The sequence below is a fragment of the Chiloscyllium plagiosum genome, unplaced genomic scaffold (assembly GCF_037043375.1).
Source record: "Chiloscyllium plagiosum isolate Xiang-an unplaced genomic scaffold, Cpla_swu_hap1 HiC_scaffold_32, whole genome shotgun sequence".
In the NCBI taxonomy this organism is placed as follows: domain Eukaryota; kingdom Metazoa; phylum Chordata; class Chondrichthyes; order Orectolobiformes; family Hemiscylliidae; genus Chiloscyllium; species Chiloscyllium plagiosum.
The window spans coordinates 10458182-10746539 of record NW_028270170.1 but is presented as its reverse complement, the minus strand read 5'-3'; the positions used below and the strand labels follow the sequence as shown (position 1 = coordinate 10746539).

General features: G+C 42.8%; 1 protein-coding gene across 2 annotated transcripts; it reads left to right on the top strand.

The window, feature by feature from the left end:
* The first annotated feature begins 64392 nt into the window (after positions 1 to 64392).
* On the top strand, positions 64393 to 204085 carry LOC122539796 (SH3 and cysteine-rich domain-containing protein 2-like). 2 transcript variants are annotated; one of them, XM_043674858.2, is made up of 11 exons: positions 64393 to 64510; positions 133889 to 134189; positions 149197 to 149294; positions 156392 to 156473; positions 161094 to 161206; positions 161848 to 161926; positions 163106 to 163167; positions 171174 to 171271; positions 179314 to 179365; positions 186161 to 186298; positions 197555 to 204085. In XM_043674858.2, the coding sequence occupies exons 1-11, from the start codon at positions 64421 to 64423 to the stop codon at positions 197651 to 197653; spliced, it is 1212 nt and encodes a 403-aa protein (XP_043530793.2). In that variant the 5' UTR covers positions 64393 to 64420; the 3' UTR covers positions 197654 to 204085. The 2 variants fall into 2 exon arrangements, with proteins under 2 accessions (XP_043530793.2, XP_087833900.1); XM_087977774.1 differs by lacking the exon at positions 64393 to 64510 and adding an exon at positions 101620 to 101889.
* Positions 204086 to 288358: the final 84273 nt, after the last annotated feature.

The following is a 288358-nucleotide window of genomic DNA, read 5'->3' as shown; positions in this document are numbered from 1 at the left end:
TATCATCTATTCTTATTGTTTGTAAAATTGCCATGTGGACTATTGTGTCAGTTTATCACAATATACAGTTTTTAGATTAGATTAGATTACTTACAGTGTGGAAACAGGCCCTTTGGCCCAACAAATCCACACTGACCCTCCGAAGAGCAACCCACCATACCCATTCCCCTACATTTACCCCTTCACCTATTAGACATGGTAATGATATCATCATTTCATCATAGCCAATCATCTGAGGGTATAAAGATTTCATTCTCCACCTTAACTTGTATCAGTTAAAGAATGAAACCCTATTTGAAGCTTGCTCCTCTCTTCTAAACTTATATCTTTGTGTTTGCCCAGACACTGATGTACCTGTGGATGCTTGTAGATAATAATGTGATGTAAAGTGTATAATTTACATATACTCATCATTTTTTGAAGCTGTATTTAAAAATAGAGACAGATGGGTATTGTTTACTTCTATGAAGGCTGTTTTTTTAAAAGCAAGGTCAGAGAGCTGGTGATTCTGGATCCCTGTGGTATTAATGGAAAGATTTAATGCTGCTGGGTTTACAACAGGTAGATTAAGCATACAGGCCTTCAGCTTTGATTTCAGTCCAGAAGAATCTAGAATGAGCAAGTTGTTTTTAGTTCAGTTCCAAAAACATCAGTATTGAGTTTTGAACCCTGTTGGGTTCTTCTCCTGGGGGTGGTTCAGGTCAAGGCAGTTGCATCAACTGAAAAGTGCAGTTTGTGAAACTGCCAAAGCAGTAAAGTTTGGTTAGAAGGTCATTAGAGCTGAGAAAGTTTAGGCTCGCTGATTGGTGGAAAAGTTCACATTGTTAGATTTGTAAAAATCTCATTGAATTGTCTCCATAGTCCACAGCAATGAAACTGTTAGGAGTTAGTTAAGTAGACCTCTAAAAAGTTGAGACAGAGAGTGGGTTCTCTGGACCTAAGTCTTGTAATGGATTATATTAGGGAACAAGTCAAAACTTTGTGTTGCAGTGTTTTTGAGGTCATTCTCACTGTCATATATCTGTGCACATTACCTCAGGTGTGGTCTCAACATTGCCCTGTAAAACCGAAGCATAATCATCCTTCTTTGTCTTGAATTTGCCTTCCAAAAAGCAATCGCATTCCGTTAGCTTCCAGAATTACTTGCTGTAGCTGTACACTAACCTTTAGTGATTCTTCACTGTGATACTCAGATCTCTCTGCATCTTAATGTTCTGTAATCTCACACTATTTGGATAACCTGCTTTTTAGCAAAATATTTCCTGCCAAAATGGACAATTTCACATTTTCCACACTACATTTCTTTTGCCAGACCTTTGTTCACTCATTCGATCCATCTATATTCCTTATGAATTCTTCAAAACTCACTTTCCTATCGATTTTGTGGGGTAAAGACATTTTGAGGGAAGTGAGACCTCCTCTTGAAGAGTGCAGCCAGTGAGACCAACATTTATTGATGTTTAAAACTTTGCTGTAACAGTTTAATGCAATTTGATTGGCTTGCCAGACCATTTCAGAGGAAAAGCAACAGTCAACCACATTGCTGTGGGTCTGGAGTAACATGTAGGACAGACTGGATAAGGATGGCAGTTTCCTTCCTGATATACAACAGTGAACCCATGTGTTTTTACAAAAATCCAGTAGCATTTTTTAATTGTTGTCATTACTAGTGCACTTTATTCCAGATTGCTGAAGTTATCGTGCTTAAATCCAAATAGCTACCATTGTGCTATTTGAACACTTCTACAGTACCTGCTTTTCTCTACACTCTCTTTCCACACACCAACACCAGAGTATTAGGCTAACTGTAAATTATTAGTCCAGTAACATTATATTGTATTGCACTACATCAGTATATTACTATCATCCTCTCCAACGCAGCAGAGAAAATTATTCAATTTTGTCTCATATTTCAGCAGTGAAAGAGTTACAGATTAGTCTGTGCTCTGTTCATTTCTTGCCACTAGAGGAATAACTCCAGAAGTCCTTTTGCCTTTTCACTGACATAATTCAATACCCCAGAGGAAGTGCAATGTGTAATTAGGAAGCAGGTTTTGGCTTTAACTTTCTTTCTTGTACTTCATTCCCTATTCCAAATCTGCAGCGAGATACATTCACAGTTTTGTTTCCATTGATCTACCAACACCCAGCCCGTTTACTCTACTATCAACTCCAGTAATACTCCAATATGTACATAATTCATGCTGCAAAAGCATTCTGGTGGAATGATGTAGCCAATCTGCACTGGACTCTGCAGTAAAATCGATCCCTTCACCATCACTTCCACATTTCTCCCTGAACACCAGCTCAGAATGTGCACAATATTGTTTCACGACAAGCTGAGTTTCTATCCCACAGCCTCTCCAGAGACAGATGAATCACCTGATGAAGGAGCAACATTCTGAAAGCTAGTGCTTCCAAATAAACCTGTTGAACTATAACCTGGTGTTGTGTGACTTTTAACTTTCTCCAGAGACTGCTTCCTTTGTAAAGACCTTTTATTTCTTTTTTTTTTGATCATGGACTGAACTGAGAAAATGATTCTTTTACGTCAAAAGACTGAGGAAGGAATTGCTGTACTCTTAAACAGCAGGTTACTGAAACTCATTGAGAGTTGTCTTTACGCTGTTGATTTGCCATTAAAAATAGATGCCATGGCTCCAGAGGTGTCTTTACAAAGTAAAATGCAACCAGCAACACATAGTTGATTGGGCTGGACATTTGTGACCAGTCGTGGTTGCTAAAAGTCATCAGCCTGATGCCAGTTCTCTGATTGGTTTCTGGGTAGTTGAACAGGTTGCAAATGTAGTGAGAAACCCTCACATTTCTATATGGGCAAATGATGTGTCTCTATCTCTCCAGTAAATTAACTGAAACTAAAGAAAGTGCGTTACTTTCACAATCTGCTGTAAGCTGTGCTTTCAACCAATAAATCAGATACTTTATAAGCCGTGAATCATTCACTCCATAAAGATCTGAAAGATGCTGAAGAAAAAGATCAGAGAGCTGAAGGAGTGGGGAAACAAAAGGAACTCTCCATCAACTCCTGAGTATCGGTGTTGGAAGGTCATGTTGCGGCTGTATGGGACATTGGTTAGGCCATTTTTGGAATATTGCGTGCAATTCTGATTTTCCTCCTATAGGAAGAGTGTTGTGAAACTTGAAAGGGTTCAGAAAAGATTTACAAGAATGTTGCCAGGTTTGGAAGGTTTTAGCTATCGGGAGAGGCTGAATAGGCTAGTGCTGTTTTCCCTGGAGAGTCGGAGGCTAAGAGGTGACATTCTAGAGATTTATAAAATCATGAGGGGAGTGGATAAGATAAATAGACAAGGTCTTTTCCTGGGGGTGGGGGAGTCCAGAACTAGACAACATAGGTTTAGGGTGAGAAGGGAATGTTTTAAAAGGGACCTAAGGGGTAACTTTTTCACGCAGAGGGTGGTGCGAGTATGGAATGAGCTGCCAGAGGAAGTGATGGAGGCTGGTATAATTACAGCATTAAAAAGGCATCTGAATGGGTACACGAATAGGAAAGGTTTTGAGGGATATGGACCAAGTGCTGGCAAATGGGACTAGATTGGATTGGGATATCTGCTCAGCATGGACAAGTTGAACCGAAGGGTCTGTTTCCATGCTGTACATCTCTAACACTATTATTCTATGGTGCTATTGAATGGTGCCCTCAGTACAGCATTTATTTTTCCTCCATCCTTAACACTAATGTTTTTTGATCTTTTACATATATATTATACGTGTGCATTTGTGTGTGTGCATGAGGAGGCATGCTCTGGGAGGTGGGAATACTAGAATGTGGTTAGAGCTTTAACCAGTAGAGATATATGACAACAGTCCACAGTTATTTATCTGTGGACAGAATCTACTTTTAATAAACAACAATTCTTGCTCAGTGCTTACTCCATGTTTTCTGCTAACCTGGGTCTACCCAACAGGCAAATTGGTGCCTTTGCGTACTTTGATAGATATTTAAACAATGCAGGTTCACCTCTGACTGATTAAAGTATTGTTCTGAGAAATGGATCAGCGAATAGCTGGCTTGTCTCTACCAAACATAATTGGCTTGTCAACCAATCATTTTTCTCCTCTCACACAATATACTTTGGGTATTTCCTGTGAATATTCCTGACGAGTGCACAATAAAAAGCCTAAGCAATTTGTATCTCCCTTTTCTCACCAGTATTGAAGCTCTGTACTACTAAGTGGCTATTTACTGAAGGTGAAGATGAATGCAAACTGTTGATGGTGCTTAACTTTTCTAAAACAGCCCTGGGTGCGTCAGAGGGTACGTGAGTGACCTGATGTTTTACTGAGACTTCCTGAAGCAAGTTTGCTTCAGTTCAGTGGGAAATAGGAAATGGTGGTTGCAAATATGATGGCTTAGTGGTAGTATCACTGGACTGTTAATCCGGAGGAGAGCCAGGTAATGTTCTGGGGACCTGGGTTCAAATCACACCATGGTAGATGGTGAAATTTGAATTCAATCAAAATTTGAAATTAGGAGCCTAATGATGACCATTATCAGTTGTTGGACAAACCCACCCAGTTCACTAATGTCCTTTAGGGAAAGAAACTGTCATCTCTAATTGGTCTGGTTTACATGTGACTCCAGACCCATGGCAATGTGATTGACTCTTAACTAATCCAGCCAGCGATACATTCATCCTGTGAATGAATAAAAAAACACCAACTAGTCACAGGCAGGAAAACATGAATTTTCATTTATGTTCTCAAGGCATTGTAAGTTATATCCCCAACCATTGAAATCTTTTGAATGGGCAAGAACACTTTTATAGTCAAGAGTGTGGTGTTGGAAAAGCACAGAAGGTCAGGCTGCGTCCAAGGAGCAGGAGAATCGATGTTTCAGGCAGATGCTGCCTGATCTGCTGTGCTTTTCCAGCACCACACTCTTGACTCTAATCTCCAGCATCTGCAGTCCTCACTTTCGCCAAGATCATTTTTGTAATCTACTCAAAGGCAGCATCCTGCTTGTGCAGAGCACAGTCCTGCAAACTGCAATAATGCTTCTGTTGGTGCTGTTTAAGGGACATTACGATGTTTCTAAGCGTCCTGCTTTTCCTCAGGTAGTGCTTTTTAATGAATTGGACACACCTATGAAGGCACAAGACACCTTGGGTTAAAATCTCATTCAACGGTGCTACACTCCCTCAGTGCAGCACTGGAGAGTTAGCCAAGACCAAAAGCCTGGAAGTCATAGGAACAGACATAGGCCTTCAGTCCATCAAGTCTGCTCTGCTATTCAATGAAATCAAGGTGATCTGATAACTCCATTTCCCTGTCTTTTCCTTAAAACCTTTACTGATCAAAAATCTACCTCACCTTGAAAATATATTTAAAGGGCAAGCCCTCTGAAATAAAGAATCCCACAGACTCAGTACTCTCTGAGAGAAGCAAATTCTCTTCATCTCTATCTTAAATATGTCACCCCTTATTCTGAAATGAAATCCTGTGGTCCTAGACTCTCCCATAAGGGGAAGTAACCTTTCTGCATCTTCTCTGTCAAGTCCTCTAAGAATCTTGTTACACCCTCAAACCCTGCAGGACAGTCTGAATCCACTACCTCATAATTCAGAAACGGAGCCAAACTGAAACATCCTCAGCCATCCAAAACATCTTAAGCATTCTGAATAAAATTATTTCCTACCCTTTCAATCAGCTCCATTAAAATATTATGTTTTTTTTAAAAAAAATAACAGCCAGCAAGTATATTCTGGGGTTAATATCTGACTGACTGTGTTGAGAGTAATAGGGCTAGTTTGGTGTAGAGTATTGTCAGCCTCTTAACATCTATGATCTATGGCAGTCACAGTCTTTCTAACAGTGAAATACAAAGAAAACATCAGAGATTTAATGCTAATCTGATTCTCTGTGGGATATCAATTGCAAAGAGATGTGTAGAATCTAATTTTGCCCACGTATGCAGAAGGCAGAATTGGAGGGACTCTGGCACATTGTGCTCAGTAGATTAATGTCACGGAATTTTCTGGAAGAAAGTCAGCCTCACAGATTACCCAGAGAGCACTGCTCTCTCAGCAATGAGGGGATGCTCAGTATAATAATGAGTTTTGCCTCTTGGCACTTGGACTGTGTCTGGAGATTGGTATAATACTAGATTTGAGTATTTTGAAAATGAATTCAGATTATTGACATTCAAGCATTTCCTTTTACTTAGCGGCAAGCTCTCAGCTAATGGCAGAGGCTCAAGTCTTTTTGTTGGACCACAGGCCTGTGACTGCTGAGAGACATGAGGGAGTGAACTGAGGGGATAAAAAGAGTATTTTCAAGAGGAGGACTAATGTAGACCTTAAAACAGATTAGCTTAAATGATATTTTATTTCCTATCATGTACAGTTTTAGGTCAACCTACACACAGCTTGTTCTCAAAGAAAGAACCTGCATTTACATAGCATCTTGCATGAACTGAGGATATCCCAAAATGATTTACACCCAATGAGACAAATTTTGTAAAGTAGGGTTAATGAGGATTACAAGAATCAACGTGAGTAAATAGATACAGTGATTTGTAAAGATACAAATCAGGTATAATCGAATTACATGATGAAAGCCTGAATGGCCTTTGGCCATCTTCATTAATGTAGTTACGGTTGTAATGTACGAAATAGTGGGTGCAAACAGCAGCGAGATAAACAACCAGATTTTTTTTAAAAAATTCATTCACAGTTTGTGGGCATCACTGGCTGGAGCAGCACTTATTGCCCAGAGGACAGGTAAGAGTCGACCTGTGGATCGGGAATTGCATGTAGACCAGACTAGGTGAGGACAGCAGACTCCACTCCCTAAAAGGGAACCAAATGAACTTTTAATGACAATCAGCAGTAGTTATATAGCCACCATCAAGTCCAACTTTTTTGTTTTTAAATTAAAAACATCTCGTCTGTTATGGAGAAACATGCATTGATGTTCTTAGGACATTAGCCTGGAGTTCGGGATGACTAACCCAGTAACATTCCCACTATGTCGCTGCCTCTTCAATGAATCTCTAAAATATTGTGTGAATCTCCCTGCTCCTCTTCAAACTAATGCATTGGGACCTTTTCCACCAATAAAACACAGAACAGTACAGCACAGGAACAAGCTCTTCAGCCCAAAATGTTGTACCGAACATGGAGCCATAGCATCATAGAGATGTACAGCGTGGAAACAGAACCTTCAGTCCAACTTGTTGATGCCAAAAAGATATCCTAAATCAACCCAGTCCCATTTGCCAGCATTTGTCCCATATCCCTTTAAACCTTTTCAATTCATATAGCCATCCAAATGCCTTTAAAATGTTGTAATTGTACCAGCCTCCACCTCTTCCTCTGGCAGCTCATTCCATACATGCACCTTTTCTGCGTGAAAAGGTTGCCCCAAGGTCCCTTTTAAATCCTTCCCCTCCCAACCTAAACCCCCCATGCCCTCTAGTTCTGGACTCCCCCATTACAGGGAAAATACCCTGTCTATTTACCCTATCCATCACGATTTTATAAACCTCTATAAGGTCACCCCTCAGCCTCCGACGCTCCAGGGAAAACAGCCCCAGCCTATTCTGTCTCTCCCAGTAGCTCAAACCCTCCAACCATGGCAATAACCTTGTAAATCTTTTCTGAACCTTTCAAATTTCACAACATCCTCCTGATAGGATGGAGATCAGAATTGCACACAATATTGCAAAAGTGTCCTAACCAATGTCCTGTTCAACTGCAACGTGACCTCCAACTCCTTTATTCAATACTCTGACCAATAAAAGAAAGCATACCAAATGCCTTCTTCACTATCCTACCTACCTGCGAGTCTACATTCAAGGAATTATGAACCTGCACTCCAAGGTCTCTATGTTCAACAATGCTCCCCAGGACATCACCATTAAGTGTATAAGTCCTGCCCTGATTTGCCTTTCCAAAATGCAGCACCTCACATTTATCTAAATTAAACTCCATTTGCCACTTCTCAGCCCATTGGCCCATCTCATCAAGATCCCGTTGTAATCTGAGGTAACCTTCTTTGCTGTCCACTACACCTCTAATTTTTGTGTCATCTGCAAACTTACCAATTATCCCTCCTATGTTCACATCCAAATTATTTACATAAACAATGAAAAGTAAAGGACCCAGCACCGATCCTTGTGGCACACCAAAGATCACAGGCTTCCACTCTGAAAAGGAACCCTGCACCACTACCCTCTGTTTTCTATCTTTGCACCAGTTCTATATCCAAATGGCTACTTCTCCCTGTATTTCATGAGGTCTAATCTTGCTAACCAGTCTACCATGAGGAATCTTGTCAAACGCCTCACTGAAGTTCATATAGATTACATGCACTGCTCTGCCCTCATCAATCCTCTTTGTTACTTCTTCTAAAAACTCAATCAAATTCATGAGACATGATTTCCCACACAAAAAAGCCTTGTTGACTATCCCTAATCAGTCCTTGCCTTTCCAAATGCATATAAATCCTGTCCCTCAAGATTCCCTCCAACAAATTGCCCACCACAGATGTCACATTCACCGGTCTATGGTTCCCTGACTTTTCCTTACCACATTTCTTTAATAGTGGCACCATGTTAGCCAACCTCCAATATTCCGGCACCTCACTTGTTGTTATTGAGGACACAAATATCTCAGCAAGGGGCCCAGCAATCACTTCCCTAGCTTCCCACAGAGTTCTAGGGTACACCTGATCAGGTCCTGGGGATTTATCCACTTTTATGCAGTTTAAGACATCTAGCAACTTGCCCTCTGTAATTGGCCATTTTTGAAGATGTCATCATCTATTTCCCGACATTCTATATTTTCTATGTCCTTCCCCACTGTAAACACTGATACAAAATACCATATTAGTATCTCCCTCATTTCCTGCGGTTCCACACACAGGCTGCCTTGCTGATCTTTGAGGGATCCTATTCTCTCCCTAGTTACCCTTGTGTCCTTAATATATTTATAAAATCCCTTTGAATTTTCCTTAATCCTATCTGCAAAAATTATCTCATATCCCCTGTATGCTCTCCTGGTTTCCCTCTTAAGTATACTCCTCCTGCCTTTATACTCTTCTAAGGATTCACTCAATCTCTGCTGTCTATACCTGACATATGTTTCCTTCTTTTTATAGTCATAGAGTCATAGAGATGTACACATGGAAACAGACCCTTCGGTCCAACCTTTCCATGCCGACCAGATATCCCAACCCAATCTAATCCCACCTGCCAGCACCCGGCCCATATCCCTCCAAACCCTTCCTATTCATATACCCCTCCAAATGCCTCTTTAATGTTGCAATTGTACCAGACTCCACCACATCCTCTGGCAGCTCATTTCATACATGTACCACCCACTGCGTGAAAATGTTGCTCCTTAAGTCTCTGTTATATCTTTCCCCTCTCACCCTAAACCTATGCCCTCTAGTTCTGGACTCCCTGACCCCAGGGAAAAAAACTTTGTCTATTTATCCTATCCATGTCCCTCATAATTTTGTAAACCTCTATAAGGTCACCCCTCAGCCTCCGATGTTCCAGGGGAAACAGCCCCAGCCTGTTTCTTAACCAAACCCTCAATTTCTTTAGTCAACCAGCATTCCCTACACCTACCAGCCTTGCCTTTCACCCTAACAGGAATATACTGTCTCTGGATTCTCGTTATCTCATTTATGAAAACTTCCCATTTTCCAGCCGTCCCTTTACCTATGATCATTGCCCCTAATCAGCTTTTGAAAGTTCTTGCCTAATACGGTCAAAATTGGCCTTTCTCCAATTTAGGACTTCAACTTTTAAATCCAGTCTATCCTTTTCCATCACTCCTTTAAAACTAATAGAATTATGGTCACTGGCCCCAAAATGCTCCCCCACTGACACCTCAATCACCTGCCCTGCCTTATTTCCCAAGAGTAGGTCAAGTTTTGCACCTTCTCTAGTAGGTACATCCACATACTGAATCAGAAAATTTTCTTGTACATACTTAACAAATTCCTCTACATCTAAACCCTAAACACCATGGCAGTCCCAGTCTATGTTTGGAAAGTTAAAATCCCCCTACCATAACCACCTTATTATTCTTACAGTCAACTTATAAGAATATGTATGCATACATATTTGTTTCTCAACTTCCCACTGGCTGTTGGAGGATTTATAATACAATCCCAATAAAATAATCATCTCTTTCCTATTTCTCAGTTCCACTCAAATAACTTCCTTTGATGTATTCCCAAGAATATCCTCCCTAAATACAGCCATAATGCTATCCCTTATTACAAACGCTACTACTCCTCCATGGTGCCAAGTGCATTAATCCCTTCTGCCTGCGCTTGGTCCACCCACTGAAAGAGGTCAGACAGAATCTCAGCTTAATCTTTCATTCATGGAGTCATACAGCATGGAAACAGACCCTTTGGTCCAACTCACCCATGCCGACCACGTTTCCCAAACTAAATTAGTCCCTCTTGACTGCACTTGGCCCATGTCCCTCTAAATGTTTCCTATTCATTAAACTGTCCAAATGTCTTTCAAACGTTGTAACTGTACCTGCAACTCCCACTTCCCCTGGTCGTTCATTCCACACACAAAAATCGTTGCCCCTCAGTTCCATTTTAAATCTTTCTCCTTTCACCTTAAAAATATGCCCCCTAGGTTTGAACTCCCTCACTCTCAGGAAAAGGTCTTTGCAATTGGCCTTAATTCTCTATGCCTATTATGAATCATTTAAAGTAGAGGAATTCCTAATTCCATTCAGAAGATTGTACTCCTGACAACCGCATTCTGCCTGTATTGATCTAGTCTTTCTAAGGGGGACTTGCAACCTTCTGAACTGAAAGGATTACTAACTGATCAATAGCTGATGTTAGTTTTGCTTTTTCAAAGGCATTATAGCAAGGGAACACACATAAAGTTATAGAGATGTACAGCATGGAAACAGACCCTTTGGTCCAATCTGTCCATGCCGACCAGATATCCCAACCCAATCTAGTCCCACCTGCCAGCACCCGGCCCATATCCCTCCAAATCCTTCCTATTCATATACCCATCCAAATGCTTTTTAAATGTTGCACTTGTACCAGCCTCCACCACTTCCTCTGGCAGCTCATTCTATACATGTACCACCCTCTGCATGAAATAGTTGCCCCTTAGGTCTCTTTTATATCTTTCCCCTCTCACCCTAAACCTATGCCCTCTAGTTCTGGACTCCCCGACCCCAGGGAAAAGATTTTGCCTATTTACCCTATCCATGCCCCTCATGATTTTGTAAATCTTAAAGAAAGATAATAAGATATTGCTGAGAATTACACACAATAAGTTTTAATCTCATTGAAAAGCAACTCATGTTTAATTTGTTGTTTTGGAGGTATCAGTGTTGGACTGAGGTAGACAAAGTTAAAAATCACACAACACCAGGTCATTCATCAGGTCCAAAAGCTAGTCTTTCCACATAAACTTGTTGGACCATAACCTGGTGTTGTGTGATTCTTAACTTAATTGATTGAGATAGTCATAAAATCCTCGCACCCCATCCCCAGTGTAAAGCTTTACCATGTATTTTTCTGTGGGAGATCGTGTCCTTTTAAACCACATGCTCTCAGAAGAGCACGTCCAAAAAAAAACTGTGAGAACCAGCGATACACTTCAGAGGAATGCACAGTATTTGGGGAAGGAAAATATTTTCCTCTGTGTCTCAAACAGCACAGAGGACATGGGAAAAGGGACTTTTAGGGGATTCCAAGTGCAATTTCCCAATGAACCACGAGAGGGCAGTAACATTCATTATTAATAGGAATAAATGGCTGTAGTGAGTCGGTCTGTGTTACACAACACCTACAACACTGATTAACCTTTGACTCATTGCCAGTGGTCCCTTTGTTGTATTCTGGTGCAAGCCATCGGAGAGTCTTTAATGTCATGGAAATGTGTAGGCCCTATAATTTACTGTTTGGGATCTGACAGTAACCCACGGTGACTGTGGTGGAGTCAAAAATAGTGCAATTTTACAAAAAAGAAACACAATTATTTCTGTCTAATTAACCGAGACAGAAGAACAGAATCTAATTTTCCTCTGAAGAATTAGGCAGGTTGAATCTCTTTAGTGTATATCATTGATATATTGTTCACAATAGTCACACAAAGGACAATTGTTAAGTTGGAAATTATGTTTTACAGCAAGCTTTTACATAGTTCAAGAACCATGGCTCTCACTGGGGCATGGGAGACTCAACATTCATCCATGTGTTACACATAACCCAGTTCTTCAACCAATCAATGAAGCTCAGGACACTCAAACCTAAATACAACAAACACACAACAAGTCAAATTGCAGGTCACTCACAAATTTGTGTTAAGTGCTACTTTGGGGTAGCTAAGGGGGCCTCAAGGTATCAGAAAAAAAACTGGAGAAACTCAGCTGGTCTGGCAGCATCTGTGGAGAGAGAAACAGAGCTGATGTTTCAAGTCTAGTGTGATCACTTGTCAGAATTCTGTCAATAGTGCCAAATAACCCATTCTCCAACCCCTTTCAAAGTACAGCACGGGAACAGGCCCTTTGGTCCATCAAGTCTGCACCGACACATGATATCTTTCTAAACTAAAGCCTTTAGCCTCTATGTGTCTATCTGTCAAGATGTCTCTTCCAAATTAGTATTGCATCTGCTTCCATCGCCTTCTCTGGCAGCACATTCCAGGCACTTATATCCCTCTGTGTAAAAAACTTGCCCCTTATGTCTCCTATAAACTTATCCCCTTATACCTTCAACCTATATAATTGACATTTCTACCCAGAGAAAAAGACTCGCATAATTTTATAAACTTCTATCCGGTTGCCCCTCTCCTTCGAAGTTCAAGTGAAAACAAACCAAGTTTGGCCAATCTCTAGGGTTATACCCGAAAAGTCGACTTCTTCACCTCCTGATGCTGTCTGGTTTGCTGTGTTTCTCCAGCCTCCTGCTTGTCTACCCTCCAAACCGGGCAACATCCTGCTAAACCTTTTCTATACTCTCTCCAAAGCCTCCACATCCTTCTGCTAATGTGGCCACCAAAACTGTTCTAAAGAAGTCATACTGGACTGTCAGTCAGTGCTGTCATTTCCTCTCTGATACCTCACCCTCACTCTACCTCTGCTACTGTCCCCAACTCCCACTGGGGCTAATGCCCCACCACTCTCATTACTGCCTTCAACATCTTCCTTCACTCACTCTTACTCACCCAGAACCTAACACCACCAACCTTGCCCTCTGTGCTGCAAAGGACCTTCATTAGATTGATACCAGGATTGGAGGAGACATTTATCAGTAAAGACTGGGTCTTTTTTTCTCTAAATAAGAGAAGGTTGCTCAGTGGCTGCTAGACGTCTTTAAATAATTAAAGGATTTGTTAGAGCAGCTCTAGAAAAAAAGCTTTCTACATGTCAGTGTGCAATAGTCACTAAAAAGCATCCCATAAGAAATCAAATGAAATCTTTTTACAAAGACAGCCATAATAATCATTTGGTAGTTCAAAACTGACCTATAGTTAAAAAGAAGGCACATTGTGCCAAAACCTTGTGTCGAATACCAATTCAAGGGGAAAACCAACATTTATACAGCACAAGAGAGAGGCCTGATTGGTTAGTAAGTGGGCTCATATTGGTAGAGAGTGTGGTGCTGGAAAAGCACAACAGGTCAGGCAGCATCCAAGGAGCAGGACAGTCGATGTTTTGGGCCAGAGCTCTTCATCAGGAATGAGGCTAGGACTCTCGGGAGTGGAGAGATAAATGGGAGGGGGGTGGGACCAGTGGAAAGGTAGCTGGGAGTGCGCTAGGTCGATGGAGATGGGGATAAAGGTAATAGGTCAGAGGGGAGGGTGAAGCGAATAGGTGGGAAGGAAGATGGACAGGTAGGACATGTCATGAGGGCAGTGCCAAATTGGAAGGTTGGAACTGAGATAAGGTGGGAGGAGGGGAAATGAGGAAACTAGTGAAGTCCACATTGATGCCATGTAGTTGGAAGGTCCCAAGACAGAAGATGAGGTGCTCTTCCTCCAGACGTCAGGTGGTTAGAGTGTGGCGGTGGAGGAGGCCCAGGAGCTGCATGACCTTGGCTGAGTGGGACTGGGAGTTGACGTGTTCAGCCACGGGGTAGTGGGGTTGGTTGGTGTGGGTGTCCCGGAGATGTTCTCTGAAGCGATCTGTGAGTAGGCCTCCAGTCTCCCCAGTGTAGAGGACACTGCATCGGAAGCAATGGATACAATAAATGACATGTGTGGAAGTGCAGGTTAGGCTCTGATGGATATGGAAGGCTCCTTTGGGGCCATGGACAGAGGTGAGGGAGCAAGTGTGGGAACAGGTTTTGCAATTTATCCAGCAAACATTGTCCAATCATAGAGGCACATCTTTATTTTTTAAAAAGCATCATTCATAGGATATGAGCATTGCTGACTGGACCACCATTTATTACCCCATCCCTAGTTGCCCTTGAGAAGGTGATGGTGAGCTGTATCCTTCAACAGTCTATGATTCCTAGTTCTGTGATTCTTTAGCCAGGAGCATATCCCTCTGCATGTTCCTTTGCTAAGCCCTCTAAGAGATTTACATTTTCACCTCTCTATTGTTCTCATCTCCCTGTCTCTCTCTCCCTCGCTCACACCTTTCCTCTTTATGCACGCATATATTAAAGTGAAGGAAAAGACTTTATAAAATTCAGTTCTTTCCAAGGGTTTTCATCCCTTCCTCTGAATAAGTGCCATGCATTAACAACTTTATCTCTGATATTTAAGAAGATGTTAAAAGAAAAAGTATTCCTAGTTGGTGCATAATCTGCAGATGGTTTCAAGACAATTTTAGTGTAAAAATAGCTTGTTGATATACCAGTCCCGTGTGTCAGCTGAGCTTGCAGATCATTGCAAAGTCAGGAAAGAGAGGACACAACAGGTCAACCTGTTTCCTCTTGAGGCTGAATGACACTTTGGGGTTGTGGGAAGGGTCAAGGCTCTCTGTCCCTCTCCTAGTTGTTGGAGATGCATGCCTGGGGACAGACCGCTCCTCTACCCTCTCCCACACAGCACCTTCCCTGCACCACCTTCCTCTGTATCCTTCTGCCACTGCTCCAACTCATACAAGTTCATTCCCTGACCTCTGACTCTCTTCCCTCCTACTCCTATCGGCGCTGCCGATTGATTTTCATTCGAAGGGAAGTCGGGGTTCATTGGCCAACTCCAGCATTTGTTTCCCATCGCAAATTGCCTTTGATCTGAGCAGCTTGCTTGGCCATTTCTTTGTGCAGTTCAGAGAGTCAACCAGGTCAGGGCAGGTAAGGACAGCAGACTTCCTTCCTTTGAGGACATGAGTGAACCAGATAGGTTTTTGTTTCTGTCCCATGGCCAAATCTGTGAGCAACACTGAGTTCATGCTGGAGAGCAGAAACAGTTCCAATGCACCTGCTCTGCCTCTTCCAAATCCATGTCCACATTTCATGGGCTTTGCTGCCATCCATCCCATGGATAATATTCACTTTGACAAGGTGTCTTTGAATATTAAGGCCAGACTGCGTGGTTTATACCTGTAGAAATGGGATCAAGCATAACCATTTCTCATATCACACTCCCATGATCACTTGCACTGGTGTTGCCAACTCTCCACCATCGCCTCGGAGAATGTCTGACTGCCAGCACACTGCAGCTACCAAAATGCAGGCGAAAAATCAAAGGAACATTAAAAAGATTGCTCAATATTATACAAATGTTAGACATGGGCGGGGGGGGGAACAAGGGCTGTTTGTCAGTCATAACTCATTCAACTTCCTAACCAGAAGTTATCCCCTCCACGCAGTTCTGACTTTGATCATTGACATGTTGGGTGACAAAGGCCAACATTCATTCATAGGATATGGGCATCACTAACTGGGCCAGCTTTTATTGTCCATTCCTAACTGCCATTGACAGTTGGTGGAGAACTGCCTCCTTGATTCACTGCAGTCCTGTGGTGTACCCACAGTGCTGTTGGGAAAGGGGGTCCAGGATTTTGAACCAGTGACAATGAAGGAATGGTGATTTAGTTCATAGTCAGGATGGTGGTTGGAGTGGTCCTTGCAGGCAGTGTGTTCCCACGTGTCTGTAGTCCTTGCCCTTTCAAAGGATAGATGTCATGGATTTTGAAAGTGCTATCTAAGAAGACTTAGTGAGTTGGTCATATTGTAGATTGTACACACTACTTTACATCAGTGATGGAGAGAATGAAATGTTTAAGATGCGATATGGCAGATCAGGCAAGGGGGCTGTTTTGTCCTGGGTGATGTCAAGCATCTTGAGTGTTGTTGGAGCTGCACCCATCCAGACAGGTGGGGAATATTTCATCAGAGTCGTGACTTGTGCCTTGTAGATGGTGGATGGGCTTTGGGGAAGTGAATTACTTGCCACAGGATCCCTGGTCTTTGACCTGCACTTGCAGCCACAGTCTTGCTGTGGTTAGTTCAGTTCAATTTCTCATCAATGATAACTCCCAGGACGTTGATAGTGGAGCATTCAATGATAGTAAAGCGATTGAATATCAAGAGGGAAATGTTAGATTCTCTCATGTTGGAGATGGTCATTACCTGGTTCTGAGCATTGTAGGTCTTTTGGCAGAAGGGTACCACCTGATGAAACCTTCCTGGAAAACTCAAAGCCCGTGGGGATGGTGAATTCAGGCACAATCACTGATTTCAAAAGAAATTTGAATAAGCATTTGAAGGCAAGAAACTTGCAGGGATGCTGGGATTGAACGGGGGTGGGGTGGGACCAATGGATTGCTCCTTAGGGGGAGGTGGCATGCACTTGAATGGCCTCCTTGCAGCCATAAATATCCCAAAACCAGATTGGACAGCCTTAACTCACAATATTACACTGGACTCAATGAACATTAGAAGGGACAGTTGGGACAACGTTAGAAAGAAGATCTAAAGGTCCTGAATTCAATCCCAGGTTTTAGTAAAGGAAAGCAGCTCCTTTCCATTTTAAGGGGCAGCATGGTGGCTCAGTGGTTAGCTCTGTTGCCTCGTAGCGATGGAGACCCGTGCTCGATTCCAGCCTTGGGTAACTGTCTGTGTGGAGTTTGCACATTATCCCTGTGTCTGCATGGGTTTCCTCCGGGTGCTCTGGTTCCCTCTCACAGTCTAAAGCTGTGTGGGTTAGTTGGATTGGCCCTAGTAAGTTATCCATAGAGTCCAGGGATTTGCAGGCTGGGTAGATCAGCCATGGGAAATGCAGGGTTACAGGGATTGGGTAGGGGGCATCTGAATGGGATGCTCTTCGGATCGGTGTGGACTCGATGGGCTGAATGGCCTGCTTCCACACTGTAGGAATTCTGTGATAACATGGCAATGGTGACTGGTAATGCAGACAAGAGAAAGCACATTCTCAAGCAAAATAAATAGCAACTAAATCTTTCCCCTGTTGTTTATACCCTGATATCTTTCCTTCCCACATCTTCAGCAAACCTAAGCAGATGCTATAACTTTCAAGCTCTACATCATTTTCTTATGACCCACCGTGAAGGAATGCTAATTATGCAGCCACAGGCTAAGGGCAACTTGATTGCCTAATCTTTTTTTATGAGCATCTGTTACACAAAAGGCCTGAATTGCACTTTGCTAACTGTGTTCTCCACTGCCTGAGGCTGTTGTTTGGAATAGTCACACACCAGGAGTAATGAGATGCCCTTTTAACTCTGGGTGTCACCTCCTGTGTTCCTGAAGTAAAAGGTTATCCACTGTATTAAGTAGACTGCGCGGCAGGCCATTCTGTCCATCCAGACCAAGGTCATCCTTAACACTTTTGACATTCTTGATTACCTGGAAATATTTTACTATTATCTCTCTGCATGAAAGTTCTGGGCCTGTGTGCTTCCCTCCACTTCACCTGACGAAGGAGCAGCGTTCCAAAAGCTTGTGATTTCAAATAAGCCAGTTAGACCATAACCTGATGTTGTGTGACTTCTAACTTTATCCAGACTTTGCTAGAGCTTATGTAAAACTCAAGCCTTTAACCATCCTTGCTTTTATCACTATGACCTTCTATTTCATTCTCCATCATAAGCTTATTTGACGTCCCCTTAAATATGTTGATATTAATCGCCTCCATTAGTGTCTGTGGTGACAGCACGTTTGACATTCTCAGTAAAGAGGTTTCTTTTGAATTTGATATTTGATTCTGTGGTCCCTGTCTTATTTTGATTGCTTTTCGTTTTGCTTTTTTATGGTGAATTGAGACATTGCCTGCTCTATCTTTCCTCATGTCAGCCTTATCCTTATCTCTTTCAAGAGAGGGACTCCCAGCATAAATGGTGAGTATAAGCTTGAAATGAAGAGAAGACATTCCCTTTGTCTTTGAACTTATGATGACCTGGAATCTAGACAGACCCAGAAACCATTTCAATTATACGAGCAAGTGAAAGTCAGAATGTTTGGAAAGGCTCTGCTCGTTATACCACTGGAGTTTGGGACACTTAGACAAAAATAAAACAAATAACTGTGGTTGTTGGAAATCTGAAACAAAGCACATAAATAGCTGGAGAACTCAACAGGTCTGGTAGCATCAATGGAGAGAGAGTTAACGTTTCAGGTCCAATGACTCTTCATGAGAGTTCCTCCAGCCATTTCTGTTTTTGTCTTTCACTTAGATTTAACTGCTGGCAGTGGTGCAAATGTCTTTTCATTTTGCAGAAATCCTGACATACTCAAGTGTTCAATGCTCAAAACTATTGGCCACATAACTCTCAGAAACATCTATGTTTCAATGAGTTCATAGAGGACATAGGTTTAGGGTGAGAGGGGAAAGATATAAAATAGACCTAAGGAGCAACTTTTTCACACAGAGGGTGGTGAGTGTATGGAATGAGCTCCCAGAGGAAGTGGTGGAGGCTGGTACAATTGCAACATTTAAGAGGCATTTGGATGGGTATATGAATAGGAAGGGTTTGGAGGGATATGGGCCGGGTGCTGGCAGGTGGGACTAGATTGGAATATATGGCCGGCATGGATGAGTTGGACCGAAGGGTCTGTTTCCATTCTGTAAATCTCTATGACTCTATGACTCTGTGTGTACCCGCATGAATGTTTGTGGTCTGTGCCTCTGTATGTACAAGTCATGAATATGTCCATATACTTTGTGTCAGGGGATGTTCTGGCATGAGTGTATGTATGAATACACATATCTGTATGCACAATTTGTCCGCATGTTTGGTGAGCGCACACACGTTTTGTGTAACTCTCCATGAACCAAAAGCTTTCTTACATCAGGTACATTTACAAATTAACTAGGAGAAAGCGAGGACTGCAGATGCTGGAGACCAGAGTTGAAAAATGTGTTGCTGGAAAAACACAGCAGGCCAGGCAGCATCCGAGGAGCAGGAGAACCGACGTTTCGGGCATAAGCCCTTCTTCAGGAATGTTTCCCGAAACGTCGATTCTCCTGCTCCTCGGATGCTGCCTGGCCTGCTGTGTTTTTCCAGCAACACATTTTTCAACATTTACAAATTAAAGATGGAAGAGATCCAACAGAACCATCAGGAGCCAATTTCTTGTAGAGTCAAAAAGGATGTTAAAAGCAAAAGCAGTTCTCAGTATCGTCAAAAATCCAAGCTTGGAATGGGGAAAAATGTAAATAGTTAGTCCTCATCAGCAGACCTGCCCACACTGCAGTAGAAAACTATAAAGACAAATTTGCTTTTCATTATTCTTACAAATAGCCTTCAGCCTTCATATGTACATGGTTTTGCGTCCTCCCTGTCTCTGTATTGTAATTTCTCTCTCCTGCTCCACCTACTTGGCTTGCAGTGATTTTGGTGGCTGCATCAGAATTTTTTTTTGTAAAGAGATACTGGTGCCGCTATAAAAAGCAACATCAGGTTGGTATTTTTAACTCCGTTGTCTCTCTACATCATTGGAAGCTGGCACTGTTCCATTCCTCAGAGATATCAGCACAGATGACAAGAAGCTTGAGATTGCAGTAAGACCTGTATCCTCTGCCTCTTTCATTCCGAAGTGCATGGATTTGCCCCATTGGCACTTGTTAAGGCTGATTAGAATTCACTCATCACATTTTCCCCACTTACATCTGCTGCATAAATCAGCAAACAGCAAGGAGCTTGATGCACAGGGTGCACTGCGGAAATGTACAATCAACAGCACCTCCTGAAACCTACATCCTCTACCAAGACAAGGGCAACTAGCAATTGGCAATAAAATTCTGGCCCAGCCAGCAATGCTGACGTCCCATGGATAAATAGAAATAAGAGGTACACAGGGATCCAACAACCTCCAAGATACACCTTATCCTGAGTAAAACTATACTGCTGTTCCTCCATTGGGTCAACGTCCTGAAACTCCCTTCCTAATGGCACTGTGGGAGAAGCTTCACATGTGATCTGCAGCAAGTCAAGGAGAACATTGACAGTTGTTGTTTCAAAGGCAGCATGGTAGCTCAGTGGTTAGCACTATGGCCTCACAGGGCCAGGGACCTGAGTTCAATTCCCACTTCGGGTGACTGTCCGTGTGGAGTTTGCACCTTCTCCCCATGTCTTCACGAGTTTCCTCCCACAGTCCAAAGATGTGCAGGTTAGGTGGATTGGCCATGCTAAATTGTCCGTAGTGTTAGGTGAAAGAGTAAATGTAGGGGAATGGGTCTGCGTCAGTGTGGGCGTGTTGGACCAAAGGCCCTGTTTCCACACTGTAGAGATTCAATGGAGACACCCTTAGTGTGAAAATGTTGCCCCTTAGATCCCTTCTAAATCTTTCCCCTCACACCCTGGACCTCTGTCCTCTAGTTCTGAACTCCCCTACCCGAGAGAAAAGACTTTGTCTATTTATCCTATCCATGTCTCGTATAAACCTCTATAACGCTCCAGGGAAAACAGCCACAGCTTATTCAGCCTCTCTCTATAGTTCAAATCATCCAACCCTGGCAACATCCTTATAAATCTTTTTTGAACTCTCCAGTTGCACAACATCCTGTCAGTAGGAAGGAGACTAGAATTGTATGCAATATTCCAAAAGTTGCCGAATCAATGTCCTCTACACCTGCAACAGTGTCAGTGACCCTTGGCTCAAACTTGTACTTCAGTTTCTGCAAAGTGGCTCATGCAAAACTTAAATTTTCATTGAAGCAAATGTTTCTAAGGGTTTACCCAGCAGTAAAGAACTTAGCTCCCCGATACTGTCTATTGGTAACGATCAGGCAAGAGGCAGTGATGACAGCCAGATTCAATCATGGCTGATAAGTTTCTCAACCCCATTCTCCGACTCTCTCGCCATAACACTTGATCCCCTTGAGACTCAAGAACTGACCTATCTCAGTCTTGAATACAGATTAGATTATTCCCTACAGTACGGAAATAGGCCCTTCGGCCCAGCAAGTTCACACCGACCCTCCGAAGAGTAACCTGCCCAGACCCATTCCCCTACCCTATATTTACCCCTGACTTGGCAATTTAGCATGGCCAACTCACCTGACCTGCACATCTTTGGATTGTCAGGGGAAACTGGAGCACCAAGAGGAAACCCACACAGACAAGGGCAGAATGTGCAAATTCCACACAGTCGCCCAAGGCTGGAGTCAAACCCAGGTTATTGACACTGTGAGGCAGCAGTGCGAACCACTGAGCCACCATGTTGCCCTTTGTGTCAAGGCACCCCTGCTTTTGTACTTGAATCCTCTTGTTATGAAGGCCAACATGCCATTTGCTTCTTCACTGCTTGCAGTGCCTGCGTTTTCACTCGGAGTTTGTGCGCAGACTCACAGGCTCCATTGAACCTTCTGCCCAAATAGACTCACACCATTTGTGTGATGCAGTTTTCAGGTTCTGGGAGCTTTGGTGTGTCAAATTTTACGGAAGAAAATAAAGTGGGGAGCGGTTCAGACCTGGTGTTGGATGTGAGAATGTTAGGAAGCAAAAGGTGCAAAATTTGTCATTTCGAAAGAAGCTTTGCCTTTCTCTGCCTTCAGGATGGCCCTGAAGTAGAAGATCATTTCGGTTGAGAACAGAGGGTCAGCATAAAAGTTGGTGTGATATAGCAATGAATGAGATGGAAATGTGTTGCTGGAAAAGCGCAGCAGGTCAGGCAGCATCTAGGGAACAGGAGAATCGACGTTTCGGGCATTAGCCCTTCTTCAGGAATGAGGAAAGTTGGTCCAGCAGGCTAAGATAAAAGATAGGGAGGAGGGACTTGGGAGAGGGGCGTCGGAAATGTGATAGGTGGAAAGAGGTCAAGGTGAGGGTGATAGGTCAGACTGGGGTGGGGGCGGAGAGGTCGGGAAGAAGATTGCAGGTTAGGAAGGCGGTGCTGAATTTGATGGATTTGACTGAGACAGGCTGGGGGGAGGGGAAATGAGGAAACTGGTGAAATCCGAGTTCATCCCTTGTGGTTGGAGGGTTCCTAGCCGGAAGATGAGGCGTTCTTCCTCCAACCGTCGTTTCGCTGTGGTCTGACGATGGAGGAGTCCAAAGACTTGCATATCCTTGGTGGAGTGGGAGGGGGAATTGAAATGTTGAGCTACAGGGCGGTTGGGTTGGTTGGTCCGGGTGTCCCAGAGGTGTTCTCTGAAACGCTCCGCAAGTAGGCGGCCTGTCTCCCCAATATAGAGGAGGCCACATCGGGTGCAAAGGATGCAATAGATGATATGTGTGGAGGTACAGGTGAATCTGTGGCGGATATGGAAGTTTCCTTTGGGGCCTTGGAGGGAGGTGAGGGGGGAGGTGTGGGCGCAAGTCTTGCACCTCCTGCGGTTGCAGGGGAAGGTGCCGGGAGTGGAGGTTGGGTTGGTGGGGGGTGTGGATCTGACGAGGGAGTCACGGAGGGAGTGGTCTTTACGGAATGCTGATAGGGGAGGGGAGGGAAATATATCCTTGGTGGTGGGGTCCGTTTGGAGGTGGCGGAAATGGCGGCGGATGATGCGCTGTACATGGAGGTTAGTGGGGTGGTAGGTGAGGACCGGTGGGGTTCTGTCCACCACCAAGGATATATTTCCCTCCCCTCCCCTATCAGCATTCCGTAAAGACCACTCCCTCCGTGACTCCCTCGTCAGATCCACACCCCCCACCAACCCAACCTCCACTCCCGGCACCTTCCCCTGCAACCGCAGGAGGTGCAAGACTTGCGCCCACACCACCCCCCTCACCTCCCTCCAAGGCCCCAAAGGAAACTTCCATATCCGCCACAGATTCACCTGTACCTCCACACATATCATCTATTGCATCCTTTGCACCCGATGTGGCCTCCTCTATATTGGGGAAACAGGCCGCCTACTTGCGGAGCGTTTCAGAGAACACCTCTGGGACACCCGGACCAACCAACCCAACCGCCCTGTAGCTCAACATTTCAATTCCCCCTCCCACTCCACCAAGGATATGCAAGTCTTTGGACTCCTCCATCGTCAGACCACAGCGAAACGACGGTTGGAGGAAGAACGCCTCATCTTCCGGCTAGGAACCCTCCAACCACAAGGGATGAACTCGGATTTCACCAGTTTCCTCATTTCCCCTCCCCCCAGCCTGTCTCAGTCAAATCCATCAAATTCAGCACCGCCTTCCTAACCTGCAATCTTCTTCCCGACCTCTCCGCCCCCACCCCAGTCTGACCTATCACCCTCACCTTGACCTCTTTCCACCTATCACATTTCTGACGCCCCTCTCCCAAGTCCCTCCTCCCTATCTTTTATCTTAGCCTGCTGGACCAACTTTCCTCATTCCTGAAGAAGGGCTAATGCCCGAAACGTCGATTCTCCTGTTCCCTAGATGCTGCCTGACCTGCTGCGCTTTTCCAGCAACACATTTCCATCTCTGATCTCCAGCATCTGCAGACCTCACTTTCTCCCCATAGCAATGAATGACTCAACCAGTCAGCATAGGTGCAATTAAGGGGACAAAAACAGCAATTGTTGGAAAAGCTCAGCAGATCTGGCAGCATTTGTGGAGAGAAATCAGGCCCTGAGTTCTGAAGAAGGGTTGCTGGACTCTGATTTCTTTCCACAGATGCTACTAGATCTGCTGAGCTTTACAACAATTGCCGTTTTTGTTTCTGATTTCCATCATTCGCAGTTCACTCTGTTTGCATTTAAAGGGAGACTGGGTGTTCATGGGGTACAATTTTCCCTTCCCTGGAGGTGTCTAGAGAATTGCTGAGGAAAGCAATGAGTTGGGTACCCTATTTTTCTTGGAAGAAATTTATCCCTTCCTCACCACTCCTGTACTTAGATACCAGGTGAGACGTTTCATGGACAACATTCTTGTCTTGTGGGCAATTAAGGCTCTTCAATGGTCAACTAATGACCAGCTAAGGGGTTATCCTCCCTTCAGTCACCTGCATTCCTGGTGGGCAAAGAGCTGTCATTTAAGTTGAGAGGTCGCATCACTTTTCCCATTCGGGGGGAAATCGGAGGCACGGATGTTGGGATTAGAATATTATGCTGATAAATTCAGCCAAAGAAGGATAGGAGTACGCTCATGTGGAAGATATACCTGTTGGCAAATGGGCCATTGTTCATATTATGCAATTCTATGGAAAACTCATGTCCCGCTGATTTGAAAGAGGAAAATTGTGGGCTCCATCGGGGAACAGGCAAAATTGGGAGCTCAAATCCAAGCAAAATACTGCGGATGCTGGAAGTCAAACATAAAAACAGAAAATGCTGGAGAAACTCAGCAGGTCTGTGGAGAGAGAAACAGAGTTAATTTCATGAGCGTGGTATGAATCTTCTTTAGAACTGAGTGGGAGCTGGTAGGGAAGGATTTTGATTGGTTATTTGAGTACAGGGAGCACCATCAGCAAAGCCTGTCATAACTAATGACAGACAGGAGCACTAGGTATATGTTTAATATGGATTTGTCTGTTCAAGTGGTTCTTCAGACAACATCTATTGACGCTCTATGCACAAGGATTTTGCAGCTGAAATCTCTGTCCCAGGCTACTCTAGTTCCAAACATCAAGTAAAGTCTCTCACATGACAAATCACATTACAAACTGTACCTTCAGATGTTCATCTGCCTCTTCCTTATCTCTGCAGTACACGGACTGGTTTTGCTAGAAATATCCTCATAAATATATCTCTCGTCAATTAATTGAATGTCGTAGCAACTGAAATAATAGTGGATGTCAAACTAAATTGTTTCAGTTGTGTAAAACACCATGAAGAAAATATGCCTTTAAATAATAAAGGGCCAGTGTTTGCTAGCCTTCCAAAGCTGCGATGTGAGCTTCTGTGCCATATTTAACATCACAATGCTGACTGTTTCTAGAATCATAGAGCCATAAGAATGTGCAGCATGGAAACAAATCCTTTGATCTAACTCATCCATGCCAACCAGATATCTCTCCTAAATCTAGTCACATTCGCCAACACCAGGTCCATATCCCTCTAATCCCTTTCTGTTCATATACCCATCCAGATGCCTTTTAAATGTTGTAATTGTCCGAGCCTCCACCACTTCATCTAGCAGCTCATTCCATAAACGTACCACCTTCTGTGTGAAAACGTTACCCCTTAGGTCCCTTATAAATTTTTTCCCCTCTCACCATAAACCTGTGCTCTCCAGTTATGGACTACCCCTCCCTAGGGAAAAGACTTTGTCTATTTACCCTATCCATGCCCCTCATGATTTTATAAACCTCTATAAGGTCACCCATCAGTCTTCGAAGCTCTAGGGAAAACAGACCCAGCCTATTCAGCCTCTCCCTATAGCTCAAACACTCCAACTCTGGCAACATCCTTGTAAATCTTTACTGAACCATTTCAAGTTTCACAAAATCCTTCCGATAGGAGGGAGACCAGAATTGCACACAACATACCAAAAGTGGCCTAACCCATGTCCTGTACAGCCGCAACATGACCTCCCAACTCCTATACTCAATACTCTGACCAATAAAGGAAAGCATACCAAACACCTTCTTCACTATCCTATCTACCTGCGACTCCACCTTCACGGAGATATGAACCTGCACTCCAAGGTCTCTTTGTTCAGCAACCTTCCCGTTAAGTGTGTAAGTCCTGCTAAGTTGCCTTCCCAAAATGCAGCACCTTGCATTTATCTAAATTAAACTCCATCTGCCACTCCTCATCCCATTGGCCCATCTGATCAGGATCCTGTTGTACTCTGAGGTAACCTTCTTTGGTGCACACGACGCTTCCAATTTTGGAGTAATCTGTACACTTATTAACTAAAGCTCCTATGTTCACATCCAATCATTTAGATAAATGATGAAAAGTAGTGGACCCAGCAATGATCCTTGTGGTACACCACTTTGTCACAGGCCTCCAGTCTGAAAATCAATCCTCCACCACCACCCTCTTTCTTATACCTTTGAACCCATTCTGTATCCAAATGGCAAGTTCTCCCTGTGTTCCATGAGATCTAACCTTGCTAACCAGTGTCCCATGGGGAACCTTGTCGAATGCCTTACTGAGATCCACATAGACCACGTCCACTGCTCTACGCTCATCAATCCTCTTCGTTACTTCTTCAAAAAACTTAATCAATTACTTGAGACATGTTTTCCCATGCACAAAGCCATGCTGACTTATCCCTCATCAGTCCTTGCCTTTCCAAATACATGTAAATCCTATCCCTCAGGATTCCCTCCAACAACTTACCCACCACCGATGTCAGGCTCACTGGTCTATAGTTCCCTAGGTATTCCTTACCACTTTTCTTAAATAGTGGCACCATATTAGTCAACCTCCAGTCTTCCGGCACCTCACTTGTGACTATCGATGATACAAATATCTTCCTCTGTCGTCTGGATATTTTTCAAGATTTCACCATCTATTTCCCCACATTCTATATTTTCCATTTCCTTCCCCACAGTAAACACTGATGCAAAATACTTGTTTAGTATCTCCCCTGTCTCCTGCAGCTCCCGACAAAGGCTGCCTTGCTGATCTTTGGGGGACCCTATTCTCTCCCTATTTATCCTTTTACCGTTTTACCCTTAATGTATTTATAAAATCCTTTTGGGTTCTCCTTAACGCTATTTGCCAAAGCTATCTCGTGTCCCCGTTTTGCTCTCCTGGTTTCCCTCTTAAGTATACTCCTACTGCCTTTATACTATCCTAAGGATTCACTCGATCTATGCAGTCTATACCTGACATATGCTTCATTCTTTTTCTTAACCAAATCTTCAATTTCTTTAGTCATCCAGCATTCCCTATACCTACCAGACATGCCTTTCACCCTAACAGGAACATACTGTCTCTGGACTCTCATTATCTCATTTCTGAAGGCTTACCATTTTCCACTCATCCCTTTACTTGCGAACATCTTTCCCATCTTTAGCTTTTGAAAGTTTTTGTCTAATACAGTCAAAATTGGTCTTCCTCCAACTTAGAACTTCAACTTTTAGATCTGGTCTATCCTTTTCCATCACAATTTTAAAACTAATAGAATTATGGTCGCTGGCACCTCAGTCACCTGCCCTGCCTTATTTCCCAAGAGTAGGTCAAGTTTTACACCTTCTCTAGTAGGTACATCCACATACTGAATCAGAAAAATTCTTGTACACACTTAACTAATTCCTCTCCATCTAAACCCTTAACACTATGTCAGTTCTAGTCTATGTTTCAAAAGTTAAAAATCCCCTCCCATAACCACCCTATATTTTTACAGAAAACTGAAATCTCCTTACAAATTTTTTTCTCAATTTCCCTCTGACTATTAGCGGGTCTATAATACGATCCCAATAAGGTGATCACCCCTTTCTTCTTTCTCAGTTCCACCCAAATAACTTCCCTGAATGTATTCCCAGGAATATCCTCCCTAAGTACAGTTGTAATGTTATCCATTATCAAAAATGCCACCCCACCCCGCCCCACTTTTTATCTTTGCTATAGCATTATATCCTCGAACATTAAGCTGCCAGTCCTGTCCATCCCTGAGCCACGATTCTGTAATTGCTATGATATCCCAGTCCCATGTCCCTAAGCATGCCCTGAGTTCATCTGCCTTTCGTGTTAAGCCTCTTGCATTGACGTAAATGCAGTTTAATTCACCTGGCCTATCTTGATCTGTGGGCTTTGTCCCTGCTTGCCCTGACTGTTTGACTCGCTCCTTTTCCCAAGTGTACCGGTCTCAGATTGATCTCTCTCCTCACTATCTTCCTGGGTCCCATCCATCTTACACATTTAAAACCTCCCGAGCAGCTTTAGCAAATCTCCCTGCCAGTATATTAGTTCCCTTCCAATTCAGGTGTAATCCATCCTTCTTGTACAGGACACTTTTATACCAGAAGAGAGTCCAATGATCCAAAAATGTGAACCCTTCTCCCCTGCACCAGCTGTGCAGCCATGCATTCATCTGCTCTATTCTCCTATTCCTACACTCAGTAGCTCATAGCACCAGGAGTAATCCAGATATTAATACCTTCGAGGACCTCCTTTTTAAATTCCTGCCTAACTTTCTATATTCTCCCTTCAGAATCTCATCTCTTTCGCTTCCTGTGTCATTAGTTCCAATATATACAATGAGTGCCTGCTGGTTCCTCTTCCCTTTGAGAACATTCAGCACCCTCTCCAAGACATCCTTGATCCTGGCACCAGCGAGGCAACACACCGTTCTGATATTTTGCTGCTGGCCCCAGAAACGTCTGTCTGTGCCTCTGACTAGAGAGTCCCCGAACACAATCGATCACTTGGAACCCGACGTACCCCTCATTACATTAGAGTCATTCATGGTACCAGAAACATGGCTGTTCATGCTACATTCCCCTGCGAGTCCATCACCCCCTACATTTTCCAAAACAGCATACTTGTTTGAGATGGACATAGACATAGAAGACTCCCGCACTACCTGCTCACCGCTCTTACCTTTCCTGGAGTTAACCCATCTATGTGACTGCATCTGCGGCTTTTCTCCATTTCCATAACAACCCCTAGCTCTTGTAAATTCCTCATTGCCTCTAACTGCTGCTCCATCTGATCCATGCAATGTGGTAGGATTCACAACCAAAGACACTTCCTACAGACATAATCATCAGTAACATGGAAACTCTCTCTAAACTCCCACAGGAAGAACACATCACTCTATTAAAGACCATCTTTGCTCCTTACAATCTACAGACCCAGAATAGCACCACCTTATTGTTCTAAAAAAACAGTGCTCAGTCTAATTTAGTATTTATGGTTTAGATTTTTAAAATTTAATCAAGATACATACCTCAATAAAATGTATAATCAAGAAAGAACTCAATCTATTCAATACTGGAGGTTTGGGAAGGTTTGCACAGTATTTCAGTTCTGGCATGAACTTTTGGCTGGTTTCTTAGGTTCTTATTCACATACTGTATATATGTATAAAACAGGAAGCATCCCAGCTCTTTGTCACTGCTCTTTCACCCCTGGAGACGAGACTGGAAGCCAATCAAGACTGATAGAATGTAACATCTTCTCTTTCTCTGTTGGTTGTAACTGAATGTTTTTGCAGTAGTTTCCTCATTCCTTGGAAACTTATCAATAACTGTTGATCAAACCAGCACATTGATGCTGCTCTTAGAGACACTACAGTAGGCATGGAGCATAGCAGAATTATTTGCTTTGAAAGTGGCATCATCACTGCATTTGTAAAGGACCTGTTGCTAATTTCAATGGGTTTTGATTGCTCCATCATTGATTAGCACATCCACTGCCTTAAATGTACACTCCCACCTCCTACCCACCAATAGCAAAGTGCAGCATAAATAAAGTCTACAGCTGCAAAATTGCCAAGAGTTCTTTGGCGGCACTTCCCAAACCCATGGCCTCTACTGCCCGGAGCTGCAGGCATTATGGAAATTGCACCTCATTCTCACTTGGACCCATTTATACCGCATTGCTGAATCAAAATTTCGGAACTGGCAGCTCTTGTGGCTGTACTGACACTACACGATTCCAATGGATCAAGAAAGTGGCTCATTACCCAAAGAAATTAAGCCCCCACTCCCACTACCCCTTCATTGCCAGTCTCCCACACACTGTATACCTGAGCTCATCCAAAGGTCTGCTGCCCACGTGTTAACTTGCACCAAGTCCTGTTCCATCTTCCATCTTTGTGTTTGCTGACCCACACTGGCTCTGGTCTGACAATTGCCTTGATTTTAAAATCCTTTCATGGCCCTCCCTACTTCTATAATCTCCGGTCCCACAACCCATCAAGTATCTGCAAACCTCATAATTCTGACCTCTTGTGCAACCTTAATTTTAATTAATCCAGTGTTAGTGGATGTTCCTTCCACTGTCAAGGCTGAGATTAGGAATTCCTCCCCCAAACCCTTCACAAACCTCATTGCTGCTCTTCTCTGTAGAAATCGTGTTTAATAATGATATGGATGAGCTTTGGTGATATGTGTGATGTGGAGTAATGTGTTAGAACTCTACCAGAAGATTGAAACAAGTGCAGCCCAGAGCAAGGAGCTTTGATGCACTGTCATCATGTTTATGCTGTAAACAAACATTATTTAAAAGAAACCTGAGTATCTATATTAAAAACAGGAGGCTCACAGAGAAAAACATCTTCCTTTAAAATCTACTTATTCAGCCAGACTTGTGGTCACCTGTCAAGGGATTTCCTCCGTGCCTCAGTGACAAATTTTGTCTGATCACACTTCTGTGGGACAGTACTCAAAGATAAGCAGCCTATATAAATGCAAATTGAAGTTATTAGCCTGACTTAACGTTCCTGTTATGCAAGGTTCCCCACTAACATGAGGTAGTCACAAAAATTAGCCTTTATCGTCAATTAGCAGTAGCAAAGGTAGTTTTAAGTGTACATTCTGGAAGAACTGTGCTGAATCTCTCAAACATTATTTGGTGTAAAACCAACAGCCAAGATAAAGAAAAACTCATCCCATTAGTCATGGTTAGATTCATACTTTATCTAGGAGGTCATCATACTCAATCCTTCCTTTAATGGAATTTTCTTTGCTTTACAATGCCCAGAATAACAAGCAGGATCTTAACCATTCTAATAGTATGAATGATTTCACTCTCATTTTCTCCTGCGCGTGAGGTGTGTCTGAAATCTGTTTGGCCCAATGGGGTGAGCATCCAATTGCCCACACTGTCACTGTCAATAAACAGCAGCAGCACTGATCTGGACTGCTCTTCCTTGACTGAGTGCAAACTCTCCTCATCAAATCAAATCCATCGAAAAGCAAATTGAATGCAGGACTTTGACAGGATGAAACCAAAACCCCAATGATATCAATTGTGTTGATTGTTGTGATGATGACTTTGTCTATTCTGTCCAGATGGTGAAGTGATGTCTTCTGACAACACTGAAGATGACGACCTCTCGCAAAGGTTTTGCTGAGTCACAGAGCATGACTCAGAGGCTTAAACAGGATTACCATCTCCAATGCCTCTCGATGAAATGCGCGGCACTTCTTCATTTTCATGATTAAGGACCTTCATTTGATCTTTAAACTCCAGCTTATTTTGCTTGCCTTTACATTCAGCAAGCCAAGCACACTTTCAGAATCACAGGAACTATCTACAAACTCCCCAAGGAAGCTATTATTTGATCTGTTTTTTTTCCCCGACTGCAGCATGATTATTGAGTAACTCTTGCATTTTTCATGCAAGTTCCAGCCTGTAAACAGTGGAATTAATTTATCCATATTTAATCTAAATTGAGGTCATCCTGGAACTGACATTCATTCTGAGGCTTCCCAGTAGTCTTAAAGGGGCATTGAAGACCCCAAAATAAGGACAGTTGTCTTATTTCTTCTGTTAATGTTGGCAATCCGGTCAATGGCACTTTAAAGGAACCTATTGTCCAACTGTCCTGATTGTCAGTCACCTTGGTTCAGGTGATCAGAATGCTTCCAAAAATCAGGAAATCTAATCTGTTTGAAAATAAACAAAACACAATAAAAGGTGACCTTGGATTTTGATGATGCAATTAGGATCTGGATTGTTCTTTTAGTTTGAAGCCTGCTTAGCAATAAATTTTCCAGAGCTCCAAAAGTCAAAATCTAACCCTTCAGCAATTCACTGCCTTTGGTTTTGCAAGCTTACCACTAAGGGAGGTAAGAGAGGTTGCTGGCCTTGTGCTATTATCACTAGATTATTAATCCAGAAATCCAGGTAATGTTTCCAATCCTGAAATTTGAATTCAATAAAAAAAATCTGGAATTAAGAATTTAACGATGTCGATGGACTGGAAAAAGCCATCTTGCTCACTAATGTCCTTTAGGTAAGGAAACTATTGTCCTTACCAGGTCTGGTCTGCATGTGACTCTTTGACTCACACCAATGTGGTTATAGAGTCACAGAGATGTACAGCACAGAAACAGACTCTTCGGCCCAACTCGTCCATGCGATTGACTCTGAACAGCCCAGCAAAACGGCCAAGCAGGACATTCAGTTGTATAAGTTGCTAGAAAGGAAAAGAGAAGAAAATGGACGGGCTGTCTGGCATTGACTTAGCACCAGAAACAACCATGGCTCAAACAGCTATGTAAACATATCCCCGCCCATTCAGTATCATTGTGTCAAGGTCCTGGGATTCGCTCCATAATGGAATTCTAGGTCTGCACATGGACTGCAGTGGTTCAAAAAGACAGCTCACCGCCCGCTTCTCAAGGGGAGCTAGGGACGGATGATAAAGGCTGGACCAGCCAGTGACACCCTTGATGGAGCAGTGGTAGTGTCCCTACCTCTTGCCAGAAGGTTCAAGTTCAAATATCATCTGCCTTCAAGGTCTGTTGTTGCATGACTAAACAGATCGATTAAAAATATCTATCGCAAAGGATAGCAGCCCATTAACGTACTGCAGATAACGCTTTTACCAAATACTTCCAAAGTACTACTGATCATATTCCTCTGAATGCCCTCCACACGTAAGCAATTTTCCCAATGACTGTTCCCTTACCACATTGAGTAGGTGCTGTGCAATATAAGAATTTTTAAACAGTTTCTTATCATGCATCACAGTTTTGGACAAGGTTTAAGGAAGATCAACTAAATAGTTATTTTAATGAGTGCGAGAGACTCAGGATAGCTGCAATATTTGGAACCGATTTCATACTTTAAAAATCTGTCTCCCTTCTCAGTCTGTAAGAAGCGAGTCAAGCAAAATATTTAAAGTTTAGTTCACATCCATATGTGCACAAGGAGGAGAAGTAGGAAAGTTACTCATATCACATTCCCTGGTAATTTTCCTTCAAGCTAGAAGAAAATGTGAGCTGTTGTGATTGAACACAGAAATATCGAGCGTAAAAAAAAGACTATTCGACTCATCATGTCTGTGCTGGCTCTTAGTATGGTCTGTCCTATTCATTCCACTGGTCTGCTCATTCCTCATTGTCCTGTAAGATGAAGGAGCCATCTGATTACATGATAATTTGGTTAGACCCTCAGCATGCGACTTTTCTACCTAACATGTTATTTCAGCCATTTAGTTTGTCTCCAGAAAAATTTAATTTTTATTTTTTGGACTTATCTCTCTGTCTCAGTTGATCAGATTGTAGGTCATCCCTTCACTTACTATTCAGCCTGCTGACACTCCACTCTCACCATTGGTGCTATCTTTTGATCACTCTGCCCATTGATCTCTCTGCCTATAAATGATATGCCTGTTCACTTCCCTTCACTTCACCTGATGAAGGACCAGCATTCCGAAAGCTTGTGATTTTAAATAAATTTATTGGACTATAACCTGGTGTTGTCTGACTTCTGACCTTAAATTCTGCAAACAACAGAAGCAACTTTTCCTTCAGTATATCAAACTGTGGTCAGCAAACTCAACCCTGTGATTTAACCGACTCAGTCGCTGAAGGGAGACCTGTCTCTGGAGTGAGACTAGAAACCAGGAATCATTTTCTTCAATTTCACATTTATGGCCAGAAATGCATAAGCTCAGCAAAGGGCTAATGGGAAGAGCTGGAAAAAAATAGCCTTAATTTACATTGTGGCTGAATTTCGAAGCTTGGTTTGCACTGCCCAAATAATGTGCATTACTGTGTTATGGACGAGGCCAGATGACTCAAAACATTCTTAAGCAGGCAGTCCAGACCATAACTTTGCCATTTGTTTTGGTAAGTGTACAGTGAAAATTACCCAGAGTAAGTTAGCTAGGTTGACTACCAGGTTTTAAAGCAGACAAAAATTTATTCACAAAATTACACAATGAAACACACAGAACAAATAACCCCTTCAGAGCTATCCAAACTAGACTTAACTATGCTGTTTCGAATATACACAACAGTCCCAATAAGCAAACCCCCTTAAAAAACAGTAAAAAATAGAACAAATGCTTACAGGTTGAAGTTAGAAGTTTAGATGGAGAGAGTTTCGCAGCCTGGTTCCACACAGCTGAGCTCCCAACTAGTTCTGGACTGAACTGCTCAGTTGGAGAGTTGACCACTTCCCTTCCATTATACAGGTCACTTCTAAAACATGACCACTTTGGCCTGAGGTCTCATCTGTTTACATATAAACAAAAGGCCTCTCAAAATCCTTTTTCATCTCTGTACCAAACTAGTCACCTCAGAACCGTGAGGGTTTTATGCCCCCTCTGAAAAAAAAAGCAAGGACACAGTACCCTTGAGAATAGGAACAGCTTTTAGGAAAAAGGGCACAGCTTTGTGACACCTGGGATTGGCTTATAGCTGTACTGTAAAGGTAAAAGTTGCTTATCCCTCCTTAAGAATAAACTGGAAGAAATTCAGATCATTTTTACCTGCAAAGGGGTACTGTTACTCTAACAATTCTCAAGCTGTCTGGTTGACAAATATTAGTTCAGATGCACCAATTTATATTTGATCAGAGACCTGCTTTATGTTGTGTGTTGAGTTGTGGTCAATGATCTCACACCATTGTAGCTTTGGCATGCTGCAAATGCTGGAAGTTGGTCTCCCATTTCATCATCTAAGCATTGTTAACACCCAGGCAGTGAAAGAATCATTGAAGCGTGAGACAACTGTGACAGAGCAGGATGTTTGAAAACCTGAGTTGACTGAGACCAACACAGCACATCAAAGTGCGAATGTGGTAATGTGCCCTTTGCGTAAGAGTTTTGTATGTTGAAGAACCCTCTGAAAAAAACAATTGACAAATGAGTCACACCAGAGGTGCTAGCTTCTGTGAGTCAGCTACATCCTGGAGACTGAGAAGGGTGAAAGCTGTAAAATCCACACAGATCTCAAAGATTTAAAGACAGGCTAAACGGGGTCTCATTGTCCGCTAGCATTCGTTCGAGATTGCTACAAATGCAGCAAAGTCAAGGATTTCTGTGAACTAATGTCAATCTACATTGTGTTTTGCCATCGAGCCATAAGAGCTTTCCAAAATCAATCATCAACTCCATCAGAAGGTAAGGAATTTTGAACAAAATACATTTAATAACTGAGAGCTGGGGTCAACAGCACATCGTTGCAATGAGCAGAGTCTCCACCTCATTTTAATTACATGAACAAAACAATTGAATGAAAAATCCAGTTCTGGAATTTATGGTCTGGAAGGAAGCTATTCAGCCCATCATGTCCACTCCTGCATTTATGAAACTCAACAAGTCCCACAACTCTGTCTTTTCTGTGCATTCCCTGAAATACTGGCTGTTCATGTGGCTATCCAATTCGCTTTGGAAAGACTAAATTGAATCTGCTTCCTCAGGCAGGACATTGTTCATACCTGCTCATGATTGCTCACTATCTAAAGTAATTCTAATTCATGTTGCTGATAGTGCTTTTGCCAATCTCCCGAAATCTGTATCCTTTGGTTCTCGACCTTTCTGCCACTGAGAACAGGTCCATTTTATCTAATGAGACTTCTCATGACTTTGAACAACACTGTAGATCCCCCAGAAGACCAATCTTCTCTCCTCTTCTCTAAAGATTGGTTCTCCAATCTGTCTCTCATCTCTGGAGTTATTCTTGAAAATCTTTTCTGCACCCTCTCTAAAGCCTTTAGATCCTTTCTAAAGTGTTGTTTCCAGAACACAATTAATCTTGTTGAAACTTACAAAATTCTTACAGGTACCACAGGGTGAATATAGGTAAGATGCTTCCTTCTGTTGGTGAGTCTAAAACCAGGGGACCTAATCTCAGTACAAGGGGTAGGACCTTTAAGATTGGTTTTATGATTCCATCCTGTACTAACACCCACCGACTCATCACACCCATTCTTGCTGACCTACATTGATTTCCTGATCTCAAGGTCTCAGAATTAAAATTCTCTTCCTGGTGTTCTGATCTCCTCATGTTGGAACCTGCTGTACTACTCTAACCATCTGCATCCCTGCAGCTCCCCAACCTCAAACCCACCAATCATTTGATTCTGCCTTCTTTTGTATTTCCATATCCTCCACACATCTCTCTAACATTTGTCAGCAATCCCTCCAGACCTGCACTGCAGGCTTTCCATCCATGATTCTTTTTTTGATCACCCTTCATAATATCTTCTTCTCTTACTCAGTGGTCAGTTTTTTGACTCACCTCTTTGATGCACTGTGGGATGTTTATCTCCCTTCAAAGGGGATACTTAGGTGTACGCTGTTGTTGCCAGTCTTCAGCCAGTATGGGTACTGATGAATATCTCCAGTGACTAATGGTGTGGAGGGTGAACCCTCACTGGATTTAGAGAATGAGTGAAGTAAGGGAAAGTAATGCACAGAGCAGCATGCCTGTAATCTTATTTGATATTCAAATAGTATGGTAGAATTTAATACTGGAGCTGTACAGTCATAGCGTTCTTCAAGCACAGACTTCAGCTCATTATGTCCATGCTGTTCCTCAGACACTATTCGATTCTAACCCTATTTTCCATCACTTGCTTTTGGCCTTATATGCAATGTCTTTTCAAGAGCTCACCAAAACACTTCTTAAAACTCTTGAAGGTTACTGCCTCTACCACCTTTACAGGCAATGAGTTCCAGAGACCTATTGCCCTCTGCGTGAAAAATGTTTTCCTCAAACCCCCTCTAAACCTCTGCTCCTTACCTTAAACTGGGCCCACTGGTTCTGACCCTTCTACTAAGGGGAAAAGCTTCTCCCTAGCTACCCTGTCTATGTCCCTAACAACTTTGTTCACTTCAGTAAAGTGTTACAAATGAGTTAGGACCATGATGGCCCTCAGATGACTATACCAACATTGCTCCACACCTTTAAAAACATGAAATATTTAAACTTCCAAATTTTCCTTATGAAACCCTCCAATAATTAGTTGTTCATCATATGTTACAACATACAGTCTTCCAGAGTCAGTGCAGGTGTGATTGGTCCCGCACTTTAATGGTCTGTCTTTTATTTGAGATGTGGCCATTTCCAAATGTTTTCTTGTCATTCAGCATTGGTTTTCAATCAATACTAGAACTTAGAAAGGTGGGTCAGCAGTTTCCTCCTGAGCTAATGTGTGATATCTTTGGCTTTGTGAAGATAGTTACAAATTCAGTGTGATCTGAGGGTTTTTCCTGCGGTTGAATTTTGAACTGGTTTGCTGCATTACTACTTTGGCAGAAAGCTGGTAATCTCACATGAACAGGCTTCACTTGGCGAAACGGAAAATGGAAACATCATATTGTGACAAATTAGAGACACTTTCCTGACATTTACACTGAGGAACGTGATTTGAACAGAGGGAACTAGCGCCAAAGCATACCATACCTTTGGAGCACTAGAAGATAGACTCGAGGTGGGAGGGGAAGGGGGCATGGCTGAGAGAGAGGCTAATAGGGAATCAATGGGGTAATTGGAGGAGGTGTGACCAAGAGAGAGGAGTTTAATTTGGACAGCAATTGGGAAAGAGTTTGAAACGGTCTTCAGTAATAGTGTTCCTCTGTGTTTACCTGTCTGAGGGCTTCTGATTAGTTAGCAATCTGTAATGCACAGATGGGTGACACACAACAAGGGAAAATTAGATAGGACATTGTATGGTAATATTCTGCCAGGTTACATATTCAGGTGTGAACTAAAGAAAAACCCTTTTGACAAGAATCTCCCGCAGTTTCTCACGAGAGTGCTGGTTAGGCCATGTGTGAACATGATTAACCAGGATCACAGTTGACCCAGTGTCAACTCCATCTTAGACGTTAAGATTAGAGTGGTACTGGAAAAGAAGAGCAGGTCAGGCAGCATCCGAGGAGCAGGAAAATCGATGTTTCAGGCAAAAGCCCTTCATCAGGAAGGGCTGATTCCTGATGAAGGGCTTTTGCCCGAAATGTCGATTTTCCTGCTCCTCAGATGCTGCCTGACCTGCTGCGCTTTTCCAGCACCACTCTAATCTTGACTCTAATCTCTAGCATCTACAGTACCCACTTTGGCCTAGTCCATGTTAGACGTACCTAGTCAGATATGTAAAGGGGATCAATGCCTAGTTTTGGTATGGGCCGTGCGCTTCTACATTGCAGCCTTTCCCTATATGCCGGGTGGGTCACCTCAGAGCCAGAACACATGCACACACCACACAACGCAATTATGTTTAAATGTCTGTCTTCCACCCAAATACCCATGGTGCCTCATCCAAATGGTAGGCCTGTGGATTTGGAAAGAGAGAACTGAAGACTCGTCAAACAGCCCCCTCCAGCATTTTCTCTTTTGGTTTCAGATTCCAGCATCCGCAGTAATTTGCTTTTATCCAGTGTTTAACCCACTGCCACCTCTCTCCCAGGAATGCATACCCTGAAGAAATACTGCTCTTCTCTCCGACTGGATTTTCGTTTGTCTCTCTCCCCTGTCCACCTTCACTGCTTTCCTTTTCTCTCTCAGTGTTAGACAAGGTATTTACTAAGACTCGCTTCCACAGCCATATTTCCTTCCTCAGTGACTGTCTTCGCCTCTAACTTACTCCACGTGGATTTCAACTCAAATTCCACCCTGCATGCTGCCTCCAGGATTACAGGTACTTGCACGATATACAACATTTTCCAACTGCTGTTCTCGCCGCATCCTAAAAGCCACACTCAGGGCCATGCGCTGCCACATGAAAGCACTCGACACCTCTCTCCAGCCGCACCGACTTACTCTCTCTCAAAGCTGTCCTGGTCCACTGTTTCATTTCATCCTTCGTATTATTCGACGCCTTAACTCCAAACTTTTCCTGTTTCTTGCAGATGTTAAGGAACGCAAACTTCAACTTCTCATCCACACTCCTGCCCACCCTCCAACTTCCAACAGTCCCAATTTCTCGAACCCCATCTCTTCCAGCCCCAGCCCTTGCCGTGTGTTCACCATACCCTCTGACCTTCCCCTCTCTGAGGCTGAGTGTGCTGTTCTCAGCAAAGGACTCAGCTTTGTACCCTTACGTCCCCACCTCAATGAATTCCGGGCTCGACATGATGCCGAGGTCTTCTTCCGTTGCCTTCACCTTTGTGCTCACTTCTTTGGGCAAGAGTCCTCCCTCCGCTCCACAGATCCTTTCACATCCCTCCAACATTCCACCTCTAATTGGACACCCCCTGCCAGGACAATTTCTTGCCCTCGACCTTTTCATTGACAATTGTTGATGGGACATCGGCTGCCTTAATTTCCCTGCCCCTCTTACCCATTCCAACCACTCTCCATCCGAACTTTCTGCCCTTCGCTCCCTTAGGTCCAACCCCAACCTTGTCATCAAACCTGCTGACAAAGGGGGTGCTGTTGTCATCTGGCATACTGACCTCTACCTCGCAGAGGCTGGACGCCAACTCTCAGATTCCTCCTCCTATCTCCCCCTGGAGCATGAACACACCACTGAGCATTAAGTCATTGTCTCCAACACCGTGACTGACCTCATTTCCTCTGGATGACTCTGCCCCCATAGCTTCCAACTTCATAGTCTCCCAACCCCGGACAACCCGTTTCTACCTACTCCCCAAAATCCACAAGAAGGACTGTCCTGGTAGCCCCATTGTGTCAGTATGCTCCTGCCCCACTGAACTTATTTCCTCCTACCTTGACTCCATCCTTACTCCTCTGGTTCACTCCCTCCCCACCTACATTCGGGATTCTGCTGATGCCCTGCGATACATTGACAGCTTTCAATTCGCAGGCTCTAACCACCTTCTATTCAGCATGGATGTGCAATCTCTTTACAACTCCATCCCACACTAAGACGGCTTGAAAGCTCTTCACTTGTTTCTCGAAAAGAGGCCCGAACAATCTCCATCCATCACCACTCTCCTCCGCCTGGTTGAACTTGTTCTCTCTCTCAACAACTTCTCCTTCAACTCATTCCATTTTCTCCAAATCAAAGGTGTAGCAATGGGTACCCACATGGGTCCTAGCTATGCCTGCCTTTTCATGGGGTATGTGGAACATTTCTTGTTCCAGGCCTACCCGGGTCCCTTCCCACAACTGCTTTATCGGTACATCGATGACTATTTTGGTGCGGCTTCATGCTCTCGTCCTGACCTGGAAAAGTTCATAAACTTCGCTTCCAGTTTCCATCCCTCCATCACCTTCACCTGGTCCATCTCCGAAACTTGCCTTCCTTTCCTTGACCTTTCTGTCTCCATCTCCGGCAATAGTCTATCCACTAATATGCATTACAAGCCCACTGACTCCCACAGCTATCTGGACCCCAGCTCTTCTCATCCTACGTCCTGTAAGGACTTGATCCCTTTCTCTCAGCTCCTTCGCCTCTGCCGCATTTGTTCCGATGAGGCCACTTTCCAAAGTGGTGCTCTTAATATGTGCTCCTTCTTCTCCAACCGTGGCTTCCCACCTACAGTTGTTGACAGGACTCTAGACAGCATGCGGTCCATCTCCCGTCCCACAACTCTCACCGCCTCCCTCCCCTCCCAGAACAAGGATAGGGTCCCTCTTGTTCTCACCCTTCACCCCACCAGCCTTCACACGCAAAGAATAATCCCCCGCCATTTTCGCCAACTCCAATATGACGCCACCACTAAACACAAATTCCCTCCCTCCTCCTGTCTGCATTCCGCAGAGATCGTTCCCTCCAGGACAACCTAGTCCACTCCTCCATCACACCTAACACCTCTCCCATCACACACGGCACCTTCCCATCACACCTAACACCTCTCCCATCACACACGGCACCTTCCCATCACACCTAACACCTCTCCCATCACACACGGCACCTTCCCATCACATCTAATACCTCTCCTATCACACACGGCACCTTCCCATCACACCTAACACCTCTCCCATCACACACGGCACCTTCCCATGCAATCGCAGAAGGTGCAACACCTGCCCCTTTACCTCTTCCATGCTCACCATCCAAGGCCCCAAACACTCATTTCAGATTAAGCAGCGTTTTACTTGTACCTCTTTCAATTTGGTCTATTGCATTCATTGCTCCCAATGTGATCTCCTCTATATCAGAGAGACAAAACACCGACTGGGTGATCGCTTTGCTGAGCACCTTCGGTCTGTATGCAATCAGGTCCCAGACCTTCCCGTGGCTTGCCACTTCCACACACAATCCTGCCCCCATGCCCATGTGTCTGTCCTTGCCTGCTGCAATGTCCTAGTGAAGCTCAACGCAAACTGGAGGAACAGCATCTCATCTTCCGACTAGGCCCGTTACAGCCTGCCGGTCTCAACACTGAATTCAACAACTTCAGATGATTATCCCATCTCGACCCCTCTGTTTTCCTTCTGCTCTGTAATTTTATTTCATTTATTTTATTTACCTTTTTTTATATATTTTTTTCACTGTTCTGTACCTCTTATTTCTTGATTGTCTCTCTTTCTCTCCCTCCCCACTCTCTCATCACCTTTTTCCTCTCCTCTTCCCCCCTTTGCTACCCTTCTCCCCTGTTTTCCATTTTGCCTCTGCTTCACCCCATTTTGCCTCTGCCCCACATATTTTGTCACATAGCACTGGCTTCAGCCTTGGTCATTCACAGCTCCTAATCTCCCTATAATCTCTCCATGCACTGTCATTATCACCTCTTTATTGCTACCTTTGCTTCTGAAGCCATGACTCACCTTCTCTCAGCCCAGTATAAATACCTCCCTATTTCTCCCTTTTTTTAGCTTTGACAAAGAGTCAGTTAGACTCAAAACGTCAGCTCTTTTCTCTCCTTACCGATGCTGCCAGACCTGCTGAGACTTGCCAGCATTTTCTCTTTTGGTTTCAGATTCCAGCATCCGCAGTAATTTGCTTTTAGCCCTCTCCTGTAAATGGTGACGCTTTAAATGTTGTGCACTTCGAAAATCATTAAATACGAGCTCATTTATAAGAGCTTCCTTCTGTGTTCTAGCAACAGGGCATTCACCAGCTGGTTGGTGTAAACATTCACTTCCTACTGTCTCTGGCCTGATAATAATGATTTCCTACTTGATTATTTTATTTATTTCTATACATTTCATGACCCGTCTTTGTTTGTTTATAGGATGTGGGCATCATTGGTTGGGTCAGTGCTTATGGCTCCATCTCTAATCGCCCTGGAGAAAGAGCTGCTTCTTCAACCACTGCAATCCTTGAGCTTTAGGTACACCTTAATGCAGTTCCATCCATTCCATACAAAAATAAATGACAGTAGGCCACTTGGCCCTTCAAGCCTGTTCTGTCATTCAATAAGATCATGGTTGACATGATTTTATCCCCAATTCAACATTCCTGCACATCCCATTAATCTTTCATCCTCTTGGTCATCAAGGGGCCGGCACGGTGGCTCAGTGGTTAGCACTGCTGCCTCACAGTGCCAGGGACCCGGGTTCAATTCCCAACTCGGGCAGCTGTCTGTGTGGAGTTTGCATGTTCTCCCCGTGTCTGCGTGGGTTTTCTCCGGTTTCCTCCCACAATCACAAAGATGTGGAGGTAGGTGAAGTGGCCGTGCTAAATTGCCCATAGTGTTAGGTGCAGGGGTAAATGTAAGAGAATGGGTCTGGGTGGGTTACTCTTCGGAGGGTCGGTGTGGACTTGTTGGGCTGAAGGGCTTGTTTCCATGCTGCAGGGAATCTAAGAAAATCATCTAACTATCTCCATCTTAAAAATATTTAAAGATTCTGCATCCACTGCCTTTAGAGGAAGGGAATTCTGAAGTCTCTCAACCCTCAGAGAGAGAAAAATGTTTCTTTATCTCTGTTTTAAATGGGTTCTCCTTTAGTTTTAAGCAATAGGGAAACATCACTTCACCAGCCACCTGGTCAAGTCCCCACAGGATCTTATATGTTTCAATCAAGCCAACTCTGACTCTTCCACTTTTAAAATTAAGAACTGATCGATCATCCATTGCCTTTTTGTAAGAGGGTTCCAAATGCCTACAATACTTTACATGGAAAAATGTTTTTAATTTCACTACGGAAATAATCTACTTTTTACCATATGCTCCATGGTCCTAGACTCCACAGTCAGTGAAATTGGTTTACATCTATCAACCCGGTGGCACGGTGGCACAGTGGTTAGCACCGCTGCCTCACAGCGCCAGAGACCCGGGTTCAATTCCCGCCTCAGGCAACTGACTGTGTGGAGTTTGCACGTTCTCCCCATTTCTGCGTGGGTTTCCTTCGGGTGCTCCGGTTTCCTCCCACAGTCCAAAGATGTGCAGGTCAGGTGAATTGGTCATGATAAATTGTCCGTAGTGTTAGGTAAGGGGTAAATGTAGGGGCATGGGTGGGCTACGCTTCGGCAGGTCGGTGTGGACTTGTTGGGCTGAAGGGCCTGTTTCCACACTGTAATGTAATCTAATCTAATCTAACCCTGCCTCTTCCCCACAACATACCAAATTATCTCTTTGTAAAGCAGTTCCAGGGTTATGATTAGGTTCCATTCTGGAGTCTGTTCACAAGATAATTTGTAAGCACTATTCGGGACAATATAAAGTAGCCATTCATAAGGCAACTGTCTGTATGGAGTTTGCACATTCTCCCCGTGTCTGTATGGGTTTCCTCCGGGTGCTCCGGTTTCCTCCCACAGTCCAAAGATGTGCAGGTTAGGTGAATTGGTCACGCTAAATTGCCCATAGTATTAGGTGAAGAGGTAAATGAAGGGGAGTGGGTTTGGTTGGGTTGTTCTTCGGCGGGTCGATGTGGACTTGTTGGGCCGAAGGGCCTGTTTCCATACTGTAAGTCATCATCATCTAATAAAAAAAAGTCCATGTAGCATACATATTTTTATGAATTGGAGATGCCAGTGTTGAACTGGGATGTACAAAGTTAAAAATCATACAACACCAGGTTATAGTCCAACAGGTTCAATTGGAAGCACACTAGCTTTCGAAGCGGCGCTCCGAAAGCTAGTGCTTCCAAGTAAACCTGTTGGACTATAACCTGGTGTTGTGTGATTTTTAACTTCATATTGTTAGGTATTTAAAACAACACTTCATGGGATTGTGGCCATAAGTATGAGTGTTCATAAGTGGAATGTTTGTAAATCTGGGACCCCCTGTAAGTTAACCTTTAGAGTCCAATTATCACCCTAGTAAATCAGTGTTGTGACTTCCTCTAATGAGAGGGAACAAGGAAGTGTGCATGGTATAGGAAGGGAGTCCTGAATGCCATCTACCTGGCCTCTGCTAAAAGGTTTCTACCAGACGTTGGCTTCACAGCCCAGATTCATTCATTCTCCAGCTGAACAATGGGTCCCCATTCATGCTCTTGTCTCACACACAAAGAGCTAATATTTAGACAAGAAGTTGGAGGACAGCTGGCTGTTGTGGAAAAACAAGCCAACAAAGGTCAGTCAGGAAATGAGAAGTCAAAAGTGGTGAATAAAATCCATTGGGAATGGTTAAGATGGATAGTATAGATGCTTTTAAGGAAAGGTTAGATATGCATCAGAGGGAGGATAAAGGATCATGTTGATGGATTTAGATGAGACAAGAGAGGAGGAGAGTCACATGGAACATAAATGTTGACAGGGACAGATTGAGTTGAATGTCCCTTTTCTGTCTTTCAATGTATCCTTACCACGTAATTACAGTCATAGAGTCATAGAGATGTACAGCACGGAAACAGACTCTTTTATCCAACTCGTCCATACTGACCAGTTATCCTAAATTAATTTAGTCCCATTTTCCAGCATTTGGCCCATATCCCTCTAAACTGTTACTCTTCAAGAAACCATTAGATGCCTTTTAAATGTTGTAATTGTACCAGCCTCCACCACTTCCTCTGGCAGCTTATTCCATACACCATTTACATGAAAAGGTTGCCCCTTGAGTCCCTTTTAAGTCTTTCCCTTGTCAACTTAAACCTATGTCCGCTAGTTTTGGACTCCCTCACCCTGGAAAAATGGCCTTGTCTATTTACCCTATCCATGCCTCTCATGATTTTATAAACCACTATTATATCATTTCCCTCAGCTTCCAATGCTCCAGGGAAAACAGCCCCAGCCTATTCAGCCTCTCCTTACAGCTCAAACCCTCCAACCCTTGCAACATCTTTGTAAATCTTTTCTGAACCCTTTCAGGTTTCACAACATCCTTCCTGCAGCAGGGAGAGCAGAACTGAATGCAGTATTCCATAACTGGCCTAACCAATGTCCCGTACAACTGCAAAATGACCTCCCAACTCCGATGCTCAATGCACTGACCAATAAAGGCAAGCTTACCAAATGCTTTCTTCATTATACTGTCTACCTGCGACTCCACTTTCAAGGAAGCATGACTCTGTACCCGAGGTCTCTGTTCAGCGACACCCCCCAGAACTTTGACCAAGATTTTCTATTATTTTGGGACTAACTGCAGAAGTGGGTGCAAAAGCAGGAGTGCCATCCATTTTGGGACAGGATGGGTTTTCTGTATGATTGTTTTCTTCGCAACTGATCATATATTCATGCGCAAGTAAAACGCCAATTTTTACAGGATGCTTTGTTCCTGCCACTGCCCCCTTCCCACTCTGTCAGAACATTCTGGGCTCAAATATCTGAGCACCTTTTTAAAAGGCACCTGAATGGTGCTCTCCTCTCTGCAGCTCAGGAACATGACTCAGCCTCTGCTCATCATCCCCATCCGATGGCACGGTGGCTCAGTGGTTAATACTGCGGCCTCCCAGCACATGGGACACCGGTTCAATTCCTGGCTTGGGCCACTGTCTGTGTGGAGTTTGCACATTCTCCCCGTGTCTGTGTGGGTTTCCTCTGGGTGCTCTGGTTTTCTCCCACAGTCCAAAAGATGTGCAGGTTAGGTGAATTGGCCGTGCTAAATTGCCCATACTGTTTGGTGCATTAGTCAGAGGTAAAGTTGGGGAGATGGCTCTGGGTGGGTTACTCTTCACAGGGTTGATGTGGACTTGTTGGGTCAAAGGGCTTGTTTCCACACTGTCGGGAATCTAATCTAAACCCTAAGGGTAACAGCAAGAAGCCAGTGCAACTAATGACAACAATGTGGACAGAGGTCTCAGAAGTCAGTGTCCCCTGTGAGGCTTGAGAGAACCCGACTCCAGTGTCATAAGAGGAAGAAAGATGGACTGTTCTCCAACAGGGTGTGTACTACCATCTTGTCAATGCCTCATGTTCCTCTGAGTGTTAGTTGGCGTTGTGAGGTTGGCACTGCAAAGGACTGTCACCCAGGAGGTTGCATGCCAGCCACCTCCATCAATCAATATCTGCCATGTCATTGCAATCACAGATGTGGTGCTACTGGCACCACAGTGGTACTACCCCTCTCACATCTGCCAGGGCTCACGCGTCAAGTGTTAAAGGACCTACAACTCTCAATAGCTCATGCACTGTCAACTCACTGACCTCTCGTCATGGCAAGGGGAAGATACACAACCGACAGTTTTTCACCAAAGGCTGGCATGGGGCAAGGACACAGCCGTAAAAATGGCCTTTTGTTTGGAGTCCCCTCTGATTTTAACCTTGCTTGCTGGTTGTGGTCTGGCATGCTGGTGTTAGGCAGTGTGACTGCCTCATGAGGGTAGGCTTGTTGACCAGTCAGGCTTTTGACCCTAACACTGTAAATGGCTGAGGCTGATCAACATGGACAGGCTTCACCCAACACTTAAAGCACGCATTTAAAGAAATACCACGTTGAGTAACAGGAGGAAAATGTATCCACTGGAGCTTGGAAGAGGAGGTCTACTCCATCAGCTCCATGCCGCATATGCATACTTGGTTTTGTGAACATGCGTGTTTCCTGTTTCTGACTTAAAAGCTTGTGCCAGTGATGTAATTCCAACAGGCTGAGGTGTTTGTGAGTATTCATGATGTGTGAAACAAGTACCAAACCGTTCAGCTCAGCTAGGTTGACCTGTCTGAAAAGTTCTGCGGACATGATAACCAAACTTTAACCTGCCACCAGGAAACTCAATCTTTACCTTCCAAACAATCAACTTGCTTCGACCTCTCTTCTAAAACCTGCGGTTGGCCCTGAATTAGAAAATTACTCCGAGTGCCATCATCCACTTCTCTGTATTACCAAATTCCTCATTGTTAAATGACTCAAACACACACACTCCACAGAATACTGCACAGACTAGGTCATGGAAAAATTGCCAGCTGTCTGGACAGCTGAGAATACAGTCAATCCCTTGGGATGTCTCAGCATGCCTAAATTGTTCTGATTTTTACAACATTTCAGGTTACACATCTGAATTGCTGTTTTCTGTCGTCGTACAGAGATTCAATCTTCTTTTTTAATTAACAAACTGTGCTCTCGGTACTTTATCTGTCGTCAGTTTTCTTTAATCATACCAATTTTGGGATACACCACAGGAGCATTATTTTATTCACTGATTGCATGAAGTGCAAAACAGTCACTGGCCCCATGTGGTTTCTCTAATCTTTCTGTTTGATATTCAGAAGTTCTCTTCCACTGCATGGAATGTCTTTTTGCAAATGTTAACGGGTACAGGAAGGACAAGGGGTTCTCAAAGGCGAGATAGGATAAAAACAGGCTAAAGGGCAAGAATGAAAGATCATAAAACACTAGATGATTGAAGATAACCGGCAAATAAACCAAAGGTTTGAGGCTTTCTTTTTGATGCAACATTTTGTTATAAACTACAATGTACAACCCTGAAAATGAGGCGGAGGCGGGTTCAAATAAGGTATTCAAGAGGGCATTGGACTTTCTTTGGATCAGTGTGCAGGGGATTGGGAGAAAGGTAGAATTTTGGCACTAGATAATAGGGCCAGTGCAGACACAATAGGTTGAATGGCCTCCTTAAGCACCGCCTGGATTAGTGATGCTGGAAAAGCACAGCAATTCAGGCAGCATCCGAGGAGCAGTAAAATCGATATTTTGGGCAAAAGCCCTTCATCAGGAATACAGGCAGAGAGCCTGAAGGGTGGAGTGATAAGTGAGAGGAGGGTGGGGGTGGGGAGAAAGTAACATAGAGTACAATAGGTGAGTGGGGGAGGGGATGAAGGTGATAGGTCAGGGGTGAGGGTGGAGTGGATAGGTGGAAAAGAAGATAGGCAGGTAAGACAAGTCATGGGTTCAGTGCTGAGCTGGAAGTTTGGAATTAGGAAGAGGTGGGGGAAGGGAAAATGAGGAAACTGTTGAAGTCCACATTGATGCCCTGGGGTTGAAGTGTTCCGAGGCGGAAGATGAGGCGTTCTTCCTCCAGGCGTCTGGTGGTGAGGGAGCGGCGGTGAAGGAGGCCCAGGACCTCCATGTCCTCGGCAGAGTGGGAGGGGGAGTTGAAATGTTGGGCCACGGGGCGGTGTGGTTGATTGGTGCGGGTGTCCCAGAGATGTTCCCTAAAGCATTCTGTTAGGAGGCGTCCAGTCTCCCCAGTGTAAAGGAGACCGCATCGGGAGCAATGGATACAATAAATGATGTTGGTGGATGTGCAGGTAAAACTTTGATGGATGTGGAAGGCTCCTTTAGGGCCTTGGATAGAGGTGAGGGAGGAGGTGTGGGCGCAGGTTTTGCAATTCCTGCAGTGGCAGGGGAAGGTGCCAGGATGGGAGGTGGGTTGAAGGGGGGCGTAGACCTGACCAGGTAGTCATAGAGAGAACGGTCTTTGCGGAAGGTGAAAGGGATGGGAGGGAAATATATCCCTGGTGGTGGGGTCTGTTTGGAGGTGGCGGAAATGTCAGCGGATGATTTGGTTTATGCGAAGGTTGGTAGGGTGGAAGATGAGCACCGGGGGGTTCTGTCCTTGTAACGGTTGGAGGGGTGGGGTCTGAGGGCGGAGGTGCGGGATGTAGACAAGATGCGTTGGAGGGCATCTTTAACCATGTGGGAAGGGAAATTGCAGTCTCTAAAGAAGGAGGCCATTTGGTGTGTTCTGTGGTAGAACTGGTCCTCCTGGGAGCAGATACGACGGAGGCGGAGGAATTGGGAATACGAGATGGCATTTTTGCAAGAGGTAGGGTGGGAAGAGTTGTAATCCAGGTAGCTGTGGGAGTCAGTGGGTTTGTAAAAAATGTTGGTGTCAAGTCGGTTGTCATTAATGGAGATGGAGAGGTCCAGGAAAGGGAGGGAGTTGTCAGAGACATATCAATTCTATGATTCGGTAAAGCAAGCTGATTAAATAGCAACTTTGAAACTACATCCACAGTTTTTTGTTTATTATTGAAAATGGAATTGGATATGTTAGAAGTGAAAAGGAAACATGTGCAGGGCTTTGGAGAAATATCAGGGAAGTGGATATTTCAAAGAGTCAGCATAAATGGGCTGAATGGTCTCATTCTCTGCTGTTAAGTTTCTGAGATTTGACTGGCAGCGCAGTGAGAAATGAGACAGTTCTCTCTAGGCACTAGGGCCCAATCCATACATTTGGAGTTAAGGTCTTCTCATTGGTCGAAGCAATGTCCAGAGAAGCTTGGAATTTTAAAACAATGAAACATCAATTCATTCAGGCTTTAAGTTCATGAGACAGAATGGGCCATAATTCAGCAGAAATCACTGTGGTGTTAAAATTAGAAATATGACCCATGAAGGTTATGAAAAGGAATAAAACGCATATCCGTATGATTATAAAAGGTCTGCTTTACTGATGAGAGACTGACCAGGCAGTGACAAAATCCTTTCTACTGGGCGGACATTTCTGTAATTGTAGCAAGACCTATAAATAATGCAGTGGTACACTTTGATGCAGAATTGTGCGTTTGGTAAAGATTGAGAAAGGTTTGATGAGTTCTGATGAAGTCATTGGAGTCAAAATGTTTCTTTCATCCCACAGATATTGCCAGACCTGCTGAGTTTCTCCAGCAGTTTCTGTTTATGTTTCAGATCTCCAACGTCCACAGTTCTTTGTTTCATATTGATAAAGGTTGGTATTCTTCAATGGAAATGCTTCCACTATAAGCAGGGAGGAATGGTAGCACTGAAGGTTGTGTTGGACTGTTCTTAGGAGTGTGTGCTTGTTTCTCATTTTTCATGGCTGAATGGTCCATCACAATGAGGTCACTAATTTAGCCCCAGGGAAGGGCTGTTTGGATCACTGCATGAGGGATGCCCATTGAGCTGAAGGTGAATGCCCATTGAGCTGAGCCCACCTATTCATTTAATGTTCTGACATTCTTTGTAAAATAGTTCATGATGTGTTGGGAAATATGAGGGGGAGCGAGGCAATAGAATTTAAGATACCAATTTCGGTGATTTGTTCAATATATCATATCAGTTGCATGACACTATGATCTTTTGCTATAAAGTCTGTGTCTTATGATCCTACCCCACGAGCTACCTGATGAAGGAGCAGCGCTCCGAAAGCTAGTACTTCCAAATAAACCTGTTGGACTATAACCTGGTGTTGCATGATTTTTTACAATATCCAGTGAAGTATTGTTTGAGTTTAATTCAGTTTTAGTTGCTCTACAATTGGCAGCTGCTGCCTTGGGCTGCCTTGGGAACCACCTTCTTGACCTGCAATCTTCTTCCCGACCTCTCCGCCCCCACCCCGTCTCCGGCCTATCACCCTCACCTTAACCTCCTTCCACCTATCGTATTCCCAACGCCCCTCCCCCAAGTCCCTCCTCCCTACCTTTTATCTTAGCCTGCTTGGCACACTCTCCTCATTCCTGAGGAAGGGCTTATGCCCAAAACGTCGATTCTCCTGCTCCTTTTGATGCTGCCTGACCTGCTGTGCTTTTCCAGCAACATATTTTTCAGCTCTGATCTCCAGCATCTGCAGTCCTCACTTTCTCCTATTATTACAGAGACCAAGTAACCTTCTGGGACCCAGCTTTGAATCCTGCCACAGCAGACGTGGAATTTGAATTCAATAAATATCTGGAATTAGGAGTCTAATGATAACAATGAAACCATTATTGATTATCAGGAAAACCCTATCTGGTTCGTTAATGGCCATTAAAGAAGGAAGTTGCCATCCTTGCCTGGTCTGGCCTACATGTAACTACTGACTCACAGCGATGTGGTAATTAGGGAATAAGTGCTGGTCTGGACAGTGATACCCACATCCCATGAATTAATTTAGAAAAAAGATGGTTGCAATGGTAAGGGGTTGGAAAGGAAACTATTTCAGCATTTGTTCCAAACAATTGCTAATTAGCAGCACTGATACAGCATTTGTTCCAAACAATTGCTAATTAGCAGCACTGATTAGTCAGAGGGAAATGGATCTGGATGGTTACTCTTTGAAGGGTCGGTGTGGACTTGTTAGGCCGAAGGGCCTGTCCCCACACTGTAGGAAATCTAATCTAATCATGATCAGATTCCCTTCCTTCAATACTTTGGGGGACTATTAAGAACTTAATGTGCAGTTTCTACACAGTTTTCTACACATCGGATTGCTGTGAATGTATGACCATAAGAAGTAGGAGCAGGAGCTCCCTTCGAGTGTGCTCCACCATTCAGTAAGACCACGGCTGATTAAATTTAGCTCCACTTTCTTGTCTGACTCCCACTGCAACCACTTTGTCTTCCACAACTTGGGGTGGCACGGTGGCTCAGTGCTACCTCATGGTCCCAGGTTCGATTCCAGCCTTGGGTGACTGCCTGTGTGGAGTTTACACATTCTCTCTGTGACTTCATGGGTTTCCTCTGAGTGCTCCAGTTTCCTCCCACTGTCCAATGATATGCAGGTCGGGCGAATTGGCCATGCTAGAGTTGCCCATAATGTTAGGTGCATTAGTCAGAGGGAAATGGATCTGGATGGTTACTCTTTGAAGGGTCGGTGTGGACTTGTTAGGCCGAAGGGCCTGTCCCCACACTGTAGGAAATCTAATCTAATTGTTTGACTTCCTTGTCGATCAAAAATGTGACTAACTCAGCTTTGAATATTTTCAAAGACCCAGCCTCGCTGCCCTCCAGGGAAGAGAATTTCGCAACTTCCCTCAGTTTTGTGCCTGAGAATTCCACTTTACTGGCTCCCGGCCTGTTTCCATAAGGAGATCATGTCTATTCCTACAGGAATAGTGGGAAGCCCAGAGTTTGTGGCGCTTACTGTTTCCTTCCAGAGAATCACACCACGGGCTATGGAGGAATCTAACAGAGAAAGAGTAGATAAATAAGATTGGAGAAGCAGATAATTTGTTCATGGAATGTGGGTGGCCCAGGTAAAGCTGTATATATTTACCAATTTTGAGCCCCTTCAGTCCTAGTAGCATTGATGCCTGTGAAATATTAAGGAATTCCAGGATTCTGATCCCGGACTTGCACTAAGTTGCAGATTGTTTGTGCCAAGAGGATGCGTCCCAATGTTTAGACACTGAGGATTTGTTTTTTTCATGAGACATTGGGGTGTGACATACACGAGGCCAAATGCAGGCAGTGTGGTCTGGTCTCATTGCAATAATTTATCACAGTGATCCACTCAAATCAACTAGATCCACAAGACAATTAGGCCAGGACTAAGAAACCTAATTTAGTTTTCTCTGTGATGTCATACCTTCTGTTGCTGTTCTCAAGGAAGATATCTTACAACCTTTAAAAAGTGTTTGGATGAGCACTTCAAATATCATAAAGTTAAAGGAAGTGGCACAAGTGCAGGAAACTGGGATCAGTGAACCCTTAGTGATAGTCATATCAGTGCAAATTCAATGGGTTGAAAAGCCTTTTCTGCACTGTATGGATCTATAGTTCCATTACACTTTTGTGAATCCATATTTATAAGGGCAATTGTCAATGATGACAATTTGAGAAGGGCACAGTGTCACAAACCAATGAAGAGACTTATATTTACACTGGGACATGTTTACATGGACAGTCTCTGTCATGATGGGAAAAGCTACCAAAATGTAAATGTAAGATTTTTAAACTATCAATTGATAAGGGTAGAAAAAGACTTCGAGGAGAAAGTGAGGTCTGCAGATGCTGGAGATCAGAGCTGAAAATGTGTTGCTGGAAAAGCGCAGCAGGTCAAGCTGCATCCAGGGAACAGGGGAATCGACGTTTTGGGCATAAGCCATTCCTGAAGAAGGGCTTATGCCCGAAACGTCGATTCCCCTGTTCCCTGGATGCTGCCTGACCTGCTGCACTTTTCCAGCAACACATTTTCAGCTAGAAAAAGACTTCAACATGGGGCTAAAGCTGAACACTTTAGGATAGTTTGACTTAATTAGCCCTGCACAGCTCCTACCCTGACAGTTACTGCCTATTTCTCTGGAACTATTGCACCTCTGGACCAAACATAATCCTAACCTCTTGTAGATAACACTCCAGTCATCTGACCCAGTCTAATATGGTCTTTTAAGGCTATATATTCTATTTTATAAATGTATTTTAGTCAACCCTTAAGTGTTTTTTCCATTATTTTTAATTCATTTATAGGAAGTGGGCAGCATTTATTGCTCCTTCCAATTGCTATTGAGAAGGTCCCGATGAACAATCTCCCTCAGTTGGTCCAGCTCGGTGGAGGGACATGCTTAGGGAGTACCGGGATGTTGGTGCAGTGATGGTGAAGGAACAGTGATATATCTCTCTGGGTTAGGTTAGTTTGCGATTTAGACAGGAATTTGGTGTTCTTGAACCTTTATCATTTTAGGCAGCAGAGATTGTAGCTTGTGAGTTGCCGTTCGAACGTTTATACTTGCAAATTAAGCTCAACAGCAAAATTAATTAATTGATTGCTAGCAGGTGATGATTACAGCAGACAAATTATGTAAAAAGAGTTTTGCTAAAATTATGTATGGCAGAATCTACTTTCTAATTAATTCAATTTACATATACGTATGAGGTCTCATCAGCATAATTCCTTGTAAATTATTTCAAATGGAATAACAATAATATACTGTACATACTGTCAATATCACAGCTTTTAATAAAAGTTCATAATAAAACTGCCTTTTTAAAAGTATTTTAATAACATTTTTGAATGTGATTGTTCAAGAATATGGCATGCATTTCAGCATAAAGTGGATGGGTCAGTTCTTGATCTCAAAATAATTGTATGTTAAAGACATGAGCTTTTATTAATGAGCAAATCGATGAGAGACTTCAAAAGATTTACAGGTATCTATGAATTCTGAAACTCTCCAACCTCCGAAACTTGCTGGTTGAATCATTTTGTGCTGTCATTTGCCTCATACAAGTAGCATTTCTCCCTTAGCATCACTGTTTGCTAGATTTACACATAAGTTGCTCATTACATCTGCTATAGAATGTTCCAATGGTAAACAAAGCAACAAATAACTTTTTAACAACTGTTAATGTAATACAAATCAAACCTCTAATCTGGAAACAGAACAATTAAACACACATCCCTGCATGTAGTAAATTCTTCTTAGAGATTTTTAAAATTTCATCTTTTATTTTTTAAGGTTGCTGCTTCAAACTTTAATCTTCTGTCCTTGATTTTATTTTTAATTCCCTATGTACTTTGACAAGATCATTCTGTTTCCTTCCACTTCATTTTTCTATTTCTTTCTTGATCCTTAAATAATAGTTAACAGATAGGCTGTTCTTTCCCTAAGTTCCCAGATACTCTATTGCTATTATTATATTATTATTAGATTGCCCTTCCAGTAAGTTAAGATGTGGAATAATTTGAACTTTGGAACAAAGTTCAAACAATGATGCACATTGAGTGAGATGCATGTTCACTCGAAAGGGAAATTTGATTTTATAAAGTGAATGATCACATTGCCAGTTCCAGCAAGATTTGCACCAGATATGTTTCATCTCCTGGAGATGAGGCTTGTGGCATGAAAATTTAAGTCTCCACACCCCACTTCTATTTTGCTAATTGTATCCAATTAATTTCATTTACTCTGATAAGAACATAATCATAGTCCAAATATCATTAAAAAAAGACTGTTTTGTATTCTGACAGGTGGTAAGAATTCACACTGTGATTGTCAAAATAATGGGTCCCCCTTTTTCAGTCATTCTAGAGAGACACCTGATGAATATAAGAGTCCGCAATAAAGAAATTACCACTTTCCGGATGACTGCAGCTCCACCAATACTCAAGATACTCGACACCATCCATGACAAAGTAGCCTGCTTAACTGTCGCCTCTTGCACCACCTTTAGTATTCATATCCAACTGAGTTAAAAATCTCACAACACCAGGTTATAGTCCGACAGGTTTATTTGGAAACACTAGCTTTCATATTGCTGCTCCTTCATCAGGTTGTCTTGGAGCAGTGCTCTGAAAGCTAGTGCTTTCCAAATAAACCTGTTGGATAATAACCTGGTGTTGTGTGATTTTTAACTTTGTCCACCCCAGTCCAACACCAGCTCCTCCACCTCATGAATACCCTACTGATCATGGTAACAGTAGTGTGTGTCATCTGTGAGATGCACTGCAGAAGTCTACAAAAGTTTTCTCTACAGCACCTTCCAAACCTGTGACTCTACCTTCTAAGAAGACAAAGACATCCGATACATGGAAACACTACCACTTGAAAGCTCCCTTCCAAGCCACTCATTGTCTTGACTTGGATATATATTGTCATTCATTCACTGTTACTGGTTCAATATCATACACTCCATGGACTGCAATAGTTCAAGAAGGCAGTTCATCATCTCCAGGGCAATTAAGGATGGCCCAACCAGCAATACCCGCATCCAAATTATTGAATAATTTAAAGAAAAATCCTTGTCATCATGATTTACCATGCTCAGGTCTAATGATTTGCAGAGTTCACTTACTCACCTTATGTACTTGTACATGTCACAAGGATATTTACATTTCTAAACATGTTAAAGAGGTTTTCTGATTTAATATCTGTATCAGACCTAAACCTGTCCTGGGATTAACTGGAAGGAAGCATCCTAAGACCTGGCTCCTCTCCTCAATCCATAGCAGTCTATGTTTGTAGCAGGTCCTGATCACCCAGCACCATTGTTCTCCCAATATAGGATTTTGATTTTAAAATTCTCATCTTTATTTCCAAATCCCATCATTATCTTCTCATCCTTAACTCAGTAATCTACTCTGCCACTATATAGTCCTCTGAGATGTTTGTGCTCTTCCACTGCAACGTTTTGAACATCTTGATGCCAAGAAAGATTTTGATATAGTTCTTAGGGCTAAAGGGATCAAAGGGTATGGGGAGAAAGCAGGAACAGGGCACTAAGTAGGATGATCAGTTATGATCTTATTGAAGGGCCGTATGACCTATGTTTCTGTGTTTATATGTTTCTATCCTTGACTTTAATGACTTCCTCCGTTGGTGGTTGCTGTTTCCTGCCCTAAAATGATCCCTAAAAGCAATTACCTTGACTAGATCATTGGTCATCTATCCGACCATCTCATGTGAGTTGCTGTCAAACTTTGCTCTATAATGCTCCTGTGAAATGGTCCTGGGATGTCATGTTAGATTCACGGTTTGTATAGATAAACATTGTTGTTGTCACAGTCATCACACCTATGATCTAATGACTTCACCACCAAGGTGAGAGTGATTCAAACTTGAGTTTGGGGCAAATAACTACATTATTCAAAATATTTTGGATGGTTGTGAGAAATGTCTTTACCTCTTGCTTAAAATCTTTGCTTTTAAATTAACACATTATAAAATGCTACTAATTTAAATTTCAATCATAGAGAACAGAAGATTGCAGATACATATATTGAAAAGTTTGATATACATTGCTGCCAAACAAAACTCTGTCTTGGGACAGTTTAAAATCCTTCAATACCTCTCAACAGGAACATGGCAAAAGTCCATTTCTCAAAAACTTATTTTTAAGATGCAAAAAGTGACCTACGAAGTGCCCAAAGCATTCTATGTGCTCATTGACATTGTTTATGTTGAACATATGGATGCTGTTTCTCAGCAGTAACACTGACAGTGCTATTTTTTATGTGATCAGCTGTGGATTGGCACTCAATAAAACTGCTCCAATTACACCATAATCGAAAATCATTCTGTTCTCAAAACCTTGTTCTCAACATCAACATCACTGAGCTCAGTAGCTCTTACAAACTCCTTGTACAAATAAAAGAATTCAGCAAAATATACAACCTGTCAATCCACTACACAGCATATTCCAGTCTTCCACTTATCACAGGCAAATGGTGATATCAGGCACGTCACACTAACATTTGACATTGCCATAGGAGTTGATTGCAAAGGCACCATATTAAATGTGATAACAATTTTGGGTCATTCAATATGCTCTTCAAACCTTAATTGCTTGTCCTCACTATGCAGTAACAAATTTCTGTTTTATTCTGAACACAACCTAGGGGAGGGAACTATACAAAATGTTAAACTGTCCGGCTTGTGCAGATGGATTCCTGCTCATGAATATGCATGGTTCATTGGAAGTAAAAGGGATGACATTTGTGCGTCAATAAAAGCACTGTAATCATCTTTATTGGCAATGCTTCTGTGTTATCACTTGGAAAGCAGCAAGGATGAATGCTCTCAACTGAAAATCGACAGTTCAGTTCATGTTTTGCAACATGAAAGAGATCTACACAGAAACTGCAACAAATGGGACATGACAGTCATGTTGTTCAGAGAAGGCAAGAACTGAGGTCACAAACTACTTTTACCAGAGGTGTGGCTGTGCTTTACATCGTTCCATTGCTCCAACTTACCAGAGTTTTACTGTCCATCCCGTACAGTAGGTCAATTGCAAACAGTAGGCACTAATGCCAAAATACCTGCTATTTGAGGTGGGCTAGTTCAAGTACCACTGCAGATACAGTTTTGGAGTAGTGGTTCATAGGACTGGCAGAAAGGCTAATTTTTCTGGTTTCCCATCCCTAATTGCCTTGAGAATGCATTGGTGAGCTGCTCGCTTGAAGTATCTAGTTTAAGTACACCCATAATTGCTGTTAAGGAGGGAGTTCCAGGATTTCTCCCCAGTAACAGTGAAAGAATGGCAATATAACACCTACTGTGCGGCTTAGAATGTAAGAATATAAGAAATATGAGCAGGAATAGGTCATTCAGTCCCTAAAATCTGCCCCGCCATCCTATCAGATCAAAATTGATGTGCTGCGGCCCTTAACTCCTCTTTCATGTAAGCTTCTCGGAACCCTCAACCTTTCAATATTTCAAAAATTTATCTACCACTTCTTCAAATATTTCAGTGAATTGAGAATTCCAGACATTCACTGAACCCTAAAGAAAAGAAATTCCTTTGCATCTCAGTTTTAAATGAGTGTACCCCTATTCTGTAACTGTGTCCCCTAGTTCCAGATTCCTTCACTGGTAGATACATCTTCTCAACATCTGCCCTCTCAAGCCTCCTCAGAATCCTGTAAGTTTCAATGAGGTACTTAGAAGGGAGCTGGAGATGGTAGTGTTGCTATGCTTTTATCCTTCTCTGTGATAAAGTTTATGGGATTGGAAGGTGCTGTTGGAGGAGCCTTGGTGATTTGCTGCAATTCACTCTCAGACGATTCAACACAGAACAGGAAGTAGAGAGTAGCAATGGTACTCATTGCTGCAACTGTGCACCATTCCTGACAGAAGTAAAGGAAGTTTAAGATGGTGGATGGTACAGGGGAATGACATGGCAAGAGATAACTTGATTTATAGCACACCTTTCACAACCTCAGGAGATTGCAAAGCTCTTCATCGTCACTTTAGCAATGCAGCCTATTTGTGCACAGCCAAATTCCACTAACAGCATTAAGGTAAACATCCAAACTATTGCAGTGATGTTGGTTGAGGGATGTGTAGATAAGGATCTAATCTTGTTCAAATAATACAGCAGACTCTTTATGGTCCACTTGGGAGAGCATAGAGGGCCTGAATTTAACACATCATCTCGAGGACTGCGTACAAACGTATGGATTAGGGCCATTCTTGGTAGAAGTAGACCACTCAGCTCCCTGAGCCTGCTCTGCCATTCAAAAAGATCTTCGGTATTCTGATTGTAACCCTAAATATGCATTCTCATCTTTCCCTGATAATCTTTCACCCCCTTGCTATTCAAAGACTCTGCTTTCACCACTTTTGCAGGATGGACAAAGTTAAAAATCACACAACACCAGTTTATAGTCCAACAGGTTTATTTGGGAAGCACTAGCTTTTGAAGTGCTGCTCCTTCATCAGATAGTTGTCTTTCATCTGATGAAGGAGCAGCTCTCCGAAAGCTAGTGCTTCCATATAGACCTGTTGGATCATAACCTGGTGTTGTGTGATTCTTAACTTTGTCCTCCCCAGTCCGACACCGGCATCTCCAAATCATTTGCAGGATGGGAGTTGCAAAGACCTTATTAGACAGCATCTCCAACAGTGGAGCACTCCCTTGACCCTGCATTCAATATTTAGATGGTATGCTCAAGTCTTGTGCTGGACCTTTAAATTGCAAGCTTTTGACTCAAAAGCAAGGGAACAACTAACTGAGCTGTAGCAGTGAATTTACATACAACACTCTTCCCTCATGCTCAGTTGACTCTTTTTATGCTAAGACCACACACAATTTTAAAATGAACTGGCGTAACCCTGGCCCTTGCTAATGCTGACCTATATTGAACTTGACTCAAGATTACTTTCACCTTTGATGTTCACTCAGTTTTGTGGGAAACTCTTCCTTCTACCTCTCCTTCAACTCTAGAACCAGAACACAGAGATTAACAGGTGAAATCTTGCATCCTACAGCTCCACAATTCAATAATCCCATCTCAGAGTCTGGATGATAATTAATGCAAGGATATGAGTTGCCTGTTGAGATGCCTTGGTTACTGTCTTATGGTCTCTCCCTACATATTTCAGTCTCTTATGAAATGTTATGTTATTTTCTCAACCTTAATAATCAGTTATTTTAAAATATTATATGGGCTTGACAACCACACTGGACCTAATGATGGGGAGAGAACTGTGTATCTTACAATATGGCTCATGTGTGGGAATATACATTCCTTCTACATGTACAAGCCTTTTTAAGTATTTTAGGAGGTCACTGCATAGAACTTATGTATACATTTATGTCAGAAGATATATCAACAGTGACAAAAATATAAATACATGCTGAGTCTTGTCACTGTATTTTACCCTGACTTCTGACATCTTTATCAAAAGCCAGTCTGGCTACAGAATATATTCTAAGTGTCGGTAAAATAGTTGGTACAGATAGATGCAAATCTAAAATTAAGGGGAGAAAATGCTGAAATTTGTTCAGTATGCCAAGTAACATTAGAAAAAGGAAATATACAAATAGACCTTTTGAGTCTAGATTCAGCTGCAGAATCGAATATATCCAAAACATCAATCTATCCTTCCTTTTCACATGCTGGAACTTCTATCTTGTGTTTAAGGCCTTTTCTTGTTTGTTGATCAGTATTTTCTTTCTCTTCTCTCTCTGTCTCCCACAGAATTCACTGGATCTTGCTGAGGTGTTGTTCCTGGGATTGCAGCTTCTCCTTCTGTTTCTCACCCAAATCTTCAGATCATCCAAGTTCAGTGTTAGCTGCTTGGTTGATTCTGGAGTCAAGTGATGTTTTTCTTATCTATGTTCTCTCTCAAACATGTTCTCCCTCTGGATGGACATGAAGAGCAGGGCTTGTAATTTATAAAGTCGTATGCCAATGATCCAAACAAACTCACAAAGGATTGCCCTGAAATAGTAATGTAGCAACTATAGAACTGTCTTTCACAATATCCAGTGCTTGCTGGTTAAGATTGGAGAAAGATAGTTTAGAAAGATAGATGGTCACAAATGGATAGTTGATCAAATAGCATCCAGGTGTAAAGCCTGCAGACTACAATCATAATTTGAGGTGATACAGTAATCATGATAATTAGATATAATAATTATTTTAGTATGTTACCTAGGAAGACCATTGTCGTAAATAACACAAAAAGCATTATCAATAGTTTAAAAGAAAGTGGGTTGCAATTATAGAGATATAGAATAATCAAAAATTAAAGTTTGAATCTGGAATTGAGATCAACTAACAACGGGGCACAATTTTTAAGCTAAATCCACAGATTTGATTTTGAAGGCATTGTAAGCTCTGTCGCTCTCTTGAAGATGCTAACATACTGCTCCATTACTGTTGTCTATTTCAGTCAAAGTAGGGCCAATCACAGTGATAGAGAATCACAGTATTTTACAGCATGGAATGACTCCGTCAGCCCATCATGTCTGTGTTGGTCATCAAAGGAACACAACTGTCGCATTATAGCAGAATGCCCTGTATGTTGGGGGTGGGCTGGTTGGATTGAAGGGTCTGTTTCTGACTCTCGGCTCACTTTCCAGCACTTGGCCCATAGTCATAAGTGCTATGTTGCTTCAAGTGATTATCCAAATTCTTGTTAAATGCTGTGATGGTTTCTGCCTCTGCCATCCTTACAGGCTGTGAGTTGCACAAACCCCACATTTGCTGTGAGAATCTATGTTTCCTGGTTATTGAGCCCTCTACTAAGGAGAAAAGATTTTTCCCCCATTTCCCTAAATATGTACCTCATAATTTTGTTGCACTTTACTCGAACGAAACAATGCCAATCTATCCAGTCTCTCCTTGTTGCCAAAACGCTCCAACCCAGGAAACATTGAATTGAATTGAATTGAATTTATTGTCACATGTACTGAGGCACAGTGAAAAGTTTTGTCTTGCGAGCAATGCAGACAGATCACATAGTTAGATAGCATAGATAAGTATAGATAAGTAAGTAATAGGTAAATTCGGTGACTTTCCTTTGCACCCTCTCTAGCTGGCCTGCTGTCAACACAAAGCTCACTTCCATTGGAGATCGGTGTGTGGTGATTGAAAGCAGGAACCCACAGACAGTTCCACTGTCAACATAAAAGAAAGTACTGCGGATGCTGGAGGTCTGAACTAAAAATAGAAAGTGCTGGAGAAACTCAACAGGTCTGGCAGCATCCCCTCTACTGATGTCACACTGAACTCCAAATGTTAACTCTGTTTCTCTATCCGTAGATGCTCTCACACCTTGCAGGGCTTCTCCAACACTTTCTGTTTTTGTAGTACCCACTACATGCTAGCTATGGGGTCACTGAGATTATGCTACCCTCACCACCACTTTCCCAAGGGCAATTAGGGTTGAATGATACTGTAGGCACAGTTATTATGTTCCAAAGACACTTAGACAAGTACATGAATAGGAAAGGTTTGGAGGGATATGGACCAGGAACAGTCAGGTGGGACTAATTTAGTTTGGATTATTGGTCATTCTGCAATGACACTGCTTCATCATAGCAAATTGGCAATAGCACAATTGACGACTTGTGGACACTATTTCAATAATGCGAACTTTCTGCCGAATGGCTATAGCGACTTTCTCTGGCAGTTTTCCCTAGGGAATTTTTCTGTAGCACAAAGTCACAAAGGAAAGAGTGTTGTGTTATAGCAGAACACCCTGTATGTTGGTTGTGGACTGGTTGGACCAAAGGATCTGATTCCATGCTTTATAACTCTTAGTACAGCAAACTTTTTATTAACCAGCACCTATGGGACCAGGAGTGTCCCAGTTGATGAAATATTCTGGTTGATCAAGAGGTCCACAAAATCAAAATAAAAACAGACACTAATTAATTGAAATGTAATTCTTGGGTGTACATACCACTGTTATACTTTATTGATAGCATAAATTACTTAAATAAGAATGCAACTTTGCCTTAAATAAAGCTTACCAGCAGAGTCTTCTCACTTGCACCCTCAATTGACTACTTGGACCATAGCCAATAAAACAGTAATTTTATAGCTTTTGAAGTATATAATTTTAGCCAAAAAGTGTCGGTTCATAAGGTGCCAGTTCAAACAAAGTTTGAATGCAGTCCAATTGCTGCTGCAGCTGACATCGCAGAATGATGGGCTCAAATGATGCAATTATGAAGAGAGTCTGGATAGAGCGGGATTGTATTTCTTAGTGCACAGAAGGCTGATGGGGTCCTGATTGCATTGTACAAAGTTCTGAGGGTCAGGTCCAGGGTAGATAGGGAGAAACATTTCCTATTAGTAAAGTCATCAATAACCAGGGCCTCAGATTTAAGGCAAGGAGCAGAAGGTTTAGAGGGCACTTGAGGAATTTCCTTTAGTCGAGTTGATTGCAGGTGTCTGGAACTCAGGCATGGAGGGAGCCCTCAAGATGTTTAAAAACAATTTAAATATGCACTTTAAATGCCAAAGCATTCAAGACTACGGGCCAAGTGTTAGAAAATTAGATCAGAGGGGATGGATGCTTGATGATCAACACAAACATGAGGGGCCAAAGGGCGTCTTTCCACATTGCACAATCTTTGCATCTCTAATCAGGCCCACAGCATATAATACAACCACTCCAAGGTATGTAATACCATCCCTGTAGAGATCCATGAGGTAAGGCCGACAGTGAGATATGATGTGGAAGTTTTGATTAGATTCCCTACAGTGTGGAAACAGGCCCTTTGGCCCAACAAATCTATACCAACCCTCCGAAGAGCAACCCACCCAGACCCATACCCCTTCGCCTAACACTACGGGCAATTTAGCATGGCCAATTCACCTAACCTGCCCATTTTTGGACTGTGGGAGGAAACAGGAGCACCCGGAGGAAACCCATGCAGATACAGGGAGAATGTGCAAACTCTACACAGACAGTTGCCTGAGGCGTGAATTGAACCCGGGTCTCTGGCACTGTGAGGCAACAGTGCTAACCACTGTGCCAACGTGTTGGTGTCGGACTGGTTTGGACAAGCTCAAAAATCACACAACACCAGGCAATAGTCCAACAGATGTATTTGAAAACACAAGCTAGCACCTGATGGAGAGCGCTCCAAAAGCTAGTGTTTTCAACTAAATCGACTGAACTATTTGTGTGACCTTTGACTTCGCACAATGAGTTACTAGAGTTGCAGAGATAGTGTCCCTACTTCTGAGCCAGGGAGCCTGGGTTCGAGCCCCACATGTTCCAGAGGCGTGTAATAACCTCCCTGAACAGGTTGATGAAGAAAATGTCTCCAACTGGGACTGGGCAGAACAGGGACTGGACAGAAGAAGGGCTTTTGCCCGAAACTTCGATTTCGAAGCTCCTTGGATGCTGCCTGAACTGCTGTGCTCTTCCAGCACCACTCTCATCCAGAACAAGAGCTGGGTGACTAGCTTCATTGGACCCGCCCACAGACCCCACTGTTAGCCCGCCCCTTTCAACGTCTCAACCAACTACAGGCGTCGGTCCGGCAGCCACGCGCCGTAGTGGCGGAGGGGACCAATCAGCGGCGGAGAGGGGCGGGGCGCCCGGCTTGTTACATTGGGAATTGTAGCAAAGTTGGAGAGTGGAGTGTGAGTTGTTCGGAGCAGCCGCTGAGAGTAACTGAGGGGGATTTAAAGCTCAGCGTGCTGGACCATGACAGAAAACAGCGAGACTGAAAGCGAGCCTCAGAAAACAGAACTGCAGAGGTCACCCGGCTCCGTCTGCAGCCACCAAGAAACCAAGGTGAGACAGTTAGCAGCTGCAGTAGCTTCACTCTGGCATCTATACACTTCAGGTTTATTTTCAATTCGACAGCTCTGTCGAAGAATGAGTACCATGGACTGAATGGCCTCGTTCTGTGCAATGTGATTCTGATGCCCATTACAGGGATTGTCAGCAGTGAGGCAATCCAGAGTCCTACCTATAATTAAGAGCTTTATTTATTTTTGAAGTTGCATGTTTTGCTTTTAAAGCAATGACTTTTGAATCCGGTTACAGAAGCAAATTGCCGAGCCAATGGGTGGGAGCTGTGTTGTTTTGAGTGGCATGTTATCCTGCTGTAAAGAGTCTACAGACTTTTTTGCAACGTTGGGGGTCTGAGCTGGGAGATGAGGGACTATCCAAATAAGGTGTCTCTCTCTCTCGCTCTCTTTATTTTCTCCCTCCTTGACATTTGCGTTTTTTTTATTAAAGAGACTTAAAGAAATGGGAGGAAGCTCTTGCAATGTCTAGTTCCGAAATCAGCTGCAGAAATTGATACATGAGGTGTGCGTGAAACTGTGTGTGTGTTCTGCAAGCGGTGGATGACTATGATTGCTGGATCTTGGTAGATTCTTTCTGTCGATGTCTATCGGAGTGATTGAGAAGCAGGGCGGGCAGGTTGTCATGATCATTGCCTTGTAAGCAACGTGTACATTGGATCGTGTTCCCTCTGATTCTTGCCCCAGTCCGGTCAGTACTGTTGTCCTTGCACGAATGTTACTGCACTTGACATCTTCAATCAATTCGATGTGTTCAGTCACTGCATCCAGTCACGAGTGCGCTGAATTTTTCTCTCAATTCTTGCACATCTATTGGAGGTTCCCACTTCCATGGAGTTGACAACGAGTCGCACTTTTGCCGGGCAGAATTAAAAATGCTCCCTTGTACGTTCATGGTTTCGGGATGTTTCAAGAAGGTCGTGTACTCAGACTTCCTATTAACTGGCAAGCACCGATGCAAAGGCATATTTGCCTTTCTGAGGATGGTCATCGGTCTAACAGTGGAATTACTGAATGTGGGATGGCGGGCTAGGAAGACGGGAAATTATTGTAGTTGATAGTTATATTAATACTGTATAGGAGACAAGCCGGTCATGTGACATCACTTTTTGAATAACATTGACAACAAACAATTAAATTGCCCATTTATAAAATCTACACAGATTTCCACTGGTCAACCTGTGACTTGTGTGGCTGTATGCCCCATGATGTCTGTTAGAACCCTAGTCTTGAAACAGTTAAATCAGTGCCAGTGTTTATTTTCATTGTCAGCTGCCTATTAAATATTTGCACCTACTGAATTTTTGAGGGCATTATGACTGAGTGTTATGTATTAAAATACTTGCAAATGTATGTTAAGTTAAAGGTGATATTGCACTTTTTTTTTGTTCGAGATTTGGATCCAAGATGAATTTAAATACCTTCTGTATTCGGGTCACCAACCCTCCAAGATCAGGTCTGCTGTTTACAGCAGCACAGAGCACCAATAGGAAGGGTTTAGAGGGATATGGGTTAAATGCTGGCAAATGGAACTAGATTAGGTTAGGATATCTGGTCGGCATGGACAAGTTGGACCGAAGGGTCTCTTTCCGTGCTGTACACATCTATGGCTCTAACACAGAAGAACCACAGCCATTTTCTCTTCATTATCTTTGAATGCACTTCTTTTGATTGCAACAGTTTGGGGGAATAAAGGGGGAGCGTGTTTAACTGGACATGATATTGGAGGTGTGAAGTTTTGTAATGAAACCACCGGTCATCCAATGCAGAGGTTAACATGATTTCTGATGAAAGGGCAGGTCACTTAGTAACATTGAAATGTTTGCACTATGGAACATTGAGGCTAGTGTAGAGGTAAAATCACCATAAACTTAGGAAGTCTTGTTCAAAATTATGAGGGGCATGGATAGGGTAAATAGGCAAAGTCTTTTCCCTGGGATCAGGGAGGCCAGGACTAGAGGGCATAGGTTTAGGGTGAGAGGGGAAAGATATAAAAGAGACATATGGGGCAACATTTTCACACACAGGGTGGTACGGGTATGGAATGGGCTGCCAGAGGAACTGGTGGTGGCTGGTACAGTTTCAACATTTTAAGAGGCATTTGGATGGATATATGAATAGGAAGGGTTTGGAGGGATATGGGCCGGGTGCTGCCAGGTGGGACTAGATTGGGTTGGGATATCTGGTCGGCATGCACGGGTTGGACCGAAGGGTCTGTTTCCATGCTGTACATCTCTATGACCAGGAGTAATAAATACAGCAGTCTTTCATAAGTCACATGTTCAGGTGTGCAAGTGTGTGTGTTTAGATATTGATACGAATATATATGGTTTCAAATTTCTGCCCTTCCCATAAAGGTTCTAACTCTTGTCTGATCATCTTTATCAGACTAGCAGCTCTCCCATGGTACTTTTTCATGGGAGTCTGAATGGTGAGTGTCAGCACATTGTCAGAGTGATGAACACTACACCTGAGCTTGGACATACTCCAATCTGATATTGTCTCGCTCAACTTCCAGTTGTAATGAATGGGAGGGGATGGGAACTCCTTAATTTTATTTTTTTGTCTTCATCCCAAATCATTGAGACCAATTTCAGAACCTTAACTTCATTTGGACGTGACCTGGATTCAAGTGGTTTTGTACTGAGTTAAATCGTAGCTGTATCTACTCAAGGGAGCTACATTTGCCATTCATTGTCCAAGCATTGTATTGAAAAAATAAGTTTATGTTTTGATCTATTATTCCAAGTGGAAGGTGTGCTTGCCCATCCCTACTGGTTTATGGTTTGGATGTTATTACTTGTCTGTATTTCCAGGCAAGCGAGAGAAAAAGTTAGGTAGTAATCCTGTTTCTGATCCATATCTAACAATACCTTTTGGGAAGCTCTATGAATGGTGACATTGTCAGTATTGTTGCTGCTGCTCCTTTTACCTCTTAAACCCAAGGTGGCATGGTGGCACCATGGTTAGCCCTGCTGCCTCACTGCACTAGTTCAATTCCAGCCTCTGGCAACTATCTGTATGGAGTTTGCACATTCTGCCTGTGTGGCATGGGTTTCCTCCCACAATCCAAAGATGTGCAGGTCAGGTGAATTGCCCATAGGGTTAGGGAAATGCGTCTGGGTGGGTCAGTGTGGACTGGTTGGGCCGAAGGGCCTGTTTCCACGCTGTAGAGAATCTAATCTAAGCTACTCCCCAGCAGCTTCCCTTAATTTTCCTTTATGCGCTCACTTCTATTTTTGTTTCTACTTTAAGTTCCTGTTTTAAAGTGTTTTTGCCCTATTTAAGATGATGTGATGCTGAACAAATTCTAATGTTAATCCTCTGGGCCATATAATATGTTTTCTAATATAGAGACCTATTGCACTTGTGGAAATGGATTAATCAGTGTTCAATAGATGGAACAACAACCAAAAGAGAAAATGCTGGAAAATCTCAGCAGGTCTGGCAGCATCTGTAAGGAGAGAAAAGAGCTGATGTTATGTGTCTAACTGACCCTTTGTCAAAGCTAAAAATTGGGAGAAATAGGGAGGTATTTATACTAGGCTGAGAGAAGGTGAGTCCTGGCTCCAGAAGCAAAGGTAGCAATAAAGAGGGGATAATGACAGTGCATGGAGAGATTATAGGGAGATTAGGAGCTGTGAATGACCAAGGCTGAAGCCAGTGCTATGTGACAAAATATGTGGGGGATGGGTGAAGCAGAGGCAAAATGGAAAACAGGGGAGAAGGGTAGCAAACGGGGGGAAGAGGAGAGGAAAAAGGTGATGAGAGAGTGGGGAGGGAGAGAAAGAGAGAGACAATCAAGAACTAAGAGGTACAGAACAGTGAAAAAAAAATTAAAGGTAAATAAAATTGTGTACAGACCAAAGGTGCTCAGCAAAGCGATCACCCAGTCGGTGTTTTGCCTCTCCGATATAGAGGGGACCACATTGGGAGCAACGAATGCAATAGACCAAATTGAAAGAGGTACAAGTGAAACGCTGCTTAATCAGAAATGAGTGTCTGGAGCCTTGGATGGTGAGCATGGAAGAGGTAAAGGGGCAGATGTTGCACCTTCTGCGATTGCATGGGAAGGTGCCATGTGTGATGGGAGAGGTGTTAGCTATGATGGGAAGGTGCCGTGTGTGATGGGAGAGGTGTTAGGTGTCATGGGAAGGTGCTGTGTGTGATGGGAGAGGTGTTAGGTGTGATGGAGGAGTGGACTATGTTGTCCTGGAAGGAACGATCTCTGTGGAATGCAGACAGGGGGAGGGAAGGGAAGGGAAGATGTGTTTAGTGGTGGCATCGTATTGGAGTTGGCGATAGTGGCAGAGGATTATTCTTTGCATGTGAAGGCTGGTGGGGTGAAAGGTGAGAACAAGAGGGACCCTATCCTTGTTCTGGGAGGGGAGGGAGGCGGTGAGAGTTGTGGGACGGGAGATGGACCGCAGCGCTGTCTAGAGCCCTGTCAACAACTGTCGGTGGGAAGCCACGGTTGGAGAAGAAGGAGCACATATTAAGAGCACCACTTTGGAAAGTGGCCTCATCGGAACAAATGCAGCGGAGGCGAAGGAGCTGAGAGAAAGGGATTGAGTCCTTACAGAAACAACAACTTTACCAAAATTCCAGAACAATGCACTCTTTTTATGACAATTTCATGATACTATTCACTCTTGTGATCACGTGGGAAATAACAACGTAAGCCATTCCTGATCAAAATGACCTATGGCTTGATGGGGATATAAGGGTTCTTGAGCTGCTAGGTTTGTAAGATTTGTCATTCAAAGGATGACAGAAATATAATTCATAATAAACAGAAGCAGGTGTAGGCTATTCAATGCATTGGTCTGCTTTGCCATTCAATAGGAACATGGCCAATCTGATTGTAGCCTGAACATCATCATCTAACCTGTCCCCCTTGACTCTTGTGAATCAAAAGTCCATTGAACCTGGTCTTTATTTATGTTCAATAGTAGGCAGCCTTGATCTCTATGAAAGAGAATTCCATAGACTAACATTCCCCCTGCGAAGAAATTCCTTCATCTCAAATGGGAGTGCCCTTCTTGTAAATTTTGACACCCTCCAGTTTGAGATTTCCCCATATGGGGAAACATGCACTGAGCATTTACCCTGTCAAGTCCCCCTGTGATCCGTATGCAGATCATCATAGCCTTATTTGAGAGAAGCAAGACCAGTGTTAAGTTTAACCCGAGGGCCACAGCATTTCAAGGAAGTTGAGAAGGTGGGCCTTCAAGGTGACCTCAACCTCTAAGATTTGAACTTATGCTGTTGGAATATGTGCTGCAAGTCAGCCATCCAGGCAACTGAGCTAACAACTCCCATGTGAACTTGGTACACATCAATAAGGTCACCACTCACTCACCTAAATTCCAATGAGTATAGGTCCAACCTGCTGACACTTTAGTCATTATAAAAACATTTGCAAGAATTCTGGAGTTTATGATTTTTTTTCTTCCGTTCCAGATTTTCTACTACCTTTTTGGGGAAACATAAGAAACAGGAGCAGGAGTGGGCCATTTGGCCCCTCGAACCTGTTCCACCGTTCAGTAAGATCATGGCTGATCTTATCATGGACCTGGCTCCACTTACCCGCCTGCTCACCATAACCCTTAATTCCTTTACTGTTCAATAATCTTTGCTTAAGAACAAGTTGGACTCTGAATTGATTAATAAATGAAAGTACCACATCCTCTAGCAGCTCATTCCATACACTTAACACCCTCTGCGTGAAAACGTTGCCCCTTAGGTCTCTTTTATATCTTTCCCCTCTCACCCTAAACCTATGTCCTCTAGTTCTGGACTCCCTGACCCCAGGGAAAAAACTCTTGTCTATTTATCCTATCCATGCCCTTCATAATTTTGTAAACCTCTATAAGGTCACCCCTTATCCTCCAGCACTCCAGGGAAAACAGCCCCAGCCTGTTTAGCGTCTCCCTGTACCTCAAATCCTCCAACCCTAGCAACATCCTTGTAAATCTTTTCTGAACCCTTTCAAGTTTCACAACATCTTTCTGATAGGAAGGAGACCAGAATTGCACGCAATATTCCAACAGTGGCCTAACCATTGTCCTGTACAGCCGCAACATGACCTCCCAACTCCTGTACTCAATAGTCTGACCAATAAAGGAACGCATACCAAACGCCGCCTTCACTATCCTATCTATCTGCGACTCCACTTTCAAGGAGCTATGAACCTGCACTCCAAGGCCTCTTTGTTCAGCAACACTCCCTAGGACCTTACCATTAAGTGTATAAATCGCTTTTCCAGAATGTAGCACCTCGCATTTATCTGAATTAAACTCCATCTGCCACTTCTCAGCCCATTGGCCCATCTGGTTCAGATAATGTTGTAATCTGAGGTAATACCTCTAATTTTGGTGTCATCTGCAAACTTACTAACTATATCTCTTATGCTCACATCCAAATCATTTACGTAAATGACAAAAAGTAGAGGACCCAGCACCGATCCTTGTGGCACACCACTGGTCACAGGCCTCCAGTCTGATAAACAACCCTCCACCACCCCCCTCTGCCTTCTACCTTTGAGCCAGTTCTGTATCCAAATCGCTAGTTCTCCCTGTATTCCATGAGATCTAACCTTGCTAATCAGTCTCCATGGGAAACCTTGTTGAACGCCTTACTGAAGTCCGTATAGATCACATCTACTGCTCTGCCCTCATCAATCTTTGTTACTCGGATACAATTGCAACGTTTAAGGGGCATTTGGATGGATATATGAATAGGAACGATTTGGAGGGATATGGGCCGGGTGCTGGCAGGTGGGACTAGATTGGGTTGGGATATCTGATCAGCTTGGACAGGTTGGACCGAAGGGTCTGTTTCCATGCTGTACATCTCTATGATTCTATCTGGAGTTTGAGACATCCTCTCATTCTTAATTTCTATGGATTGGGGAAATGGTTGGGTTAAACAGCAAGGGTTTTATTTTTGGCTGGGTAGAATTGGGAGCTGCTTCCTTACTCTATCCATTTTGGAGATCACAAAATGGGCCAGACCTTCCCCCCCCCGGGAGAGAATCCCAGAAGAAATGATTCACAGAAACAGCCTTGCTGAGTTGAATAGTCTTATTTAGAGAGGGGGATAGGGGGGTTGGTGGTGGGGGGGGGAGGAGGAAATGGGTCTGATTACTGGCAGTCCAGTATTGCTTTCAGAATTTGGCTCATTCAATTTCAATTAATGAGAAATTAGAAAAAAAAACTTCAAAAGGAAAAATATCAAAAGCTAGAAAATAGGATTAAAGTTGATAGCTGCACAGAGGATCATTGGCAGGAAGATATCTTGCCTGTGCTGACATTTCTATGGCTCTGTAATAGGAAATACAGTTCAAACTACATGGATTTTTTTAATGCAATGACACTATGATAATAAAATGTGAAAACTATGTGCAAACGACATCAGTGTAAAATCACTAATATAAGTAAAAATGAGGGGATTTACATGTGTGAGTAAAACCAGCTGTTAAAAACACAGAATTATAATTGAGTGATTTTCTTTCACAGTTTAAAAATAACTGCTGTTCAATTTAAGGAGAGGTTTTACCAGATTAACACAATAACATAAGAAATAGGAGCAGCATTTGGCCACTTTGTAGCTGATCTGATTGTGGCCTTTAACACCCCTTTGTTGTTTGCCCTTCTTCCCCCCCCCCCCCCCCCCCCCCCCCCCCCCCCCCGCCCCACCAACTGTAACCCTTGACTCCCAGGTAGGTCAAATATCTGCCCTCGTTATACTCAAAAGCACAGCCCCAACTGCTCACCTGGAGAAGAAAATTCCAAAGATTGATTGCCCTCTGAGAGAAAACAGCCTGTCCTCATTGCTATCTTAAATGGGAAACCACTTATTTTGAAACGGAAACAGAAATTGCTGGAAAAGCTGAGCAGGTCTAGCAGACTGCATCTGCATCAGTTCTGAGGAAGACTCACTGGGCCTGAAACATGTCTCTCCACAGATGGTGTCAGACCTGCTCAGCTTTTCCAGCAATTTCTGTTTTTGTTTCTGATTTCCAGCATCTGCAGTTTCTTAATTTCTTTTTTGATGGCTAAATGGAGATCTGCTGTTCTGGATTTTCCCATGAAAGGGAATAATCTCAACACTCAGAGCCATTTATCTTTAAATAAGAACACCTCAAAGTTTATTAAACTCGACTGAGTGTAGGCCCATGCTGCTTAATGTTACCTCTTAGTTCAATCCCATCAGTCCAGGAATCAACTCATCCACATCAACCATAACATTCACTCCCTTCACCGCTGCTCAGTAGCAAGGTGCATGGCAGAAATTAAGCAAGGCTCCTTAGGCAGCATCTTCCAAACATATGGCCCTACCAACCAGAAGGACCATTGCAGGAAATACATGGGAACAGCATCACCTGCAAAGTTTCCTTCCAAACCACTAACCATCTGACTTGGGGCTATATCACTGTTCATTCAATGTCACTGGATCAAATTCCTGGGACTCCTGCCTTAACAGCTTTGGGACTAGCAACCAAATTATCTAGGTTCTTGAAACAACTTTTCTGAAGCTTCACTATGGTCTTTGTGTTCAACAGTGTAATACAGTAACAATGTATATGTATCTGGAGAAATTTCTATTTGTTTATTGGCTTCATTTTTTAAAAAATGACTTGTGTTTGCAGTAACAGGAGGATTGATGTTTGATGTTGCATCAATTCAGTGTTATTCTGACACATATCTTTCAATGTTAAGGGGAGGATAACATTGTATTTAGTATACCAGTTTGTGATAGAATTTATTAGGTAGAAACTTTGTTCGAAGGTTTACATTTAAAACTGAGAAATAAAACTTCTTTATCTGTGAATGTTTGAACTTAATTATTTCCAATAGTTTATTTCTTTTTATATTTATTTGCTAATGAAGACAATGCTAGGGAATGGAATATTTTCCATTTCAGGAACTAACCCATGCTTGGTTATGTATAGAATGACTGACTAGAAACAGCGTATTGCTCCCTCGTCACTTTCATCAGTGAACTTCACCCAAGAGAAATAGCTCTTAATATCTGCATACTGCTAATTAAAAGACATTTGATAACAATGGGCTTGAGTAATAATGCAAGGAACAGAGTAGAGACGGCCAAAATAATTTCTCTAGGACTCATGTAGCTATAAGGATACTTTTTATACTCCTGTCTACATCTGAAAGCATTTTCCAGGGCCAAGGATTCAGCCTCTTGCCCATTTGGCTAATCAAATCTCCTTTATCCATGTAATATCTAAGATAAGAGATGGTTAGTGGTCCTGGGTATTGACATTTCATTGTCACAGTCAATATTGCCAACAGAATGGCAATTCGTAACAATAAGTGTAAGCATAGAAATATCATTTTTACACCCAATGTTTCCCCTCTCAACCACAGTTCAAACATTTACTTTGTTTAATTGAACTATGATGAAAGTGAATTTGAGGGAAATGATTCTACCTTACTACCTGTTTTTACCCAGTTGTTTACTAACTTGCAAGCTCAAAATATATTCCAACTAGAGATGTTTAATAAAATAATTTTACCTTCTCTTTCATCAACATTGGCTTGAAATAATGTTTGCTCTCAGTTAAACTTTGGGTCGAGAAAGAAGGGAAATGGCTATCACTTGCAAACAACAGCTGGTTTAGTGATATGAAGCTGAAGTCTTTTTATGTATTGGAGGAATAAACCATTATCTACAAGCATGTGCTGTGTAATGGACCAAATCCTGATTGATACATAATGGGACTGAGAAATTGGATAATTGTTAACTCCACCTTTTTCACAGTGGCTCAGTGGTTAGCACTGCAGCCTCACAGCGCCCGGGACCCGGGTTCAATTCCAGCCTCTGGTAACTGTCTGCGTGGAGTTTTCACATCCTCCCCATGTCTGCGTGAGTTTCCTGAGTGCTCTGGTTTCCTCCCAGGGTCCAAAGTTGTGCAGGTCAGGTGGATTGGCCATGCTAAATTGCCTATGGTGTTTGGTGCATTAGTTAGAGGGAGATGGGTCTGGGGTGGGTTACTCTTCGGAGGGTCGGTGTGGACTTGTCGGGCTGAAGGGCCTGTTTCCACACTGTAGGGAATCTAACCTAATCTACTAAGTGAGTTGAAAACTTAATTTAACAAAAAGAAATGCACAATTGGTTCAATGATGTGTAATTTGTATCGGCCATGTTAGGATAGCTTTTTTTTCTGATTTTTAAAGGTTTACATGAAATTCATCTTTTTGATACTCAATGGGTGCTTGTATGACCTGTAATTAAGAATGGCCAATAAGGTTGAATTCTTGGGTATTGCTTGTTTCAAAGCTGCACAATCCATTAGAAAGTCATTTTAATTATAAAGAAAATACTTATCATCTTATGAATTTTGAGTCCTTGCAACTGGCATGTGAGATGCATGCCTTTGTTAGGTGAGGCATAGAGCTTAAGAGCAAAGAGGTTATGCTGGAACACTGTATAAAGTTGATTTGGGCTCAGCTAGCATATTGTGATTCTGGAATCCACATTGTAGGAAGGACGTGATTATTCTGGAGATGATGCAGAGGAGATTTACCAGGATGTAACCTGGACTGGAGAGTTTTAATAATGAGATATTAGATAGATTTGGGGTTGTTTTCCTTGGAGTAGAGGAGACTGAGGGGTACATGATTGGAGAAACTGACTCCAAGATTATCTTAAATTCATTTGTGGCCAGGAAGTAGGAATGTGCAGCAGATGCAGAGAAATGTTCTTCTGCAACTTAATCATTGAGGTGTGTTGAGTTTGATCAGACATCCTATCATCTCCTTGATGAAGGGCTTATGCCTGAAACATTGACTCTCCTGCTCCTCGGATGCTGCCTGACCTGCTATGCTTTTCCAGCTCCACACGTTTTGACTCTGACTCTCCAGCATCTGCATTCCTCACTTTCTCCCATCCTGTCACATGTAACATGCACCATATCTGAGCAAAGTTTGCGGGTCAGTGTAAAACAGGGACACTTTCCCGTTAGGGAAATAAAATGAGAAAATAGCTTTACGAAGAATACAAGAAATAGGAGCATGCCATAAGGCCCGGTCTCCCATTCAGTATGATCATGACTGATCCTGCGCTTCAGCTGTATTTTTCTGCCCATCCTCCTATGCCTTAATTCCCTGATAGATCATAAAGTTATGCATCCCAACCTTTAATTATATTCACGAAACAGCACCCGCAAACCATTGCAGTAGGGAATTGCAAACATTCACAATTTGAGTGAATACATTCTACTCATTTCCTGTCTTAATTAAGCTGTCTAATTTGCAGTTGGACTGAGAGAAACTAATCAGTGTGAATCAAATTTTAGTACATGATGCAGGCTTTGGGATTGAATAAGGTGTTAATGGTATTCCGTTTGCCACAGTTTAATTTGCTAAAATCCAATGTATCTGAATACACAAACTATAAAGAATGGAGCTGGGTCAGGAGGAATGAAAATGTTTGTTTTAATGATTTTGAGACTTGAGGGCTGACATCAGGAAATGAGATTTTGGAATATTGCATTGCAGTCGCTTCTTTGCTATCTGGCCAAATTCCTAAAGCAATTAACTCTTTAATTTTTAATGTTTGACCTTGTGAAATCTTGCATTAACCTGATCCCAGAGGAAGCACTTTGACTAAAGTATTGACTGAAGTGTGTTTTTTTAAATTCTTTACTCTACTGTGCATATCTGTCACTAGTCATCAGCTTCTCCCTCAAAGCCTTTGCTTCTTTTTTTAAAAAAAACATGTATTTAAGTCACATTGTGGCCAAAGTAGCTTGCAACTAGTGAAATGCTTTTAAAGTTTAATTGTGTAGTTAACATGGGGATAGCCAAAATGCAAGATTCCACAAACAGCAAACAACGATAACCAAATTCTTTTTAAATGGTGATTGGTTAAAAGGTTCTTGACAGAGCACTAAGGAGAGCTCGCATGCTATCTGAAGACCTGTTTCAACATCTATCTATGCAAGCCACTGGGGCTTTGTTTTAACACCGATTATCCTGAAAGCCAAATAAATATTCTACTTGTATGCGTTGTGGCCAGTGATGACCGCTAACTGTGACAGGTCACAGGAAGTGTCTGCCTGTCCGCCATTAATCGCAGTGTTCCTGTATATTGACATAAGACCACAAGACATAGGAGCAGAAGTAGGCCATTCAGCCCATTGAGTCCATGCTGCCGTTCAATGAGATCAAATAATTCTCAACTCCACTTTTCTGCCTTTGCGTCATAACCCTTGAGTCCCTTGAGCATATAAAAATCTATCTCCGTCCAGTGACCCACCCTCAAAAGCACCTCTGTGGTAAAGAATTCCACTGAAAAGAACAAATGCTGGAAATTACAGCAAGTCAGGCAGCATACATGGAGAGTGAGCAAGTTAGTGTTTCAAGTCTAGATGCCTCTTCGTCAGAGCTGACACCGTGATCTCCAGCAATTGTTGCTTTCAGTACAGATTTCAGCATCTGCAGTAATTTGCTCCTACATTATATTTAATTGACAACATACCCTGAAGAAGTTTTGCTCTTCCCTCCTGATAGGAATTCCAGTCATCTCTTCCACCGTACACATCTTCGTTGCTTTCCCAGCACTCCTCCACCACCCCCCACCAACTATTGCAGAAATGCTCATCCCTCTACACTTCACGACAGCTCTGCTCAAGAGTCATCTAGATGAAAAACCTTGGCTTGCTGTCTCTCCATGGACGCTGCCTAACCTGTTGTGACTCCAGCATTTGTTGTTTTCAGGACGGTTTCCAGCATCTGCAGCAATTTGCTCCTACTTAGGAAATTCCACAGATTGACCACCCTCTGATCAGAAATTCCTAGTCCCCTCTCTCTTAAATTTTACTATGTATACTATAAGGCAGAAAGAAACTTTCTGCACCTTCCCCGTCAAACCCCAAAGAAGACTGTATGCCTTCTCTCGCTTTCTGCAATGTCAGGTCGTGATGGAGTGTGTGTTTACATCAGACTGACCCTTGATTTAATGCCTTATCTGAGGGATGGTACCTCTGACAGTGCAGCAGTCTCTCCAGTATTGGCTAGATTTCTGTGTCCAAGTCTCCTGAAGTGGAACTTGAACCAATAACCTCTGAAATAATGCTACCCACTTAGTCACGGCTGACACTAGGTAACTAGATTGAGAGCTGGAATAAATTGAACCCAAACTGCAATGTTAATCTGCAAGCTATATCCTGATAGCTTCAGCATCATGATGGGATACTTATGAAAGGCATCTTCCATTTTATTTCCAATAGCTTTTTTAAAATTTGAGCAGTGCAGCTGGTTTTAAGTTGTTTCGACACATAACCTGGAGAATGTAAGGCAGAATTAAAAATGACACAATTACAAAGTTAAAATTTGACTGATTTTCTCCTGAAATGAATTACTCTTGACAGAAAACAAACTATCTAAATGCTACTTTTCTTGTCACAGGATGATTTGAGTGATGTTGCGGATTGACAATGTGATAACGTGGTTGTAGCAGTTTTCCCAACAATTTTACAGAGGCGCCTTTTATTGTAATTGCCTGAATTTTATTCTGAATATTTATCTGATTCTTGCAGCCGAATAATGAGTAATCAAGCAAAAAAGCACTGCAGGAAAGGTCCTGCCCATCTACCTCATGTTCAACGTAGAAATGGCATGAATTCACAGTCTGATTACCATTTAATTAGGACTGATTGACATCAAAGTCAAATCCCTTCACTCAGTGTTGGGATAGGAAAAAGATTTCCTTCATGCATCTTGCATAATAAAATCCTAAATCCAATATATAAGGAATGGATTTACACTATTGTTAGATGGCACATCTGCCAACACTGAACATCTGTAGCTTAACCCAACGTGAGATAAACAAACAAGCAGAGATTTCCAATATCATTGGCAAAGAGTGTAATAAACTATTTCCTTGGAAATGAAACCCAGTCAGGGGGCATCTATAAAAATAGGAGCATTTGTGTATGTTTCCTGTTTGTCTTGTCAGATTTTTGTAAAGCTGTGTTTCTTTATAGGCAAACCATTTGCAACTGATGAAATGTACATACGATTTGTTTCCAAATAAAGCTAATATTTGCCCAAAGAGAGCTCTCCACTGTCAAACTACAGAAAGTATCTTGTTCATACAGGTGTTAGTCTGCAGCCTGTGATTTTTAACCCTAGTTTTAATCAAGTTCAAAAGCAAGGAAGCTGCCCGTTTGATTCTAGTTTCAGGCATGTAGCTTGAAAAGCAATTAAACTCTGATTATTCCATTCATCATAGTTCTCATACCAAATGATTAATCTTTTTGACCTAGGTTTGTACTTAATTTCAGTGGTTAGGCTCTACAGTCTTGACAAAATAAGCCACTTTGAACCTGCATCATAATAGCAGAACTGTACATCAAATGGTGTTGTTACACAGCACAAATGGTGTGCTACAGGCTATAATGGTCCTGCGGTTTATAAAACAACATTGTCCGGTTTTTCATAGACCATTCAGTTGATCCACAGTGTTAAAAATGGTATGCTATGTGTTGAAGCTTTCATAGTTTTAACAGCTGCAAGAAGAGTCCAACAGGATCTTGATCAGATGGGCCAATGGGCTGAGGAGTAGCTAGAGTTTAATTTAGATGAGTGTGAGGTGCTGCAATTTGGAAAGGCAAATCAGGGCAGGACTTACACATTTAATGGTAGTGTCCTGGGGAGTGTTGCTGAACAAAGACCTTGGAGTGCAGGTTCATAGTTCCTTGAAAATAGAGTCAGAGATTGATAGGATAGTGAAGAAGGCATTTAGTATGCTTTCCTTTGTTGGTCAGAGTGTGGAGTACAGGAGTTGGGAGGTCATGTTGCGGCTGGACAGGACTTTGGTTAGGCCACTTTTGGAATATTGCGTGCAATTCTGCTCTCCCTCCTAGAGGAAGGATGTTATGAAACTTAAAGGGTTCAGAAAAGATTTACAAGGATGTTGCCAAGGTGGGAGGATTTGAGCTATAGGGAGAGGCTGAATAGACTGGCAGTGTTTTCCCTGGAGCATCAGAGGCTGAGGGGTGACCTTATAGAGGTTTATAAAATCATGAGGGGAATGGATAGGGTAAATAGACAAAGTCTTTTCCCTGGGGTGGGGGTGTCCAGAACTAAGGGCATGGGTTTAGGGTGAGAAGGGAAAGATATAAAAGAGACCTAAGGGACAACTTTTTCACGCAGAGGGTGGTGCGTTTATGGTATGAGCTGCCAGAGGAAGTGGTGGAGGCTGGTACAATTGCAACATTTAAAAGGCATCTGGATGGGTATATGTATAGGAAGGGTTTTGAGGGAAATGGGCCAAGTGCTGGCAAATGGGACTAGATTGGGGTTGGGATATCTGGTCAGCATGAACGAGTTGGACCGAAGGGTCTGTTTCCGTGCTGTGCATCTCTGACTCTAAATACCTTCCTGTGCTTGTTGGCTTGCACAGCCTATAACTGACTGGAGGATTTCAGACTCCACTGAAAAATTTACTGTTCCCAATGTTTTCTATAACATATCATATTAAGTCGTTGTCTAAGTAATAGACCAGCTTAAAGTTCATCTCCACTTTGTGGAACAAAGCTGCTGTCATTATAAAGTAGTGAATAGTTAGTATGTCTATAAACAATGTCAAGGGAGTCTGCTACTAATATTAAGAATGAGTGCATGCAGAGAAGTATCAATTTGTCGCTGAAGAACAATCTTAAAACATGTATGCAGCTTCAAGTTCTCTATCAATTAACAACTAAGCTGGGTTTAATTTATGCTTGAATTTAGTTTGTGATAATTTGACATTGGGTCTTCAAAGGATTCTGCTTCACTCCTCAGTCAGAGGACAACATTGCTTCACATAACATGAACACATGTGCCTGAGTTGCTGTGTAAAATTGCAGATACTGAGTTAAAAGTGGGATGGTATTGACCAAAACTTGGTTTTGAGTTTTAGGAAAGGAGTCCTGGATCTTGAGGCATGTACAGCTAAAGGCATGGCTATCCATTAAGGTGCGAAAGGAGAGGGTGGGGTGCTCAATAAATCAAAGGAACAAAGTTTCTAGGCGTTATCAACTCTAAGTTAGAGAAAAAGGGGGGCAAACCCATAGCATGTTTTTTAAACAAAAGGTATGGAATTTCAGGGGGAGATCAGAAGCAATTGCAAGTCAAAGAGAATCGTGTTAATGGATGAGTGGGATTTGGTGCAGATGGGATATTAAAACACTTTCAATTAAGCTGATGTACTTGGATGAGATGTTAGCTGGGATAGCATTGGAAATCGGAGTCCAGAAGTGGCAAATGCGTGGTTGAGAGTTTACTAGGAGATGAACTGATGCAGATGCTAAAGTGGCTGATGCCATTAGAGGTGTAAATGGATAGTTTTAATGGTGGACAAGATACAAGGCTTGAAGTTCCACTGGGGCTGAGATTGCGAATAAACCTATTCAGAAGCCAATGTCTAGATATCCACTTTGCATAAGTACAGATTTTGGTCTTAGGTCTGGAGAAATAGGCATTTTTAGAAGCAAAATAACATTGTGTTCAACTAAATGCACTATTCATGACCTTGTTGCATTGTATCAATCACTGAGGAACAACTTTTCTACGCTTTTGCTTAATCTGTTCCAATACACATTGAATTAATGTTCGCAGCTGCTGAACGTGATCAATTTAGACAATCAAGCAGAGTAACCAAATTGTTTTCCACATCCAATTGGAACTGTGTGCTTTGACATTGTTATTTGTTGTCTCTATATCCCTGATGCCAATTAAAGCTTCTTTCTTTGAAACAGAAATTTGGACAGTCACTGGCGATCCCAGTGGACATCAGTTTGCAGTACAGAACCTCCCTCATGATTAGCACTAATTGGCTTTTAAGCACTTGTCTCTGCATGATTGCTGCTCTCTGTTAACTGGGAAGACCTTGCATTTATAAATGGTTAATCAGTTTTACAATTCTTCTCTTTAATTTTTCAAAATATATGGTGAATAATGCTAAAAACACCATTGCTGTTTGCAACAGATACTTCTTAGACATGGTTAGAAAAAAGATAAAGTAAGGCCCTACGTTGGCCAGAATAAGAGACACAGGCAATCTGTATCCTGGTGAGGCCACTTTTTCTCTGCCCCTAAGCGCAGTTAAGTAAAGATCTAATTTTCACAATGCAAACTATACAATATAAATCTATCCCCATTAATAATAAGCCCAAATGTTGGTAGAACAACTGTAATAGAAGTGAGATTACACCGACGGCTCCAGACACCGAGACAGGAGGAAAGAATCGTGTTTATATAGCACCTTTCAATGACTGTGGGACTCCTCAAAACACTTTATATCCAACACAAAACCTTTCCCCATTGTAATACATGAAAGCTGGCAGCCAATTTGTGCATTGCAAAGTCCTAGAAGCAGTGATGTGAGAATGACCACAGCATTTGCTTGTTAGTGATGTTGATTGAGAAATGTACATTTGGACAGAAGGTATTGCTTGTTCTGCCATTCATTCCAGTCATGGCTCTTCTGTATTATTGTCCAAAAGTGTGGTGCTGGAAAAGCACAGCCAGTCAGGCAGCACCCGAGGAGCAGAAGAGTTGCCCTTTCAAGCATAAGCTCTTCATCCGGAATGTCCTGTATTATAGCCTGCCAACTAAGTTCCACAATCATCGATGCCTGTGCCTAATGGTTTTGATACAGTCCTGGGGGAGAATTCACCTGCTATTCAAAATAATGGCCTAGAATAATTTACATTAACCGGAGAGGTCAGTTGGGGGGTCTACTGCTTTCACAAGAAAGGTGGGATTTTCGGTACAGCAGCAACAGTATGAGACTCTTGAATCTCTGAAGTGAGTTACACCATACAATTTTTTTTCATTGAAGCTTGTGTGAAATTGCTACTAATCAACCACAGTAGATTTCTTTGCTTATTCAGATGCAGCAGTTCCATGTCAACAAACAGATATCATTGCCAACAGTGGAGAGGACATTAACCACAGTTTCTTACCAGTGTTCAGTACTTCCCTTATTATCAGAGAAGATTCAACAGATTATAGCCAAGTTGAAGTGCTGTTTAAACAGCTGTGTATACCATTTCCAGTTGGAGTCCATCTGCCCTAAGTTGGTGTAAACTCTGACCCAGTTGTCACCTCTAACTCAGAAGACAATGGGTTCAAATTGCACTTCAGAGACTTGTGCACAAAATCTTGGCTGACTCACTTGAAGCCCTTCTGCCCTCTTAGTAGATGCAAGGCATTCCTTAGCACTATGTCATAGAGCAGGGACTCTCCCTAACATCATGGCTGATATTTATCCTCCATCAACATTGTGATCTGACAATCTGTTTTGTCAATACATTCCTATTTGTGGATCCTGCTTAATGCAAGTTTAATCTTTTAGTTTTATGGGATGTAGAAGTTACTCACGAGACTCACATTTATTGCTTATCGCTAATTGTCCAGAGGTCAGTTAAGAGTCACCCACATTGCTGTGGGTTAGGGATCATATTTAAGCTAAACCAGGTAAGGATGGCAGATTTCCTTCCCCAAAAGGCATTAGTGAACCCCATGAGTTTTTTTGCAATAACTGACTAAGCTTAGATGTTTGCTGTTAAAGTAACATTGTTGAATGCTGGTTTCACCATCTGCCATGATTGGATTCAAACACATCCACAGAACGTTATAAAAACTAAAAGATGTGTGAATCAGAAACAAAAAACACAAGTTGCTGGAAAAGGTCTGATTTCTCTCCACCGATGCTGCCAGACCTGCTGAGCTTTTCCAGCAATTTTTTTTTCCCAAAGAACATTTTTGCAGTGTTTTGGTTATTAATCTAGTGCCATAGTGTCAGGTTTCCCACATTACTATACTAACTAGTTCTTTTGTTGTAAAGTTCTTTGGGATATTCTGAGCTTGTAAAAAGCGCTACGTGGGAGCACTATTCAAGTCTTAAATAAATGAAACCTTTAAAGAGTTGAGAATTAGTCTGTGGGAGAATCAAAGTGCTTGGCTTGATAGAAAAGAATTGAACTTCTTGAACATCTGAAGGATGGGATGGCATCCAAACAGCAAGTCGATAGAATGATTTTAAATTTTCTTCTACTGATTTTTTTTTTTGTGTGGGATTTGGGTGTCACTGGCAGGCCAACTGTTTATTGCTAATCCCTAGTTGCCACTGAGAAGGTAGAGATGAGCTGCCTCCTTGAACCGCTGCGTTCCACCTCCTGTGGGTCGATCTGCAATGCCATTAGGGACGGAATTCCAGGATTTTGACTCAGTGACAGTGAAGGAACAGTGACACATTTCCAAGTCAGGATGGTGAGTGACTTGGAGGGGAACTTGCAGATGGTGGTGTTCCCATGTATCGGCTGCCCTTGTTCTTCTAGATGGAAATGGTTGTGAGTTTGGAAGGTGCTGTCTGAGGATCTTTGGTGAATTTCCGAAGTATTACCAAGAGTGATTCAGATGGCCATGTGAGCCAAGTGACCATTTTCTATTTCTGGGCGTTTGTGTGAGGTGGTCCGTCTGAGGATAAGCCTTATTTACATTGCATTCTATGACATCTGATACTTCCACAAGCGAATAAGATGTGAGTGAGAGACCAGATTCAGATTGGCACAAAAGTTCATATTTACCTCAACAAAAGGAAGATTGATTTTCTTTTTTCATGTTGATCCATCTTGGGTTTGTTCATTGAAATAGCCTTTTCAATATCTAGTACAATTCTGCTATTCACAGGTCTGATTGTATAAACAAAAACAGAAAAGGAAGAAAATAAAATGTTCACTTCAAGGCACGTTTATTTTTACCCATTTACATGGTCTGCTTCAATGATGGTTTTTTTTTCCTGGTAGAGTACAATATTCCACAAGCTTTGTGTAACAGTTCCAACTGGCTTCTCTTCATGGTGTTGCTCACTAATTTCTAACATGTGCCCCTGATGTTTGAAGCTCTTTAGAGTCAACAATTTTCCACTGCAAACACCGTACCTTTTTTAAAATTTTCTGTATTTTTGATTGTGGACTGAAATGGGGCAGAAAGGTCTGTTTTCAAAGTCTAGGATTGTGGAAAGGATCACTGCACATTTGAAAAGAAAGCTGCCAGCATTTAATGTTTGTTCAACCGGTGAGGGGTGTTTCATTGTGGATGAATTGGCATCAGGGAGTGTGTACAAAATGACATTCACCCAGCAACAAGTAATGGTTCGTCTGTGGAGTGATGACTGTTTATCAACGACAAAAGCCTTCTACCTGCCAACAATGGCTTCTGTGTTCCTGAGCAGCTTGTGAGTTTGAACAATATGACCAGAAGCCTTCAGACCTCTGGGAGGGAAGGTACTGCCTTTACCTCTTCTTTTTTTTAAAAAAAATCACCTGATAGTTTGAATAAAACCAGTATGTTTTCCCTCACCAGTTCCTGTCAGATTTTGTTTTTGCTTTTAACTGGTAAATCAGAATCTTTTTTTTTTTAAAGTGTGAAGCAGTTATCCTGTGCCTCCTATAAGCAAATGAAAGTCCTGAGAGAAAAATTATTAAGGAGCCCCAAGTCCTGATGAACTGAAAGGATCATCTCGACAAACTTTGGACAGGAGCCATTGAACAGCCTTCCCAGTTTTTCCCTACAACTATAACACAATTGTTTTACTTACAATGCGTGTGTAGGTGGGCAGTTTTATAAGGGGTTAGAGCTTGAACAACTAGTTATATCCCAACAATTTAGTTATTCATCTGTAGGTAGAATTTGTTCATTTATAATAATAGTGATTTTTGTTTAGTATAGAAACCTGATTTGGTAAGCTGGGTCTAAAAGGTGAGGTAAATTGAGGAATTTTGTGCATATTTAATAACGTTTTTTAACCTCTGTAATAACTGTCGGAATAGCAGGGCTTGGTTTCTAGAGCACTTGAGAAATCAGTTACTATTCTCTCGTACCCTGCTCACTCCTCATAGAATCTCAGCAAATTACCAACTGAATCTAGGGATACGGGCAGAGAATGGGAGAATGAAGTTAAAGGAAGTTATCACTTGTGAACGTATTGAAAGGCAGAGCAGGTTCCAGAGGTGCTGCAACCAATCAGAATCTTCTAATGTCCCTACAACTTTTTAATCCTCTTCATAATCTGGAAACCGTCCTAATTGCAAAAAGTAAAGTGGTGAGTTTCCTTAAGCTTTTTTTTTCTCCTCCTCCTTTAGCATCTGGAACAATCGCTCTCCAATTCAATAATCCCAATCCTTTTATTTCAGTTACCCTGGTTTATCTTGAAAACTGACACATTCTGTATTAAACACATTTGAAAATTGTAAACACCAGTGTAGAAGGGTTTCCAACAAGTTGTTCAACAACCAGCATGATCATCACATGTCAATAGAAAATGGAAAAAAACAGGCCCATCCGTCCAACTGGTGACTCAGTGGTTAGCACTGCTGCCTCACAGCGCCAAGGACCCAGCTTCAATTCCACCCTCAGGAGACTGTGCACACTCGACACGGACAGTCTCCCCGTGTTTGTCTGTGTTTTCTCTGGGTGCTCTGGTTTCCTCCCACAGTCCAAAAATGTGGTGTTGAGGTGGATTGACTGTGCCAAATTGCCCAGTGTCCAGGAATGTATTAGTTAGGTGGAAGTGCGATGGAAGTGCAGGGTTAGAGGAATAGGGTGGGAGGGTTGGTGTGGACTCAGTGGACCAAAACTCCAGCTTCCACATTGTAGGGACTCCATGCCCTATTGAAGCCTCCTTCCACCTTGTGTGCTCTCACCTTTTTTATTATTCACTCCCTTTCCCTTCCACTAGGAGGTATAGATATTAAGTTTGCAGATGACACCAAAATTAGAGGTGTAGTGGACAGCGAAGAAGGTTACCTCCGATTACAATGGGATCTTGATCAGATGGGCCAATGGGCTGAGGGGTGGCAGATGGAGTTCAATTTAAATAAATGTGAGATGCTACATTTTGGAAAAGCAGATCTTAGCAGGAACTATACTTCTATTCCTTCCTATTCCAGCACTCCCTTTGCTCTAACCACTCCACTTGGCAGCAAATGTGACTGTCTTGTGGTACAAAATACAAGAGTCATAGAGATGTACAGCACGGAAACAGACACTTCGGTCCAATTCGTCCATGCTGTCCAGATATCCCAATCCAATCTAGTCCCACCTGCCAGCAGCCGACCCATATCCCTCAAAACCCTTCCTACTCATATACCCATCCAGATGCCTTTTAAATGTTGTAATTGTACCAGCCATCCACTTCCTCTGGTAGCTCCTTCCATACACTTCCCACCCTCTGTGTGAAAAGGTTGCCCCTGAGGTCTCTTTTATATCTTTCCTCTCTTACCCTTAACTTATGCCCTCTAATTCTGGACTCTCCCACACCAGGGAAAATAACCAACCCAACCACCCTGTAGCTCAACATTTCAATTCCCCCTCCCACTCCACCAAGGATATGCAGGTCTTTGGACTCCTCCTCCATCGTCAGACCACAGCGAAACGACGGTTGGAGGAAGAACGCCTCATCTTCCGGCTAGGAACCCTCCAACCACAAGGGATGAACTCGGATTTCACCAGTTTCCTCATTACCCCTCCCCCCAGCCTGTCTCAGTCAAATCCATCAAATTCAGCACCGCCTTCCTAACCTGCAATCTTCTTCCCGACCTCTCCGCCCCCACCCCAGTCTGACCTATCACCCTCACCTTGACCTCTTTCCACCTATCACATTTCCGACGCCCCTCCCCCAAGTCCCTCCTCCCTATCTTTTATCTTAGCCTGCTGGACCAACTTTCCTCATTCCTGAAGAAGGGCTAATGCCCGAAACGTCGATTCTCCTGTTCCCTAGATGCTGCCTGACCTGCTGTACTTTTCCAGCAACACATTTCCATCAGGGAAAATACCTTGTCTATTTACGCTATCCACGTCCCTCATAATTTTGTAAACCTCTGTAAGGTCACCCCTCAGCCTTTGACGCTCCAGGGAAAACAGCCCCAGCCTAGTCAACCTCTCTCTATAGCTCAAACACTCCAACCCTGGCAACATCCTTGTAAATCTTTTCTGAACGCTTTCAAGTTTCACAACATCCTTCCAATAGGAAGGAGACCAGAATTGCACGCAATATTCCAACAGTGGCCTAACGAATGTCCTGTACAGCTGCAACATGACCTCCCAACTCCTGTACTCAATACTCTGACCAATAAAGGAAAGCATACCAAACGCCTTCTTCACTATCCTATCTACCTGCGACTCCACTTTCAAGGAGCTATGAACCTGTACTCCAAGGTCTCTTTGTTCAGCAACACTCCCTAGGACCTTACCATTAAGTGTATAACTCTTGCTAAGATTTGCTTTCCTAAAATGCAGCATCTCACATTTATCTAAATTAAACTCCATCTGCCACCCCTCAGCCCATTGGCCCATCTGATCAAGATCCCGTTGTAATTTGAGGTAACTTTCTTCGCTGTCCACTACACCTCCAATTTTGCTGTCTTCTGCAAACTTACTAACTATACCTCTTATGCTCACATCCAAATCATTTATATAAATGACAAAAAGTAGTGGACCCAGCATCGATCTTTGTGGCACTCTACTGGTCACAGGCCTCCAGTCTGAAAAACAACCCTCCACCACCACCCCCCTCTGTCTTCTATCTTTGAGCGAGTTCTGTATCCAACTGGCTAGTTCTCCCTGTATTCCATGAGATCTAACCTTGCTAATCAGTCTCCCTTGTGGAACCCTGTCGAACGCCTTACTGAAGTCCTTATTGACATTATTGGGGCACCTGCATTCTGTCTCGTGACTGTGTTACTGTCTGAATGCAGTTTTACTGAGAAGACAAAGACTGAAAGAACTGCGGGTAGTAGAAATCTGAAACAAAAACAAATTGCTGGAAAATCTCAGCAGGTCTGGCAGCATCTGCGGAGAGAAATTAGAGTTAACGTCTGGTGTCCAGTGGCCAGAAGAAGGTTCGGATGAAGGGTCACTGGATCCGAAATGTTAACTCTGACTCAGATCCTGCCAGACCTGCTGAGATTTTCCAGCAATCTCTGTTTTTGTTTGCTGAGAGGAATTGTGTGAAAGCTGTTTGAATCCCAGATGAAGTGCAGGAAGCCTTGAGCTAGTTGCCTGAGCGTAAAGAGAATTAGCCTCTGGGTTTTGATGTCTAACTGGGTTCTTGAGTGACTGTGCTACACTCTGTAAACGTCTCTATGTCAAGTGCTGTAAAATTACTTGAAAGGCCATCAGTTTTTGTGTGTCTGTCTGACTGGAATTTTTAGAGTGGCCTGAATGATGTGGGATATTGTGAGGAGTGGTATGAGCAATCTGTTGAGGTTTATCTCCATGTTAGCAGTAACTTGTTTCATCTTTAGCAAATTCCAGGCATCATATTGAAGTTCTCACGAGGGTGTAATAGGTGCTTATTAATGGGGAATTATTACTCATTAACAATCTCCAAGATGCAATTTCCCATCGTGCTGTGAGCAAGCTAGATGCTGAGAATTCAGTGTGTGGCTCTTGGTATGGGTTGTGATGAAGCTGCTCCTTTAATAAGGTGATGCAGCCCTTGTCTTTTTTTCCCAGGTATTGTAAATGACTCAGACTCCAAAACGTCTGGAGGTGAAGGGTTTTAGGGCCAGTTTATTTATAGTAACAGATACTGCATCAGTCAGAAGGTTTTGTGATTTACAGATAAAAGAAGTGAAACTTTCATGGTCTTCAAACAGATGAAAGACTTAACAATCAGTTTTTCAATGTATAGTTTCAGTTACATCACACTGTAAATTTTTGCTATAAATTCTGTGTGCTAGGATTGAGCCCTCCACTATTACCTGATGAAGGAGTGTCGCTCCGAAAGCCAGTGTGCTTCCAATTAAACCTGTTGGACTATAATCTGGTGCTGTATGATTTTTAACTTTGTACACCCCAGTCCAACACCGGCATCTCCAAATAATCAGAGTCAAAGAGTGAGGTGTTGGAAAAGCACAACCAGTCAGGCAGCATCTGAGGAGCAGGAGAGTCAAGATTTCGAGCACAAGCTATTTGTCAGGAATTCGCTGTGCTTTCCAGCGTGCCAGTTTTTGACTCCCCTCACTGGTTGAACAAACAACAGGATAAACAGCAAGAATTGCTGGTAAATTGCTATTGAAAGCAGCAGCGTCCCTTCCATACATTTTGTTTTCTTTTTGGAAAAAATTCCTTTCTCCATTTCAGCCCACAATCAAAAATACTGAAAACGAAAACCTGACTGGAGAGCGGACCTTCATGCTCAGTGTCCATGCCTTGCTGTGTCTATTTAGTGTAGTCCTGGGAATCAGCCACAGTTTGATCTCATGCTTGAAGCTGCTGGGACTCCCAGAACATAGTTGCACTCCCAGATACTCTGGACAATGAGGGTTATTGTCTCCGTCATCCCTGTCTGATGCTCCTGTTCCCCATCATCCATGCATGTGGATGAAGTCTCTGATAGCCAACACCATAGGATCCTTTCCTGCTTTGGGTTGAGCCTGTTCTCTGGGCAGTCCTCCCCAAGTACCAGTGACCTGGAGTGTTCTTTCCTTGGCTGACTGCAGAGTTGTATATGGTGAGGTGCTCATCAAACTTTCAAAATGTGACCTTCTAGCGATGCATCAGTAGCTGAACTGGAGGGGACATAGATGAAGTAGCCTCACCAATATCGGCTGTCTTTCTATCTGCCTCCGTTTGAGGAGATGAATTCTGCTGGAGCTGGCCGTAGATACCCTCCCTCTACCTGTTACACATGAGGGAGAGGAAGCATCATGGCCAATGATGGGTTACTGAGTGTTTCAGCGGAATGTAGAGTGGTGCTTTCTCAGTTGGCCGGGTGTAGATGTCTCTGCAGCCTTGTAGGAGTGATCCTGGTCGTCTTCTACTGCAAGGCACCTTATATAGGGCAATGCCCCATGCCCCACCCAACATGGATCCATTCTCCCCTGTTGTAGGAGAAGCCAACCCATTTGCAAGAGAGAGGGACTGTGTGCTATGAAAGTGAGCATGTTTTGTTGGTACAGGTGGCAGAGCGATGATGAGAGGTCTGGCTGAGCAGGACAGAAGCCAACTGAGTGTGAGTACAAGATGTTGCAGGCAGTAGTGAGAGTGATGGAGCGGGGGTCTTGGTGAGAGGTGGGTGTAGTAACAAAGAAGAGTGACATTTACCCAGTGGAGAGGAGAAGGCCACTGACCTTGCAGCACTGCTGGCCATTCTGTGGACCGTGGAGGTGGCACTGACCTGGGGTGGCAACCTCCTGAGCAAGCTGCCAGCCTCTGGTCTCATGACCTCCTCTGCAAGAGGACATCCCTCTATTTGATGGCCCCACCCCGGGAGGATCTCCGTCAGCGAATCATGGCACCATCTTTCCCTTCTCATGGACATCTTCCAGATGAACATCCATCACCCTGCAGGGCAGCTTTGAAATGTCGGAGCCTTTTGGCAAGCATCTGCTAAGTAGCAGGTAATGACCCAGAAAGCTGGGCCTAGTATTGGGTGAGAGGGGCACTGAGTAGAGATGGCATAGGCAGTTAATGAGGTGAGTTTGGTGAGAGATAACGAGAGATCTTGCTAGGCTTTCATGACATTGATGACTGCAGATGTTGGAGATCACAGTCAAAATGTGTGGCGCTGGAAAAGCACAGCTGGTCAGGCAGCATCAGAGGAGCAGGAGGGTCGACATTTTGAGCATAAGCTCCTGATAAAGGGCTTACGCTCGAAACGTCAATCTCCTGCTCCTTGGATGCGGCCTGACCTGCTGTACTTTTTCAGCACCACACTTCATGACATTGGGGACAGTGGGGCTCAGGTTCCAGCGCACTATTCCAGTGAGGTATGCCATGTACCCTGAAGACAGGAGTATTTTAATCTGTGTCACTCTAAGAGTTAATAAGGGGGAGCACTGCACTGTTGGTGAGGTCCTGTTGCTCCATGTTTAAAACCTAGACCCCCCCTCTTCTCGCTTAGGTAGATGTTTTGTAGAAGAATAGGGAATTCTCCCGTGCCCAAGCCAACATTCACTTATCGACCAGATTAACTGGTCATTGTGGCGTTGTTGATTACTGTCAGAAAAATTATCTGGTGCATTCACTGTATTCCAGCAGTCCCTCTACTTCAAGTACTTTTCATAGGCTGTAAGGTTTTAGGTTATCTTGAAAATGTGACAGGTGCTGTATAAACACTTTTTTTTAAAAAAACCAATCTCCATCGAGAAGGGGAGTTTATAACTTTACTGTGAGGGTCAGGCAAGCAACTTATTGTCTACGAGATGGTTGCTTATGAAGTGTTTACGTGATCCAAAATGTTTCTGTGATATAGTCTGTATGTCAAAGCATGTTCAGGTTCTGATCAATCAGCTGTTTATCCAACATTTAGTGTTTTCAATTTAAAATGCTCCCCCTCCTCCTGCAGTTTTATGAAGGTTGGCAACTTCAATTTGTAACGTCTCCTTCTCTTCACAATCCACCCTGCCATTCCACCACGAGTTCTACAGCATAAAACCCATAACTCCTCCAGTCCCATTCTTCAATTTCAAAGAGTCATATTAGATTTGGAACCTTATCTCTGCAGCTTTTGGATATATTGGCATACAGGGGGTACATGACCTCCTGTGCTGTGTCAGGTGCCAGACATGTTTATTGACATGATGGTGCTTTATGAGTAATGCTTAACCTCCTTTAGTCCAGAAGTGTTATTGTTTAGAAAACACCAGTTTTTCAGAAATGTTTGAACAGACCCCAGTATCATTTTATTACAAGTACTTTGAATGTGGAAACATTGAAGATATGGTATTTGGACAAGTAAAATGATTTTATTGCTGCTTTATAATTTAGGCAAATATGTGTATCTTCAATGTTTCTGGTCCCAGCAGTTGTGGTTAGGTGTTCTTGTGCCCTTTTTATAATCCAGAGAATTCCAAAATTCAGAAACTCCTTGTTCTCAAGAATTCTGGACTGGTGAAGTTTCAGTACATACTTAAGAGACCCAGTTGAGATCAGATGGTATTAATGAGAAGCATCTCATCATAACAAGTCCTTCGTTTATTATAGTGAAGCGTTTTTTATTTAATATTCAGAAGTAAACTGGAACATGAGATTTATATTCACTGCCAAATGGGAACTGTGAAGTTCATGGTAGGTAAATGATTGATCTCACGAAAGGATTGTGAGGTATGGAGGTCTAGCATGTGGCCCTTTTAAAACCCAGGATATGAATGTAGCCTGAACGAGATGAAAGCTGTACCTCTCTGCTGACTGTACATGATCTATTTTAGGTGAGTTTATTTGCAAGAATCAGCAGTGCAACATTTCTTCATGCTCAGGTTTATAAAAAAAACGAATGTGTAGGTAGACTTGAAGCTAGCTAGTATGAGAAACAGGATATTGGCTCAGTAGTGGGTAGTTCTGAGATGGACCTAAACAGCATTGTGTATACAGAGCACCAGACTGTGCTCTAGGAATGTCTGGTGCTGCTAACGATTTAAAAACAAACGCCTCTCAATTTTTAAAAAGGCACATTTCTACAAAGGCCACAGCTTTTGTCAGACAGCAGCCAAAGGAGAAAAGGATAAGTCAATGGTTACACTGGTATCCCCATGAGCTAATGTCCATTCCTTTTTCAGCCTTCTGTGCATCCTGATTTTCTTTGCTCCACTAATAATCATGCTTTCAGCTGACATGGCCCTAAGCTCTGGAAACAGTTCACTATTTGTCTCTGCCATCCTCTGCTAGGAGGCGCTGGGGAGACTGGGCGCCGCCTAGCAGACTGCTTTAGGGAACATCTCCAGGACACCCGCACCAATCAACCACACCGCCCCGTGGCCCAACATTTCAACTCCCCCTACCACTCTGCCGAGGACATGGAGGTCCTGGGCTCCTTCACCGCCACTCCCTCACCACCAGACGCCTGGAGGAAGAACGCCTCATCTTCTGCCTCGGAACACTTCAACCCCAGGGCATCAATGTGGACTTCAACAGTTTCCTCATTTCCCCTTCCCCCACCTCACCCTAGTTCCAAACTTCCAGCTCAGCACTGTCCCCATGACTTGTCCGGACTTGTCCTACCTGCCTATCTCCTTTTCCACCTATCCACTCCATCCTCTCCTCCCTGACCTATCACCTTCATCCCCTCCCCCACTCACCCATTGTACTCTATGCTACTTTCTCCCCACCCCCACCCTCCTCTAGCTTATCTCTCCACGCTTCAGGCTCACTGCCTTTATTCCTGATGAAGGGCTTTTGCCCGAAACATCGATTTCGAAGCTCTTTGGATGCTGCCTGAACAGCTGTGCTCTTCCAGCACCACTAATCCACCCATCCCTGGTAGCCTGGTGCCAAGTTTCACTGATGCTCCCAGAATTGGGTTTGTGAAAACTGCAGTAGAAATATTTGTCTGGTAGGGCGACCTTTGGTATTGAAGCTTTGAAATGCTGAGGAGAGTCTTCAAACAAAACATGAACCTTTTTTTTTTTTTAAATTCTTTTTCCCAAATGCTGAGGGCTTAGCATTTCCCAGCCCTTTTTGCAGTATGTAACTATTTTTGCACAAATTGGATTTGTTCCTGTGGGTTTATGTAATTCTATTCCATGACACTCGAGAGGTTTAAAAACAAAATCATGCAGCCAAATAGACACATGTTTTATGTTGCATAACTTATATAACTGCAAACTGATTTTTTTTTTTACTTTTTCAGAAGGCTATCAAGTAATGCACAAATACACTCTAACTATCTAAAAGGTACACTGCAGGAATTTACCACAGTTAGACAAGTCGTGCTCTGTGCCTCTACGACAGTAGAATAGTGACGCCTCCTGGGGATGAGTGTGCACTAGTCATGACTGTTACTATCTAAAAGGATAAGGGCAGCAGATACATGTCATGGGAACCTGTACGTTCCTTCCAAGCCACTTACCATCCTGATTTGGAAGTATATCACTGTTCTTCACTGCTGCTGTGTTAAAATGGTGGAATTTCCCCCTTAATGGCATTGTAGGTATACTTACAGCACACAGACTGTACTTGCAGCGGTTCAAGAAGGCAGCTCACCACCACCTTCTCAATGGCAACTCGGGATGGGCATTTAAGTACTGGCTCAGCCAGTGATGTCCACGTCCCACAAGTGAATAATAAAAATTTGAGCCTCTGTCATTGGAGTTACTCCAATTGCAAAAGATGGCAGACAGTAAGTGAAGGGTCCATTTCCAATGGACTGTCTGTGTAGCACAACTTTGCCACAGGTGCTGTGTGTGAAGGTGCCAAGTGTTGGGGTTTGTTTTGCTGTTGGTGGTCTGTGCCAAGCCACTGTAGCTACGGGTTAATTGTGGTAGTGCACACTAGTCCTCAGGAGGCGTCACTATTCTACTGTTATAGAGGCACAGAGCACGACTCGTCTAACTCTGCCTTGCTGCCCAGGTTTCTCACACACAACTCGTCCCATTTTGTCCATGTTTTGGCCCATATCCCTGTAAGCCTTTCCTATCTATGTACCTGTTCAAAAGTGTTTTAAGTGTTATAGTTGTAAGCGCCTCTACCATTTTCACTGGCAACTCGCTCCATATGTGCATTGCCCTCTGTGTGGAAGAGTTGCCCCTCAGGACCCTTTTTTTTAAAAAAAAAAGTCTTTCCCCTCTCACCTTAAACCTACGTCCTCTAGTTCTGGACTGCCCTACACTGTGGAAAAGACCTTGGCCATTCACCCTATCCATGCCCCTCATGATTCTATAAACCTTAATAGCAGCACCACTCAGTCTGCGACGCTCCAGGGAAAATAGTACTAGACCATTCAGCCTCTCCCTATAGCTCAAACCCTCCAGTCCTGGTAATATCCTTGTAAATTATTTTTGCACCTTTCCAGATTAATAACATCCTCCTTATGGCAGGGCAACCAGAATGGAATGCAGTATTCCAAATGTGGCCTCACCAATGTCTCTTGTACAGCCATAACATGACCTTCCGACTCCTACATTCAATATTCTGACCAATGAAGGCAAGCATACTAAACACTGCCCTCCACACCCTGTCTTGGGTCGTCTTGTCACATTTGCACCCATCCTTGGAGCAGAGATTTGGGTGTCCAATCCTCTGACTCTCACTACCGCAGAATGTGTTTGTGAATATCTTCTATCTTGCAGAGATTTGAAGCTGTGTTTGTCTGATAACTGTGAACAAACTTGAGAATACTCTGCCTCTGAGAGAACTGTCAGGTTTATGATTCTTATCCTGCCAGCACTTTTCCATAATGTACTACAGACAGCAAAGAAGGAGATTGATAATGTACTTCAGTCATGATCGAATGGTGGAGCTGACTCGATGGGCTGAATGGCCTAATTTTGCTCCTCTAATGGTCACCTCTTCCTGTTAGCGTCCTTGTTTCACAGCCATTCACCAAGGTGCTCAGATCCACTGAAGACATGATCTTCCCTTTTATACTCACTGCAGGAGAAGTGGAGGGAAAAGAGAAATCTCTTTTACCTTATTTTTGGAGGTCTCACTCAGATGTCAGCAGAGTAGAACTGTGCCAGATTTTGGGAAAATTGACTGACCACTAAAGCTCTTTGGCCTTGTCTGCTGTATCCATGACAACATGTGCTGCACCGTCCAGTTCTGAGTATTCCAGTGCCAACTTCAGGGTCATAATGTGGAGGTGCCGGTGTTGGACTGGGGTGGATAAGATTAAAAATCTCACGACACCTGGTTATAGTCCAACAGGTTTATTTGGAAGCACAAGCTTTCAGAGCGCTGCTCCTTCGTCAGGCAGTTAGTTGAGTAGGATTATGGGACACTTCAGGGTCAACTTTGACAATGGTAGGACCAAGGAGCCTCTTTCTTCAGATTCAATGGATTGTCACCAGCAGTTTGGATTTTTTTAACACCAGTTTTACCCAGTGTTTATGTATGAATAGGAAGGGTTGAGGGGGACATGGGCCAAATGCTGGCAAATGGGACTGGATCGGTTTAGGATATTTGGTCTGCATGGAAAACTTGGATCAACTTGTCTGTTTCCATACTGTTTGACACCTGAATTTAAATTTTGTCATGATGGGATTTGAACCTATGCCCTCAGAATTAGGCTGCATTGTAAATTGCAAACCCAGTGATCTCTACATTACCCCTTTTCTGCTTCGTGTACTACCTCCCTCCTATTTGAGTCAGAATTAATCTATTAACCCACTGCTGCAGATGGCATTAATCTGTGGTGCTAAGGCTTTTGCACGGCATTGATCATTACCAACGGTGAGTCTGTGGTGCCTAGCTAAAGCACCCAAGGCGAAGTTGCAATAACTGCTTATTGAGCACTTTTTCTGAAGAACAGCAAACTGCCATTTTGAGAGCTTACTCAGCATTTATTGTCCTAAAATAAATTGCAAAGCGTTTGCAGATTCTTTTTTTTTTTTTTAAAAAAAGCAATTACCTCAGCAGCACTTGTGTTCAGTGTCACTGGCATTTTAGATTTCAAGAAAGCGTATAAAACTTTTAAAAATATTCTGACAAGTATGCGCTGCATTAATGCCATAGCTGCAGCGAGTTTTGAGAAAATTTGTAGCTTAGGTTGAGGTTCTGGATGTAGGTTTGCTCGCTGAGCTGGAAGATTCATTTCCAGACGTTTCGTCACCCTACGAGGTAACATCTTCAGTGGACCTCAGGTGAAGCACTGCTCATAATTCCTGCTTTCTATTTGTGTTTGGGTTTCTTTGAGTTGGTGATGTCATTTCTGGAACTCCATCGACAAAACACCATTGAGTTAGACCCCATCTACCACCCCCTGAATAAGGAAAAAAAAACAGGAAATGATCTCACCACAGGAAATGACATCAACCCAAAGAAACCCAAACAAATAGAAAGCAGGAATTATGAGCACTGCTTCGCCTGAGGACCACTGAAGATGTTACCTAGTAGGGTGACGAAACGTCTAGAAATGAACCTTCCAGCTCAGCGAGCAAACCTACATCCAGAGCCATAGCTACACTTTTCAGTTTGTCCAGGAATCAGACTCTTAAAAAGTACACTCCTGTTACTCCTGCTCATGTTAATACTGCTTATGGCAATACTTTCTCATTTTCCTTCATACATTGGGGTGCTGAAAACGTCCATTTTACAGACATGGGATTTTTCAAAGATGTTTGCGAGATTGGACATGAGCAACGAGTAACCAATTGAGATTAAATTTGAAGTAATTAAGGGTTGAATGGTTCTCTGGTCAACACAGGGCAAAAGGTGCACCTGAACTAGGAAAGGGGTGGCTGGCTGGCTATACACAAACCTGAGGATTTAGGAAAATGAGGGGGAATCTCATAGAGACACACAATCCTGATGGGACTGGACAGGCTAGATGCAGGAAGAATGTTCCCAATGTTTGGGAAGTCCAGAACTAGGAGTCACCATCTGAGAATAAGTTGAAAGCTATTCAGGACTGAGATGAAAGTCTTCGAGGAGAAAGTGAGATCTGCAGATGCTGGAGATCAAAGTTGAAACTTTATTGCTGGAACAGCACAGCAGGTCGGGCAGCATCCAGGGAACAGGAGATTCGACGTTTCGGGCACAGGCCCTTCTTCAGGAATGAGCAGAGAGTGTTCAGCAGGAGAAGATAAAAGGTAGGGAGAAGGGACTTGGAGGAGGGGCGTTGGAAATGTGATAGGTGGAAAGAGGTCAAGGTGAGGGTGATAGGATGGAGGCGGAGAGGTCAAGAAGAAGACTGCAGGTCAGGAAGGCGGTGCCGGGCTGGAGGGATTCGGCTGAGACAAGGTGGGGGGAGGGGGGATGAAGAAACTGGTGAAGTCCAAGTTCATCCCCTGTGGTTGGAGGGTTCCCAGTCGGAAGATAAGACGCTCCTCCTCCGACCGTCGCGTTGTTGTGGTTTGGCGGTGGATGAGTCCAATGACCTGCATATCCTCGGTGGAGTGGGAGGGGGAGTTGAAATGCTGTGCTACAGGGTGGTTGGGTTGGTTCGTCCGGGTGGCCCAGAGGTGCTCTCTGAATCGCTCCGCACGTAGGCGGCCTGTCTCCCCAATATAGAGGAGGCCACACCGGCTGCAGCGGATGCAGTAGATGATGTGGGTGGAGGTGCAGGTGAATCTGTGGCGGATATGGAAGTTTCCTTTGGGGCCTTGGAGAGAAGTGAGGGGGGAGGTGTGCCTTGGAGAGAAGTGAGGGGGGAGGGGGGACCGCAATTTCCCCCCCGACGTGGTCGACGGTGCCCTCCACCGCATCTCCTCCACTTCCCGCTCCTCCGCCCTTGAGCCCCGCCCCTCCAACCGCCACCAGGACAGAACCCCACTGGTCCTCACCTACCACCCCACCAATCTCCATGTACAGCGCATCATCCGCCATCACTTCCGCCACCTCCAAACAGACCCCAGCACCAAGGATATATTTCCCTCCCCTCCCCTATCAGCTTTCCGTAGAGACCACTCCCTCCGCGACTCCCTTGTCAGATCCACACCCCCCACCGACCCAACCTCCACTCCCGGCACCTTCCCTTGCAACCGCAGGAGGTGCAACACTTGCGCCCACACCTCCCCCCTCACTTCTCTCCAAGGCCCCAAAGGAAACTTCCATATCCGCCACAGATTCACCTGCACCTCCACCCACATCATCTACTGCATCCGCTGCAGCCGGTGTGGCCTCCTCTATATTGGGGAGACAGGCCGCCTACTTGCGGAGCGATTCAGAGAGCACCTCTGGGCCACCCGGACGAACCAACCCAACCACCCTGTAGCACAGCATTTCAACTCCCCCTCCCACTCCACCGAGGATATGCAGGTCATTGGACTCATCCACCGCCAAACCACAACAACGCGACGGTCGGAGGAGGAGCGTCTTATCTTCCGACTGGGAACCCTCCAACCACAGGGGATGAACTTGGACTTCACCAGTTTCTTCATCCCCCCTCCCCCCACCTTGTCTCAGCCGAATCCCTCCAGCCCGGCACCGCCTTCCTGACCTGCAGTCGTCTTCTTGACCTCTCCGCCTCCATCCTACTCTGACCTATCACCCTCACCTTGACCTCTTTCCACCTATCACATTTCCAACGCCCCTCCTCCAAGTCCCTCCTCCCTACCTTTTTATCTTCTCCTGCTGAACACTCTCTGCTCATTCCTGAAGAAGGGCCTGTGCCCGAAACGTCGAATCTCCTGTTCCCTGGATGCTGCCTGAACTGCTGTGCTGTTCCAGCAATAAAGTTTCAACTGAGATGAAAGTCTGCCTCACCTCTGCACTAACGAGCAGTTTTAAACCGAGGCTGTTAGGCTGTGTCTCTGTGCCAAAGACCGTCTATGTTAAAAGCAAACAAAGACATCAAAGATGCCTGGCTGTATCTCCCTGCTAAAGGGCATGTAGAGATTTGAGACTTTTGGGTTCCTCAGAATAAAAACCTCAAATATACAGGTCCTGGCTCCCCCTTTGCTCAAAATATACACGCGTGAAATCCTCTAGTCATGCCTGATTTAGTCTGAGAATGAGTCTGGTGCTTGGCACATGCTATGATGTGTAGATGACCAGTCCAGGGAGAGCATGCCCATTGGCCAGAGACTAATCTTTCAGAAGGTGTGAATGGATGTGAAGAGAAATGAGACAGCTAATTCCACAGATGGTGAGACGGGCCCACTGGTTCCAGCTTTGTTTTATCAGATGGATCTTTTTGTGCCACTTATTTCCCAATGTGTGCAGAGGGAAAATGGGAGCACGATGTTTAATGTGGCAAATAAAACTAACATTCATTACGAATGTCTGCAAATAATAAGCTTCTCGATACCTGATGGCGAGATTTTGAAAGGATTTGTTTTCTTGACAGAGAATCTGATTTTGTTTTTGGATTATAACACAATTTAAATCAATTTCCCGCCACATTCTTCTCACCTCCTGAGAGTGTTGAACTGTACCAATAGTGAGAAGTGGGGCATACCTGATCAGCTCCTTCTCCCACATCAATGACAATGGGAGAGGGTGGTTTAATGGGTAGTCAGTCTGCCTGAAGCTGTCAGTCTTCCAGAGCAAGGAGTTGGCCCTGACAGAGTGTTGCAGACTGGCACATCCTAAAGTCTACAACCACATGCTGAGAGACGCACGAGACCCCAGGGCAGCTGCTGCTAAGGCACAGTAGAGAAAGACTACTGTCTGAGGTCTTTCTGCTGAAGACCCTCCTAGTGCCTCAAATGCACATAAATGTGGCCTTGTACATGTAAGTGATGTCTTTGGTCTGTTTGGATAGAGTTAAACTCCAATCTTTGTTTGTTTCCTTGATATTCTACTGTACGGAAGTGAACTGCATTTATGACCATATACCTGTATAAATATATTTTTTTGAAACAAAAAATAGGGTAGTCAAAATCAAAATGACTACTTTTTTGTGAGCCAGTGCTATAATTTCTGTTCTTTACAGACTCTTGATTTGTGGAGTGGTTTTACACCAAGCCAACCATCCTTTTTTAAAACACACTGATACCTGCCTGATTTGTTTTATATCCCCTATATTTCAGCAAATGTGGGGTGTGGGTTACACAACTTTTACACCTGCTTTTGTGGGAGTCTGTTATGACCGGTCTGGCTTTCCCATTACAGATGTAGTTCTCACTGAAACATCGAAAAGAATAATGCCAACCACTATCAACATTTTGGTCTGTGGGCTGGCAAGCTTTATTCAAACTTGCTTTGAATTGTAAGTTCTTAAAATTACAAAAGCTGACAGAATAGTTACTTCCGAGCTGGTGTGGGGGTGAAAAACCACCTTTCTGCCTCGGAAAGCTAAATATTTCTGATATCAGAGGAGGATTTGTCTACCTCCATTTTCTACTCCCCTTTTCTAAAGCTGTCATTATTCAGGTGTGTTTTGGATAGGAATTATTAATTTCCAATCTCCTTTAGTGGGCATCTCAGCCAAGTCTTGTCCATGAGTGTTCCACAGTTGAGCATCCAACCATGAGATTAATTTTAACTTTGGTCTGTTACTATCCAATTATATTTTATTGTACATCTGTGCAATGAATTGCCATTGTGTGAGTGATATTTAACGTAGCTGTCTTTATTTCTTTCATGTGTGACGAGTTGAAGTGCTCCAAGGTTTGCTGTTTGTTTATATTTATGACTCTTGTATCACCAGAATAGAGAATATCATCCAACTTCGTGCACTGAACAGAAGCTTTACAGATTAGAAAGGGACAGTGACTCTTGGCATAAAAGCAAAATACTGCAAATGCTGGAAATCTGAAACAAACTCTGAATGCTGGTAACTCAAGTCTGGCAGTATCTGTGGAGAGAGAAATAAAGTTAAGATTCGAGTCCGCTATGACTGCAGAACCAAAAGAGGAAATCTGAACGTCAATTCGGAAGAAGCATTGTACCAGACTTGAAACATTACACAGAGTGGTTAATGTATGGAATGAACGTCCTGCATCCACCACTTCCTCTGGTACAGTTACAACGTTTAAAATACACTTGCATAAGTGCATGAATAAGAAATGTTTGGAGGGATATGGGCCAAGCGCAGGCAGGTGGGATTAGTTCACTTTGGGATTATGGTTGGTGTGGACTGGTTGGACTGAAACATCATGCACCACAGAAACAGACCTGATGACTCTGACTCTGAATTTTTTTAGCTGTTTCTCTATCCACAGTGACACTTGACTCTGGTTCAAGAATTCCTGAGTTGTCTGTTTCAATTGAACACTTATTAGTTCTTTGACATCAAGTCTATCAGGAATAATATCTAAAAAGAGCTCTCATTTCACATGAATGGTTTTTGCATCAAACTCTGCTGGATTTAGTAGTGCAACTACCTGGCATGATATCAGTGCTATGGAGTTCCAAATTTAGGCTAACTGCATTCTGAGAGCTATCTTAAATGCAGAAATGAACTCTGAGCTGAATTGTTTTTTTAATTGGAATCAATGCACTTTATAGATTCTGTGCCATTGTCTAAGTGTCTGAGATCAGTGAGTGTGAAAACAACTCCTCTACTGGTTACATTAACTAACAGACCTTGTTTCTGCATTCATGTCAGAAACACTGCTGACAGCTGGGCGCCTGTCAGGCCCTACATTTTCTACAAGGCTGTTGAGCAGCATTGTCAGTCGTGCATGCCTGCCTTTACCATGCTACACGTGACCGTGAGTCAGTTTGCTCTTCCTGCTTATCCGGTGCACTAAAGCGAGAGAGATAAGAAGAATCACTTTTACAGCACCTTTCATCACCTTCAGACATGCCAAAGCACCTTTATAGTCACTGAAATATACAATGTGTTCCCGGACTTGGGAAACTTGACAACTGATTTGGAAGCAGCAAATTACAAAGAGCTAATGACCGGCTAATCTGGTCTGTTGATTTTAGAGCTTAAAAATGTGTTGCTGGAAAAGCGCAGCAGGTCAGGCAGCATCCAAGGAACAGGAGAATCAACGTTTCGGTCATAAGCCCTTCTTCAGGAATGAGGAAGGTTTGCCAAGCAGGCTAAGATAAAAGGTAGGGAGGAGGGACTTGGGGGAGGGGTGTTGGGAATACGATAGGTGGAAGGAGGTTAAGGTGAGGGTAATAGGCCAGAGAGGGGGTGGGGCGGAGATGACGTGGCTGAAGAGCTTCTGTGCAGAGGAGATGACCTGGGGGTGCAGTGAGAGAGGGACTCACTGAGATCCTTGTAGAGGGATCTCCGCCCCCACCCCGTCTCCGGCCTATCACCCTCACCTTAACCTCCTTCCACCTATCGTATTCCCAACGCCCCTCCCCCAAGGTCCCTCCTCCCTACCTTTTTATCTTAGCCTGCTTGGCACACCCTCCTCATTCCTGAAGAAGGGCTTATGCCCGAAACGTTGATTCTCCTGTTCCTTGGATGCTGCCTGACCTGCTGCGCTTTTCCAACAACACATTTTTAAGCTCTGATCTCCAGCATCTGCAGTCCTCATTTTCTCCTTGTTGATTTTAGTTAAGGGGCATTAGCTGAATAGTGGGGATTTCCCCATTCTTCATAAAATGAAGTACCATGCAATCCCTTCTGACGTGGTGGAAGAAACATCAGCTTTGCGTCTTTATCCTAAAGACTACACCTCTGACAAAGCAGCACTGCAGTGGAGTGTCTGCCTGAATGATACACTCGAATGTCTGGTGTAGGACTTGAAATCTAACAGAGGAGTGACAATGTGACCAGGTTAGATTCCCTCCAGTATGGAAACAGGCCCTTCGGCCCAACAAGTCCACACCGACCCTACGAAGAATAACCCACCCAGACCCTTTCTTTTTACTCTGTTTACCTCTGGCTAATGCACCTAACAACAGATTGGGTGATTTAGCCCGGCCAATTCACCTGCACATCTTTGGATTGAGGGAGGAAACCGGAGCAAACCCGCACAGACATGGGGAGAATGTGCAAACCCCACACAGACAATTGGCCAAGGGGGGAATTGAACCCAGGTCCCTGGCAGTGTGAGGCAGCAGTGCTAACCACTGAGCCACCATGCTATCCAATCTGAGGCTTGGTGGGGAGGTGTAGGCCTAATTATATTTATTGCTGGACAGTTAATCTAGTGATCCCAGTAATGTTCTGGGACCTGGGTTCAAATCCTGCCACAGCAGATGATGGAGTTTAAATTCATCATTCCTGATTGTTATTGAAATCAATGATAACCATGAAATTATTGCTGTTGTCTGGGAGGGGGAGAAAAGTAGCTATCTGGTTCACTTATGTCTTTTAGAGAAGAAAATCTGCCATCTTTACCAGGTCTGGCTGACATGTCTCTTCAGTCCCACAGCAATGTGGTTAACTCTTAACTGCCCTCTGGGCAATCAGGGATGGACAATAAATAGCCCTCATCCCTTGAATGAATAAAAAGAAAAGAATGACTCCTCACTGTGGAGTTACATTGTAATGTTGTGTTGATGGTGGCCCTAGTTTTAGTGGTAGTATTGAAAGGCAAATGCGATTATACAACCAAGCAACAGAACCCAAGTCCTGCTGAGGAAGGAGACATACGCTCAACACAAGAGGCAACAACAGCACATATCAATTATATTGCATGAGAAAAGGGAGCTGATTGATTGGGTGTGTGGATGTTGGTTAAGGCGTTGCCATGAACAAGACACCAGAGAATTATTGACGGCAATGTTCTGTTTAATTCCATCAAGGTGGAATATTTAAGCATATTCCTACTGCTTTTAAAGGGAAGAGGTTTGTATGAACATAGGCAGTCTTTTACAAATCCATAAGTGAGCCACTTCATCAGCCAGATTCACCATCTTAAATAAGACAGCATGTCAAACATTGCAACTTTTTCGAATTAAATAAAAGCATGAGGGACACTAGTTGTATTTTCCAGGGAAACATTTCTCATGCAGTTTAAATTGTTTCCTTTGAGATTTAGCATTCTTGCACCTATCCTGATCGAGTGCAAGAGAAAAATCTTCAACGGCACGCCTCTTTCTTCAATTAGTGAGATTTCGCTGATGTCTCCTATTTTTTGAGGTGGGAACTTGAGGCAGGTCTGCCACAGGCTCCAGTTAGCACTCTCCATGCTACCTATTGAAGGCACTGACTCTAACAAAGTTTCAACTACCTCCAGCCTTCCTGGTCTGAATGATTCTTTTTTTGTTAATGATCAAGAATAAGATATCACCTACTAACAACCCTGGATAATGAGAGTCATCCCCTGAAGCTTTTTAAAACCCGCAGAATTTCAATGAGTACTAACACTTGCAAGGTAATCCTATGGCTGTCTTTTTAATAACCACTTTTAGTAGGAGTTTAATATTTCAAATCTGCAGTGTTAGACTAGATTAGATTCCCTACATTGTGGAAACAGGCCTTTGGCCCAACAAGTCCACACCGACCCTCCGAAGAGTCACCCACCCAGTCCCGTTTCCCTCTGACCAATGCACCTAACCACACTACAGGAAATTTAGCGTGGCCAATTCACCTGATCTGCATATCTTTGGACTGGGAGAGGAAACCGGAGCACCCAGTGGAAACTCACGCAGACACAGGGAGAATCTGCAAACTCCGCACAGACAGTCACCCAAGGCCAGAATCGAACCTGGGACCCTGGTTCTGTGAAGCAGCAGTGCTAACCACTGACCCACCGTGCCGCCCACTACTAGAATTAGCTATTCCAATAATACTCTAATATCAGAACTGAGCATCCGTCTTCACTCAAATATTCAAACACAATCATGCATGTTGTACATTTATTTTGGTTACAGCTGATAGACACACTCCACTGCACTTGTGCTGTCATCAGATTTGTCCATCGATTCAAATCCAATCAAAATCAAACTCCAATTTTTGTTCTTGTTGGGAGAAATGAAGGCTGTTGAAAACACATTTTGTATCCTCCAGGATCTTTAGCACTTGACAAGCAACAAATTACTTTTTCATGTGATGGTGGTGGTGTTCGTGTTGAATTGCAGACAGATTTATGTGCACAGCAAGATCCCACAAACTGAGGTAAATAACTGAAGACTGATCAATCTTTGTGGGGGTGCCAGTGTTGGATTGGGGTGTACAACGTTAAAAATCGCACAACACCAGGTTATAGTCCAACAGGTTTAATTGGAAGTCCTTGTTGAAGAAGCAGTGCTCGGAAAGCTAGAAATTCCAAATAAACCTGTTGCACAATAATCTGGTGGCTGTGATTTTTAACTTTGATCAATTTGTGTGCGCGCGCGCGTTGTCTGTCTGGGATCAACCATTTGAATTGAATTTCTGCTCATTAAGTGGAAAATGTGAAATTTCACAAGTGTAAATGATTCACTTGGTATCTGAATGAGAAAGGAAAGTTTGTGATTTAGAACAGGATTCCTCAGGATTAGGTTGGTTAGACTGACTATGTAATGCAATGGCATTTCACATTCCGATTTGCTGACTGCATTCACCATTGGAGGTTTGACTGTGCTATGCTTTATTGTGGGTCCATTTTTGATCTTTTGAATGACAAAAGAGTGCAGATAAGTATAAACACATCCCTCATGATTACAATACATTTGAGGGGTCTGTAAGTGTTAAGTGAAGAAAATTCTTGCAATGAAGTTCACTCGACTCTCCTTGCATAGTGCAATCACAGTATTGCTTTTGCTTGTAATGTTCCAAACTATACATCTCAAATTTAAAATCATTGAGCCTGATGACTAACAATTATCTGCAGGGTTTTAAACAATTTAAATGGCATACTGTAAAGTAAGAATCAAGCATGAGAGCTTTGGAAAGAAAAATAAAGTACAACACCATATTAACCTCCTGTTACCACGAACAATGGTGACTTGGTTATATAGCGCATTTTTTTTTTATAATGTGGCAAAGCATCCCAAGACACTTCAATGGTGTAATTATCAAATCAGGACGAAGCTTTGGTATTGCAACAAAAGTATCAGCGTTATCATTTACCAAATATTTGTTTGTCCAATCCTGGAATATGCAGCTTGTGTGTGAAATTATTATACAATAAACCAATAAGTTAATCAATTCAAAACCAGTCATTCTGGGGGAGACGCCGGTGTTGCATCACTGAGCAATGATTTGGAATTGGAAGTACAAAGCATAGGAGGGAAAATAATAGACTGCAAAAAACAAATGCTGGAGATCACAGCTGGTCAGGCCGCATCCGCGGAGAGAGTAATCTAACGTTTTGAGTCCAGATGACTCTTCAGAACAACTTTGATTAGTCATCTAGACTCAACGTTGGCTTGCGCTCTCTCCATGGATGCTGTCTGACCCACTGTCATTTCCAACATTTGTTGTTTTCAGTATAGATTCCAGCATCTGCAGTAGTTTGCTCCTATAAAATGATCAGCTGACTATTTTCTATAAAGCATGGAATAGTCTGGGAGAATTGACCAGAATAAGTACTGGGTGCCCTTCAACAATGACAACACACAATGTAAGATAAACCTCGAGCTCCAGCTGTCTCCAAGACGCAGTATCAATAACTTTCTTTCCAAGAATAATTCCACAATGGAACAGGCTGCCAAAGGAAAAGTCACCATGCCAAATCTTTTGAGAATGATCATTTTTGGATTACTTCCATTTTAAATGTTTTCATTTGTCGGGACTACTCTCTCAGCCGATCGAACCTGTCTAGCTAGGGCTACCCAGATAAATGTCTGAAAACAGATACCTGTATTAGTTTGTGAAGCCAACAGAACTTTATCAGTAGTTTGACACCAAGTCACATGCAACATTAGAAGAGGTGACCAAGACCTTGGTAAATTGTAGGTTTTGGGGATCGTCTTTAAAGGAGAGGTTTAGAGAAGCCGACAGGTTTTACAGTGGAAACTTGTGCTTTGGGCTCAGGCAGCTTGAAGACACATGAGCATCAATAATTGAATGGAAAGATTTAGGAAGACAGACACTCTTCCTACCATTTGAAAAATCACACTGCAGGTCACTTTGAACTTACTTCAATTAGCAGACAAAAGACCAATTGAATTGAATTGAATTGAATTAATTGTCACATGTATCTAGGAACAGTGAAAAGCTTTGTCTTGTGTGCAATACAGGCAGATCAGAGTTAAGTAGCATCGGTAAGTAAATAATAAGTAAACAGCAGCAAAAACAAAACCACAGGTACAGGCGAATATTAAGAGTTTGTGAGTCCTTCAGTATTCTAACAAAAGTAGGGTAGAAACAGTCATGAAACTGGCTGGTGCATATGTTCAGGCCTCTGTACCTTCTCCCTGATGGTAGAGGTTGTAGAAAAACATTGCCAGGGTGGGATGGATCTTTGAGAATGCTGGCGGCCTTTCCTTGACAGCGGGACTGGTAGATGGATTCTCTAGATGGGAGGTTGGCCTTTGGGATTGTCCGAGCTGAGTTCACCACACTCTGTAATTTGAAAATGTTATATTGAGATCCTTGCATGTTTTTCTGAATTGTACAGGATGAGTTATTGATCTAGCGAATGGTTAATCTGTTTGGTTTTGTACTGTATAAATGCAAGTGTGCTTTGGTGACACTGACATGGAAGGGGGCACAAATGTCAGTGTTTAGAACTTGTATGAAATGTGGTTTGGAAAACAAACCTCTTAATTTATGCAAAAGGATTTTGACAATTGTGAATTTAAAAAAAAATCTTAGGCCAATTTGGAATTGTAATTATACACTGCATGCTAAAATTTATGGTACATAATCCTAATATGTGCACACAGCTTGTGCCTTGCTGGAATGTAAAATAACAAAGTTAATCCTTCCTGCTTGTATTAATTCCAGCTGGTTCAAATGAAATCACAGCTGAGACCTTGGCCCATGCAGTATAAGGCATTGGACATCAGGCCATTGAGTTTATAATTAAAAGGTTAAGAGAAAAGACACTGAAAGTTCGAGTGTTGGAACTTTCTTTGATTTTGTTTAATTGAGTTTTATTCCAATATATTTTTCACTCTATCAGATTCAGACTGGACTGCTATTTCAAAACTACTGGGTTCTCATTGGTAATCCCATTCTACTTCAATTAATGAGACTGGTTCCTGCTATGATCCAAATGTGCAGACCCCTAAGGATTCCAGTGGTTCAAGAAGGCACTCCCACCTCCTCCCAGGGCTGTTATGGATGGGTAACACATGCAGGCTGAGCCAGCGATGCTAACACCCCATGAAAACTAAAATAAAATTTTACGTTCTTTTGTGCCTTTGTATATTGTACGATGTAATTATGTTGGCAATATCTGAGGGGGAAAAAAAATGAGGCAAAAGGTGAAGACTGAAAATGTGTGCAGGCTCCAACATCAAAACAGTTTGGCTGTGTTCCTAGACATGAGAACGCATTATTTCCACCCAGTTTTGAGTAAGGAGAGAGTCGGGTAGACCTGGGTGAGTATCTTGGAGATTGTGACTACAATGTAATGAGCTTTTAGCCTCAAAATGTAAAGAAATGGTTAGCACAAAAAGCAAGTACAACAGATTGAGGAAAGCGAATTTTGGAAAGATGGGATGGGGAAAGGAAAAGAGAGAGATTGATATCGGATATTTTTAACAGATTACCTAGTTGTAGAGCTAATTCTGCATCATTTAAACTAAAGAAAAGTCATTTTAGAATGGCGTAGACAAATAAAGGATGGAAACTAACAGAAATTTAACAATATGAAACATATGACCCGTAGATAAGAGGAATACAAGACAATTAGGGGAAAAGTTAAAGAACCAGTTCAGGGAGAAATAAATATAGGCAAGTATTCAACAAATGTATTAATACAAAGATGACAAGTACTTAGCCTTATGAAAGGCTTTGATAGTGGTAGATATGGAGAAGATGTTTTCACTTGCATGTGAGACCAGCACTAAAGGCCGTAAATTTAAAGAGATTCTTTATTAATCCAACAGGGTTTTCAGAAACATCTTAACCTCCGCTTGTGATAACAATGTTCATGTACTACCCACTGCCTGTGTAGAGGTGAATAACATGGATGCAATCCAGTGAAGCCAGATAAACCTATAAGGGAGAATGAAATAGGAAATGGTAAATAATAAAAATTGGCTTGTTTTCTGTGGTACGTTTTACAGCCACTGGTTCAAAAACACAATAATTTTTCTTACATTGTAGTCACTCAGTATAGGAAGTCTTGTGGTCAATTTGTACACAGGAAGCTCCCACAAACAAAACTGGGCTTGCGACTGGATAACCTGATTTTGAGGGGTGTTGATTGGAAGGTGAATAATAGCTCCAACACACAGAATAAATCCAGGACTGTTCTTTGGAAAAAAATATCCTGGGATCTTTTGCACTCACCTGAGAAGCAGAGCAGGCTCCGTTTTAATATCTCGCCCAAAGAGAGCACAGTATGCCATCAGTTTTGCATTAAAATGTCAGCCTTGGTTTTTGTGCTCCAGTCTCTGAGTAGGAATTGAACGCAGAACTTTGTGACTCAGAAGTGTGAGTTTTACTAACTCAGCCACAACGTGCTGCGAGGGTTAGAGAAGGAAGGATGCAAATTGACTCCTGAAGGATAAACACCGACATGGTTCTTCTAAGCTATGCTGTTCCTGTGCTGTTAATATTGTAGACTCAAATAAATAGATCTGTTGATTTATTCACGGGTTCAACTGATAGTATTCATGCTATAAATACCTGTTTCTTTTTACATGACAGCTATGTATTTATTTGCTAGAGTCATAGAGCTATACAGCATGGAAGTAGATCTTTTGTTCCAACTCGTCCATGCTGACTAGTCCCATTTGCCAGCACTTGGCCCATATCTCTCTCAACCCTTCCAATTCATATATCCATCCAGCTGCCTTTTAAATGTTGTAATTGTACCAGCCTCCACCACTTCCTATGGCAGCTCATTCCATACACACACCACCCTCTGTGAAAAAGTTACCCCTTCGATCCATTTTAAATCTTCTCCTCTCACCTTAAACCTAGTTTTAGGCTCCCCTACACTGGAGTAGGGGATCTTGTTTATTTACCCTATCCATGCCCCTCATGATTTTATAAACCTCTATAAGGTCACTCCTCAGCCTCCAATGCTTCTGGGAAAACAGCCCCAGCCTATTCAGCCTCTCCCTGTAGCTCAAACCCTCTATACCTGGCAGCGTCCTTGTAAATCCTTTCTGCGCCCTTTCAAATTTCATGACATCCTATAGCAGTGCGACCAGAATTGCACACAGTATTCCAAAAGTAGCCTCATCAATGTCCTGTGCAGCTGCAACATGACCTCCCAACTGCTATACTCAAGTCACTGACCTATGAAGGCAAGCATGCCTAATGCTGCCTTCGCTATTGTAGAATCCCTAGTGTGGAAGCAGACCATTCAGCCCACTGAGTCCACACCAACCTTTTGGAGAGTATCCCACCCAGACCCACCCTTTTACTTTATCCCTGTAACCCCACTTTTCCCGTGGCTAACCCACCTAGCCTGCACATCTCTGGACATTATGGACAATTTAGCATAGCCAATCTATCTAACCTGCAAATGTTTGGACTGAGAGGAAACTGGAGCACCCAGAGGAGGTCCATGCAGATGTGGAGTCACCTGAGGTGTAATTGAGCCCAGGACCCTGGCACTGTGAGGCAGCAGTGCTAACCACTGAGCTACCTGAATAGTAAGATGCATGGGCACCAGATTTACCAAATATTTCTTGGTCCCTCAACAGTGTGGGACAAGAACCAGCAAGTCCTGTTATTGCTGTATGAGGATGTCCTTAATTTCCATCTTGGAGTCTTCATCTGCACATTTCTGGTAATATGTCACCAATATTTTAGAAATAGATTGACAGCACAGATTTGATCTACCTCTCCACTGCCCTCCAGGCAGTACGGTGGCTCAGTGGTTAGCACTGCAGCCTCATTGCACCAGGATCCAGGTTCAATTCCAGCTTTGAGTGACTGTGCAAACTCCACACAGACATTCTCCCTGTGTCTGTGTGGTTTCCTCCGGGTGCTCCGGTTTCCTCCCACAGTCCAAAGATGTGCAGGTCAGGTGAATTGGCCACGCTAAATTGCCCACAGTGTCCAGAGATGTGCAGGCTAGGTGGGTTAGGTGCTTTAATCAGAGCGAAATGGGTCTGGGTGGGTTACTCTTCGGAGGGCGGTGTGGACTTGTTGGGCTGAAGGGCCTGTTTCCACACTGTAGGGAATCTGATCTAATCTTTATCAAACTCTAATGCTGACTTTAGGAAATCTTACCTTGCCCAATAGTGAAACTCGTTCCAATAATTTGACTGAAAAGTTCTTGGTTCAATCTGTTCTAAATTTGATAAGGCCATGCCCTCATTTGCAATAGGCTGTGTTCTTTCAAGCAAAAACCTCACCTGATTTGCAAAGGACCTTTAACAAGCGGAGACCGAAAGACATCAAGCAGAGCCAAAGTAAATTGATTTTGGCACATCGGGGAAAGGAGAGTAGAAAATTTGAAGGCAAATAAAATTAGCTTAATATACAGTGTATAATTAACATAAGATATATTATAAACAGACGTATTAAAATGCAATGCCGATTCTTCAATGCATAAACTTAGGTTGACAATTCAACACACAAAATTGTCATTGGCAATGGCATTACCAAACTGGAATTATCAATACAATTGACAATCATCTTGTTTCAGTAACTGAAATGGATATTAAAGATACAACTGCGCTGTTCAAAGGAAGCTCAAGCTCTGTCATTATTGCAATTCGTACTGCATCAAGAACCACAAAAGAACTAGTCTTTTATCTAAATGACATTTGTGGGATATCTGCAATGGACAAGTTTGACACCACTTTTACTTGAATGACAAATCATGCTTCATAATGAGATGTAAGTGAAATGATTTGTTCCATTTCTTGAAGTCTAAAAAGAGTCACTATCTTGAGTATCCCAAACTGGTTCATTTGCAATAACTTTGAAGCAACGTTTCTGTTGGATCTTTAATGCCTATCTGAGGCACAGGAACAAGCAGATATCATTTGTTTATAAACCTCCCCCTTTGGCAATGGCTTTACCAACAAAAAAAAAGTTCCGCAAGGCTCAGTGTTAGGACTGAATGATCTAAATTAAGGAACTGAGGGCATTCTGGCTAGGTTTGCAAATGATACAAAGATAGGTAGAGGGACAAGTAGCTTTGAGGAGGCGGGGAGGCTGCAGAAGGATTTGGACAGGTTAGGAGCGTGGGCAAAGAAGTGGCAGATGGAGTACAACATAGGAAAGTGTGAGGTCATGCACTTTGGTAGCAAGAATAGAGACGTGGGCTGTTTTCTAAATGGGGAGAAAATTCAGATGTCTGAAGTGCAAAGAGACTTGAGAGTTCTAGTCCGGGATTCTCTCATTATAAACTTGAGTCAGTATTTAGGAAGGCAAATGCAGTGAAGGCATTTATTTTGAGAGGACTTGAATATAAAAGCAGGGATATACTTCTGAGGGTCTATAAGGCTCTGGTCAGGCCACATTTGGAGTATAGTGCACAGTATTGGGCCCCATTTCCCAGGAAGGATGTACTGGCCTTGGAGTGTGTTCAGAGGAGGTTCACTAGAATGGTTCCAGGAATGAAAAGCTTAAACATTGAGGAACATTTGAGGACTCTGGGTCGATGGAGTTTACAAGGATGAGGGCTGATCTAATTGAAACGTACAGAATACTGAATGGCCTGGACAGAGCGGATGTTGGGAAGATGTTTCCATTGGTAGGAGAGACTACAACCCGAGGACACAGCCTTAGAGTAAAGGGGAGACCTTTTAGAATGGTGATAACGGGAAACCTCTTCAGCCAGAGAGTGGTGAATCTATGGAATTCATTGCCACAAAAGGCTGTGGAGGCCAGGTCATTGTATATATTTAGACTGAGATAGATAGGTTCTTGAGTATCAAGGGTTGCAGGAGAATGGGGTTGAGAAACTATCATCCATGATTGAATGGCAGAGCCGACTCAATGGGTAAATGGCGTAACTTCTGCTCCTATGTCTTAAGAGCGTAAGTATTAACTTGTCAATCGAGGTTTTGCAATTGAATCTGTACTGCATGTGTTTAAGATAAGAAGCCTTACAATAAGCTGTATAATTGCATCTAATATATTGTTTTTATTTGCCTTAGTTTTGTGTTTTGCAATGGTGCTATACAAAGAAATGAATTTTAGATCTTCCTACTACATGTATTATTTGTGGCACTCGATAATTATTATCTGATGCCAAATACCCTCTGATATCTTCTGCCCTTTCACCTATACTGACTAATAGAACCTCTCCATCACCCTAATACATTATTCATCTCTTCTGTTAAAATCAGCTGAAAGCTACAGGAAAATGAGAACATGGAAATTTGACAATGGCTCTGGGCAGTAAATCCTGTTCTGCTAGAATGCCTTAAGCTTTATTCACTTACTTTGAGTAATCAGAACTGCTTGACTGAATTGCTGCCTCGTCCATTATTGCCAGGCCCCTGAGATATGAGCTGAATTTCTCCCTGTAAGTATTATTGTCCCTGTCTAAAATCTCTTGTCCCACACCTGGCTGATGATGGAGATGTGAAATAGCTCATCTCAGCATCACTCCAAGTGGATGATTGGGAGGTGTGTCTGTGTGTGTCTGTGTGCCATCAAAACGTGAGGGGGCAAAACAGAAAGATTCAAAGACTCCCTGTAATCTTCCACATCTGGCTGTATTGTAATCGTAAAAACAACTGTTGCATTGCAAGTGTTTATTCCCATTGCATATAGATATTCTGAGAATTTTGTAAGCTTGAAGTGCATGAGCTTGTTAACTTTCATTATTCACATAGCATCCAGAAACACCATGAATGGAACGTATCCATTAGCCGAATGCTTTCTTCTCTTGCTTTCTCCCAACACTAGAAGGCCTGGTGAAGGTTTCTAAGTGTACATCACTCTGAGACCATTTGTTACATGTGATTTGTGAGCCGTGGCTCTCTGCAGTCCATTCAGGCTGACCTGACATAGATTTCCAGCCGGGGGATTGGTCTGGGAACTATGGTACATGTTCGCGTTTCATCATCCCATTCTCTCTTGGGATGTGGGCATCACTGGCTGGCCAGGATTAATTGCCCAAACCTTGTTACCCTCGAGGGTGTTGGTGTGCTGCCTTTTTGATCTGCAGTCCATGCGCTGTGTAGATAGACCCACAATGCTGCTGGCGGGGGTGGGTGTGTTCCAAGATTTTAACTGGGATTCTATACAAAGACATGGCAAACCTGATGGACTGACCAATTTTTTTTTCCTCTATTAGAGATGTTTCAGCCTGTCCCCACTTAATTAATCTTCAAGAAGCAAGGACAATTGAGAAAAACCTCTGGGGAATTCCTGTCTTGACTCCATTAGGCAGTAAAGCTATAGCTCACAATGAGTGAACCTACAAAAGCTCTGAATATTAGCTAATGTACAAGTTAGCTTTGAGAACTTGCACTGACCTCTCCCCAGAACTTGGGCAGCTTCCTGTTCAAAGGCGCTCGTTGAGTCTATTCTTGTCTTTGATAGAATTATGGAATCCCTTCGGCCCAGCAAGTCCACACTGACCTCAGAATATCTCACCCAGACCCATTCCCCTTCCTATTACTCTACATTTACCCCTGACTAATGCATCTAACCTACACATCCCTGAATACTATGGACAATTTAGCATGGCCAATTCATTTACCCTGCACATCTTTGGACTGTGGGAGGAAACACGAGGAGACACGAGGAGAATGTGCAAACTCCACACAGTCACATGAGGCTGGAATTGAACGGGGTCCCTGGCGCTGTGAGACCGCAGTGCTAACCAGTGAGCCACCATGTAGTGTGCCTTTCTACAACATGACTGAGAGGATATTCTTCATAATATCTAATCTCTTCTGTTTGCCTGAGGATTTTGTGACTCCAGCTACTCACTTAGCCATCAGTCTCTTATTCACTGCTAGCCCCCTCGATGCCTTCCACTGCCTCTAATTTGTTGAACATCTAAAACTAGATGAGCACAAATGTCCTTTTTAAATGTGGGAAGTCTGAAGCCAATGGTCCTTCTCACACAACAAGAGACCATCAAAAAAAACCAACTTGTTCCACGTTTGGGGATTTTTTTTAGTGGATGAGAGCTTTGAGGTACAAGAGCAGAAGTTCCACTTTCTAGACTTTTAATTTCAAGAATTAAACACAGTTACGTTGGATCAGTTTTCTGTTTGTATACCACAATGTACTAGAGTTATCAATGTTTGTTCCAGTGGACAATATGAACTCAGTTTACCCCAGCAAATATCTTCGCGATTGGAAACACTTTTGGAATGCTGCATTCAATTCTGGTCTCCCTGCTACAGGAAAGATATTGTTAAGCTTGAAAGGGCGCAGAAAAGCTTTACAATGATGTCACTGGGATTGTAGGGCCTGACATATAGGGAGAGGACAAGTGAGTTGGGCTACTTTCCCTGGAGTCTCGGAGGCTGAGGGGTGCCCTTTAAAGAGGTTCATAAAATTATGAGGAGCATGGATAGGGTGAGTTGACAAACTCTTTTTTTTTTTCCCCAGGGTACGGGAGTCTAAAACTTGAGTTTAAGGTGAGAAAGAAAGATTTAAAAGGGACCTAAGGGACAACTTCATGCAGAGGGTTGTGCGTGTGTGGAATGAGCTGCCAGAGGAAGTGGTTGGAGGATGGTACAATTGCAACATTTTAAAAGGCATCTGGATGGGGACATGAATAGGAAGGGTTTAGAGGTATATGGGCCAAATGCTGGCAAATGGGACTAGATTAACTTGGGATATTGGTCAGCATGGACAAGTTGGACCGAAGGGTCTGTTTCCGTGCTATACGTCTCTGTGACTGTATATATTACTAGCTCTGTCTCAGTCCATAATTCTGTAAAGGTTTATGGATGGATGTACAATGGGACTTCCCAATGGATGGTCCTGGAGGATGATGCCTATGACAAGAAAGTGACATTTGAAACCTTGCTCTTTATCTCATCTTAACCTTAACCTTGAAAAGAATAGCCTCTGAATGCAGTGCACAATTGCTAAGTGCCTGAACTTTCTTCTCAATCGTATCAAAATTCTGCTGTGAAACAATTGGGACCAATATCTTAACTGGAAGGTAAAGGTGACATTTCATGAAGGGCTGTGTGACGTATAAATAGGGAGAATATTTATAGCTGTAGAGGAGTTAGCAACCACAGGACACCGATTGGAGATCTTTGGCAAAAGAGCCCCAGGAGGGAGATGTAAACTTTCTTTCGTACAGAAGCTTCTTGTAATCTGGAATTCTCCGCTTGGTGGAGTCGGGAAGCAGATTGAGTTGTAACATTTAAAGGGTATGGCACTGATTGGACACTGCTGTTGAATATCTGACACAGGCTTGATGATTCTCCTTCAGTGCTACACAATGCTATCTTTGTTTCTACATAGGACAGTACAGGCCCTTTGGCCCTCGATGTTGTGCCGACCTTTTATCCTACTCTAAGATCAGACTGACCTACATACCCTTCACTGTACTATCTTCTATGTGCCTATCCAAGAGTTGCTTAAATGTTCCTAATGTATCTGACTCCACTACCACCGCTGGCAGTGCATTCCACACACCCACCACACTCTGCGTAAAGACCTACCTCTGACATCTCCCCTAAACCTTCCTCCAATCACCTTAAAATTATGCTCCCTCTTGATGGCCATTTCTGCCCTGGGAATAAATCTCTGGTTATCTCCTCTATCTATGCCTCTCATCATCTTGTACATCTCTATCAAATCACTTCTCATCCTCCTTCACTCCAATGAGAAAAGCCCTAGCTCCCTCAACAATTCCTCGTAAGACACGTCCTCCAGTCCAGGCAGCATCCTGGTAAGCCTCTGCATCCTCTCTAAAGCTGCCACATCCTTTCCATAATGAGGCAACCAGAAGTGAACACATTATTTCAATTGTGGTCTAACCAGGACTCTCTAAGAGCTGCAGCATAACCTTGCGGCTCTTAAACTCAATCCCCCTGCTGTTCTTCTTCCTTCTGTTTCTCTGCCTTCCTTTTTGAAGAGCATCAACTCCCTCACTGGGGAAGGTCTACATGCTAACACCTTCTAATACTTCTTCTCCCAAGTGGCTATATCTATCTGATAACTTTGACAGGGAGGGGAATGTCTGGATGCACCAGCTTTTGTTGCTGCTCCCTAATTGCTCTTGAAGTAAACGATAAGCTGCCCTCTTGAACCACTGAAGTCCTTTTTGTATGGATAGACTGATGACGCTATTAGGAAGGGAGCTTCAGATGTGCGATCCAGTGACAGTGAATTGATGCATTTCCAAGTCAGGATAGTGAGTGGCTTGGAGGGGAACTTACACATGGTAGTGTTCCTATGCATCTGCTGTCCTTGTCTTTCTTGTTGGACGTATTTGTGGATTTGGAAGGTGATGCCGCTCACTTGGTGGGTTGCTGCAGTGCACCACGTACTGATGGTGGCGAGCATGTTTAATGGATGAGCTGTCAATCAAACGGGTTGCTTTGTCCTGGAATGTTTGGGAGTTCAACCACTGGGACTTAATAGCAGATTATAATGCTGTTCTTCCTTTGACCTCTGCACGAGACCATTTATGAAATGTCTGCCTTCAGTGGTTGCGTGAAAATTGGGACCAAAGATTCCAGCAAATTCCACTACCCCCTTCTCCACTCCTGTATATCTCTTCCCGCACCCATTTCCTCTAATAACAAAGTCAGTGCAGCCTTTCGGACTTCTATTGTCCCAGTCTTGGGTGAAGTTAACTAATCGTGTGATGGACTAATAACCTGAAACATGAACAGCTTGACTGCCCAGAAGTGGAAGTTTTGAGGGATATCTGGAGTTTGTGCAATGGCTTGAAATGTGACAGTGAATCATTCGCTGATTTTACAATTTTCGCATTCTCTCTCGCACGCTGTCTCTCTCGCACATCTGTGCGCACACACTCTCACATATTAGATATATATCTCATTGGAACAATTTTTTAACATGTTAGTTAAGTTCAGGTGTTTTCTGTGATTGATAGGAAACCATTTCCTGGACAACACTTATTCAATGAATGCTATCACTAGAACAGATGCCAATTTATGTGATTATTGGTGGCTATGGTGTACGAATTGGCTGTCACTGTCCCTACACGGTGTGATCACATTGTAAAAGTGCAAAGTCTCCAAGCCCACCTTGAGAACCAGAAATTCCAGATTCTAGTCTCCCCCAGAACGACTTGACTTTGTAAAGGAGCATTCATGACTGAGTGAGTGTGCCCAACTTTGGAAAGTTTTGCAGGTTATCCACATGTACCCATGGCAGTCGGTCAAATCAGGAGAGATTACTCATCAGCTGTGCTTGATATGGAGTGCTGCCCTTCAAGGTACAATTACTTCTGCTCTCAAAAGAAAAAACCGTACCTAATGTCCATTCCGGCTCATTTCTAATAACAGACAGAGTCATCGAGATGTACAGCACGGAAACAGATCTTTTGGTCCAACTCTTCCATGCCAACCAGATTATCCTAATCTAATCTCGTCCCATTTACCAGCACTTGGCCCATATCCCTCTTAAACCCTTCCTAATCATATACCCATCCAGATGCCTTTTAAATGCTGTAATTGTACCAGCCTCCTTCACTTCCTCTGGCAGCTCATTCCATACACGCACCACCCTCTGTGTGAAAAAGTTGGCCCTTAGGTCTCTTTTATATCTCTTCCCCTCTCAACCTAAACCTATGCCCTCTAGTTCTGAATTCCCCCACCCCAGGGGAAAGACCTTGTCTATTTACCCTATCCATGTCCCTCAAGATTTTATAAACCTTTATAAGGTCATTCCTCCGCCTCCAACGCTTCAGGGAAAACAGCCCCAGCCTGTTCAGCCTCTCCCGATATGGGTAGGCAACTCCTATTTTCCTGGTTCTGAAATATTTTGGGCTAGCATGAAAGGTGCTATGTAAATGCAAGTTTGTACAGGAAGACATTTTCAGGTTTCAACGGCAATATACTGGAAGGGGCCTTTGCACATAAGAATAGCTTCTACTACCAGTCTGCCCTTCTTTCGGCAGAGGTGAGTATTCCAACATGAGAGTGATGAGCCATGTGATCGGAAAAGCGAAGCAATTTTTAGCCTAAATTAAGCGTGAAGAATCAGCTACAAGATGTCTATTTATAATTTCACAGAATGGCTTCACAGTTTCAATGTTTTCAACTTTTGGCAATGCACAGGACGATATTTAAAGCTGCATAAACGTTTATTGGGAGATTGGTCAGGAAATGGACGCTGTGAATCTTTGTGTTCACTTACTTGTTCCATGCACACAGAAGGAAACCGAGGGAGACTCTGTGGTTTGTCCATACTGTATTATCAGAATGCTCTTGCACATCGCTGGCTCAATACTTAAACAGTTTCCAAATGAAGCATTCTGCATTTGGGTATTGACTCATTGTTAAATCAAATTGGCATCAAGTGGTTTAAGTATCAGGTTGAGCTCATTTTTGCTAATGAAACGGCGCAATGGGATCAATGAGTATTATGATATGGTCTCTAAACCTTAGTGAAACTCAGACATCAAGCTGCATGGGCCGTCTTTGCCACTTACGTTCATCCTGATAGATAGCAGCAAAGATAATGACCATAGTAGTAGGCCACTCAGCCCATCGCCTGTGCTCCACCATACAATGAGATAATTGCTGATCATTTGCTGCCTTCATCCCCATAAACCTTGATTCCCTTACTGATTTGGAAATCTATTGTCTCTCATGCCATCAGGTGTATTTCAAAACAATAAAATACATGCATCAGTGGTAGGTTAGATTTCTATGAATGTAGTGACATTGTAAACAAATGTGAGATGGCCAAGTGCACTATAAATAACATACAACAGACAGAAGAAGGTTCTTTCTGTTCATTTTGAGAACAGCTAAAGAGAAATGTTGAACTTGAGTGGTGGAAATAGATGATTTCCTATTCTCACCCCTATCTCCACAAGTGTGAATATTGGGGTCAGTTTTTCAATGTAACCACGACCCAATGTCTATCATGAAACCCCACAAGCAAAAGATCAAAAGATCTTTCCTCATGGTATTGTTGCTGGACTGGTCATCCAGAGACCCAGGTAAAGTTTTGGGGACCGATTGTCGGGAGAATCCCATCTGGGTCACTAATGTCCTTCGGGGGGGGGTGGGGGGCGATATTTGCAATCCTCACCTGGTCTGGCCTACAACTGACTCCAGACCCATGGTAATGTGATTGACTGTTAACTGCTCTCTGGGCAGTACATGCTGGACACACTCATCTCATGAATGTTTGTTTTTTTAAAATTCATTCTCTGTCTGGGTACATGGGTTAAGAACAAACACTTGAGAATGCAGATTAACCAATTGAAATTTCCCATGTGAGTCACTTTCAGCAAGCGAGTGACAGAAGATATTATTTTTGTTTTATTTACAATTTCCCATTATCCAGCTGACCACCCATGGTTATGATTCTGTCCTGCCACTATTTTTAGTGTGGCATTTGAAGACTGAATAGTATTGGACACTGTAAATATGTCTTTTATAGGGCAGCTAACCATGATTATGAAGAAGAGTTTTTTTTTAATACATAAACAAGATGTGGAAATCATTGGCTAGGCCAATATTTTTTTTCTTTTTCTCCCTTTTTCTTTTTTTACCTTCAGAGTCAGTCCCCTAGACTGAGGGGATTCGAATCTCCTTGTTATATAATTCTTTACTTTCTTCTTAACCCAACCGCAGTTAGGCGGTAGTGCTTATATTTTCCCCAGCACCCATGTTGTGTGTGTACAGGTGTGAGACACAGTGAAAGACAATAGTATAAATCTTTATTCAATTTCCACCACCAGGAAGAAAGGAAACACCCGAGTGGCCAGTGACAAACGATGCCCTTCTCATCAAAGGGCAAGGCTGTGTGATCAAAAAAGTGAAGGGGAGGGCAGGGATTAAATGAAAATAGAGTTGGAAGGCCAGTATTTATTACTCATTCCCAATTGCACAGACAACAATTTAAGAATCAACTACATTGCTGTGCGCTTGGAGTCTCATGTAGGCCAGAGCCTAAGAGACATTAGTGAACTAGACAACAAACAACACGGTCACCATTAAACTAACTTTTTTAAACTTTTAATTAAATCTTAATTGCAGATTTTTTTAAAAAAATCAAACTTTTCCATCTGTCATGGTGAGAACAGTTCTGGATTGTTCCATCAGTAATGTTACAACTATGCCACTGCCTTCCATGAATAATATACAGCTGCAAGCAAATTTATTCTTAATGCTGCAAATCCTATTTTTGTTAACGATTTTACCAGCCAATTAACTCACTTAACTATCTCTCACTTGAAGAGTCCCTTCAGGAATTAATGATTGTGGTCATTTGATGATTCAAAACATGAGGACCCTGGGTCAACTTGTTGGTAAATGTTGTGAACAGGGGCTTCAAGATTAATTCTTGTGGTTTTTTTTTACAGCTCATGATTGTCTATTATCATGGATCATTGCCCTTATTCAATTGTCTACATAACAGTAAACATTTAATTTAGCATCTTTGTTTATCTTGAGATTTTTATTTTAAACCAATGCTTTGATCAAATTCCTATATAGTGGATGAATACTTTTTTCTCAGACAAAGCTGCAATCTTATAGTTTACAACATATGCTCTTGTAACAATTGACCATTGGCTTGGGTTTTGAGGGCCATAATTAGTTATTCGGCCCATCAAGCTTCTCTGCTGTCGAATCATGGCTGATATGTTTCTCAACCCTATTCCCCTGCCTTCTCTCTGTAACCCTTGATCCCCTTACTACTCAAGAACCTACCTATCTCTATCCTAAATACACTCAATGACTTGGCCTTTACAGCCTTTTATGGCCATGAGTTCCACAGATTCACCACTCTCTGGCTGAAGGAGTTCCTCCTCTTCCCAGTTCTAAAGGGTTGTGCCTTCACTCTTGAGTCCTAGTCTTTCCTACAAGTCCATGTCCACTCTATCTAGGCAACTCCGTATCCTGTAAGTTTCATTGAGATCCTCTCTCAACCTACTGAAGTCCATCACATACACTCCCAGAATCCTCAACTGTTCATCATTTAACAAATCCATCATTGCCAGGATCATGTAAACCTTCTCTGGACCCCCTCCAACGCCAGGTACATTCTTCCTTTGATTCAGGGCCCAAAACTACTCTCAATATTCCAAATGCAGTCTGACTAGAGTCTTATACAGCCTCAGCAGTACATTTCTGCTCTTGTGTTCTAACCCTTTTGAAATGAATGCTAACGTTGCATTTGCCTTCCTAATTACCAACTGAACCTCCATGTTAACCTTTAGAGAATCCTGAACTGGGACTCCCAAATCCCTTGTGCTTTAGATTTCTGAAGCCTTTCGCTGTTTAGAAAATAGAGTACACGTCTATTCTTTCCACCAAAGTGCATAACCTTACACTTTCCCACATTGTATTTTATCTGCCACTTCTTTTCCCACTCTCCTCGCCAGTTCAAGTCCTTCTGCAGCCTCCCCACCTCCTCAGTACTACCTGTCCCTCCCACTTATTTTTGTCATCTGTAAACTTGGTATATAGACCATGTCCACCGGCTTGCCTTTGTTTAACGCCATTACTGAACATTATGTTGCTGATTTCATCTATTATTTTCCTAACTATCTGTGACCTCTCAGTGACCCTTCATGTGACCCAAAATGTTAACTATGATTTCTTTCCGCAGATGCTGCCAGACCTGAGCTTTTCCAGCAATTTCTGTTTTTGACCTTAATTTTCAGCATCCACTGCTCTTTCGGTTTTTATTAGTTTGAATATTTAGGAGGGTGTGAGCAGGCGAAGGAAGATGTTGCAAGCATTAGTGAGCATGGTAGATTAGCCCCCTTGGTAGGAGATGGGTGCAGTAGCAGGTGTATAACAGAGGATGGTGGCATGTGCCCTGGCAGAGCACAGAAGGTCATTGATTGTCCTGCATTGCTGGGAATTTCCCCAAATCATGGAGACAGCGCTGACCTGGATGGTATAATGAGATCGGGCTGGCATGATGTAATGGCATGTTGTCCCTGTCAGTCCTGAGGAAAGAGGATGATCCTTGTCTGTACCATCCCATTCACCAGAACTCTGCTGCCAACTTGCCTCTCCACCTTCTGAGGGTGGGGTTGGGGGGGGGCGGTTACCTTTCAGACGATGGGATGTTGTAGACTCGCTCCACACCAACCCCAATTGACTTGACACATGGCACTGGTGCCAGGAGTCCCAGGATGCCCTGGCAGTGACACGTACTTCTGCCGCTGATGATGAAGAAGATAGAATGAGCTAGGTGCTAGAGAAGAATAGTGTCTAGATTTTAAAAAAAGATTGAATTTTGAAGAATATTGTCAGAATAGGGCTCATGGAGTGATTAAATGCAAAGTCACCATAGTCATAGAGATGACTGGTGGGGAGTTTAACCTGAGGATCACTATGGCTCAGGTGGGGGTGGGGTGGGGGGGGGGTTGAGTTTGAGAAGGTCAGGCTTTCATGGTAACTTCGGTTAGTGTGGGAATCAAACCCATGCTGACAGAGAGAAATCTTTATGAAACTTGCCAAAGTTGACAATTAGGTCAAGGATCTAAGTTTTACCAGAGATCAGCAATAAAACAAGATACGAAATGGCCTTGCTGGTCTCCTCAGTGTCAATACAGTCAGGCATCCGCTCTAATTATACACAAGGGAATGGCCCAAAGAAAACATTGTTTCGGATTGAGGTCTCTGACAGCCCAGTGGTCAATAAACTCAAGTGGTGCTTCTACCTCTTTTGTTCTTTCCCGTTGAGATATTTTCTAATCAGCTGTTCAGAGCAGGCAGGAGTTTAACTCAGGCCTCCTGTCCTAGAGGTGCAGTAAGTACCACAAGAATCGCTTTTCGTCCATTTACTGTCACCAGCTTCCAATTTCACTATCCAAGCTAATTGTTAAAAAGTCTCTGCTGACCTTACACTAATCGCTTCATTTGAACAGTCACAGGTAGGCAGAGTCATACAGCGCAGAAACTTACCCTTCGGTTCAATGTGTCCATGTCAACCAGGTTTCCCAAACAATGGGGAGGCAATGGCCAAGCGGTATTGTCGCTGGACTGTTAATCAAGAGACCTAGGCCATGTTCTAGGGACCCAGGACACAGCAGATGGTAGAATTTGAATTCAACAAAAATCTGAAATTAAGAATCTAATGATGATCATGAATTCATTGTCAATTGTTGCAAATAACGCATCTGGTTCACTAATGTCCTGTAGGGAAGGAAACTGCCAATGTATGGTTATCCACTTTGGTGGCAAGAACAGGAAGGCAGATTACTACCTAAATGGGATCAATTTAGGTAAAGGGGCAATACAATGAGAGCTGGGTGTTCTTGTACACCAGTCAATGAAGATAAGCATGCAGGTACATCAGGTAGTGAAGAAGGCTAATATCATGCTGGCCTTCGTAACAAGAGGGATTGAGTATAGAAGTGAAGAGGTTCTTCTGCAGCTGTACAGGGCCCTGGTGAGACCACACCTGGAGTACTGTGTGCAGTTCTGGTCTCTGAATTTGAGGAAAGACATACTGGCGATTGGAGTGCAGCGTAGGTTCACGAGGTCAATTCCTGGAATGGCAGGACTACCTTACGCTGAAAGACTGGAGCGACTGGGCTTGTATACCCTTGAGTTTAGAAGACTGCGAGGGGATCTGATTGAGACATAAGATTATTAAAGGATTGGACACTCTGGAGGCAGGAAACATGTTTCCGCTGATGGGTGAGTGCCGAACCAGAGGACACAGCTTAAAAATACGGGTAGACCATTTAGGACAGAGATGAGGAGAAACTTCTTCACCCAGAGAGTGGTGGCTGTGTGGAATGCTCTGCCCCAGAGGGCAGTGGAGGCCCAGTCTCTGGATTCATTTAAGAAAGAGTTGGATAGAGCTCTCAAGGATAGTGGAATCAAGGGTTATGGAGATAAGGCAGGAACAGGATACTGATTAAGGATGATCAGCCATGATCATATTGAATGGTGGTGCAGGCTCGAAGGGCAGAATGGCCTACTCCTGCAACTATTGTCTATTGTCTATTATCCTTACCTGATCTGGCCTGCATGTGACTCCAGACCTGCAGCAAATGTGGTTAACTCTTAACTGTCCTCTGGGCAATTAGGAATAGGCAGTGAATGCTGGCATAGCTAGCGATGTCCTCATCCCATCAATGAATTAGAAAAAAACTCAACTAATCCCACTTACCTGTATCTGACCCATGTCCCTGTAAATCTTTCACATTCATGTACCTATCCAAGTGTCTTTTTAAATGTTGTAGCTGTGCCTGCATCTACCACTTCCTTTGGTAGTTCATTCATATACCCTCAGGTCCATGTTTGATGCTTAACTGTGTGCAACTCATCACCACACCACCATCTTATACCTAAATGATGGTTAACCCCAACAAGTAGAACTAGACCAGGTTTGGGTCTGACTCACCCCCACTTCCTTTACAAATTTATACCTGCTCTGGTTTTACTCTTCCTTGGAGTCAACACAGGAATGAAATCAGACTGGGTGTGGAACTGATGCCTGACTTGAATGCTCCCCACTCCCTGTTTTTTGCTGCAGGTCAGTTAGGGTTAAAATTGGGGTTGTACTCCTGCTGTACCTGACCTGTCACAAATAGACATGTTGAATTCTGGACTAACCTCTAGAGAAACAGAAAGTTGTCTCACTCTGCAAGAATGTGCTGTTATGTACTGAATTTCTGCAAATTCACAAGAACCTCCTATGTGGCGTCCAGGTGTGAGACAGTAGATTTTGTAGCTTAAAATAAACCTGAGCAGAACAGTGTGACACATAATCATTCATTTTGTGAAGCTATTCAACATGATAAAGTACTACATAAATGCATATGTTGTTATTTTATGTTTCACTTTCATTCTCGTCTGTGCTGGCTCATGGAATATGCCAAAGGGAAAGATATTGCTTGGTGTGACCATCTTCATTTGACATTTAATTAATTACCGTTGCTGGATTCTCTTACTCATTCATGGACTATGGGTATCACTGGTTGGGCCACAATTGCTGTCCTTCTCGATTTGCCCCTTCATCTGAGTGGTTGGCTACAGCCATTTCAGATGGCAGTTATTAGCCAACCACATAGAACATAGAACATAGAACATAGAACAATACAGCACAGAACAGGCCCTTCGGCCCACGATGTTGTGCTGAACTTCTAACCTAGATTAAGTACCCATCCATGTACCTATCCAAATGCCGCTTAAAGGTCGCCAATGATTCCGACTCTACCACTCCCACGGGCAGCGCATTCCATGCCCCCACCACTCTCTGGGTAAAGAACCCACCCCTGACATCTCCCCTATACCTTCCACCCTTCACCTTAAATTTATGTCCCCTTGTAACACTCTGTTGTACCCGGGGAAAAAGTTTCTGACTGTCTACTCTATCTATTCCCCTGATCATCTTATAAACCTCTATCAAGTCACCCCTCATCCTTCGCCGTTCCAACGAGAAAAGGCCGAGAACTCTCAACCTATCCTCGTACGACTTCCTCTCCATTCCAGGAAACATCCTGGTAAATCTTCTCTGCACCCTCTCCAAAGCTTCCACATCTTTCCTAAAGTGAGGCGACCAGAACTGCACACAGTACTCCAACTGTGGCCTAACCAAAGTCCTGTACAGCTGCAACATCACTTCACGACTCTTGAATTCAATCCCTCTGCTAATGAACGATAATACTCCATAGGCCTTCTTACAAACTCTATCCACCTGAGTGGCAACCTTCAAAGATCTATGTACATAGACCCCAAGATCCCTCTGTTCCTCCACCTGACTAAGAACCCTACCATTAACCCTGTATTCTGCATTCTTATTTGTTCTTCCAAAATGGACAACCTCACACTTGGCAGGGTTGAACTCCATCTGCCACTCCTCAGCCCAGCTCTGCATCATATCTAAGTCCCTCTGCAGCCGACAACAGCCCTCCTCACTGTCCACAACTCCACCTATCTTCGTATCATCTGCAAATTTACTGACCCACCCTTCGACTCCCTCATCTAAGTCATTAATAAAAATTACAAACCGCAGAGGACCCAGAACTGATCCCTGCGGAACTCCACTTGTAACTGGGCTCCAGGCTGAATATTTACCATCTACCACCACTCTCTGCCTTCGACCGGTTAGCCAGTTTTCTATCCAATTGGCCAAATTTCCCTCTATCCCATGCCTCCTGACTTTCCGCATAAGCCTACCATGGGGAACCTTATCAAATGCCTTACTAAAATCCATGTACACTACATCCACTGCTCTTCCCTCATCCACATGCTTGGTCACCTCCTCGAAGAATTCAATAAGACTTGTAAGGCAAGACCTACCCTTCACAAATCCGTGCTGGCTGTCCCTAATCAAGCAGTGTCTTTCCAGATACTCATAAATCCTATCCCTCAGTACCCTTTCCATTACTTTGCCTACCACAGAAGTAAGACTAACAGGCCTGTAATTCCCGGGGTTATCCCTATTCCCTTTTTTGAACAGGGGCACAACATTCGCTACTCTCCAGTCCCCTGGTACCACCCCCGTTGCCAGTGAAGACGAGAAGATCATTGCCAACGGTACTGCAATTTCCTCTCTTGCTTCCCACATAATCCTAGGATATATCCCGTCAGGCCCGGGGGACTTGTCTATCCTCAAGTTGTTCAAAATGTCCAACACATCTTCCTTCCTAACAGGTATCTCTTCTAGCTTACCAGTCCATTTCACACTCTCCTCTTCTACAATACGGTCCCTCTCGTTCGTAAATACTGAAGAGAAGTACTTGTTCAAGACCTCTCCTATCTCTTTCGACTCAATACACAGTCTCCCACTACTGTCCTTGATCGGACCTACCCTCGTTCTCGTCATTCTCAGGTTTCTCACATACGCATAAAATGCCTTGGGGTTATCCTTGATCCTATCCGCCAACGATTTTTCATGCCCTCTCTTAGCTCTCCTAATCCCTTTCTTCAGGTCCCTTCTGGCTATCCTGTATCCCTCCACTGCTCTGTCTGAATCCTGTTTCCTCAACCTTATGTAAGCCTCCTTCTTCCTCTTTACCAGACATTCAACCTCTCTCGTCAACCAAGGCTCCCTCACACGACCATTTCTTTCCTGCCTGATAGGTACATACATATCATGGACACGTCGTATCTGCTCTTTGAAAAAGTTCCACATTTCCACCACATCCTTCCCTGACAGTCTCAGCTCCCAACGTATACTCCTCAAATCCTGCCTTACAGCATCGTAATTTCCCTTCCCCCAATTATAAAATCTACCTTGTTGTGCGCACCTATCTCTCTCTATAACCAAGGTGAAAGTCACAGAATTGTGGTCACCATCACCAAAATGTTCACCCACTAACAAGCCCACCACTTGTCCCGGTTCATTACCGAGTACCAAATCCAATATGGCCTCCCCTCTGGTTGGACAATCTACATACTGCGTTAGAAAAGCTTCCTGGACACACTGCACAAACACCGCCCCATCCAATCTACTTGATCTAAAGAGCTTCCAATCAATATTTGGGAAGTTGAAGTCGCCCATGACTACGACCCTGTGGCTTCTGCACCTTTCCAAAATCTGTTTCCCAATCTGTTTCTCCACATCTCTGCTGCTATTGGGGGGCCTATAGTAAACACCCAACAAGGTGACTGCACCTTTCCTATTTCTGACTTCAGCCCATACTACCTCCAGAGGCAGATCCCCCTCAAACTTCCTTTCTGCAGCCGTTATACCATTTCTAATTAGCAATGCCACCCCCCCTCCTTTTTTCCCACCCTCCCTATTCTTACTGAAACACCTGTAACCAGGAACCTCCAACAGCCATTCCTGTCCCACATCTATCCACGTTTCAGTGATGGCCACAACATCGTAGTCCCAGGTACCGATCCACGCCTTAAGTTCACCCACCTTATTTCTGATACTCCTTGCGTTGAAGTATACGCACTTGAGCCCATCTCTGTGTCCGCAAGTAGTCCCTGTCAGTGCTACCTTCTCCACAGCCTCCCTACAGTCTTGGGCATCCTGACAAACAGCTAACCTACTTGCTGGACTACAAGTCCGGATCCCATCCCCCTGCCAAATTAGTTTAAACCCCCCCGAAGAGTGCTAGCAAACCTACCCCCCAGGATATTGGTGCCCTTCTGGTTCAGGTGCAACCCGTCCTGTTTGTACAGGTCCCACCTTCCCCAGAATGCAGTCCAATTGTCCAAATATCTGAAGCCCTCCCTCCTACACCAGCCTTGCAGCCACGTGTTCAACTGCACTCTCTCCCTATTCTTTGCCTCACTGTCACGTGGCACCGGCAACAACCCAGAGATGACGACTCTGTCTGTCCTAGCTTTTAGCTTCCAGCCTAACTCCTTGAGCTCTTGAATGACCTCCCCACCCCTCTTCCTACCTATGTCGTTGGTGCCAATGAGCACCACGACTTCTGGCTGCACACCCTCCCCCTTAAGGATTCTGAAGACACGGTCTGAGACGTCTCGGACCCTAGCACCCGGGAGGCAACAAACCATCCGTGAGTCTCGCCCATGTCCACAGAACCGCCTGTCCGTCCCTCTAACTAGAGAGTCCCCTATAACTAGCGCTCTCCTCCTCTCCCCCTTTCCCTTCCGAGTCTCAGAGCCACAGACCCCTTCACTGCAGCTTACACCTGCAACGCTGTCCCCCCCAACAGTTTCCAAAGCTGTATATTTATTTTTTAGGGGAACGACCACAGGGGAACCCTGCACTGCCTGCTTCTTCCCCTTCCCACCTCTAACTGTTACCCAGCTACCTCTGTTCTCCGGCGTAACTATGTCCCTGTAGCTTCTATCAATCACCCTCTCAGCCTCTCGAATAATCCTCAGTTCATCCAACTCCAGTTCCAGTTCCCTAACTCGTTCGGTGAGGATCAGGATCTGACTGCATTTCCTGCAGACGAAGTCGGCAGGAGTATCGGTGGTCACCCCTACCTCAAACATCCTGCAGGAGGAACATTCCACTGCCTGCGCTGCCATGACTGTACACTTTCTCCAAAAACAAGAACACTGAGTCAATAACATTGAGTCACTTACCTGGGGTCTAGAACACACCCACTCAAATACTAATCACTTACCTTCCCGCCCAGCTATGCGCTCCAACCTCACTTCCGCTGCTCCCACTCAAATGACCGTTGGTGATTAAAAGGTGAGTATTTATACTCACAGTTCTCCTTCCCGGCTGCCCCTCTGTTTGCCGTCACTTCCTCTGCTGCTCCCGCTCTTTTTGTAAAGAGAGAATAAAAAACACCGCTGCCCGCTACAGGTAAGTAATTTTGAAACAAACTGTTTTACCTTAGCTGTAGTCTCCCGGGTTCGCCTTTACTCGGCCGCTGCTCCCACTCAAAATGCTCACATTGCTGAGGGTCTGGAGTCACATGCAGATCAGACAGGTAAAGATGGCAATTCCTCTCCCTAAAGGATTAATAAAACTGATTCTTCATGATTGGCTTAATTTCAGATTTTTTTCTAAATTTAACTTGAATTGCACCATTTGCCACAGTAGGATTCACTCTCACCCCAGCTGGTGAAGTGTGGCAGCACAATACGTTGCACCAATCCCCAAGGCTCCCTTTACAGAACCTATCAACTCTACCATCTAGAAGTACTAAAGCAAAAGGCACATGGGAATACCACCTTCCTCGATTCATCTGCCACACTAACTTAGAACTTTTTTTAACATCACTTCACTGGAGCTGGGTCAAAGTAGCAGAACTCCCTGGCTAACTGTATGTTACATGGCCTGCAGTGGTTCTTTACCACCACAAGCTTTCAAGAGCAGTTAGAGATGGACAGCAAATATTGGCCTTTTACTTGCTCACATCCCATGTACAAACATAAAAACAAAATACAATTCTTCTCCCTTGTTCATTATCCATATTCAAATATGATGTTTCGAATGAGATTATTTGAGTTCCCCTTTAACATGCACACAATACAATTGCTTTGTAGCCAGAGGGACCACCCATCAATAAGCCACCAGCAAGGAAGTCCCAATTCTCATTGCCTCTCAAACCAGTAAGGTCGCACAACTTTCATGAATTTATCTTCAAAAAGCCCCTACATTTTGTGACATCTGCCATCAGATGATATGTTTCATGTCAGCCTGGTCCAAGTAGGTGGCCTGTGCTGTTTGTTGATCATCCACTGTTATTCCCTCGGCTCAAGGAATTTTATCTGTGCCACTCGGTTTGGTATTTCGCCCAATTTCCTCTTCTAGGCGAGGAACACTGGGTGTCAGCAGTCCACCCCATGGAAGAGACATCAGGAAGAAGCCTGTTCTCCAGACAAATACACCAAGCCAGGGTAACTGTGAAGCTATCAGGAGCCAGGACTCTTCTCCAATCCATTGCCTCCCTCCTCCAGGGCAAGAGAGTCATAGAAATGTACAGCACGGTCTAACTCGTCCATGCCGACCAGATTATGAGGCCAATTGCGTTACCCCAAACTTTTATCTAAAATTTGGGAACTCCATACAGAAAATAAATCCAGTCTGAAATCATCATCTTCATATGGCTCATCTACAGATACTTCAAACTATTGGAGGTTTTGAGAGTGAATAGGGAGAAACTGTTTCCATTGGGTTGAAAGTCAGTCACTAAAGGACATTGATTGATTGGATGGAAACAGTGGTGTAGTGGGACTAGTCACTGGACTAGAGATGAGGAAAGCTGAAAATGTGTTGCTGGAAAAGTGCAGCAGGTCAGGCAGCATCCAGGGAACAGGAGAATCGACGTTTCGGGCATAAGCCCTTCTTCAGGAATCAGAGATGAGGAAAAGCTTCTTCACCCAGAGAGTGGTGTGTGTGTGGAATACTCTGCCCCAGAGGGCAGTGGAGGCCCAGTCTCTGGATTCATTTAAGAGTTGGATAGAGCTCTCAAGGATAGTGGAATCAAGTGTTATGGAGATAAGGCAGGAACAGGATACTGATTAAGGATGATCAGCCATGATCATAATGAATGGTGGTGCAGGCTCGAAGGCCAGAATGGCCTACTCCTGCACCTATTGTCTATTGTCTATTGACTGATTATTCAAAGAGCCAACCAATGTCTGGGGCAAGAGTTCATATTCCCACGATGGAATTACTAAACCTGAACTTGAAAGGTAGTCTCGATAATGGTGGCCATGAAAATGATAATTGTTGTAAGAACCTCATTCCTTTTTAAGGATGGAAATCTACTGTCCTTATCACATCTGGCCTTCATGTGACTCCAGAACCACAACAACCAGGTTTGTTCTGAAGTAACCCAAGGAGAAATTCTGTTCTAGGACAGTGAGCAGAGACTTGGTGGGACTTCTTGCTGATTTTTACCAATTATACCTCCCATTCTTTGGAGGGGAAAAGTAGAAAAGCAGCCAGATGATGAGAGTTTTGTTTTACATTGAGCTGTGATGGAAGCAGATTTGTTCTGATGTTTCAATTGGATAAATAGTTGAAAGTGGGAAAGGTTTTCTGAATTAAGTGGGGAGTGGTGGGGAAAGCAGAGTGTGGGATTAAATGGATAGCTTTTTCAAAGTACAGGCATCAATAAGATGAGCTGAATTGCCACTGCTTATGCTGTATGCATTGTAGACCATAAGCTGGAGAGTAAAAGTCTTTGTTTGTATAGACAAACGATATCGTGAAATCGTGGGAGCAAACTATATTTTCTAGAATTTAAATGAAAACCCAAAGAACTGAAGATGCTGTAAATCAGAAACAAAAACAGAAATTGCTGGAAAAGCTCAACAGGTTTGGCAGCATCTGTGGAGAGCTCTGAGGATCACTGGACCTGAAACACTAACTGATTTCTCTCCACAGATGCTGCCTGACCTGTTGAGATTTTCCAGCAATTTCTGGTTCTGTTTTCTTGTTCGGTTTGTTTTAACATAAATAAATATCCTCACCTTTTTCACAATGAATTTGATTGCATTGCATGTTTGTGCTCACCATTTTATACCAGTTCTCAGTGGTCCACCTCTTAAAAAATATTGTCTTTTCTGTTTTCACTCTGTAGCTTCAACGCTTGAAGAGGTCACTGTCCTTCAAGACAATCCTCAGAAGTAAAAGCGTTGAGAACTTTTTCCAGCGGTCCAACAGTGAAGTGAAATTTCCAGCCGAGATACTGCCTCCTCCACCCACTCCACCCCCAACACCGCCCACTGCTCTCCTGCCAGATGTATCACCCATCAATGAGCCACCAGCAAGGAAGTCCCACCAAGCCTCGTTACCTCTCAAACCAGTAAGGTCGCACAACTTTCAAGAATTTGTCTTCAAAAAGCCTACATTTTGTGACATCTGCCATCACATGATTGTAGGTATGTTTCATGTTAGTTGGGACATGCAACACTTCGGGTGGTGCTCACTAACGGAAAGCTGGAATTTTGAGATTCCGTGCAACATTCCTGGTCCACCAATGAACCATCATTGCATCCACAATTCATCATGAACAGTAACACTTATGCAGCAGTTACTTGGTGGCTGTATTTTCAAGACAGTCCTCAGAAGTAAAAGCATTGAAAATTACTTTCAGTTGCCCAACAGTGCAGTGAAATTCCCAGCAGAGGGAGTGCCTCCTCTGAGTCCAGCCCCCAAAGTGTCCAGTCATAGCCATGTTGTGGAGGTGCCGGTGTTGGACTGGGGTGGACAAAGTCAGAAGTCACACATCACCAGGTTATAGCCCAACAGGTTTATTTTAAATCGCAAGCTTTCAAAGCGCTGCTCCTCCTTCAGGTGACTTTACCTGACGATGGAGCAGTGCTGTGAAAGCTTGTGATTTCAAATAAACCTGTTGGGCTACAACTTGATGTAGCCAAGTGGCTAAGGTGATGGGTTAGAAGTCTGTGGGGGTTACGCTGCATTGGTTCAAATCCTGTTGATTATGGTTCCTGTTTTGCGGCTGAAACTAGAACTAGGGAGCATAGTCTCAAATTATGTGGGAGCAGATTTAGGACTGAGTTGAGGAGGAACTTGTTCACCCAAAGGGTGGTTAATCTTGGAACTTCCTGCCCAGTAACGCTACCTCCACTGAGTGTTTTTAAAGCAAAGATAGATTGATTTTTGAACAGTAAAGGAATTAAGGGTTATGGTGAGAGGCCAGTTCGGTGGAGCTGAGCCCTCAAAAAGATCATGATCGTGTTGAATGACCGAATAGGTTGAAGGGGCCAGGTGGCCTTCTCGTGCTCCTAATTCTTATGTTCTTACCTTTTTCACTTTTGATTGGAGACTGGAATTTGGATTTTATTTTGGTGTGTGGATTTGTTACTTGAAGGATGAGTCTGCTTTTTAATGATATGTTGCAATGTTAAATCTACAAATTTGCATAGTACATTCATCAGGGAACTATCAAGTGTGACCTTTATATGCCTCTGGTAAATCAATACTACTTTTCTGTTCGATTCTTTCCATACTCCTGTACCTTTTATATGAAGAATATTGCCAGCAATTATCCTTGCACACCAAAAAAAAAATGCTCCCAAGTAGTCTGTACCATTGGTTGTATTCCATTTAAACCTTTCTTCGGCTTACTTGGTATAACCCTAACAGCAATACCTTCTATTCTTTTCTTTCATCAGATTAATCTTTTACTGAAGGCATCTATCCTATTCCCACCAGTTAGTTCTTGTGGTAGCAATAAGTTTCACATTCTAACCACACTCTGGCTAATGTAGCTCCGAATAACTGAATGTATTAGTGACTATCTTATACTTAAGGTTTGAAAGCCCTGCCAAACTGGAAACTTCCTCTCTATATACACCCAATCAAACCCCCTTCATAATTTTAAAGACTTCTATTAGATCACGCACCAGTCTCTTTCCAAGACACAATGGCCCAGATCTTGTTTCTGGCTAAAACACCAGTGCCAGTATGATATGACCTGAGCATTCCCTATACCTTAAGCTTTGCAATGTTATATACCACAAAGACTAGGTCTTGTTGAGATAGATGTCTTGAAGTTTAGTTACAACACTAACTATTTACACTGCTTAAGATATCAGACTTGCACATAGTCGGAGATCTGTGATTATTAACTGCACAGAGTAAAGACTGGAAGCAGGTTACTGTTATTTTTACAGAAGGTGAAACCTTCTATACTGGAACTACATATGTCATGCTGCTATTAACTATCTTAAAAGTACACTGTGTTGTTTTGAGATCTATGCAATAATACATCGACCCCAATTTGTTGAGCCTTTCCTAATAGTCCTGGTTTCCTCCTTTTGTAGCTCTTTTTTGCATCTTCTCCAGTGCCTCTAAATGATTTTTACTGGAAATATACAATTATAGAATTTTATGGTACAGAAGGAGGCCATTCAACCCATTGCATCAATACTGGCTCCCAAAAGAGCGCCCCAGCTAGTCCCATTCTTTAGCCTTCTGTCCATAGCCCTCCGCAGTCCTCTGGAGACTAACATTATGCTCAGTGTTTCAAATGTTGTTTCAGCGTGTTTCTAGGTAATTTTAATAAGCATTTTCTTTCTGCAGTCCTGCTGTCAGAATTGTACAAAGCCCATTTTAGATGCAGAGACATCACTTTAATGTTAACTCACTTCCAACTGCTAAGGGGTGGAAATGCTGGTCTAACACTTTTTCATATGGTGATTCACAGAGATAAATAATAGAGATTTGATGAGCTGTCTGACTTGGTGCAGTGGAAGTGAATCTTTTAAAAGGTAGAGTCAAATCCTAAACATCTGAACCTGCCCAAAATTCATTCTTTAATCTGATTAAGCACAAATTGTTGAGTGGGATCCAATTTGTGGTTAAATTTGTGATTAGTGAAGAACATCTCATTTTTAATTATCAAAGGAAATTAGGAGTCTATAAATGTTTTCGACTTTTGGAAGGATCCAGCATAGAGTAGTTTATATAGATAGTACAGAATAAAGTTTCCTGACGCAATTTATTTTTAATAGCACTGTGGTCATATTATTTGCTGATGATAGCAACAGCAAGAAGATTGGATAAGAAATTAAAGACAACAGGGCAAGGACAGATTTTCAGATAACCTTAGGTAACCTCACTTTTGAGAGTTCAAAGGCAGAGCTGATGCTGCTCTCCATAAAGTCAAGGGGTGCAAGACCCAGGATGCCCCTTCCTAAACCTCTCAACATTTCCCCTCCTTAAAGATGCCGCTGAAACATTAACACAGAGCAGAGCTGCTGGTTATCTGCCACTCTATCTCCTCTCGTGAGCTTTTGTCGGATAATGTTGCTGCAAAGCCCCTTGGGACATTTTGATTGTGTTGAAGGTACAGTAATAATTTTTACTTTCATAGCCATCATTTCAATCAAAATAACAGATTAGTTTGACAATTGCATTTGGGTTTTGGTGTCCAATTTTTGGGTGTTTTTTTTAAATTGCATTCCTGAGTCAATAGATAGAAAAATGATGTTTTTTTCCCCAGGTGCTGCTTAGTTATGTTTGTAAAAGACAGAATACAATAATAAGTGCATCCCATGTGCAGTTTTGGTCTCCCTATTTCAGAAAGCCGTGACGTGGAGGTGCCGGTGTTGAACTGGGATGAGCAAAGTCGGAAGGCACACCACACTAGGTCATAGTCCAACAGGTTTATGTGAAATCACTAGCTTTTGGAGTGCTCCAATAGATCTGTTGGACTATGACCTGGTGTTGTGTGACTTTATTTCAGGTAGGATTTAAATATGATGGAGGCGGTTCAGAGGAGGTTTATTAGATTTAATCCCCGTAATGAGCGGGTTATCTTTTTGAGGAAAGGTTGGGCTTATTTCCACTGGAGTGTCAAAGAGTGAGAGGTGGTTGGATTGAAATGTACAAGATCCTGAATCGTCTTGAGAAGATTGCAAGGATGTTTTCCTCTTGTTGGGGAGACCAATGCTAGAAGGATACAAATGAAGAGAAATCATCTCCCTCAGAACGCTGTGTGATGTTGCCTGCTAAGGGAGAGAGCTCCAATGGAGTTGGAGTAATTTAAAAATGTTTAAAGACAGAGGCCAGTATCAAAGAGGAGTCATCTCAGACTGAACTGGTAACTCTGTCTCTTTACAGATGTTGCTCGACCAACTGAGTTTCTCCAGCAATTTGCTTTTTACTGCAGATGCTGGAAGTTTGAAATATTTTGACTTTATTAGATAGATGCTTGTTGAGCAAGGCCATAAAATATGATTGTGGTTGATAGGAATAGTGGAGTTTTGAAGCACAAGATATCAGTCATGATCTTATTGTGGATCAGTTTCAAAGGGCCGAATGCTGGAGATTAGAGCCAAGAGTGTGGTGCTGGAAAAGCACAGCAGGTCAGACAGCATCTGAGGAGCAGGAAAATCAGCACTTTGGGCAATCTGCCTGCTGTGCTTTTCCAGCACTACACTCTTAACTCAAAGGGCTGAATGATCTACTTAGGCTCTTAGTTCATATTTCATTATATGGGGAGGTGTTGCTGAATAGTTTTTCCACGGGATTATTAATCCTGAGATCCAGATAATATTCTGGGGACCCGGGTTCAAATCCCACCACGGCAGATGTTGAAGTTTGAATTCAATAATCTGGAATTAAGAGTCTGATGATGACCATGAAATCATTGTGGATTGTTGGAAAAGCCTGATCCAGTTCACTAATCTCCTTTCAGAGAAACAAAACTGCTATCCTCATCTGGTTTAGTGTACATGTGTTCCCTGATGCTCAGCAATGAGATTGATTCATAATTGTCCTTTGGGGGAATTTCATATCCCACAGTGGGGGTGGGATTTCGGGTTGAGTGGGTGAGGTGATGGCATGGTGGCTCAGTGGTTAGCAATGCTACCTCATGACACCAGCGATCTGGGTTCGATTCCAGCCTCAGGTGACTGTCTGTGTGGCGTTTGCATGTTCTCCCCGTGTCTGCATGGGTTTCCTCTAGGTGCTCCAGTTTCCTCCCACAATCCAAAGATGTGCAGGTTAGGTGGATTGGCCATGCTAAATTGCCCATAGTGTCCAGGGATGGTTGGGTTAGCCATGGTAAATCCAGGGTTAAAGGGATAGGATAGGGGTGTGGGTCTGGGTGGGACACTCTTTGGAGGGTCTGTGTGCACTGAATTGGCCGAATTGGACCGTTTTCACACTCTAGGGATCCTATGATGCTAACTTCTTGTGGCTCATGTACTAAAACACTTGGGTTTCTCTGCACCTTTGAATTCTGCAGTTGTTCTCCATTTAAGTAATCTCCACATTTTTGTGCTTCCTGCCAAAGTGAACAACTTCATCATTTCCCACATTGTATTCCATCTGCCAGGATTTTCACTCCATCTACAGCCATCTGTAACCTCCTTATGTTTTCTTCATAATAGACGTTCCTATCTTGGTCATTTTGTAAACGTGTCACCCATGCCTTTGCTGCCCTATACATCATTGATATAAATTGTAAAAAGGTGAAGCCCTAGCACAGACCCCTGGGCTACTCCTGTCATCACATCCTGCCAACCAGAAATGCATACTCTGTTTTCTACCAGCCAGCCAATCTTCTATTCATGCTAATATGTCTGACACTACACCAGCTCCTATTTTGCATTAAATGCTTTGATGTGGCACTTTATCAAATCTTTTCTGGAAATCCAAGTACAGCATGTCAGCAGGCTCTACTTTATCCCTTGCACAGATTATTCCTTTAAAGAACTCCGTTAAGTGTGATTTCTGTTTCACAAAAACATGCTGACTTTTTCAAGTTACATTGTTTCTTTCCAAGTGCCCAGCCATAACCTTTTTAACATTAATTCTACACCTTCCCACAACAGACATCAAACTAACTGCCTTGTTGTTTCCTGTTCTCTGCATCCCTTGCCTCCTTGAATAAAGGATTTGTATTTGCTACTTTTCAGTTTTAATGTATCCTTTCCAAAATGTTGTGAATTTTGGAAAATTAACATCAACAAATATCCAACCTCAGTAGCCTGCTAGGAAGAAGTCAGGAGAACCTAGAGACTTACTGTCCTGCAGTTACATCAATTTGCTCAATCTCCCTTTCTTTAGTGATTGTAGTTTCAGTAGGTTCCCCCCTGCCGCCACCCCTTGCACTGCCTGATTTTCAGCTGTTACTGGAAATTTTGTCTATCACCAATAGTGAAGATAAGAACAAAATATTTGTTCTCTTTCATTTGCCATTTCCTCCTTATCTACTATTAACTCCTATTATCAGTCTCTAGAACACTCACTTTACTTACACTTCTGTCTCTTGGATACCTTTTGGAACTCTGCCTTCGATTTTTATATTTCTAGATAGCATCTTAGTTCCTATCAAGGCTTTAAGGTAAGGTCTGGTTTAACATGCATATCCATGACTTTATACCTCTGTCAGAATTATAGCATGCACATGGTAGGACTTGGTCTATGTGATGCAGAAGTGCAAGGACGTTCAAAATTAAGTAAATAGATAAATAAATCATTGCTGTAAAAGCCACCCCAGTTCTATCTTTTCTATAATGAGTTTGTGATTAATGGCCTGGCCTGTTGTGGGCCCCATTCTTCAATTTGGCTAACACTTCAATAATAAATGAAGCAGAAAGTTTACTTTAAGATGTCAGTGACCCGAATAATAGTTCCCTTTTGATTCCAGCCCTGCTTCACATGATCTGCTGCCCCTTGTTGAAATCGATCACTTGCTGCTAGATTCTTCTGGTGGATCCTGTGGGGTTTGTAATGGTGTTCTGAAGTTCCACTTAGTAACTGCCTTGCTCCCAGATCTGACATTCTTGAGCATTGGAATCCTGTCGGAATTATTGAAACACTGAAGCAATGCCTTATGCAGATGCAGTGGCCACACAAAACAGGGATTTAGCTTGGGGATCACAGCAGTGAATTTGGCACTGCAGCTGCTCTTCCTTTGTTTAAAAAAAAATAAATTGCAGTGATTTATTGTTTGGTTTAAGAGGTCCAGAAGAGTCGTTCACCATTTTAAGTTTGCTCAGTTTATTGACTAGGCAGTCCTGGATTTGGCTGTAATCTCTTAAATTTCTCACACGTGATATGTGTCACTGGCTCGGCAGCAAAGAGAGCAGCCTGATGTAATTTACATTCCTGAGAACCACGGGTTGGATTTGATATTTCTATTCAAAGGCAAGTGGTCTTGCAAAGCGCAAGATTTTGCCACTTTGTTATCCGCTCCCCGTGTGCCTCCTGTTTGGGTGGGTTGTGGGGGGTGGGGTTAGTGTAGCTATCAGATGGTCTGGTTACCCTCGGACCTATTGATGCCTGTCATTGACCAGTTACTGACCTCTGGAGTGCCTCCTCTGCACCCTATTTTACCTATAGCCAGGACAAGGACCACACCAAGTGGGCAGTCCAGTTGGTTTGACTGTGCAAGTTAGCATTGGGCAAAATGTGGCAGCTGTGGGTGGAGAGCTTACTTTTGGAGGTATCTCACCCCTATCCCACTTGGGATTGACTTTTATAGAAGAGGGAAAGGGCCCTTCTGCCCATTACGTCTGGGCTAGAGATCATCTGTAAAGGTTCTCACTCGGCCTTTTCTGCTCCAAAGCACTGCCCCACTTGGGTCACAATCTCTCCCCACTTTTTACCACTCTCCCCAGCCTTTAAAACTCACCCCACTTCCTCCCCACACCTCCCTGGGTCTAGGTGAGATACTGTTCGGAGGGTCGGTGTGACATCAATGGGACAAATGGCCTGCTTCCACATTGTAGGGATTCTATGATTCCACCCAATTGTTACATAAGTTTAAATTCTTGTATCTGGTGAGTTTGTCAGTATTCTTACCTCCAGGCTAAAGATTCAGAAATACTCCAGGAATGTGTAGAGGACACAGATAACAGACACTTTGGCAGCGAAATGCTATGGCCAAGACTTCGCAAAGCCGGGCTAGGTTTTCACTTGAGTTAATCAATAACAAATGACCTTCAATCCAAACGAAGTAGTCCAACAGGTGAACGCATTGCAATGGGACTTGGCAAGTGGCATATTGAAAGATGCCCCAGGACTGAATTTTAATTCCAGGAAGGAAGCCAAAGGAGCAGATGGCCATCCCATGAGATACATGCAGTGGCATGGTAGACTTGTAATGACTTAGATGCTTTAGCCTTATCCACCCCCAAAAATTGTAAACATTTAAAATGAGAGAATCAGAGGGAGTAGAGTGAAAAATGCAGCCGTTCTAATTTAATGGCTCATTCACTCCTTCCTCATAGTTCCAGGAATAATGTTTAGAATTCCCCCTCTGGTGTCTTTTACCCATTCTTGACCCAAAGACTCTTTGGAATCAAATACGGTGGAGCTAATGCAGGGAACACCAGTTTGGCCTCAGCTGGAGTATGTGCTCATTTCTGGGCACTGCGTATTGGGAAGAGTGGTCAAAACAAGAGACTACAGAAAAGATTCACAGGAATGGGTTGTTGGGATGAGGAATGTCGGTTCCAAGGAAAAACTGGGGCTGTTTTCCTTGGACAGGACATTTGATGCAGTTGTTGAGAATTGTGAGAGGCAGATTGAGAGAAACAATTCCGGTTGGTAGAAGGAACGCAAACCACAGAACTGCAATTTCAGGTGATTAGCAAAATAAAAAGCAACTGTTGATGTGAACCGTGAAACTGCTTTTCAGCATCATTAGAATCTGGAATCCTGAGCCTGATGGCGTGATGGAGAGAGATTCAGCTGAAGCCTTTATAAAAGAATTGGATAATTATGGGAAGTGGAAAATTTCAAGGCATCACAGACTGTAAGTTTGTTGGCAAAAGAAGCATTGAGGACATGAGGAAAATCTTCACACAGTGTGTTGTTAGGATTTGGAAGGCACTGCCTGAGATTGTGGTAAGGCAGGTTCAATTTACTTTGTCAAATAGGATGTGGATTAATGAGAAGAATGTGCAGAGGGTAGGGGAGTGGCAGTAGGTGAATTGTTCCTTCAGAGAGACAAGCCTATCACAATGGGTGAACAACTTCCTATGATATTCAGTTCTGTGACCAGTGTGAGTTAGAATAAGCAAAGCTCAATGGATGTTAGGTTCCATCTCCCAATATTGTGTTGAAGCCATAAAATGCTGATCAACCTACATGTGGAATATTTGACATCCCTGTTTATTGCCTATCCATACCGTGCAGCAGGCTTAAGGAAATGGTTCTAGAAGAGTTAATGCTGAAATTGCTCAGCTGCATCAAATTTGACGTAAGAGTCTTTGGGTCAAGAATCGGCCAGTCTAGCATGAGATCCCAATGGCGATACAGCGATCATTTCTGGCTAATCATAGTTGCAAATATGCTGAAACGGGGAATGTTAAAGTTTCCTACTGCTGTCATGTAATAAACTGCACCTTCATACGTGATACTGTGCCTCTTGTTAAGACCCTTTTAATGGTTTACCTTTGTTTACCATTTGAAAATTAGACACCCTTAGACTCCACTTAGGCTGAGTTCTTGTGGTACAGTGGTAGTGTCCTTGCCTCTGAGCCAGGAGTCTTGGGTTCAAGTTGGACCTGCTCCAGTAGTGTGTCATAAACATCTGTCTCCTATTTTCTAAGGACCTGTATTCCTTTGCTCCCTGCCCATTCCTTTATCTGTCTAGATACATCTTAAATAACACTATGGTTCCCGCCCCTACCACCTCCACTGGCAACACATTCCAGGTACCTAACACCCTCTGCATAGAGAACCTTCCACGCATATCTCCCCTAAACTTTTCCTCTCTCACTTTGAAGTCATGACCCCTAGTAATTGAGTCTCCACTCTGGGGGGGGCGAAAAAGCTTCTTGCTATCCACCCTGTCTAACCTCATGATTTTTTATGCCTCAATCAGGTCCTCCGTCAACCTTCTTCTTTTCAACGAACATAATCCTAATCTACTCAACCTCCCTTCATGGCTAGCACACTCTATACCAGGCAACATCCTGGTGAACCTCCTCTGCACCCTGTCCAAAGCATCCACGTCCTTTTGGTATTGTGGCGAGCAGAACTGTATGCAGTATTCCAAATGTGGCTGAACCAAAGTTTTATACAACTGTAACATGACCTGCCAACTCTTGTACTCAATACCCCGTCCGATGAGGGAAAGCATGCCGTAGTCCTTCTTGACCAGTCTACTGACCTGCATTGCTACCTTCAGGGAACAATGGACCTGAACACCCAGATGTCTCTGGACATCAATTTTCCCCAGGACTTTTCCATGTGCTGTATAGTTTGCTCTTGAATTGGATCTTCCAAAATGGATCACCTTGCATTTGTTCAGATTAAAATCCATCTGCTATTTCTCTGCCCAGCTCTCCAATCTATCTATATTGTGCTGCATTCTCTGACAGTCCCCTTCACTATCTGCTACTCCATCAATCTAAGTGTCATCTGCAAACCTGCTAATGAGGCACCCTACACCTTCCTTCAAATCATTTATGTATATCACAAAAAACAGTGGTCCCAGCACGGATCCATGTGGGACGCCACTGGTCACAGGTCTCAGTTTTGAGAACCTCCCTTCTACTATTACTCTGTCTCCTGTTGCCCAACCGGTTTAGTATCTATCTATCTAGAACACCCTTGACCCCATGCAACTTTACCTTCTCCATCAGCCTACCAGAGGAAACCTTATCAAATGCCTTATTAAAGTGCATATATATGACATCTACATCCCTTCCCTCATCAATCTACTTTGTCACCTCTTCAAAGAATTCTATTAGGTTTGTAAGACATGACCTTCCCTGCATATAACCATGCTGCCTATCACTGATGAGCCCATTTTCTTCCAAATGGGTATATATCCTAGTGAGTTTTGAGAAGATTCACAGCTCAGGTTGAGGTTTTGGATGTAGGTTTGTTCGCTGAGCTGAAAGGTTAATTTCCAGACGTTTCATTACCTTGCTTGGTAACATCTTCATTGGACCACATGCGAAGCAATGCTGAAAATTCCTGCTTTCTATTTATATGTTTGGGTTTCTTTGGGGTGGTGATGTTATTTCCTGTAGTGAAGTCACTTCCGGTTCCTTTTCTCAGGGGGTGGTAGATGGGGCTTAACTCTGTTTGTTGATAGAGTTCCGGTTGGAATGCCATGCTTCTAAGAATTCTTGTGCGTGTCTTTGTTTGGCTTGTCCTAGGATGGATGTATTGACCCAGTCGAAGTGGTGTCCTTCCTCATCCGTATGTGAGGATACCAGTGAGAGAGGGTCATGTCTTTTTGTGGCTAGTTGGTGTTCATGTATCCTGGTGGCTAGTTTTCTGCCTGTTTGTCCAATGTAGTGTTTGTTACAGTTCTTACAAGGTATTTTATAAATAACGTTAGTTTTGCTCATTGTCTGTATAGGGTCTCGGAAATGACTGCCAGACTACTCAACCCCCTTGGCATCATGGTAGCCCACAAACCCACCAACACACTAAAACATCAGCAAATGAACTTGAAAGACCCTATTCAGACAATGAGCAAAACTAACGTCATTTACAAAATACCGTGCAAGGACTGTAACAAACACTACATTGGACAAACAGGCAGAAAACTAGCCACCAGGATACGTGAACGACAACTAGCCACAAAAAGACATGACCCTCTCTCACTGGTATCCTCACATACGGATGAGGAAGGACACCACTTCGACTGGGACAATACATCCATCCCAGGACAAGCCAAACAAAGACATGCACGAGAATTCCTAGAAGCATGGCATTCCAACCGGAACTCTATCAACAAACACATTAAGTTAGACCCCACCTACCACTCCCTGAGAAAAGGAATGGGAAGTGACTTCACCACAGGAAATGACATCACCAACCCAAAGACACCCAAACATATAAATAGAAAGCAGGAATTTTCAGCACTGTTTTGCATGAGGTCCACTGAAGATGTTACCTAGTAAGGTAATGAAACGTTTGGAAATGAACCTTTCAGGGTATATATTCCTATTCCTCAGTATCTTCTCCAGTAGTTTCCCTGCTACTGATGTCAGACTCTCAGGTCTGTAATTAGCTGGATTATCCCTGCTACCCTTCTTGAACAAGGGAACAACATTAGCAATTCTCCAGTCCTCTGGGATCTCCTCCATGTTCAAGGATCTGCAAAGATATCTGTTAAAGCCCCAGCTATTTCCTTTCTCACTTCCCTCCATAACCTGGGATAGATCCCAATCGGTCCTGGGAACCTATCCACATTAATGCCTTTTAGAATACCCGACACGTCCTCCCTCATGCTGACTTCACCTAGAGTAATCAAAGATCTGTCCCTAACCTCAACTTCCGCCATGACCCTCTCCTTGGTCAATGCCAATACAAAGTACTTATTAAGAATCTCACACATTTCCTGACTCCACACACCTCTTTCTTTCTTTGTCCTTGAGTGGGCCAAACCTTTCTCTCGTTACCCTCTTGCTCCTTATATCTGAATAAAAGGCTTTGGGCTTTTCCTTAAACCTGCTCGCTAAGGCGATCTTTTAGCCCTCTTAATTCCTCGTTTCATGTTGGTCCTACATTCCTGATATTTTTCCAAAGCTTTGTCTGTCTTCAGTTGCCTAGACCTTACGTATGCTTCCTTTTTCCTCTTAGCTCGTCTCACAATTTCACCTGTCATCCATGGTTCCCTAATCTTGCCTTTTCTATCTCTCATTTTCACAGGAACATATCTCTCCTGAACTCTAATCAACCTCTCTTTAAAAGCCTCCCACATAGCGAATGTGGATTTCCCTTCAAACAGCTGCTCCCATTTTACATTCCCCAGCTTCTGCCGAATTTTGGTATAGTTGGCCTTCCCCCAATTTAGCACTTCTAGTCCCATTTGCCAGCTGGGCCTATATCCCTCTAAACCTTTCATATTCATAACATTTAAAAGGCATTTGGATGGATATATAATTGTACCAGCCTCCATCACTTCCTCTGACAGCTCATTCCATACAAGCACCGCCTTCTTGATGAAAACGTTGCCCCTTAGGTCCCTTTTAAATTTTTCTCCTGTCACGCTAAACCTATGCCCTCTAGTTCTGGACTCCCCCCAACCTGGGGAAAGACCTTACCTATTCGCCTTAACCATGTCCCTCATGATTTTATAGACCTTTAAGATCACCCCTCAGCCTCTGACGCCCCAGTGAAAACAGACCCAACCAATTCAGCCTCTTCCTGTAGCTCAAATTCTCCAACCCTCCAACATTTTTGTAAATCTTTTCAGAGCCTTTTCAAATTTCACAACATCCTTCCTATAGGAGGGAGAGCAGAATTGCACGCAGTATTCCAAAGTGGCCTAACCAATGTCCTGAACAGGTGCAACATGACGTTTCAACATGCGCAGCTGTATCCTCTCGTGATCTAATGAACCTTATTCTCTCTAACAATCCTGCTCAAGAATGATCCCATGCTGTTGTAATCTCGGCTCACAAGAGAGGGTAGAAACAGCATTGAAGTTTGCTTTATCAGCACTGCCTGAACCAGATTCCATCAGATTTCACAAAACTGTCAGCACGTTGCTTGGTTCTGAGACATACTCTGAAGGTGGAAGGATGTTCATTGGATTCTTTCTGCAATTCTATGAAAAATGGAATTCACTGCCCATGTAAATTGTTCAGAACAGTGGGTTTATTCCTGAGACACTCACTCAGTTCCAAACTGGTGCTTGTGTGTGCCCTATTTCCGGCATCTGTGCACGGACAAATGAAAGTGCATGGTCTGAACATAAAGCATCTCTCACTGAAATAACTTGGAAAAGCACTAAAATAAGTGGACCTGTTCGAAGGGTGAGGACAAGTAATCCAAAGGGATCTTGTTTTTCAATCCTAATTGATCTTTTGAAATCTTACTTCAGCCTGTAATAAACACAATGCTGGAGAAATTCAACAGGTCTGGCAGCATCCATGGACACAGAAACCAAGTTATCATTTTAAATCTAGTATAACTTATTTAGAATTGAAGGAAAATTAATGGTATTCCATTCTGAAGGAGAGTCATAGTGATGTACAGCACAGAAACAGAACCTTTGGTCCAACTCGTCCATGTGGAACAGATATCTTAAATTAATCTAGTCCCGTTTCCTAGCATTTATCCCTCTAAACCCTTCCCATTCATTACCCATCCAGCTGCCTTTTAAATGTTGTAATTGTACCAGCCGCCACCACTTCCTCTGGCAGCTTATTCCATACATGTACCACCCTCTGTGTTAAAAAGTTTACCCTTAAGTCCCTTTTAAATCTTTTTCCTCTCACTCTAAACGAGTGCCCTCTAGTTCTGGATTCCACACCCCAGAGAAAAGACCTTGTCTATTTACCTTAACCATGCCCCTCATGATTTTATAAACCGCTACAAGATCACCCCAAAGGAACATTTAATGTTTGAGTTTAGAGTCATACTGTTTACTGTTCCTTTATTCACAAATGTGGCCAGATCTACTGAGTTTCTTCAGCATTTTCTGCATGTCGTTTAGCTTTCCAGCATTAGCTGTATTTAGCTTCTATATGATACAGTCCCCAGACTGTGAATGGTGTATGTTCATTAGTCAATTTGTACGCTAGTCAGAACAACACAACAACAATACAATATAAAATAATCATTGGTAAGGATATGCAAATGATTGCATGTCAGATCTGTTAATATTGTTCTGGTGACTCACTGCTCAGATAGATGTTCATAATTGGGGAGCCCCTGTAATTATGCAACTTGCAATCTATGGCTACGGACCTAGCCCTGACCTCTGGCATTTCATACACGGTGGTAATCTTAGTGATTTCAACAGCTCACAAAAAGGATTCAAGGCCGGGTTTTAAAGAGCTTTATCGTCATTGGACCAGGCTTGTCAAAGAAAAATTAATGTGCTAAATATTGCATCAAACTTCATGTCATTTTGGATTAAAATTTATATTCTCACATCATTGGTGCAATCTGGGGCAAAACTGCAGCAAACTCTTCAATCTGCCCTGATAAAGGAACGTTAACATAGCATAAAATGTCCCACATGATCCACCAGATTAGGAGAGGGGAGGATCAGAGCCAAGTCAAAAAGAAGTGAGTTGGTCTTCCGGCCAAAGCAGGTGATTTAAGAGTGACTTTGAGACTGAGCAGCATGGGAGCAGAAAGTTTAGGAAATACGATATTGCACGTGCAAGATACGCAGGTCCATAGGAGGATTTAGGGCTATTCCGAAATGTGGTGTAGTCGGATGAGCTGTGATCTTATTGAATGTCAAAGCAGGCTCTGGGCTGAGTTACCTACTCCTGATGTCCCTATGTTTGAATGTACGCATGGTGATGGAGATGGGCAGCACTTGGGGTAGGAGTTTGGAAAATAAACCAGAGACTAAGGAGTGGAGGGAGCAGGTACATTTGCAAGCTGACACTAGCAAGGGGTAAACTGTAGAGGGAGCCATTGCAAGCCTGAAGCTACAGGATGGTTTATTTTATTGTTTTGTGAATTTTCTTTTAGGGTATTCTAAACGAGGATGGCGTTGCAAACTCTGTAAAATTAATGCTCACCCACAATGCGGAGAAGGTGCATCTCGGCAACAGTGCATCGGAAAGCTGGTGAGTGTTGTTCAGAAACTCAGTTGACTGATGGAGAACCATCTTAACCATTCTGTCTGTTGGATTATTACGGTGCAGGCCATTCAGCCAATTGTGCCAGCACCGTCTCTTCAAGCGAGCATTTGCTGCCGCTTTGGAGTGACAAACGTTTTGGACCTTGCAGAGGGGAATCTTCAGTTCCTTAAGAAAAAAGTTTGCAGTGCTGCTTTTTATTCATGTATCCTTTGGAATCCTATCCAGTCAGAGTAAATTTGCCTGGTTTGAATTGAATCAGTTAAGTAAGATTGACAGTTATTGGTTTTTGCTGCATTGCCATGCCAACCATAGTCAATCCAATAAGCATTCTCCTGCCATGCCGTATCAATTGTTGGTTCCTTTTTAGAGTTTGGTTTTCTTGTGGTTCAGTCCTGAGGCACAAAGTTTCAACTTCACGTCACTTTTCACTAATTTTTAATACCTATGCCACCAAGCAGTGAATTTAGACAACTTTCAGAACAAATGCATCCCCACGGTATTATTCCATCAATGAGTGACAGCAAACAAATAAGCTTGTATTTATAAAGCACCTTTTAGAATAACTCCACAGAGGCCAGTATCCTGTCACTAAGTCACCCTTTATTTACAGGGGGAGAGCTCTTGACACTGATCTAGCTCCCTCAAAGAGAGCAGAACCTCCCTGTTAATATGTCAGCCAGGGCTCCCTGATTGGGGCTGTTAATTTGGTCCAATCAGGAAACTCACATTCTGTGAGGTTCACCTGGCCGACCTCATTATAATGACTACACCATTCATGAGCCTAAGGCACTTGACAGCCGAAGGGATACATTTGACGTGTAGTCAATTTGCACATAGCAAACTCTCACAGCACTAATGTAATAATCAACAGATCTATGTTTTCTGGTGAATGATGCTACCAAGATTTACTCTGAGAGCTTTGTGTTGGTATTCAAAAGTGGGAGAGTGTTTTACTCTCTAGCACCACCCTTCCTTGCTTAATGAGCTACGTTAACATTTTGTTCAACAATAACAAGTAAAATCAGCTGAGAGAAGGACATAGCTACATGCTCCCTGAATCAAAAAGTACGTGACTTCAATGATATGAGATAGTGAAGGAGCTGTTCTTGAGTTGAGGCATTCTCCCTCCAGGCGTCAGGTGGTAAGGGTTTGGCGAATACTGTATCCATTGCACCTGATGTGGTCTCCTCTACGTTGGGGAGACAGGATGCCAACTTGCAGATTGTTTCAGAGAACATCTCTGGGACACCCGTGCCAACCAACCCCACCGCCCTGTGGCTGAACACTTCAACTCCCCCACCCACTCTGGCAAGGGCATGCAGATCCTGGGCCTCCTCCATCGTCAAACCCTAACCACCTGACCATCTGGGAGAAGAACACCACCTCATACTCCACCTTAGGACCCTGCAACCACACGGGATCCATGTGGATTTCACCAGTTTCCTCATTTCCCCTCCTCCCACATTATCCCACATAGTCCCAAACCTCCAACTCAGCACTGCCCTCTTGACCTGTGCATCACCTTTCCCATGTTTTCCGCTCCATCCTCCTCTCCGACCTGTCACCTTCTCCTCCACCTTCATTTACCTATCGCAATCTAAGCTACCTTCCCCTCTACCCCATCCCCCTCCCATTTATCTCTCAGCCCCCTTGGGCCACAAGCCTCACTCCTGATGAAGGGCTTATGCCTGAAAAGTTGATTCTCCTGCTCCTCAGATGCTGCTTGGCCTGCTGTGCTTTTCCAGCACCACACTCTCAACAGTGAATGGAAAAGTCTGGGGAACATTGATGTACAGAGAGATCTGGGTGTTTAAGTCCATTTGTAACCTGAAGGTGGCAATACTGGTCAATAGAATGGTCAAGAAGGCATAGGGCATGCTTTCCTTCATTGGACAGGGTATTGCATACAAGAGGCAGCAGGTCATGTTACAATTTTGTAAGACTTTGGTTCAGCCACATTTGGAATACTGCACACAGTTCTGGTCGCCACATTACCAAAAAGGTGTGGATGCTTTGGAGAGCATGCAGAGGAGGTTCACCAGGATGTTGCCTGCTATGGAGGGTGCCAACTATGAGGAGAGGTTGAATAGAATTGGATTATTTTCATTAGAATAACAGAGGTTGAGGGGGGACCTGATTGAGGTCTACTAAATCATGAGCGGTATAGATAGGGTGGATAGCAAGAAGCATTTTTTCAGAGTGGGGGACTCAATTACGAGGGATCACTAGTTCAAAGTGAGAGGGGAAAAGTTTAGGGGAGATACATGGGGAAAGTTCTTTACGTAGAGGGTGGTGGGTGCCTGGAGCGTGTTGCCAGCAGTGGTGGTAGGGGTGGGAATGATAGCGTCATTTAAGATCTATCTAGATAGATAGATGAATGGGCAGGGAGCAGAGGGATACAATTGTTTTAAAAAATAGGTGACCGGTTTAAATAGAGGATCTGGATCTGCGCAGACTTGGAGAGCTGAAGAGCCTGTTCCTGTGCTGTAATTTTCTTCATTCTTTGTATCTGTTCATGAGACATTGTTGTCACTGGCAGTAAATATTAATCTAGATAACTCACCATTATACAATTCTAAGTATGAAATATGAACAAGCAACCTGGTAAATACAGGAATTAATTACACCTCTCTCTGATCTGTTTTGTAAGCAATAGTGGAATATGTCACCGAATTGTCAGTCAAGAACCAATTTAATTCATCAAATTTACTTACACTGGAGATTGATTAGTTCAGATCTAACTGGAAAAAAAACCCAACACTGATTATAGTTAACTGCCTCAATTGCTGCCAGACCTGTTGGTGTTTGGTTTAATGTATGAGCTCGTAGCTTCTCCCCGAGCTGTCATAATCATTATAGTACCCAGGGGCATCTATAAATCATGCCGTCTCTAATCATTATGTAAGCCTTTTATTATGGGCTGCTTTATTTTACTTAAAGTGACATGAATATCAGTTTTGACCTTTTGGTAGGATCTATTCATTTTCTTAGCAATTCTGCCTTCAGCACAAAGGAGTTACGTGACTGGTGTGGAGGATGAGAGAGAACTGTTAGTTGCAAACTGACAAGCTTTTCTAAGGTGGGTCGATCTTGTTTCTGGAGAGAAAGAAAAGCAAATATACCCAGGGGCAGTGCTTCCAGCCAAGTCAGTAGGAAATGTAAATGCCTTTTGTCAAAGAATGTGAGCTTGATTGGATAAATTCAATCCTAACAATTGTGTTTGCTTCAGTTGGCACAAGTGCAATTGTATCGCAAGTGGGAAATGCACGTATTGTAAATGGATTGTATAAGTCATGTTTAGATATATGCCTATTTCCACCTCCATCACCCAGTTTCACCCTTACCCAGCTCATCTGTTTCTGAACCACTCATTCATGCCTTCATTCCGCTCTCGAATTAACTCAATACGCTCTTCATTGGTCTCCCACAATCTACCCCCTCAAAACCTGAAACGATCTGCAACTCTGCTACCTGTGACCTTCTTGATTCCAGCTGACGTTAATACTGGACAAGTCAAAGCCCCAAAATTAAACCTGGCTTGATGAATCATATTTTGTTTCAATTTATTGAGGTTGCCTTTCTGAACATAGGCACACGTGGCTTCAGATGAAACAAACCAAGGTACCTAAAACGTAACACAGTTTGAGCAACTTCAAAATACAACAAAACCAAGCTTCCATTTACTCCCCCATACCACCACTTTACAGTTAATCAAATTCCAGAGAAACTTTCCTTCCCTGTCCAATCTGTGTATTTTGACTTAACTGCTTCTTCTCTGTTCAATTCCTTTTGAGTAGTGAGTCTTTTTGCTACTGAAAGCTTAAACTTTCTTAGTTTTTCAGTAATCTGGAGAGTTCTAACCAAACATCCTGGTCTGGAATTCACCCTTTCACTGAGGTAACTTATTTCCTCAACTACTATAACCAATCTCCTTTTTTCTCAGAGAGATTATACTTGTGCCTGACTTTAGGGTTTGCTCGCTGAGCTGTAGGTTTTTTATGCAGACGTTTCATTACCTGGCTAGGTAACGTCATCAGTGGTGACCTCCAAGTGAAGCGAAGCTGTTGTCTCCTGCTTTCTATTGACCTCAATAAAGTCTTCTTCAAATTGAACCCAGAATCCTTTTGAGCTAATTTTCAAAACAAAACTTGTTCATCTTTAGACTCTGCTTAAAGCTAATGGTTTGATCGATTTTTTTTTTTCCTCCTCTCTCCTGTTTTTGAACTGCTACAACATAAACAAAGTTCCATTAACACTCCTGGGGTCCACATGCTGCCTGATCCATAGTGGTTTTTAAAATCATTCTTCTGGAAAGGCTGATATAATTAATTTTTAAACCCCTTCCCAAAACAGCATCCACCGGCCATTACTTTGAAATCTGAACTTTAAAAGAAGTGATTTTTATTATATTTCACATCTTGCATTGCAACTCGCACTCAGTCTCATTAACCAACTATCCTGTACCTACTGATTTGAGAATTGGCTCTCAGTTGAAGTTAAAGTTCTCATTCTCATTTTCAAGTCCCTTCAGAGCCTCATTCTTTTCCATTGATATAATTTCCTGCAGAACTTCAATTCTCTGAGATATCTGCATTCCTTGAATTCTGACAGCTTATGCATTCCTTTGTAACTTGTGCCTTCAGCTGCCTGGACTTTAAGCTCTTGGGATATCCTATGTCCACCTCTCCACCTGGCCGTCCTCCTCTAAGACACTCCTTTTAAAGCCTATCTATATAGCCAACCTTTGGAGTGACATGGTGACTCAGTGGTTAATGCTGCTGCCTCACAGCACCAAGGACCTGAGTTCAATTCCTGCCTTGAGCAACTGGCGTGTGGAGTTTGCACATTCTCCCCGTATCTGCGTGGGTTTCCTCCGGGTGCTCTGGTTTCCTCCCACAATTGAAAGATGTACAGGTCAGATGAATTGGCCATGCTAAATTGCCCCTAGTGTTAGGTGCATTTGTCAGGGGTAAGTGTCGGGGAATGGGTCTGGGTGGGTTACTCTTCAGAGGGTCAGTGTGGACTTCTTGGGCTGAAGGGCCTGTTTCTATGCTGTAGGGGATCTAATATGTCCTCATGTGGCTTGGTTTTATAATGTTTGGTGAAGCACCTTGAGATATGCTATTAAGTCGAACTACTGTATAGATTTAAATTGTTAATTGCATATGTTCTAAATGTATGTATGGATAAATATGCTTTTACTCCTGTTATAGAGTACATATATCAGAACCATGTGTGCTAATGTCAGCAAGATTTGATTTTCTGAACACAACGATCAGGCCTATGAAGCCTGCTCTGCTAGTCCTGAAGAAGGGTTATACCTGAGATGTTGACTTCTCCACCTCCCAGATGCTGCCTGGCTTGCTGTGTTATTCCAGCCTCCAGCTTGTTTGCTAGTCAAAGATGGCTGATCTGATTACCATAACTTCCTGCCTGTCCATGATAATCTTTCACCTTCCTCACCTTAATGGATTTCCACTCCCTATATAAGTTCCCCTGGACAAGATTCTACAGTTGAAGACTGTGTATACAGGCAAAGTATTAAAACGCAGATGTTTCATTCTGAATTCAGCAACTGAAAGTGTTACATGCAAAATAAAATAAGACCAACTTCAGGGCTTTTCTTTATAATTTGAAGGTTTGTTTTCCCTTACTATCCTAAACCCCTCCAACTGCAATCTTGTAACATTTCTAACACATGATTACACAGCTATGTCAAAAACTGATTTTAAAATAGCCACTCTAGTGGTTTAATTCATGGGTCAAATCATGGTTTGTTTTAAATTACATGGGGAAGATTTTTTGCCACAATTATTTGTAATAATCTGAACATCAAATCTGTATGCTCTTGGATCTCTGTTCAAAGCTAATATCAAAATGATTTTGCTTCTCTAATAATCAACCCACTGACCAGATCTTACATTGGACACCTGTCTGAAATGAAGACCAAGGAGGAATTTAGTTTTCACGTTTTTACACTGTTTCCATTCCATTATGTTCACTTGATAATGTATTAAAGTTTTATCACATGACTTACAGGTCGTTCTGGTAAAACAGGCATTTCATCAATGCAAATTAGCTATAACATGATTGACAAATTGTGGATACTGTTTGAATAACACAAACTTTCTCCTGAATGAGTATAGTGATTTTCTATGACTATCTTCTGCAGCGCGATTTTCTATCGAGGATTTCCATAGTTCGATTTTTATCGCGTGAGGTTACAGAGGAATGCAGCTGTTATGTTATACCAGAAAGCCCTGTATTTACACTCATGAGGTAAAGCCCCACTAGGTTTCTGGAACTAAAATCCAACTTGGTGCAAAGTGCCTAATGTTGAATCAGCACTGTCCATTGTACACTATATTCATTTAAATGGACTCCATTGAGTGAGGTATATTCATTGTCCTGCTTCATCTCCTCATGTTCTTCCCACCAAAGTTTAACTTTATCATTCCCACAATGTAAAGAAGTGAAATTGGCCTGTGATTTGCTACAAAATCAGCTTACCACAACACTCTGTAGCAACAGGGTATACTATCTACAAGATGCACAGCAGATATTCACCAACTCCTTAAACAGCACCTCCCAAACCCATAGCCACTTGCATCTAGAAGGACAAGGGCAGCAGATACAAGGGAATGCCATCATTCTACATGTTCCCTTCTAAGTCACTTACCATCCTGACTTGGAAATATATCACTGTTTCTTCACTGTCACTGGAATTCTCTCCCTAAGAGCACTGGGGATCTACCTAGAGCATATAAACTGCAGTGGTTCAAGAAAGCAGGTTTTCAAGGGCAACTAGGGATGGGCAATAAATACTGGCTCAGCCAGCGCCCCCACGTCCCATGAGTGAATTAAAATAAATGTCATTGGTCACAAAGATCATGGGAGGAACAAATGGGACCGTAAATGGCAATATGATTAAATAGGATGATTTTAATGCAGGAACACATTCTAACAATGTGAAGCATGTGACTATCAATTCACTTGACTTCAAAGTCCTAAGATAACGATGCCAATAGTCACTGGTCATTTTAACCAGCATCTTCTTGCTTGTTTCATGTTACATTTCAAAGCCGATGGGATTCCGTCGAAATTTCAGCTCTCCACTTCTCATCCATGAACAATATGGATTTGTTAAGGAAGCCATGCCAATTGGTGAGTATATAGACACCCATTAAAAGCATCCATATGTAACATGATCTTTTGAAGCCCATCTTAACAAACCGATAATGTTGCAAGGTGAAAATAGTTCAGTTTAAGCATGCAATATTTAAGAACATAACTTGTAAAAACTTCTTCAAATTTCCTATTTCACCTTCTTTGCATTCTGATTTTACTTTTGTCTAAACACTCACCAGTGTCAATATTACTACCCCTTGCTATGGTTGCTAATTTCTGTTTATTTTGCCTCCTTTACTTTCTCTCTCTTTTTACATCTTTCACAAACAAATTTCTCTTTCCTGACAGCAAGATTCGCAGTGGACCTGTATACAGGATTCTGCCGATCTTAAGCTTTAAACAGTAGATCACTTGGCTTTGATCGATGGAGGTGCAGAGCCAATGGAGCTGAGTTTAACTTTAATGATGGGCAGCATTGCATACTTTTGCTCTTATTTCATAAAATGTATGCCATTCAGCCCCTCAAACCCAATGGGGCGAACTCTATATTCAGCTGATAGTGTAAAATAGGCAGTATTGTCTACAAACTAAGCTCTCGAGTCTGCTTCGCCATTCAATAAGATCATGGCTGAACTGTTTGTGTTTCAAACTCCTCTTTTCCACCTAGTCCGACAGTCTTTGAGTCTACTGCCAATCCACCTCTGTCAATAGAAGCACAAATCAGGGGAGGAGTATAATGGATGATTGATGTAATTCTTTTTCTTATTTCACATGCCTCCCAGAGTCACAATTACTCTCCGGTCTTTATCCATTTAATGTATTCCTTCTGAATAACTCTTCCCTGAAGTACAATTCTACATATCCTTCAGCCATCCTTCCTGTGGGCTAGGATGTGTCTGTTGACTGGTTGTGTAGGTACAACATGGTTCACTCTAAATCCAGTGTATCCACTGTTTTCTGACACTGGTTTAAAAAGTTTAAACCCTACAATGTTGAGGTGACCTCTGCTGCTCCCCAAGCTCAGATGTGGGCAACAGACAATTTTTATCATGTGGAATCGTGGTAAGTATGGATAGGATGGGTGGACGGGGTCTTTTCCCTGGGGTGGGGGTGTCTGGAATTGGGAAGCATAGGTTTGGGGTGAGAGGGGAAAGATATAAAAGAGGCTTAAGGGGCAACGTTTTCACACAGAGGGTGGTGCATGTGTGGAGCGGGATCCCTGAGGAGGTGGTGGTGGAGGCTAGTGCAGTTGCAACATTTGGGAAGCATCTGGATGAGTATATAGATGGGAGGGGTTTGGAGGGATATGGGCCAGGTGCTGGCAGGTGGGACTAGATTGGGGTGGGATAGCTGGTCGGCGTGGATGAGTTGGACCGAAGGGTCTGTTTCCATGCTGTACATCTCTATGACTCTACCTGTTGCCAGCATTCAGCACTGAAAATGTGTTGCTGGAAAAGCGCAGCAGGTCAGGCAGCATCCAGGGAACAGGAGAATCGACGTTTCGGGCATAAGCCCTTCTTCAGGAATGAGGCTTTTTTCATAAGCCCTTCTTCAGGATCATTCCTGAAGAAGGGCTTATGCCCGAAACGTCGATTCTCCTGTTCCCTGGATGCTGCCTGACCTGCTGCGCTTTTCCAGCAACACATTTTCAGCTCTGATCTCCAGCATCTGCAGACCTCACTTTCTCTGCCAGCATTCAGCACCCACAGTTTTCTTCTACAGTGGGACTGAGTTGTGGAACAAAGTTTCTAGAATCAACAATGCGCCTGTCTATAATACCAGGAGAGTCATGCCAATGGCATTAATTTAGCCCATATTCCCCGCACTTGCTTTGGTTTGTAATTAGTGTCAAATCAGCAGCCAACTGGCATAATAGTTACACTCATTGATTTGTACACCCACATGGATCAGGACTTTTGCCTTCATTAATAAAAAAACATAACAGACTCATTCCCTGCAAGTGGATGAGCAACTGGAGATTTTACATTGCTGCTGAAGTCAAACACCTACCTTCATTTTGTATACCTGTGTGTCCATATGACTTTTGCACCTTCTGTTCAGCTAATACGTCAATACCAGCTGCTCAGTCTGAGAGGTCTTATTCTATGGGAGTAGTGTTGAAGTTGTTGCATAGACGCCGTGGACCTAAACAGCTACCAGCTTCTTCCATATCTACCCTGATGAACACATCTGAGTCTTAGCCAGAACCTGACTCCTGTTTATATTCCCAAAATAAATGGTCAATCCTGATTTCATCAGCATTTTTAAATATAACAGCAGTTGTAGCATTCAACAGATTTAAACACAGTGTGAGGTAGGGAGCAATAACGAGGCAAAGACTAGGTTTTGTTACTGAGTTAATTATTAAATAAACAGAGGCTGTCAGCTTTGAGTTATGCTTTCAGCTGATCTCTTTCCACATGTCACACTCTCTGCAATTTATATTTGTTGTTCATTTGTAGTTTTAAAATCTTTCTGTACTCCACTGAGAAATAGCAAGTCTTGACTGTCTCGAATATGTGGGATCAACTCCAAGCCTTTAATTCTCTTAGAATTCTTACAGTAGGCTTGTGGATGTAGGCCAGTGGGTCATTTTCTACTTTCAGAAGGAGCTGTCAGCTTTCCACTTTTAAAGTAAAAATGGTATACGGACACTTTAGGCGCAGTGGTAGAAACATAGAATCCCAACAGTGTGGAAGCAGCCCATTTGACCTATTGAGTCCACACTGACCGTCCAAAGAGCATCCAACTCTATTCCTATAACCCTGCATTTCCTATGGCTAATCTACCTAGCCTGACACATCCATGAACCCTATGGGGCAATTTAGCATGGCAATCCACCTAACCTGCACATCTTTGGACTTTAGGGAGAAACCGGAGGAAACCCACACAGACACTGGGAGCATGTGCAAACTCCATACGGACAGTCACTGGAGAGTGGAATCGAACCTGGGGCTCTTTCACTGTGATGTAACAGTGCTAAGCACTGAGCCACCGTGCCATCAAAGAAGTAGTGTCCCTACCTCTGAGTCAGGAGGCCTGGGTTCAAGTCCCATCTGCTCCAGTGGTGTATAATTTCATCTCTCTGAATGGGCTCATTAGAAAATATCTATATCTAAAGTAAAAATGGTGAGAGGGAGGCTGGATGACTAATAATGAACAGAACAACTACAGACACTGAGGGTGAAAGAGGTCACTGACACTGCAGAACTGAACACTAATCCCTCGCTGGACTGACAGCTTTCAAATATCAACAAAACTACAAAGAAGCTTTTATGAAAGTGACATCAGATATAATATCAGAACATTGGACCTCTAGAAACACAACTTCGGGGAAAATCATTAATTTTAAATCAACTTGATTCAGTTTTATTTTGACGTGTTACTTTTATGATTTGTCAGATCTTCCCGTTATTGAGGGATTAGGAAAAACATTTAACAGTTTTAAAAGGCAAATAAATTATTTCCATTGGCAGGAAAGTCAGTAACCGAGAGGAATGTAGATTCAGGAAAATCGGTAGACGAGCCAGAGGGAGGTGTGACGGTGTTGGGGGTGTGGGGTGAGAATTTATTTTTTTCACCTGGGAGAGTTACAATCGGGAATTTACTGCCTGACAGGATAGTGTCAGATTCAGGTGGCTGAACACAAGCAGATTCAATAGTAACTTTCGAAGGAGAATTAGAAATATACTTGAGAAAAGGGAAAATTACAGGGCAATGGGGAAAGAGCAGGGGAGTGTGATTGAAATAGTTATTTAATCTATGTGCTGGCACAGGAATGATAGACTGAATGGTCTCTTAATGTGCTATAACCTAGTGTTGTGTGCCTTGGAATTCAGAAGGTCAAAGAGTGCTTTCTTCATAGTTTAAGATATTGTTGTGATAATAGTGATCATGGGCTATTGATATTCAACGTTTTTGTGGGCTGAGAATGGACAGATACTCACCAAAAATGGTTGCTGTGTTGATCTGACCAGGTTAAGCTAAACTTATTAAACCATTCCTAAATAAGCCTCAGTCTGAGCTGAAATTAATGTTATAGGAAAAGGCACTAATATACAGTTCAATATCTGTTGGTTTGATCCCTTATTCTCTGGAAGTTGAAAAATGAAAATCTCATCCACAAATTCGCCAGCTTAGAAAGACAGTGGAACTAGAACTGGAATATACGATGAACTATATTTCAGCAACCACGTTTGAGCATCAGAAGAGATGAGGAAAAATGGATTTGTAAGCAAGAACTAGAAGACTCCCTCTCATTCGCACACTCTTCTTTCTCATTCTCTCTCACTCGCTTTTGTTCTTTTTTACTTCTCTCTCTTTTATCTCTTATATTTCTTTCCCCTCTCATAAAAGTCAGTGCCCAGTGAAAAAGTAACTTGAAACAACAGACTTTCACAAAGGACTTGAGGATATCTGAAAACTTATGCCATTGCAACAGTCCAGACTCCGATCACTCTCACATTTCCAACACTCCTTTAAAAAAAACATTAAGCTGCAATTGAGTCTCACCTCTCTACCTCTAGTAAACACCCTCCCTTCTTTCTGAGCTTATTATCTGTTTTTGATGTTGCATTTTTATTATTCCTTCACATAAGAAAAAGTGCAGAGATTTCCTGATATGTTTTGACATCCGTCTCATGTTCTCTGTTTAAGCCACAAGCAGCAAAGTGGACCCAGTGTATGAAGCACTCCGATTTGGGACTTCTCTTGCCCAGATGAGCCGGTCAAGTTTTGGCAGTTTCTCTGAATCCCCGACAAGGCATTTGGTAAATATGAAATCTCTTACAGATGTGTTTGCCCAGAATCACGAGGGGCGCTACTCCAAAACATCCAGCCATGTAGTAGCTTCGACACACTTTTAATAATTTTTAACATCCAAAGCAGTGGCATATGAAAATGAGGGCCACTGTTACCACCATCAGTTACTATCTTCTATCTGGTGGCTTGACCAGATGATCCCAGCTGGATAGATACCAGAAAGAAAGTCTCAACATTGTGTTGATACTCTGCCCCGCAGTCCCACTATTGGATTTCAAAATTAGGGTGGGGTCTATTGATTTGCTGAGTTTGCAAACATGTCTTCAGTAATGGCTGTTACAGTCCCTCTGTCCCAAGGTAAACTCTCTCTTACCTATTTTACATCTTCATTGGAGTTTTTGGCTGTTTCTTCTTCATCAACTGTGGACTCCGTGCCCTTGTGATATGGAGTTTATCTATCTTGTGGATTCTCTAGTTGTATCTGAGCTGCATACGATAACTGGTCACATTGTTGTGACTTTGTGCCGTGGAGTTGCACATGTACATTTTACTACTCCCCAGTCCAATGTTCTGGCTTGAGACCTTGGGCAAAGAGTAAATGCAGAGTACTGCCTTTGATAGTGATGTTGCTTGCTCTGTTTTGATGCAGGGTGAAAATGGAGACATTGCTGAGGAGCCCGATGTCAGCACAAACTGTTCCAATGAGATTGAGATCCAGAAAGACACCAGTGAGTCTTACGAGAAACATACGAGGAACGGCTGAGGATCCTGGGATTGTATTCCATTGGAGTTTAGAAGATTAAGGGGAGATCTAATAGAAACTTACAAGATAATACATGGCTTGGAAAGGGTGGACGCTAGGAAATTGTTTCCGTTAGGCGAGGAGACTAGGACCCATGGACACAGCCTTAGAATTAGACGGGGTAAATTCAGAACAGAAATACGGAGACATTTCTTCAGCCAGAGAGTGGTGGGCCTGTGGAATTCATTGCCGCGGAGTGCAGTAGAGGCCGGGACGCTAAATGTCTTCAAGGCAGAGATTGATAAATTCTTGATCTCACAAGGAATTAAGGGCTACGGGGAGAGTGCGGGTAAGTGGAGTTGAAATGCTCATCAGCCATGATTGTATGGCGGGGTGGACTCGATGAGCCGAATGGCCTTACTTCCACTCCTATGTCTTATGGTCTTATCAGTTACCTACATTTGAAGTGAAGTCACTGCATCAAAGTGGCAGCCAGTTTGTACACAGCAAGGTGCAAACACATAGCAAAGTAATAATGGTCAGATAATCTGCTTCTGCTAATGTTGGTCGAGTAATAAATACTGACTATGCACTGGGGACTAGATATGGCACACTAAGATCAGGTGTGGGGCTTATATCACCATAACCTTCTGGATCAATGTACCAGCTCCAGAGGATCATTTAGTAACTTGGCACCCAGTGGTGTGAGAGATGTCAAATACTCAAATAATACACTTGGTAATGCTACAGTTAACCAATAAGAAAGGTTAAAGACAATGAAAGCAGAAGTTGCTGAAAAGGCCCAGCAGGTCTGGCAACATCTATGGAGAGAAACCAGTTAACATTGTGGTGCCAGTGACTCTTCCTCAGAACTGATAGTAGCGAGGAAAATGTGAGCTTTTACGCAGAAGATAGCGTGAGGGCGGGGGGATTAAATGATAGGTGGAGATGGAGTCCAAAGGGAGAGCAGAACAGTTGGACAGATAAAGGAGTGGAGAATGAATAGCCATTAGTGGACAATTGGTGGCTAACAATGGATGGTGTGTAAGAGAGGTTAAAGATTAAGCTGCCATAAATAGATTTTTATGATCATTATTTCCTTCTCTCTCTATTATATCTTTGTATCTGGCACCAACTATGTTTCCATGTTTTATTTCTGCTCAAGCGCCTTTGGAGAATGGAATTGTTGAAACAGAGGAAAAGAAAGACAACACAGTCCCCACTCAGGTAAATGCCATTGATTCTGGAAACTTAAAGGTGTATTAATACTGTATTTACATGATAGGTGAAGTGTTCATGCAGCCAAGTCAGGAGAGGACAGGTATCAAGCAGAAACCATAGCTGCAACAGAGAAGTGAGTCACTGTGGGCCCAGTCCCAGTGATCCTCATTTCCAGCTCAGCCCCTCAGACTTGTCAATGCGAAGAATTGTCATGGCAAGCCGTGAAGCCTCGTCACATTATAATAAATAAAAAGGTTGTGACTGCGGTTACATAATGAGGCCATCTTTCATATGGAGGGCTGTTTTCAAACTAATTTCTCACCAACAGTAAAAACGTAAATGAGGTTATTACTGCTCAGCCTGATAAGTTCCGTATTGGCAAATATCTATTTCTCTTGCTACTAATTAGAGCTTCTTGTTGCGAACACAGTGGTTTATTCTGTCCAAGGGACAATTTTCTCACAGTCAGTTATTAGTTAGTGACCAAGAAACATTCCCTGTCTTTCTTTGAGTTCCTCACAATGAAGCAGAATTTGTTGGAGAATCTTATCTTCTTCTATTCCCCAGAAGTTCAGTTTCCTTTGTACTCAGTTTGCAAAGTTTATGTACAGTGAGTGGCTGCCATTGTGATCCAGTGACAGCACAGGAGAAGCAATAGAGCATCTGCAACTCATTAATGGAGTCACGAGTGCGGTGCTGGAAAAGCACAGCCGGTCAGGCAGCATCCGAGGAGCAGGAGAGTCGATGTTTTGGGCATAAGCTCTTCATCAGGAATGAGCCTCATTCCTGATGAAGGATTTGTGCCCAAAATGTCGATTCTCCTGCTCCTTGGATGCTGCCTGACCGGCTGTGCTTTTCCAGCTCATTAATGGAGCCAACCGTCTACTTCCTCAGCTAAAGAACTTAGAGTAGAGAAAGATTGGAGGAGGAAGCTGAGAGAACTGGAATCAAATTGGATGCAGAAAAAGAAATAAAAGAGTGGGAATGATGGAGTTAAGAGATAGAATAGACAGCAAGAGTATAAAAGCACAGGAAATAGGAATCCATTCAGCCCATTCCAATACTTTTTAGACAGCAGATGTTTTTGAAAGTAAGAAATGCGTAACTTTTCAGTTTTCATTTTCTAGACCGAATCAAGCTATAAAAATTGGCGTTTTGACCACTATTAAGAATTGTGAGGTTTTGTGTGGACCATCCCGCAGCTCCATTGGTAGCTTCAGAGTTTGCAGCCCCTAGATTTTTGGTTTGTAACCTACTTGTGAACTGTGGTGTTTACCAGCAGGCAGACTGGCAGCCTGGTGTTGTGGGTGGGGGCTGAAGAGAAATGGAATAAGCAGATGGCACTGGTATGCAAGGGTGCTCTCCCGTTAGTCAGGTAGAGGGGAACATGGGCAGCCTTAGGGAGTGCTTCCCTTTTCAGCCAGAAATACCAAATCAACAGTGAGCCACTCCTCCCCCTTCCATCTGGAATGTTCCCTCCCACGTCCATCCTCCAGTGCTCCTCATATCCCTGAACGTTGGGTGATTGTAACGGCAGAGGGAGGTATATAATGCTGCTCGACCTTTTTGTTGCCAGAGAGTTGTACCTTGGCAACACGGGGTATGGTAGTTCCATGGTTACGTTACTCGATTAGTGACCCAGGAGTCTGGAATAAGGGCTTGAAAACATGAGGTCAAGTCCCTCCATTACAGATAGGGAATCAAAGTTCCATTAATTAAATAAAACAAGCAGGAATAACATAACCAAAAGCTAATGTTGGTAATGGCGACCTGCACATCGTCATTTTAAAATAAAAACCTGTCTGTTTCCCTACAATTCCCTGGAGAAGGAAATTAGTCAACATTTTGTCCCTTTAAAAGGGAGCAGCCCCTCATCAATGTGATCATCTCCCACCAGCCTAACAAGCTGATCTGGGATGGGCAGTAAACTTTGACCTTGCCAATGGTATTCAAGAGTGAATTCACAAATACCTAGAATGGACAGGCTGCCTTGTTTCATATAATCCCACAGTGTGGAAACAGACCAACTGGCCCAGCAAGTCCACACCAACTCTCCAGAGAGTATTCCACCCAAACCCCTACCCTATATTTTCCCCTGACTAATGCACTTAGCCTACATATCCCTGAATACTATGGCCAATTTAGTGTGGCCAATTCACCTAACCTGCACATCTTTGGACTGTGGGAAGAAACCAGAGCACCCAGAGGAAACGCACGCAGATACTGGGAAAATATGCAAACTCCACACAGATAGTTCCCCGAGGCTGGAATCGAACCTGGTCCCTGGCGCTATAAGGCAGCAGTGCTAACCACTGAGCCACCATGGGAAGGCTGGACAGGCTTGGCGCCTATTTGTTGGAGTTTAGGAGAATAAACAGTGACAATTGAAACATACAAGATCCTAAGGGAGTTTTGACAGGGTGGGTGTGGAAAGGATGCTTCCTGTTTGGGAAAATTTAAAATTAAGTGTCATCTCTTTAAGACAGAGTTGAGAACATTTCTCTGACAGAGTATAGTGAGTCTTTGGAATTCTCTTTCTTAAAAGGTGATGGAAACAGAATCCTTGAATATTTTTAAAGCAATGGTAGATGGATTCATAATAAACAGGGCATGGAAGATCATCAGGGTAATAAGAATGTGGGATGATCTTATTAAACTTTATAGTAAGCTTATGGGGGTGAATGGCATATTCATATGTTTGCACATTAATTACAAACATCAGGTGATGTATTGTGTTGGTCTCGTGGGCAGTGTCTGTCCCTCTGAACCAGATGTCCTGGAGTTGGAACTGAACCTGGGACATGATGGCCATGGAAGATGTGTTCATGAAATGGCCAAGTTGAGTATTAATCTGTAAAACCTTCCTGTATTACTATGACAGAGGTAAACTAATCTCCTGGTCAGTTAATCTTGATGTGGGGTGATTTCCAGCAAGTTGAAGCTTCTGTCTTATGATCTATTCCAGGAAAAGTAACTGTTGAAACAGTGCCACTTACACTCAGGAGAGGAAAGGATGTGATAGATTTTGTTTCAAAAGCCTTTTAACGAAAAGTAACGTGATTAAATTGTATGCTAACTCTGCAGCAGTTTATTTGCAGTAGTGCAGCTTGACTCCACCATCTCCCTGTAGATGTTTATTTGGAAAGTAAAAGGATATATGGAGAAAGAACAGCAAATTAACACCAACTGCAACTAATGAAAGGCCAAAGTAGCTTATTCTGACAAAAAGCCTGTTTCGATGTTGTAATCAAACTAAGTCTATAATCCTAGAAGAGGTCACATTTTTAGGTATCAATAATTAGAATATAGGAGATGGAATATTTGAGTGAAATCTCAATAAAGTTAAGGAAACCAGTGTGCCCCAAGAGATTACAATACCGTTCAGTAATGAAAGAGGTGTCAAAATGAGCAAACCTCTCCATACATTCCCATTAGCTCCAGTGTGGAGAACGCTATCAAGATGCATGCTATTAATTCCCCGCATCCACATTAAGGTACAAGAACATGAAAGGAAAAAGTCTCTCAATTGTATGGCATCTTTCAGAACTGTCAGACATTCCAAAGCGTTTTACTGCAAATGACGTTCTGTTTTGAAATGTGGTTGCTGCTATAATTCAGGAGATGTGACAAACAACTTGCGTAGAGCAAGGTCTATTAAACAGGAAAGAGAGATTCCATTTTTCTGCTGCTGATTTGAGGGGTACATAGTGGCCATGGCCTGAGGGATAATTCTCCTGCACTGTTGTGGGCTCCTTTAAATCTTCCTGAGGGGGCTCATGGTTTAATGCCTCTGATAAAAGATGGCACTGCTAACTCCCTGCCGTGTCAACCATGATTGCTGCCTGAAGGAATGCAATGACCTTGTGGTATTATTGCTAGACTATTAAACCAGGGACACAAATAATGTTCTGGGAACCTGGGTTCAAATCCCACCATAGCCACTGGTGGAATTTGAATTCAATAAAAATCTGAAATTCCGAATTTAATAATCACAAAACCATTACCATTTGGGGGGGTGGGGAAACACCTTTAGAGAAGGAAATCTGCCATCCTCATCTGGACTAGCCTACATGTGACTCCAGACTGATGGCAATGTGGCTAATTTTTAACTGCCCTCTGGGACAATTAGGGATGGGCAATAAAAGTCGACATCTTGTGAATGAATTTTTTTTTTAAAGTCCTGGAGTCAGACTTGAACTCTCCACCTTCTGACTTAGTGGTACAAGTGCTACCCCGTTGGCAGATATGAATGATTTGAACTTGGCAAAACTGTAGTTAACCAAATCACCACTCTGAGCTTTGGATAACTTTGAACATGGGATTGCATGAGTCCTTTGTAGGTTAGAAATAGGAGAGTAGAGGTCATACTGCTGGGAGTGTTTTATGGGCCTCCGCAAAGTTTCAGGGATGTGGGGGAGAGGATTGGCAAATAGATTCTGGGCGGGAGTGAAAGGAACAGGGTGGTGATTATGGGGGTCTTTAACTTCCCCAACATTGACTGGAAATGCTATAACTCTAGTACGTCGGATGGATCCGTTTTTGTTCAATGTGTGCAGGAGGGTTTCCTAACACAGTATGTCGAAGGGCCAACAAGAGGGGAGGCCACACTGGATCTGGTGCTTGGTAATGAACCAGGCCAGGTGTTTGATTTAGTGGTAGGTGAGCACTTTGGACAGAGTGACCATAATTTGGTTATGTTTAGTTTAGCGATGGAAAGGGATAAGTACATGCCACAGGGCAAGAGTTATAGATCAGGGAAGGGCAATTATAATGTGATTAGACAAGACTTAGGAGGCATAGAATGTGGAGCAAAATGCAGGGGATGAGGACAATCAAAATGTGGAGCTGGTTTAAGGAACAGATATTGTGTGTCTTTGATAGGTATGTCCCTGTCAGGCAGGGAGGAAGTGATAAGGTAAGGGAACCGTGGTTTACTAAAAACAAATTGTATCTCTTGATAAACGGAAGAGGGAGGCTTATGTGACGTTGAGGTGAGATGGTTCAGATGAGGCAATGGAGAGTTACAGAGTAGCTAGGAAGGTTTTAAAGAAAGAGTTAAGAAGAGCATGGTCGGGATATAAGCAGTCTTTAGCAGATAGAATAAAGGAGAACCCTAAAGCTTTCTATAGATATATGAGGAATAAAAGGATGATGAGGGTAGGAATAGGGCCTGTTAAAGACAGAAGTGGGAAGTTATGTGTAGACCCTGCGGAGGTTGGAGAGGTGCTAAATGACTCTTTCTCCTCTGTTTTCACTCAGGAAAACCTCCATGGAGTTTTTTGAGAAGGTGACCAAGCATGTGAATGAGGGTAGGGCAGTTGACGTGGTATACATGGACTTCAGTAAAGCCTTTGATAAGGTTCCACATGGTAGGCTGTTGGAGAAAATACAGAGGCATGGGATTGAGGGTGATTTAGCAGATTGGATTAGAAACTGGCTTTCTATAAGAAGACAACGAGTGGTGGTTGATGGGAAATATTTAGCCTGGAGTCCAGTTACTAGTGGTGTGCCACAAGGATCTGTTTTGGGACCACTGCTATCTGTCATTTTTATAAATGACTTAGACACAGGCATAGATGGATGTGTTAGTAAGTTTGCAGATGACACCAAAGTCCGTGTGGTAGTGGACAGTGTGGAAGAATGATGTAGGTTGCAGGGGGATTTGGATAAACAGCAGAACTGGGCTGAGAGGTGGCAAATGGAGCCCAATGCAGATAAATGTGAGGTGATTCACTTTGGCAAGAATAACAGGAAGGCAGAATACTGGGTCAATGGAAAGATTTTTGGCAGTGTGGATGTGCAGAGGGATCTTTGAGTCCATGTACATGGATCCCTGAAAGTTACCACCAGGTTGATAGTGCTGTTAAAAAGGCATACGGTGTGTTAGGTTTTATTGGTAGAGGGATTAAGTTCCGGAGCCGTGATATCATGCTGCAACTATACAAAACGCTAGTGTGGCCTCACTTGGAGTGTTGTGTGCAGTTCTGGTCACCCCGTTACAGGAGGGATGTGGAAGCATTGGAAAAGGTGCAGAGGAGACTTACCAGCATGTTGCCTGGTCTGGTGGAAGGTCTTATGAGGAAAGGCTGAGGGACTTGGGTCTGTTCTCATTGGAGAGAAGAAGGTTAAGAAGAGATTAATAAAGACATACAAGATGATCAGAGGATTAGATAGGGTGAACAGTGAAAGTCTTTTTCCTAGGCTGACGACATCTGCTTGTACGAGGGGGCATAATTACAAATTGAGGGGTGATAGATTTAAGATGGATGTCAGAGGCAGGCTCTTTACTCAGAGTGGTAAGGGCGTGGAATGCCCTACCTGCCAATGTAGTTAACTCAGCCACATTAGGGAGATATAAACAATCCTTAGATAAGCACGTGGATGGTGATGGGATAGTGTTGAGAATGGGCTTAGATTAGTTCACAGGTTGGCGCAACATCGAGGGCCGAAGGGCCTGTTCTGTGCTGTATTGTTCTTTGCTCTGTGTACAGTAGAACAAGGAGGAGTTGATTCTCTGTATTCATCATCATCTCATCCAATCAGACTTGACCTGGCCAAGCAGTTTGGCCCCAGTGTGTTTGCTTTTCATTAATTGGTTTATTTGTCTTGCCTGAACTTCATAAGCCTTACAGAGACTGGTAAAAGATTGTCATTGATCATTATGAGTGGATAAATCTTAAATCAGAGTATCTTCAGTTCGTAGCAGCACTTTAGAGATCTGTTCTCATTTCAGAACACAGTTGGTTCTGGTTAGATGGATGTTTCTTCAACATGAATTTGCTTTAATGCGATTGAAGAATTTAGACTATTACTTGGCAGGGTGGCTTAGTGGTTAGCACTGCTGCCTCACAACTCTAGGGACCTGGGTTCGAATTCAACCTCGGGTGATTGTCTGTGTGGAGTTTGCACATTCTCCCCGTGTCTGTGTGGGTTTCCTTTCACAGTCCAAAGATGCGCAGTTTAGGTGAATTGGCTGTGCTAAATTGCTCATAGTGTTGAAGGATGTATAGATTAGGTGCATTAGTCAGGGGTAAACATAGGGTAGGGGGAATGGATCTGGGTGGGTCACTCTTTCAAGGTTCGGTATGGATTTGTTGGGTCGAAAGGCCTGTTTCCACACTGTAGGGATTCTATGGTTTGTAGAACATGAACTTTCCTAACCAGTATTGACTATACTGAGATTCCAGCCCCATTGGTTGAAATGATGAGGGTACTGCAGAACGTTCTTGTAATGCGCGATCGCATGAGAACGGAACTATCATGTTATATCAGAACAGACTGCAGTTTGGATTTCAAGTTTGTGTGATCCTTGAGGCATCACAGAATCATAGAATGGCTACAGCACAGGAGGAAGTCATTCAACCCTTTCCATTTCTGCTAGTGCTTTGGAAGTGCTACTCTGCCATTTCCCCTGTCCCACCTTGTGGCATTACAATTCTTTTCTCTTCAGGTGTGTATCAGATTCCCTTTTAAATTTCACAATTGAATCTACATCCACAACACACTATATTCCACTGTTTTTTTAAAAGAAATTCCTCATGTGCTTCCTTTGTCAATTTGCACCTTTGATTATCGATCTTTGTGACAATGGTAACAGTTTTAATCTATTCTGTCTTGACCCATTGTGACTTTGAACATCTCTATCCAATCTTCTCTTAACCATGGTATGTAACCAACATAGCTTAAGCTATGTAAGTACATCTTCAGCCATATTGAAAGAGTTGTTGGTTTATATATTTTTGATGCAGCCGTGGATTTGAAAATGATTGCCATCATTATTAATTTTCATTTTGAGATTGCGAGTTAGAGGTACCGTACGGAATGAACTATAAAAGCAGAAACTCTACTAGTCATTGGAACTGAATATTGAGCAGAGTATATGTTCCATCCATTCACAAGATAGATTTCTAACTCTTTATCTCTTGATTCTTTGCTGTAGCAGGGAGCCAAGCATTTTGAAATTTCCCCATCTTGCTTAAAGCTCACTTTCTGAATTCCTGTCCATCCTGTAGGTTAGGAAGCTCTCCATGCGTAAGGATATGCTACAGATGCACACGTATGTGGCTCTCTACAAGTTCATCCCTCAGGAGCACAATGACCTGGAGCTACAGTAAGTACATTGTTACCTGTACAGTGTGAAATCCCACTCCATAAAGCCCAGCAAGAAAAGGCAGTGGTTTGGGTCACTCCCCATCAGGTTTTCTTGTTTCCCCAGACTCAGAAAGGCACTGATTCTGTATGCTACACTATAATACAGGCACTATCAGCAACACTCTGTTCAAATGGGTTCTTCCCACAGCTGTGCCTAAACACCAAAAGCAAAGCTTTCAACTATGGACAATTCCGTACTCAATAACTTTCATTTCGACGGTCTGTTTTACATAGTAACAGAGGGTAAGGTATTTCAACAAGTAATTACCAAGCAACATTTGACACTACTGTATAAGGAGATATTCGTACCACTGACCAAAAGCTTGCTCATGTAGAAACATTCTTAAGAGTACCTTAAAGGAGAAGGGATTTACAAAGGGATTTCAAGGTTATCCTTTATGCAGTGGTCACTGGATAGAAAGGGATGGACAGGATTTTTCCACTCACACCCTTGGGGAAATGAAGCCAATGGTAATGGTCTACTGTTGCCTGCATTGATTTCAGCAACCTCCGCTCAGTCAGAATGTCTTCCATTCTCTGTCGTTCAGGGAGTGACTCTACTCTGAACAGCATCATTTTAATTCTAATTTCATTCTAATAGCAGCAAGATTGTAAATGATGATTTTGTGTGTTCTAAAATAGTGGGTGGAAGCTTTTTTGGAAAGTTTCTAAGGGCTGTGACTTGCAAAATAAGTTTTTTTTTATTTTGGCGTCACCTCACCTGCCTTATATCCTATAACAATTCATTTTCAATTCCCAGCTACATAGGGATGACTTGATTGCTGGCTGTATTTATATGGAGAAAGTGAGGGGTGCAGATGCTGGAGATCAGAGCTGAAAATGTGTTGCTGGAAAAGCGCAGCAGGTCAGGCAGCATCTAAGGAACAGGAGAATCGACATTTCGGGCATAAGCCCTTCTTCAGGAATGAGGAAAGTGTGTCCAGCAGGCTAAGATAAAAGGTAGGGAGGAGGGACTTGGGGGAGGGGCGTTGGAAATGCGATAGGTGGAGGGAGGTCAAGGTGAGGGTGATAGGCCGGAGTGGGGTGGGGGCGGAGAGGTCAGGAAGAAGATTGCAGGTTAGGAAGACGGTGCTGAGTTCGAGGGATTTGACTGAGACAAGGTGGGGGGAGGGGAAATGAGGAAACTGGTCTTCGACACGGTCCTGTCCCCCTTAGTCCAAGAACTCCCCACCTACGTTCGGGACACTACCCACGCCCTCCACCTCCTCCATGATTTTCGCTTCCCCGGTCCCCAACGCCTTATCTTTACCATGGACATCCAGTCCCTGTACACCTCCATCCCCCATCACGAAGGACTTAAAACCCTCCGCTTCTTCCTTTCCCACCATACCAACCAGTACCCTTCTACTGACACCCTCCTTCAACTGACTGAACTGGTCCTCACCCTGAACAACTTCTCTTTCCAATCCTCACACTTCCTCCAAACCAAAGGAGTAGCCATGGGCACCCGCATGGGCCCCAGCTATGCCTGCCTGTTCGTAGGATATGTGGAACAGTCCATCTTCCGCAGCTACACTGGCACCACCCCCCACCTTTTCCTCCGCTACATCGATGACTGTATCGGCGCTGCCTCGTGCTCCCACGAGGAGGTTGAACAGTTCATCCACTTTACCAACACCTTCCACCCCGACCTCAAATTCACCTGGACCGTCTCAGTCTCCTCCCTCCCCTTCCTAGACCTTTCCATTTCTATCTCGGGTGACCGAATCGACACGGACATTTACTATAAACCGACCGACTCCCACAGCTACCTAGACTACACCTCCTCCCACCCTGCCCCCTGTAAAAACGCCATCCCATATTCCCAATTCCTTCGTCTCCGCCGCATCTGCTCCCAGGAGGACCAGTTCCAAAACCGTACAACCCAGATGGCCTCCTTCTTCAAGGACCGCAATTTCCCGCCAGACATAGTCGACGATGCCCTCCACTGCATCTCTTCCACTTCCCGCTCCTCCGCCCTTGAGCCCCGCCCCTCCAATCGCCACCAGGGCAGAACCCCACTGGTCCTCACCTACCACCCCACCAACCTCCATGTACAACGTATCATCCGCCGTCATTTCCGCCACCTCCAAACGGACCCCACCACCAGGGGTATATTTCCCTCCCCTCCCCTCCCCTATCAGTGTTCCGAAAAGACCACTCCCTCTGTAACTCCCTCGTCAGGTCCACACCCCCCACCAACCCAACCTCCACTCCCGGCACCTTCCCCTGCAACCGCAAGAAATGCAAAACTTGCGCCCACACCTCCCTCCTTACTTCCCTCCAAGGCCCCAAGGGACACTTCCATATCCACCACAAATTCACCTGCACCTCCACACACATCATCTATTGCATCCGCTGCACCCGATGTGGCCTCCTCTATATTGGGGAGACAGGCCGCCTACTTGCGGAACGTTTCAGAGAACACCTCTGGGATACCTGGACCAATCAACCCAATCACCCCGTAGCCCAACACTTTAACTCCCCCTCCCATTCCATCAAGGACATGCAGGTCCTTGGACTCCTCCATCGCCAGACCATGGCAACACGACGGTTGGAGGAAGAACGCCTCATCTTCTGCCTGGGAACCCTCCAACCACAAGGGATGAACTCAGATTTCTCCAGTTTCCTCATTTCCCCTCCCCCCACCTTGTCTCTGTCAAATCCCTCGAACTCAGCACCGCCTTCCTAACCTGCAATCTTCTTCCTGACCTCTCCGCCCCCACCCCACTCCGGCCTATCACCCTCACCTTGACCTCCCTCCACCTATCGCATTTCCAACGCCCCTCCCCCAAGTCCCTCCTCCCTACCTTTTATCTTAGCCTGCTGGACACACTTTCCTCATTCCTGAGGAAGTGCTTATGCCCGAAACGTCGATTCTCCTGTTCCTTAGATGCTGCCTGACCTGCTGCGCTTTTCCAGCAACACATTTTCAGGCTGTATTTATATCCCTATTTATACGCATCTGTTGTATCATATTCCCCAAGGGACACAACATTGTCATGGTAACATCACTAGATTCTAGTAATCCAGACTGCCAGGCCAGGCCAGTACTCTGGGGAGATGAATTTAAATACAATTAATAACTCCAGATGATAAAGCTTGTCTCAGTAATGGCAACCACAAAAAGTATCATCTGATTTGCTAATGCCCTTTAGGGAAGGAAATCTTCCATTCTTACCTGGTCTTGTCTACATTTGACTCCAGACCCACAACAATGTTGTGACATCACACACAGTCTTGGCAGAGCATAGGACTGCTCTCTCATTACAGACAGACAACAGGTCATGATTTAACCATTCCTCAGGCAAGGGGAGAGATTGAAAAAGAAAGTCCTTCATGTTAACTCAGTCGGTGATGGGAACCGAACCCACACTGTTAGCACCACACTGCTTCACAAACCAATTGCGCAGCCAACTGATGTAAACTGGCTGTTATTAACTCTGAAATGACCTATAGCAATCCACGTGGTTTAAAGGCAGTTAGGAAGGGACAACATATGCTGGCCCTGTCAGCAATCCGACCAAAGAATTAAAATAAAATCCAAACAAGTATTGACTGCTCTCCCTTTGCTCATACTTTACAAATAATTTTAATGATGATATGAAGCAGGCCTGCCCCACTAAGGAAACAACTTTTTTGATTTTATTAATTCACAGGTTATGGGTGATGCTGGCCGGGTCAGCATTTTATTGCCCATCCCTAGTTGCTCCTTTGAGAAAGTGGTGATAAACTGCCTTCTCGAACCGCTGCGGTTCACCTGCTGTGGGTTGACCCACAATGCTGTTAGAGAGGGAATTCCAGGATTTTCACCCAGAGAGATGGGACGAATGGTGTTATATTTCTAAGTCAGGATGGAGAGTGATTTTGAGGGGAAATTGCAGGTGCTGGTGATTCCAAATTTCTATCCTTTTCCTTCTGGATGGTGCATTTCTGCTGTAGCAGGAAAAAGACTTGTACAATTCAGTGTAAAACAACTGCTCATAAATAGCAGAGGGCAGTTAGTAATCTGTTGGTTTTTGGAATCCAGCTCGACAATAATCCAGCACAAAATGAGACCCCCTTGCACTTGCTCTCTCTTTTCCTGAAAGATTATTAGGCATTTGTAAGAAAGGCTGTCAAATCACAATGCAACATCATAATTGTATAACAGAGGAGAACTGAATTTAAGATATCAATATATGTACCTATGTTTACATTTATCTATATAATCCCTTCAGACTGCACCACGCACTGAAATAGGTTGGAAGTGAACAATGTGGCTTGGAAGTTATTTGTAGCTACCTCTGCTCCACTGCATTACTGTGCTGGAAACCTGACTGAGAGTTCACTGCTTTGCTTTTTCTGCTGCACCAGCATCATCCAGGGCTTATAGAGTCATAGAGATGTACAGCACAGAAACAGACCCTTCAGTCAAACTTGTCCATGCCACCCAGATATCCCAACCTAATCTAGTCCCACTTTGCCAGCGCCCAGCCCATATCTTTCCAAACCCTTCCTATTCATTTACCCAATCAAATGCCTTTTAAATGCTGCAATTGTACCAGCCTCCTGCACTTCCTCTGGCAGCACATTCCACACACGCACCACCCTCTGCATGAAAACATTGCCCCTTAGGTCTCTCTTCTATCTTTCCCCTTCACCCTAAACCTATGGTCTCTAGTTATGGACTCCCCCACCCCAGGGAAACGACCTTGACTATTTATCCTATCCATCCCCCTTCATGATTTTATAAACCTCTGTAAGGTCACAGCACAGTCTCCGAAGCTCCAGGAAAAACAGTCCCAGCCTACTCATGTCTCCCGAAAGCTCAAACCCTCCAAAACTGGCAATACCCTTGTAAATCTTTTCTGAACCCTTTCAAGTTTCACAACATCCTTCCAATAGGAAGGAAACCAGAATTGCACATAATATTCCAAAAGTGGCCTAACCAATGTCCTGTACAGCCGCAACATGACCTCCCAACTCCTATATTCAGGTCTCTCTGTATTCCTCTAATTCTGACCTCTTGCACATGCCCTATTTTCATCTTTGGTCACTATGTCTTTAGTTGCCTGGACACAAAGTGCTGGAATTTCATCTCTTCCTCTTTGAACTATTTTTGGGTAACTGTCCACATATCTCCTTAACTCTATTAGTTTTTGGCTATTTCCATGATATGGAGGACCTTGAGGCATTTTATTCAAAGCTGTTGGAGAATATCCATCTTGCAGCATTTTTCTCGCTAATTCTCCGGCTGTGGGTATCGTTGGAAAGATTGATATTTCTTACTCAGTACAAATTGGGCCTGGGATGGGGGCGTGAGTGCTTCTTGAACAAATGCAATCCTTATGGGGAAAGTTTGAAGTTTTGACTCAACAATGTTAAATACGAAGGAACAGTCAGGATGAGGTGTGGCTTGGGAGGGAGAGGGAAGAGGTCAGAAGGGGGTGGGTGATCTCATGCACCTAGCAGCCTTGTTATTCCAGCTAGTGAATGTCCCAGGCTTGGGAGGTAGGAAGCAGAGTCAGAGAGTTATACAGCACAAAAACAGACCCTTCGGTCCAACCCGTCCATGCCGACCAGTTATTCTAAATTAATCTAGTCCCATTTGGACCATATCCCTTTAAACCCTTCCTATTCATATACCCATCCAGATTTAAAAGGCATAATTTTAAATATTGTAATTGTACCAGCCTCCAGCAATTCCTCTGGCAGCTCATTTCAATTCCGCACAACCCTTTGCATGAAAAAGTGTCACTCTTTAGGTCCTTTTTATATCTTTCCTCTCTCACCTGAAACCGATGCCCGGGAATAAGACCTTGGTTAGGTGAATTAGTCAGGGGTGGATGTAGAGTAGGGGCATGGGATTCTATGAGAAGAACATTTGGATAGCTGCATTTTTTGGAAATGTTTGGATAGATGATCGACATGGATTAGTTGGACCACAGGGTCTGTTTCTGTGCTGTGTATCTTTATAGGGCGGCACGGTGGCTCAGTGGTTAGCACTTCACTAATTCTGTCTGGCGAAAGTTACACTGCTCATGACTCCAGACTGAGTGTTTTCTGTCAAGAAAGTCCTGATGCATTCTGTAGATAGGGCACAGTGCAGCCAAGATGAGTTGGATGATGCTGACGTTTTGGGTGTTGGATGGGCTGCCAATCAAGACTCTGCAGTATAACAGAGACAAGGGGCACATTATTAGCACATTCCAAACCACTGTTGGATTCAGCACATTGTATTGCATTATTCATGATTGGTACCCTTTTCAGCTAACTCCTGATCTGGTCGTTTAGTAATAAAGTCAACGCAACGCCGTAAAATGAAGTTCCTGTTCAGCTTTGTTGAATCCCTGTGGACTGGAAATTCAGAGGATCATGTTCAACTGTTAGAGCGAGCTTTACAATAACTCTGGAAAACATGAAGCTACTATCATTATCTCAATATTCTGTGGTCATTGTTGTGATTCTTGAGGGAGATTGCGGTTTTAGTCAGGATCAGTAGAGACTGCTGCATGCTTGCCTGTTGGGAAGCTGACCTTTTATTAAACATTCCTCGACTGATTTACAGGGTAAGGTTTAGCCACAGGCTGAACACACAGCCATTTCTCAATAGAGACAGTTGTCATGTGATATCTTGCATCTTTGGTGTGCACTATTTATATATTTATCAATAATGGATTGCACTGCAAAGATCGATTATAAAGTGGCTTTAACCTCTATGTTCTCAGGCCTAAGTGTACAAAGCAAACTTGCCCTCATGTAGCACCAATCATGAACAAGAAGGAAGGGGATGGAGCACCAGGGAACCAGGTTTGATTGTCTGTGGAAACTTGACACATTCTCCCTGTGTCTGCATGGGTCCCTCTCACAGTGCAGAGATATGCATGTTAGGCGGATTGGCCATATAGTTGCAGGCTGGGTGAATTAGCCATGCGAAATGCAGGGAGAAACAGGTTAGGTTTGCATTCTAAAGGGTCACAACAGCTGAATAGGAAACTATTATTGGTGGAGTGGAGGAAGCCAATACTGAGGAGAATCTGGTGTTAGAGGAATGGAATGATTTCAGATCTTAGAATCTCTACAGTGTGGGAAACAGGCATTTTGGCCTATCAAGTCCACACTGACCCTCCGAAGAGCATCCCACCCAGAGCCAACCCCATCTCCTACCCTATCCCTGCATTTCCCATGGCTAATTCACCCAGCCTGCACACTGTATGGCCAATCCACCTAACGTGCATATTTCTGCACTGAGGGGGAATCCATGCAGACACTGGGAGAATGTGTGAAGTTTTCATAGACAATCAAACCTGGTTCCCTGGTGCTGCGAGGCAGCAGTATGAAACACTGAGCCACCATGCCACCCCAATCTAATGAGACTGTCGATAACCACACTCCATGAGCAATGTCAGGCTTATTGCTTTTTTATGATTTGAAGTTCACAATTGCCTCATACCCAAATAAATTGTAGGATTCTCTGAATACAATACAGTGATGTGATAGTGGCTCCATGTGTGTCCCATCACACAGTAAGTTCCTGTGTCCCTCAACTGTTTGGTTCTCCGAGCAAGAAGTCAACTTCCAATCTAGGCGAGTGGCGACTGTAGCCTAACAACTGCATTTTGTTAAATGAGAAGGAGTGGATCTGCTCAGAAAATCTTCTCAAGTTTCCAACCACTAACAGAGCTATGACAATGAGAGACAGCGAGCAACAGGACCTTCTCCAGTAATGAGCTGTCAGTTTTGGTGACTGCACCATTGCTGTCAGAGCCCACTGTCGTCATACATTTTCTTGCGTGAATTGCCCCTCTCAATTTTTTTTAAAAATCTATCTTTTCGTTAAGATGTTCTGCTTTTGAAACCATTGACGTGATAGCGCCTAAATTACCAATGTATGCTGCGATGCATTGCTCAATTATTTTAACTGGCCTGCAGAGTGAATCATTTCTCGAGACAAGCTTGAAATAAACCCAAGCCACACACTGTGGGAGTCTTTTAATAATCTCATTATTATTTTACTAGGCAAGGAGACAGAATCGTGGTCACAGATGATTCCAATGAGGATTGGTGGAAGGTAAATACCAGTCTTGTCAATCATTTTATTACAGTGTCTGCAGCTCATAACGAAACAAGCTTACAAATGAGCTCAGTGGGTAAATGAGGTGGACCATATCGACTTCATTGATTGTGTGCCTGATACTGAGGCACAAGTACTAACTTAATTGATGTGGAATTTACACATTGATGATTAAAAATAGAAAGGTTCTTCGTTAACCCATGGCCCGCTAAAGGTGTCTACAAGGTTAAAAACTCCAAAAGCAATAAAATTGTCTCTATGCCAACAGCAGTCTTGATGCACTGTGGATTTCAAATCTAGAACAGGATTTCAAATGCACAGAGGGAGATTATTCGGCCTGTCCAACCTGTGCTGGTTTGCGGAAAGAGCCACCAATTTGTCCCATTCCCATGTGTTTTCACGGTAACTCTGTAAACTTTTGTCCTGACTTAAACACACCGTATGTCCGATTCCTTTTTGAAAGTTACTGCTAAATCTGCTTCCAGCAACCTTTTCAGGCTGTGCATTGCCGATCATCATCATTTGTCATCAAGTCATACAGCATGGAAACAGACCCTACTGTGGAATTCATTGCCAAAGAAGGCTGTGGGAGGCCCAGTCATTCTGTATATTTAAAGCAGAGATAGATAAGCTCTTGGTTGCCAACAGGATCAAAGGTTACGGGGAGTGTTTTAAAAAATTCTCAAGGTCAGGTTCGTAGGAGAGTAGTCTGACACAGAACAAACAACCAAGAGGCGAGTCTGCTAGAATATGAGCATTTTATTCCCCGCAGCGTCGCCACAACCAGGTCTCATACTTACAACGGGTCTGGCTTATACTCACTCTACATGTTACCGGAACTGGGAGCCGTCAGTTCTCGTAGAGCGGTTGCCAACAACCCACGCTCGGCGGTTAAACGTAACCCCGGAGCAGACTCCCGGGTCTGGCTTATACTCACTCTACATGTTACCGGAACTGGGAGCCGTCAGTTCTCGTAGAGCGGTTGCCAACAACCCACGCTCGGCGGTTAAACGTAACCCCGGAGCAGACTCACCGAACTGGAGACTTTTCCAGCTGATATACTCTTTTCCAGATATAAACATTCATGTGAACAGCAGAGCAAGGCTAAAAAACACATTCCATTCTGGTTACATACAGATAAGAAGATTCACACGGGGAGGTGTGTAATAAGATTCACACGGGACTAAGCAACACCTCCATTCCGGTTAGATTCACACATGTATTGGGACATAATTTTTAACCGTTTCACCACATTCCACTGCTTGGCCCAATACATGTGTTACATTATGATTCACACATGTATTGGGACATAATTTTACACCACAGGGAGAAAGTGGGAAAATGGGGTTGAAAAACCTAATAGCCTTGTTTTGAATGGTGGAGGAGCCTTGATGGGCCGAATGGCCTAATTTCTTCTCCTATGTCTTCTGGTTTAAGCAGAGTTGTGGAAGTACTGTTACTCCAAAGGACTGGAACAATTAAGATGTGCTGAATGGTCTTCTGTGATTAATATTTTGTGCTTGTATGACAATTAAGTTTCAATGAAATCCCTTTCATTAAAAGTCTTACGCAGTTTAGGGGGATTTAAAACAGGATGTAGTTCCTGCTGTGAATCAGTCCAGTTTTTATCTCTTGCCTTTCCAGTATGTAATACATTTGCAGCATTTTTCCAAACTTTTTGGACATGCTCATCACAATTTTGTTCTATTATGCGCTCCCAGTGAGGCTTTGCTCTGGAAGCAAACATTAGGGACATTGTCTGTGTTTATCATAGTGACATATCTCAGTATCCAATCCTGTAGGCCTCTGCACCTTCCTGAACCAGAAATCTGTCAAACGTCACTTACTTAGAAACAAAATGAAAACATAGGAGCAGGAGAAAGCTAGTCGGCCCTTCAAACCTGCTCCACCATTCAATATGAGCATAACTCATCAGCCAACTCAGACCCTGTGTCTACTTTTTCCCCATATCCATCAATTCCCTTCAACCCCATATAAAACTATTCTTGAAAACATCCAATGTTTTGGCTTCAACCACTTTCTGTGGCAGAAAATTCCACAGGCTCACCCCTCTCTGGGTGAAGTAATTTCTCCTCATCTCACACTTGACATTGTTAGGTCTGTTACTTTATGTGCATGAGTCTAATGGTCTCATTGTTAGCAATGTTAAAAATCACACAACACCAGGTTATAGTCCAATAGGTTTAATTGGAAGCACTAGCTTTCGGAGCGACGCTCCTTCATCAGGTGGTTGTGACAACCACCACTCTGAAAGCTAGTGTGCTTCCAATTACACCTGTTGGACTATAACCTGGTGTTGTGTGATTTTTAACATTGTACACCCCAGTCCAACACCGGCATCTCCAAATTGTTGTTGGCTATAGTTTACAATTGGCAATCAGAGGAAAGTAAAATCAGTTGGACAATCCTGATATGGGATTATATGTATAAACAGTCTTGGCATTAAAGTGCTCCCAGTACCATAAGACAATAGGAGCAGAAGTTAGGCCATTCAGTCCATCGAGTCTGCTCTGCCATTCAATTGTGGCTGATAAGTTTTTCAACCCCATTTTCTCACTTTCTCCCCTTTAATCTTTGATCCCCTTGGCAATCAAGAACTTATCTATCTGTCTTAAATACACTCAATGACCTGGCCACCACAGCCCTCTGTGGCAATGAGTTACCCAGATTCACCACCCACTGGCTAAAGAAATTTCTCCTTACCCTGTTCTCAAGGGTCTTCCCTTAACTAAGGCTGTGACCTCAGGTCCTCGTCTCTCCTGCCAATGGAAACCCCTTCCCAGTCATTAACTTTTACAACGTGCTCCAGTTCAATTAGGAGAGAGTGCTGCACTTAATCCAGGAGGTGCTGTCTTTTGGATGGCACATCTGCCCTCTTGTTTGGAGATCAAGGATCCCATGGCACTAAACTGAGGAAGAAAGTTGCTTGGCCAATATTCAGCCTTCAGTCAACATCGCAAAGCAGATTCTCTGGTCATTCACTGTGCTGTTTGTATGATTTTGTTGTGTGCATATTGGCTGCTGAGTACCCGCCATTATAATAGTGACTGCACAACGAAGGTACTAACAGTGCTGGAGAAACTCAGTAGAACTGGCAACATCTGCAGAAAGAGAAACAGTTAATGTTTTGAGTCCAGCATGAAATTTGTGAGACTTGAAATACTAACTCTCGTTTCTGTCTCCACAGATGCTGCCAGATCTGCTGAGTTTCTCCAGCATCTAAATTATGTTGCTTCTACACGACAAAGATCCTTCATTGGCTTGAAAGTAGGTTTGAGACTTTCAATGGTCAAGAACAGTACCATATAAACACAAAAAGAGTGTTGGGTGCAGAATCTTGTAACCATTTTCAAGGCAGGTAGATTCTTGATTAGCAAGGAGATGAAAGATTATAAGAGGTATGCAGGAATGTAGAGTTGAGGTTATAATCAGATCAGCCATGACCTTATTGAAAGGTGGAGCAGGTTCGAAGGGCTGAGTGGCCTACACTTGTTTGTTTTCCTGTCCATAAGGTTGTTTTCCCATGGTATCGACACCTATTTAATAGTCAGCTTAAGGTGGTTGTCTGATGCCATTCCCTGACTAAACCCTTTGGTTGAGTAGGTGACACAGCAATGCAGTGAAGTGTTGCTTCAAGTTTGCAAATCACCTTTGATAAGGCTGCCTATGGCCTGATCCAAAATGCTACTTTTAGTTGGATGTCTGAGTAGGGAAACAATGACCCCATCCCCACCACCTCACTTTAATCCATTCCCCACCAAACTGGAGTCACCGGGTTCTCCACGTCTTCAATTCCTGAGGGAGTGTCACTTGCTTTTGCAGGTTTCACCCTCCCTGAGACAGCCCTCCAAGAATTAATACTTAGTCCCGGTCATAGCCATGAGCAACCCAATGGACAACCTGTAGGGCTTTTCTCTTTTGTTTTCTATGAATACTTCTTAATTTATTAGTTATAAAAGCGACAGGAAATTAGGGAGGCTGTAGAGACGGTAAAAAAGCATCTAATTAGTCAACAAAGTGTCTGCTTTTTCAATGGTGGGGAAAGGGTTAAACCACACTTTGAGACAACGCCTCACAGAGATTCGAGGACTGATTGTGTTCGGTACAAAATCACATGAGGAATCCTCCAAGGTACCCATCCAATCAATTGGTTGCCGATCCAATCCACTGCTATCACATCCCCCTCCTCCACTTTTACCCTCCCTTTCCAACTTGTTATTTACTCTGTTACTCTTTAGAATTCCAGGGAGCTATTAGCTGGGATGTTAACATTGACTGATTATTTGGGTCTGACGGCCTAATTAATCCTCCAGGAGAGAAGGCGCTGTGTGAAGGTGGCCTGACATTTATTTCAAATTATTCACACAGGGAGATGTACAGACAGGTTGAGACATGCACCACTGGCATGAATAAGTACCGCTCTGATTTACAGAGAGCCCATTAGTTCAGACGACATTACAAAACACAGGCAGGACTTTTTATCTGCGCTTGTCCTTCACTGTGCATATATTATCTTGCTGTGGCTCTTCCAGCATTGCTTCATTCATCATCATTCACAACAGGGCTGCATACTTTAAACTCACTGCGTTTGGTTACATCAACTTCATTCTGTGATGCCATGTCACTGTTCATGTCTGCGTTTTGCTGAGTTACTTAAGAGGACCTTGTGGTGCTGTGGCATTGTCTCTTACCTCTGAGCTAGGAGGTCTGAGCTAAAGTCTCACCTCATAGAATCATGTCTGAAAATTTCTGACCAGTTACTTTATCAAACGTTGACCGAAGTTGAGAAAGCATCTCCCAAGCTTTTCATATTCTAAATGACAGCCCTCAACATCCATCAGCTAGTTGTGTAAATAAAAAAAAATTGTTATTCCTTGCAGCATTCCCACAACATTAGACTTGGAAGAACAGCCATGACTCTCAGAGAATTTGTGTCCAGTATGGATACGATGGGCTGAAGGGTGTCTGTCTGTGCTATAAAAATCTGACTAAATTTTAAAATTGTCCTTGATTTAAAAATTCCAGCTGAGGTGCCTATTTCAGAATTCCTACCTTTCGTTGTATCGTCCCACCCTGAATTGGAATCAATCCAGGGATAGCTGTGCTGTTTTTTTTGGGATCCAGCTGAAAACCTGGCATTTTCAGAAGGAGCAGTCAGAACATTGGTCTTCAGCATTGGGAGACTGTAGCGAAACAATTCCTTCATTATCCCTTTTATTAAAGATGGATTTAGAAAGTTAGAAATGGTGACACATCCAGCAATTAACTTGTTATTCCGACCGCGTACTGAGAGTATCCCCAGCTCGTACACCTACAAGCCATACTTGGAGAACCTCCCCCGAGTCAAGATGGCGCAATGTCCAGGACCTGTCGTAGAACCACTGAGCTGCTGTGGTGCAGAAATCTGCCCATCATGCCTGCACTGGATCACCATGAAGTTAATCATAGTTCTGAAGCTTTTATCTCTTTCTAATTTCAGTTTGTTTCATTGCCTAATTCATATAGAGTTCAACTTTTTATTGATATTTAATGATCGTTAAATCATTGAATAAATAGTTGGGTAAGAATGGGTCATATGTTGTCTCGTTATGTTGTACTTTTGCTGTCTATCTTTGCTCTTCTGATATTAAACCCTTTGTTGTACAAGCTTTCTATCATTTATCTCTTAAAATCCCAACAGTAAAAAAAACAGAATCTCTTCTCTATACTGCAATACTTTCTCCCTGCTGTGATGATGAGCCTTTCTGGGTGTTTTAACTTAACAACCACTTTTAGCTCCATATTATATCATTGTTTGGAAATAACTGATTTAATGATCTATATCTGCCTGGATACTTAGTAAGTGGTAAAAATAGACTCCCTTCTTATAGTACCTTTCACAACTTCAAAGTGACTTGAAATACATTTTTGAAGAGCAATCTCCATAATAATGTAGGAAATGGAGCAACCAATTTTCTGCACAGCAAGATCCCACCAGCAACAATGAGGTACTGACCAGATGATCTGTATTAGCAATTGCTTGCTGAAGGATAAGTTTTGTCAGGTTCACTGAGAAGAACTCCCCTACTCTTTCTCGAGGTGGTGGGAAAAGATCTGGGAAGGACAGATGAGGCCTAGGTTTAACACCTCATTTGGAAGATGGCATTCCTGCCCATGCAGCACTCCCTCTGAACTGCATTTGATTGTCACCTTAAATGCCATGCTTAAGATTTGACGCCCCCCTCCCCCCCCCCCCCCCACCCCAACATTCAGAATCAGGTGAATGTATGTTCCCCACTGAACTCAGACTGAATTAAGCAGTGCAGCTCACATTCTTAAAACGGCTGAAGTTTGTTCTTCTGTTGCCATGGTATCTGCACAATATACCCCACAGAATAAATGGGCTGAATTCTGAGGCAAAGGAACCAGAGGTGATAAAGAGCAGCTCTCAGTTTTATAATCGAAACAAAATGGCAGAAGATTTTAGACACTTGCTATTGGAAAATAATTTTTCACCATGGCACCTAATTGCCTACACTTGAGACGATGCAGTGAACATGTCATGTGGGAGCTTTGTAATTGGATTATCTCTTGCTCTGATGTTATATTGTTCATTAAAGGAGAAACAGCATTTGGCACACAGTCTGCAATATGCTTCCTGCTGTTTTAATGTTTCATTTTCACCTGGTACAGTTTGGAGAAATATGATCAACATTGTTTGCGAACTGCTGAACACATGCCTTTGGCAGACAATCCGAGTTCTTATGCAGCTCCTTTCCGCTTCTGCTCCAGGGTAAAATTGGTGACAGAGTCGGGTTCTTCCCTGCCAATTTTGTTCAACGCATCCGACCTGGAGAGAGAGTTTGGCAGTGCAACAGAACGTTCCAGGGCAGCAAAGAGCAAGGGCAGTTGCCACTGAAAGAATTACAGGTTGGTAAAAGCCTCAGAAAGGACCTATGTGGAACTGTGTATTACTGTTGGGGTCCTGTCTGCTGGCTGCAGAGCCCCTAAGACCCCCATGGTGCCCCCTTTTGCTGGAGGGTTTGACAAGGCAGTGGCAAGGCGACTAATGGTCCTTCCCTTTGGAATCAGGACCCCATGTCTTGCAGACACCCTGCCCAATGACAACTGCTGAAGAAGGTGGTGGTGCATGATGTTATCACTGATCTAGTAATTCAGGTTAATGTGCTGTTGGCCATGGATTCAAATCTCACCACACTAGCTGGTAGAGTTCAAATTCAGTTAAATCAGTCTAGGACAACTAGGTGGTGGTGTAATGGTAGTACTTAGTAATCCAGGCCCCAGACCATTGGTGTGGGCTCAACTCCCACCTCAGCAGATGGAGAAATAAAATTCAATAAATTCTGGATTGAAAGCTCTTGGTTACCACTGTCAATTTGTTGTAAAAATCCATCTGCTTCATTAATGTTATTTTAGGAAAAACTGCCATCTTGCCTAGCCTGACCTACACGTGACTCCAGATCTTCAGCAATGTCGTTGACTCTTAATTTTTCTCTGGGCGATTAGGGAGGGACATTAAATGCTGACTACCACCGTTCTGCATATGAATAATGCTCAAGCTCGACTCAGAAATGTGACTATGACAGCTGTCATCAATTATTTTAAACACTCATCAAGTTCACCAATGTCCTTTAGGGAAGGAAATTTTCCACCCTTACCTGTATGTGACTCCACACCCACAGCAATGTCAGTGACTCTGTTGGGCAAGCAAGTATTTGAGTTCATTGGCATTTGTGGATGGGCGATTAATGCTGGCCTTTTCAGTAATGCCCATATCCTGCAAAAGAATAATGAGGGATAAATGATGCTAGCAATCAATGTATAGACTTGCATTGGAGGCTATTTGATCCCCTATCTGTGGGTTGCACATTTCAGCACCTGTGAAGGGCACTCAAAATTCATCTTGCTTATGAACTTAAAACTGGATCGAGAGAGCAATACAGTCACAAAAGTATCCAGTTATTCACTTCTGAAATCTTCATTGTCTCCAGTTCCTCATCCCATTCTGATGAAATTCTAATTAATGCAGTTGCTATTTCACAATGTTAAAAATCACACAATCGGGTGGGCTCTCTGAAAGCGAGTGTACTTCCAATTAAACCTGTTGGACTATAACCTGGCGTTGTGTGATTTTTAACTTTGTCCACCCCAGTCCAACACCAGCATCTCAACATCATGGCTATTCACAATAGAACTGAAAATGTGTTGCTGGAAAAGCGCAGCAGGTCAGGCAGCATCCAAGGAGCAGGAGAATCGATGTTTCAGGCATAAGCCCTTCTTCAGGAAGGACTTTCCTGAAGAAGGGCTTATGCCTGAAACATCGATTCTCCTGCTCCTTGGATGCTGCCTGACCTGCTGCGCTTTTCCAGCAACACATTTTCAGCTCTGATCTCCAGCATCTGCAGTCCTCACTTTCTCCTATTCACAATAGAAGCCAGCTTCCGATGAATAACAGAACAGCAGTTCATGTTGTGTCCTGCCTCCAACTCCAAAATACACTGACCTGTAGAAATGATTGAAATAAAATGCTGCTGGATGTTTGCTTCTGTGCAGGAATCATAGCCAAGATTTTATACAAGTACAATGGGAAAAATATAAGCGTTGCATTATACTGCTTATCTTTAAAATATGTTTGTGCATAGGATGAGGGGATCACTGGCAAGACCAGCTTTCATTGTCTATTCCTAATTACCCAAAGGGAGAGTTAATTACACTGCTTTGGTTTGGAGTTACATATAGGCCAGACCAGGTTGACAGACCTCCTTCTCTACAGGATATCAGTGAACCACATGGGTTGATGTTATGAGAGTTGATGCATCGTTACCATGCAGCTAGCTTTTTCTTCTAGATTTCTAATGAATTCAGATTTCACTCTCTGCTATGGGAGGATTTCTACCTCCAGCACATTCAGCTGGGGTTCTGGGTTATTAGTCCAGTGTCATTGCCTCTGCCTCTCCCTAAGTAACAGTCCCATAATAATCAGTCAATTATTTTTATTTTAAAAAATTGAATCCTTTTAACTTCTCTCACTGTTTGAATACATCTTAGGCTATAAATCTCTCTTTCCATATGCAGTCTTTCCCTTTATTATATAAAAAAGGACAGTGAGATGTAGCTGCTAGTCAGACACCTATAGAATAATTTAGAATTAACCTCTCTGGAGATATTGGTGTTCAACCAGTAGCAGACATATCACACAAAACAATACATCTACTCTCAACAGTGCTCACATTGTTACAAAACAACTCAAGGTAGAAAGTATATTTTCTTTTAGGCTATTCTCATATTAATAATTCGCGGTAAGTTGCCCTTACGGAGGATTCCATCAAAAGAACCATCATCCCAAGTATTGGGAAACAAAAAATGGGTACGAGTGACAAACTTAGGGTGTTGACTAATATTGAATAGGTGAATGAGGGCTAGTTGCCTGCCAGGCTGTTGACTATGCACTGACTAAACAAAGAAAGGAAATACACTGCAAATAGTATCGAGCCTAAATTCACTGGTGCCACATGTACATTCCTGTGAGTCTCCTTTAGCCTTTGATTTTATATCTTGCTCTCATTCTAACCTAGACAGTTGGGACATTTTTATTACATTAAAGCCACCATATCAATGCAAGTTGTTATTCATCAAATAGTGTAGCACAGAAAGAGGCCATCAGTCCAATATTTCTAGAGAACTTACCATTGACTGACTACTTAGCTTCCATGACTTCCTGATCCTAATTCTTATAGTGCTATTACTAGAGTCATGATGACACAGGTAGAGCCCAAAAAGTCTGCACTGGCTCCCTTTTGAGTAATCCAGTCACCCCACTCTCCTGCTCTATCCCCATTGCCCCACAACGTTATTTCCCTCCAGTACCAGTCCAGTTTTTTTTGTTATGTTTCATTGGAGTAGCACACTGCAAATCAAACCCTGTTATTTCCAGAGTCACCACAAAGGTTAGAGATTCTATCAAATTTTACAAAATTTCCCACTTTACCCCTCACTTTTAGAGCCAGTTTGACAGAAAGCTTAGAACAGGTCTTTGTACTTAAAAGGAGTTATAGTCTACTTGTTTGTAATAAATAGCAATCCTAGGTGGACAATTATGAACCAGTGACACAGTGGTTAGCACTGCTGCCTCACAGCGCCAGAGACCCGGGTTCAATTCCCGCCTCAGGCAACTGACTGTGTGGAGTTTACACATCCTCCTCGTGTCTGCGTGGGTTTCCGCTGGGTGCTCCGGTTTCCTCCCATAGTCCAAAAATGTGCAGGTTAGATGAATTGGCCATGCTAAATTGCCCGTAGTGTTAGGGGCAGGGGTAAATGTAGGGGAATGGGTCTGGCTGGGTTGCGCTTTGGTGTGTCGGTGTGGACTTGTTGGGCTGAAGGGCCTGTTTCCACACTAAGTAATCTAATCTAAAAAAACTCTAATCCCACCCTGGAGACACATCCACACGTGCACACAGGCAAAAAGGAACGGATGTTATGGGAGGAGGGGAAGACTGGGAAGGCAGTTCAGCAACGCCTGCTCACCAGGTTCAATCAGGTGATTCTTTGTCTTGTCAGGGCTTGCTACTCCTTGAACTTCCTTCTCCATTTATTGTGACTTGCTTGAAAGAATCACTGGGTGACCGGTTCACAATTATGAAGTCTCTAACTTGCTGGTTTAACAAAGCACAGCTCGAACAACTGCCAAGGGAGGATAAAATGACTTGGTGGTTTTTACTGCAGAGTAAAGGGACAGTTCCTTCTCTCTCAGGAGGCTGTTCAGCTATGTTATTGGCAGGCAGAAGGCCTTTGTTACCAATACGTTGTCACCATTTCATAGACCAATCAGCTGCTTGTTGCCTGCCAAATCTCCATTCATATGCAACCCCCCCCCCCCCCCCCCCCCTGGTTCCAGCTCATCTGTAACTCAATTTCCCTCATCACTTGAACAAATAGCTGTGTAAACAGCACTTAGAGCAGCTGTCAGGGAACTTACTTTTAAAACGTGCAGCAGTCTTTCAACAACCTTTGGCTTTGAGAACAGTTCTTCTTTCATTTCAGTGCACAATCAAATGTACAGAAAATGAAAAGGTGCTGTCTTTACATTTAACATCATTAATTCTCTCTGCTTCCACTGTCCTCATGAAGATTGCATTCCAGGTCCATACCTTTCCCAGTATAAGCACATTCTTTCTTATATCCTCTCTGTACCTCTTACCCTACACCAATCTGTGTCCCCCAGTCCTTATACCTTCTGCTAATGGAAATAATTTACTTTATCATCTCATCTAAATCTCATTCTGTCAAGATTATGGGCAGTTAAAAATTAAACACAAACATCCTGTATCACTCTTAAGACAACTTGATCAACAGAGGGAATGTCCCTAGTAATTGCATTAAGTATGATTTATTAAATAGGAAGTTTACCTATTCAAGTTTAGCTTAATTTTCCATAAATATTGGTAGAAAGGGCTCAACATTGTTTCTGAAGAGCTGAGAGTGTGGTGCTGGAAAAGCACAGCAGGTCAGACAGCAGCTGAGGAGCAGGAGAATCGATGTTTCGGGCATAAGCCCTTCATCAGGAATCCTGATGAAGGGCTTACACCTGAAAAGTCATTTCTCCTGTTCCTCGGATGCTACCTGACCGGCTGTGCTTTTCCAGCACCACACTCTCGACTCTGATCTCCAGCATCTGCAGTTCTCACTTTCTCCCTCTGTTTCTGAAGACTACGGCCTGCTTTAAGCTCCAAAATTAAAAATTAGAATGATCGTCCATTGTAAATTTCTTGTATGTAAAGTTCAATCGTATCTTCAGAGTCGATTGGAGGAAAATGATTTGAATTCTCGTTGCTATTCTCTTAAAGCAAACGCAAGAATAGGTATTCAACTGAATTCATTGGGTGATTTGTCTGCTGAGTAATGGTGGATCAGAGGAAAGGGGATGTCACAATTCATAGCCTATTAATAAGCAGACTGAGGTTGAACCATGTTGTAAGGTCATTACTGCAACACTCAGATTACATTTGTAATTTATATGCCTAATCAGTGACTTTGGACAAGGAGCTGTGTTTAACAGGACTCTGCAGCAGATGGTCTATTGCTGTTTTATGTAAATGGCTCTGGGTCCCTGCCAGCTTTACCTAGGTGGTGCTATCAGAGTCAAACAATGATACAAACCCCAGGTTCTGCTCTGAATACAACAGGAATTGTGTAGAAGTTCAGGGCACCATTTCCTGCATTCACATTTTAGTCCCAATGGAATTGTGACATAAAGATCAGAGATCTTCACCGATATTAAATATGTAGCATATTAAATGACAAAGAATATGATGTGAGGACTGGTGCACACATCGAACATTTGGTTTTCCTTGTCAGCTCCCACTTGGTACCATTTGTTGAATGTAAACCTTCTTAATAGGAATGCCGGTTGTAATAGCTCACATTGAGAATTGCCACTCTGGCAATGTGGGGTCCTGGGTTCAAATCCCACCAGGGCAGGTGGTGGACTTTGAATTCAATAACCAAAAAAAGTCTGGAATTATATGTCAAATGATGGCCATGAATCCATTGTCAGTTGTTGTAAAGCCCCAACTGGTTCACAGTTTCCTTAACCAAAAGACATTAGCTGTTCTTACCTGGTCTGGCCTACATGTGACTCCACACAGCAATGTGGTAAACTCTTAACTGCCCTCTGGGCAATTAGGGGTGGGCAATAAATGTTGGCCTAGCCTGTGGCACCCTCATCCCCATGAATGAATAAAAGCAGGCAATAATGAACTGTATTGTGAGAGGTTTCGAGCCGAGAAATCAGGATGTCTTGCTACAATTATACAAAGCACTGGCGAGGCCACATCTGGTATAGGAACAAAGAACAGTACAGCACAGAAAAAGGCCCTTCAGCCTACTGAGACTACACCAGTAAATAACCCCTTTCTAAAATTAAAATCCTTTTGTCTCTACATGGTCCATATCTCTCTATTCCCTGCCGCCTCATGTATTTGTCACGATCAGTAGCATGGTGGCTCAGTGCTTAGCACTGCAGCCTCACATCGCCAGGGACCCAAGTTCAATTCCAATCTCTGGCAACTGTCTATGTGGAGTTTGCACATTCTCCCCGTGTCTGAGTGGGTTTCCTCTGGGTGTTCTGGTTTCTCCCCACAATTCAAAGGTGGGCAGGTTAAGTGAATTGGCCATGCTAAATTGCCCAGAGTATTCAGGAATGTGTAGGTTTGGGGTAAATGTAGAGGAATGGGTTTGGTTGGGATACTCTTCGGAGGGTCGGTATGAACTTGTAGGGCCAAAGGGCCTGTTTCCATGCTGTAGGGATTCTATAACTTCCATGCCTCTTACATGTTGCTATTGGGTCTGTTTCTACCATCTCCTGGTTTATAAAATCATGAGGGACATGGATAAGGTGAATTGTCCGGGTCTTTTCTCCAGCCTGAGGTCCCAAAACTGAGGGGGCTTGGGTTTGGGGTGAGAGGGGAGGGATTTTTGGGGCACATAAGGGGTAATGTTTTCATACAGAGGCTGTTGTGTATATGGAACAAGCTGCCAGAGGAAGTGGTGGAGGTGGTTGTAAATTCAAAAGACATTTAGACAGGTACATGTTTGAAAAGGATTAGGGGGATACAGGCCAAACATAGGTAAATGGGATGAATTCAGTTTAGGAAAATTGGGTGGCATGGACGAGTTGGGCTGAAGGGCCAAAGGGCCTGTTTCCATGTTAATACCTCTATGACTCCTCCAGGGAAGCAACAGACGCAGGAAAACAACTAAGGCAATAAAAATAATGGTTTCATTTCCTTCAACATTAGTTGTTGGAGATGGGTGTGGTGGGGGTGGGGCGGAGGGGAGGAGGGGGAAGCTGCTTGGATGATTCCTAATTTGTCAAAAATGGGAATTGGTTGCAGTGCTGCAATAAGGTAAGTTGGGAAACCAGTCAATCACTGGCGAAAGTATGGCATTTGGCAAGTTGAGGGTGAAGTTGGAAGTCTCAGGGATTAGAACTCCTGAAACACCAGAGCTGAGATTTCCAACCTGACTTCCATAGTGGTCCCATGTTCCACACTGCACACCTTTAATTCCATTTGGAATGATACATATCCCCAGTGTAACAAATAACACCATCATGTGAACAATTGCTGGATAAGGAAGAAATCGCTTGATGTAAAAGATGATATGCCTCCCTGGAGAGATGAAACCTACAATTTCAGCACTATCTGCTTGACTTGTTTGTGCAGAACAAAAGCAGCAAAACAGATGTAAAACCACAGGAGAAGAGTCTGAAGAGGCGTGTGTTTCAATTCTGTACACTAATGCTTATTTCCGCCATAAACCTTATTTATCGAACCTGTAGAGATGGCAAAATCCATATGCCCTGTACTGACACAATTTATTTGTTATGCTTTAAGCTTGGATTTTGAAAGACAAGGTCTACTCCCAGTAGCCATGGTTCACATTGTCAAGCTTCCAAGGGAATGGAGTCAATTTTGGTTCAATTTTGAAATGAACTTACTATTTTCCTTGGTCACATTGTTTCTCAAATTGATGGTCGGGTGCAGAATTTGTCCTTGGCTGTTAAAGTGCAGATGAATGTCACTCAATGGACCTAATTCATCTGGAGATTCAAAGAAGCAGAGATTGCTCTCCTTTAAAGCAGAGAAACACACAGTGATGGGAGATTTAATGCCATGTTCAAAACAGGGAGAGATTTTGATGAAGGTAAATAGGGAGAATCTATTTCCACTGGCAAGAGGGTCACAAACTGGAGGATGTGAATTTAAGACAATTAGCAAGAGATAATTTTTTAAGAAACACAACAAGGTATGATAATTAGACGGCATGAAAATGTGACAAAATTGAATTGGACAGTGACGTTCAGAGCATTTTGAGTAAATGTGGAAAAGAGAAAAAAATGCACTGACTGGATAGGTTTTCCCAAGAGCCCAAACAGGTAGGATGAGCTGAATTGTTTAATTCTGCACTCAATTATTCCAGAATCTAAACATTTTGCTTCTTAAATCTGTCCATTTGCAGATTATTTCTTGTTTCTGTATTTTATGCGCATGTATTTTGAGTTAGATTAGATTACTTACAGCGTGGAAACAGGCCCTTTGGCCCAACAAGTCCACACCGACCCACCGAAGCGCAACCCACCCATTCCCTTTCAATTACTCCTTTACCTTACACTACGGGCAATTTAGCATGGCCAATTCACCTAACCTGCACATCTTTGGACTGTGGGAGGAAACCGGAGGAAACCCACGCAGACACGGGGAGAACGTGCAAACTCCACACAGTCAGTCACCTGAGTCGGGAATTGAACCCGGGTCTCTGGCGCTGTGAGGCAGCAGTGCTAACCACTGTGCCACCATGCTGCCCTTTCTTTCTGGCTTTCCGATATCGAATGATCCAGAACAGAAAGAGACCATTTGACCCATTGTGCTTATACTAGCTCATTTTTAATAGCAATACCAGTACTCCCAATCTCCTTTTCTACAGTTTCCCTTCAAGTATTTATCTAATTCACTTTTAAGTACTACCGCTGAATCTCATAGGGGGGCTGGGGAGTGGGGGTTTGGGGGGGAATGTGGTGAGGGAGCCGAGTAAAACAAGGTGCATTCACAGCCCACTGACTCCCCATGGCAGTCAGCCCATCTGCCATAACAAAATAATCAATTAACCATCAAGTGAGCTTGTTGAATGCTCAGATGACATCAATCTCCCCCTACCATTGTCATAATACCATTTTTGTGGGCAGGAATGGGCAGCCCTTTAGTTTTTAATGTTTTGGCAGGGCCCGTTCCCAACGTCTGCAGCCATCGGGATTGTTGAAGCTGCCAGTCCATCAGATCGGCTAACAGTTCCAGAGGATGGGATCTCCCCTCCTGTGAGAAATGGAATGCAGTCCCACTTTCAATCTGCTAGTGCATTCCACAGTACATCGTTGCTTATTCTTTGCTGGTCAGCCCCTGATAAGACTTTTCGTGAGGTGTGAGTTTTGTTTTATTCGTTCATGAGATAAGGGCATTGGCTGGCTAGGCCAGCATTTATTACCCAGAGGACAGTTACATGTCACCTGCTATGGGTCTGGAGTCAAATGGAACCAGACTAGGTGAGGACAGCAGATTTCCTTCCCTAAAGGACATTATTGAACCAGATGAGTTTTCTCGATAATGGACATGTGCTCATTCTTAATTCCAGAATCTGCCCTGGTGGGATTGGACCCTGGGTCCTCAGAACATTATCTAAGTTTCTGGGTTGATAGTATACCACTAGGCCATCACCACCTCAATGGTAATTCAGCCAACTCAACCACCATTTTTAATTTTCTTTTTTAATGGTTTATTTTTCTCTTTTATATCCAGACCTGCTCTTAAATAGAACATAGAACATAGAAGAATACAGCGCAGTACAGGCCCTTCGGCCCTCGATGTTGCGCCGATCCAAGCCCACCTAACCTACACTAGCCCACCATCCTCCATATGCCTATCCAATGCCCGCTTAAATGCCCATAATGAGGGAGAGTCCACCACTGCTACTGGCAGGGCATTCCATGAACTCACGACTCGCTGAGTAAAGAACCTATCCCTAACATCTGTCCTATACCTACCCCCCCTTAATTTAAAGCTATGCCCCCTTGTAATAGCTGACTCCATACGTGGAAAAAGATTCTCACTGTCGACCCTATCTAAACCCCTAATCATCTTGTACACATCTATCAAGTCACCCCTAAACCTTCTTTTCTCCAATGAAAACAACCCCAAGTGCCTCAGCCTTTCCTCATACGATCTTTCTACCATACCAGGCAACATCCTGGTAAACCTCCTCTGCACCCATTCCAGTGCCTCCACATCCTTCCTATAATATGGCGACCAAAACTGCACACAATACTCCAGATGCGGCCGCACCAGAACTGAGTAGCTATTTTCCTCTCCGTTAGCATATCACCTATGTTTCTTTTCCTTATCATCACTAAATCACCTGGGTTTTCCCACTGTTTAATTTACTCACAAAGCCTGCTAACGGCAATGCAAACCCATGAAAGGTGAGGCCCGTTAGTTTTCAGTCGAAAAGCCTTTCTTCATCCTGAAGTAGCTCATCTGAAGATCCATCTCGTATAAGGTCTCCTATTCACTGACTGGTTTTGCCCGCTAAGTGTTTTGATTTAGTTCCTGTATAAGGTATAAGTATTAGCGAATCCGCACCTGGAGTATTGTGCACAGTTTTGGTCCCCTTATTTGAGAAAAGATGTAGTGGCATCGGAGGCAGTTCAGAGGAAGTTCACTAGATTGATCCCAGATACGAGGGGTTTGCCATATGAAGAGAGATTAAACAGTTTAGGCCGTTACTCTCTGGAATTTAGAAGAATGAGGGGAGATCAAATTGAGGTATTCATAGAGTCATAGAGATGTACATCATGGAAACAGACCCTTCGGTCCAACTCGTCCATGCCAACCAGATATCCCAACCTAATCTAGTCCCATTTACCAGCACTTGGCCTATATCCCTCCAAACCCTTCCTATTCATATATCCATCCAGATGCCTTTTAAATGTTGTAATTGTACCAGCCTCCACCACTTCCTCTGGCAGCACATTCCATACACGCACCACCCTCTGTGTGAAAAGGTTGCCCCTTAGGTCCCTTTACATCTTTCCCCTCTCACGCTAAACTTATGCCCTGTAGTTCTGGACTCCCTCACCTCAGGGAAAGTACCTTGTCTATTTATCCTATCCATGCCCCTCATGATTTTATTGTCTTCTGTAAGTATTCAAGATGATAAAAGATGTGGCTAAAATAGACATGGAGCGGATGTATCCTCTTATGGGGCATTCTAGGACTAGAGGTCACAGTCTTAGGATAAGGGAGAGCAAATTGAAATACTTTTCCCAAGGGGTTGTGAATCTGTGGAAATCGCTAGCCCAAAGTGCGGTGGATGCTGCGACAGTGAGTAAATTTAAGGAGGGGTTAGACAGATTTTTAATTGGTAATGGGTTGAAGAGATATGGGGAGAAGGCAGGAAAAGGGGGATGAAGAGTATATCAGCCATGGTCAAACAGTGAAGCAGATGTGATGGGCCGAATGGCCAAATTCTGCCCCTATGTTGTCTGAACTTATAAATGCATTTCGGGGACATTTAGTCACACATAAAGCACTGAATTGATGATTTTTACATTTTCAGGTCTGTATCGGGCGGGGAGAGGAAACGAATGGCTTTGTCAAGGTTTGCAGTGGGAAAAAGCGAGGAATTGTACCAGTGGATGTTCTCCAGGAAATCTGACTTTTTTTAAAGTTTCAAGCCTAAGGACGGCCATGATCACCTCTTTTAAACAGAAAATACACAGACGGTTATGTACTGAACATTTATCAACTGTAGGTCCATGTGTCTTTGCTACCACACCACATTAGAATGACTGAGGTTGATAGGGCCCAGAAATAATGAGGCTCTGTACATTCATCTCTCACGCCACCTCTTGTCGTCACATTGACAAACTTGTAGAGCAGAGCTGAATACGTTCCTTGGCGTATGTTAAAGCAGCGATCTGAAGACATTTTGCACCAGCTTTCACTGTGTTGTCCATTCTGCCCTTCTTGTATTTTTAAAAAGCACAAATATACTCCCCAATTCCACTTGCCATGTGCCACCATTTATTGTTAATACACTTAAAAGCTAAAGAAATTGGAAACATTTCTTCTTACTCAAGGTAATACTGATCTATTTGATTTTAATGAGGCAATATTTTTGGAACATTGTTATACAAACGAGAAGTTATTTTGACCTTGCCTAATGATGGGCAACTAGTCCAAAAAAAAACGAAAGAACTGCAGATGCTGTAAATCACAAACAAAATCAGAAATTGCTGGAAAAGCTCAGCAGGTCTAGCAGCATCTATGGAGATAAATCAAAATTAACATTTCGGGTTGAGTGACCCTTCCTCAGAATCATTCTGCCAGACTTACGGAGCTTTTGCAGAAATTTCTGTTTTATGTTCTGATAAGGAATTAGTGATCTGGTTTCCAATATTATCTATTTTACACTCTCACACAGACAGGAACATCACAAATCAAATTGTGGGCAGCATGGTCATTAATCAATGTTAACTGGAGCCTCGGGATAGCTGTGGATGCCCGCGTGTCATCTGCTTTTCCAACAAACATACTCTATCCCAAAAGTAAAACAAGGTGAAGCAGTAGATATGTGAAAAATGGCCTTATTTATCGATTTGTTCACCCCCATTCAATGGCCTGACCTTGTGCAGTGAAAGGTATTGAAGAATGTTGGGTGTTAACTCTGGAAAATCTCAGTAACCACCTTCTGCTGAGTGTGCTGTCATTGTCCGATTGCACCACGTGGTCAGCGCAGTTGCCCACTTGCTGCTGTGTGACCTCCTGGAGCCTCCCAATGGTCTCTGTGGCGTCAGCTAGGGAAGCAAGTGGGTAATCAGGCAGCCATTCATCAGACGCTTTGGGATCAGTGGGTGGTCATCTTCCTTTTCCTCTGATTCATTGTGTCCACTTACCTGACCCATGCTTCAAACACACTGGAAGTTTTGTTCACCTCCCACTGAGTGGGCAGCGTCTTTGACAATCACAAAACAACGTGGCTTCTCAGTCTTTCCAATCACAAGAAGTGGTGGCTTCTCAGTGCCATCAGTGTTGGCAGAGACCGGAGCAAGTGACACGTTCCTTCTCCACACCCTGGCACTATTACACATTTCACCTTTAAACAGTAAAGAGTGATCTGATAACAGATGGTTCATGAGTGTTTAGAGGTCTCTTAGTGCTCATTCAGAACATGGGCAAAATCATTTTGCAGCAGTCACTGTAGGTTTACCCACGATTCCATGCAGTACTATGGCCTAACTCTGCTTTGATTGGTTGGCACGGTAATGTGCCATGTCAGTCTGGGTTTGGCTACTCCAGAGTTATCAATCCAGATCTTTGTTTTATTGTGGACAACCGGTGGAAGTTTTCTGAATCCGGTTTGTGGTGATTCCGCAGCCCTCCCCGGTGAGCTTATTGACACTGGCTAAATCTAAATGCTGTTGGTCCACTTGGCCCTAAGGCCAGTTGTGATGAGTGATTGGAACAGGCACCTCCTGTGTTCCAGGTAAGTGTTCGGCTAGAGACTTTGGGGGTGGCAGTTCACATGTTAGCTGTGGTTCAGTTGGTCACAAGTTCACCCCTATGTCCCTCTTCTCATTTCGTTGAATGTAACCTTTGCAGTGGGATGAGGAGGAGCCTGGCCAAGTGTCACAACCAGGACTCAGACAAACCAATCAAGATTGACATTCCATTATTGTTGAGTGTTACACATTGGGGTGTCATTTTTTGAATGGGATGCTAAACCAAGAACCTATTTTCCGTCTGAAATTGCAGCAGGAACCGGTGATGGTCCAGTTTACTGATTAAAATCAGACCAGCCCCCAAGCTTCTATATCCTGTCTCATATGATGCAAAATACCCCTTGGCACTACTTAAACAGTCTCTGGAGTTATCCCTGCTGAATAATTATCTGGATGTTGCAACATTGTTGTTTGTAGGAGGCTGCTGTATGCAAATTAGCAGCTGGATCATCTAGCTTTTAACACTTCAGGAGTAGCAAAGTGTTTTGAGATATCTGGCGGTTGTGAAAGGCACTAGTTAAGTGCAAAGTTTTCTATCTTTCAGGGTTTTCTTCCATAGGAAGTGTGGGAGGGAGTGAAGTTGGGAGTGTCTGTACCTTAGCTAGAGGCCTGTACAGCCTTCAGTTTGTTTCTACATTGTGTAGTGTTCCATGGTGACCTCAGCACTGTTAAGGCTCCTGTTGAAATTGCATCAGAGTCCTGTTGACATGAGTTTAACATATTGTTATCAGGCTCCTAGCTTTCTTTTAACGTGGTGCATCATTCACCTGCGAGTTAAGATCAGAAATAGTTTGAATATGAACAGACGTGTAAACTGCACATTGATAACTGTCCATCTGCCTGCTTTCCCCTAGACATGTATGGTTAACATCAAACACAGTGCTGGGGACTGTCTCCAGATTCAATTCAGGTGGTTGTCGGAAGATTACTGCCCAAGTTGTAGAAGGGTTCCAACGTGAAATCCATTGTAAAACTGAGCCACATTCCTATTCAAAAGCATTCATTGTCTTTCATGAATCAGTATCAAACTGGTAGGTGAACAGTAACAGAAATGGTATTGGATAGCTGTGGCTAGAGTGGTCTGTTTGGATCACACACTGTCCTTTTGTGATGTTGCTAGAAAATACACTCCGTATGTTCATTACTATCTCACTATGTTTATTATTTTACCGTTCTAATAGGACATTGGGACATTGGGATAATATCAGATAGGACATTGGGATAATATCAGATAGGACATTGGGATAATATCACGCTCTAAGTGTTCCATGTTTAGATTCACAGTTACACCACTGTAAAAGCTTTTTCCAATAAAGTTATAGCCTCTTCGTGAAAGATTGGCAAAATAGGAACAATTACCAGCAAATCTGTCAGCGGTTTGATAGACCAGTGCTTCTCTTATCTTTCTATAATGCTCTATAACTGATTGCAAACTGAAGTTGGGGAGTGTGGGGTGTTGAAGGGATAAGAATTAAAATGACTGATACAGAGACACAGAAAAATATCTTAGCAATGTGCGGGTAACCTCATGGTAACCTGAGCTGGTGTGGGAATTGAACACACACTATCGGTGACACTACATCACAAACCAGCCATCCAGCCACCGACCCCAAACCAGTCCATGTGGCTCATTTCATTAAGCCATTTCCGCCAGCAAAATCATTGTGAGCATGAGCACACACACTCGTCATGGGGCTTATAGGATGATCCCAGCTGGCAATGCTCCATCAGATTTCACCACTTGTTCTTCCCACAACTCCACTGAGGGCCGTGATTGTCTTTCAGGAACCACCGGGATAAGGGGCAATGCACATACACACACACACACCTTTCCACCACGGTCATGGAAGAAGTGCCATTTTGGAAGGTAGCATCATCCAAACAGATGTGATGTAGCTGAAGGAACTGAGAGAATGGGATGGGAGTCCTTGCAGGACGTAGTGTAGCTGTAGTGAAGGTCGCTATGGAATTTAGTAGTGCATGACAATGGAAAGTTTATCCCCCAAAATAGAGACAGTGAGGTCAAGGAAAGGAAGGGAACTGACAAAAATAGATGGTGTGAAAGTTATAGAGGGGTGGAAATTGGAGGCAAAATGAACCAAATTTTCGAGGTCCAGGCAGGAACATGAAGCAGCACGGAAACAGTCATCAAGAACAGAGTTGTGGGAAGGGGCCAGTGTTAGACTGAAACAAGGATTATTCCACACATCCCATAAAGAGGCAGGCACAATGGAGATCCACAAGGGTGCCCGTAGCCACTCCTTTGACTTAGCAGAAGTGAGATGAATTAAAAGAGAAATTATTCAGTCGTGAGCCCATTCCTTCCCTTTTTTTGCTTGTTACATCCTCTGTCACCCTCTCTCCTCTACCCCACCCCGGTGGGACTGTCTGCTCTTCCCATTCCTGACAGTTAGACACACCATTTTCCTGATGAAGGGCTTTTGCCTGAAATATTGATTCTCCTGTTCCTCAGATGCTGCCTGACCTGCTGTGCTTTTCCAGCACTACACTCTTGACTCTGATCTCCAGCATCTGCAGTCCTCACTTTCGCCTGCATCATTGTTCTGCCATTCTCACATTCCGACCACTTAGTCTGAACTGCCAACATCCTTTCTCCCCCAACACTCCAAATCCACCCTCCCACCCCACTATTGCATAAATGCTGCCCTCTCCACACTTCACTTCAGCTCTGATGAAGAGTCATCTAGACTCGAAACGTTAACTTGCTCTCTCTCCACGGAAGCTGTCTGACCCGCTGTGATCTCCAGCATTTGTTGTTTTCAATACAGATTCCAGCATCTGCAGTAACTTGTTCCTACAAATTAAAAGTTTGCCTGGTTTGAATCTAATGAGTTAACTAGAGTGTTGTTATCAAGTCCACCATCGTTCAAACATAGCACTGTCTCCTCACATTATATGGTTCTCTTTCAAATGTTGGTATTCTTGTGTTTCAGTCTGGATCTGTGCTGGTATATTCAACCCTGAATCCCAGCTTTGAAATAACAGCATTGCTGCTGACATGGTCATAAGCTGCGCATTCTCTCTTGAAAAGCTTAACCATTTAATCTAATACAAAAAAAAACTTCATCCAAGTTAATTTAGATTCTCAAAATGACACCTTCCCTGTAGAATCTTACAAGGCCATGAATCCTCTTTATTTTTAATCCAGGCACTCAGGTGAAAATTGATGCTTTTGAGTGCTAGCAACATTACAGTGTATGGATGTTTCAAGCCTGGGACTTAGCTTGAATGCTTCACAGACATGTGTGACAATAAAGGGTATTCTGTTGTATTCTACCCTCAGTCCTCACAATGGAAATGTTCAAAGGAAAGCTTGCTGGCAGTATGGAAGAGAAGAATTTGTTGCAATCTCATTAAGCATCATCACAACAGCACTGCTCACAATAACTTCCAGACGTCAGGCACTTAACCTTAATAAGAGAGTTATCAACTGAGGAAGCAAATGACCTGCTCATTGATATGTAGAAAATTTCATTATGCATTAGATAGCAGTTTCAACAATTTAAAATCCAAAGATTGAAAATATCATTGGTTTTCTCAAATTAGCATTTTGTTTTTATGATTAGTACTTTCAAACTCCCCTGCATCTATTATACACATTATTTAGCTGGGAGTTTATAGTTAGCAGTTAATGCCAAGCCCCAAGATCAGTTTTCATCCAACTTGCTTCTCCCAAAGAATCTTAGACAGTTCATCTTCTACTTTACATGTTATATTAAATAAAAACTTATATCAGTTGATGTGCAGTTGTTGTAGAAATAAACAGCTACCATAAAACAGTTTCAACTATGAAATTAGAAAGTTGTTAATGTTCTGTTGTGTTAATATACTGACATTAAATCAGTGTTTTAATTGTTTGGAAGTTACAGGTGAACAAACATTTTTCACTCCAACAACAAAAATTGGTCCCCATCCTAAAGCTAAGTTTAAAGATTGGACCATAGGGTCTAACCCACAACCGTTAGTTTTAAACTAAACTGATATGACTGAACACAGTTATCATTATGAAATGTGAATACTTCATTTCAGCATTCTTTATTCAGGATATAGGAATATGGGCAATAGGTAACCATTGGCTTACTGTCTAGGAAATGGATGGTGGTCAGGTTGCATTAATTATAACTTTGCGACCTGGGAGCTTCCAAAAGTAAATCAATAGGCTTCAAACTTCAATCATACTTTGAAGAGAGGCTTGAAAGTTTGCTTGGATCTTGGTAATGAAACACAGTAAATAGGAATGGTAGTAGGCCATTCAGCCCTTCCTGTCTGCTCTACCATTTAACATGTTCATGACTGATCATCCAACTCAATACCCTATTCCCACTTTCTTCCCATACCCTTTGATCCCATACCCTTTAGCCCTAAGAACTATATCCAACCTCTCCTTGAAAACATTCAATGTCTTTACCTCAGTCGCTTCGTGTAGCAGAGAATTTCACAGGGTCATTCACTCCCTGAGTGGAGAAATTTCTCCTCATCTCAGTTCTAAAATCCCTCATGTGTTAAATGAGAATCTGCAGTCTGCTGTTGTGATAAGGGAATCAAAATAAATTGCTATAATTGTGGCCTGAATGTTTGTGGTTAATTTAGGGTCCATTGCAAAAAACCAGAAGATCATAAAAAATGTGTTGGGAGTTGTGTAGGAATTTGGGTTAATTTAACAGCTTGCATTGATATCGTGATTTTAACGGACAGCACTATCCTCAAAGTCCTACCTGGAGAGAAAGGGAAAAATTCTGGGTGCCAAGGTAACTGTTAGCAATCATGACCAAAAGCTTAGAAATGGATTATCTTGAAGGAAGGGGGAATTTGGAAACCGTAAGAACTGTGGATGCTGTAAATCAGAGACAAAAACAGAAATTACTGGAAAAGCTCAGCGGGTCTGGGAGCATCGTGGAGAGAAATCAGAGTTTCAGATTCAGTGACCCTTCCTCAGAAATCAGAGTCCGAAATATTAACTTTCATTTCTAAACTACAGATACTGCCAGACCAGCTGAACCTTTCAGCAATTTCGGAATTTGAAAAGAGTTGGGATTTAAGGAGGGAAATCCAGAGTTTGTAGATTGTGTCTGTTCACCATCAGCAATTAAAGACTGTGGAAACAGTTATAAATGTAATTGAACCTTGATCTATGAGCAGGACTGGCCATTCAGCCCTTCAAGCCTGCTTTGTCATTTAGTAAGATCATGGCTGATTTCACCTCAGCAACAATCCCACTTTCCTGCCTGTTTTTTATACCCATTTAATCTGTTACAAATTAAAATCTTATCTATCTCCTGCTTAGATTTACTCTGGTTCCTTGGACCCAATGTACCCTGAGGTAAAGAATTTCACAACCCTTTGAAAGCAGTAACTCCTCCTCATCTCTATTTTAACTCATTAGCCTAAATCCTTCAATGACTGGAACATGTTCCGATCATTTAAGACCATAAGACACAGCAGTGGAAGTAAGGCCATTTGGCTCATCGAGTCCATTCCGCACTCTCCCCATAGCCCTTAATTTCTTGCGAGATCAAGAATTTATCAATCTCTGCCTTGAAGACATTTAATGTCCCAGCCTCCACTGCGCTCCGTGGCAGTGAATTCCACAGGCCCACCACTCTCTGGCTGAAGAAATGTCTCCTCATTTCCGTTCTAAATTGACCCCCTCTAATTCTAAGGCTGGGCCCACGGGTCCTAATCTCCCTGCCTGATGGAAATAACTTCCCAGCGTCCGCCCTTTCTAAGCCATGCATTATCTTATTTCAAAGCCACAATAATTGACATTGTGACATGGTCTCATACACGCAAGCTTTCGAACAGGCAATTACTAAATTACAGCAAAAGCTGACCTAGTTTTAAAGGTTCAAAATAACAGTTAATGTTGAACAACAACAAATATTACACAGCATTTTATTGCTGTCCCATTCACCTTTCATTGGAGTTGAGTCTAATCGTTCTCATTGTAGAGTTGCCTGGAAGAATAAACTTGCCGGTTGCCCTTTCAATGTTATGCTTGTTTGAAAATCATCAAGATTGGAGTCTTACTGTTTTCTGTAAGAATCTTATCTGTTAGCCCTGAGAGCCCCCTTCTGGGTGCCCTCTCTATCTCTTTAAGCATTGGAAGATTGAATGCAGTTTTTCCACGCATTGATCAAATGCCAGGCAAGGAGAAGCTGGGAAAGGAAGATATGTTGACAATTAACTGCAGCAAAGAGAAGGATTTGAAACATGATCACATGCAGACCAGAGACTGTGCTGAAATATCCACATGATTGGAATCTATACCCAAACTCCAAGCTGCACAATTAGACATCGGGGGGAGGTGGGTCTGAGCAGGGCTGGGAAATGAGGATCTAATCAAATGTCAAAATGTCAAATCTTCATCTTGGAAGCTGAGCGTGTTTTATAATTAGTACAAAATGTTGTTGGGAATAATGAGGGTAGAGAAAATGACCCTGGACAAATTAATGAGGGAGGAGAAAGTGAGGACTGCAGATCAGAGTGAAAGAGTGTGGTGTTAGGAAAGCACAGCAGGTCAGGCAGCATCCGAGGAGCAGGAGAGTCAATGAATCGCATTGCTTATGCCCGAAATGTCAATTCTCCTGCCCTCGGATGCTGCCTGACCGGCTGTGCTTTCCCGGCACCACACTGTTCAAATTAGTGAGGGACCAGTTCGTTAGATATATTCAAGAGGGAATTGGATGTGGCCCTTGCAACTAAAGGGATAGAGGCGTGTGAAAAGAAAGTAGTAGTGGGATCATATTGTGTGGTGTGCAGGCTGGAAGGGTCAAATGGCTTCCTCCTGCAGCTATTCTCTATATCTCTATGTTAAGCCACATGATAGATCTGTGCAGTGTGTAATTCTTCTGACTAAGAAGGGTAACAGGAAATTATAGGCCAATGAACCATCAGTGGTTGGGAAATTACTGGAGAAGATTCTTAGAGACAGGATTTATTCTCATTTGGAGAAGAATGGACTTATTACGGATGGCTTCATGTGGACTTTGTCTTACAAAGTTGATTGAGTTTTTTAGGGAAGTAACAAACATGAGTAATTAAGGTAGGACGTTAGATGTTATCTATATTGATTTTACTAAAGCATTTGACAAGTTCCTCATGAAAGGCAGGTCCAGAAGATTAAGCCACATGGGATCCATGGTGAGTCGGCAAGTTGAATGCAAAATTAGCTTGGCCGTAGGAGACAGAGGATAGTTATGGAAGGGTGTTGTTCTGACAGGAGGTGTCGAACCAGTGATGTTCCACAAGGATCAATTTAGGGTCATCTGTTGTTTGTGATGAAAATGTAGGTAGTCTGATCAGAAATTTTGCAGATGACACACCAATTGGTGGAGTTGTGGATAGTGAGGAAGGTTGTCAAAGGATACAGCAGGATATAACTGTTGGAAAGTTGGGTGGAAAAATGATAGATGAAGTTTAATATGGATGAGTATGAGCAGATGCATCTTGGGAAGTCAAATGCAATAGGAAAGTATACAGTAAGGGGCAGGACCATTAGGAACATTGATATCCAGAGGGATCTTGGGATGCAAGTCTATAGCTCCCTGAAAGTGCCAACACAAGTGGATAAGGTGGTAAAGGTGGCATTCGGCATGCTTGCCTTTATTGTTTGGGGCATTGAGTATGAAAGTTGGCAAGTCATATTGCAACTTTATAAAATTTTAGTTAGGCCACATTTAGGGGATTGTGTGCAGTTCTGGTCACCACATTACAGGAAGGATGTGGCAACTTTGGAGAGGGTGCAAAAGAGATTTACCTGTTGCCTGGATTGGGGTATAGTAGCTATAAGAAGAGTTTGGACAAACTTGGATTGTTTTTGCAAGAGTGATAGGGCTGAGGGGCGATCTGACAGAAGTACTTAACATTATGAGGGGCATGGATAGAGTGGACAGAGAGTTGAGAGTGTGGTGCTGGAAAAGCACAGCAGGTCAGGCATCATCAGAGGAGCAGGAGAATCAACGTTTCAGGCAAGAGCCCTTCATCAGGAATTCCTGATGAAGGGCTCTTGCCCGAATCATCGATTCTCCTGCTCCTCGAATGATGCCTGATCTGCTGCGCTTTTCCAGCACCACACTCTCGGCTCTGATCTCCAGCACCTGCAGTCCTCACTTTCTCCTGAATAGTCAGAGTCTTTTCCCAGGGTGGAAATGTCAAATACTGGGGGGAGGGAGGGTTGTGGGTGCATAGATTTAAAGTGAGAGTGGGAGAGTTTAAAGGACATGTGTGAGGATAGTCTTTTACACAGAGGGTGGTAGGTGCCTGGAACATACTGTAAGGGGAGGAGTGAGAAGCAAATATGATAGTAAGATTCAAGAGGCATTTAGAAAGACTCATATACGGGCAGGGAATAGAGGGATACAGACCATGTGCAGGCGGATGGGATTAGTTTAGATTGGCATCATGGTCACCATAGACACGGAAGGCCATAGGGCCTGTTCCTTTGCTGTACTGTTTTATGTTTTATGTAAATCTGCTCCTTTCAGGGGTTGCTGGGAAAACTGCTTTTGCTAAATTTTTCAACCATTTCAAAGAGTACCTAGATCTGCAGCTGTTGGGCTACGGGCAACATGAAGGAAAATGGAGTTAGAGAGTGTCTTTGGTTCAGTGTGGTCAGGATAGGCCAAATGGCCGCTTCTGTGTTGTATCATTGCTGGGGTTTGATGTTTCTAACAGCACAGGGAAGCGAAGGTGACAACTATAGAGACTTCTCAGAATCAAGGTTACCCAGCAATCCCAGAAAGTTAAGTCAGCAAGAAACAGGAAAAAAAATAAACTGTCTTCATTTCAAAATCACCACATCAGAACAACTAATAGATACAAGACTATGTATGTATAATAGAAGAGATTATTTCCATTGTAGTTCGCCACCTGAGGAAGGAGCAGCTAGTGCTTCCAAATAAACCCGTTGGACTATAACCTGGTGTTGTTTGATTTTTAACCTTGTTGTGATTAGACAGCTAAATGCTACATGTTATAACAATTATTTTAGTACTTTATGGCATAATTCAAATGTAAACATAGTGTTTTTAAAATGTTAGTGTTGAACATGAACATGATCCATTGAAATCACAGACTTCAGTTGTTCCCTACAAAGTAACATAATGTTCAAAAATGGCATGTCCCCTTGCCCTACCATATTCACTCTAATGAAATTTTTGAATGATGGCAGGATGAATTTTCTGAGGACATGGGTTCAAGTCGCATCAAGCTAAATGGTGATATTTGAACTCTGTAAAACTCTTGAATAAAACACTAGTCTAACGTTGAAACTATAAACATTGTCAATTGTTGTAAAAAACCCATCTGGTTCACTCAGACAAGGAAATCTACCAACCAAACCAGGTCTGGCCGACATGTGTGACTCCAGACCCCACAGTAATGTGATCAACTTCTTTTGAAAGAGATTTTAAAAGAAAAATTTGTCCTATATGTCTGCCAAGCAGGAAGAAAATTCTAATTTCATTGCAATCTTATTAGAACCAAAGAAAATGTTTGCCTTAGAGTATGTAATAATTGGACACTCACTCCCAAAGCTGATCTTTTACTTGAGATAGCTGCAATTTATCACAGAATCTCTACATCACTTTTTTCATTAAAACAGAAATGCAATTGAGACATACTTGATGATAAGTGACGTGATGCATGTCTTAAAGAAAGATGCAGCCTTAATATTCTTCAGGAGCAATCTACTCACTGTGTGTGAGGAACAGGGAGAGGTGGACAACTACATCTAGCCCATTGATATTTCTTCTTGGTAATGAGAGTGCAGAATGATTGAACTGAGAACTTTCATCTAACAATAACAATCTTGAGCAAATTACAGTCCACTTTTTATGCAATCTTCTGGCTTTTGCTTGCTCACTGTGATGCACTGTAGCTCTGAAACACAGAGACAAACGGTTTTGTAGAGCTGACAACTCTTGGAGTTGGATGATCCGTAGCCTTGGCAGAACTGAAGAAGAAAGCTGACTTCAAAGGCATCAGCAGGCTTTTCTTTTCAAATGTGCCTGAACAAAGTTTTATTTTTAAAATAAAAACTTGCATTTATGGAACATCTTTAATGTAGCAAATCATCCGAATGCACTCCACAGGAACCTTGTCAAATGAAAATTGACATTGTGTCACATAAAGAGAATGTTGACTAAATTTTAGTTTACAAAAAGGAAAACAGACTTTGGGGATCATCAGGCACTATAAAAAGGCAGAAGGGGTTTCGGAGAGAACTCCAGAGCGTAGGCCTTGGAAAACTAAAACTACAGTGTCAATAATGAGGTTAAAGAAATAATGAATGATTAGATTACCTGCAGTGTGGAAATGGGCCCTTTGGCCCAACAAGTCCACACCAACCCTCCAAAGAGTAACTCACCCAGACTCATTCCCCGAACTAATACTCCTTAACACTATGGGCAATTTAGAATGGCCAAGTCACCTAACCTGCACATCTTTTGGAATGTGGGAGGAGACCCATGCAGATGCGAGGAGAATGTGCAAACTCCACACTAACAATTGCCCGCAGTGGGAATCGAACAAGGTCCCCTGGCACTGCGAGGCAGCAGTGCTTAGCACTGTGCCTCCATGCTGCTGTATCATTTGACATTGCACCATTTAAAATAAGGCAGGATCTGGCCAAAGTAGACTAAGAACAACTACTTGAGGGTGAATCTACAGATGATTAGTGAGAGGCGTTCAAAAAAGGTACTGGGGATAACAGGCCCAACATGTTCCCTTTCGAGTGAAATGTAGGAACTACAAGCCCAGAGAACCATAAATGTCTCGGAATATTCAGGACCTTTATAACGGGTATAAAGGGAGCAAAACAATGGAGGCCCTAGTGGAGTATGGAATGCACAGAGGGTAACTCAAGAAAGCAATTGGAGGAGCAAAGAGATGAGGGGGTATGAGAAAATATTGGTGGGCAACGTTAGGGAGAATCCTAAGATAATCTATGAGTATGTAAAGAGGAAGAAAATAACCAGGGAAATTGGGGACAAGGGGAAAAATCTGTGCATGAAGCTGGAAGGACATTGTTAAAGTGTTAAATGAGTATTTCGCGTCTGTCTTTATTTGGGAGAAGGATGATGCGAGCACAGAATTCAAGAAGATGGAATGTGAAGCTCTTCAGCAGATGGTTACTAGAAGTGAAGAGGTATTGGAGGTTTTGAAGGATTTAAAGGTGGACAAATTCAAAGGTCCTGAGGAGTTGTATCCCAGGCCGGTGTGGGGGATGAGGGAGAAAATTACAGGGGCCCTGACCCACTTTTTCAATTGATGCTCACCTCCACAGTGGAAGTGCCGGAGGACTAGAGGACAGCAAATGTGGTTCTACTTTAAAAGAAGAATGGTAGAGTTAGACCAGTGAGTCTATAGTTGGGTGGCACAGTGGCTCAGTGGTTAGCACTGCTGCCTCACAGTACCAAGGTCCCAGGTTCGATTCCAGCCTCAGGCGACTGTCTGTGTGGAGTTTGCACATTCTCCCTGTGTCTGTGTGGGTTTCCTCCGGGTGCTCCGGTTTCCTCTGATAGGCCAAAGATGGGCAGGTCAGGTGAATTGGCCATGCTAAATTGCCCATAGTGTTAGGTGAATTAGTCAGAGGGAAATGGGTCTGGGTGGGTTACTCTTCAGAGGGTCGGTGTGGACTGGTTGGGCCAAAGTGCCTGTATAAACACTGTAGGGAATCTAATTTAATCTAACATCAGTGGCAGGGAAGCTATTGGAGAAAATAGTGAAGAAGAAAATTAATCTCCATTTGGAGAGGCTAGGTTTGATCAGGGATGGTCAACATGGCTTGGTCAGAGGGAGGTCATGCCTAACAAACCTCATGGAATATTTCAAGGAGATGATTTACTGTTTGGATGAGGTTAAAAATCACACAACAACAGGTTTATTTGGAAATACTAGCTTTCAGAGCACTGCTCCTTCATCAGATGGTTGTGGAGCAGAATCCTCCAAAAGCTACTGCTTCCAAATAGAACTGTTGGACTATAGCAGTGTGATTTTCAACTCTGTCCAACACTGGCACCTCCCATCATGTTTAGATGAAAGTAGGACAATTGACATAGTTTATATGGATTTCAGCAAGGCCTTTGACAAGGTCCCACATGGAAATGGCTGAAACAGGTAAAAGCTCACAGGATCCTGGGTAACTTGGCAAGTTCTGTTCAAAATTGGCTTAGTGATCAGAGAGAGTAGGGGGTGGTAGAAGGCTGATTGGAATCCGAGATACAGTAGTATACCATAGGGATCACTGCTGGGTCCCTTATTGTTTGTGATATTCATAAATAATGTAGAAGTGAATGTTGTGGGATAGTAGGTACATTTGTGGATAGCACAAACATTGGCTTGGTGGTTGACAGAGAGGAGGAAGGTGTTAGGTTACACAGGATATAGACAGATTGGTCAGACTGGCATATCATTGGCAGATGGATTTTTGCCCTTATAAATGTGAGGTGATGTACTTTGGAAGAAGGAACAAGACAAGGGAGTACTCAATGAATGGCAGGGCACTAAGAAAGCTCAGAAGAACAGGAGATCTTAGGGTTCATGTCCACAGATCCTGAAGGTGGCAGGACAGGGGGGTTAGTAAGGCATAAATGGCACTTGCCTTTATCAGTCATACCATAGATTATAAGAGCAGAAAGGTTATGTTGGAACTGTACAGAAATTTGATTAGGCCACAGCTAGTGTACAGCATGCAGATCTGGTCCCCACACTATAGGACAACATGATTCCACTGGCGGGGGGTGCAGAGGAGATTCACCAGGATGTTGCCTGGGATGGAACATTTCAACGATGACGAAAGATTGCTGAGATAATTTCTTTGGAACAGAGAATGTTCAGGAGGGGAACGTGCTTAGGGTGTGTAAGATTATGAGGGGCATGGACAGGGTTGTTCGAAAGCAGCTATTCCCCTCAGTTGAAGGGTCAATAACAAGGGGGGGGGGGATAATTTTAACATGAAAGGCAGAATGTTTAGATTTGAGGAAAAGCTTTTTCACCCAAAGGGTGGTGGGAGTCTGGAATGTACTGCATGGGATGGTAGCTGAGCAGGAAACCTCATAACCTTTAAAAGTACTTGATGAGCACTTGAAGTGTCATAACATTCAAGGCTACAAGCCTCGTGTAAGAGATTTGGATTATTGTGGATGGTTGTACATATTTGGTGGTAGAGGCTTTTCTATACTTTATGGTTCTATGAGAGTATTCACTTTGATAGGAGAAACAGATATGCGGAGTTAGAATGAAGTTAGAAAGTATTGATGTGTAAGGGGATTTAGGTGTCCTTATCTATAAGTCACAAAGGCTAACAAGCAGGTGAAACAAGCTACTGGAAAGCTAATAGAATGTTAGTCTTTACTGCAAGAGAATTTGAAAACAGGAGGGATGAAGTCTTGCTATATTTGCATGGCAGCTTGATTAGACCACACCTGAAGTACCAGTGTGTAGGTTTGGTTTCCTTCTCTCAGGAAGAATATTATTGCCACACAGGGATGAGGGGACTGTTGAATGAGGAGAGATTTGCAAAACTGGGCCTAATCTTTAGAGTTTCAAAGAGTGCAGGTTGATCTCTTTAAAGCCTACAAAATACTTAACACCATAAACAGGATAGATGCAGTAAGGTGTTTCCCCTTCTAGTTGGCACTACATCCACAAGCATCCACTCCCTCCACCACCGATGCTCAGTAGCAGCAGTGTGTACTATATACAAGATGCCCTGCAGAAATTCACCAAAGATCCTCAGACAGCACCTTCCAAACCCACAACCATTTCCATCCAGAAGGACAGGGAAGGACATGGGAACACCACCCCCTTCAAGATCCCCTCCAAGCCCTCACTCACCATCCTGACTTGGAAATATATCAGCATTCCTTCACTCAGTTAAAATCCAGGAATTCTCTCCCTAAGGGCATTGTGGGTCAACTTATAGTACATGGACTGCAATGGTTCAATGACGCAGCTCACCAGCGTCACCTCACAAGGGGCAATTAGGGACAGGCAATAAAATGCTGGCCACGCACTGATATCCATATCCCACGAATGAATCAAACAAAAATTAATAGCCAATCAAGGGCCTCAGACGACCTTCAGCCTAATTTATTGGCTTCCCAGCACGTGAGGTAAATTCCCAATAGAGAACCAGAGAGGGCTTCCTACAGGGATGGGAGAGTCTCCATTTTCCCCAATCTGGGATTAATCAACTGCAGGGATTTGGGCAGCCACTCTACTGCCCTTGTTTCGAAGTACCCTGACACCTCTCAACCTCTACTCTCCCATTACAAGCCACTCCCGGTAAAACACTCAGCCTCTCTCCAGGCTAATGCTTCATGGCTTCCAGCTCTGTGAGACTGCCATCTCTGATTGGCTGGAGGCCTCATGGGAGGTGGGACTGCAGTGTCGAGGCTCCTTATTGGATGGGTAGTTTGCTGAGCTGCACATGGCCAGCTAATTGGTGCTGGATCTGCCAAATTTTATCATTGGTGTGGCTGGGAAAATAATAGTCCCAGCATTAGGTGTGCACACAGCAATAAATGCTGGTCTTAGATTTAGTCACTGCTGATAGGTGATTTCAATTTACATTCTCTTTGAGCTTGGCATCAGCAAAGTTGACAGAATGGTCACCTGTCCATTAACCTCTTTAACTTTATTTTTTTTTTCTTTTTTCTTTTTTTTTAAAAAGGGAGTGCAAACGCCCACACCCAATATACACGTGGTCCACGGACTCCACAGCACCACAGAACAAGCAGTTGGCCTCTTTAACTTTATTCATCTTAACCTTCATTAACTTTATTAATCTCTCTATTCCACCTCCTCACACATTTTCTTTACTCCTCTTATTTTCAAGAAGGTTCTGTTTGGATTAGAGTTATAATTGTTGGGGCATTTCAGTCTAACGTTTTCCATCTCACTCACTTCTCTTCACCATTACAAGTTCTGATCTTTTTGTTTATCTCTTGGAGTTCAGCCAGTGGAAATATAATGTGTTAAGCTCTTCAAGCTGTCGCAGAATTTAAATACAAAATGGCTTCATTCTAAATAAAGTCAAAGTTACACTAAAGCATTGGGTTGTAGGAAATCAAGCACACCCTAAAAAAGAAGAAGAAACTTGCATTTGCTGTAGTGTCCCTTCAAGAGTTTGAGATGTTCCAAAGTGTTGGCTTATTCTAAATACAGAACTCGAGAAAGGGCAGAAAAGTTCACGTGAGGAATATTGGGTCAGCCACAATCCTATCAAATGTTAGAGCAGGCTCGAAGGGCTGAATGGTCTATTCCTGTTCCTATATCTTAGGGTCTTTTGAAAATTTAACCATTGCTATAACATAGGAAATGCACTATCTAATTAGTGTACACCAAGGTTCAAGAAAGAGCAATGAGACAGACAACTAGATCATCTGAAACAAACCAAAGAACTGCAGATGCTGAAAATTCAAAACATTCACTGACTGGCCTGAAATGGTAACTCTGCTTTCTCTCCACTGATGCTGCTAGACCTGCGAAGTTTCTCCAGCAATTTTTGTGTTTGAAGCAGATAATTTGCCTTGTTGATATGGGTTGAGGAGATCTTGTGGTGCTGTGATAGCATCCCTATCTGTTGACCAAAAGCTCCATGTTCCAGACCTGTTGGTCCTGGAAATTGTGCTGGTCATGTGGCTGGCCAGGCTGATTAGCAGCCTATAAATCCTCCCGATAACTAACGCAGGCATTGAGAATGGGTGGACCAGCCACTCTACAGGAAAGCCAGGCAAACTATGGCATCTGTTTGTTATAAGTGTGGTCCAATCAAATGAATGTCCATGGCCCAACCCTCAGAAACAAGGACAGACAGACAGACAGATATACGTTAGCTGAGTGATAGGTAGAGGCCAGGACATTGTGAAGAGGCTCGCTGCTATCCTCTGAGCAATGCCATAGATTCCTTCTCTGTGTGGAAGACAAGTCTCCAATACTCTTGTTACTGAGCTTGCCATAATATAAAACATGCCTTTCCACACTGTAAGTAATCTAATCTAATCTAATCTAATTTGCCTTTTGGAGCAGCCAGTCAGGCTAATGGCAATGGTTGAGATGATATCCTCCCGTCTGAAACCAGTCTTGGTCGACCAAGAACTCTGAAGAAAGAAAACAAATGCCATAAGCTTGTTATTAAGTGATGAGTCACAGAGGTTTGTTGATCAAATCCAATTTAGAACAAAAGGATCACACAATTATATAGAATCACATGGAACATACTGCTTAGAAACAGCTCACTAGATACGACTAGTCCTTGCCAGTGTTTTGATGTTATAGTTTGAGAGCACGACTCAAATCCCTGTTACCTTCCTAACTGTCCATAATGAGTAAGCTTTTTGAGACAAAGATTGTGTGTGTAAGTGTGTGTGTGTGTGAGAGAGAGACAGAGTTTCTGTGTGTGTTTGTGTGCATATTTGTTTGTGTACATGAGTATATGTGAATGTGTATGTATGTGTGTGAGAGTGTGTGCATGTGTGTGTGTTGTTTTTGTATTTGCATGTGAGAGTGTGAGCATTTGTGTGTGTGTATTTGTGTGCATGCACACGTGTGTGTGTTAACCCTGGAAAGTCTGGACAATTTGCTCAGTGCTCATCCTCAGTGCTTCCTCCAAGTGTTTTTCAACATGGAGGGGTACCGATTCATCAGCTGAGGGAGGAAAGTATGTGGTAACCAGCAGGAGGTTTTCTTGCCCGTGTTTAACCTGAAGCCATGAGACTTCAAGAGGTCTGAAATCAATGTTGAGGACTCCCAGGGCAATTCCCTCCAGGCTGTATACCACTGTATCTCCATCTCTGCTGGGTCTGTCCTGCCAATGGGACAGGACATATCCAAGGATGGTGATGGTGGTGTGCAGGACATTTTCTGTAAGGCATGATTCCATGAGCAAAATTACATTCAACTGTCGCTTGACTAGTCTGTGAGACAGCTTTCCCAATGTTAGCATTAGCCCCCAGATGTTAGTATGGACGGCTTTGCAGAGGCGACAGGGCAATTTCTGCTGTTTTCTTTGCCCAGATGCCAGGTGATCTATCCAGTTTCATTTCTTTGAGACTTTGTGATTGACACACCTTAATGGCTTGCAAGGCCATTTCAAAGGGCAGGGAGAAAGTGAGGCTCGCAGATGCTGGAGATCAGAGTCAAAAAGTGTGGCGCTAGAAGAACACAGCCAGTCAGGCAGCATCCGAGAAGCCGGAAAGTTGATGGTTCAAGCATAAGCTCTTCATCAGGAATGATTCTTGACAAAGGGCTTATGCCCAAAGCGTTGACTCTCCTGCTCCGTAGATGCTGCCTGATCTGCTGTGCTTTTCCAACGCCACACTTTTCCACATTCCCGAGGGCAATTGTGACTCAACCAAATTACTGTGGATCTGGAGTCACATGTAGGCCAGACTTAGTAAGGATGGCATATTTCCTTCCCTGAAGATGGTAGATGGTGGATTTTCTTTTACCTGGGTCCCCAGAACACCAGCTGGGTTTCTGGATTAATATTTGAGCAATAATCTCACGAGGCCATTGCCTCCCCTTAGTGGGTTATGGTACCTGAAATCAGACGAGCCCCAGGAATCTGCACAACGACCTGCTATTTCCTGGAATACTTAGACGTACCTTGCAAATGGCTCAAGGAGATCCTGTGGAAACCTTTTTCAATCGACTGCAGACTTCTCAAAAGAAAACAGGAACTTTCAGAAGGTATTCATGGTGGCTGGGTGACTCAGTGGTTAACACTGCTGCCTCACAGTGCCAGGGATCTAGGCTTGATTCCCGCCTCAGGCAACTGTCTGCATTTGCATGTCCCTGCACAGGTTTCCTCCGGGTGCTCTGCTTTCTTCTCAAAATCCAAAGATGTGCAAGTTAGGTGCATTGGCTATGCTAAATTGCCCGTAGTGTTCAGGGATGTGTGGGTAAGGTGCATTAGTCAGGAGAAATATAAAGGTAGGTGAATGGGTCTGGGTGGGTTACTCTTCGGAGGGTCGGTGTGGACTTGTTGGGCCAAATTGCCTGTTTCCACACTGTCGGGATTCTATGACTTCAGTCACATGACCCTGGTCCACTTTCAATTCCAGAAGTCACACGACACCAGGTTATCATCCAACAGGTTTATTGGAAATCACAAGCTTTCGGAGCATTGCCCCTTCGTTAGGTGAAGCACTCCAAAAGCTTGAGATTTAAAGTAAACCTGTTGATCTATAATCTGGTGACTTCTGACTTTGTCCATCCCAGTCCAACACCAACACCTCCACATCACGTGCATTTAGATCACAGCGGACCTACTTCTGAGCTCCACCTCCTGACATTGGCTCCATTTTCCTCACTGACCTTCAATAACAACAAACTATCAATTTAATTTTTCAAATTTTCAATTGGTCCATGTTCCGTTGCTTTTTGAGGAAGTTTGTTCAGGTTTTGCCTACAATTTACATGAAAGAACTGAAGAGAGTATTTGTTCAGGGTGCTCGGAATCATTAATGGTTTTGATAAAAGTAACTGAGACGGAACGGTTTCGGGTAGCGGAGGTGCCAGTAACCAAGACCACTTGAGGAGACTGGGGAAAGAACTGGGGATGGTATGTGGGAACATTTATAAAAAACGAAAGGAGTGCTAATGGCAAAACAACAGAGATAGGATGAAAAATAGGTGTTAATCATAGAGGTGAATAGTAGAAAGTAGGTCAGTTTTGCTGAGAGCTAATGAGACACAGGGTGCGATATGATCAAAATGGATTTTTTTCTAATCTGCTGGAATCTTCCTGGAATCCAATGTGCTGTGGATTATTTTGGCTAATTCCTCCATTACCTCTGCAACCACTTCCCTTAAAACCCTTGGGTGTCGCCCTTCAGGCCCTGACAATTTATCTGCCTTAGTCCCATTAGTTTGTCAGATACTTTGTCCCTTAGAATTGAGACTTTTAGAAGATCTTGCTTCCCATTAACAACTGGTTTATCTGTTATCTTTGGGATGTTCATAGTGTCCTCTGTTGTGACGAACGATATGAAATATTAGTTGAAATGACCTTCCATTTCCCTGTTGTTTGTTTTAGCAATTCAGTTCAGCAATTGCATTCTCCAAGTGCCCCACACTCACTTTTGAAGCTATTCCTGTTTGTTTTTGTATTTCTTGATGATTTCACAATTAATTTTCTCTCTCTTTGTTAGCTTTTTAGTCATTCTCTGTTGGTTCCTAAATCAATTCCCAATCATTTAGCTTGTTCCAGCTTTTTTGTTGCATTGTGTGAATGAAAACTCTCCTTGATAGGCTTGTTAACCACAAGTGGTTCATCCTTTTCACTAAGTCCTTCCTTTTGCACAGAATACATTTTTGATGAATGTGATGGAATATCTTCTTAAAAGTCTGCCACTGATCACCCTTCCCCTTAGTCTATTTTCCCAACCTGCTTTAGACATCTCTTTTCTCACACCTTTGTAATTTATCTTATTTAAGTTGACAACACTGACTTGAGACCAGAATTGTTCCCCCTCAAATTGACATTGAAATGGTTTTAAAATAGCATGTTCTATGGTAGGTTGTGCAATATACTGTTCTCAAAAACAATCCTTCATGCACTCGACAAATTCATCCTCCATGCTCCCCTTGCCTAGCTGATTTGTCCAGTCAATATGCAGATTAAAATCAGCCATATCAATTGCAGTCTCCTTCTAACATCATCGAAGAATATGGTGCTGGAAAAGCACAGCCGGTCAGGCAGCATCCAAGGAGCAGGAGAATTGAGCATAAGCCCTTCATTAGAAATGAGGGATGGTGCCCAGGGGGCTTGAAAGATAAATGGGAGGGGGGTAGGGCTGGGGGGAAGATAGCTGGGAATGTGATAGGTAGATGAATGTGGGGATGAAGGTGATAGGCCGGAGTGGAGGGTGGAGCGAATAGGTGGGAAGGAAGATGAACAGGTAGGACAGTCAAGAGGTTGGTGCCACGTTGGAGGGTTGAATCAGGGATAATGTGGGAAATGAGGAAACTGGTGAAATCCACAATGATGCCGTCGGGTTGGAGGGTCCCAACATGCCTCTGGTATTTCCCAATTTATACCTTATCCTACAGCGAAGCAGATCTTTTAGGGCCTGGAGATGACTCCCATCTATGACTTTGTTCTCTTGTTATTCCTTATTTTCCATCCAAACTGATCCCACATCAGGAAATATTGCACCTATAAAGCACTACTCTATACCTCCTTCACTAACAAAGCTCTCCCACCTCCTTTTTCTTTCTGTCAGTTCTTCTGGAATGTTGAATGTTGAATTCAGTGATGATTTCTCAGTCCTAGTCCCCTGAAACCCTGGTCTATAATAGCTATCAAGTCATTGTCACTTGTTTCTATTAATGCCGTCAAATTATTTGTTAAAAAAGCTGTGTGCATTCAGATAAAGATCCTTAAGCTTTGACTTCTTAACATTACTACGCTCTCTGCTTCTAATTTTTGTTGCACTTTCTGTGTATAAGTTCCACCCCAGTGTTGAGTCAGTTCTTTGGAGGCAGGCCAATAGTTGGAGTATAACATCTAGTCTCAGCGTCCTCTGGTTAGACAGGAAGGGTAGGCAAGAGTTTCATATCAGGCTCAAGGTTCTTGCCCCTTTTCAATCTGTTCAGACAACAACAGAATGTTCCTGTAACTCTGGTCCAAGGCAACCTCCAGGCTCAAGCAATATGTTGTTAATCACTACCAAAGAGTTACAGATTAGTTACAGTCCCTTAGCGGAAAACTGGAGGGAAGCTACGAGGTTGTATCCATATTCCAACATAAGCCAAAACAAGATGAGAGATCACTCATGGTACAAAATGTCTATTATTGCACATGAAAGGAAAAGTTTGTATCAAAGGGTTTCTGTGCCTCAGTTTAATAGAAATGCAGAAGTTAATTATGCTCACACTTTGCAAATCTGCTCCTGTTACAAATAGCTGGATGGTGTGAGATATTGAGGCCGAGTTGGTGTTTATATGCAACAAAAGCAAAAGTAATTTCAAAACACGTTTGGGACCTCTGTTTTTAATCGCCTGTCTCACGAAGCTAGAAGAACAAGTGTAAAAGGCACCTGTGGTTTATGGAACATCAGCCACTGGATGTGGATAGAGATAATAACTGCAATGTGAGCTATTCTTTAATTTATTTCTTTCTCTCGTCCTTTTTGTTTTGCTGACAGAGGCTCATTAAACTCCGCTTGGAGACTCTTGAGGAGAACAATTCCTTACGCAATCCAAATTAATGCTTTGTCAGCCCAATAATATCCACATCACCTGCAGATGTAATCACTGCCTAAGAACAACTCTACGATCTCATGAGTTGACCAATATGTGTTAAAGTAAAACAGACTCTGAATAAATAGCACCAGCAAATTCTCCCGAATATAGAAATAACACGCATCTGTAATAAAGCAATTGCAATACCTTGCTTGCAAATGATTGCCTACATTTTTTTCCTAAAACAAGCCATATTTAAACTGAAACATTTCCGTCTGTGGCCCTGATCAGTATTCAGGATGACATATAAAATTAATGGTTGAAAGAAGCCTGTTATTCAGGCTGTGAGTAGTTAGAATCTGGAATGCTCTGCCTTAGAGTGTGACAGAAGCAGGTTCAACTCATGTATTCAAAGGGAGTTCGGCCACTGTTTGAAAAAGGAACAATGTGCAGGGTTATAGGGACAGATGGGAGAATGGTACTAATTGAATTGCTCATTTGAAACAGCCAGCACAGACACAATACATCGAATGATCTCCTTCTGCACATGAACAATTCTATGATTTTGAGAGTAGGAGAATTCAATAAGAAAGGATTTCATTGGAATGTACAGAATTGAAGGGAAGTTTTCAGGTCTATTAATGTCATGCCCAAGTTCAAAGGATCCTAATATCATAGAAATGACAACCCAACTCTTCAAATAGAATAAAAACAGGAAATGTCCGGCTGCAACAGAGATAGCAGGTGAAATCTGACCTGTCTCACAGGGCTGGAGACTGAAGCTGGAACCAGGAGGAAATTTGCAAACCGGGTCATTGGGTCATAATTTTAAGCTGCTGCCACTTCCACCAGCTATCTCATGGGGCATCACTGGCAGCGTCAGGTAGTTCATTTAAAAACGTAGCTGCCCACTTGAGGGCTAATTGGCAACTCTACTGAGATCTTCCCAAATTACATCCTCCCACACACCCTCACCCCCCACACACATCCAACCTGCACCCTCCACCAAACATGGCAGGTAACTGGACATTGCTTGTTGGCAGCTGGTCAGGTTTTGGTTGGTGCAGGAGTTGGCAGGGAAGCCAAGGGCTCGTTCCTCTCTGTGATGGGGTGGGGGGAGGGGGTGGGGTGGTGGGCCCAGCTGAGGCCATTGATTAAAAATGCAAACCTCTTCAGAGGAGCCTCAAGACAAAGACACCTGTTATATTAGGTTAGATTCCCTACAGTAGGGAAACAGGCCCATCAGCTCAACAAGTCCACACTGACCCTATGAAGATTAACCCACCCGGACTCATTCCCCTACCCTATATTTAGTCCTGACTAATGCACATAACACTATAGGCAATTTAGCATGGCTAATTCACCTAACCTGAACATCTTTGGATTGTGGGAGGAAACCGGAGCACCTGGAGGAAACCCACACAGTCACGGGGAGAATGTGCAAACTCCACACAGACAGTCACCCAAGGTTGGAATTGAACCCAGGTCCCTGGCACGGTGAGGCAGCAGTGCTAACCACTGAGCCACCATGCCACCCAAAATGATTCATAGAATCCCTACAGTGTGGAAACAGGCCATCAGACCAAACAAGCCCGCACAGACCCTCCGAAGAGTGTCCCATCCAGACCCGTTCCCCTGTCCTATTAGCTTTCATTAACCCTGACTAATGCACCTAACCTACACATCCCTGAACACTATGGGCATTTAGCTTGGCCAATTCAACTAACCTGTATATCTGTGTGACTATGGGAGAAAACTAGAGTATCTGGAGAAAACCTCCAATTGCGCCACCAAGCACGACTGGTTTCTGGTCAGTCCACACCTCTGAGCCAAGGTTCAAGTCTGACCTGCTCTAGTGGTGGATAATAGACAGGCAGGAGACTGGAAGAACACAGCAAGTCAGGCAGCATCAGGAGGTGTAACCTTTACGGTCACACCTGAAACATCGACTTCTCCACCTCCTGATGTTACCTGGCTTGCTGTGTTCTTCCAGCCTCCTGCCTGTCTATTTTGGACTCCAGATTCTGCAGTTTTTTTTGTCTCTAGAGGTGTATAATGACATTTCTTCATATGTTTTACAAATATATGAATAATTCTGCTTAATCTGACATAGGGACCAAAATAATATGTTTCTGGAATAGTGCACGTATTAAACAATAGGAACAGCCCTGTATATGCTGGATGCAGAGTCATATTAAACCTATTCTGTCTTCTTGGGTTGAGTGATTAAAGATAATCCACAATCCACAATCCACGGACTTTGGTAAACCAGAGACTCTGATCTTGCGATCTGGAATTCATTTGAATAATCCACAAAGTTCATTCAAACAGAATCTATATTTAAAATGATCCTTTCCATAGAAATAAGCATGGGCAGAATTAGGTTCTACCACATTGGTAACAGTACACTGATCACTTGAACAAATTGGAACCAGATGGCTCTCATTGAAATAGTTCTTTGCAATAAACCAACACCATTGAGGGAAGAATTTGTCAGGTCCTTCCTTCTACAATAGTAATGCAAATCACATTTGGTCTCAGTGGAAAGTTTGTTTATTCTGTTGCTGCATTGTTCTTCATAGCTGTTGCCAACTCTGGCTATATATTTCAAAGTGAAAGAGATAAAGTGTTGCAAATCTATTCTTACTCAAAAAGACTGGCCTCCCGAGAATTTGTCATGCAACTGTTTAATACACTGAACAAAATTCGTACTAATCAGTGAGAAGCAAATATATTATTGTATACGTTTGTACAAATCCTTGAATTCAGCAGAAATAAAAGCTGATTAGGCTGCTTAGAAAGCTTATGGGTTTGGACAATCAGTTTTCCAATGATGATTAGTGGCAAGTGTACAGCACTGGAGGCTTAAGCTGGAATCTCAGTCGGTCTGGACAACCCTATGTCACAACAATAAGTTTGCTGCAATTACAAATAAATGAAGCTTCTCTGTATGGTGTGCCTTTCACAAGTCAGGAAGTTCCAATAGTTCGCAGCCAATGAACCACATACAATGTTTACTCATGTGGTTATGTGGAAGTTTGCAATCAGCCAATTTGCACACAGCAAGGTCAAAACAGCTATAAACAAATTTGAATGACAGTCATTCTATTTTTGGTATCATTGGCCCAAGGAGAAATACTGGTGAAGACACTGTGAGAAATCTGTCATCTTCAAATCGTGCAGTGACAGACAGGATTCATTTATCTCGGATTATCTTGGATTCATTTTCAACAATTAAACTACTCCCTCAATACTTCAGTGTGACGGCAATGTAGATTATATACTCAAGGCTGTAGAAACTTAGGAATACAGAAAATAGGACTGAGAGTAAGACATTTGGCCCATCAAACCTGGTCGATTCAATATGGTCATGGCTAATCTTTTATCATACTGCCACATTCCTGCTCTGTCTGCAAACCCCTTCATGTTTTTAGTGTCTAGAAATCTATCTATTTCTTTCTTGACTATATTCAGTGGCTTGTCCTCCACAGCCTTATGTGGCAAAGAATTCTACCCTTTGAGGAAAAACCTTCCTCCTCATCTCAATCCTAAGTGGTCTTCCCAATATCCTGAGACTGTAACTCCTTATTTTAGACTCATGCCTCCAGAGCTTCCTTTGTTTAGATTTAAGACCTTAGCTTCTGATTAGTCCACTTCACTTTCAATCCTAATCTAAAACTCTACATATTATAATCACTCTTTCCGAAAGGACTTTGTGTAACATCATTATTAATAAACCCTCCCACTGGAGAATAGAACAAAAACAAGGAACAGTTCATCACAGGAAGAGGTCCTTCGATCCACCAAGACTGTGCTGACACATAATGCCATCCTAAAATAAACACTTTAGCCTCCACGCGGTCCATATCTCTCTATTCCCTACCTATTCATGTATCTGTCAAGAAGCCTCTTTAATGTTGCTATTATATCCTGTACTGTATAGATTTGTATTTCTACCCTGAGAAAAAAAATTGACTCCGACTATCCATTCTATCCACGCCTCTCATCATTTTGTAGACTTCTCTTAGGTCACCCTTCATCCTTTGACGTTCAAATGAGAACAAACCAAATTAGTCCAACTTCTCCTCATAGCTAATACCATCCAAACCAAGCAACAATCTTGTAAACCACTTCTGAACTACCTCTAAAGCCTCCACATTGTGCTGATAGTGTGACAACCAGAACTATACATAATATTCCAAAGGTAGCCTAACTAAAGCTCTATACATCCCCAATATGACTTGCCAATTTTTATACTCTATACCTTGCCCAATGAAGCCAAGCATGCCATACACCTTCTTCACCATCAACTCCGTTTGTGTTGCCATTTTCAGGAAACTGTGGTCCCATATGCCTAGATCTTTCTGTTTGTGGATACTACCATAGGTTCTCTCATTTATTGCGTACTTCCCTCCTGAATTGGATTTTCCAAAATGCATTACTTCCTATTTGTCCAGATTAACCTTCTTCTGCCATTTCTCTGCCCAAGTCTCCAGCCTATCTATATCTGCTGTATCCTCTGGCAAACCTCCTCACAATCCACAGCTCCCCCAATCTTTGTGTCTTCTGTAGACATACTAATCAGGCCACCTTCGTTCTCCTCCGAGTCAATGTATGTATATGTGTGTGTGTGTGTGTGTTACAAACAGCAGGCATCCCAGCACTGATCCCTGCAGTACACCACTGGTCACAAAAACACACGCTTCCATCATTACTCTCTATCTTCTATGATTAAGCCAACTCCTTATTCACTTTAACAGCTCGCCACAGATCCCCATGTGACTTCACCTTTTGTATCAGCCTGCCAGGAGGGACACTGTCAAAGGCCTTGCTGAAGTGCATGTAGACAGCATCTACCACCCTGCCCTCATCAATCACCTTTGTCACCTCCTCAAAAAGTTCCATCAAGTTTGCGAATCACGACCTTCTCCACCCAAAGTCTTGTGGCTAATAAGTCCATACTTTTCTAAATGAGAATAAATCCTGTCTCTCATAATCTTTGCCAGTAATTTCCCCACCACTGACATAAGGTTCAATAGTCTGTAATTTCACAAGTTATCCCTATTGATCTTCTTGAACAAAGGAACGATGTTGGCTATTCTCCAGTCTTCTGGGTCCTCTCCTGTGACTAAAGAGGATACAAAGATTTTGTGCAAGGTCCCAGCAAATTCCTCACCTGCAGGAAGGATGCTCCCAATGCTGGGGAAGTCCAGAACCAGGGATCACATTCTAAGGATAGGGAGTAAACCATTTAGGACTGAGATGCGTGAGAGTTTTCTTCACCCAGAGAGTGGTGAGCCTGTGGAATTCACTACCACAGCAAATAGTTGAATTAAAATGTTGTATGATTACAAGGAGAGTTAGATACAGTACTTGGAGCGAAAGGGATCAAAGGACGTGGGGAAAAACCAGGACTCTGCCTGAAAAGTCGACTCTCCTACTCCTCAGATGCTGTCTGATCTGCTGTGCTTTTCCAGTACCACTCTTCCTGATTCTGACTCTCCAGCATCTGCAATCCTCACTTTCTCCACAGGCTATTGAGTTGGATGGTCAGATAATGAGATAATGAATGGCAAGGGAGGCTTAAAGGACTGAACGCCTATTCCTCTTCTAATTTCTATCTTTCCAAGACCAATTCAACATCTACTGAGGAAAGTTTCAGCTGCCTGCAAGACAACAAGGTAAGCAAGCTGGAAAAGCAGGTGCAATCAAGAAAGTGACGACTCATCTCGAATGGATGAGCAGTATGACAGTAGTGCAAGGACTTGGAAAGCTGAGAGCATACATTGACACAAAGATTCTAAATAAATCTCTGAACAGATCTCACTATCCCATGCCAACTTCTGAAGCAAGTTTTACCATAACCTGTACAGGATAAAACCATCACCAGTCTAAATGGATGGTTACTAACAAGTGAGACTAGATGAAAATGCAAACTTCCTGACTGCTTTCTGGACGCCCTTTGGGAGATAGATTTGGTTGCACAGGCCGATTGGCATTTCAATGCACCAGGAAAGTACCAATACAGACAACGAGAGGCAGTTAGTGATCGCCCTAATGTGGAAGTTGGCAGGATTGTAATCATAATAACTAGGATCAGTAACAAAGAACCTCAGACCAACTTTCTAGGCTCAAGTCTCCACAGCAAATGTTGAAATTTGAATTCAATCTAAATCTAGAAAGTTGACCATGCAACTATCTGGTTCACTAAAGCCTTTTAGGGAAGGAAATCTGGTGTGCTCACCTGTCTGGTCTACCTCTCCATTCCCACTCCATCTCGGGTAGCGGCATTGGAAGGCGAGCCAGGACCTGTCAGTTGATGTCCAGCATCGGAGGAGGTGCGGGACCCGTGCAGTGTGACTGTCTCCAGCTAGGCGGGCAGTGGAATCCTGGGATGATGCCAGATGGCAGCGACTGGAGGAGCAGGGAGGGTAATGCATACAGAGAGGGAAAGATGACCTTTTGAAGCTGGTTCAGTTTTGGTAATATCAATTTATTATTAATTTGCTCAGTATTTTACCATTTATACAATTTGTTAAGTAATATTACTCTGTAACCCAAGATGGCGCTGGATTGTGGTGACATTATCTAATTTTCGCTGTACCCAGGTATGAGTGACAATATATTCAATTAAGTAAATAAATAAATCTACAGGCCCACAGCAATGTGGTCAATTCTTAATTTGCTGTCAGAGTAGTTAAGAATGGGAAGTAAATGCTGACCTAGCCAGCGATGCCCACATCCCATGATTGAATAAAATTAAAGGTCTAATGGATCATCGACTGGTTTGTAAATGCGGAGACAAAATGGAAGGAGCCATTGCTGATCATAATCAAAACACAATGTGAGTGCTTGGCATAACTTGCCAGGTGAACCTGAAGTTGAACAAGAAAGGAATATAATTAACAATACCCAAGCTATGTACTGACTGCAAAAAGTCTTCACCTGGATCTCAAAAGGTGAGAACAGTGCAACAATTTGTTGGATGAATCAGCCATTTGGCAACGTTCTTGTCCAAGTTGCTGCCATTGTGTGAGCCATTACCCCAAATCATAACCAAGGATAGAAGTTGATATTGGGACATAGAACAAGAATCAACGTTTATTAACATCAAGCAACTAGTGACAGCGATGCCAATGCTGAAATATATGCAATAAATGATGATGTCACCCTGTAGTGTGACACCAGACAGACAGGACTTGGAACTGCAGCAAGGACAACCTGTTGCATTTGCATGCAGGATGGTAACACAAACAGAAAGATGGCATGCCCTATTCAGAAAAGAGTGCCTCATCGTTGTCTTTAATTGCGAACATTTTCATCAATACCTTCTTGGAAGAGACAACGTGACAGACAAGTCCAACCCCAGGCCACTTCAATGCATGTTCCTTAAACTATGTCTACCTGCACCAAAGTGTATCCAAAGAATGTGACTCCTGTTACAGTGATAGCATCTGGATGGGATATACAAACAAGGGAAGCAAATGCATATCATGGCACACTGTTAAGAGGAGCACTCCTGTTTAACAGGATGCTACAACAGAGTGTGAAACCTTCCAGATTCAACACATTGCAGAGCTCATCTTGCTGTGGAAGTCATCCATCCAGCAGAGACACTGAATGAAGTAGACAAGTGCCTTGCTGAAATCAAACAAATTATCCCACAAAATGCAAATATCCAACTGTTGCAAGAAGCTGTGACAAAAGGATGGCCAGTGAGCATCAAGGACACATCTGTTGCTTTAAGAGCATACTGAGCATATAGAGATAAAGTCATACAGCACAGAAACAAACACTTTGGTCCACAATCCATGCTGACCATAATCCCAAACCAAACTAGTCACAGGTTGCATGTCATTCAAATGAAATAGAGTAATTATCCTGAAAGAGTTGAGGGGAGTAACGCTAAAGAACATCCTGGCAAGCCATCAAAGAATTGAATTAGTCTGTTATGCTCTACTGTCTAAACATGAGCAATGAAACCAAACAACTAATTAGTCAGTGGAGTAGTACAGTGGCTCAGTGGTTGATATTGCTGCCTCACAGTGTCAGGGACCCAGTTTCGATTCCACCCTTGGGTAACCGTCTGTGTGCAGTTTGCACATTCTCCCCATGACTGCGCAGATTTCCTCCATGTGCTCTGGTTTCCCCCTACAATCCAAAGATGTACAGGTTAGGGTGGATTAGCCATGGGAAATGCAGGGTTACAGGAATAGGGTATCAGGGGTGGGTCTGAGTGGGGTGCTCTTTGGAGAGTCAATGTGGACTCGATGTATCATGATTTAAAGCGGAGCTTGTAATGCGTAGCAAACTAAGAGACCTAGAGAGCCATTGATGATTGATGACATCCTGGACAGACTATGGATAAAGCTGGGACTAGATCTCTTCAGACTTGTAGGAACTGATTATCTTGTCACAGTAGACTTCTATCATGATTACTGGGAAGTAGATCAATTAACTTCAATGCCTACTGCTATTACAAATGCCTAAACGCACACTTCAGCCATATGGCAATCCAAATATTGTTATGAGTAACAATGGCCCTTAGTTCATGAATAAAGAATTCAATCATTTCCTGAGAGATTGATAAATTCAACACCACTCATCATTTATACACTATCCCCAGTCAAATGGAAAGGCTGAGGCAATGGTGAAAATCACCAAAGGAATCATAAAGAAATCGACTAAATCCCACACAGGTTGAGATAAGACAACCCTCGACTGGAGAAACACACCTACTCAGGGCATGGAGAGTAGACCAGGACAAAGACTAACCTCACGTAAGCTACTCTTCCAAAAAAGCTAATGAAGCCAGAAGTAGTAAAAGATGTGAGAAAAACAAAATTACGGAAAGTCAAATTTCATTTTGACAAGCCTACTAAGTATTGCCAAAGTTGAGTATTGGAGAGCCAGTCAGGGTACAGCATTCAACGATCTTCACAAAAGTAAGTCCAATTAGTGACTTGGAACCTTGGTAGATTAATTGTCAGCTCAATCGCACGTAGTGGAAGTGAACAACCAGATATACCATCACAACCATCAGCACATACATCCAACTACGGAATCTTATTCCTCAACTGCAGGTGGTTGAGCAGAAAGAGGTAAATGCACCGCTGACACAGAACATCGACCACCAAACCCAGAGTTCCACAAAAGCCCAACAATAGAAACAGAACAAAAACAGTTAACGCAGCAAGATCAAATGACACAGGAACATCATTCCCTGGTGAAACAATATCAGCTAGATGAATAGTCACCAACAACAACAACACATCAGGATCCTGTTAACCTACCAGCCCGATTTAAGGATTATGTATGCAATGCATTTGCAGAGACTGATGGAAATAGTGAACTGTTAAGGCATGGGAACAGTGGAGTATTTAGTTGGCAATTTGGATAACTAAAAGTGTACATGATAATTTTCCTTTTTTTAATATTAAAAGGGGGATGTTTGGTCTGAAATGCAATCATGTAAAAATATCTGTAATAGTCTACCACAGTCATTTGACCTCTACCATTAGATATATGTCCTGTAGGCAGACATATTCAGCTTCACTGCAACATCATTCTCAGGCTGAACTCATTGCTATGTTATACACTCAAAACACGTTCCATCTTCCCCAGTACCTGTCCCATTGCCACAAGAATCCAAATCTCTCTCTTCTGTACAATCTCGGCATCCACACATTTATGCAGTCTATTCTCCTATTCCTGCGTGACACTGGGAGTAATATTGAGATGACTACCTTTGGTGACCTGCTTTTGACTTTTTTTCCTATCTCCCTATACTCTACTTGCAGGATTTCACCGCTTTTTTTACCCATGTCATTGAATCTGACATGAACCATGACCTCTGACTGTTCACCTATCCCTTTCTGAACATCCTGCAACAACTTAGAGACCCTCAGGTCCACACCCCCACCAACCCAACCTCCACTCCCGGCACCTTCCCCTGCAGCCGCAAGAAATGCAAAACTTGCGCCCACACCTCCCCCCTCACTTCCCTCCAAGGCCCCAAGGGATCCTTCCATATCTGTCACAAATTCACCTGCACCTCCACACACATCATTTACTGCATCCGCTGCACCCGATGTGGCCTCCTCTACATTGGGGAGGCAGGCCGCCTACTTGCGGAATGTTTCAGAGAACACCTCTGGGACACCCGCACCAATCAACCCAACCGCCCCGTGGCTTAACACTTTAACTCCCCCTCCCACTCCGCCAAGGACATGCAGGTCCTTGGTCTCCTCCATCGCCAGACCATGGCAACACGACGCCTGGAGAAAGAGCACCTCATCTTCCGCCTAAGAACCCTCCAACCACAAGGGATGAATTCAGATTTCTCCAGTTTCCTCATTTCCCCTCCCTCCACCTTGTCTCAGTCCCAACCCTCGGACTCAGCACCGCCTTCTTGACCTGCAATCTTCTTCCCGACCTCTCCGCCCCCACCCCCTCTCCAGCCTATCACCCTCACCTTAACCTCCTTCCACCTATCACATTCCCAACGCCCCTTCCCCAAGTCCCTCCTCCCTACCTTTTATCTTAGCCTGCTGGGCACACTTTCCTCATTCCTGAAGAAGGGCTTATGCCCGAAATGTCGATTCTCCTGCTCTTTGGATGCTGCCTGACCTGCTGCGCTTTTCCAGCAACACCTTTTTTCAGCAGTAGTCTCAACTTGGTGTTAAACCTGCAGCTGCAGAAATATCTAAATGATCCCCTTATGGTTGAATCCTTTATCAATGTTGCGCTTCCATTCCTTATTCTCCCTATCCAACTCATGCAGCTGATCTACTTCTAGTGATATGGTAAGGATCTCATTATCTTCCCCAGAGAAACCAACTCCCCCAGTGGGATCTAAAACAGAAGACCTGCCAGACAGAAAGATAGTGCAGGAAACCGTTGGGTCTATCTGATTAACATTTTTACTCTGTCTGGCAGCTACCTATTCCCTTTATGCCCGTGCACTCTTCCCCGACAGTGTGACAACCTTACAGTACTTTCTAGCCACAAATATCTCAGCTTTGTGGATGTTTCATAGTGATACCAGTCACTGTTCCAGATCCAAAATGTGAATTTCAGGTGGAGACACTTCCTGAACATATCATCACCATGGACACTGGGAGTGTCCCTGACTTCCCATATCACACTCTATCTGGTCGAGCTGCACTGCCATGACTTACCCCTATGTTTCTCCCTTGACATTTATTTCCTGAAAGAATACTCGATATATACTGGAGATCGTAACATTCTACTCATAACTTAAGCATGATTTAATCTAAACAGAAGACCAATTTTTACTTTAAAGACTGTACCATTGAAATACTTACCCATGTGGAGTGACTTCTTGTCTTGTCTGCTGCCCTGCTCTACAATCAATAAACTTACAGATTTTTTTGCGGTTTGCTTTATGATGTTATTTCAAACTCCAACTGCTCCTGAATAGTGCTGCCTCCCACACATGTATTCTCTCCGCTGATAAAGGAAACACGATGCTGACTGTCTCCAGGCGCTCCTTTTGTCAGATATTAGATTAGATTCCCTACAGTGTGGAAACAGGCCCTTTGGCCCAAAACGTCCACACTGACCCTCCAAAGAGTAACCCACTCCCCTCTGACTAATGCACCTAACACTATGGGAAATTTAACATGGCCTGTACATCTTTGGACTGTGGGAGGAAACTGGAGCACCCGGAGAAAACCTACACAGACACAGGGAGAACATGCAAATTCCACACAGACCGAGGATGGAATTGAACCTGAGACCCTGGCACTGTGAGGCAGTAGTGGTAACCACTGAGCCACCGAGCCGCCATTGTAACACAAATTTTGTCTGATTCTTCCCCCCCCCCCCCCCAACCTCAATGTAACTTGAACCTGTGACATCTGTGTCAGAGCTGAGATTTTCATGAATTTGCTCAAAATCGCTGGTCTCTCTGCAGGATGAAAGGAACACACAGTTGCTGCAAATCTGCACTGGGTTGATCCAATTATGCTCTGCAAGAATTGACATTACAGCCTACAGAGTGCAGTTTCTGTTCATAAAACAAGGAAACGTATCCTGAAGAGGTATGAAGAACATCAATACAAATCGTAACTAAGAAGCAAAAATACTTGAGAGGAATGTCTGTTTGGTCACATCAAGTTATAATGCTCAGATGCTGAAATTCAGATGAAAAACTGAAATACAAGCTTTTATTTAAATAATTAGTGCTCAAACACCTACAAGATTAAGTTCTGTTTTCAGATTTCATTATGTTGAACTAATAGCTGTAACATTTCTTTATGAATAGGTTATGCTGCCAGTTCAGAACACTTTGTTATTCATATGACATACAAATCTGTCAGAAACAAGGAACATATTATCAAAGCAGGTGAGAACCTCTAGTTCAGTCAACGTTCTAAATCGTTCACTGGATATAAAGATATAAATTGGTTATACATCATTCAGCAACTCATACTGGTCATGTTTAACTGTAATTTCCTTTCCCTTCCCAGTAATGATGGGATATACAGAATCATTCACTAATTTTCTTTTTTTCTTGCTTTTTTCTCCTTTTTCTTTTGTTTTCTTTTTTTTTTAGATTTCAGTGTGTTATTTTTACCTTCCTTCTGGATTGTGGAGGCAGCAGGCATTAACGGAGCATGGCAACAGCTGGGCCCCAGGGTGAGCCCAGGTGGCTATCAGTGGTAGTTACTTGTTCATTTTTTTCTTTACAACAAGAAGAACTGTAGTGATAAACATTTTAACATATTTCTTTATCTTTCCATTTCATACCTGAGACTTTGTACCAAGGTACCTTGTACCTAAGATGGCACCAGGAATGGTGACATTATATATTTTTCACTGTGTTCCTCTATCCCTGTACTTCAGTACACATGACAATAAAACCTACATCTAAATCTAATCTAAGATTGCTGACACTCTTATTGAAATAATAGCCATTCACAAATACCCAGAATCATTTTCTTTTCATTTCTTCTTGCAACCTGAGTGTCTCTGATATGACCATAATTTGTTGTCTTTACCTTATTGTCCTTGAGGTGGTGAGTAGCAGCCTTCTTGAACCATTATGAACCACGTGGTCCACATACCCACACTGTAGGGAAGAGAACTCCAGAACTTTGACACAGTGACAGTGAAAGGATGATAGCTCCTGGTCAGGATGAGGTGTGAGTTACAGGGAGATCTGCAGGGAGTGGTGACCCTATGTATCTGCTGACCTTGTCTTTCTAGGTGGTGAAGCTTGTGGTTTCAGAAGGTACTGCTGAAGATGTCTTGTGAGTTACTGCAATATATCTCTTAAATGGAGTATGTGTGTGCTTGGAGTGGAGGCAGTCAACGTTTAAGGTTGTGGATGAGCTGCTTTGTCTTAGATAGTGTTAAGTGACTTGGAAATTAAGTCAATGTATTAAGGAATGACCAACAGGAAACTGCTTTCATTATACTTGGAATGTTTTAATATAGGTCAGAACCCCCTAAGGAATAAGGGATGACAAAGTGGCTGAGTGGTTAGCACTGCTACCTCACAGCACCAGGGACCTGTGTTCAATTCCAGCCTTAGGCAACTGTCCATGTGGAATTTGTATGGTCTCCCTGTGTCTGCATGGGTTTCCTTCCACAGTCCAAAAATATGTAGGTCAGGTGGATTGACCATGCTAAGTTGCCTTATGGTGCCCAGGGATGTGTAGGCTTGGTGGATTAGACATGGGAAATACAGGGTTATAGGATAGGGCAAGGGGCATGAGTCTAGGTGGGATGCTCTTCAGAGAGTAGATGTGGACTTGTTGGGCCAAATGGCCTACTTCCACACTGTAGGGATTCTATGAACTAAGGCAGGCAGTGCAACATGCACTGTTATAAAATAACCAATTTTCTATGGTGGTGCAATTTAATTAAGGAACTAATTTACACTTAAAGGAAATGTTTTGAAGACCTGAATTTGAACTTCATTGATCAAGATTTACAACACCTTCAGTGAAACAATGTTGTCACATGAATCATCTGGGTAACCGCAAGAGATTTTAAGGACTGACAGCAGAGGTTAATTGATGACAAACAGAATTTACTGCTTGTCAAGGATAAAAAATAATTTACTGATTCAACCAGGTAGCCATATTAAATGTCAATACTGCTTTAATTTTATCTTACTCAATAACTTGAATGATATTTACTTGGTGCATTAATATTTTAAGGGCTGTCTGATTCTCTTTAGTATTTTGTATTTGACCTGATCATGTGGAAAAGGCCTAACTGCAAAAGCATGCCTGATATTCACAATTATTCACCAGAATTTCATCGGGAATTCTTTACATTATGTGCCGTCCCACTGTTGAGGTCACCGTGAAGGACTCTCTTTCTCAACCTCTCTACTCACCTGAGTTGTGGTGATCTTCAGGTTAAACCACCACCAGTCATCTGTCTGTTTCTCACACATGGAAGAGTAACCCAATGGTCTGGTAAGACGAGGACAATGTTAGTTCCTTTGTTATTTCAAGCGCACTTAGCTTCATTCATATGGAGGAGTCATTTCACAGTACATTACAAATACGAGTACATTACTACTTTACAAGGAGTTAGACATTCTGGAAATATAGACTTGCATAAGGACTTATTTGATGCCTACTGAAACAAACAGTTGGCATGTTGGAAGTACCCCACTTGAATTTCCATTTGGGACCATTCAGTGATAAAGTTCAGTTCTACAATGTGGACTTACCATTATGTATAAATCTAAATTTTCCAATTTCCTGCCAATTTCCATTCATTAGGGTCACTTTCAATGTGCTGGACTTGGAAATTCTCCTGTGCATATGGACATGACATTCCCCTGGTGCCATGCCACGGTGCTTACAATGAGAACCTGTCTTTATAGAATCCCTGCAGCGTGGAAGCAGGCCATTTGGCCCATCGAGTCCACACTGACCATTCAAAGAGCATCCCACCCCCTTGTAACCCTGCATTTCCCCATGGCTACTATGGGCAATTCAACATGGCAAATCCACCTAACCTGCACATATTTGGCCTGTGGGAGGAAACCGGAGCACCTGAAGGAGACCCATATAGACGGCCACCTGAAGGTAGAATTGAACCAGGTCCCTAGCACTGTGAGGCAGCAATGCTGACCACTGAGCTACCATGCCGCCCCAATTAGACCCTGCCACCCTGCAACAACACAGGATAAATGTGGATTTCAACAGCTTCCTCATTCCCCCCCCCCCTCCCCCCCCCCGCTGCCCCCCATTATCCCATTCCCAAGTCTCCAACTCAGCACTGCCCTCTGGACCTGCCCATCACTCCCCCCTCTGACCTATCACCTTCTCCATCACCTTCATCCACCTATCGCTTTTTCAGCTACCTTCCCCACAACCCCACCCCCCCCTCCCATTTATCTCTCAGCCCCCGACCCACAAGTCTCATTCCTGATGAAGGGCTTATGCCTGAAACGTCGATTCTCCTGCTCCTCAGATGCTTCCTGACCAGCTGTGCTTTCCCAGCAACACACTCTCAGCCCCAATTAGAACACAGATCGCTGACATTTTAAATAGTGCTCCAGTTTGTCACTTCCTTTCACATTATATGTTATGGGGCCATTTGGTAAATTAACAATTCTAAAGTTTACAAATGATTTTCACCATCAAAACAAACATCATAACTTTGGTGCAACAATAGATTAAAATTAAGAACTGTGGAAAATCTGAAACGAAACTAGAAATCACTGGAGAAACTCAGCAGGTCTGGCAGCATCTGTGGAGAGAGAAACAGAGTTAATATTTCGAGTCCAGTGACCTTTCTTCAGAACTCAACAACTGAATCTTGTATCTGAGTGAACAGGACAGAAAACTATGTGTGCTTAACCGATCAGATTAAAAGGCTGTAAAATGAACAGTGATGGACTGAAAAACAATTGTCGATCAGACTAGACACATTCAACGTTAAATCAGTCACAGAAAGAAATAAAATTGATGAAACAAAGATTGATTTAATGTAGGAAGGATACAATTGAGAAAGGTTAAAACAAATCTATTTAAATTTTTCCAATTTAAGATCGCTGAAAATTAAAACCTAAAGGACTGAGACTCCATACTTATGAAAGTTAATTTTCCAAGCCGATGAGGTTGATTGACATCTTTATTCATTTTTAACCAAGTAGCTACCCTTGCCTGAAGTTATATCATTGAGACATAAATAATTAGAATCACCATGAATCTCATTGTTATCCTTGTAGCAAAACATTGGTCTACAATATCCAATATTAATAAAGGAAAACAAATTGGGTTTGCTAACTGTTAAAGAAAACTGAAAGAACTGCGGATGCTGTAAATCAGTCAAAAACAGAAATTGCTGGAACAGCTCGGCTGGTCTGGCAGCATCTGTGGAGAGAAAGGGGAGTTAATGTTTCAGGTGGAGTGACCCTTCCTCAGAATTCTTGTTGCATTCTGAGCAAGGGTCACTTGACCCAAAACGTTCACTCTGATATCTCTCCACAGATGCTGCCAGACCAGCCGAGCTGTTCCAGCAATTTCTGTTTTTTACAACTGTTAATGCTGGGTCAGGAGACAATGTCACTCTGTCCCCTTGATCAATATTGTGTGACCTTTACTGGAAGATCATCCTAAGACAATGTAATGGATGTAAAACATTACTGAGTTTTGCAGTTTCAGTATAAGAGTGGTTTTGCTATTAAATGCAGGCACATACCTGCAACCCTTGTCCCAAAGCTTCCAAAAGAGTGTCAAAAATTCAAAAGAGGTTCAGAAGTTGAAAGCAGCATTTTGACTTCAAAGATGGAATTTATAAGTATGTTTGTAGAACAGAAGTGTCTGGAATTCAAAAGTGATCCATTGGTTATAAAGTGTTTTGGGGTATTTAATGGACAGGATATAAATGCACATTGTTTCTTGCGTAGAATATAAATTCAGCCACTCCATGGTGGGTCCCAAGGTTAAATGTGCAGCTCTCCTTCCCCACTCTTTTTGATTAAATATTACTCTTGACTCATCAACTGATGCCCACACTTTTGATTTTCCAATAGGGGAAGGAATAGGTAAAAAAAAAATATATGTTTTATATGTACTGTTTGTTTCCAGTGTTTGACAATACCTCTCTTATTAATAATCAATTACTTGAATTTCATTGCTAGGCTCAAGAAATGGCAGTAAATGCATGAAAATGAAAATTACTTCATATGTAGGTGCTTCTTGAAAGTATGTGATTGACATGAATATTAAATTATCAATCAGAATCATGCAATCACCATAAACTTTCATTAGATTCATTACTTCCACTTCCTTGTGTTCATAAACCTTCCTAAAGTTGCTCTTCACCTCACTCCCAAAACAGTTACAACTTGGTTTTGGAGATTCTACAGCTGAATCCCTGAGAAGATGAGGGTGGAACATTGAACCTCTGATCCAACTTGGAAGCAAGGCTTGACTGTTGAATGTAAGAACATAAACACTAGGAGCAGGGGTAGGCTGTCAGGCCCATCAAATCTGCTCTGCCATTCAATAAGATTGTGACTGGTCTTTTGGTGGACTCAGCTCCACTTACCCACCCGCTCACCATAACCCTCAATCCCTTTACTGTTTAAAAATCTATCTTTACCTTAAAGGTGGGCTGAAAGAATCCAATTCAGACTTTGCCTAATTCATGTTGAACAAAGAATTTCCCTTAATCTATGTTAAGATGAATGCTAGAAAGACAGATTCAAGACTAACAATTGTATTAATAACAGAGTCATAGTACAGTACAGAAACACACCCTTTGGTCCAACTTATCCATGCTGACCAGATGGCCATATAAATATAGTCCCATTTGCCAGCACTTGGCGCATATCTCTCTAAACCCTTCCTATTCATATACCCATCCAGATGCCTTTGAAATATTGCAATTGTACCAGCCTCCACTACTTTCTCTGGCAGGTCATTTCATACATGCACCACCCTCTGCATGAAACAGTTGCCCCTTAAATCCTTTAGAATCTTTCCCCTCTCACCTTAAACCTATGCCCTCGATTTTGGACACCCTCCCCCCAGGGAAAAAACCTTGTCTATTTACCCTAGAACTCTATTACAGAATGGTGAACACAGAAGTAGAATTAAAATTGTCCACTCAACTCCAGACTTTGGACAGTCATGTTTGGTTCAAGGAATTTTGAGATCCAAGAACAAAATTCAGAGCAACATCAAATCACATTCACGGCCTTTAACATGGTGAAATGTCTCATGTTCTTCCCTGGAATGATAACGAAGAGTTCAAGCTACATGAGGCAGAGCTACATGAGTTATTGGGACAGCATTGTGGGTGTCTCGACTATATACAGTCTGCAGAGATGCAGGAGGTTGATCACCAGCACCTTCTCAAAGACCATCAGGATCTGGGAAATGAATGCTGGCCCAGCCAACAATGCTGGTCCAGTCCCATGAATTAATAGGAAACAAATTACCAAAAACTTCATCAAATGTATTAATGTTAGGAGTCTCTTGAAGGAGGACAGTGAGGGAAAGAGGAGAAGAAAGTACAGGCAAGGAGTTTCAAAATTTAAGGCAGAGGCAACTGAAGACATGTCTGACATTCAAGAGGTGGAAATTGAAGGAGCTCGGAGATCTCAGGGAGCTGTAGCGCCTGAGCAGGTGAACAGAGGCAGGTGTGGGGAGGGACACCATCAGAAAATTTGAGAATAAAGATGACAGTTTTAAAATCAAGGCATTGCCACAGAAGGGGCTAAAATAACTCCACAGAGGCCGGTATCCAGTCACCAACTCTCCCTTTATTTACATGTGGATAGTACATGACACTGACCCAGCTAGCTCAGAGTAGGCTCCCAGAATCTCTGACACCTGCTCCGATTACTCCAGGGACCAATGCAGCTGAAGAGGCATAGTGGTTGGACAGGACTCAGTGTGAGTTTGATTACAAGTGGCAGAGTTTTGAATCAGATTAAGCTTATTTAGAAGTTTGGAAAAATGATGCAGGCTTGGATGTGGTGTTCCAAGTGTTTGTAACGCTGAACTAGAAATGCTGAAGTCAGTGAAATCCAACCCCCACTGTCAATTTCTTGCTTTCTTCCCCATAACTTTGTACATTATTTTTATCCAAATAATCTTTCAATGCCTGATCCCACCACACTTCCATTCCGTAACCAATCACTGAGTGAAAAAGTTAAACATCAGCTGAAAAAAAAATAGATTTACAATGCCAAATCTGCATCTGTACCGTGCACCAGAACTCCGAATTATGAGAGGGCAGATGCTGAAGACTTTATTAGGAACAAGCCAGGAAAATAAGAAAACCAGCAAGTCTTTATCCTTTGGAGATTATTCAGTGTCTATATTCACAAAGGGAGAATTCACTGGATGCTAAGGAATTCCAGGTTAATGGAACTGGCATAAACCTTCAGCTTTAGAAGAGGTGATTATAAAGCCTTACTGAACAAGTAAAACAATTCAGAAGTAAAAATTAGCTTGTACGTTATAAATAGAATTCTATTATCAAAGAGGAATCTACACAAAAAGATGAATCTGCAGAGGTACTAACAAAAGGCACTATTGTTTTTTGATGAAAAATACACAAAATGTTTCAATTTCACAAATGCTGACTTGTTGTGCCTTTCTAGCATCTTATATTTTGACCTAAACCTTAGTTATACCGACATAAAATCTTAATTCCAACTCACAGGCTGCAGCCCACTCAAATGACTAAATATGTTTTGCTGACTGCGAGAGTGTGAAGTGTGATTCCAGAATTATCATGCAAGCAGAAACTCCTCAAAATACTAACTCTAAACACTGTAAACAATGGGCAAGAATCCCAAGGGAGTTCCTTTATAATCACAAGGCATTTGAGTGTTCCCAATGCACCACTTCAGTCTCGGTTCTGTGGGAAAAATGTCCATCAACCAGTGAAGGTTGTCGAGGAAGTTTGCAGAAATGAAAGGATATAAGCATTCGGAAAGATCAAACAGACTGGTTCCCCAGAAAGGAAAGATTGATAAGGTGACCAAAAACATTGATCTGAAAAGAAATTAACAGACTGTTTAGAATTGTTGAAGTTTAGTTACTTGTTTCCTGTTTGTAACCAATTTCAGCACAACAGATATGGTCATTCCTGCCAAACTCTCTCACCTTCCACACTCCCATAAGAAGGTTCCTGGGCTGATACCAGCTATGGATGGTCAGTCTTATGAAGAGAGGTTGAGTAGGCTGCGCTTGGACTCATTTGACTATGCAAGAATGAGAGGTGCTCCTATAGAGACATTTACATTGATTCTTAGAGGACTTGATAGGGTAGATGTGGAGAGATTGTTTCCTCTCTTGGGAATGTCTAGGACCAGGGGGCTTAATCTCAAAATACGGTGTTGTACATTTTAGATGACAATGAGGTGAAATTTCTTCTCTTAGAGGGTGTGAATACATGGAATTCTTTACCATAGGGAACTATCAAGGATGGGTCAATTAGTATTTTCAAGGCTGAAACAGGTATGTTTTTAATTTCTAAGGGATTCAAGGGCATTAGGAAAAGGCAAGAAAGTAGAGTTGAGGATTATCAGAACAGTCATGATCTAATTGAATGGCAGAGCAGAATCGATGGACTGAATGGCCTACTATTGTTCCTATGTCTTATCTTCAATGCTGGCGAAGACTGTTTGACTGACAATCCGATTGGGTAATGCAGAGTCTGTTCTGTTTCAGATTAGTATGGAAAGGTGAAGCATTACGAGCCTGAACATTTGTAGGGGTTACTGGGAAGACCAACATTTGTTGCCCATTGCCCATTGATGATGAACAGTTAGGAGCTTAGGTGATAAAATCTCAAGGAATATGTCTCACCAGAATTGTCAACCTTAAATCAGAGAACAGCCTTCCAATAAAAACAGCTCAAATGAGTAAATTTAAACCACAACAAAGCACTGTAAATGTGTTTTTAAATGATAGACATGTCAAAAACAGCCAATTTCATTTCAATATGAAAATGTTGAAGTATTTTGGGATGATTGATGCCACTAAAGACACAATGCAAATGAAAGATGAACCAGTCTCAGAGTTGAGGGTGATGCAGTGGTAGCATTCCTACCTTAGAGCCAGAAGGCTCAGGTGTAAGTCCCAACTGTTCCAGTAATGCTTCTGAACAGGTTACTGAAAAACATCTATAAATGCATGTTGTTGTTGAGGGGCTTGCGTGGATATTTCATTTGCAACAATTATCCAACTTAGAAATTAACTTGTGATTCTAAGGCTGACTCTGTAAAGTAGGAGAAGATGATGGCATAATGGTGTTATCACTGGAGTGTTAATTCAGAGACACAGCAACATTTTGGAGTACCACACTCAAATCCCATCCCGGTAGATGGTTTGAATTCAAGGAAAAAGAAAAACATGGAATTAAGAGTCTAGTGATGACCATGAATCAATTACAGGCATAGAGATATACAGCATGGAAATAGACCCTTCAGTCCAACTTGTCCAGGCCAACCAGATATCCTAACCTAATGTAGTCCCATTTGCCAACACCATATCCCTCATACCCTTCCTAGTCATATACCCATCAAGATGCCTTTTAAATGTACCAGCATCCACCACTTCCTCTGGCAGCTCATTCCGTACATGCACCATTCTCTGCGTGAAAAAAATGGCCCTTAGGTCTCTTTTATATCTTCCCCTGTCATCCTAAACCTATGCCCTCTAGTTCTGGATTCCCCTGGGAAAATACCTTGTCGTTTTACCCAACCTATACCGCTTATGATTTTATAAACCTCTATAAAGTCTGTGATGCTCCAGGGAAAACAGTCCCCAGCCTATTTAGCCTCTCCCTGTAGCTCAAATCTTCCAACCCTAACAATTGTCAGGAAAAGCCTATCTGGTTCACTAATGTTCTTTAGGGAAGGAAGCTACCATCCTTAGTTGAAAACAAAACAGATGAAGAGTCACTTAGACTCAAAACGTGAGCTTGCTCTCTCTTTCTCTCTCTCTCTCTCTCTCTCTCTGTGGATGCTGCCTGACCCACTGTGACTTCCAGCATCCTTTGTTTCCGTACAGATTCCAGTATGTGCAGTAATTTACTCCTGCCGTCCTTACCTGGACTGGTCTACATGTGATTTCAGATTCACATCAACATGGGTTAATTGCCTCTGAGCAATTAGGGATAGTCAATAAATATTGGCCTAGCCTTCCTTTATTGGTCAGAGTATTGAGTACAGGAGTTGGGAGGTCATGTTGCGGTTGTACAAGACATTGGTTAGGCCACTGTTGGAAAATTGCATGCAATTCTGGTCTCTTCCTGTTGGAAAAATGTTGTGAAACTTGAAAGGGTTCAGATAAGATTTACAAGGATGCTGCCAGGGTTGGAGGATTTAAGCTATAGGGAGAGGCTAAATAGGCTGGGGCTGTTTTCCCTGGAGCATCGGAGGATGAGAGGTGACCTTATAGAGGTTTATAAAATCATGAGGGGCATGGATAGGATAAATAGACAAAGTCTCCTCTCTGGGGTGGGGGAGTCCAGAACTAGAGGGCATAGGTTTAGGGTGAGAGGGGAAAGATATAAAAGAGACCTAAGGGGCAACGTTTTCACACAGAAGGTGGTACATGTATGGAATGAGCTGCCAGAGGAAGTGGTGGAGGCTGGTACAATTACAACATTTAAAAGGCATCTGGATGGGTATATGAATAGAAAGGGTTTGGAGGGATATGGGCCGGATACGGGCAGGTGGGACTAGATTGGGTTGGAATATCTAGTCGGCATGGACGGGTTGGACTGAAGGGTCTGTTTCCATGCTGTGCATCTCTATGACTTGATGAGTATTTCTGAGGCAAATAGATTCTTGATGAACAGGGGACTCAGTGGCTATCGTGGGTAACAGGAAAGTAAAGTTGAGGCCACAATTTTCAAATTGGAGAAACAAACTTGGGTTGACATGGATCACATGTACATGTGTATGTATGTAATTCCACTAGTGAACACACTGAAAGTGGCTGCTCCTGAAAACCTGACTGCCATTTTGCCACAAACGATCCTTGTGGTTGAACTGTTCTGAAATATTGCACCTTGCTCACAAGAGAGGCTATTTGTTCAGCGATCCATTCCTTCACATCGTTTCACTTGAGAGAATGTGAATTGCACGGACATTAAAAAAACCCTGAAGGTCTGCTTTGTCAGAACTAGTCTTTTCTGCTTTGAGAAGCAAAGGAAGATTTTTTCTGATGGCTCATTGCAGCCAAATCAACCTCCTTTCCAGGAGCAGAGAGTAACTTGCTCATTAAGCAGCAACCACATTCAGCTGCCTTTTAATGCAATCTCATTGCTAGAGTTAACCCGCGAGTCTGAAAGTGCCTCTCGTTTTTCTTTGTTTAACATTTTATGCTTTGAAATTGTTCAAACATGACAGTCTGCAAGCTGACATTTGCTCAGAACCTTCCCTCCTGCTTTAAAAATGCAAATATAAACTGGATATTTCTGGAAGAGCGATGAGGGAAAGATGTTAAACGTGCGTGCAGCCTTGATCAGACCATCGTTAAAGGGTCTTGTGGCACACAGAGGTAGTATCTCTACCTCTAAGTCGGGAGGGCAGGGTTCAGGTTCCCACCTTCACAAAAAGCAGCATGGTGGCTCAATGGTTAGCACTACCACCTCACAGTGCCAGGGACTTGGGTTCAATTCCACCCTCAGGTGATTGGCTGTGTGGTGCTTGCACATTCTCCCTGTGTCTGCATTGATACCCTCCTGGGGCTCTAATTTCCTCCCACAATCCAAAGATGCGCACATTGCGTGGATTGGCCATGCTAAATTGCACAGCATCCAGGGACATGCAGGGTAGGGGAAATAGCCATGGGAAATGAAGGGTTACGGAGATTGGGTGGGATGGCTATTCGGCGGGTCGGTATGGACTCAATGGGCTGAATGGCCTGCTTCCACTCTGTAGGGATTCTATGAAAGCTCTGTAATAATATCGCTGAACTAGCCGAAAAGGAAAATGTTTGTAATATCTCAATATTTCACAAAGGATACAGAGGCAGTGGAAAAATGCAAAACGGATTTGTAAGGATGATCCCAGAACTGAGAGGGATACTGTTTATGGAAGATTGAACAGGGAAGGACTCTGTTCTTGAAATTGAAAAGAAATGGCATTGTGTAGGTCTTTAAAACCAGGAGGCAGGGATTAAGTGTCCACTTGCTACAGAGACTGCACTAGGGGTGAATAATGAACTCCAAAAGAATTCAGAATGATACAAATGTGGAACGTGCTACTTCATGGAGGGGTTGATCTGATTAACAAAGGTGGATTTAAGAGGAAGCTAGATAAATACTCAGGGATGAAAGGAGCGTGGGAGAGTATGTTGAACGGGGTTGGATGAAGTAAGTCTGAAGGAGGTTCATATTCAGCATAAACATTGTCATGGACCGTTTCCGTGTGGAAAAATTCCGTGATTGTATGTCCCCAGTCTATTTCAAAAATATCAAGAGGAGTTGACTTACTGAGCTCTCCATATTTACTGGCCCTTCCTTTAGCATATTTACAGTTATCCTCTGACTCATTCAAATACAGCTCCATACCATTATTTTTCTACAAAAGCTGAAAAGGTCAAGCTCCCGATGTAATTAATAAATACTCGCTCAATGAGTATTTAGTCAAATATAAATGAAGCCAGTTAGGATTTTAGCAGAATTGAGAACAATTTTATTTTTCATTTTAACTCTTAATGATATCACGCATTAAAATTGTACATTACTCCCATATGACAATAATGAAGTCAGAGAATTTCGTCAGTAGCTTTCGCTGTGAGCTTATTATCTAGCCACAAGAAATGAAAATGGATCTGTTTGATGTTTCTTTACATTATCCAATTATTGCATGAGACAGATTAGCAATGTATCCCTTCCCACCCCCATAGAAACATAGGAATGGGAGTAGGCTATTCAGCCCATCAAGCCTGCCCTGACAGTCAATACGATCATGACCAATCAAACATGTGGATGTCTTTTATCCACTCTATCCCCATAACGCTATCTATCAATCTCTACCTTAAACATACTCAAAGACCGAGCATCCACAGCTCCCTGAGATAAAGAGAATTCCAGAGGTTATGACACTCCTCATCTTGGACCTATGTAGCAAAATATTCTGTTTCTAGACACCCACCCGCCCCCAAAACACCAGCAGAAATATCTTACCTGCATCTACTCAGAATATCTCTTGGCAGAATTTTATAAGTTCCAATGAGATTGCCTCTCATTTTTTGATACTTTAGACACCACTGACCTAGTTTGCCAATCGCCCTTCGCTAAACAATTCCACCATCCTGAGAACAAGTCTGGTCACATTCCCTTTAATGCAATAACATCCTGTACATGGATCATGTCATGAAATATCATCTTATTTTATTCACTCATAGAGTCCTTACAGTACAGAAGGCCATTCAACCCATTGAGTCTGCACCAACCCTCCAAAGAACATCCCACCAGACACCTATAATTTCCCTGTGACCATGTATTTGTCATGGCTAATCTATCTAGCCTAAACATCTTTGGACTGTGGGAGTAAGCCGGAGCACCCGGCAGAAACCCACGCAGATGCGGGGACAACATGCAAACTCCACACAGACAATTACCGAGCCAGAAACTCACACAGACATGGGGACAACATGCAAATTCCACACAATTACAAAGCCAGAATCTCTGGCACTGTGAGGCAATGGTGCTAAACACTGGGCCACTCATAGGAGTCACTGGCTGGGCCAACATTTATTACCTGTCCCTAGTTGCCCTTGAGAAGGTGCTGGTGAGCTGTCTACTTGAACCGCTTCAGTCCAAGTGCTGTAGGTAGACCCACAATGCACTTTGGGAGGAAATTCTTGTCTACAGATACACCTCCATTAGGATTTCTGTGGAACACAAGTGTTGATGGTTAACAATAAAAAGGTGCGACAGTTCCCTCTCATCTGACACCTGCACACCTTTCAATTCTGAGATAGGAGTGCATGGCGCATGAGATACAACTTTTTTCCTCCCAAAATATATGTCAATCAGAAAGTTTGGAGAAACAGATGGCTGTTCAAATGTAATATGACATGAAATGTAATAGAGATCAATACCTCTGTATGTGTCACTCTGAGATGCCTCACTACACTTCCCTTCTTGAGGTCCACTACTTCTTCTTCCTTTTGAAATACCTCACCAATAGGGTGTGGGATCACATCGAGCTGCCCTCCCACTGCCTTCCACCACCATTTGACCATCCTGCCCATCTTGAAAAATTCAGCCCAGTATTTGCAATCACTTTAATTCTCATGCTCAAAGCCTAGTCATAGCCTCTGTCTGTCTGTCTTATCTTTTCTCACAGCCTTGCTTTCTAGGATTTAGTCATGGTCTTCCATCAGATTGATTAATGCTTATAGGCAAAGTACAGGAGTATCCTATCCTTTAGTGCACTGGCTGACCCAGTAAACCCTCCCATTCTTATTAGTTGTCTTCAGGTGTGATGTAATGAGAACCAACCTGTGTGCCCCACATTACAAGATGCCAACAAACTTTAGTGTGGGACTTGAACCCTGATTTTCTGACCCAGAGATAGGACCCCACTACTGCATCCCCACCATAAACATCCTCCCAAACCTATAAAGTAAACTCGCTGGTAATACCTTGTTGTTTGGTTACATAGAACTTGAATATTGTTGAGAGAAGATAGGTCTTGGTGAAACAGTTCACCTTCCGATTTGCAAAGGACTATTGCTGACAGCCACTTTAAGATTATCAGTTGGGCTTAAAGCGTGGTGCACTAGTGTGTATATCAATACACATTTATGCTACATTAATCATATGCTGCACCTGTTTCAATGGAGCAAAACAGTGCTAGCTATTCTCTGGTTCATTTCTCTAGGCAACTGCCTGACCAATCAGAACCAACCTGCCTGGTTTAAAATGTCATCAAGACTTGGCAGTTAACTGTCAGTAACCATCTAATGGTTCATTCTCCATGGCAATACTCAATCTGCTGGCTAACCAATCAGAATCTGCTTGCTAACCAATCAGAATCTGCTTGCTAACTGTTAGGTTCTTTTCCTGAGATTTCACACACGAAATGCAATTCACACACACCAACTTTTGTAAACAGTTAAAGTTTATTAAAGCTTGTACAAGCTAGGTGACCCCCTTTGGCCCTCTTCGCAGGCATGCAAAGTCAAGTCAAAGAGGCCCCGAAAAACGGGAACACATTCTCTTTATACAGGTCAGTTGGTAATGCTTACAGGTACTCTGGCCACTCCCTCACAGTCACATGTTACCCCAGGTATAATGGTAGGATGAGGTCATCCTCCGAGATAATGTAAATGTAAATGCTCTAATCCTGGAGAATTGATATGCAAATGATTTCCTGACTCAGTGATTCCCCAAGACAATGGAGGGGTGATATACCTATCTTTGGGGGATGGCTATGAAAGCTTCCTGAATGGAAGGCACTGGATGATAGCTTAATTTGATAATAGCAGGGGGAGTAGTAACAAATGACTGTCTAAATGGAGTAGGAATCATAGGCATTCCGGCCTGAATGTCACCCCCACCAACTTCCAGAATGTTCCCTCAGTGCAGTTTAACCCTTTAATATTTCAGTAATGTCCAAAGAGATAGCCCCATTTAATCTTTTAACATTACATTACCAATCAGCACTCCCTTCACGGAATATAAATGTTGTTTTTTGTTTACATTGGTATATGTTACAAATTGTAATGCGTACAAAACAAAATGCACCTATTTTCAGCAATACTCATCTGTAACTGTTGTGCAAGAGTTAATGCTGAGGAATACCTGAAGCACCATCCACTATAACAGTGTCGTATGGGGTTTGGTGGGGGACTGCTTTGGATCACAAAGGAGTAATATCAACCGGTCAGGGCTTCTTCGTTGACTCTGTAATAATCTTTATCACGTTCATGTAACTCTTTTCCACATTCATGGGATGAGGGTATCAATTGCTATGCCAGCATTGATTGCCCATCAGTTAAGAGCAATAAGTTAATAATCAACTACATTGCTGTGGGTCTGGAGTAACATGTAGACTACATAAGGATGACAGTTTCCTTCTCTTAAGGACACTAGTAAACCAGGTGGGTTTTTCCTGATGATTGATTCACAGTCATCGTTAGACTCTTAGTTCCAGATTTATTGAAAATTATTGGATCCAAATTCCACCATCCACATGGTCCCTGGAATATTACCTGGGTCTCTAGTAATACCACAAGGTCATCACCTTCCTCCAATATCACACAATAAGCTACATCTTGTTTAAGACAATAGCATCTTTTCAGCTCCATTAGATTTTCCTTGACCACACTAAATGAATAGGATGATGGCTGCAAATCCATTTTCAGCTCCATTGGATTAATAATGGCAGCGTGGTGGCTCAGTGGTTAGCACTGTTGCTTCACAGCGCCAGGGACCTGGGTTCAAGCCCAGCCTCGGGCAACTGTGTGGAGTTTGCACATTCTCCCTGTGTCTGTGTGGGTTTCTTCCGGGTGCTCCAGTTTCCTCCCAGAGTCCAAAGATGTGCAAGTTAGGTGAATTGGCCATGCTAAATTGCCCATAGTGTTGGGTGCAGGGATCTGAGTGGATTGCCCTTCGAAGGGTCGGTGTGGACTTGTTGGGCCAAAGGGCCTGTTTCCACACTGTAGGGAACCTTAATGTGAGCATGAGTGCAGAGATCTCACTCCACAATGGTACAAATTGCTCTCACAACAGTCACCTTATTAATTGAACAGGGCACAGTGACCAAACAGGGGTGAATAAGGTGGTGAGGAAAAGGAACATTATTCCAAATTAGATGCAGTTGTAGTTGGGCCCTGATGAAAGAGGTTTGAACTTCATCAAAAGGACACTTTCGCTTTCATATTGTGCAGTGTCAGGGAGATAATAAGCTTCCAACAAAAACAATTTCAAAACAATTCCATGAAATGTTCACCAGTCAGGCCTTCCTGAGGGCTGGTGTAAGCTGCGTTGTCTGATGTAGACCTCTGCCTGCTTTGACAGTTTCAATTTCACACCAATCTCTGCTGGGCCTCAGCAGCTGATAGAGCCAGGAGTGAAATTCCCCATGCTGTACAGTGCTTGTCGATGTGCCAGGTACAAGCAGTTGTGAATTATCACACAGCTGGAGCAGAGTCTAAAAACAGAAAATTCCCAAAAGAGTCGAGTGAAGGTAAAAAAGGGGAGTAACAGAAGAAAAACTTCTGCTTTCATAAAGAAAAGAAACTGCTGCTGATTCAAAGTGTGGACGGTGGCTGTCAGCAAGGTGTTTAGGGGAAGGGTAGGAACTCGGGAAGAGGAGGGTCAGTTTAGCAGGTTCTGTTTTTGACAAACAGTGCTTTGTGTTTGTACACTCTTTAGGTTAGAGACTGGAACAGGCACCAGCTGACAAAATGCAGGAACTCAGAGATCACAGCCCTGGGGAATAAACAATAATGGACAACATCTAAACAATCAGCATCATGAAGCAGTGGGTCAGTGAACACACAGGCATGATCGTGCCATCAAGGCACTGCTGATTGTTAAAATTGCGGATTTCCGTATCTTTCTTACTGACGTTTTCTACCACAATTAATTAATTATTTGTTTCCTCTCCTAAGCCCCACTCTAACCCTAACATCACTAACCTCGCTCCAGATCCACCGGCCTCTCTCCTTTGCTATACTTTGATGGATAACAGGCTGGAAGTGCTTTCCATGGAGCGTCGGAGGCTGAGAGGTGACTTTCTAGAGCTTTACAAAAACATTAGGGGCATTGATAAGATGAACAGCCAAGGTCTTTTCCTCAGGATAGGGAGTCCACAACTAGAGGCCATAGGGTAAGGTGAGAAGGAAAGATTTAAAAAGGACGTCAGGATCAACTTTTTCACACAGAGGGCGGTTTGTGCATGCGACAAGCTGCCAGAGGAAATGGTAGAGGCTGGTACAATTACAACATTTAAAAGACATTTGGACAGGTACATGGATAGGAAGGGTTTGGAGGGATATGGGACAAACGCAGGCAAGTGGGACTAGTTCATTTTAGGAACCTTGGTCAGAATGGACGAGTTCGGCCAGAAAGGCCTGTTTCCATGCTGTTTGACTCAATGGACTCTGGTAGCTCATCCAAATGTTTATTCCTTATATATGGGTTAGTGTTAGCATACTTAGCAATCACAGAAGGATTATAATGGAAATTTATTTGAATTATTTCATGGGATGTGGACATTTGATGCCTATCCCAAAATGCTCTTGTACGGAGTGACTGTTAAGCCATTTGTACTGCTACTTGTACCTAATTCTGCCAAAGATATGTTGTCTTATGCCACATCTTTTCATTTTAGAGAGCAGTGATTTGACCTGGAGTCACATGTAGACCAGAGCAGGTCATGATGGCAGATTCTCGATTAGTGGTGCTGGAAGAGCACAGCAGTTTAGACAGCATCCGAGGAGCAGTAAAATCGACGTTTCAGGCAAAAGCCCTTCATCAGGACTAAAGGCAAAGAGCCTGAAGGGTGGAGAGATAAGCTAGAGGAGGGTGGGGGTGGGGAGAAAGTAGCATAGAGTACAATAGGTCAGTGGGGGAGGGGATGAAGGTGACAGGTCAGGGAAGAGGGTGGAGTGGATAGGTGGAAAAGAAAATAGGCAGCTATGACAAGTCATGGGGATAGTGCTGAGCTGGAAGTTTGGAACTAGGGTGAGGTGGGGGAAGGGGAAATGAGGAAACTGTTGAAGTCCACATGATGCCCTGGGGTTGAAGTGTTCCGAGGCGGAAGATGAGGCGTTCTTCCTCAGATTTCCTTCCCTAAAAGGCATTAGTGAACTAGATTGGTTTGCTTTTAAAACAATAATTGATGTAAGTTTTGCAGTCCCCACTATCAAAACTAGCTTTCAATTCCAGATTTTACCAGTCACCCTTAAATCCCACCAACTGCTGTAGTGGGTTTTGAATCCATCAGCCTAGAGCATTAATCTGGGACTACTAATCCAGTGATATTACCACTGTGCCACCATCTCCCTGAGCAGTGGCACAGAAACAGCTCAACGATTTCATGCTGGCATTTACACTCAGTTTGAATTTCCTCATCTAAGTCAACCATAACCCTCTACTCCCTTAAGTGCTCATCTAACTTCCAGTTCTATACATCTACACCATTCTGTTCAATCACCCCACAGTGAATCAAATTCCCTACTCTGACAGTCATATAGTCATACAGCTCAGAAACAGACCTTTCAGTCCAACCAATCCATACTGACTATAATCCCAAACTAAATTAGTCCCACCAGCCTGCCCTTGGCACCCATGTCCTTCCAAACCATTCTTATTCATGAATGTATCCAAATGTCTTTTAAACATTGTAACTGCACATGATCCATCACTTTCACTGGAAGTTCATTCCACACATGAACCATTCCCTGCGTAAAAAATGTTGCCCCCATATCTTTCTCATCTCACCTTAAAATATGACCCCTAGTCTTGAAATCCCTCACCTTAAGGAAAAGACACTTGCCGTTCACTTTATCTATATCCCTCATGATTTTAAAAACCTCTATAAGGGCACCCCTCACCTCCTACGCTCCAGTGAAAAAAGTCCCAGCCTATCCACTGTTATAACTCAAACCTTTCATTCCTGGCAAAGTCTTGATAAATCTTTTCTGAACCCTCTCCAGCTTAATAATATCCTTCCTATAACAGGGCAACCAGAGTGGGACACAGTATTCCATAAAAGGCCTCACTAATGTCCTCAACAACCTCAACATGATGTCCCAACTCCTATACTCAAAGGTCTGAGCAACAAAGGCAAGTGGGAGGCGTGGTGGCTCAGTGGTTAGCACTGCTGCCTCGCAGCACCAGGGTGCCAGGTTTGATTCAAGCCTCGGGTGACAGTCTGTGTGGAGCTTGCATGTTCTCTCTGTGTCTGCGTGGGTTTCCTCCCACAGTCTAAAGATGTGCAGGTCAGGTGAATTGGCCATGCTAAATTGACCATTGTGTTAGTTGCATTAGTCAGAGGGAAATGGGTCTGGGTGGACTGCGCTCTGGAGGGTCAGTGTGAACTGATTGGGCCGAAGGGCCAGTTTTCACACTGTAGGGAAAAATTAACCTATGTGTGATGCAAATTTCAAAGATTTATGTACCTGAACACCTAGGTCTTTGTTCTATAACACTACCCTTGAGTCAGTGAAGACTACAGCATAAAAAAGGCCCTTTGGCCCATCGAGTCTGCACCAGTCAAAACAACCACCAAATGTGCAGTTTCATCCAGTTTCCAGTACTTGCCACATTGCCTCATGTGCCTTGACACCACAAGTGCACATTCTCATGACTACTTACCGAGTGAAAATGTTTCTTCACATTCTTCCTATTGGATTTCTTCTTGACCATTTTATATTGACAGCCTCTACTTATGTTCTTCTCCACAAGGGGAAACATACTGTCTACAACCATTCCATCAAACTTTTAACGACTTTTCATAAGTCACCATTCTCAAGAGAAAACTGCAATCCCAAATCCTATCCTCAACAACAATTTGCGTGTCGCACCTAAAAGAGCAATGTTACATCCTGCAGAAGTTTATAAAAGATGACTGAATGAGACATTAGGGCAGGAAGCTAAAAACTAGATCAAAGAGGTTTGTTTTAAGGAAGACAGCCAGGCAGTGAGTTCTGAAAGGAGCTCAAGAGATTTAGATCCTGGTGGCTAAAGGCACAACAGCCAATTGCGATCCTCACCCACTAACTGAGAGTGTGTGACTGTTGGCACAGTTACACATTCACATGTACAAGTTTTTGTAGCTCACAATATTAACTGGGTCAAAGGCAGATGGTGATAGTTTCATATCAGACAAAGGTAATAGGTTCTTGATAATAGGTATATTCGTGCGTGTATGGAATGAGCTGCCAGAGGAAGTGGTGGAGGTTGGTACAATTGCAATATTTAAAAGACATCTAGATGGGTAGATGAATTGGAAGGGTTTGGAGGGGTATGGGTCGGGGTCTGGCAAGTGGGACTAGATAAGGTTGGGATATCTGGTCAGCATGGATGAGTTGGACCAAAGGGTCTGTTTTCGTGCTGTACATCTCTATGACTCTATGACACCAGCCAATACCCCAAGGTCCCCGCAGTCACTTTCTACATTATTTGTTTAATTAATCAATAGCCCCGTAAAGAATCACTGTAACTAAAACCAAAAAATTAAAGAAAACTTAGTAACTGTAAACCTTGAGAAAGTGAGGACTGCAGATGCTGGAGATCAGAGCTTAAAAATGTGTTGCTGGAAAAGCGCAGCAGGTCATGCTGCCTGACCTGCTCCGCTTTTCCAGCAACACATTTTTAAGTAAATGTAAACCTTGTTGAGAGTTAATACACTCCCGCCCCTGTGATATACACTGTCGCAGAAAACTTCAAGTGTCCCAGAAGAGTACACATTCTCCTCCTCCAATGGTCCCTGGATACGTACATATCATCTGAAGAAAGGCAGGCCATCAGGTTAAATGAGCCCCTTCACCAGCTTCACTTTCCTGGACCATTTCATACGCCTCTAAGTTAGCAGCTTCTCAAGGGAGCACTAAAACAAAAATAACACGCACCAGGAAACTTAAACTGGACTAAAAGAACAGACCTGGGGTCAGAAGGTGCCCATAAGCTCCTGTGCCAATCACTAGTCAAGAAGTCTCCAAGTGTTCCATTTGACAGTGCATGCTCCCTCTCCAAGGGCAACTGGAGAGGGAGTACAGGTCCTGGCTGAGGACCAGACAGTCAGGTCGAACAACCAGCCTCTGCCTTGATCTATAAACTCCCCTTTTTTGGAGCTATTTTCCAATCAGCCTGTTCGGACATTTTATTACAGACCTCAGGAGCTGAACCAAGCTCTCCCAGCTCAGAGACAGGGACACTACCACAGTACACAAGCCCCTTTCCATACTCTTTTGGAATCCAAATTTAAGTTAAACCAATTAAAGCAAATTCATAGTTAACAGTTAAGAGGCACTGCAAGAAAGTCAAAAATTCAAATAGAACTTTAAAATTTAAATTGAGAAGTTTTTTAGATTAGATTAGATTACAGTGTGGAAACAGGCCCTTCGGCCCAACAAGTCCACACCGACCCGCCGAAGCGAAACCCACCCATACCCCTACATTTACCCCTTACCTAACACTATGGGCAATTTAGTATGGCCAATTCACCTGACCCTGCACATCTTTGGACTGTGGGAGGAAACCGGAGCACCCGGAGGAAACCCACGCAGACACGGGGAGAACGTGCAAACTCCACACAGTCAGTCGCCTGAGTCGGGAATTGAACCCGGGTCTCTGGCGCTGTGAGGCAGCAGTGCTAACCACTGTGCCACCGTGCCGCCCACAAATTGTGGGCAGAGATGATACACATTAATGCCCATGATGCCCACTGGGCATAGAAGGCCTTAAGCATGCCAATGGACACTATATTCTCCCTCTTCAAGGAAACCAAAGGATCTGGCAGAATGCTAGAAGGGGAGCAGATAGATCGAAACCTCTCTCCCACACCTGCCATCTCATGTTCTTTGATTTCTTTTTCTTCTGTCTTTTTTTTCTTTTTTCTTTCCTCATTCAACACACTGCTGCCTAACAACATTATGTTTATTTTTCTCATGTTCTTCTCATATTTTAAATATCAGTTAGCCCAGTTGAAACCAAATTAAAAGGTGAAGCCTCTTAAAGTGACACTGTTACAAAAGTCGAATCACAAAGCAATTTGCAAAATTGCAATTAAAGTGTGATAATGTACTTCAGCTCCTGCTCCAGCGTTAACTGATTGCTAAGCCCTGCGCTATCAATGGATACTACGTGTTTTCTCACACCAGGGCATGGACAGAGTCACAGGGGTCAGACAATGGCTCAGTGGTTAGCACTTCAGCCCCAGGCAACTGTCTGCATGGAGTTTGCTCATTGTCCCGTATCTGTTTCCTCTCGCAGTCCAAAGATATGCAGGTTAGGTGAATTGGCCATGGGAAATGTAGGGGTCTGGCATGGGCTGGGGCTGGGCGGAATACCCTTTGGAAGGTCAGTGTGAACTTGATGGGCTGAATGGCCTGATCCAACACTGTAGGAATTCTAGGAGGGGTAGGCAGTCAGACCCAAGAACTTCCTCAACCACCTGCTGCTTAAATCATTTCAGGACCTTCTTTTTTTATTCACCCATTTTCCTAATCAACTTGTTCAGAGATGTTATTACATGCCTCTGGAGCAGGTGGGATTTGAACCCAGGCCTCTTGGTCCAGGGGTAGGGGCACTACCACTGCACCACAAGAACCCCAGGCCCTTCTTGTAAGTCAAGCTACTGGGCAGCACTGTGGCTCAGTGGTTAGCACTGCTGCCTCACAGCGCCAGGGACCCAGATTCAGTTCCAGCCTCGGGCGACTGTCAGTGTGGAGTTTGCACATTCTTCCCATGGATTTGTTCCGGTTTCCTCCCACAGTCCAAAGATGTGCAAGTTAGGTGAATTGGCCATGGTAAATTGCTCATAGTGTCCAGGGATGTGAACGCTAGGTGCATTAGTCAAGAGTAAATATAGGGTAGGGGGAATAGGTCTGGGTAGGTTACTCTTCGGAGGGTCGGTGTGGACTTGTTGGGCCGAATGACCTGTTTCCACACTGTAGGGATTCTAATTCTAATAAACTTCTCACACTTATATCAACCAATACTGTTTACCCATTCATCCTTAACAATACAATTAACACAATAATTGTTAGCAATAAAAAACAGTAATCTAGCTTGATTTAATTCTCCAAAGTTGGGGTGTGATACCAAGAGAGCATCGGATGATTACTTGGATAAAAGTAATGTGCAAGTATGGAGGAAAAGCAGGAGATTGGTACTGAGTGACGATGCTCACTTAACGAGCAGGCACAATGGGCCAAATGGCCTCCATTTGTGCCGTGACACTTGTGTGATTCTGTGAATAGTCGAACCTTCTGTTTCTGACTTGACTCCCATTGGCTAGCTTTACCCAGAGTGGAGATCAAACCTGGGGTTTCTTGACTTGTAAACTAACATCTAACTACTTTGGTCACTTCCTTTGAGCATAAAAGATCCCACAGTACTATTCTAAGCTAAGCCAATCGATTCTCCAAGTGCCCCAGCCAACGCTTATCCTTCAAGTAACACAATTAAACCAGTACATTCCAATCATTGTTTCTTACTGTGGTTTGTAATCTTGATGTGCATAAATTGTCTGTCCTGTTGGCTACAATACAATAGTGACTATATTTCAAAGCATTTTAGTGTTTGTCCAGTTCTTTGTAACAACCTGAAAATTGCAATGTATTACAACCCACAGAATTATGGCCACTTAGCAAAGTAGGGACAAAACACCACGAAGTGAAACATTCTGTCTCATTGGTTAACTCCTTTCTTTTGCTTTCTTGGCTAATGGTGTTTTGCTAGATCTTTGCAAGTGCTGATGAAACTTTTTTTGTTATTTTTAATTATTTGGTAGCCTGTAAGTATGATCTATAAAATGCTGTAAATAGTTGTACAGTGTGCAAAAGGCTAATACAGATTCTCAAGGGCAGAAGTGGAGACTGTGATTTAGACTCACCTCTAAAACACTGGGAAGTAGGAATAGAAAAGTCAGCAGAAAAAAAGTCACCAGTGTAACTCCTAATTGCATTGGCAGCAGTCTCAAAAGAGATTACTAGAGCAGGAGTGTATTTGGAACACTAGTAAATGACAAACTGTATCCACAGGCACCTTATTGCACAACCATATTGGGGACATATGATATATTTGGGCAATTAATGCAATGTCCCATAGTCCCATTTTTTTTCTTTTTTGACTCCTTCCCAGAATCTTCCCAGGCTCTGAATGATGCGGATTAAGGTGAGAAACATGGGAAAATTGGAAGAGATGTTCAGTTAGGCACTTCGCAATGTCAAGACCAACAGGTCGCATTCTGTAACCAGATCCTGGACGAGGAGATGAGGTTTTCGCTATGAGCAATGAGAGGTCTATTAACAAGGTTTATCATTTTTAGACAGGCGACTGACTGTGTGGAGTTTGCACGTTCTCCCCGTGTCTGCGTGGGTTTCCTCCGGGTGCTCCGGTTTCCTCCCATAGTCCAAAGATGTGCAGGTCAGGTGAATTGGCCATGCTAAATTGGCAGTAGTGTTAGGTAAGGGGTAAATGTAGGGGTATGGGTGGGTTGAGCTTCGGCGGGTCGGTGTGGACTTGTTGGGCCGAAGGGCCTGTTCCACACTGTAATGTAATCTAATCTAATAACTACATAATCTCACCTCATTAACATGCAAACTCCTATTCCACCAGACAGAAACGAGACATTGGCAATTCCTGACATGGAAGTCCATGCCAGTATCTGGTAATGCCAGCTCACTGTTCGCTCCTCAGGACATGTAGGACACCCAGCACCAATAGAATCATAGAATCCCTACAGTGTGGAAGCAGGTCATTTGGCCCATCGGGTTCACACCGACCCTCCAAAGAGCATCCACCCCCAGATCCACCCTACTGTCTATGTAACCCTGTATTTCACACAGCCAATCCACCTAGCCTGCACATCTTTGGTCTATGGCAGGAAACTGGAGCAACTGGAGGAAACCCACACAGACACAGGACCTTCAGGATACACTCCATACAGCAGCTTCATGCATCCCATGGGTATTTGGGCTTCACCTTGTCATCGTAGCCCATCTCTGATCCACTTACAGTACACTTTCAGATTTTAATGGTACACTTTGAGTGCACCAGTACTTTTCTCTGCAGTTCTACAGTAAGGACATTTTGCTCACAGCGAAAGTTACCCAGCTGGTGAACTGGACTAGTGTCAAGCTGCCTTGCTGTTCAGTGCAGACACAAAGCCAGGCAGCTTATCATTGTGGTCAGCAGTCACCAATCAACAGGGTGGTCAGTTTACTGTATGGTGCTGTCCCATCTCAGCCTCATACCTACAGCATGTATCAGCAGCCTCCATGACAAACACACTGTATCAACAAATGGTTAGTACCAACTACTGGTCTGGACAAAACCATCCTCACTCAAGGGAGTTATAGCTGGGAAATCTACAGAATTCATCTCTGCTCTATTTAATATACCATTAAGTCACAGCTATACTCAATCCTATAGTCTCAGAATCATTTAGTAATTGGTTATGAAAGTACCCTTTTTTTCAGAGACTAGCCAACTGCTGGGCTTTTGCAGGATGTTATCATATATGGCTACAAGTTGGGTTTTATAGAACGTTATCATAAACCCTTCATCTCTGACACAAGTTGGAATACTAGAAAGTAATTAAATGTCAGGTTAATTATTTTTATTATACACTTCTGTATTGATAATAACTCATGGGTAAAAGACTCATTGAGAAATTGCAAACATGTTATCTTGACAGTTTATGCTAGCCTCATCAAGACCACACTGTTGTGATTCAGACATTACATCCTGTTGTGTCTGTTATAGGTTTAAATGATTAGGGCAAGGGTGGGTCCCACATGTCATCAGGTTGTATGTACAATCTGTTGACTCAAGGTTCATCAGTGGGAAGATTAGCTGCAACCATTTATAGTTTTTTTATTCACTATGGGACATGGATATCTCTTGCTGGCCAGCATTTTATTGTCCATCTCTAGTTGCCCTTGAGAAGGTGGTGGTGAGCTGCCTTCTTGAACCACTGCTTAACATTGATGCCCTTAGGAAGGGGGTTCCAGGATTTTGACCCAGCAACAGTGAAGGAACAGCAATATATTTCCAAAAGAGGATGGTGAGTGGCTTGGCGGGAGAGTTGTAGGTGGTAGCATCCCCATGTAGCTGCTGCCCTTGTCCTTCTGGATGGAAGTGGGTGTGGGTTTGGAAGGTGCTGTCTGAGGATCTTGATTTGGAGATGCCGGTGTTGGATTGGGGTGTACAAAGTTAAAAACCACACAGCACCAGGTTATAGTCCAACAGGTTTAATTGGAAGCACTAGCTTTCAGAGCGCTGCTCCTTCATCAGTTCACAACTACCTGATGAAGGTGCAGTGGTCCAAAAACTAGTGCTTCCAATTAAACCTGTTGGACTATAACCTGGTGCTGTGTGGTTTTTAACTCTGAGGATCTTGGGTGCACTCTGCAGGGTGCACCTTGAAGCTTTAGTTTGCTTGTCACAGTTTGGACATGTCATGAAATTTGTTCAGTGTGGTGTTTGCAGTCTGATCTAACCATCACAGGTTTGGTACTCACACTGTGACTGTATTTTAAACATTTACACCTCTACTTACACCAGCTTGCTGTGTAGCTTTAATATTTCAATTTCAATTTTCAACACAGCATGACAGCCATCCTGTTGTTTCACTGCAGATGCTGTTCTGTAAAAGTTTGAAGGGAAAACTGAAGGTGTTTTGGAGTGATGGCATTGGTGTATTGAAGTGCATGCAAGGTCACATCCAGCACTACGTACTCTCATCAATAATGTGCTCTACACAGTGACAGTCGGGTCATATTGCTTATTAACTGTTGACTGTATCTGTATTTTGTTGGCACCATAAATAAAGACACCATAAATCAACACTTCCCACCAGCAACCCCCTGTCACTTGAACAACACTGAGCTTCAGTTCTCCTGCCTGTTGCATAGCCTGTCAGCAGCTGATAACCTTTATCTCTGACAAATAACCGCACTAAGCTGCAGCCAAACATCTGTAAATATCTGACAGGTACTTCACAAACTGAGTTTAATATACAACATGTAATAATTGATAGAAACAGCCTCTGAACAGAAGTAATTAGTTACTGCATTATTGATTGAAACCTTTGAAAACCATTCATCTTTCTCTGTTGATGAGTCAGAGGTAAGGGCATCCATCATTGACATCAGTGGGAGACAGCCTGAAGACATGGTCTGTGCAAGATTTGGAGAGAAAACGAGTGGCTCATTCTGAATTGGGCTTTATCTCCGTGACATACCAAATTCATGGTCACACATCTTATTGAGTGGGGTGCACCAAAGTCAATATCATACAGCTGTTTCTGTCAAGTGAATAAAAATGTATCCAGAGTGAAGTATCAGCCCCCTCCTGCAGCTTACATTCACTCCACGAACAGCTCAGCATGCATATAGTGAGTACTATCGGCAGGATGCATAATGGAATGCTGCCAAGAATCCTTCCATAAATGCTGTCAAAACCGGGACCTCTGACAAATAGAACAATATCCATGGGTGTACTGTCAGCTCCTGAGCCACCCATGCCATCCTGACATGGACATGCCACTATTCCTTTGTTGTCACTGGGACAACACCTTGGAACTCCTTCAGTAACAATACTGCTCAAGAAGTGGACTCTGCCATCTTCCCAAGGGAAACTGGGAATGGGCGGCCATTGATGTCAAAACCCTTTATTACTTTATTAGATTCCCTACAGTGTGAAAGCAGGCCGTTTAGCCCCTCTGAAGAGCATCCCAAACAAACCCAACCCCCAACCCCCACCCCATAACTCTACATTTCCCATGGTCAGCAGTGGGTACTGCAGATGCTGGAGATTAGAGTCAAGATTAGAGTGGTGCTGGAAAAGCACAATAGGTCAGACAGCATCCGAGGGGCAGGAAAATCGACATTTCGGGCAAAAGCCCTTCATCAGGAATTTCCCATGGGCAATCCACCTAGCCTACACATCCCTGAATACTATGGATAATTTAGTATGGCTAACCCACTTAGCCTGAACACTATGGGCAATTTATCATGGCCAATCCACCCTTTGGACAGTGGGAGGAAGCCAGAGCACCCAGAGAAAAACCACAAAGACAGGGGGAGAAAGTGCAAACTCCACACAGATAGTCGCCTGAGGATGGAATTGAACCCGGGTCCCTGATGCTGTGTGGGAGCAGTGCTAACCACTGAGCCACTGTGCCACAAAGTGAAGTGGATATTCCTCCATTCAAGCTGGGATGAAGGATCCAAAGATGTTATTTGGCCAATATAGCCTAATCTTATCCTGAACTTTGCTCATGTGTAGCTTCCAGTAAAGAGTGAGCAGGAACAACAACTATAGTTGACTTTTGTTCGTACCTCAGTTCCAATCTGCGCTCCATATATTCTAATAGAATGCTCACACTGCTGCCTTTGTTCAGATCAATTACAGTTTTCCTCAACTACAGAGTCTAACAGTTCCACAATAGACTGAATAATGCCACAGTCCCAACGACACACCGTTCTATTGAACATTCTCCCCAACCCTTAATAAGTGTCTGAAAGAATCTGTCAATAATTCCCCATTAGCCACTTCAGATTTCTCTAACATGCTTTTAAGTCCAATTGACTGTGTAGATTGAACTTGTGAGTCAGTGCACCACAATAGAGTGACATTATGTTGGTCCTAACATTCATGCTTCGCTAGGGATTTAAGGTGGATTCCATCATTTCTTTTTGTGATTTAACTAGAATTGGTGAAGGGTGACTTCAGAATCAGGAAAAATAGCACTGCTGTCCTTGAGTCTCCGCAAAGATGCCAGATCATTGACAATTAAAAATTAATTGCATTTGCGTGCAACTGATTTTGAAAGTTAATTAAGAGAGTTGAAAAGATGCCGGTGTATACAATGGTCCTTGTGGAAGCTTTTGACATAAAAACTGCACCATACAGCATGGAAGTATATTAGTCTCATAAAACTAAAGGTGACCGTGATGTTTAATTTAACAAGGGACAATTTCTTTGCGAATGATGAGGGTGACAGAAATAACCTTCCTTTAGGCCCATATTCAAACTGTCAGTGATATTAATAGTTACAGTTTCCCCTATGGAGGTTGCCAGGTATTGCACGTGCTTAGAGTTGAGGGTTCATTTAAGTTAGCTTTGTCCTTCTTAATTCAAGCAAGCTTCACAGAATGCTATAACATTACAAATGACATCTTTCATCTACATTTCTATTTCAAGTGCTGGCCCCAGCTTGGAGAGCTGCCTTGTGCTGAAATTGACAGCACGCAATCTGCACTGTGTAAACTGCACGCTTCCAAGAAAAATGCCAACAGTGTGTAATATTAGTGAGCAAACATTTAAAAAATTCACTGTGATAGCCTTCATTTAATAGGGGGCATCAACGCACTTAGACCAAGTATCCTAACACCCAGTCAAAGTAATTAATAGGATGCTACCTGAACATACCAAAATTACAGGCAGCTATGTGGCTCAGTGGTTAGCGCTGCTGCCTCACAGCACCAGGCGCCTGGGTTCAATTCCGCTCGGGCACTGTGTGTGTGGAGTTTGGATGTTCTCTGTGTCTGTATGAGTGTGCTCTGGTTTCCTCCCACACTCCAAAGATCTGCAGGTTAGATGGATTGGCCATGCTAAATTGCCCCAGAGAGTCCGCAAATGTGTAGGCTAGGTGGATTGGCCATGGAAATACAGGGATGGGGTGGGGTGGGTGTGGGTGGAATGCTGTTTGGAGGGATGGCATGGATTTGGTGGGCTGAATGACCTGCTACCACATTGTTGAGATTCATGGCTATAGATATTTGCACATCTCACATGGAGTTCCTCAACATTAATTTCAGAGTGGAGCAGAAATTTGTAGATGCTTCTATGATGATAGAACTGATGCTTCAATGTTAATGTGGCACGTTCAGTGCATTATGTTCATACAATGAAGTGCTGTCAATTGTAACGTAGGAGAATGCTGCAGTCAATTTGCACACAGCCAGTTTCCACAATCAACAATGGCCAGACAATCCTTTGTTATTGATTTTGAAAGTTAATTGAGAGCTGAACAGATACCACAGGTTTCTGAAGATTAATTAAGAGAGTTGAAAAGGACAAAAACTAGCCAGATTCCAAACATTATTCTCTGTTCTTCTTTAAAATTATACCATTGGATCTTTTATACCCAAACAATGGAAATGAGAGGCCTTTGCATCCAAAATCTGGGGAAATGGAGCAATGGCAATGACACTGGCATTAGGTTAACATCTGGGTGGCATGGTGGCACAGTGGTTAGCACTGCTGCCTCACAGCACCAGGGTCCCCGGTTCAATTCCAGCCTCGGGCGACTGTCTGTGTGGAGGTTGTACATTCTCCTTGGGTCTGCATGGGTTTTCTCCGGATGCTCCGGTTTCCTCCCACAGTCCAAAGATGTGCAGGCCTGGAAAATTGGTCATGTTAAATTGCCCATCGTGTTAGGTGCATTAGTCGGAGGGAAATGGGTCTGGGTGGGTTACTCTTCGGAGGGTTGGTGTGGACTGGTTGGGCTGAAGGGCCTGTTTCTACACTGTGGAATCATCTGGGGAAATGGGTTCAAAGTCCACCATAAAGTCAATTGATTTAAAATTTCTATTCACAAGATCTGGAACTGAAAGCCAGTCAGACCTTGAAACCATCAATGGTTATCCTAAAAATCTGTAATTCTTACCTGGTCAACATGTAACTTCAGATCCATAGTAATGTGATTAACCAGTAACTGTCCTCTGATTCCTGTCCTAAAATAGATACACAATAGCTGAAGGAAGAATAACAAAGGCTGGTCTTGCCAGTGATGCCTACATTCCATGAAAGAATATTTATCTTTTTAAAAAGACAGCACCTCTGTTGTGGACCAGACCAAATCCCCTCAAAATATTCAGTCTAGACCCTAACGTTTTCTAATTTTAAAAGTAAATGTGAGATGTTGCATTCCAGATGCAATTCGATTGGTCAGATTACCAGATGCAAAGCAAAATACACTTTATTCATCCACTGTGGTTAAAACATAACAAAAGAAAGAAAGAATTGAAATAATGTAATTCTATTGGAAAACTTAACAGAATAATAGATACAATAACTATTACTAAATAACTGTTCCGTTATCACAACATCCCATAAACAGCCTTGGCAAAAGGAAAATTCAGAACACTGATTATCTTACATGCAACTCCCGTAGTAGGCAGAGAACACCCAGATTTTGGCTGTAACTGAGAGAGAGAAAGAATGTCTTCCACTTTTTTAAGATCCCAACAGTAACAGCTGAAAATTAAAAACTAAATGTCTGTGGCAGTTTGACCCCTCCTGTTCAGGATCCTTCTATTCTTCCAACTTGAATAAAAACTCCAAGGCCTCAAAAGCTGTTTAGTCTAGTGGGTCTGATAGACTGCTCTGTACCCCTGCTTTAAAACCTCTCTTCAAAGAAAAAGGACAAAATAACCTCTTAAAGCCACAGCATCGTCACAACCTCCAACAGTGTCGCACTCCCAAGGTATTGCACTGAAGTGGCAACCTGGATTATAAACTGAAATGGGCCCATGATCTTTTGAAACAAAGGTGAGATTGCTACCTCTGAGCAAAAACAAAATCTATGAACTTTAATCCCTCGTCCAAATTTCTCCATGATAAAATAAATTCCTTCTTCCAGTCAGAGGTTCTACAAATCCTGTGTGGTACCTGGCTGGAATTGTTCATACTGTATATATATTTTTACATTCTGAGTTAAGCCAGCAAGATTGGCAAGCAGGACAAAACTCTTAGATTCAGCTTCTAAATTGATAGCAAAGCCTCATACGGAATGGTCAACAAGGGAGTCAGAATGTTCTGAAACGGGTGATTACACACAATCCATGAAATTAAGAGTTAATCAGGAATTGTAGATGATGAGATTTATTTAATTTCTGTCCTTGTTTTGGTCCTAATTGTGGAGGATGGTTCAATAAATGATACGCTCTAACCAAATGATCCAGAACACTGAATGATCTGGTCACCCTGGCAAATACCTTTCAAAGGATATGCAATGGAGCACCATCTCAGAAGAATCACAAAGGTGTTGTGACTCAGAAAAAAAGGTCACTCAGCCCATCAGATCCACACTAGCTCTTCATAGGAGCTCTTCATTAGTGAAATCAGAGTGGCTACCAGAGAGCCTGGACACGTATGGAGTGAGGCATTAAAACAAGTTGCCCCGATCCTTCTCAGGTGAATGCAAAAGATTCCAAAGACAAATTCAGAAAAAAAGCCAATGTCCTTGTCAATACATAACCTAAAATATCTATCTGGTGACTCAAAGATACTTCACTGGTATTTTATAAATGTAAATTGTACAGAATTACATTGAATATAGTTCACGGAAATAGGCCATTTGACAAAACTAGACTATGCTGTTTATAGCCTGAACATCTTCCACTCCATTTATCACACCCCAGCCTTCCAATCTACCTTTCCATTCCTTTCATTCTCACGTAGTTGCCTAGTTTCTTATACAAGCAGCTAAACTTTCGGACTTAGCTTCCTCCCATGGCAGCGACATTCAAATTCCGAGAAAACATTTTCATTTCATCTCCTTAAGATAAAAGCAAAGTACTGCAGATGCTGGAAATCTGAAATACAAAGAGGAAGTATTCAGGAAACTAAGCACATCTAGCAGCGTCTGTGAAGACAGAAACAGAGTTAACATTTCGAGTCTGAGATGATTCTTCTTCAGATCTGAGGGTAGGGTAGATGGGAAATTGGAATTGAGGTCACAATTAGATCAGTCATGATCTTACTGAATGCTGAGGCCAGCTTGAGAGAATAAATTACCTATTAATCTGTATGCACCTCATATTTTCTCCCCTCTGTTTCAAGATTCATAGTTTGGGGAAATGCTGCTTGCATGCACCAATCTTACTGTAATGCAACATAAACTGCGTTAATATACAACACCCTTACAGCATTCCACCACATATCAAGGTTGATGACAAACATGGTGAAGATCCTTAATAAATATGCAGTTCCTCATCAGAAAGTTCTTGAGTGTGGACATTGCAATCGAAATATAGCAGAACACCTAGTGATACAGCATCGACAGCAGTGAGAACCAGATGGAACATGGAGAGCGGGATCAAGGTTTTGGGTGCAATAAGCTTTTTTTAAAAATTCATTCATGGCTGGCACAGTGTTTATTGCCCATCTCTAATTGTCCAGAGGGTAGTTAAGAGTCTGTAGGTCTGGAGTCACATGTAAACTAGACTGGGTAGGGACAACATTAATGAACCAGATGTTTTTTTTAATGACAATCAACAATGGTTTCATGGTCATCATTAGATTCTTAATTCCAGATTTTTAAACATTACGTGGGTTTCTGAATTAATTGTCTAGCCATAAGAACCACTATGCCACTGCCTCCCCTAGTGCCCCTAACTCTGAGCTAGGAGGCCTAGCTCAAGTCCCACTTGCTTCAGATCTGTGTCATAACACCAAAATAAACAAAGAACTGTACGTGCTGGAGAATTGAAACAAAAACAGAAATTACTGGGGAAATTCAACACCAGACTCAAATGGTTAACTCTGTTTTTCCCCACAGATGCTGAGTTTCTCCAGCAATTTCTGTGTTTGTGCATAATATCATCTCTGGACAAGTTAACTGGAACAAATCCAGAATGGGGACCACTGATTCCCCACTGCCCACTTTCCACCTCATACCTTCCGTTAATCTATCACAGAGTCCCTATAGTGTGGAAACAGGCCATTCAGCCCAACAAGTCCACACTGACCCTCTGAAGCACATCATACCCAGACCCATCTCTCAGCCCTTTCCCTGTAACCCTATATTTCCCATGGCTAGCGCAACTAACCTATACATCCTTGAACACTATGGGCAATTTAGCAAGGCCAATCCACCTGACCTGCACATCTTTGGACTGTGGGAGGTAACCAGAGCATCCAGAGGAAACCCACATAGACACAGGGATAACATGCAAACTCCACACAGATAGTTGCCGAGGATGGAATTGAAGCCGGGTCCCTTGCATTGTGAGGTAGCAGTGCTAACCACTGAGCCACCGCATATTGCTGCAGTGCAGAAATGTATGAAAAAATGGGGTAGATTTTTAAACTAGCCACAGGATGTGAAACTGGCATTGAGATAAACTGACCATTATACAAAGGGCCTGTGATTGAAATTAGTGTCCTATTCTGATTGGTATACATTAACTAATGTACAACTGGACAGCAAATTTAAAACTGACCCCACTGAGGCAGGATATTGCTTTGTATATCATTCTGCATCAAATGAAAATGGTTATGCAATTTACAATGTTTGACTCTCGAAGTATTAACCGACAATGTAGGAACAGGAACAGCAAAGCCAGACTCATTTTGTTTAGGAAATGCAATTCTGACATTCAAGAATTGTATTTTTCAACATTAACTTCATGATTTATTTTGTCACCAGCGTGCATATTACAATAATGATGCATAAAATTAAAATTAAAACACCTGTCGCCTCTCTGGTGATTTGTATCATCTATAATAATTAAGATGCGTTGTAAGTAAGAAAGTCAATAAAGATTCAAGCACAGTTAACAAAAGACAGCTTTACATCAATAATATTTCACTTAATGCCATCAAAATTGATTTTTCTTTCGTCTGCGTAAATAAGTTTTTGAGCTGATGTAATGAAGAAACACAGTTAAAAAGCAACCTAAAAGTAAGATTGAGTTCAGCAGCAGAGTATTTTATAACTAGTCAGGAACTCACTAATCCCAGCACAACACTTTTCACAACAAGCAAGAAACGTGTGAATTTAATGGAGCTCCTTGAAGTGATTGTATTGGCAGAGGAGTTGGGAGTATTACAAAGACACTTTATGTTTAATATTGCTTGGAGGACTTAAACTTTGAAGGATTGTCAAAAATGATTTTTTTTTCAAGCTTTGCAAATATAGCTGGTGTATTTTCTTTAAAGGAGGCCACTGTAGCCATTAGAGACATTTTTTTCAAAGCAAGGCTTTCTAGAAATCAAACATACGGCGATAATTGCTTGCTGTGCTGTAGACCCTGCTAGGGCTGGCTTTTGAACAGTGCCTAGATGGAGAGGTTCTTGTTTTATGTAACTGTGTTGGAGGTAAGTCAGCTGTGAACAAGCTACCTAGCTGATCTCTCCCTTTTCTGCACATCAACCCCTGTATGTTAGTCCAGAGTGATACCTATTTGTTCTTTTGAAAAAAACTTTGTGAAAGATCATCTCATGATTGTATTTCCTGAGTAAGCTGTATGTGTAAGAGTTCGAGACAACAGTGCATGGCTTGTGACTTAACCATGCATTCTACCTTGACTTTATCCTCTTGCCTTTAAGACTCACCCATTGGCCAAAGTGGGCTTTTTTTTGGAGAAAGCCAAACTCTATCGATAAATTTCTTTCTTATTTTCTTGTTTCATGAAAAGTGTGCATCTATTTGTATGTCTTTTGTGAATATTTCTAGAGTAGGCATTTATATTTTTATATTACTGACTGTATACATGAACGAATTATAACATCTTTACTAAATAGGTTTTGTTTCTAGATTAAACCCATAATTGTGTTTATTGTAAAAAACTGATTAATAGATCTTCTTGTTTAAAACCTGATTGAGTTAAGGTATGTAATTTGGTAATTGGATAAAGGATTTTTATTTTGTTATGACACACCATTTTTTTATTCACTCGCTGGCCAGGCCAGCATTTTTTGCCCATCCCCAATTGCCCAGAGGGCGGATAAAAGTAAACCACATTGCTGTGGGTCTGAAGTCACATGTAGACCAGGTAAGGATGGTAAATTCCTTACCTCAAAGACATTCGTAAACAGTTGGGTTTTTTCTGAGCAATTGACAATGGATTCATGGTTAACATTAGACTCTTAATTCTGGATATTTATTGAATTAAAATTCCACCACCTGTTGTGGTGGGATTCAAATCCAGATCCCTGGAATATTACCTGGGTCTCACTGTCCATATGACTTGTCCTACCTGCCTATCTTCTTTTCCACCTATCCACCCCACCCTCCCCCACCCCCGACCTATCACCTTCATCCCCTCCCCCACTCACTATTGTACTCTATGCTACTTTCTCCCCACCCCCACCCTCCTCTCACTTACCTCTCCACCCTTCAGGCTATCTGCCTGTATTCCTGATGAAGGGCTTTTGCCAGAAACATCGATTTTACTGCTCCTCGGATGCTGCCTGAACTGCTGTGCTCTTCCAGCACCACTCTAATCCAGAGTCTCTGGATTAACAGTCTCGCGATAAGACCACTCGGCTATTACCTTCCATGTTCATTCACCCAATATGCATTTGGTACAGAACCAATAAATTATAAGATAACAATGCCAAATGTGGAACTGCGGAGAAAAAAAATCCATTCTGAAACCTTCTTTGACAAAATTACAGTTTCTACAATGCTATAAGCATATCAATCATACAGATCATTAAAGCAGCAACTCCCACATTCTCAAATACATGTCACTTCTTAATTTTGTTCAAACAAACTTTGAGATATTGACAAAAGAGATCACAGAGATAAACTTTTATAAGCACTTAAAGATGTCAATCAAGCACAAGGCAACAATGATTTCACCTGTCAGAACATATTCCCTGCTGAGCAAATGGTTTTATTGATCTGGCTCTCAGGCAAACGTGCATAATGAGAACAGATGGAAGCCAAATGTCACAAAGCACAAAAGTACAAAATCGAGATAAAACTTCACACACAGGGGAAATTGTTCAAGCTGCATAGTATTGAGGGTAAAATTGAAGTGATCCTGTTTCAAATATAGAAAGTAAAGTGCTTATTTGTGCATCATTTTCTGGCAGCTTATGTTTTAGCAAAATGTAAGTGTGCTATATGCAATGGAAATTCTAATTCCTATCTGCTAATTAGAATTCTCCCACAAATATCTCTTTTTCCCTCAACAGGTGCAGTTTTCTGTGTAATCTGCTGTATATATACACACGTGTGATTACTTGGCAATAAATACGTAATAATACAAATGTCCTCTCATTTACCTTCACTGATGTTTCAAACATCACAGATTTTTAATAGCTAATAAGATGGTTTCTATTCAGCAAATGAACCAAAGAATAAATTCAGAATTGACTTCTGGCTGTCCTGACAGTTTTAAGTCTTTACAGAGATAGAGACTTTTGCTGTTTATTGGGCATGATGGGGAATACAACAAGGGATGTGGCGACGTGATGGCTGAATTATGGAACATTGCTCTTACAGAACAGCAAGTGTAAGTGTTACCCGTTGGTGAGCTTGCTGTGGGTAAACGGAATGTTAAAGAATCCCCTTTAATATGGTCGCCAACTAAGATTGGACAAATTCCTGGAGGTGTCATCACATAACCTGTTGTAACTCAATCCGGTTCCCACAACGCTGCCATTAGTCGCCATCTTGAATGTCAATGGTCAATTGGAATACAAACAGACTCTTGACTGGATGAGTCTTGATCATCAGTCCAACAGCATCCCCCCAGCGATGTTTTGATAACTGGCAAACAATAGTGCAGAAATTAGTTTTAATGCACAATTTTTTTCTCCTCCGTTGCTTGTTATGGTGTCCGAGAGATTGGTCTTCAATTCCTGGAGGCCCCATGGCAATTCCGGCTGATTGGCAACTCCCACCATTTGACAGGAACCTTTATTGCTTGACACATGGTCCCATGACCTGAGAGAAACATCTGGATAAACACAATGTTGCTCTATAAAGCAATGGAAATGGTTTCATGGACTGGTACAGGAGGGGAGGTTGTTCTACGAAAGCCAGTTACAACAGCACAAAAGCTGCAGAACCCAGCAGGAATACCAGACAACCAATTGCTAGTCACTCGTTATGAAATTGTGATCATTTTCTGAGGAGATGACAGGTAATTAATCAAACAACCAGCCGCTCAAGCAATCAGATATTTTCAGAGTGTGTACTCATAGTGAGTACACTTAAGCTTGCATTGAGGCTGAGGAAGCAAAATAAGAAAGAAAATTGGACAACTGCAGTAACTATTGTTATGTGATGATATCCTTCCAGACTTCTCACAATTAACAACTAGAAGACGCATCTTTTAACAGAGACAGGCCACACATTGAATTGTTCAGAGGTCACTTGTATGTAAGATACAGGTGCAGAAGTAAGCCATTTGGCCCCTCAAGCCTGCTCTACTACTAAATAAATGCATAGTTGCTGAGTGCTGCCCTTATCCTCCACTCACTAGGTTCAGCACCATGACTTTTGACCCTCTGCATCCTGTCAATAAAAACTATGCCTTAATACTCCCTTGAATATATATGAATGAGTCAACCTCCATTGTTCTCCGGATGAGAATTCCTATCACTGACAACCCTCACTCAACAAATTTGTATCTCATTCAAACCCAACCCCATTGTGTCTCAGGGTCCACACAGTATTAAAGGGGTGTTTCTAAATACCCCTGCTTTAGATTCATTACCCCTTTCTTATCCATGTGGTTGCATTATGGCTCAGTGGTTAGCACTACTGCCTCGCAGCACCAAGGGCCCGGGCTCAATTTTACCCTGGGGTGACTGTCTGTGTGGAGTTTGCACATTCTCTCCTTGTCTGGGTGGTTTCCTCCCACAGTCCAAAGATGTGCAGGTTAGGTGGATTGGCCATGCTAAATTACCCCGTAGTGTCCAGGGACATGCAGGCTAGGTGGCTTAGGCATTGGAAATGCAGGGTTACAGGGAGAGGATAGGATGCTGTTTGGAGGGTTGCTGTGGATTTGAAGGGCTGAACGGCCTGCTTCCACACTGTGGGTATTCTATGATACCATGCCCAGAACAAAGAGAATTGCCTGCATTTTCAAAGCTGAATCTCTAAAACTGAAAGGTCATCGTCCTTTAATGTTAACTCTGCTTTCTCTCCACATACACTGCCAGACCTGCTGAGTTTCTCCAGCATTTTCTGTAGCATTGCTTTCCTGGTATCATCTGATTAATTTCACGAATCTGTCTGTGTTGGGCAAGCAGCCAGTTTGGCGAGATCGCAATAAGCACAAACCAGCATCTGCCAGGCTGGTGTTCTGCTTGAATCAGGGTATTTGAGTCCCACAGATAACAATTTGCAGCATTTGCACATTCTGAAACGAATTCTAACTCGCAACAGCATTTCCAGAATGCTGAAGCTAAATGAGTCTCACCTAAAAAACATTAACATTAGGCTAATGCACGCTGAGACTTTCTGAGGACATTAAGGAAGAACATTGTTGCAGCACTTCCGCCAATCAGCAATGAAATTATGAATTAGATTAATGTAGAAATGCCTCTTGCTGTGTCCATGTTAGCTTTTTTCAGCTGGAATAAGGCAATTTGCTACAACTTCCCTCTCCTGCAAGGGGGAGGGGTAGGAGAGAGGTGGGAGGTGTTTAAAATTGTTTAGAATGCCAGATCCTGGCTTGAGGGGAAAGAGCCAGAGAGAGATTGAAAAGAAAATTTTCCCTAAATTCTGGGTGTCAGCTCGGTCCCAGCGATTGGACCTGGATTCAAAACCGCTTTCTTAGCAATCACACCATTTTCTAAACTCTTGGACTGCCTGGTCCTTTAAGGTGCTGCAAGTAGCCATTCCTTGTAAGAATGGCCTTTTCTGCACCACTCACTCCCTCCCTATCCTTCCTCACCAGGAGGGGCATGGCAGCACTTTGTTTGCAGCTTGGAGTTTAATCTCCACATCGAGGAGCTGACTATCCTTATCTCTTCTGGTAGTTTAGGTCCTTAATGGTTTCCCATAGCATATGAGTGACTGCTGCCTGACATTAGTAGTCTTATATAAACTCTGCCATTTACACTGTTTTATACAATACTACGCTCTGTAAGTACGTCTCTCACTAGCACAATTTATTTCATTCCTTCTTCATAGACTATTGGACATGATGTTACATCATGATACACATCACCATTTCATTTAACATATCCAGTCTCATGATACCACGCACAGCTGACCCTGATTCTTTCCTCTTCTTCCCCCAAATTCATACACCTTTCTGCAAATTTGACAAGATGATGACTTTGAGTGGGGGGGGGGGGGGGCCTGTCTAATTATCTCAATTAGCTCAGGGACACCAAAGCCAGTTGTCATGTCACCACCACACTGCCATGATGCAGCACAGGCCAGAGAGTGAACCTAGACTCTCCTTGTGGCTCAAGCACCAACATCACAAATTGCATTCGACTATCGTGAACTGCACACATGGCAGCTGAAATGAAACCTTGCCAATGCTCAAAATCAAATTAAGGACAGAAAGAGCTGGAAAGTGAAACAGTGAATTTGATACAAGATCTTCAGTGGACTTGACAGGCCAGATTCTGAGATGATAGAAACATAGATTAGTACAGGCCCTTCAGCCCTCAATGTTGTGCTGACGTTTTATCCTACTCTAAGATAAAACTAACCTACATACCCTTCATTGTACTATCTTCCACATCCCTACCCAAGAGTCGCTTAAATGTCCCTATTGTATCTGACACTACTATCCCCACAGGCAGTGCATTCCACGCAGCCACCACTCTGATGTTTCCTTTATATCAGGGAGCTTAAAACCAGAGGACACAATTTAACAATAAGGGGTCACATTGTTAAGATAGAGACGAGGAGATTTTTTTCTCTCTCTCAGTGGGCCAATAGTCTGTGAAATCCCCTTTCCCAGAAAACAATGAGGATGGGTCCTTTAGTTGATTCACAGCTGAGTTTGATTTTTGGAGACAGAAAGGACTGCAGATGCTGGAAGCCAGAGTCAACAGATGTGAAGCTGGAAAAGCACAGCAGGTCCGACAGCATCTGAGGGGCAGGAAAGTCAATGCTTCAGGCCATGACCCTCCATAGGACTGGGCTCTAATCCTGAAGAAGAGTTGTGGCCGGAAACATTGACTTTCCTGTTCCTCGGATGCTGCCTGACCCGCTGTGTTTTTCCAGCTTTACATCTATTGACTCTGAATTAGATTTTTGACAGACAAGGGCATCAAGGGCAATTGGGGGGGGGGTGGGGGGGGGGGGGGTAGCAGCCATGAAAGTGGGGTTAACCATGACCTCTGCTGAAAATGTGTTGCTGGAAAAGCTCAGCAGGTCAGGCAGCATCCAAGGAGCAGGGGAATCGACGTTTCGGGCATGAGCCCTTCTTCAGGAATGAGGAGAGTGTGCCAAGCAGGCTAAGATAAAAGGTAGGGAGGAGGGACTTGTGGGAGGGGTGTTAGAAATGTGATAGGTGGAAGGAGGTTAAGGTGAGGGTGATAGGCCGGAGTGGGGGTGGGGGTTGGGGTGGGGGCGGAGAGGTCAGGAAGAAGATTGCAGGTTAGGAAGATGGTGCTGAGTTCGAGGGTTGGAACTGAGACAAGGTAGGGAGAGGGGAAATGAGGAAACTGGAGAAATCTGAGTTCATCCCTTGTGGTTGGAGGGTTCCTGGGCTGGAAGATGAAGCGCTCTTCCTCCAGCCGTCATGTTGCTATGGTCTGGCGATGGAGGAGTCCAAGGACCTGCATGTCCTTGGTGGAGTGGGAGGGGGAGTTGAAGTGTTGAGCCACGGGGTGGTTGGGTTGGTTGGTGCGGGTGTCCCAGAGGTGTTCTCTGAAACGTTCCGCAAGTAGGCGGCCTGTCTCCCCAATATAGAGGAGGCCACATCGGGTGCAGCGGATGCAGTAAATGATGTGTGTGGAGGTGCAGGTGAATTTGTGGCGGATATGGAAGGATCCCTTGGGGCCTTGGAGGGAAGTAAGGGGGAAGGTGTGGGTGCAAGTTTTGCATTTCTCCTTAACCATGACCTCACTGAGTGGTGTAGCAAGCCAGAAGAGCTGAATGGTTTACTCTTGCTCCTCAGTCCAATGCTCCAAGTAGGCTGGCAGCATTTACTGAAAGATAGAGACAGGGTTCACATTCTGAGTCCAATAAGACACTTCTGCAAAACCCCAATCTTCTGAAGAAGAGTTATATTGGACTTGATAGGTTAACTCTGCTTCTCTCCACACTTTGCTGCTGGATCTGATTATTTTTCAGCATCTTTTGTTCTAGTAAGCACAGCAACTTTAACTCATTCCTGTGTTTTGTACTAAGGACATTACATTCAAATCTTTCAAACCAGTGTGAATAGCAAAGAGGAATCCAAAAGTAAATAATGGACTATATCAGACTGGAGAGCAGGTTCGTGCCGGATTGTAGTGAATTTAGGCAATATCCAGCAAGTCCAGAGCTCGGTTGCACAGATAGTTGCTCATCCCTCAGTATAGGATCAAGACTTTCACTTGGTGAAGATGTTTCTACCTAGGTTAGAATATGCAGGGGTTAAAGCCCAACACCAGACAGCCCCACTGAGTGGAAAATGGAGGTTGGACCCTGGAAATTAAGTTGGCATGCAATGGGGTACATATTTAGTGAGGCTGGATGCCCTTACCCCATTGTGAGAGGTTTTGATTAAAATCTTTTTATAGCCTATTGACTGCTGCAAAGGTGGAATGGAAAGTGTAAAAAACCACAGTTTCCTTCCTGGATTCTGTGACACAAGTCCAGGACCAAGGTGTGGATGCAATGTTCGACAAAGTCTTTTTATGCAAGCATCACTGCACAAAGACATCGTAATTTCATTGGTTAAGAGAGGATTCATGTATCAAGATTAACATGTCAAACTTGGGTTGACTTAATTGTTTATCAAATGTAACATTCTTGATGACACATACATTCCCTATCACATTAGAACTAGAGTTAGAGTTAAGTTTTAATGTCGTGTGTTCTCAAGAACAAAAGAACACAAATACGGTGAAAAGTGCATAATGTTGCTACACACGGCACCATCTTAGGTACGACATACCCAGGTACAAATCTTAGATACTGAAATAGATTAGGTACAAAAGTTGAGAAATAAAGAAAAATCTAAAGTGCTACATTGCAGTTCTTCAGTGTACAAGTTAGAAAAATAAAGAAATAAAGTTAAAAGTTAGACATTGGAGGAGAATAAGTTTAACAGAGGAATAGGATAAGGAACCTTTTATCTGTATGTATGCAACTTGTAAGCTTTAATCTTAGGATGTAAAATAGAATTTTACATCATTAAATGAGGCTATTTTGTCCATCATGCCTGTGCTAGCTCTTGGAAAGAGTTAGCAAGTTAGTGCACTTTCCGCACAACTCTTTTATATTTTTAATTAACACTGTTGATACGTTACACTACTCTCATTATTAGCTTCCAAACCGACACCCCCTTACACAGTGCTTTGCATTTCACTGCCCTCTTGTTCCTAAGCTTCAAACATGTCACCCTTACACACCCTTCCTTCAATGTACATAACAGCCATTGCAATTCAAATCTATCCATCATGTGAAACACTCAAAGGTCTTTGATCAATATAATGTTAAATAAATGCAGGCATTAACTTTACCTATCTCACTACATTCAAACTGAGACTCATTGCATCATCTCCTGTAAGTGCTGGACTTGCGACTTTCTTCCCTATGTGTTTCCATCCTCTCACAACCTGCAGCCCATTTAAACCCAAGCTTGAGGCATCACTCTCATGGTTCCATGTTAAGTTACCAAATCTCTCCTATTCTTCTCTACCTTGTTGGATGTCCTGCATATAAGGGACTTGTTTGGATTTAAAAAAAACATTCTTAATTACTGTCCTACGCAGGTGGAAATAAAAGGCAGCGTTAGCTGTCAAAGCAATGAGTCATGCATTCAAACCACACAAAAGCAGTCAGTAGCAGAATAACCAGCAACACATTGTGCTTTTTTAGTGTAAATTCAACCTGCTGTTCATTCTAAAGGATGAATCATGGTTACACATTTCTCCCCAGCATGACACAGATTTTTCCCTCCACAAAGATAGAGAGCAAATTTAGAACCTCAGAAACGTTCTGATATATTTTCAGTTAGGTTAGCCAAATCAAGTTAAAATGATTTGTGCTGCAATTTAACACACTTGACAGTTGCAGTCTGATATAAATTTATCATCCTGTCCTGGTTTAACGAAGAAATAAAGGTTACGATGCTAAAGCTCATGCTACTCTACATTAACTGTAGTTACCCATCTTACCTCTTCAACTTCCCCACCTGATCCTGCCAAAAGAAATAAAGACTGCTTTTCAGATCTAAATCAGCTATGTTATCAATCTCACTCATTCTGTTCAGCAATATCCCTCCTGACAGCATTGTCTTGCGAGCACTCATGCCCTGAATTGAAGAACAGAATAATCATTCTGGAACCCATTTAGTCTTTTTCTTTTAGTGGTTGCATTGATTGGAGCAGTGAGCAGCCAACCCTTGCCCAGTTTTGCCCTCCACCTGGTTCTTAACCCTATTTCTGCATGGACTCCAAAGCACAAATAGTAAAATTGGAAGAATATTCAAAACCTCCCACTGACCCAGTCCCCTTGCGATCTCACAAGGCAAACTTTGTCACATCGTGCATTCGGCTTAAATACATGAAGTGGGTTTGAAGTTGTATGGATTTAGAAGGATAAAAGATGATCATATTGAGGCATGCAAGGTTCCTCAATACGAACATCATTTCCCATTTTTGGCTGTAAATTTGAGGAGAGCAGGCATTTCCTGAAAATCTATATGAACGTATGAATTAGAGACAAGAGTAGGCCAGTCAGATCTTAGAAGCTTCTCTGATGTTCAATAAGATCAAGGCCAACTGATTATGGTCTCAATTCCACATTCCCACCTACTCCAGGGTAGGTGCTGAAAGGATATTTCCTCTTTTGGGAGAGACACTAGGAGACACGGTTTAAAAGTAAGGAGCCTTCCAATGAAGGTGGTGATGGGAAGTTTCATTCTTCTGTCTCAGAAGGTCATGAATCTTTGGAACTCTCTTCCCAGAGAGCAAAATCATTGAGACTTTTTAAGACTGAGGTCAGTTGATTCTTGAGATTTAAAAGATTCAGGCTTTGTCTGGGATCGGCTTATCATCCTGGAAGTGTGGTTCTGCAGAATGATGATCCTGCCAAGCGTGCCACACTGAAAGGAGAAGTATTCCAGCAAGTTCAACCTGCTACTGACTGCTTGGAACGCATGACTCATTGCTTTGGCAGCCAACGCTGCCTTTTATTTCCACCTGCGTAGGACAGTAAATTAAAAATATCTTTTTAAAAACCAATCAAGTCCCTTTTATGTAGGTTACCCAAAAAGGTAGAGAAGAATGGGAGAGATTTGGTCACTTAACATGGGACCATGAGAGTGATGCCTCAAGCTTGGGTTCAAATGGGCACCAGCAAGCATAGCCATTCGAGGATGCATTTTGCATTTTGTTCCAAAATACTTACATCAGCTCGGGCAAACTACTCCAATATAGAAACTCAAACTTTCACTTTAGTTTTCTGAATACTAAAGACTCCTCACACAGCCATTTGGCAAACATTTCATTGCTCATACCAATCACAAACTGTTCAAAATGATCTATTCAAAATCATTTGCAAGTGCACCTTCACAACTGCAATGACTACTTTTAAAGATCCAAGGGTATGATTTAAGAACATAAAAACACAATAATCAGGAGCAGCAGTAAGCAATTCAGTTATTTGAGCCTGTTCCACCGTTTAACACTATCATGGCTGATTACATCTACAGTTGTACTCCAATTTCCTGACCACTCCATAGTCCTTTAACCTGTTACTAATTAAAAATCAATGTATTTGCTCCTTAAATTTATTCAGTGTCCTGGTGCCCACCGTACTCTGGGGAAGTGAATGCCACAGATTCATGGCCCTTTGAGAGAAGTAATTCGTCCTCATCTCTGTTTTAAATCTGCCATCCCCCATCCTAAAACCATGACCTCTCATTCTAAACTGTCCTACAAAGGGAAACACTTGCTCTACATCTCCTTTGTCAACCTTAGTTAGCATCATATACATTGCAATGGTGTTTGACAACTGTCTGCAGTACACTAGGCCCCTCTTCTTAGTCACATGGCCAAAGTGGAACCTTCAACACACCACCTCAATATCCTCAATCTACTGGTCTCACACTAGACATATAGAAAAGTCTATAATGTTTTGGTAAAAAGCAAGGTTTCAGACGGCCATGTTGAATCACTATGCTACTCCTCAAGGCAGTGGTTTACTCTCACCAGCAGCTCTCCTGTTTGAGACAAATTCACAGAGTCCTTCTCTCACACATTCTCACCACCCAACCACACACACATGATACATTGTTGGAAAAAAGGGAGGAAATTCTCACAAGAACATGATCAACAAAAGTTTATTTCTCAAACCCTCCATTCCTGGCAACATCCTGGTAAACCTTTTCCAAACCCTCTCACTGATCAACTCTACTGTGCTACCAATAGGGGGAGGTGGTGGTAAAGAGGCAATGTCACAGGTTGAGTAATCCAGAGTCCCCTTACTTAATGTTCTGGGGGGCATGGGTTCAAATACCATCGTAGCAGAGAGTGAAACTTGAATTCAACTAAAATCCGGAATAAGGAGCTGACCTAATGGTGATCATGTCAATTGTTGCTTTAAAAAAAAGCCACCTGGTTCACTAATAATGGAGGGAAATCTGCCATCCTTATGTAACTCCAGACCTACATTTGACTCTCAGCTGCTGTCTGGGCAATAAGTGCTAGCCAGGCCAGTGATGCCTATATTCTGTGAGTGAACATAAATTAAACGGTTCCTTTGCTGTTGAATGGCAGAGATTACTCAAGGTTTGAAAATGCTACAATCTAATCTATCACACCCAGCCAGCTATCAGATTAGGTGCTGGGTCAGATATAAATGTATGCTCTATTTATTATGAGCAGTCAGAAGAGGTTAAAGTGAGACAGCTCCATACAACTCAAGCCTAACTGTAGAATTGCAGCCCTGGAAATGTCTAAGAAAATAATGAACGGGTGAAGCTTTCCGGTTTGTTTTATTTTTAGTTCCCTCCCCTTTGGTTTGAAGTGAAGATCACTTCAGTGATTCTTATCACATCCAGCTGCACTTCCACAGGTAATGAAATCAAAGTGGAGGCATCATTCGATCGGAGAGCTGTCGGAAGCAATAAAAACGGACAGCATGTCAGCACACGCAGCCGTGAGTCGACTCAGATGATACCCACTGAAAACTCATTTTCCTACCTGTCTCCGAGAGTAAATCAAATCTCCCATCCCTGACAGTGTCCTCCCAGTGTCCAGCAGAGAACAGGGTCAGCCCTGGAAATTCACAGAGCAGGATGTTGCTTTAGCAGGAGAGGGATAGGGGCTGTTAGGTGGAGACACTGCTACACAAATGCTTTCTCAAGCAGTAAAATTATTTTCACTGACATTTGACAGTGAATTGCTGGAGGGTCTGATTTAGCAGCATTTCCTGGATTGCAATGATATATAACATGACAGTGCAGCACCTTGATGGCCACTGGGGGTGTGGGGGGTGGTGATGGTGGTGGTGGTGAGGGGTGTTAGAGCATACATTTTTGCGGAGAAAGTGAGGTCTGCAGATGCTGGAGATCAAAGTTGAAACTTTATTGCTGGAATAGCACAGCAGGTCAGGCAGCATCCAGGGAACAGGAGATTCGACGTTTCGGGCACAGGCCCTTCTTCAGGAATGAGCAGATTTTATCTTCTCCTGCTGAACACTCTCTGCTCATTCCTGAAGAAGGGCCTGTGCCCGAAACGTCGAATCTCCTGTTCCCTGGATGCTGCCTGACCTGCTGTGCTGTTCCAGCAATAAAGTTTCAACATACATTTTTGCACCAAATCATGTTCACCCATCACACTGGCCATCACTTCTGGCCACAACTTGATGACAAAATTCTTACTTGGCTTTTCAAACCTTCCTCCCTCCCTTTCTCTGTAACCTCCATGAGTTAAACAAATTTCCAAGATCTAGCACTCCTGCAGTTTGCACAACCTTACATTTCATTGCTCTAACATTGACCACTGTGACTTCTGCTGCTTAGGCTCTGAGCACTGAATATTTATCCCTCTCTTCACTATCCCCATCTTTGCCTTTAAGCTGCTCCTTGTAGCAATCAATTGTTCTATCTTTGTTTATTTCAGTCTGTTACTATTGATGTTCACTGTGCATGATTTTTCGAACCTGGGTGTGGACTCAGAGACAAGTGATCATAGCCTTAGAAAGAGATGGAAATTAGAACTGTGGACATTTAAAAGCACCCTGAATAAAACATGTTTTATACATAAAACTGTAAATAGGTCTGAAATAATAAACATTTAACAATCCTAACTTGTTGGCATGGAGCTACACTGTAGTAAAACCTGGAGACCTTCAGGAATGGAGAGGAAACAATTTGACTTTTAATGCAAACACATTAGCTGGAGTTATCCATCTATAGGTTCTACCAGACTGGCAGGAAATTAAACCTACTTTAACTGGGTCTAAATTTTAGAGTTCAAAGTCATTCTAGAATCGAAATGTTGACACTGTTTCTCTTTCCACTGGTGCTGGCAGACCTGCTGAGTTTCTCCAGCATTCTCTGTTTTTGTTCTAAATTTTATTTCTTCACAATCTTTAGTTTTCTTAGAGGTCCATTATCGACAAATCTCCACAAACTTTCTGCTTCCACACTTAATAAAAACAAACATAAACAAAGCTGCTGAAAAAATCCCTTAATTAGATTTGATACTTAACCTAAACTGCGCAATTTTCTTAATGAGTTCAGTGGTTTAAGCAACACATTGCTCAGTGAACAACTGCCTGAAGCATTTGTTGAGTCCTGTTTTCTTTCCATCTTGTGAACTCTGTGTAGGTTCAATAAAAAGCCACATTCAGTCATAAAACTGAATCTATTTCACCACTTAAGCTTAACATTCAGTGTGTCTTTGACAAAATATTAACTTACCAATAAATATTTAGTAAATAAAGGTTTGTCATCTCAGAAAACAGTTCCATTCAGTAGCCATGAACGTATTAGGTGGGATAACGCTGCAGCAGGCATCATTAATCTGAACTGTTCTGGGACACTAGAGCAATGCAAGGTGGAGAGTTTTGAATGGTTGAGTCTCTGCATGTGTTAAACGAACCTAGATTTCACAGAAGTTTAAATGTACACAACAAAAACTTAATCCATTTATATGGCATCTCGCTTTCTATGATCTTAATGCTGGTACTCATCCATTTATTTAGCACAGATTAGTTTTTGTGGGTAAAATAATGGGCAAGGAATACAGTGCAAATTAAAGCACTGAATTTCAGTTACTAGCATTGGCAGACAGACATTTCAAGGCTTGTTTTATTCCATGTTTGGATCCTATCTGAGTATCTCTTTGGATGTCCTGTGGCCTGTTATGATTTAGTAAGGTTTCCTTTAGGAGAAAGTGAGGACTGCAGATGCTGGAGATCAGAGCTGAAAATGTGCTGCTGGAAAAGCACAGCAGGTCAGGCAGCATCCAAGGAGCAGGAGAATCGACGTTTCGGGCATGAGCCCTTCTTCAGGAATGCCCGAAACGTTGATTCTCCTGTTCCTTGGATGCTGCCTGACCTGCTGAGCTTTTCCAGCAACAAATTTTCAGCTAAGGTTTCCTTTACCCAAGTATGACTACAGGAGGCTTTTGGTAGGTTTCTGCAAAACCCCTTTTACTTACTCTATGATAAATGTGACACTGTGAGGTCAGTACACCTCTCTCCAGCACAGACTGGTGCTGCTCACTGTTACTTGGGGGTGTATCTCTGTTGAAGAGTTTGTTGAGTGTGCTATTTTAACAGCATTTTTTAAAAGTCCTCACACAGACATTATTCATTGGAACAGAACATTAATTTTGATGCAAATTATATTCGAGTGTTAGAATGTTGGATATACACACAGAAGCTTGGCAAAATTTTTAATTAATGCATTGCCCTTTTAATATATTCAAAATGTACATTTTTTCTGTGAAATAAAATATGTAAAATTATTCCATCACTCTCAGTGTGCTAATCGCAACACCTCTTCTACTAAGAGTAGAAAGCCAATTACTATTTCTCAGCATTAGTACCTTTATAGGAACATAAGAAACATAGAAGTAGGTGTATGCCATTCAGCCCCTCAAGCCTGCTGTCATTCTTCTACCTGAACAGAATTTCCTGTATTATTGCCCTTTCCTTTACATACAGAAATCTAGCAGCCTCTATCACCCTCTGGGGGTGGGCAATTCAAAACACTCACTACCCTCCAAGCAAGGAAGTTCCTCCTCATCTGAATCCCAAATGTGGCCCACCTTTCTGCCTGAGACTCTGTCTGTGGTTCAAGGCCCCAGCCACAGGAAGCAGCCATCCTAAATCTGCCCCAGCCAAGGTCTATGAGAAACTGTTCCACCTCTGGTTCCACCACTTTTTACCAAACTCCAGAGAATTCAAATCTAATGTTCTCAATCTCTCCTTGTAGGACTATCCATCCGTCTGAAGACCATTTTTGTGAACCTTCATTCCATTCTCTGTGCTTCCATAGGCAAGGGAACAAAACAGACAATGCTCTAGTCGCAGTCTCACCAAGACTCTGTACAATTGCAGCAAGGTTTCTTTACTCCTTTGTAATGAAGGCCAACTTACCATCCGCCTTCCTCACTGCTTGCTGCATCTGTAGGTTACCTTTCAGTGACTTATGAACAAGGACATTCCAGTCCCCTGGAGCATAAACACTTCCCAATTTTCCCCCATTAAAAAGACCTTCCAGGCGATCAGGACTTGGGTTACTCTCATTCTCACTCAACAAAAATGCAAGAAAAAAGGTTGCTAGTTAGCCTTGCTACTTGGCAGTTTTTGAATGGTTATTTTCAATAATGACTCATTTATTCAAGTTATTCAATTTATTCAAGTTATTCAATTTATTCAAGTTATTGATTTACAGCTTTGAAATTGTCTTTTTCTCTGAAACTCATGCCTGCTGTTGTGATAAACCTTATCTTTCTGTAAATGACTCGATGTGCCCTAACATGGGGCCTGCCCTCCCCACATGAATGGGTTGGCCAACAGTATAATGGAAGCTTGCAGATTGACTTTTTTTTATAAGGTGATGGTTCTGAAGGAATTAAAGTTCAACTCCATTCCTTCTTAAAATCTGTAATGAACACAGGGAGGTCTACACTAGCCTTCACAGGGAGTGTATATAATCAGCACACTGCCTGAGAGTTCTAGTAATTAGCCTGACTTGTAAGGTAATTGTACTTATTGATATTATACAAGAAATTATCTTGTTAACTATGAATGTTGCTTCTTCCTTCAATGTTTTATTGTCCACTATTGATTATTAGACAGGCCCTAACAAAGCATAAACAAAGGAATATTGGCAGCAGTGAGCTACCTCAAACAATCCTTACTCTGAACCACAGACCTGCAGAAACTATAAAGTGCCAGTAGTCACAATCAAGGCAATACCACAAACATCTAACACTCAGAACAGAATGGAAACACACCTTTCAGGGTGTAAGTGAGGACTGCAGATGCTGGAGATTAGAGTCGAGAGTGTGGCGCTGGAAAAGCACAGCAGGTCAGGCAGCATCTGAGGAGCAGGAGAGTCAACGTTTCAGACAAAAGCCCTTCATCAGGAAACATACCCTTCAGTCCACCTAGTCCATGCTGACCATGTTCCCAAACTAAACTAGTTCCACTATCACGACAGCCATTTCTTTCAACACTCATGGAAGTAAATTATCAAGTCAGGGGATTTTATCAATTTTCAGTACCACTAATTTCTCCAGTTTTTTTTTTGTCATACTAATATCTTTTAGTTCTTTATTCTCCCTATTCCTTGGTCCTCTAGTATCCTTGGGAGGATTTTTATACCTTATTTTGTGAAGAGAGATCTGAATAACTGTTCAGTTTCTCTACAATTTCCTCATTCACCATTATAAATGCTCAGATTTCTACCTGCAATGGGCTTACATTTGTCTTTGCTTTTTTTTTTACATCCTATAGAAACTTGTATATTTTATTTTAATGCTTCTCATCAGTTTATGCTCATGTTCTATTTTCTGTCTTTATCAGTTCCTTTGTCTTCCACTGAATTCTAAAATATTCCCAATCTTTAGGCTTGCTATTTTTATGACAACTTTACAAAAATATCGAGTCAGAGATTCAGAGTCATACGGCATGAAAACAGACACTTCAGTTCAACTCATCCATGTCAACTAAGTTTCCCAAACTTCACCAGTCCCACTTGCCTGCATTTGGCCCAATTCCCTCTAAACCATTCCTATTCAGGTACCTATCCAAAGGTCTTCCAAATGTTGTAACTGTATCTGCATCTATCACTTTCTCTGGCAGTTCATTCCTTTGACTAAATGTAATCTTTAACTTCTCTTGATAGTCATCATTAGATCTACTTTACTGGTGGGTGTTTGTCTATTAAAGGAATGTTAACCATGTACTAATTATATAAGTGGTAGCCATTGGCTGTTATCATCATACCATTTAATGTAGTTCACAATCCACCACAGTCAAATTATCTCTGATATTTACAGTTTACTTTGCTTGGATTTAAGATCCTAGTTCCAGATTGAACTACATTACTTTCAAACTCAGTGTAAAATTCTACTATGGTATGGTCATTTTGCCTCTGCAAAAAGTTCTTTAATTAATCTTTTTGCAGCACAACGCTAGATCAAAAATAGGCCATTATCCACTTAGATCATTAACTACTATTCTGGAAAATAATCTTGCATAAATTTCAAGAATTCATCCTCCACAGCATGAGTATCGATTAGGTTTACCTAGTCGAAATGCAGATTGAAGGTGAACATGACAGCTGTATTATCCACATTACAAAGTTCTAATTTCCTGATCTATACCATGCCCAACATTAACACAACTGTTTGGGGGCCTTAAGAAACGCTACCAATGTCTGTTGGCACTTGGAGTTTCTTAATCCCCTCCCCTCCCGAACCAAAATGGTTCCACATCTTGATCTTCCAATCAACAATTCTCTCACACTAAACAATGCTAAATAATTGTTGAAAAGAGAGGATGGGTTTGTGGTCTGACTTAGAGCTGAATTTGACCTTGTAATTAAGAAATGGATCCACAAATTCCATAACCTAAGAATGTGGAAAGATAAACAAACAGGTAAAGAGGTGATAAAATATCAAACAAGGAAAATATCAAGAGTACAAACTATTTTCCAGCTCCTTCTTTCAACCTTCAAACGACAATAAACAATAATACAACCCGTTAAAGGCAGGTAACATATTTTCAGGAGACTTGTATTGATTGTAAATGGTATATGTGAGATTTTGTCTCTCCCTTCATTCTTCACAAAATTATCTCAATCTCATTTTTTGATATCTTCAGAGGCAAAAGACTCGCCTCCTTGAAGAGGTTTCTTTTATTCTCTCTCTATGGAGTACAGCTGACTATATAAAAGTAGACTGAATTTCTCAAGCAGCAATTACACAACATTTCAACTATCAACTGGTCCCCTTGACAATCTTAAGGTCTTGTTCTTTTGCCAATAAGAACAAAGTATCAAGGCTTTTCTCACTAGGATTAACCCTATGAGCACCATCTGAGTCTTCATGCTTCAAGTATGTTTCCAAACAGGACATTTGCACAAACATGCATCGGCCATTGGGATGCAGGGCAACAGGATTGTTGTAGGTGTATATTAACACTTTCTTTCCATCATAACCAGTCTCCTGTGGCATTGCTCAGACAGAGCAACAGGAAGTGCATCCTGTTTATGAAATGCAAGCCATTCTTCAGTAGAACTAAACCGGATATAAGGAGAGTCAAATTGTGAGGATGGGTTGTATAAAAAAACTTGGTATTCCTCTGAGTAGAAAATTTAAGAGTGATCTAACTGAGGTGTCCAACTGTGACATAAGGAGTATAATACAGAGTGGGCCCACAGATGAAGAGATGGTGACTGAACAGTGATGACTCCAATGTTGATGGGTCAGGTGGTGATGAAGGTATTGTTGGTGGGCCCACTGCCGGACACGTGGTGGAGGTGGAGAAGCAAAGATGTAAGCTAAATACATCATAGTCAAGCAGCTATGTGATTTCAGTCAGTCAAAGGCTATCCAACTCTCAAGGTGGACAGAAAAAGAAACAGTTAAGTGAAACCTATAGATGTGACCGATCAGTCAGTTTTCCCTGGTGTTTGAGGTGATGGGATAGATAGGATTGGATTTTTACTGTATTTCAAAATGTTTCAAATTGTATTATATGTACATAATTTGGTTTGCACTATTTTATCTCCATTTCTTTTGCATAATAAACTTCTGTTTTATTGTTAAGACCAAATCTGCAGCATTGCATGCTAATGTTTCTATAATTGTCACCTCGTTCAATAAAAATAGAACAAACTATATCCCATTAAGCCAGATTTCAGTTTGGGATCTGACTTGTCCAGTAATAATATCAGCTGGATTATAATGTTTTGTAAGAGGAGTCCAATTAGCTCTCTTGCTGTGATCTTTTTCGCAAACATGCAAAGGCATCCTTTTCATGTACTTACCAAATTCATTTTTGAAGGTTACTATTGAATCTAGCACAGATTGGACTAGGGGCATCCTCCTTTCCCTGAAGGACATTGGTAAACTATTTGATTACCATAGGATACCATAGAATCTCCACAGTGTGGAAACAGGCCACTCAGCCCAGCAAGTCCACAATGATCCTCTGCAGAGCATCCCACCCAGACCGATCCTTCTGCATTTCCCATGGCCAATACACCTAATCTATGCATACCTGAACTCTATGGGCAATTTATCATGGCCAAATCAACTAACCTGCACATCTTCGGACTGGTTATTAACAAAAAAAAGTGTCTTTTGTAGTAATTTCTTTTCCCCTCATACAATCGCACAAATCACAAAGTGGCCTCACTGTGCTGGATTTTGAACTAACAAAATTAACTCAGACCACTAGCTTGGTACTTAGTTCATATGTTAGAGCGTAGTCACCGGTCACTTCGCTAACTAAAATCAAACAGGAATGAGCACTGAGTCATTTTCTCTAAATATTTATTTAAAAGCTTGGTGGTCTACAAATTTAGCAAGTTGCAACTGAACAGTGAGAGATTTCTGGTTTGATACAG

Excerpts from the sequence above, each read along its gene's own strand:
- LOC122539796 (XM_043674858.2), top strand. The coding sequence starts at position 64,421 with ATGACAGAAAACAGCGAGACTGAAAGCGAGCCTCAGAAAACAGAACTG. Across the intron at positions 156,474-161,093 it reads TAAGGAAGCCATGCCAATTG|CCACAAGCAGCAAAGTGGAC; the intron begins GTGAGTATATAG and ends TCTCTGTTTAAG. Across the intron at positions 186,299-197,554 it reads TGCCACTGAAAGAATTACAG|GTCTGTATCGGGCGGGGAGA; the intron begins GTTGGTAAAAGC and ends TTACATTTTCAG.